The 248,307-nt window shown below is 40.3% G+C and overlaps 2 protein-coding genes and 3 long non-coding RNA genes across 8 annotated transcripts; 2 read left to right on the top strand and 3 right to left on the bottom strand.

Annotated features, from left to right (window-relative positions):
- Positions 1 to 45,784: 45,784 nt before the first annotated feature.
- On the bottom strand, positions 45,785 to 46,509 carry LOC117817522. The gene is made up of 2 exons (XR_004632160.1): positions 46,350 to 46,509; positions 45,785 to 46,251 (listed from the first exon to the last, which is right to left on the bottom strand). It is a non-coding gene; the product is annotated as an uncharacterized LOC117817522 (long non-coding RNA).
- Positions 46,510 to 75,008: 28,499 nt separating this feature from the next.
- LOC117819573 (A disintegrin and metalloproteinase with thrombospondin motifs 9-like) lies at positions 75,009 to 119,681 on the top strand. The gene is given in 41 exon segments (XM_034693013.1): positions 75,009 to 75,365; positions 75,636 to 76,036; positions 77,685 to 77,847; positions 79,812 to 80,149; positions 81,243 to 81,326; positions 81,432 to 81,556; positions 81,702 to 81,742; positions 81,859 to 81,964; positions 83,160 to 83,306; positions 83,885 to 84,026; positions 84,442 to 84,546; positions 85,471 to 85,616; positions 86,049 to 86,230; positions 86,366 to 86,502; positions 87,396 to 87,513; positions 87,704 to 87,799; positions 88,888 to 89,054; positions 89,315 to 89,444; positions 90,296 to 90,422; positions 90,539 to 90,749; positions 90,876 to 91,040; positions 91,720 to 91,881; positions 92,963 to 93,082; positions 94,830 to 94,937; positions 95,022 to 95,189; positions 97,182 to 97,430; positions 98,024 to 98,185; positions 98,514 to 98,690; positions 104,143 to 104,313; positions 106,497 to 106,673; positions 111,401 to 111,571; positions 111,805 to 111,919; positions 111,922 to 111,945; positions 111,948 to 111,997; positions 112,523 to 112,652; positions 113,070 to 113,164; positions 114,118 to 114,212; positions 114,482 to 114,615; positions 115,034 to 115,125; positions 115,360 to 115,464; positions 117,375 to 119,681. Coding segments are annotated over 41 exon segments (5,829 nt in total). The 5' UTR covers positions 75,009 to 75,268; the 3' UTR covers positions 117,471 to 119,681.
- Positions 105,226 to 106,778, bottom strand: LOC117819581. The gene is made up of 3 exons (XR_004632570.1): positions 106,482 to 106,778; positions 105,906 to 105,945; positions 105,226 to 105,637 (listed from the first exon to the last, which is right to left on the bottom strand). It is a non-coding gene; the product is annotated as an uncharacterized LOC117819581 (long non-coding RNA).
- Positions 119,682 to 131,359: 11,678 nt separating the features above from the next.
- Positions 131,360 to 244,791, top strand: prickle2b (prickle homolog 2b). 4 transcript variants are annotated; one of them, XM_034689626.1, is made up of 9 exons: positions 131,360 to 131,621; positions 132,251 to 132,336; positions 229,440 to 229,623; positions 235,310 to 235,423; positions 236,856 to 236,993; positions 238,939 to 239,142; positions 239,658 to 239,844; positions 240,930 to 241,817; positions 241,908 to 244,791. In XM_034689626.1, exons 1-9 carry the CDS (start codon positions 131,580 to 131,582, stop codon positions 242,855 to 242,857), a joined length of 2,793 nt encoding a protein of 930 aa, XP_034545517.1. In that variant the 5' UTR covers positions 131,360 to 131,579; the 3' UTR covers positions 242,858 to 244,791. The 4 variants fall into 4 exon arrangements, with proteins under 4 accessions (XP_034545517.1, XP_034545526.1, XP_034545543.1 ...); XM_034689635.1 differs by lacking the exon at positions 131,360 to 131,621 and adding an exon at positions 131,970 to 132,065 and having other exon boundaries at positions 241,908 to 243,492; XM_034689652.1 differs by lacking the exons at positions 131,360 to 131,621; positions 132,251 to 132,336 and adding an exon at positions 176,036 to 176,319 and having other exon boundaries at positions 241,908 to 243,492.
- On the bottom strand, positions 243,425 to 245,332 carry LOC117817160. Its single transcript, XR_004632098.1, has 2 exons — positions 245,236 to 245,332; positions 243,425 to 243,773 (listed from the first exon to the last, which is right to left on the bottom strand). It is a non-coding gene; the product is annotated as an uncharacterized LOC117817160 (long non-coding RNA).
- Between the last annotated feature and the right edge of the window lie 2,975 nt (positions 245,333 to 248,307).

The raw sequence follows: 248,307 nt of genomic DNA, 5'->3' as shown, positions 1-248,307 counted from the left end.
ACATATCAGAGCTTTTTTTGGCCCAGTTTCTCTGCAATTCAACAGGGCCTCAGTGCATTTTTCTCCTTTTGATGCAATGATCTGAAAGTGTTTTTACACGGCCGCATTTATGAATCTGGCTTGCAGTGCTAGTTTGACACACATGCATTGCAATTAAATTTTGAAGTGTATTAATTTCAAAACGTAAGTAGCAGAGGAGGATCTGTTGAAAATGAAGATTGTTACACAGATTTTTAACACAACTCTTTATTCCTGTATCAGTTGTGTTTTATTTAGGACAGACTGCAGACCACAAAGAATCACAGGGGTGTTTGTATCCTGCACACACTTCTCCTTTCTCTCCTCTCTCACAGTGAAGGGGAAGCAGCTCCTAAATAATGGATGTAATCCACTTTCCAGCATAGAAACACTCCCCTCTCTTTAAATCTCTCTCTCCCTCCTTATCGGGACACACTCCACTCCTTCTCATCATGAAATGCAGGAACACAGCTCCATGTTTTATTGCTTGTGCGACCCTAGACATGATTAACAACCCTTGTCTGGTAACAATTCATCATGTCAGTGCCAGTGAGGAAGACGAGACAGTAATGAAATGTCCAATAACAGCACACACCACTACAGCCCGGCACGGCGACGGCCCTACAGGGTCAAGCCTCCATTCTCCCATCAGCTCGGCTTCAGGTGCTTTAGTTCCGACCTTGGAATCCCTCCGCTCCACAGTTTCCATGGAAACACCGATGCAATGGGCTCTTTCTGGAGCTGACTGGAGGAAGACAAGAGTTGAGGAAGCGTAAACAAGGCAGAGGTAGAGGAGTAAATGAAAAGAAAACAAGAGTGCGGGGTTATTTTCAGCTGTGTGCTCAGGATTTCGAGATGCTTTCACTCAAGAGAGGGAGAAAGTTTTGAAGTTACTTTTCTCAAAGGAAGCTCAGCATCCCGTATAACAAGCCTGCTGTGGTCCACAGTGCTGTCATGTAGAAGCTGTCCTAATACTGTAGCTGTCTCATGCTCAGCTGTGCATGGAAATCAGGATGAGGTGTGCTGGAGGGTTCGTGAGTTTTTAGTGCTCAAAAGGCATTTCAGGCTGGGTTTTTCTTATCAGGTCACAAAGCACCAAGTAGCACACACAGGTGAGGCATGGAGCTGTTGAAGGGGATGGTTTTATTTAGAGGGAAAATGACTGCAGTCTATTGCAGTTGTCACACTAATAAATTAGCTGAGTGACCCAGTAACACTGTCACATGACTGGAGCGCTTGGTTATAGATTAAATTTTGCCTTATCCCTCTCTGGCTGAACCATCCAGAATTTGATTTTGTACCAAAGTGCCACAGGTAGGAATCAAACCAGGGCTGCCTGCTTCGAGGGAAACCTGGGGCTATAACGTTTTTAGATGGGCACACGATTTAACCGCTAAGCCAAACCAGTGCCCCAGAGGTCAAGGTTGGGAATTGAACCAGCAACCACGGAAATGAAGACAGCCTCTGTGTACAGTGCACATGCTCTAATAACTAAGCCAAACCAGCACCCATTGCAGTTTTAATTTTATCCTGGTGCTAACTTCATAGATATCTTTGGTACACACAGCAAGTACCCCTAAAAGAACATAGTGTTAAATTTGTGCAGCTGGTAATTTTGAGCTTGATTCAAGTTCTACAGATTGGATAAACAAGAGGCCTGTTACTGAAGACTCCCGTCTGAACACCTAAAATAAGTCAACACTTCCAAGCACGAAATGAAACATTTATCCAAGGATAAACAGACTATTTTAAGGCTGTAATAAGACACATACACATATTATGATCTAGTGAGAGGTTAGCATGCTTACAACTTTAACTAGGATATGATGTGTTATAGAGAGGATGCACCGTCCTCATTTTCCCACCATTACACGCCCCTTCATGGCTGCCTTTAGCAGGGGAAACCTTGAAAATGTGAGTAACACAGACAAATGTCTGCTTCAATAAGGAGGGGTTGGACCAAAGACATAGTGATCATTTAAGGTTAATGTTCATTACCTGCAGAATATTAACAACTGTTTATGTCACAATGACCACTTTAATGCTAAATGTTAGCATTTAGCACAGATCATCTTGGCGAAAATATGGGCCAAGATACATAAAGACCAGGTGCTTTGCATGGCTGAGATCGTGTTAAGCTGACAGTGAAAGAAAGTAGACAAGGCATGACTGTGAGTTGGCATGCACAATGCAAGATATCTCAGACCAAGTGACTGATTGTGATGTTTTACACCTGTGCTCTTCCTGCTGTGGTATGAAGTGTGAGAGGCTTTAAAGAAAGAGTGTTTAACCCTCCTGTTATGTTTGTTTCTCAGGAACAGCAACAATGTTCCTGGGTCAATTTGACCCGGGGCATATCTAATTATCCAAAAGTGTCAGAACCCCCCAAAAAATCCCAATAAACATTTTTTTTATCTCATTATTAACTCCATTTGTCAAATTGACCCACAAACAGTATATCTGTAAACATGCAGGAGGGGGGTTGCAAATATGTGAAATCAACCATTTTAATTGTATATCTTCATTTCACTTATTAAGCCAAGCAGAATAAGTTCCATACCCAAAAAATAGTTTTAACAAATTTCTTTGGTTTTTGAACTTTAAAAAGGGTCAATTTGAACTGCAACATAACAGGAGGGTTAATCAGGTAAAGGAGATACTGTGATTGTACGGCTGCAGAGAGTGGAGTATTTTCTTTGACCTGAAGAGAAGTGGATTAATGGACTATCCTGCAACAACGCTGGGTGAGTAATACATTACATTTGGAAAACCAAAAATGTTGTTGAAGCATGTATCAGATTCAGTAGAAGTCTTTGAGTGGCAGTTCTTCAAAAGGTTTGCAAAGGTGCATTGCTTCAGTGTGGATGTCAAGACACTGAGCTTGACACTGAGATGTCACCCCTGGCTTCCCTCCTCTGTAGAAATGTGTGCGTGTATGCGTGTCTAATGGGTAAAGAAGCAAATCCCCCACTTGTGCAGTGTGTGTGGTGTGCAGACTCAAGTGTTTCTCTTCCAATCAGGTCGCTGTCTCACAAATAAATCCTCTGTCTTTATTCATGCATACGGTGTCCCTGATCAAAGCCAAATTACCGTACACCTTTTGGTAAGATTAATGCTATTTTAAAAGTGACTCACCCACTCCTAGAAAAGAAACTGCACCCTCAAAGCTTCCTCAGACTGAACAGATAAAATAGTTATACTATCATAAGAAATGCATGTGGAAATGTTGGCTTTGCCTACTGCTGAATGATTCATTTCAAACTTTGTGTGAGGCTGTTTGGTCATGGTTATTCCAAGACAAAGATACCGCCCAGACCTTTGGAGAAATGCTTTCACTCAACCTATTCTTTGGAATAAGTTATAAATTGAAGCCAACAACATGATTTGTTTCCCTCAAAAAAACAACAACAACAAGACTGAAAGTCATTGCAAGTTTTGTTGCTAAAAGAACTGAAATGTTATTTATTTCACAAATGGAGACTGAGCCAATGGGGGCATTTCTTGAAACTTTAAATATTGATAGACAGGACATTGAGCTGGAGGACACAGATGATGCATGAGCATCCATATGTCAGGCTTCATAAATGGTGATATGATGACTTAGCTTGAAGAAACAGTTAAAATTACAGAGTGACTACAAATCCCTGAGGGAAGTGATTTGAAGCAGCGGTGATTTGTGATTGCCACGTCCACTCAGCAGTATGCCAGTCAGAACAGAAAAAAGTACTTGAAAGTCAAGGTTTTCTGTTGCTTCTATGTTCTTGTTTCATAAAATATTATGTGCCACTTGTTCTGTCTGCTTGGCTGAAAATGAATTAGGATATATATTTAATCTGCCACCTATGTCATGTATCTCTGCAGTTCTGAGCAATCCATCAGGTTACCATCCTCTTCCTTTGGTTAATCAAAATCAGAGTCAGTGAAGACTAAACTGTGCATTATCAGAGTTTAATCATATGTGCCATCAATAAACCCAGAGAGGAAACCAGTCATGTGTTCAGAGTGGGTCTACAGGCAAACATGCTTCAAAGCTCCACCGTCCTTTCAGCATCCTTTCTTTTTTTAGTTTTGACAATGTCAGGTTAAATATTGATGCTCTGAAGTTGCCTCAAAGGCGTCATGGAGGGTGGGGGAGAGTGTTTCTTTGGCAACAAAGTGGGAGAGGAGTGTTATAAAAGACAAAAAGAACATCAAATAATATTTTCTTACTTCACTAAACCAGTGTGAAAAGTTTCACTTCAATATGTCTGAATAGAGAGTCATACGTTTCAGACAGCTGATGTCTTCAGATTTGATGAACTAGATAAAAGCTTTAATAGATACAGTAGATTGAGGACCTTTGATAATAGCTCTCAAATGATGTGGCGTGAATTTATAACTACTAGTGTGCATAACTTTGATGAACTTTGCACGAGCCTGCATCTCAAGGCTGAATAACTTCATGAATGAATTGGCGCAAACACCTGCTCTGAAATCTGAGAGAACCTAATGGGGATTGGACACAGTATGTATAAATCAATAGTGCTGTGTCTGTAAGTGAGATCCTGTGTAACCTCTATACATACATGAAAACCTCCAGACATGTTTCTGAATGCATAGACTGATTTATAAATATGTATACTTGATGCAAGCAACGCAACTAATACCTGATATTTCAATATTTAACCTTCAAGATAATGTTTAATATTGATGCATCATTATATCATGCATGAGTAACAGGTTGTTGTAACAAGTTATTTAAATTTTGTCTATATTCACTATAGACCAGTCAGACTGTATTTGAAAAAAAAATGAAGTAGTTTTCTCACTCCTGCTTCCTTTGATTGCCAGCGAATATGAGAATCATAAAATAAAACATGCTTTGATCTTCTACACTTTTCTCCAAATATAGCATGAGAAGTCTGCTGATTATGAAATATAGCAAAAAGACATCATAATTATGACTGGCTGATCATTTACTGTTTTTTTTAAATCTCACCCGATCCAACAGCATAGGTTGACATCTGTTCTGTGATTGGTTGAATTGTGGTAGGATCCCCATCATTGGTTGGGTGCTGTTAAGCAATGTTGCAGACAGCTTTAACAGGTTGTTCTCAGATGTAATGATGTATTTGCCATCCAGGTTCTGATTGCCATGACAGTAGCATTAGATTGTCCACAGTGTGTCTTATTGATGCATTGTAGAAGCCAATGCCTCTTTGAACACGCCTCCCAGTTAAAGACCTCTTGCCGAGTGGATCAATGCCTCTTTGATCGGGCCCTCGACAGGAGGAGAAACTCTGATTGGTCAGAAGTTAAAATGACTCACTGCTTTCTAGTTTGGATTTGCAGTGCATAGTACACAGTGCATCGTACTTGGCTTAGGAGGGCTCATCACTGTTATCCTAAACACTTGTCTTTGCATTAATGAGAAGGCATAGGAGGAGAATTTTGATACTGAGCCCCTAGAATATTAGAGTCACACCTCAGAGCCCCTGAATTAAAACAGATATTCTTCGCACTTTGAACAAGCATGACTGGAAATTCAACACCTTGGCACAACCAATATATTAAAATAGTAGCATCAAAATGAGTGGTTGGTTAAAATGTCAAATGCAAACCCAGAATGTGTTTTTATTAGCTGTTTTTTTCATGATGAATCATGACTCGTTAGAGACTACCACAGAGAGACATTTACTGATTAGCTCAATAAATTATAGTCTATTGAGTGATACACCATTGTTTTTAAAAACAAGGTTTATGCTCCATGGCCAGTGATATGTTTCCATGGTTTCAATTATATTACTTATTGCCAAGGGAACAACAAATAGTAATATCCTTCACACTTCTTCATTATTTCCACTCATTCCTCTGTTGCTGCATAATTAAAGGGCTACAGCTATTATGCACTAAAGACAAATTAATTAGGCATGTTTTGTGCCACAAACATGAAATAACTGTTTGATGTAATGAAACAGGGTTTATACAAGAGAATCCTACCAAGTTTACACAAACAGATGAATTTACCCTTCAAACTACTCCTTGTAGGCCCAAGAGCAGCTGTTTAATGTTGTTTTGTGGTAGGAGCTTTGTCAAATCTGTGGAATTGTTGAAAACCTCTGTGACACCAGGCAGACTTCAAGGTTGGAATACTGTAAACTTAACAGAATTTTGGATGGTTGGTGCATCCACAAGGGAAAGAGGGCCTAATCAAATGATGCTGGTTGGATTTTGGGGAACGTAGGATTTATCAAATTTAGAGCTGAAACTGTACATGGGGTTCTTTGCAGTCTGTTGCAGTAATGTGGACAGCTATTTATGTAAATCTATTTCTAATCAAATTGCATGGATGTTTTCTTTCAAATATTTGTGCGCCTTTTTTTGGCAAAAGCAAAACGTTTTAAAATCTTAATATCTAGATCCAGAGAGGTACGTCTGAGTTGGATTATGGATCTGGATGCTGTGTTGGTGCTTGGTAAAATATGTTGTGCACACATCTGGAAAAAAAGAAATGTCGTAATATGCTGAATGCACTTTGATGTAAGCATTCACAGATAAAAGTACATGTGTTCACTAGTCAGAGCTGAATAATCATGAATAAAATGGAGGTACCATGTGTGTCCCACAGTGCCATCTTGTGGCCAGTCTTGCACACTACACTCCCTCTCCCTGACATCATCTCTGTCTTGAAGCTGTGCGAGCAGACAGAGTCAACAGAGCACTTCCTGTGGCAGACATACTGTCACTGCCTGCGCTGTAACTCAAACCCTCGAGTGTGACTGATGCTCTAAAGGCAAAGCAATCTCTGTTTTCCGCCCCAATTCACCATTATGAAGCCGTGAGTCCCCCTGCCTGGGTGTCGCACATTCAACATCAGGGCCAAGGACTGTGTCAAAGAGAGACAGATCAATATGTCACCATAGGAATTTGTGAGTGCGTTTGTGTGTATTTTGTCAAAGTCAGGGTCAGGAGGAGATGATGGTCTGAAGCTTCTTTGTTCATGATATTGATTTAGTCTAGCAGAGAGTGAGCTGATGTCATGCAGTAGCATGCTGTCTCAGAGGCAGTACTGTTGTTGTAAAACGCCCTCTACTGTTGCTCAGATGAAACATATGAGAAATATGTGGTGGATTTAATATGCTGGAATCAAAAGACATGACAAATGTTTTTTCCAATCATTTTTCCGTTTCTGTTCAATTCCAGAAACATTTCACTTCCAACCAAAGGTATTGTAAGGCATGAGATACAGAGATGGTTTGGTGAGTGACAAAAAGTCTGAAACAAGGACACGTGGAAGATAGGAGTCCCTGTGTGGGTGGATTCAGTGTTTACTACATTATAAAAAACACAGTGAATCACATCCCTGCCAGCCTGTCCGACAAACAACACATGGCTTACTTTGAAGTAGAATTATTGCCTGACCACTGCATGGTGCGTTTCCATAGCCCTTTATGTATCACTACATCAAAGTACCAGCTCATCTATAGCATGTTGGAGTCAAAGACAGGCTGCAGGGCTGGTCACATTGTCATCAGCAAAAACCAGCTCTGAAATTTGCTGAGACAGCACAAGTTAAGTGTTTTCTCGTGGCTTTTTCCCCAATTCCCCCCCTCTCTGTTATAACTACCCTGCAGGAACGGCTTCAGTAAGAGTTAACAACAAAGAGTTAGGTGGCTGACAGCTTCTAAAAGGGGCTCTTGACAACACATAGAGGTTGTGTAGCTGTGTACACTCAATGCCAAGTCAACAAAGCATAAAGTCAGTGTTTGAATTGTCTGACTTAATTCAGTCCCAAATGTGTGGCCTTGGCACCCATAAATGAGCTGCGGCATTACCCAATGTACGCACACTGAATAGCTTTTGCAGGGCACACAGTTGATCTCCACCACAGGGGGAGTTACACAGGGATCCACACAGCATGCTTATAAGTTTGCAGTCAGCCAAGAAAAACACAAATCCGATATACATCTGTGCTTTGACCTCAGCACTGGCCTGTAGCAGAAAACAAAGTAGACATAATGAAGGTACATTTGTGATAAACATTTCCACCAACAATAGCCTTTTGTGTGGCCTGATCGTTGTCAGCATGCCCTAGCTGTGGAGAACCAGTCGTTTAGACTTTCTGTTTTCTGCATGGAACCAGAGGCAGCAAACAGTCCTTAGACTTCTTCTGTGCTGTCTCCTTTGTTGCTGTGGAACAAAGGCTGTTTGGCTTCTTGAACAAAGACGGACACACTTTGGCTTGACTTTGGTGGCTGGAAACTTCCTGACTGTAGGAGACTGAGTGGGCATGACAAGGCAGTCAGATAGATGGGCTGCTACAGCTTAAGATCCAGTGATGCTTAAGTGATTGATGAAGGCTGCAGACTTGGCCCCTAACTTCATTATTTATATAGTATGGTTCTATCTGTATTGTCCAAAGTAGTTTTGGTTTAGAATAGCACCTGCCAAACCAAGCACAATACTAACATGTATCAACTCAGTTTACATTATGAACTTGCTAGCTAACAGCTGCTTGTCTGCTTTAAGTTCAACAGCTTTCTAAGAAACAGACGTTTTTATTCAGTCATTTTTATACACACCTAATGAATACTAGTCCAATATTCACGAGTCCTTTTACCTCATTTTTGTTCTCCACCAACTGATGTGGGACATGTCTTGTTGTTAGGTGTCAAATGCTTGAGCACTGTCACCATTTTCTCCCTACTTTTTTCTGCCTTTTGTTTGATTGCCTGCTGTAAAGAACTGAGGATGCATGGGAACATAAGTTTGATAAGAGTTTTCATTTTAAACAAAAACATCAAAGGCGGCCTTCATATAAAAAAACAGAGAGGGAATCTGCAGAACTGAGTAAAAGTTGCATCAGGGGGGAGGGTGCAGAATGGTGCAGAACAGAAAAGTTTGTAGGAAACTTCTGATAAATCAATTTGTTGATTGTGGAGCTTTGTGAACTGATTGTAAGGAGGTAAGACTAGTAGGAAACTTTACCGACATGTATGTGTATACAGATTTATGTGGTCAGCCCTTGTTGGGAGAGTGGTGAAGTGATGAGGTGGTAGGGACTAGTGAAAAACAAAATTAGCAACAACTAGCTGACATGTTTCTAAAATATAAAAAGCAACCACTGCTTTGTTTGGTTCTCCAGTACTGGGACAGACTATAGACATTTGTGTTGGTTTTTGCAACCAACAGAGCGGTTGGCATGTCTGACTCTAGCCTTTGACATCTTGACTCTGTAACACAGAAGCACAAGCGTAGGAAAAATCTCAAAGACTGGTAGTGGTTTCTTTATGCATGCGTATGCAAATCCATCCTGTCACTATGCCACTACAGGGGCAAATTCAAATTGTCTTGTTGGAGCTGTTTTCCTGTTGGCAGGATACAAAAATATTTAACTTTCACATTCTCAGTGTTGCTTGGCTGGAGATGACATCTGATGTGTGTATTATCAGGCTTATTCCTTAATACTGTGGACTAACAAGAATCTTTTCAGTTTTGATATTCAAGGTAAAAGCAGGTTTAAGTACTCAAGGAGGAAAGATAAGATGTGAAGGTTGAGAGACTGCAGTGACCTGACAGTCCTCATTAATCTTCCCTTCCTTCTCTGCTGTTAAGACCATTTACAATCTGCGTGATTTGTTGGACCAAACAACATAATCCATGAGGTTGTATCTCAGTAACAAATGTCCTTGAATAAACAATATGTCTTTTTTTATTAGATGTGTTTGATAACTCTAAGCAACAAATCATCACAGTAACAGAGCTAAGAGTGCTGATTTTGCTGATCTCAATCTCAGGTGGAAAACTTGATCTCTTCTATAATGTAGCTGTTACTTAAACTGACAGATGCATTAAGTATGGCAGGGGTTCCCAAATTGTGGGTCTGGACCCCCTGGGGGTCATGAGAAACAAATGGGGGGTCGTGAGATGTCTTTCAGAATGTTTTTTTTTTTCAAGTTATCTAAAAATATATATATATATAGTTTTATTTATATTGTTTTCTTATGTTTATCTTCCTTTTTGTTTGTACTCTTAATTTTTATCATTTCTTTATTATTATTATTATTATTATTATTATTATTATTATTATTATCATCATCATTATTATTATTATTATTATTATTATTATTAGGGTGATTATTATTGTTATTATTATTATTATTATTATTATTATTATAGTGTTCTGTATTTTTTGCATTTATTTATTTTTTCTTCTCTTTGTTGGTTTCGTATTAATTTGTTAACTTGTGGTGAACGAAGAAATACTGAAAAAATGCAAATAAAAAAGTTGAATGACAAAAGTTATCTAAAAATAGTACATTTTACTTATTTATAGTAAAAAATATCGAGAAAAATAGCAGCTAAACTTGAAATAAAACCTTGAAAATTGAAAATGTAATGAGTTTGACTCCTAAGTTTAAGGTTAGTGACCATTTAATTAAAAGCATCAGTAGCAATAGGTAAATTCATTCAATTGCACAGGAAACACAGCCACATGCTCACATAGGTAGGCAAATTTTCTGCAGACCAGCTAAATCAAGCCACATTAAATCACTTTGAAGGACAGTGGGGGTTGCGAGTCTATGGCACCTATATTTGGGGGTCTTGGCTAAAAAGTTTGGGAATCCCTGAATTATGGGAATCTGACTACTAGAGTAATGCTTTTACAATTTTCAGATGAACTATAAAGACAATGAATGGCAAAAAATGAAGAAAAGATATCAGGCCACACGTCAAACAGTATTTGATAACCAATTAGCTTTCATCAGACAACCTCAAATGTTAGCATTCAGACACGTCTTTGCCACAGTTACCATTAGCAATAAAGTGGCTGAGTGCAAACCCTAAGTTAATATCATGTAGTATGATGCTTGAAGAGGCCTAACTATTGGTAATGATAGCAAGAGAGATGTTGAATGCTAGCATTGTTTGACATGTTCTTCCCCTCTTCTTTTATATAAGACTTATATAAGACTTTGAGAAGAATTTTAGCATTCAGCCACTTCCTGTCTGGCGGTATAGTAGTGCTATTGCTTGATAGTGACCATGTATGCTAACATTAGCTGATATGTGATGGTAGCAAATGGTGCTTTTTTAAATTTATGTGCTGGATTTTTTCTGTCTGAAGGAAAGGAGTGTTTTTTTATTTAGCTGGGGTTGAATGAGGTACTTTAATAGTAGTGTCAACTCGGCCCATTGTTGAGAAACCAGGTGGACAATGGAAGCTAGGCAATCAACTGCTGCTGATGGGATCACGTCACCATGAAAATGAGCTAATTTAAGAAAGTCCAACCCAGCACTTATATAGGTTCAATTACACTTTATATTTAGAAAATTATCCACGCTTTACTTTGCCATCAGAAGGCTCAGTTGTTCTAGCACTACTCACCCATTCATAGGCCTACATGCTCTACTGCCTACTGCTCATTGATCAGCTGTTTGGATCTCCAGGCTTCCTAAGAGACAAACGATACAACCAAACTAAAAAATGGATTGATTTTGACAGTGATGATGACATGCCATTTACTGTGGACACAAGGAGACACCTTAGAAAACAGGAATAGACAAGAAGAAGGTACTCTACCAAAAGAGCAAGAAGAGAAACTTCTGTGCTAACTGGTGAGCAGGAGATGTTTGAGTTACCAATTGGTGCAGGTGTGCAAACAATGAGACCATGCTGATAGAGTCAGAGAGCTGCTGTCATGAGTGGGACTTGGTAACAACAATACTTCAGAACCTATCTGAATTGGGGTATACCAAGGGCTCACATTTGACCACAGCCTGCGTCGCTCATTATCCAGTTCACTGGATGGTGATGGTGAGCAGAGAGATTACCCCCAAAAAAAGGAGAAAAATGTGTGTTTTAAAAGTAAGTTTTCGGCTCACACAGGTTTTTACAGTTTAATGACGTAACCCACGGTCCGCACAATATGTTTACCACATGAAAATACACTGTGTTAGCTGATGAAGACTGAGATGAAATAACATACTCTATAGACAGCTAGATAATGTTTGGTGTTTGTTGCTTAAAATTATGTCAAGCTGAGATTATCAGATTTTCAACATTTCTAAAAACTGGAACAAAGCTGTTTGAAAATAAAACTGTATTTGAGCTTAGAAACTTTTGTACGGTGTCACAGAAAATGATTTCCATGTTAATATGTTTCTGTTTGTCTCAGAGGTAAAGAGAAGTGGAATTATCATCAGTGCGAAATAGACTGTCAGAGGCCCACAGGCCCTGTTACATGAGGCACCAGCCAGGAGACCAATGAGTTAGTCTACATTTACTGCTGAGTTTATCATTCTTATGAGCCTGTTTTATCACATGAGACTCCAACAGAACAGTCTCTCTGGTCTACCTAATGCTGGAGGAAAACTATGTATGATATTTGAGGTCCTTTCAGAGAAGTCATTGCCCCAGGGTAAACCTGTTTTTTTAAAGTGAATTTGAAGATGCAGCAGATCTGATTTATTTCTGTACCTCTATATTAATAAAGTGTCCCTAAAGGAAGACTGACTTGTGTTGGGGCGGATGGAAGTTAACTGGAAAAGGAGGGGAGGGGTTCTGACCATAAATTGTGACTGATCTATTTCAGTTGGGAAATATAAAAAGATGTAGGTAGAGGCAGGAAGAACAAATAAGACTATTTCCTGCTTTTGTTTACTTTGTTGTTTCTCAAGCCAAAAATGTTTGCTAAAAAGGATGTGTTCTTGAGCAATAACACTGACTAGATGATGACCCTCACCTACATCAAGGCATAAGCACTGGGTGGCAGTCAACATGCAAAATGTAGAGCCAGACAGACAAGCCCAGTGTGTGTGTGTGTGTGTGTGTGTGTGTGTGTGTGTGTGTGTGTGTGTGTGTGTGTGTGTGTGTGTGTAGGTGTGTGTGTGTGTGTTTGTTTTTGTTACATTGTGGGATCCGAAGTATGTTAGCCCACTCACAGCGTGGGGACCAAAATCTTCGTGGGGACCCAAATGCTGGACCCCACAAATATAACCTTAAATTCAGTTCAATAAAGATCAAAATAGTGGCCTGTGAAGTTTTCAGGGTTTTCCTCACTTTGCACATAAACCCGAAAAAGTGTGCTTTGGTGTGTGTCGGAAAATTACTCAGTATCGGCCTCTAGTGGCAGAGAGTGGTACCGCCCCCACACACACTCTACACACACTTGGCTAAAATATGCAGGAGCATGCAGCCCTTTTTTGATAGAGGCTTCCTCTTTTAGTTGATTAACAATAATATAATAATAATAATAATAATAATAATAATAATAATAATAATAACATAATCTTTATTTATATAGCACTTTTTGAAACAGGGTTACAAGCTTTACAAATGAGAAAGAAACTTAAAGACGATAAAAGAGGATGTTGGAAGAATAAAAACAACAAAGGTAGAAGATTAAAATACCACAAATCAAAAATATATAATATTAAACTATAAAATTAAATTAAAACCGCAAGCGGATATGAGCAGGCCCCCACACAAGCACCACCTGGGGCCCGTTTCAGAAAGCAGGTTAAGTGAAAATCCCAAGTAAGTCAACCCTGAAATGAGGGGTACTCCGGTTTTTCGGTTTCTCAAAGCCAGTTCAGTGCAACACTGACTCAGTTACCTGGGCAACATACTCCCTGAAACTAACCTGCTCGCTGGCAGGTTTGCTTCACCTAACCCTGAGTTACCCCTGCCCTAACTGAAGCATGCAGACTGAAAGCAGTCGTACGGGGGGCACGGCACGGATTAATAAAGACAATACACCCAGTTCTGCCAACTATGTAAACGTGATAGAAGTGAAGAGGCAGGTAAAAATAGCAGCGTAGCAGAGTGATATGTGACAGACAAAAACGTCGATCGGACCCCCCTCCTCTCTGTGACACTTCAGGGCACGCTCATTGTTCTGCAGGGATTTTCATCTGTTATATCGGCCCTACCTGCATGAAAGTGTGTTACAACCTAGGGTTAAAACCCGTTTTTTTAAGTTAAATATGTTCAGGGTCGATGAGTGTGCCTGCGACTTAAGGCCAAATTAAATATAAATATTATACCTCCCGATGGACGCCTCTAGTCTTAGTTAATTTCGATGAAAAACATTTAATTTCCGAAAAACCTTTTCACAATAAACGTCCCCTCATGTTCCGTAGTCCCAAAAAAATTTACTTTGAAATGGCTATAACAGGAAGCAGCATGTTATCAGCTGCAATATCTTGACAGAAAGAGTAAAATAAAGAACTGTTAAATTATATTACCAGGGGAGGAGAGGAGAGGAAATTCAGATAATCAAGATTTAGTAAGAAGCTAAAAGGCCTGAGTTCTGAACAGAAAGAGGATTATAAAAACCTCTTTCTGTGGTCTCAGGCTCAGATATGAGTTGAATGTTGCATTGCAGACTTGTTTGATGGGGGCCATAGAGAGATAACATTTTTTCACATGCATGATCCCTTATCATTTTGAAATACCACAAAATATCATTACCCCAAAAATAAATGATATAAAAAAGGAAATAATTAATTAATAAAAAAATAAACTAATTAATGAAGGAATCAATCAATGAATACATTTATAGGTAGTATAGTATGTATGTATAAATGGCATATAGTATGTGTGTGTATGTACGGTTATGGGGGGGGTGGAAATATCTGAGTGAGTGAAAAACTCAGGACGGAACATTTATTTTTTCTCCAGTTAATCCTCACGCATCGACTTGCTCAGTCATTTTCTGCCACACGAGCTCTCGCTCTTTTGCTGCTGCCACAGTGTTGCTTTATTTTCTGACGATATGCTCGTTTTCTGCATACGCGGTCATCAATATCTCCAACTTAACTGAAGAGAAGTAGGAGGATCGAGTGTTTTTTTCGCTTGTTGCCATGGTGAATCATGTTATCTGTGTTCTATTGAAGAGGGCTTTTTATATCCTCCTATATCTTGAGCTTCACTCAGGGTTACCTTCACTCAGAGTTGATTGAAATAATTGTTATCAGCTGTTCTGAAACCGAACACTCTGAGTTTGACAGCTCAGGGTTCCTCAACCTAGGGTTCAGGTTTTGACTCTGTGTTTGTTAAACTTGCTTCCTGAAACGGCCCCCTGATGTTTGCCACCGCCTGGTGTGCACCACCGCCTGATGTTTGCCGAAATAAACATGTTTACAGCCTGGTACAAAAGACGAGTGTAGTCGCACTCGCTCGACAGCAGCAATATGGCTGCCGCTGACGATTGGCCTCAAAACAGTGCTTCAGAAACAGATGGGTGACGTCACGGATACTACGTCCATTATTTATACAGGGTGCATCTCAAAGCTGTTAACCGCAGTCTCCTCTCCTCTCGCTCGAACCGGAAGTAGTTACTGACCCGCCATTTTTAATTGTGTCCCAAAGCTCTTAACTCTGCTGGAGGAGAGAGGAGAGAGGACGGAGGAGACCTTAAAACAGTCACTAAGGGTGCCCTGAAACAGAACATCAACATCCGTCTGTGTGTGATAAGCTGAGATTAAAAAGGGTTTGATGTGAGTTTTAAACACGAAATACTGAACATAAAAGCTAAAGCTATTAAACCAAAATAACAGGATCACTCCTGAGTTTTCTATCTGATTGTTTATTTCAGATTCTCTGTCTGATTAAATTGTCATATCGTCTAATATCATGGATAGAATAGATATATTCATGGTCAGTTGTTTCTCCTGTTAGTTTCCCCGTTTGTTTTCGTTTTCTTCACGAAGAGAATTACAGTGTGACAGTAAAGTTTGTCTGTTTGTAAAAACACTTGTTATATTTCCTGTCATGTTAATAAAGTTTCATATCAGGCTGATCATTAATGAGCACGGGGTTTGAAAAGAGATGCATGGTTTATATTTTCTCTAAAAGGAATAAATAATTTAATAATGAGGCATTTTACTGGTGAATCGATCCGCAATGATTCAGGACAGAATAAACAGAGAGCTGATTCTCTTCATGTGCAAGTGTTTGATAAATATAAACAGAGCTCTGTCTCTGTGTTTACCTGTTTAACAGAGTTATTACAGTGAACATGTGTGCATAAACAGACAGCTGTCAAAGCCGTCATCACAAACCGATGGAGGAAAGCACGTCTCATTTCTCTTAATACAAATCTCCTCGTTTCCTCTCATCCTTTCATTTCATCGCATCTCTGGTGGGCGGGGCTAAGACGTGAGTGAAATACTCCAGGATGGAAGTTAAGAGCTTTGAGATGCACCCACAGTCTATGGTTGGTGCACATAGAAAACATGAATGCTAAAAAGCTAAAAGTTTAGTTTCACTTAAAAACAATATTGTCTGTCATAAAAATTAAAAAAAATCGTACAATAAACATTGGAACTACATGATAAATCGAAAAGGTATTATTTTTCTACTAAATGAGTGTTTTTTTAATGGAACAACGGATTGGGTAGCCTTGATAATACATATTAACATGCCAGGCGGGCGGACATAAGAATCATCTACTTGTCAACAGCACCACCCGTCCAGGATGTGCTCACTTTACAGAGCAAGCGCTCCTTAACTCACGCACGGAGGAGACACATGGAAGAAGCACTTGATGGAGGAGAAAAAAACAACAAAAGTGGTGTTAAAACTAAGGTAAGTTTTACTTTTATCTTCTCAATTGTGATTTATTTTAGTACACTACTTTGACGCAGTTGCAGTACTTTACTTTACAGGTCTAACCCACACCTATTTTACTCCAGCAAAAGCTAAGTGGCTAACGCTAATCCGGCATGGTTGTACACTGATTAGTCCTTGTTGTGTCTGGCTGTTTTAGTTGAAAACAATAATGTGACACAGGGTATGTTTTTGTTCACCTGAGCCTTAGTGTGAAGTTAAACATGCTTTTTAAATACAGTATTTTAGCGAATGAGTGTTTCAGACATGAAGCTGCATTTTCGAGATACTAGGGCTAATTGAATCACTCATTTAACACGTGCAAGAGCAAGTTCACGTTTTTCCTGTAACATGCATGCACAGTGGTCACAGTTTGTAAGTTCAGTGGAGGCTTATGCCAAATTAATCCATGAATGTTATTCACATTTATTTATTTACCATGAACCACAAATTTTTACCTGTAACAACCACATTAATATTCACAGTGAATGTTGATGTGGTTGTTACCTGCAGGTGTGTCACAGTCCCTCTTTTTGGTCAGCATCTATGTTCTTTAGATCAGGAGCTAGTGTTTCCCATTGAATCATGTCTCTTCGAAGATTCCTATGAATGTCTTTTATTCCAGTTTGCATGCTTATAGAATATGTCACAGGTAGAGATCATTGTTTTCTTCAAATCAACACTTTCTGCATGTGTTTAATAAAGTCTGTTTTAGCTATATAAATTCATGTTTAAATGAAATAAAACAACAGATCATCTAATGTTGAAACAGAGGTGGCAGTCGCAGCAGGGTGCTGTTAAGACATGAAGAGCATGTTATGGTTATGATTAAGGTTACATTGAAATTGCACTGCATTTGATTACAGGATCTTTAATGGCTTCACTACGACGGAGGATATCACCTAAGCAGGATGCAATAGAGCATGCTGTGAAGGGCGTCGACAAGACCGCAAAGTTGGAAGTGAAGTATATAAATTCAGTCAAAGGTATGAGGTTTAAGATTTCATTATGATTTCATGTTGTTATTTGTAGTATCATAGCTTACCTCTTTATGGTGCTAGGTTTATGTAAAGAACTTTCTGTTCAAAGGATGTGAAAATGTACAACTGTGAAGCTTCAAACATCAAACCTGTCTGTTCATGCCAGGTCGAGGGGTCTTTACAAAGTCCCATTTCAGTAAAGGAGACTTTGTTGTGGAGTACCGAGGCGAATTCTTAAATTCCGATGAATCCCTGAGGAGAAGAACAATCTATCATGGCAGATGTTCTGTCTTCATGTTTGAATTCCAATGGAATGAAAAAACTTGGTGGTAAGGCTTAGTGTGACTTTACACCTCTTTACACCTCATTTAAAAGTCTTCCTGTTAGGGATATGAGTAAAGAATTGACTAAAGTTATTTTGCTTTAAAGATGTGTACTTATGAGATGTTTAAGTTGAAAAAGATGAAGTGATCTTGCCTTAAGTTCTCGTTCTAAGACATGGTGGTACATTGTTCCAAGATCCAATCAAAGATTTAGCAAGGACCTCTTAAATTATTAATATTCTTTTTAAAGTATTGATGCAGCTCAAGAAGACAGCAGTCTAGGGCGTCTGGTCAATGATGACCACAAGAATCCGAACTGTAAAATGAAAAAGATCCTGGCAGACAGGAAACCACACCTCTGTCTCTTCGCTGGGAGGGACATAGATGCTGGGGAAGAGATAACGTACGACTATGGTGGATCTGATTGGCCATGGAGAATACAGGTTTGACAAATTTGACAAGTTGTTAGCACTTTAAGTATGTTTTGATATCATCAGGATCAATGTTAGTGAAGTCAGAGGTCTGATCCGAGTCACATTCAGGTTTTTATGATGTTCAGGAGACATATTTAAGTCTGAAATCAGAGTCAATTAAATCCCTTTTAAATAAGCATTGATTCTGCTTTCAAAGATTTAAGTATTTAAAAAAAAATCTTAATCCTGCTTCGTTTTATATTGTAAGTACTTATAGTTATGTATATTATTTGTTTTATTGATGCTGAACTTTTTCTTCAGGATAGAGCCCAGCTGACTGAGACAGACCCCTCAGAGAATGAGACCTGGAGCACCTCAGAGCAGACTCTTCTGGGTCCTGCAGACTCTCAGATAGAGGTACAGAGTTGTGCTGATCATCTTCTCTGGTCTTTGAGGTGTTCATACTCTAGTTTTGAACCTCTCCTGTTTGATGAGCTCCATTAATCATGTTTACATATCATTAGGATCAATGTTAGTCAAGTCAGAGGTCTGATCTGAGTCACATTCAGGTTTTTATGATGTTCTGGGGTCCAGTCAGGATGTTGAATTTCTATTACCCCTCCCCCTCTCTTATACACACACATCTGTCAGGTCCACAGTATTTGTGGGGACCTCGTTAAGTGAGTAACACTCTACACATTTAATACTAACAAGTTTGAATTTTTCTGTGCATTTAACTCAAATAACAATTTAAATATCATGAGTCCCTAAACTAAGGTTACTCTTGTCCACGGTTGTTGTACCAGCTGTCAGAATCAGGACGTTTTAGCTCTTCTGGCACTACTTTTGCTTGGTATCAGTGTTGTTTGATAGAGCGGGAGACATATTTAAGTCTGAAATCAGAGTCAATTAAATCCCTTTTAAATAAGCATTGATTCTGCTTTCAAAGATTTAAGTATTTAAAAAAAAATCTTAATCCTGCTTCGTTTTATATTGTAAGTACTTATAGTTATGTATATTATTTGTTTTATTGATGCTGAACTTTTTCTTCAGGATGGAGCCCAGCTGACTGAGACAGACCCCTCAGAGAATGAGACCTGGAGCACCTCAGAGCAGACTCTTCTGGGTCCTGCAGACTCTCAGATAGAGGTACAGAGTTGTGCTGATCATCTTCTCTGGTCTTTGAGGTGTTCATACTCTAGTTTTGAACCTCTCCTGTTTGATGAGCTCTATTAATCATGTTTACATATCATTAGGATCAATGTTAGTGAAGTCAGAGGTCTGATCTGAGTCACATTCAGGTTTTTATGATGTTCTGGGGTCCAGTCAGGATGTTGTATTTCTATTACCCCTCCCCCCTCTCTTATACACACACATCTTTCAGGTCCACAGTATTTGTGGGGACCTCGTTAAGTGAGTAACACTCTACACATTTAATACTAACAAGTTTGAATTTTTCTGTGCATTTAACTCAAATAACAATTTAAATATCATGAGTCCCTAAACTAAGGTTACTCTTGTCCACGGTTGTTGTACCAGCTGTCAGAATCAGAACGTTTTAGCTCTTCTGGCACTACTTTTGCTTGGTATCAGTGTTGTTTGATAGAGCAGGAGACATATTTAAGTCTGAAATCAGAGTCAATTAAATCCCTTTTAAATAAGCATTGATTCTGCTTTCAAAGATTTAAGTATTTAAAAAAAAAATCTTAATCCTGCTTCGTTTTATATTGTAAGTACTTATAGTTATGTATATTATTTGTTTTATTGATGCTGAACTTTTTCTGCAGGATGGAGCCCAGCTGACTGAGACAGACCCCTCAGAGAATGAGACCTGGAGCACCTCAGAGCAGACTCTTCTGGGTCCTGCAGACTCTCAGATAGAGGTACAGAGTTGTGCTGATCATCTTCTCTGGTCTTTGAGGTGTTCATACTCTAGTTTTGAACCTCTCCTGTTTGATGAGCTCTATTAATCATGTTTACATATCATTAGGATCAATGTTAGTGAAGTCAGAGGTCTGATCTGAGTCACATTCAGGTTTTTATGATGTTCTGGGGTCCAGTCAGGATGTTGTATTTCTATTACCCCTCCCCCCTCTCTTATACACACACATCTGTCAGGTCCACAGTATTTGTGGGGACCTCGTTAAGTGAGTAACACTCTACACATTTAATACTAACAAGTTTGAATTTTTCTGTGCATTTAACTCAAATAACAATTTAAATATCATGAGTCCCTAAACTAAGGTTACTCTTGTCCACGGTTGTTGTACCAGCTGTCAGAATCAGGACGTTTTAGCTCTTCTGGCACTACTTTTGCTTGGTATCAGTGTTGTTTGATAGAGCGGGAGACATATTTAAGTCTGAAATCAGAGTCAATTAAATCCCTTTTAAATAAGCATTGATTCTGCTTTCAAAGATTTAAGTATTTAAAAAAAAATCTTAATCCTGCTTCGTTTTATATTGTAAGTACTTATAGTTATGTATATTATTTGTTTTATTGATGCTGAACTTTTTCTTCAGGATGGAGCCCAGCTGACTGAGACAGACCCCTCAGAGAATGAGACCTGGAGCACCTCAGAGCAGACTCTTCTGGGTCCTGCAGACTCTCAGATAGAGGTACAGAGTTGTGCTGATCATCTTCTCTGGTCTTTGAGGTGTTCATACTCTAGTTTTGAACCTCTCCTGTTTGATGAGCTCTATTAATCATGTTTACATATCATTAGGATCAATGTTAGTCAAGTCAGAGGTCTGATCTGAGTCACATTCAGGTTTTTATGATGTTCTGGGGTCCAGTCAGGATGTTGAATTTCTATTACCCCTCCCCCTCTCTTATACACACACATCTGTCAGGTCCACAGTATTTGTGGGGACCTCGTTAAGTGAGTAACACTCTACACATTTAATACTAACAAGTTTGAATTTTTCTGTGCATTTAACTCAAATAACAATTTAAATATCATGAGTCCCTAAACTAAGGTTACTCTTGTCCACGGTTGTTGTACCAGCTGTCAGAATCAGGACGTTTAAGCTCTTCTGGCACTACTTTTGCTTGGTATCAGTGTTGTTTGATAGAGCAGGAGACATATTTAAGTCTGAAATCAGAGTCAATTAAATCCCTTTTAAATAAGCATTGATTCTGCTTTCAAAGATTTAAGTATTTAAAAAAAAATCTTAATCCTGCTTCGTTTTATATTGTAAGTACTTATAGTTATGTATATTATTTGTTTTATTGATGCTGAACTTTTTCTGCAGGATGGAGCCCAGCTGACTGAGACAGACCCCTCAGAGAATGAGACCTGGAGCACCTCAGAGCAGACTCTTCTGGGTCCTGCAGACTCTCAGATAGAGGTACAGAGTTGTGCTGATCATCTTCTCTGGTCTTTGAGGTGTTCATACTCTAGTTTTAAACCTCACCTGTTTGATGAGCTCCATTAATCATGTTTATATATCATTAGGATCAATGTTAGTCAAGTCAGAGGTCTGATCTGAGTCACATTCAGGTTTTTATGATGTTCTGGGGTCCAGTCAGGATGTTGTATTACTATTACCCCCCCCCCCCTCTCTTATACACACACATCTGTCAGGTCCACAGTATTTGTGGGGACCTCGTTAAGTGAGTAACACTCTACACATTTAATACTAACAAGTTTGAATTTTTCTGTGCATTTAACTCAAATAACAATTTAAATATCATGAGTCCCTAAACTAAGGTTACTCTTGTCCACGGTTGTTGTACCAGCTGTCAGAATCAGGACAGTTTAGCTCTTCTGGCACTACTTTTGCTTGGTATCAGTGTTGTTTGATAGAGCGGGAGACATATTTAAGTCTGAAATCAGAGTCAATTAAATCCCTTTTAAATAAGCATTGATTCTGCTTTCAAAGATTTAAGTATTTAAAAAAAAATTCTTAATCCTGCTTCGTTTTATATTGTAAGTACTTATAGTTATGTATATTATTTGTTTTATTGATGCTGAACTTTTTCTTCAGGATGGAGCCCAGCTGACTGAGACAGACGCCTCAGAGAATGAGACCTGGAGCACCTCAGAGCAGACTCTTCTGGGTCCTGCAGACTCTCAGATAGAGGTACAGAGTTGTGCTGATCATCTTCTCTGGTCTTTGAGGTGTTCATACTCTAGTTTTGAACCTCTCCTGTTTGATGAGCTCTATTAATCATGTTTACATATCATTAGGATCAATGTTAGTGAAGTCAGAGGTCTGATCTGAGTCACATTCAGGTTTTTATGATGTTCTGGGGTCCAGTCAGGATGTTGTATTTCTATTACCCCTCCCCCCTCTCTTATACACACACATCTGTCAGGTCCACAGTATTTGTGGGGACCTCGTTAAGTGAGTAACACTCTACACATTTAATACTAACAAGTTTGAATTTTTCTGTGCATTTAACTCAAATAACAATTTAAATATCATGAGTCCCTAAACTAAGGTTACTCTTGTCCACGGTTGTTGTACCAGCTGTCAGAATCAGGACGTTTTAGCTCTTCTGGCACTACTTTTGCTTGGTATCAGTGTTGTTTGATAGAGCAGGAGACATATTTAAGTCTGAAATCAGAGTTGATTAAATCCCTTTTAAATAAGCATTGATTCTGCTTTCAAAGATTTAAGTATTTAAAAAAAAAATCTTAATCCTGCTTCGTTTTATATTGTAAGTACTTATAGTTATGTATATTATTTGTTTTATTGATGCTGAACTTTTTCTGCAGGATGGAGCCCAGCTGACTGAGACAGACCCCTCAGAGAATGAGACCTGGAGCACCTCAGAGCAGACTCTTCTGGGTCCTGCAGACTCTCAGATAGAGGTACAGAGTTGTGCTGATCATCTTCTCTGGTCTTTGAGGTGTTCATACTCTAGTTTTAAACCTCACCTGTCTGATGAGCTCCATTAATCATGTTTATATATCATTAGGATCAATGTTAGTGAAGTCAGAGGTACCATTTTACTGTGATTGAATATATGCCTTCACTCGTCAATTTCATTTTGCTCTGTTTTAATGTAGTGTAAAGTTGTTCATCCGTATGCTTTTGTGTTTTTCATAGTTGTTATGTTTTTATTTTCTGTAGGGTTCAGATGCAACTGGTCCCCTCTCCTCATTAAATAGAGACAGGCTGGTCGACTACACAGATTCTGATGAATCTCTGAGTCCATCTATGAATCCTGACTCTGAGCTGGAAGATATTGCTATCCCGAGGCTCAGGAGAACTAAAAGCATAGTGGTAAGCAACACACTGACAATGTAGGGAAAAGATTAAAAGTTTATATGAAAAGTTTTATCAGTTTGGGGGCTTTATTTTGACTTTTCTTTATTATTTTTCTCTAGATGAAATACCAAACTTGTTTTGATTCAGATGAGCTCTTTGACCCCACCTCTGACGACAGTGGAGAAGAATATGTACCGGTGACTAGTGGGGACTCTGATGGTACAGACACGAGTGAAATTCTTGATCTAGTTGACCCCAAAGAGAGGGGGCTTAATAGCCTGAACTTTATAAATGCGGATGAAATCAGAGATTCATATCCCTCTCCACCAGAAGCAAATGTCTCCTCACAGCAGGACAGAGGGCGCTCACCCACAAGAAGGAGAAGCAGCTCCGGTTTGATACGTAAAAGGCAACGCTTAATTAGTGCTTCCTGTCATACGACATCATCCAGTCATGGTCACTCATCACAACAGAGGGACGTGGGAGATACTGGTGACCGGTTAGAAAACTCAATGATGACCCCAGACCAAACTCTTCCTGACAGTACCTCGTCACCTCTTACTGATGGAGTTTCTGATGGTTCTCTTTCCATCCCTGCTACCTGTAAAAAGGAGAATGGGTCAAGAATCTACAACAAAAAGCAGTATTGTTTGTACTGTAAGTTGGGTGTTGTAAAACTCGCAAGACATTTGGAGCGAGCTCATCTCAGTGAGTCAGAGGTTGCCCAGGCAATGTCCTTCCCTAAATGCTCCAAAGAAAGACGAATGCATCTAGAACATCTCAGAAATAGAGGCAACTTCGCACACAATGTTGATGTAATGAACTCTGGCGTTGGAAGTCTTGTTCCTTGTAAACAGCCAAGACAGGATACCAAAGCTGAGGATTTTCTCCATTGTGCATATTGCCAAGGCTTTTTCGCGAGGAAACTCCTCTGGCGTCACATGAAGACCTGCAAGTTTCGGCCTCATGTTCCACAGAAACAACAGCCTGGAAAAACCCGTGTCCAGGCTCTCTGTGCATTTACTGTACCTCCACCTCCTGGTGTTAAACATGACTTGTGGAAACTTTTAAACAAGATGACACAAGATGAAGTTTATACAGCAGTCAAATCTGATAGCTGTATCTTAGAGTATGGAGACCACCTGTACAACCGACTTGGATATGACCCAGGCAAACATGAGTACATTCGTCAGAAGTTAAGAGAGCTTGGAAGGCTTCTGATATGCTCGAGAAACACCACATCCATGAAGACAATTCGAGACCACATCAAACCTGCCAACTTCATGCAAGTTGTTGAAGCAGTGAAGCAGGTGGCAGGTCATGACAGTGAAACCAATGCCTACAAGATCCCCAGCCTTGCTCTCAAAATCGGACACAGCTTAACAAAAATTTCGCTACTTGTTGAAAGCCGTGCGAATGTTCAGAATGAGTACAGTGCTGCAAAAGAAGCCCGTGCATTCCGCAGGGTATACGATACCCGCTGGAATGAAATGATATCTGCTGCATCTCTAAGGACTTTGCAAGAATCCAGGTGGAACACCCCTCTGCTGCTTCCATTTACTAAAGATGTCCAGACTCTCCACTCATATTTAGATGAGCAACATCAGCAGACTCACTCAAAACTGTCCACTGAGACATCCCCCCAGTTATGGTCACAGCTGGCAAAGATCAGTTTGACCCAAGTCATTCTATTCAACCGGCGAAGAGCAGGTGAGGTATCAAAAATGCCCCTGTCTTCATTTTTGTCAAACAATCCATCAGATCCTCACGAAGATGTGAATGAAGCTCTGTCTGCAGTAGAGAAGAAGCTATGCCACCACTTCAGGAGGGTGGAGATCAGAGGAAAAAGAGGTAGAAAGGTACCTGTCCTGTTGACCCCAGCTATGAAGCAAGCTTTGGATCTCCTTGTCAGAAAACGACAGGATTGTGGGGTTCGTCCGGAGAACAAATATCTATTTGGAAGGCCATATGCTTTGACATGCTACCGTGGTTCTGACTGTCTCCGACATTTTGCCAAGGTCTGTGGGGCAAAATGTCCAGAAAGTCTGACCTCTACAAAGCTCCGCAAGCAGACAGGAACTTTGTCTCAGGTCCTTAATCTTAGCAACACCGAGCTTGATCAATTAGCGGATTTCCTCGGTCACGACATTCGGGTACACCGGCAGTTTTACAGACTTCCTGAGGGCACCCTTCAGCTTGCAAAGATCAGCAAAGTTCTCATGGCCCTAGAGAAAGGACGCCTTGCAGAGTTCAAGGGCAAGACCCTGGACGAGATCAACATTGACCCTGAGGGTACTATATTTGTATCTCTCTTTAATGTCTCTACATGAAAGAACACTTTCCCTAAAGCATTTTGTACATGTCTAAGGGCATTAATAGAACAAGTTAGAATAAGATGATGTTTAATAATGGTCATTCCTTTCCCCTCAATTCCCCACAGAGAACGTGTCCCCAGACAGTGACGCAGAGGAAGCGTATGAGTCAGACTCTCCAGGTATGTACTGTGATAAGATTTCAAACCTGACCATTTTTATATATTTCAAGATATCCATTAAAAATGAATAATCCATTCAACTAAACGTGTCAGAAAAATGAACACTGTGACATAAATCAGCATGAAATAACTAACTATAATGATAAACATACATTTGACTTCACAGTTTGACCCATGTCTGTTAACACAAGGAGGCGGGATTTATAAGTTATACTTAGGACAGTCAGTCGGGGGGAAAAAGAGGACTCTAGATATTTCACTTCGGGTACTGTGCTGATGTCCTTCACTAATTCACTTTGTGGTCCTTTAACATTGGGTTTGGATTGACAACAGGTCTGTTTGTTACGTTAACCATAGAAATGTTGATTTCAATGTGTTTGACCTATCTTATTTGTTCATGAGCTACTTGATCAGATTCTGGAGGTCCTGGGTCACAAATATCAGGTTAAAAAAACCTACTGATATATCATGAATGAGGTGAATGGCGAGTGAATACTTATTGATTTGTGATACACATTCAGAATTATTATATAATTATTCATAACTAATATTTTACACCAATGTTGCAAAGTGTGGAGGATATTTGTTCATGGTGTAGTGGATCATGTTTTCTATCTGTTTTCAGTGAGTCAGGTAACAGCTAGCCAGAGGAAAGAAGACCAGATGTCAGATGGGCACCTGGGCGGTTCCTCACCTCTACCAAGTCCACCACAGCAGAGCACCATGGTACCTCATCGCACTCAGCATCACTCTCAGTCACCAACGAGGCAAAGAGGCAAGTTATTTTAGGTACATCTTTTATTACAAGTTTGATTGATTGATTGATTGTGTGTTTAGTTAGACTGGAGATCAAACCTAGATCTATTAAGGACCCAGTTTCCTATAACTTATGACCTGAAATTCATATTGCTTATTGATACTGTGAAGAGTCATGTAATTCAAATCAAATCACTGGGTATAAACATACATCCATTGTCTAATAAAGTTTTTAAATAAAATAGAACTGTGAGCCAACTAAACAACACTAAGAAGAATTCTCGTGATCACTTACGTTGAAGGATGGCTGAACATGCAAATAAGTGTAACGCTATCAAAGATAAGGAGGAAGTAAAGTATAGTTTATACTGCACAATCATTTCTTGCAAAGGGGGACACAACCCTGATGGTCAAGTGCTTCAGCTTTGGGTATCAAATCAAACTAAAAAGACCAGCAGATGTGTGACCTTCATCCTTCCTCTGTATTCGAAGCAGCCAAACTCTGAAGCAAGTCCAGTGAGCTAAAATCCAGTGTTTAAATATGTGTTATGATCAGCAGACTGGGAGCTAGTTAGCTAACTATATGAGATGACATAAGGTTACATAATGATGTGTTCAAGGTCAGGTTAGTAAAAAAACTTCAAGGCAAAGCTAACCAAAGTCATCCTGACCTGTTCAAATGTAAAGTCAAGACTATTTAGGCTTTGGAATTAAAACATATTCACATCCTAACACTAGCTCTTTTCAGCTTTTAAAACATCAATAAAACTACTGATTCTAAAGGCTGATTTATACTTCTGCGTCACTCTTATACAGCGAGGGCTGACGTGGACATGAGCCCCACTCACTTGAGCGTCGATGTGTCCGTGACGCGAAGCAATTCTCCGCCAAAACACTTATGGGCAGTGTGGACTCTCTGATAGTCAGTCACCTATTTCCAGCCCCGCTACGATCTCTGTTTCCTTTTCCACAGCGATTCAGAGCGTGTTCTATTAATCTACAGCTGATACATGTTGCTGTTTATCATACAGACATGATTACATGAAGAATAGAGAGGAGGAGATTAAATATACGGACGATGAACAGGGATCCCGGAAGAGATGTAAATGCGGGAAAGACAATGCTGCGGTGCTGACCAATCACAGGGCTTGTGGTCCGTGTCAATTTGATGGGTAGTTACATTTTGGAGGAGGTGCAAATCGGCTACTTGTGTAGGGCTCTGTGTCGGTGCGGGAGCAATGCGGACCCCCGGCGTAGGCTAGGCCATTGATTCGACGCAGAAGTATAAATCAGCCTTAAGATTGAGAAAATCTTGTATTTAGAACCCTGTAATTTATCACTATATGTCACATCAGCTCTGTTTATTAAAGACTTATTTATGTTGTTTAGAAAACAGACCCTAGTTTAGCAATAATATAAATACTGTTCTGTCAGTAAACGTTAGTTGTAATGTCTGTTTACCATGTGATACCAAAGTATTGATAGTGGTATCGATGAGGACTCTGATTGCTGAGGAAAATGGTATCCTTGACAACAATCTCCATCCCTGGTCTTTTGTAGGTATTTGCTTTAGTGGAGATTGTAGGCGTAGAGCTCAACCTTTGTAACTGTAATCAAGTAAACGTGTTTTTCTGTGTCATTGATCATTCATCGACATTTGTTCCTCAAATGCAATTCCCATAGCTTGTCTGTACAAAAACATGTTTATAATTGTTTTTCATTCTTTTTACAGCTCGCCAGCCTCTCAAGAAACGGATCTGGGAGAAAGAGGAGGTCCTTGCTGTTGAGCGGCACATGATGTCTTTCATCACGGCGGGCCGTGTTCCTGGCAAAAGCGACTGTGATAAGTGTCTTAAAGAGGAAAAAATAGCACTTAAACACAGAAACTGGCTAGCGATCAAATTCTATATTAAAAATAGAATTACAGCTCTCAAGCGAAAGTTTTAGATTGAACCCGTTTGTTTGTTAACATCAGAAGTGATCCGTTTTTTATAGTTGTGTAGGGCTTCATACACTGCATTCCAAAATAGTATGAAAGTGTCAGTTTTGTGAATAATTTAACAACATGTTAAAAGTCGTTTTCAAATTTGTCAAGAAGTCAGTTAGTGAATATGTTTCATCAGCTGTGCTGTCAAAATTATGCTTTTCAGCTGTATTTTCAAGTAATGCAGAATCTGCAGAAATGAGTGAACCAAATTATTATGCAAGTTGGTGATAAGAGCATATAACTTGTGAAAATTAAAAACTAGGCACCATTTTAAACATTCTATAGATTGATCTATCATAGTTTTTGATTTTCACAAGTTAGATGCTCTTATCACCAACTTGCATAATAATTTGGTTCACTCATTTCTGCAGATTCTGCATTTATTTGAAAATACGGCCGACTTACTTTGAAAAGCATAATTTTAACGACACAGATGATAAAATATATTCACCATCTGACTTCAAACTAATTTGAAAACGACTTTTAAAATAGTTTTTAAAATGTTCATAAAAATGATACTTGCATAATAATTTGGAACGCAGTGTAGTGTTGGAAGTGTATCACATATTGTGGCAGTTCTGTTCAGCCATGGAAGGAGTTTGCTAAAGTTCAGTGCAGCACAGTTTGCACAGCACAAAGGCTGTGTCTGTAACTGTATTGTCAGTTAACCGCACTGATTCATTTTTCTTAGTTACAAAGACAGTCAGTGTCATTTTTTGTCTAACCAAGTGTGAGACTTTTTTGTACTTTACTTCAAGAGATGGAAAACACTTATGTTTGTTCAAAAAACATTAAAATAAAAGCTTTGAGCTTTAAAGTGCATCAGTGACTTAAGTATTTACTTTAGAACAGCTTACAGTAAATAGTGATACAAGGAATTTAGAAATATAATAACACTGCCAATACAGCAGGTATACAGTCATGGACATTTTTTTAGACCACCCTTGTTGTCTTCAATTTCTTGTTCATTTTAATGCCTGGTACCACGAAAGGTATATTACCTGAAGAATACAAGAACATGTCAAGAAAATGCAGCTGATTACATGATACTTGTCATATTTGACATGCTGAAGCTTACTTGTATTCCCAGGGTATATAATAGGCCAAAAAACAAGGGTGGTATAATCATTTTTCCATGAATGTAAATAATCTGAAACATCTTGGTCCGACATGTTTCAACAGAGGGGCTTCTATAAAAGAGACTTACTTTGACTTACATGAATAATGTGATATCATCATTAATGTCATTTCTTACAGGAACTTTTGGTCTCAGTTCTTAAATGATGATGTGATATGTATGTGTGCACTTAACAAGGATGAGACAGTTGTAAACTTCTATGGCTTTTTAATTTTAATAATTTACAAAGCTTGACCAAAAAATATAAAGCATCCTCTTCTATTGAAATAATCATGAACTGCTGCAAATCTGGGACATTTATGCTGTACATACAAGAGAAAGGGACACACTTTGACTAATGACAAACCCCTATTGAAAGAGACACTTCCTGTGAGCTTGAAGGTACATCAGTGCAGGTGTCCCAGCAGGTCAGGAGACTGATCCTGTGAATCTTTTACTTTTAATATACCATAAACCTTACTATGTGTTCAGGACCTGTTGTACTATGACTTAACATGGCAGAGTTTTTTTATCACAGCCTACCAACCTCAGGGTAACTCTAGTTAGTAAATACCACCCAGGGAAATGGATCCACAGCACTTCCCTTCCATATCAAGTGTCAAGTGGTTCCACAAAGTAAGTTTGACCTGACTTTGTGTGAAGTGGTACCCAGGAAGTGAGAAAAACCAAACAGTGTGTATATTTAGACCCCAGAAGTAACTAAATACCTGACAGGTCCCCAGATAACTGTGTCTGGTCTGGTCAGGGACCTCTACTTTGTCTGATTGATAATTTGAAGTGATAACTCTGTTTATGTGCGCTCCAGGATGCTGCATGATTTTTTTCAGTGCTGTACAACGTCCAGAAAGGGTGGTCCTCAGAATGGATGGTCTGTACTGGTAACCTCACAACAACACAAAAACAAGGATGTGTGTGTGTGTGTGTGTGTGTGTGTGTGTGTGTGTGTGTGTGTGTGTGTGTGTGTGTGTGTGTGTGTGTGTGTGCGTATCTGTGTTCCTTCCATGAATTCTTCGCTGCCCCAGATTGCATCCTCCAGGGTGCAAGTGTGAGTAAGCACGTGTGTGTCCAGGATCTGACGTCCAACATTCAAGCAATGAATGAATACTGTGCAAAGGGGTGTGTGTGTGTGACCGGCCCCAAGAGTACACACACACACACACCCTTACAGCCTACCTTGAGGTGGACAATGCAGGGGTGGGGGGGCTGATGATTCACAGTACAAGGTTGTGCCTGAACAGAACGTGACGTTGTCTCATACCTGGAGCAGCCATATCCGGATGGGATGTATGATAACGCCTTTAAACTTGGACGTGGACTTCCCCGGGAAATCTGACCGGGAAATACATCCTGGAAGGAGTCCTGGAACCACAAGACAGTCATATAGGGAATTAACAAAGTAGAGTTAGGGCTGGATTTATCACTTCTGACCAGAAATAGAAAAGTACAGCATGTTCTGCTTAAAGCTGTGCTGTGAATCCTCTGTCTAAGCAGTATTTTCTGTAAGATTGAGGCCTTCTATGTCTTTATCTTGTTGTAAGAAAGCTGAGCTGGCTGCTGCCTCGACTGACTCTGAGGGGCAGGGCTAAACAGCAGTTTCATGGAAGTGACAGCTCTCTTGGCAGCATGACACAGTATGTAGTAAGAGCGGGTCACACAGCAGGACTGAGAGGGAAACCACACCAGTTCTGTGGGAAAACTCCACTGAGCATGCTTGGTGACCTCCGTTGACCAGCCTCTCCTCAGTCTGGTGGAGATTTCTCCAGAGAGGAACCCCTGAGGGCTTTCTGCTGCTGCGCCTGCTGTGCGGAGAAGAATAGAAAATCACAAGATTAAGACAAATCTTAATCTCTTTTGATTTTCAGTCTTTTTCTCCCACTGTGTTTTCTTTCTGATAAAACAACTCCTCTATAAAAAAAAATAATGCAACTTTCTTATTAAGAGAGTATCAGAGCACATAGAAGCACTTCATTTCCTAAATCCTCTGCCATCTTTACTCGTCATTCCCCTTTGTGCCTTCCTGCACCAAACATACAGAAAGTTTTGAAGGAGGAAAATAAACATGCAGTGACGCTTCCCAGACTCACAGGGCTCAAAGAGTCACTTTGCTGTCCTTAAAGCATACGCACAAACCCAGATACTTCCCATCTGTTCTTCACCGTGCTGACGTAAAAAGTCTGCGAACACTCTCTCTCACCTGTCTGTTGTGACGTCTGCTGAATTCATGACTTTACTTCTGTGCTCTGGTAATTGCCATAGTCACAGTCTGACATAAGAACAGCTTTAGTGTGGCGTCATTGTGTTAACAGTATCTAGGTCAGGGGGCGGCAGTCCGGGGGCGGCAGTAGCTCAGTCCATAGGGACTTGGCTTGGGAACCGAAGGGTTGCCGGATCGAGTCCCAGTATGGACGAAGTTTGGCAAGTGGACTGGTGGTTGGAGAGGTGATGGTTCACCTGCCTGGGCACTGCCGAGGTGCCCCTGAGCAAGGCACCGAACCCCCAACTGCTCGGGGTGCGCTGGTTGACGGCAGTATCCTCACTCTGACATCTCTCCCTAAGCATGTTCATTGCATGTATATACCAAAAAAAAACTGTATGTGTAGCATGTCCAATATAGCATGAGTGAAAAAATTGAATTTCCCCCCTGGTGATCAATAAAGTACCTTTCAGTCTAATCAGTGAGTATTTTTCATAAAATATTCTGTTTATTGTGTTGTTGAAAGAGGAGGTGATGCAACTCAATGGTAGATATGCCCCTGTCCCAACTTTTGCATCAAATTTAAAATGAAAATATATTTATTTCAGTTTCAAAATTTGATTTGTTTTGTTCCCAAACCACCAAATTCTGTTTTTATTGCCATTTTAGAACCCCAACTTTTTGGGAATTTTGTTGTACATCCATACAAACCAAATAGTAATTTATTACATGAAATCATTATAATTGTAGTAAAATAAAGTTTTTGATTGGTTAGGGTAATATCTGATTGTTTAGAATGGTCAGAAAGAAACCTTGATCTCAATCCAAAGAGGAGTCTGTGGGATGAGCTGGACAACCAAGTCAAATCCATGTAGCCCCCCTTGGTTCCAGATACCAATGCACACCTTCAGGGGTCTTGTGGAGTTCATGTTTCATCAGTTAAGGGCATTTTTGGCTTTATGCAATGTTTCGGCAGGTGGTCATATTTTTATGGCTGCTCAGTGTATATTAATGTACATACACACACATAAATACAAATTCAAGTATGGAGGATTTATTTGTGACACCTCCAAACCCTACTTACCATGAAAATGCAATCTATCTTTTCCTACAAACACACGTTCACATTCGTCTCGCCTTTGTATTTTCAGATAAGTCACCCCTCGTCCGTCTGTCTGACCCTCTAACTGACCTCCGTCTGCCAGTAATGATGTCAGACACAGAGGTCACGAGAGGTTATCACAACCAGCTATCAGAGCAGTTTGGGCCTTGAGTGCTTGAACGCTCCCACCAGACTGACAGTGGTCAAATAAGCCACTCCATGCTAACTCAGCATCTCTCTCTGTCAGACACACACTGCACATACACACATGAGATAAAGCTGCCCTTGAGCACAAACAGAGCTCCAGATTCTGTGGACTTCACACAGATGTTTTGTATGTGTGCACTGAGCCTGTTTGGCAACTTTACTCTTTACGCTCTACAAGGCTTTTTCATGTGACCTTTGACCTTCATGATCAGTAACTCCTGTGAGATGTGAGGGAGTTTTCAGCTGAGTTAATGATGGTGTCCAGAATCCCTCAGATGTTATGGTAACCTTGTAGAAAGCTTATGGGGATGAGTGTTGGGTGGTTTGTGATGTTCAAGCGTCATGAGGTTTTGTTGAGTGAGGTCTTTGAAGTTAAGAGCACATCATTCATTGAAAAACAGCAGTCTACATTCCCAGAGTGTTGGCAGTTCATCCTTTCATTTGAAAAGATGTTGAGGAAGAAATTCTTATTTGCAGCCTGAGAGAGAAGAAGCAGGTTTGGATTCCAAGAACATCTCAAGTAAAAGCACAGCCTTGAGGAGTTTTTTGTTTAACACCTGCTTAAAAGAGGAGTGTGTGCTTTATTCATGACCCCCATCCCTAAGATGGTCCTTGCCTCCCACCACAGCTGGCTTTTAGCCAAAAAACATCAACCAGACATCTTCCCTGGCCCAATAGATCTGAGATCTATTCCAGACAAGCTTGACTAGGCCAACATAAGCAGAGAAAACAATTTCAACAGGTGTATGCAAAAGGCCTATTTAGACCATCAAAGTTCACTCTTAAACTTGGAAACAGTTGTTTTGACTGTTAGAATTTGCTCAGTCACCATCATTCTAAGTACGCACCTTCAAGGTCACCAGACCAACATATAAGACCTACATTTTTATTTACCAGCCATTCACCAAGATCAGTGAGGTGCTGAAATCTAAGTAATTTTTTCAAATGCTACAGTGTAATCTCCATATTACAATGACCTACTTCGTATTTGTTGAATTCCATACATTTTTTCTCATTTACTTTCTTTCTTACTTTATCTTTATTTTCAAATGCCGAAGCTTGATTTGGTGCTTAAAGTGGGGGGGAAAAAAGTGCTGGTACGTCCCTTATTCACTTGTTACTGTGTTTTACTCTCCTGTAAAAGCAGACCAGTGAGCATCATGTTACACCTAAAGGGTGCAAGTCTCAGGTAGTATGTAACGGGTGATGTAGACAGGCCAGAGGACTGGCAGCTGGTCAGAAGTCTCGGTACACCAAAAAAGGAACCAGTACACCAAGGGTTAACTTTAAAGGTGGTAGAACTGCATACCGGAGCATACTGCCGAACTTAAAGCACTGGCTTAAATTCAGATTTTGCCTGTAATATATCACTATCCCCCTTACCACTTTTTCCAGAGATGCTTTTTTCCCCTTTTCTTTATTCACACTTTATCTTGCTGATCTTATCCCAGTATTAGCTTTAAACAGAAATAAAAATAATACACATTTTTATTAAGTATCCTCCTTCTCCCTTTTGACTTACTAATGTAGTACTTACTGGAATACTTTGGCAGGGAAAATGTAAAAATGTAAACCAAAGCTCCTACTGTTTGCAATTTATAAATCACTTTATCTGATTTCAAAGAGAAGGGAACCGAGTGACACCCCTAATAACTACAGTTTGTAGAATTATGTATTATAAACACATCTTCTTGCCAATGGCCTTGTTTAGTCAAGTTGGTCAGACAAACTTGCCAGTATGAAATCTTAACTTTTACATAGGTAATTGAAAACTCCTTGTAGTAGCATGGATGCAAATTACAGATGCATATTACAGTATGATTCCGCCACTTATCAAAATATGGTAGAAGGAATGACAGCTGAATCAGCCCTTACTCTATTTCCTGGTCAATATGTGATAGTCTGATCCCTCAAACGACTTTGCATTTCATTGTTATTTCTTGTCTGCCCATCTCTAAAAATCCTGGCAGGAGAAGTAGCACAAAACCGGCAAAGGATGGGGAAACAGAACATGTTATTTTTGCTTTTAATCCTTCTGTAGAGCTGTTAATGATTTTAATCCTTCTGTAGAGCTGTTAGATGTTGGCTGTTTTTGTACAGACACATTCCCTGGATGTTCAAGCTATCGGTTTGGTACAATAGGGGTTGGAGCACAAGCTACAGGGGGGCAGTGAGTGGGAGGATGTGTGTGTGTGTGTTGGCGGTAGTGTATATGTATGTGTGTACATGCAGGATGGATCTGAAGCCTTGTGAGATTGAAGACACAGACCCTGAGAGCAGGGAAGATGTGAAAGAAGCTGGGAGAGGTAGAAACGTGATCAGAGAGACAACAGGGTAAATTTGCAGTGAGGATGCAGCAACATGATTATTTCCTGCTCTTTCAATTTTCCCCACAAACTTTCTTTCCTCCTTTCTCTCTTCCTCCTCTGCCTCCCACTCTGGGTTTCGGTGCTGATTCAGGGCTCTGTGTTTTGGCATCTAGGATCAAAATATCTGCTGGTAACTTTCCCCTTTAAGTCAGGCCTGTGGTGTGAACACTTGGCTTTTATTTTCAGCCATGGAAAGCCATGTTATAAAGACCACACTGAAAAGTTATTTGAAGGTGTGATAGATCCATCAATAAAACTTTCAGTCCTGCCAGTCAGAGGCCTGGTCAGTTTCCCCTAAGCCCTGTTTACATTTGGCACTAACATCCATCCTGGGTGATAGCAGGTTGGTATGAATCTTTATGTCTTTCTCGACTCTTTCATATTTTCATATTCTGTATATTCCCTTTGTTATTGAAGTTATGTAGACATACAATCTTTGCCATTGCTATGCCATTTACCATGCTCACGCCATTCATGCCACCATGAATAAACCTTCAGATAATTCTCCAGATATTCTATTTTGGTAATCAGAAGAAAACATCTCCCGCTGTCATCGAACCACAAGTGGACAGCGTTGACTCACCCACTGAGTCCTTAGGGCAGATTGAGATGTGATCACTCAGGCCACATATGGAGGAGGTCTGGAACACATTTGACTACATTAGTCTGGCAGTGTGTCTGCTCATGTGTCCTGGACAACATCCAGGACTGCCCACTCTCCCCATTTTCAGAGGAACTATCACATATGGCCCTTTTCCACCGGCCCGTCTTAGCCCTACTCTACTCGACTCGACTTGACTCGACTCGACTCTACTCAGTTTGTGTTGCGTTTCCACGAGCCCGGTACCTCGTGTCAGATACCAGACTGCCAGCAACTGATTGGTCAAAGAATGTCGTCAAAAGTCATGAGCGTGACGCCGAACACAGGAATCAAACCGCCGTTTTAAAAAACCGACATCAGTGCTGTACAATGTCTGCACGCAAAGTTTCTCCGTGGTTCGTTGACGAGGTCCGAGCAGCAAGTACACCATTGCCTCTATGTCCTACATTGTTTTTGATTGTTGTGTTTGTGTCGCGTTCAAAATGACGTGAACGGCGTTTCACGCCGTTGCGTTATGACGACCCCGCGCACCGTGAGTTGGTACTCAGGCTGGTGGAAAAGGTACCCAAACCGAGTAGAGTCGAGTCGAGTCGAGTAGGGCTGGGCATGCTCTCATTTTGACTGCTTTGATATTTCTCTGCTGTGTCTTGTAAAAATCATGTATTTTTTCCACATTTTCATTTATTCAGTAAGGGGACTGCTTCAATTTTTTTCACGTCAAATCATGGTTTGTATCAGGTTTTGTAAAGGCTGATCAAGATGACTGAGGCTCCATGGTTTACAAAAAACTGTGCAGGATCATACTTAAACCATTGCTGCTTGTTTTCCCCTGCACCCAGTCTTAATGCCAAGGCATGCTAACTAGCTCCTGTCTCCAGTCAGGTCTATCTTTTAATCTAACTCCTGATAAGAAAGTGACTAAGTTTATTTCTTATAGGGACAAACACTGCACAAAAAAGTTGCAGTCCCTGGGTTACTTGCTGTTTAAAAGTTAATATTATACATGATTTAATCATCTAACCTGATTATATGACATCAAAACAAGGATGTACCAGGGCAGTGGTTAGGCTAAGCCAGCACGGTCCCCTGTGCAGAGGCTACCACCTCTGATGCAGCATTTGGTGGTTTGACTCTCTGCCACGACCCTTTATGCATGAATCCTAGATTTCTCCACTTTCCACTTTCCACTCGCTACTCTTCCTGTCTTGCTTCAACTAAAAAGCCCTAAAAATGTAAAAAAAATAAAATAAAATAAGATATTGAGAAGAAACAGCTTTCAAAGTGCTTGTGACTGTACATTGGCTCTATAAGACCCAAACCTATCATTTGATCCTTTACTTTGGTTCTGTCCATTTAATTTCTGTCCTCGTATGTGGCCATGTCTTGCTTTTTGTTGTAGCCTACCAAAGCCAGTAGCACACTGGAAGACCCAGTAACTCACCATTTCCCCATTACGGGTAGTGCTTCTGGTTTCTCATCATCTAGTCTGCCTGGCTTCCTTATCAGCCTACAGAGCTTTTCATCTTCAGCTCTGGTCCTTTGCAGTGCCACCAGTTCCTCGTTTAGCCTCCCACCCTGGGAGCAGAGCTGTTTAGAGGAACTATCTTTCATCTTTGTGGGTGAAAATTTGGATCTTAGAAGAAACAAGGTTAGAGAGTGTGGGACACACACATAAGGTTGTAGTAGTTCACGTCAACATATATTAAAAGATGTAATTTCATAGGATTAGGATATGTCAAATACTTCAACAGTCCTTACACATCTTTGTATTTGTTTTGTGTTTGTTTGAGGTTAGCTTTCTGTGCCCACTACACACTGACTATCAAAAGGAACTGTTTAGTGGTGGGATCCAGATTTTTGACAAGGCTAAGCTGAGGAATAAAGCCCAGGTTCTGTGGAGCTAACTTAAAAAATCTGTGAGAGAACTGAGCAAGTACTACAACCCAGAATGCACAGATTTGGGTGTACTTGCTCTGTCTAGCTCTTGGACCTGCTGGTGAAGACAGAATGTGTCAGCTTTAGACCTATTCTGCCACTGGCTAAGGGACTCTGTAGGTACTTATTCTCCCTACTTATTACTCTACTAAGAAAGCTTCTAGGGGATTCCTTTGCAAAAAAAAAAAATGCATTAAAACCTCATTCAAATAAAAACAACACGCTATGAGATTATTACATGGGCTGAGAAATTAGGGGACTGTCAGATATTAAAGATGTGTGGGGCTTTCCAAACCCCAAAAAATAAAATAAAAACATTGGCTTTTGGGGAGACAATAATCATTCAGAAACTCTTTAGCTTATGAGGTTTACTCCCATTTTCCTACTGCATTATTCAGTAGAAATTACCACAAGTAGTTTTTTTATGGAAACTATGGATGAGCAAACAATGCCATCTGTATTTAAACATAACATCTGCCTCATAGAAATAGATCATAAAACAAATACAATTGCATTTTTCTTTTAAGTAATGACCTGACCTGAATGATGATAACCATTTACCTACGCTGCTTGTGTGATTTTGATTGGTGCGTCTGTTAGCTGCAAGTATGATTGCACTTGTGGGACATTATAAAAACACTTCACTCTTTAAGTGTTTAATCAGTGAGTGTGAAGTGTCTAAGTAGTTCAGTAAAACAAAATAAGTTTGTGTGAGGTAATGTGTTTCAGCTAATATGCTAATAAAGGTCTGCTGAGCTTTTGGTATCACTAAGAAACTATAGGGTAGGAGGATGATGTCATTGGTGAAGATTAGATACTGCTGTTGCAGAAATATTATTAATTTGAATGATTGTCGCTAACATGGCAAAGAACATGGCCATGCCAAACATAAAGGGAAGAGGATGATGATGAGTAGAATGATGAAGAGGACCGATCAAAGGAGCTTCATTAACATTGTAAGTGAACAACACAAGCTGACAGAAAACAACTTCTTAATCGAGCTAACATTAGATCGTGCTTTCAGGCAGTTGCAAGCTGGCTAGTCCTAGTCTGTAAGTGATACAGATTAACCTGATAAATCCATATGGAATATACTACGACTACTTACATTAGTTGCTTCACACATTCTTAAAAGTCAGTGTTTCTCTGCCATAGCTGTTGGTTCCGTATCACATTTCCCTCCCCCTGCTTTGTGCTTTGTGCCCGTCAAAACAGATCCAGCATCAGGCTCAGCAGCCTCATTTCCCCATACCCATAAATGATGACACAACCCTACTGGCAATCACAGGAGGTCAGCAAAATTATGTTAAATAATATGTCTGATTGCAGGGAGTTAAAGCTGGGGTTGGTAGTCAGACTTTACACTTTTTGTTATACTGGTAAAAATGATCTTTCTGTCCCGATGGCAATCAATACATAATGTGTTCTTAAGAAAGAGTGAAAACAAGCTGCTATCTACAGCCTGAGTAAACCTGGGAAAACACCAACCAATCCCCGAACTTAGGGTCCAATTCATGAAACCAATCAAATCCCGTCCTGCTGTTCTGCCTGCCTCCTGCACGTACATTTCCCTGGCGTGCACTCCCCGTCCCCTGCCTCTGCTTCCCCTGCCTCTATTCACTGCCCCTCTCGCTCGACCTCGGGCCTGTCCCCTCTGACCCGATGAGGTGCTTTGCTCAGGACTGTAGTCTGGATCAGAGTCTAAAAAGCTCTAAACACGGTGGCTGTAACAAGCAGAAAAATTAATGACATTTAGTAAGTCCTACAGAAAATTTAGATGTATTATATGTATTATAGCTTTTGTCCTGATATCATGTCAGTGGTACAACTGGATAAAGCTAGCATGACAGTTTGCTAGCATGACAGGAGTACTAACAATAGCCATGTTTGTTTGTGTTCTTAACTTTCACTATGATAATGTTTTGGTGTTTTCTTTCCGCTGAGTGAGACATGAGTTGACGTGGTGCAAAACACAAACTATGTGCTGAGGACCGGTTTTATGATATTGAACAGTTTTTGGTTATATGATGTTATTACTAATGGTATTATAATTTAGAATTACCCTGTTTTTGTGATACAGTTTTGTCAGGGAGGAGTGTAAAATTGGTGTAAGAGTTGAGAGACTGGGCCAGTAACAACAATACGATGAGGATGGAGTTAGAAGAGTAGGTTGCAGTAGATGGCGAGTTATGTGGTCAAGATTTTAAGACAGAAAAAGTTCTGACGATCCTGGCCTGTGGCCAGCAAAAATAATTGATGTGGAGAGACAAGAATTGGCCACAAGAGAGAAAGACCACAGGATTCAGAGGATATATTGTTCCCAGGATACTTGCTGTGTACAGAGGCAGCCATTAGATGAGAAAGGGTGATGAGGGACTGGGTAATTCATAGTTTAAGTACCAATGCATCTCATTTGTCCCATGAGCAAAAACGGACCTTCACTTAGTGCACCAAAATGGCATTGTATATATGATAATTCTGAAGCAGTAATGCAGGGACTGCTACTCAAGTGAAAGAGTTTGCAGTAGTCTGATGGCAGCTATACAGGCATTGACTGTCAGTTGCAGATATAAACATAAACTGATAAAACTAGAGCTCTCTTGTAGAGAATTCAGGATGCTCTGCACTGAACATCGAGGATTTTACCTTGTAGGTAAAAAATGTGTTAAAAAATGGTAATTTCATGGCACGCTTGTCTCAATCCACTGCTGAAGCTCTTAGGACTAAAAAGGGTCAAAGTAAGAAATCAGGCAGACCCATTATCTTAGCTTTGATATTAAAATTGGTTTATTGAATCATGTGGCAGAGAGTTACGAAAACAATTCTTAAAGAAAGGGAGAATGCTTTATACTTATTGTCATCTGTGATGCTACGCCAGACGTTTCTTACATTGAGCAAAATCTCATGCTCTAAAGATGTTATTTATAGCACAGAGACAGAGGACTGGGAGATCAATCCTTCCCTGAATATAGAGATTTTCACAAAATGAAAAGAAATTGAGAAAGAAAAGGGAGTTGAAATTGTGCTCCATGACCAAGGCATTGACATCGAAGATTGTTGGCAGCAAAAAATTTGACGACTGAGTGATTTCAATCCCAAATACTACATAAAAATCAACTGATTACATGGTCCAACCTTAATTCTAGTAGGTGTGTTTTTTGTGATTTTCCATGTAAGGGCTTCATGTCAGGGTCCTGCATCCCCTGTGGCGGTTCCAATCCGCTATCAACCCACTCAGGATATGCACATGTCCTGCTTGTAACACAGCTGCTTACTTAAGAAATCCATAATTTTAGACGAAATATTAGTTTGTAAGCGATTTTATTCATTTACAAATGATTGTATTTCCTCTTGTGAAAGTATGTTGTTCCACTCACAGTTTGAGCTTTAGCCATAGTAAAAAAGTTAGCTCTGTAGCCTTCCAAATTCTAGCTAACTTAGCTGTTATTGATCACAATAAACTGAATATTTGTTTCACTAAATGTGAAACAAAACAAAGTGAACAGATTCACATCAGTCAGAACCATACCTGGTTGTGTTTAATGTCTTGTCACTGCTGTAGTCTGTGACATTTATTTTTGTATACTTGATGTGCCATCTTCAGTTTTGTAGATTTATCTGTCATAGCCAAGACTTTTTGTGTACCGTCCCCTTTCCTTTGCTCTGCTGTTTCTGTCTCTTTTCCTTTTTCACTTTAGACAAACCCACAACAACTTAGCCAGACTTCTGTCTGTATTGATATGATCACAGTTAGTCCGCCAGAATATGATGAAAGCTCCATCCCTAACAATGGTCTGCTGTTGATAAGAAACAGACTGTTGTAAAGAATCAGAATCATATTCGTAGCAATGAATGTGAATACTTTATTACATAGCCATGTAATAACGCTTAATAACACAAACACAACTTTCACACCCTCCTCCCTCAAAACTTTCCTTCCCTCCTAACTCAGGCTGCTCATTTCACAGACTCAGCAGAACATTTCCACTTTGTTTGTGTCTGTAACCTCAAGCTGTGTCTGCACCTTCCCAGTGTTTGGGTGTTTATCTACGTGTGTGTTGGAATACAGAATACAGAATGGATGCTGGGGGGATGTCCGTCTGCAACCGAGTTTGGGATCCATATTTGTGGCTTTGCCTCCCTGCTGAGTTTGCAGGACTTTGAAGCTGAGTCTGGGGAACAAGAGATGATCTCTGATCTGACTCCTCACTGTCTCCCCCCCTCCTTCCTTTTAACTCCCGTTCTGATGCTCCACACAAGATGCAGCTGGTCTGTGAGCTCATTTCTCCTCCGCAGTGCTGTAAATAAACCTATACTCTCTGTTCTCCCTCACATCTTCTATGACCTGCCTTCCTCCTTTCCCTTCTCTTATCAGTCTAACTCATCCTCAAGGAACATGTCTCTCTCGTTGTTGATTTGTCTGACAAGTTGAGTTCAGATCTAAAGAACAAAGTTTTTCACACTCAAAAAATGGATATCACTGAAATGAACTGCATTTTATCATTAATGAGATGATATGGGAGCTACATATTCAAGACACAGCACTCAAAGGGACCTGAAAAGTGTTAAAAGTTGTTCTTAGTATCTTGTAGATGAATGTACCTCGTACAGAATTTCTGAAATCCCAATCTTTTTGAGTATCTTGTTCAAAATAAATTAGTTAATGGGTTTTGTGTAGTCAAAACAATAATTGGATTTGTTTGTCTTGAAGCAGGGTGGTATCATTAACTCTCTATAGAATGGAAACATGCCTTCATTTCTATCCAGTGTGATTTGTGAAGCTAAAGTGCACAGAATGCTGCAGGAGCCCACATCTGTGAACAGAGCTGTCAATCAATCATCCTTTTCAGATCATATAACTAATAAAGAGAAAAATGTTCAGAAAATGTAAAACTTCGAATTACAGTATATCAGCATGGTACGAACTAACTGCAATGACAGAAACAATGTTGGAGACGAAAATTATTTGACATGCATTAAAATTTCAAAGTTTGTCCCTCGTTCCATCAGTTACATGAAAGAGGCTGGGTTTATGACCTTTCCTGCAGCCAGTCAGTAGGGGGAGTTATGAATTTTAAGCTTAACAGAGAGGTAGAACGAGTCACAACCAAGAGAGGGAGGAAACTTCTGTGCTATCAGGTGAGCGGGAGAGATCTCAATTACGTGGTGGTGCAGGTATGTAAACGTCTAGCCCATACCCACAATCTTATGCTACTACTCTCACAAATGGGACTTGGTAACGACGGTATTTCAGGACGTTTCCAAATCAGAGGATACCAGGAGATCACATATGTCTGCAGTCTGTATCGTTCACCAGCCAGATTTCCCTTATTTATTGAACACTACTGTTTTAGCAAACTTCTTCAATTTTCAGAGGTTCAGAGAACCAGGAAAGCTGAATGGAAATCTGTTTTCTAAGTACATTTTAGGCACTTACTGTTTTTTTTATTGCACAATGGCACAAGCCATGGTCGGCACAATATGTTTACCTTATCAAAACACACTGTGTTAGCTGTTCAAGGGGAAGGCTGTGCAGGGGTAAGAAACTCCACAGCCATAATAGTAAACTGGATAATGTTTAGCAATTGTTGCTTAAAATTATGTCAGCCTGAGATGCAAAAATGTGTTTTTATGGATCAAATGTATAGCCACTATGTCCTGGATGACTATGTTTAGAGATTTTCTGCTACAGCAACCTGTTGGAGGAAACCTTTCCTTATCAGTTACACTGATCCTACATTTTCACCTTTTCTTGTGTGCACAAGTTGTTGTCCAAGCATCATTACCTGTGGCTAGGATACAAGACAGAAATAACAAAAATATTTCCTTTTCTCATTTCACCATTACAGTGAGGGTACAGGCTCAAATAGGCCTCCAAGGCTGACCTTTAAATCAGTCATAGTCATTTGTCGCCTCAGGTAGTGAAAGCCAAATTTTGCTTATGAAAACTGCTCTAACACAATGAACTAGCCATGAGCAAGGGCAGGAAGGAAGAATTAGCAACACATCCTCAACACACGAAGGCCCGGCCAAGGTTGCCAAATCTTTGCACATAAGACATCCGTTTATTCAATTAAGCCTGGTTATGTTACACCTCCAGTCAGAGAGCTTCATGTGTTTTTCCATCCTCTCCGCCTCACTAATATTCAGACATGTTTATTCCCATGGATGGCCAAGAATGACAAAGTAACTGATTCCTGTAAAAGGTGATGTGATTTCAGTGCATGACCTTAAAGAAAAGGCTCTCCCTCAGCATGTTCTTCTGACCTCATTGAGGATGCTCTTGCTGAGTGTTGCAGACAGATAAAAATGCATCAGAGGTTTGTGGTTGGTGGACCGCAGCTCTTCTGGCACAGTTTAAATCCAGTGTCTCCTTGGCGCTCTCACAGAAAGAGGCTCAACTGTGGTCATGCTTCTCCCAACATGAAAGGATGAGCCTAATTAAAACATCTTAATTACAAAACAAGATACAGCCATGCTCAAGTGGGGGAAACATGCTGGAGTTCAGTTAAAACACTTAAACCTGTCCCCTGAGGACAACTGCTGGCATCAATAACTATCCTCAAAAATAACAAGCAACCTATGGATATCTGTGTTTTCTTGATGCTTTGGAAAGTTTCTGGCTATTTATGTGTGTCAACAATCAGTCACAAACAGGTTTTTAAAGATGGTTTAAACCCCTTCTTGTGGTTGGAGTAATATTTGCAAACACAGGCCTTCAACACGCAGGCTGAGCAGTCCCTGGATCACATGTGTCTTGATGTAAAACAGAGGAAAATGGGCTTCCTGCTTAAAACTTTTTGAATTCAATGATTGGCAGAGGGTTTGATAATGACAGAATAGCAGCCCATATTCATTTAGAGGTTGTAAACACATAAAGCTCTATGGAATGTCTTATATCAGACAAACCATCTTGGGGTTGCAAAAAACAGACTGTTTGATTGGTACCAGGTGAACCGAGACATCCATGATTCCACCAAGTCCCTTCAACACTTGTCTCCTTTCTTCTCGTGTGAGTAGTGGGGTTTTCAACCAAGCTTGTTACAAGACTGTCTTTTTGTAATTTCCTGCTTTCTAGTCCTGTGTTATCGGTCAATATGTACCTCCAAATATTAGTCTTGAAATTAATTGTAGCCAGAGCAGCAAACACGTAATGTATGGTACTGTATGTTGCAGGCTGCAATAGAGAGCAGAAGCAGATGAGTACAAAGTTGCCTAATAATCCACCTGGCAATGAGGCCACCAGACATATCAAATGAAAGGGAAACACGAAGAGGAGAGCAAGTGTGTATTAAACACAGCTAGACTATTTAGTCTATTATAAAACTTCCCAAGGACTTACTGATAACATGGAGCACGGCAGAAGAAACTACAGCATTGTTGGTAATAGAGCTCTAAGTGAAGTTGTTAACAGTGTGTGTTCCTTTGCATTGATACAGGATGCAAAGCTGTTTAAATGTTTTACACTAAGGTAATGGTTTCAGTTTACTGTTGTTATAAATGTTGGCCCTTTTGTAGTGGTTCAGTTCAAATAAGGTTCTCTGTACAGTTAGAAAGCCAAGTCATGCATGCAGATGAAACACAGGTACATTATTTATATGGTACAGTACATGTGACGGTAGAATTAACTAGGACCCAAAAGCAAGTGGAAGCTGAGGAAGCAGTTGAAGTGATTTTATTTCTTTTAACGGTGAGGTGAAGGATGATTGATCGAGAATCCAAGGTGAGGGTGCGATCCAGGAGAGGCAGGAGTGAAGCGTGAGGTTCGGGGTGAAGGCAGGTAAGTGTCCGGAAGGGCAGCGTGGCAGCGTGGCAGCGTGGCAGCGTGGCAGCGTGGCAGCGTGGCAGCGTGGCAGCGTGGCAGCGTGGCAGCGTGGCAGCGTGGCAGCGATAGGGCGGAGGTGCAGGAGGCTTGAGGAGGCACTGGAGGAAATGGGAAGACAGCAGCAGTTAGTTGACAACAAACACGAAATATCTAGACACTAGTGATACTCAATGTACTGGTGAGACAGCCGATGTACCACTGTAGAGCAGGGAATACTCTGGCACCCTACTCCTCTCTCCTCAGAGCTTAAGTGCAGTGTCTTGATTAGCTTGATGGGGAACAGGTGTGAAGGTGCAGGAGCAGCCAGAGCAGGAGAGAGCCAGTGTGGAGAAGAGCCCCGCCCAAAACTCTGTGGGGAAGACTCCACACAGGCAAACACAGATCACCACAGTACAAAATAATTCACTTTTTTTTTTTGAATGCCAGACAGACGGCCAGAAGAGACAAAGGAGCCACAGCTCAGAAATATTTTTTACTTGGTTTCTTGCCAACATTAAGATGACTTGATTGATACCACTCTCATGGCTGTCTTTTAATGTAAGAGTACATCCAGCTGGTTAGCCTAGCCTAAGTATTTCAATCTGATTGGTTATGACTTAGCAACATTATAAAGCAATAGTATGCTATTTCTGGACAGCAGATTCCTGCTATAAGAAAGCCCCATTAGGTCTGGTGTCAAAATGCCCATTTACAGTAGAAATAAACATATTTACAGCCTGGTTAAATAGAGGGTTTTGGTCTCGTTAGCTATTTTCTCTACTAATGCCAACTGTTCAAATATCATAATTAACAGATATATTAAGAGTATAAGAGTAACTCTATATTTTTATATGATAGCAATATGCTTCATCTTTGTCTTCTGTGGCATTATGTCATCTGAGTGTGAGATAAATGAAATGCACAGGTATATGTGCTTTGTTTAAAGCCATTCAAGATATAACTACAGATAATGAATGCAAAAGAATACATCTTCATCAATTTGTGGAAAAAATGACGGTCCCATCTGAAAACAAATCATCCTTCAGGGCCAACACTATTTTGTATCTGATTGTTCTCCAACTGTTGTTAGCATTCTGAAACCAAAGTGCAAGATGAATCATTTTTCACTAAAAAGGCAGAGACTGTCTGATTATATTGCATGACAAAGACAGGGTAGAAAGTCTGTATTTATAAATATTTGTTTGGGAAAAGAGCACGAAAAGCAGAATATGTGGTTCAGATTCAGGTTCAAATTTATTTCCACCTCTGCAAATATTGTTTATATCAATGTTAATCATGACTTTATATTGCATTATGTATACAAGCTCTTACAAGTGGATACATCTGGTTTGATTTTTTCAGTTTTGCAACAAAAATTAAATTTCCACTGTATCATAAACCTGCAGGTTCCCTTTGTTTTCATCCTCTATTCTTTTTCGGACTATCAACCACAACATCAGCTACAACAAGCAGAGACAAAAACAGCAGAGAAACAGAGGGAGGCACAAAACATTGAGGCAATGTCAGAGAGATCTCAATATAAAAAAAAAGGGTAAGTAAACACATAGTTATTAATACTGTGTTGTTTAATGACTGACACACACACACACACACACACACACACACACACACACACACACACACACACACACACACACACACACACACAGAAAAATAGTCTGTTTCCTTCAGACAGAGCCAAGCTACCTGCAGCAAAAGCTTGTAGTTGTGGCACAGCAAATTCCTGCTGCTACCTTTGATACTCTATTTGTCATAGCAGGAGAACAGAAAAAGTTTGTGGTTATTGTCGTTCAAAATAACCATGTAGCCATTTAATAAAAAAGGATGTTCTGAACATATCAATCTGTTACACCACTAGCTTACAGTTTTTCTCAGTGGCTTTGGTACATTTCTCAGCTCAGAATTGAAATTCTCAAAACTACTTGCTCAATCTCCACATCATTGCGTCACTTCTGCACATCAAAAAAGCAGTTTCTCATTTCTTTGAACAAGTTGCAAATGCTTTGGTACATCCATGCAAATGATTCTGTACTATTCTCTGCTGTTTCCTACATTATCAATTGCTTATGTCATGTTGATCAAAATGTATTATAATGGGTCTCTATTGAATAGTCTCACCCTCCACAATATTTAGGCATTAGTTCATCCCATAAGTCTTCACATGCAACATGGTTGAACATGCTGTCAGAATATGTCAGTCATATTTCTGTACATTTCCATCAGACTGTTTTTCTAAATCTATCCTGAATTGGTAAATTGCTCCCGGGTGGATCTTGACTTTTTCTAACAAAGGGAAATGTGTGAAGCATTAGATCAACCAATGATCAACCAGTTTTCTGACATAGCTCAAAGGTGCATCTCATGAACCATCAACTGGCAAGTGTATATATATAGCCAGAACACAACACAATGTTTACAACGTCTGACAATGGAAGGACAAGGAATTGGACTGGGTCAACAGCCAGAGAGAAGAAGAAGAGGAAGAGGAGTGAGGCTGCGTGATGGAGGAGTTGGAAGGCTAAACAGAGGAAGAGGAGTGAGGCTGTGTGGTGGTGGAGTTGGGAGGCTAAACAGAGGAAGAGGAGTGAGGCTGTGTGGTGGAGGAGTTGGAAGGCTAAACAGAGGAAGAGGAGTGAGGCTGTGTGGTGGAGGAGTTGGAAGGCTAAACAGAGGAAGAGGAGTGAGGCTGTGTGGTGGTGGAGTTGGGAGGCTAAACAGAGGAAGAGGAGTGAGGCTGTGTGGTGGAGGAGTTGGAAGGCTAAACAGAGGAAGAGGAGTGAGGCTGTGTGGTGGAGTTGGGAGGCTAAACAGAAGAAGAGGCAGAGGACATATGCACGTTCCTGATGAGATAAGAGCCACAATACAAGTTAAGGTAACTTACAATTTACAATAACTGTTATCAAAACTTTAGCCATAGTTTACATCAGAACGTCCCTCCAGTGTTCACTGTTATATTGACAACATGACTAAACAATTTGACTGTCTTATCCGTACACAATGACACAAGGACTTGTCATTCTGATTTCACTGACATGTTCATTTACACAGATATTTACTCTTGAGATGAACTAAGGGTTTTGAGCAAGATACTGGTTTTTGCAGGTAATCCATGGTGTTTTGCAATTTGTAAGAATTCTTTGGAGAAATGCACTTACTGTTTTGCAAATGTCGAGGATGATTTGAGAAATGTACCAAAGCGACTGAGAAAAACTGTAAAAAGTTGTGTTCTTTCCTCTTGTGGGTGTTCTGTGGTGAGACAACACATAATCTGACATGTATTCTGTTTCTGCTATCTCTGGAAAATGTCTTAGTCTTGCAACATCTTGATGTAAAACAATAGTGTGCTGTATAAAAAAAGGTCACACGTTGCCTTCACTGACATCATAATGTTCTGCAAAAACAATTTTCTGTCTGCTATCCATGGACATAACTCATTACATTAAGATGGTGAAATTGTCACCATCATATTTGCACTTCTACTGCATAGATGACGTTGATCTCAGGTGTCAACCGTTAGACTTCTGTGATTTTAAATATCCTCTGTGGTGACCGGTTGAAGATGTAAGTGAGGTATATGCATTTCAGAATAGTAGTTTTACAGAAGAAACATCCCCATTTCATATATGTACTGCCATTGTTTCAATTTGTAATTGATCAGAATTAGCTGTATTGTCTGATGTGATCTGTTCCTGTCACTAAACTTGCACACTGAAAAATGTACAGCAGAACAAGGACAAAAATTCTTTATGGATATGAGTCATATCCCTTTTGTTTATATATCTCAATATCACAGGCAACTTCCATCAAGGGGCAGCAATCCAGCAAACAACATCCACGTTCCTCTCTCTCTTTCTTTCTTTCTTTCTTTCTCTCTCCTTCTGAAGAGAAAGTGCAGTGGTATTAAAGACGTGACTAGCTTGCAGAGGCACACAACAGTGAGGCAGTGATTTCTTGTCTAAATTGATACAATACATTTTTCTTAATATCACTCCCTGAACTACTCTCTATATTTTTCAAACAAATCAGTGTCTAAATTGCCCACAGAAATTGATTTTTATGCCCGTAACCCCCTCCCCCGTCCGCTGTTTGTTGATTCCATCAAAAAAAAAATTATGTTTGCACTCCAGTACTTCACACCTGCCAGATACCTAAAATTTCTCAGGGTAGTAAATAACCATTTTCCTCAAATAACATGGGCAGTATTGAAGAAGCACTCATTTTGGAGTTATTGCCAAACCAATGCTGAAGCCTATAAAAACCCTTATATTAAGCACAATTGCCTTCTACAATGTCCCAAAGTAGAAACATCAGGTGGTGGTACACCATATTTTCATCCATCTTTCTATCAATCTATCAATTTTAACTCGGGATCCTACTTATCCAGGGCTGGGTCGCATTGGTAGCCCAGACACACCCTTGCCTCAGCTATGATTTTCAGGCCCCAATGCATTCCCAAGGAACGTATGTTATGAAATCCTGTCCATGAGTCTCTGATCTACACGTTATCTGCGCCAGGTGGCATGCCCAGAAAATAAAAGGAACACCTAGGTGGCATCTCAATCAGATGCCTGAAACACTTCGGCTGGTTCCATCAACATGAAGAAGCAATGTCTTTACTGAGTCCTCTCTGGGTGTCTTAGATTTTTGCCCTTTCTCCAAATCTGGGCCCGGCCACTCTTCAGGGGAGTTTCATTTGGCCTCTTGCATCCACCATTTCATTCTTTTGGTTACCAACCAAAGCTTAGGACCAGGTGAGGGCTGTAACATAAATCTGTAAACTGTTAGCTTTACCTTCAGATCCCCTCTCCCCAAGTCAGATCTGTCCAACACCTTCTTAACTGCATCAACCCATCAGCCAATCTCATTTGTGTTCCTCTCACTCATAACCCAGTAAGGTGCTTCCCATTTGAAGGGAGCATTCCCCTGTTTCCAGGCTTAGAACCAGTGAGGCCTCAGACTTGAAAGTGCTTACTTTCATTTTATCTTCTCCAAACTTGGCTGCAAAGTACTCCTAGGTAAATCATTTTGTTCATCAAATAATTTCGGGTTGGTAGAGATATATATATCTATTACAATCTCTCCTCCTTCTCTCTCTCGATCAACAGATTGCTGTGTGTCGAGCTCCACCCTTTTTGGCCAGATAGGTATGCTTGGTACCTTGACAGAAGGCTACCAAAAATATATGTATGATGCTACGGATCTGTTATTTTTACACCCTTTCCAACTTGGATAGAAGAAACGCTAACACTTGGGTCCTATATTGTACCGTACTGAACTGAACTGAACCGTTAGACGGAAAGAAAGATAAAGAAAAACCTTGCTTTTGCCTTCTGAGTTGTCAGAATTTCCTTGATGCCAAATAAAATGTGTAATTTTTAAAACATGGGGGCAGACAGGCAACAGAGACTTATGCTATGATAACAGTTTTTGCATTAGAGCAATGCAGACAGATGGATGTACAGACATCTTCACTGTTACTGACTTGAAAATGATGCTTCATCTTTAACTATGAATGCTTTATTCATCCTGTTAAGTGTTTCTCTTCTGGGTTGGCACAGGTTGCATGATATAAATTTCATCACCATTGCCTGCTCACTTGGGAATTCTCCCAAATATTTCCTGCAGCATTCTCATATCAGATATCAGATTTCTCACATTAAGTTTGGAAAGTCAGGTTAAAAAAAATGGCTGTTTACATTAATACATTCAGCCCACCAAGAAATGTAATGTATTAGGAGTTTTTTGCACATTTGAATGCAGCTATAGCTTCCTTGACCACTGGGGTTCACCAGTGTGTTCTCACTGTTTTAAAATATTTTTTTCCTTTATTCCCCTGCTTCCTTTTTCCATGTCAACGTACTAATTTATTTTATTAAATATGTGCAGTGAGCCTTGTTTTAGTGCACTTAAACTTAAAGAGTACAGAAACAGGGAAGTTGCATATACATAGTTTCAGACAACAAACCAAAATGCCATCATGACTCTACATTCTCAAAATACATCTAAAGAGCCACAGTAAACAAGAAGAGTAATTGGGCTGTAAATCTATGTGTTGGTATGTTAGATTGGGGCATGGTTTCACAAACTCACTGTTTGCTTGCAGATTTTTCTCCTAAAAAGCTTCCTGGATGCCAGAGGAGTCAAAGTAGAGGGAAGACGAAGGAGCCGCTTTTACAAGGAGTTGATGGGTCCCAAGTGAGTCTTCCCTTACTTTATTTATGTGGCTTTGAACTTGAAGTACCAACAACAGACGAAGACAGAGCCAGTAGTGACCAACCTAAGCACCATAAAAGACGTACAACACTGGTCGATCATCTAAATCCCTAGATTGTGCACTATGACACTGTTTGCATTGAAAAACATGTTTTGTTCTGTCCAGAAATTTGGTCGGAGACCACAAACTTATTTGATTTCTTTTTAGACAAACACCTTTGTGCAACTTGGGTTGCTCTGTATATTTGTAACAAATTAGTCATGGTGACATGGTAAGCAAAAGTAGCCAAATCTGTCTTTTGCTGGGATTACAATCTTAACTAACCCAATTTTATGTTGCTCTCATTTTAACCCCATGCATACTTCTGAGTGTATGTGCAGTTGTGTGTGTACTATTGTGCACATTCACATGCCTGAGCTGCGGCACAACCAGTGATTGTCCCTTGGGTGCTCTCAATCATGAATGGCGTGTTTTTCCATAATATCTTGTTTTAGTGTGACCCACCATATGGCTCAGCTCTTCTCCACTTATGAGCTCATCTCAGGTCAGTTCACAGCTTTCACAGTCACGGCCATTGGAACATTTCTGTTGTGCTGTCTAACATACACAAACACTGACACACCAGACACACACAGTCATACTATCTCCCTGAGAATGACAACACAGAGAGCTTTAGTGTTTTTAGAGATTAGCATTCTTGCTCTTTGAGGATTTGACCTCAATTTAAACTCCAAATTTACTCATAATTTATTACCTAAAATGTAGTTTGCCTTTTTTTTTTTTTTTAGATCTTTCTGCTTAGTGGCTGCAGTATTTTTAAGGAGATCATTGGTGCTTTAGACCAATGTTTAACACAGTTTTTCAATGCCCTGATGGATTTTAAAACTCTTCTTCCAAACGCTGTCCTAGACCTCTGCAAACATACTTATTAGTTCAGTCATCCAGCATGTACTGAATTTTGTAACTGTATGGTTTGTAGATTATGTCTGCAGCCTCAGAACAGAGGTGCTCAATTTGCACACACTTTTCCGTTAAAAAGAAAACACACAACATGTGCAAGAGGATCTTGATGCTCATAAACAGAAGAGGATATGTTTGCATGTTGCAGAGCACATCTGGACTCCCCTCAGATTAAACATCCTGAATGTGACCTGAGCTGGAAACGATTTGTTCACCGGTGGTGTCGTCACTCCCGCCAAAAGGCAAGAGTAAAGGGAGGTTGATGGTGGTGGGTAAGGGGACAGTGGGTGATGATTCCTGTGAAAGGATATGCTGAGCATACAGAGTTCCTCTGGTCTTTAGATTTGGTTGTGTGTAGTAAGATACATGGTTGTGTTTGAAGATGCGATCTCCCATTTGATTTCCATTCAGTGGGCAGGATGGGAGGGTGCTGGTCCCTGCTCCCCTGGGCTTCCACATCCACCCTGTATCAGGGTCAGGCAGACTCTCTTATAAACACTGATTAAAACACTGGAAATGGCTTCCCAGCTAAAAGCCCATGCTGTCAAGACTCACCCGAATAGACTGACAGTATGACAGATAGAACTAAAGTAAAATTATTTTCATCTGTTGTGATTTTAACCAAAGCTAACTTTGTATCTTTTTATAAAACACTGTCAGCTGCAAAAGACATTCAGAAATAATACAATCATTCATCATGTCTTTGTATCTGTCAGCTCTGTATGAAAGGTCTCTATGTCTGCAAAAGAGAATATGGTGTCATATTGCATTTCCATGCAAACATGTGGTGTATGAAAGTGCTTATCTCAGCATCTAAAACAGATGCCACAGGTTCAGAGGTCACAGCAGAGTTGATTTCTGCAGTTTTATAACAACCAGATATAGAAAGACTGATGCTAGTGTCTGCAGCCCCACATGGAGCCTGTATGGAAAATAATTGATCTGCCTTACTGATTGCAGTTCAGCAAAACAATAACACAACAATTAAACGTGTGGTTTCGTCTGGCAACATTCATTTTCTCCTATTTTCCTGTTTGAAAAAGTTATTGTGTTTCATTCTTCCTATTGTTTGATCTCTGGGGGGAAAACACAGTTGTTGTCTTGTTGCAGGCTTGGTTATTTTATGTAAAGTGATCACAGAAAAAAAAAGTTCAAAAGCTTTGTTGAGATATTTGTTGTAACGTAGGCATTATGTCTGTATGATAACCAGAGTAAGAAGATTCAAACAGAAACAGGTTTTAAACATATGGCTCCATGGTTTTAGTGAAGCACTCAAAAAGTCTTTCCAGAGCCATTCCATTACAAATGTGTGGAAACAAATCTGCGAAAAAGCCCTTAAATGAACATCTGAAAACTGTAATCAGAGCTGTAATAGTGTCACAATAAAAAAAGCGGTGGTCTTTCCCTCACCAGACTCAGGCAGACTTAACTAACTCTTTCAAAGTGTCTTGGAAAACAGAGCAAGCTACACTACACTAGCTCATACCCTTTACCCTGCAGGGCACTCTGTGGCTGCCTTATCAGATTAAAACAAAAACTGAAGGAATCATCAGGTTAAAAGCTTTAAACTAATGAGATGGAAATTATGTAATTAGATTCATCTGTTGCTCGTTTGATGGCCCAGTCCTTGGGTAGCCACTTGCGATCTTTGTGTGTAAGCAGTGGAGTTTGCCATTCCAGTGTTGAGAGAAAAGGCTGCAATATTTGGTTCTGCAGCATTTCCTGGAACTGTTGTTCTGGGAGATTCATTGATTTCATTGAGCTTGTTGAGCAATATTCTGTTGAACTGTTCTTCATGATGGTTTTATAGGACATTGTTCAGTCAATCGGGCTCTTTTTTGACACTGATGCTGAACAGCAGCGTCTCCTTTGTCAGCACAAGCCTCTCTCAGAGTCCCATGACTTGGTAAGCAAGTCAAAAATGATCAAATATAGTGCTTTTCTTAATGGAAGTGGCTTTCTTAGAGCCTGCTTCAAAATAAAGGATGACATGTTTATGCTTCTATCATTTTAAGATGATACAATTATATGCTGGCTTTACTAAAATACTCCCTGATTCTGAAGGAATTTGGCTGCAGACACATATTTTCCTGTGTCAGTGGGTGAGTTTGAATTGTTTTGCTGTGGTTTTGAGGTAATTCTCAAGTTTAGTACTTCAAAATGACAGGGTTTTTCATGTCAGATTCATGGTTTAAGTTTGTGTACTGTGGCTTTTTAAATGAATAAATACTGAGGCCTTTAGAATCAAGGAACAATTGTATTTTAGAACTCAACGGCTGCCAGGTATTTCGGCTCTCAAAACCTACCAGAATAGAAGGATTTTTTTTAATAAATGCACTGGATAGTTTGAGCAGATTTTGGAGATGATGCATAAAGAAAGTTAGGTGCTGCATGTCATTGATTATTATATACGTATGCTACATTTGAGCTTATGTGAAAACTAAGGAAATTAAATCAAACAGATGTGTCTTAACCTCAACATTCATTGGTTTGTTTCAAAGGGGTGACCACAGTGTGTCTGAGGGTACCCTTTATACCACTCTGTGAAGTTTAACACAATAAACATGCAATCCATCATATTAGATTAGATTTGGTGCTTTTACAGTCTGTATTCTGTCCATGATTTCTCTTAAGCTGAAATGTTTTTGATTTAATGGTAGAGCATTAAGAATAATGGGAGTACGAGTCATCATCTAGCATATACATAAATTGCCTTGGGCAGCGCACAGCTGGATGAAACTTAAATGCAATTGTATGTGCAGTTGTCAGTATTGTTCAAAGATGTCAATGTTTGTAATAAGAGCAAACATTACACTCTATGCCATTCCATATGCATGTATACATTTCAAGCAGTGTTGTATTGTTGAGGTCACCATTTCTCCATAATTTCTATAGCATTTGAAATCCCTGGAAAGAAATTGCCAAACAACCCCCTCTTAACTTTTTCTTCTTCCCACTTTCATCCTTTCATGTATTCTTCCCATCACAAAGTAAAACTTCCTGGAGCACGCTTGGTGTGTGTGAAGTGGAGATTAAGAACATCCTTATTAGCTTTTTTCCCCCTGGAGGTCATCAGAATCCAAGGAGTGAGCTACAAATGTCTTTCTTAGAGATATAAGTTTTTGTTGTTTGGTGCACTCCTGTCAACTGGATTTTTAGAGTCTTGTGGTTTAATGGATGCAAAGAGAGAAAGAGAAAGAGAAAACAAGAAAGCATGACAGTAAAACCAGAGGCCTGACCTTGTCAACCCATATGCCTTAAAAATAATTGACTTGCATTTAAAGGAGGGACTTAAACATCAAAAGGTGCTACTAATTGCTATGAGTGGAACCAAAGCTAACCCATAAAAAGGTTTTATGGGTCGAAGTAATTTTGTCCACTGCAGGACTACAAAATGAATGAATTCTTTGTTGAGGTCCAAACAGTATATGAATCTACTTTATTTGTGTCGATCCTCTCTCCTCAGGCCATGTAGAAAGCAGAGCAGTTGCAGATGGCTTGTTTCAGGAAACCACGGGCCCAAAAGGGATCCCTCTCTGCTGTGCATTTAGTATACAAACTACAAAGGCAGGCTGCGGTCAGCACACCCTTGTGAAAGGGGCTAAAATAGTGTCAGCAGGATGTCCAACAGACTGCAGAGAAGAAACCAACATGGGAAGGAGAAGCACTCCATTTCCTTCATCTTGCTCTTTAATGGAGATGGATGACGTAAAATGGAATATCAACTTTTGATCTTACCCATATAATTTCTGATCTGTGACTTATGAATGACATGCTCATACCATATCTGATTCAAATCACTTTAAATGTCACAGTTTTAAGGTTTACAATTTGTACTAGTTATTCCAAGGCCAAGATTTGGCATAACCTGTCACAATTACTTAAGGGGGTTATAGGATAAATAATTAGCTGTGCTTAGATGCTCCTTATTGATTATCAGACCTATTCTGTCCCCGATGTGTGTCTGTACACAAATCGACAGATAGCTTACAGATGAATGAAGAGAAATTCAGAGGCTGAAGTAAAGTTCAATGTCCTTTACTGTTGTCATCATTCTCGTGAAGATATTCATTGCTGTAAAACTGAAATTATACAAAAAGACTGAAAACAGAAACAAGTAAATACAAGTAACAGTTTTGGCGTATGAATATTACAATTAAACAGCACTTCAGTAACAATACTAACTGACAATGCAAATAAACTTACAAGCAAAGCTTTCCAAGGCACATCAAAAGGAGGAAAAACTGAGGTGGCTGGAACTGTCTGCTGACCATGTGTTGTTAGCTTCAGCTTCTCCTGACAGACTCGATCATGTGACTAGGCTGAGTCACATGACTTAACTGGCCAATGAAAATAATGGAATGCATTCAACCTCAAAAATTCAATACCTTTACATGACCAGTAGGGCAAAACTAAAATACAAATTTCATGCAACCAATTACAAGACCAAAGAATAAAATTCAGCCAACAGGCAGTTTCTCCACTCAGTGTTAAAACCATTGGTAAGTCCTTATCACATTATAAAGATACACTGCCTGTCCAAACAAAATGTCAAATAGGTAGGAGCCTTCCATTGGGTAATTACTGCGGTCATGAATATATTTCAGCTAGCAACAACTTGTTTAATCCTAACTGATGCGTGAGTAGCTTCTCATTTCTTAAACAACCATGTCAGAAGACATATCCTGTGGTCCCGGAAATTATGTTAATCTGTGTCAGAAGGGTTATATTATTGGCCTGCATCAAGCAAAGAAAACAACTAAGGAGATTGGCTAGTGAGCATAAAGATTGGACTCTGGAGTAATGGAAGAAGGCCATGTGGTCTGGTGACCTGTGGTCCAGATTTACCCTGTTCCAGAGTGATGGGTGCATCAGGGTAAGAAGAGAGGTGAATGAAGTGATGCACCCATCGTGTTATGATCTTGGGTTCATGGGATCTTGGGGCAGTTGGTCAGGTTTTAAGTTCAACAATGTCATACGCCCAAAGAATGAGGTCAGCTGACTACCTAAATATGATGGCATGGGCATATCCCAAGATGACAATGCCAGGACTCATCGGGCCCACATTGTGAATGAGTGGTTCAGGGAGCATGAGACTTAATTTTCCCATATGGATTGGCCACCAGAGTCCAGACCTCAGTCCCATTGAGAATCTTTGGTATGTGCTCGAGAAGACTTTGTGCAGCAGTCCGACTCTCCCATCATCAAGATCTTGGCAGAAAATGAATGCAACTCTGGATAGAAATAAATGTTGTGACACTGCAGAAGCTTATCAAAATGATGCCACAGCAAATACATGCAGTACTCAAAGCTTAAGGTGGTCCAAGTTAATATTAGAGTGTGCAACCTTTTTTTGGGATTGGTAGTGAATGAACTTTAGATAATTCAAATAGCATCTGTCTTATGTGTCAAGGCATCTCTGTATTTCCACTGCATGGAACTTTTTCCTCCTCCTAAAAGCACCACCTTAATGTGGTAGAGGGGTTTGCATGTCCCTCTAAACCTGGGATCCTTGTTGTCAGGGGTACCAGCACCTGGTAGGCTCTACCAAGCCATACTGGTCCCAGGAGCAGCCAGACTAAGTGTGATGTTAGTACGGCATAGATGTAGGCAGCTACCTAGGTATGCTGGTCCCTGGTGGTACAGACTGGTTCTTGGCAAACGGAATGTCCCCCACCGGTTACCAGAGCACCCTTGTTCAAAGATAAATGGTTCACTTTATTGTCATATCATCAGATCCATGGCTGATGGTGAAGGTCACCCTTAGGCTGGAGGAGAGCCCTTTTGTCCTTGGCTAGCTCAGAGGTCTCTGGACGAAGCAGACAGGTACTGGATGGCTGGGAGGGCTGCGGCCACATTGGTTGAATGGGTGTGGCAGGAGTTTTGGGAGACTATTGAAAAGGACTAAGCTGACATTAAGAATGTTTTGGCAAACCATCTAATGACTAAGGCTATTTTCAGCAGGGCTGGAGGACTGCTGACTTGAGCAGAGGAAGGACCAGTTTGAATAAATCCTGTATTTAGCCATAATGTGCAGAGTTTAAAGATCCAGGAGGAGCCCTACATATATCCTTGGCGGAGGTCACTGAGGTAGTTGAGAAAGTCCTCAGTGGTAGGGTGCCAGGTGTAGGTTAGACTTGGCCAGAGGTGCCAACAATGATGTTTATCTGGTTGAGCTGACATCAATGCTTTGTGGGTGTCTGGCCAAACCAGGATGATGGCTCCTATGACAGGGTTTTTTTGAATAGTGCCTGGTTAGGTGATGAGTCCCAGATTTTTGCAGATTCTGTTCTGTTGGTTTACTAAAGCTTGGACCTCCAGCAGCCACTGGCAAAGTTTGTAGCCAAGTGTGAAGCGGTGTGGATGTTGATTGAGTTTTGTTGCTGAGTTAGCACCTACAAGGTACTTTGCCAGAGAACGTTGGGTACCGCCCTTGGCAACTCCTTTGCGTAGAAATGAGCCAGTTAAGATGGTTCAAGCACCTTAAAATCTTTTGGCCATTTTCTGGCAACATCCAACTGAGACCCTAGGATAGATTCACCTGGCTAGGGAACACCTTGAGATCCCCCAGGAGGGGGGAGCTGGAAAACTGGGCCAATTTACATAGCCTGCTGCAACTAAGAACCTGATCTGGAATAAATGAAAGAAAATAAATTGATGGATATAAATATTTCCGTGAAACTAGAGACTTTTGGAGGAGTTTATCAGTTTGGTTGGAAATATGACATGGGAAAAGAGTCTTTGGGTAAAAGACAAAAAGTGAAAAGTTTTACAACTATTGTAACTCTCTTGAAATCCCCATTCCCTTTAATTTATTTGCTCTTAAATTTGAATTAAACAGCCTTATTCCTGTTTATAGATTTATTGAAGTCTCCTTTTCACATTAACCTGTGTGTAAAGTGGGTGGCTTGCTGCTCAGGAAATTTGTAACAAACCATGTGGGCTCAAATCACTTCTCATTTTTTTCCATCAGCCTTTCCAGTTCCTCCTTTCTCTTAGTCACGCATTGTAATAGGCCAGCTGTGCAGAAATTAAACTTGCCTTTCTTCCCTGATTGCAAGTGAGTCCAGATTTAACCATCATTAGTTGATTTTGGTATGGCTCTTTGGAGGGGTCAAGACCTTTTCTGTCACTCTGTAGAGGTATTTGGGGTACAGCTTGTGGACTATTTAAAAAACAATACTGACTCTTTTTGTGTCTAATGTTGAAAACAGAGTCCCTGCTCCTCCTACACAGGCAACAATGTAGCTTTCTGCCTCTCATAACCTATGAGTTTTTTTTTTATCTTTAAGCATTATTTTTGTGTCAAAGTCAGCATTCCTGCAATATTAAAACATTCTTGAACTGTTTTTTTCTAGCCATGACCTCAAATTACGTGTTAAACAGTAATGTGCTACATGAAAGGGGTGAGTGGATTTTTTTCCCAACTTGGCTCACTTATTACTTTGACTCCTACATGCCTCCAAAACACCAGGTCATTGTTCTTATTTTGGGGGAATTTTACACATAGTTAAGTGCTCAAGTATCTTTCTATAACCTTCTCTTAATCTTAATTGTATACTTGAGCAAAGTTACGTGGGTTAACAATGTTTTTTTCCTTGCTCAAAAGACAAGGCGGTATTTCAGAGTTTGGTGTATGTCATGCTGTATGAGAATGTTTGGATTGGTATTTAGCACCTAATACCCTTGACCCCATTACTCAACTACAATAACTTGTTTATCTAATAGCAATGCTGTAACTCAGATGATATTACCATCTCAACATTTGACCAGAGGTGGTGTGACTTAGAATTAAATTATCATGGGTAACTCAGATGAGGTGAGAACAAACACCAAATTAACTTATAATGCCATGACCTCAGATATGCTTCAACTGAATTCAAAACATTACCCCAGAGTGACCTAAGTAGGAGTAAATGCGAAAAACAGGACAGAGAGCAGAGTAGACCAAGTCTGCTTTCTACAAAGTGTGTAGGCTCCAGTATAAGAAGCATGAAAACACACTGATATCCTTTGCAGAGGGTAGACATTTGCCTGAACTGCATGGGTATGAAGACTGTGTGAGCGCTAAGAGGGCAATAGTAGAACATCAAAAATGACCCAAGTCAAGCCATATGTCTCTGGTCTAACTTTCTGTGACTGTCTCAAGACTTAACATGCAGTACAGTTGGGGATTTTCAGTTTATCAATATATAGGTCGCCCCGAACAACAGAGCAATCCTTTTTGGAGAACCCAATTTCCTCCATAGACTTGAGCCCTCACTTTTGTATCTCACTGAGGAATGCCATCGGATATTTCCTGTACCTCTTAAGCCCTCTGTTCTTCAACAGAAATGTACATAGAAGAAGAGGCACTGAGTGGTTTCAATGGCCAATGAACAGAAATGAGAGCATAAAACATTCATGATTTAAGAGTATTTTCAGTACAAATGTACAATGACAGATTATATATTAAGTCATTACTTGTTTCAGTCTTGACTAAGACAAAACAGTCTTGAACTATGTCACAGAGGCCCTGTTTACTCCAAGTATTAGAATGCATTTGAGCATCTATGGATTGGATCACTGGTGGAGCTTTAAGTAAAGGTGCTGACAAACCCAGGGCACATTGAAGACCCACTGACATTGGACTATTTAGTGATCTGGATCCTGTTTGAGTGAGTATGCACTTGAGTTCTAGGAGAGGCTGCCTTGTTAACTGCCGTCCTCTTCAGCAATCAACCACCAATTAGAAAAAAAGACACCCCCTTTATAAGCACTAGAGCGAATATATTGTTGCACCAACAACATCATATTGAACTGTGACAAGCAGAACCTACAACATCCACATCCAGCAACCAACAACTAAGAAGTAAAACGGTTTAACGGAAAAATGTGCTGCATAAGGGACAAAAAAGTTGGTCCAACACAAACTGGACACTCTTACCACAATAGAGGGACATATATTTAGAAAAAGCTAAATTTGATTATGGCTGTGTATGCCACCAAAGAATGCTAATTTGCCTGTGCTGTATGCTCCATCTCAAGGGCCAATTCACAAATCATGTAACAGAAACTCACATACAGTATAAAGCTTTGCAGATCTTTGTAGTTTGCTTATGTTTTGCATCTGATTGCCAAGATGAGCTGTCAGCATCTCCACCTCTTGCTATGTTGATCTGTACACTATCAGCTGGACTCTGTCCATATGTAGAGTCCAGCACAGCACTGGTTGCTAATTCCCACATAAAATCACAAGCCTTGTTTTGTGTGAGAAGATTGGACAGTTATTGTTACTCTGTGAATGTGTCATTTACAAAAGCATAGGATCTTAGCGAAAACGTAGATTTGTTTTGGATCCTTTGATGATTGTAGCTGACAAGAATGCCAAGACTCTACTGTTTTTTATCCAGTTGTTTAAGAAATACTTTTCTCAAACTTTTGATTATTTTAAAAAGGCCATGAGGAACATCACTGACATTTTTGCAGTTTTGTTCCCTTGAAATATGATATGGAAGAGACACAATCTGCACCATTTTCAGCTCTTGCAAAAGTTTTACGTTTGTTTTCTCCCCCTTCTTCTTGTTGTGCACTAATGTTTATTACGATTTGCAGTGCCTTAATGAGATTTGATCACTTGGATGCATGTGGATACACATTGTTATACCGGATGTAAGCAGTACAGACAGTTGTCCAATTGCAATCGGATCACTAAAAAAAGCATAAATACCAGGTGTGAACAGGGTTAAGGGTTGTTTTAGTCAACACATTCATGGCAATGAAAAATTATGATGACCCCATTTATTATCCACAGCCATTGGATGTAATGGTTACTAAAAATATGTTGCAGAAAGTGACAAATCATTTAAAACTTGTCATTACAAATGAATAAAGCTGTGTCATGAGTTGATGTTTAGTTCAGTTTTTCCATGTATTTCATGCCTTGGTTTCTCCTGTGTTTATTCGGTATCAGTTATCCTTTGTGTTCCTTGTGTGTTTTGTGATTCATGTCTCTTTTTGTACTTCCCTCCTTGTTGATTAACCTCATTAGTTTCACCTGTGTCCTGTGCTCCACATCTGTTTTAATTACTCTGTGTATTTAGTGCCTCTGTTTCCCCTGTCTCTTGTCAGATCATTGTATGTCTACCCAGCCACATGTGCCTGTGTCCACGTGTTTCTGTGTTCAAGCTGTTTCTCTGTTTTCCGTGTTTTTGTTCTAAAGTACATTTTGTTATTCAAGTCTTTATTTTTTAATATGCATTTTGGGTCCTCTTCTTCCTACTTTTCTCCATACGTGACAAGCTGATGCATTGGTTTCTCTACCCGTTTGCCACAAAGGCTAAACCACATATTGTGGTGAATAGAAAAAAATCCAGCTTTGCATCTTTTAATGATTTAATGGGATGATGACAAATTAAACCCAAGCTGCAACCTCCGGTCTAAAAATTTGAGTCCAATGCAGAAGTGTTAAAAGCTGCAGTTCATCGAGGATCCGCTTGAGGCTGGCTCCGGAAGTACCGGAAGTCACATACACATGAATGGGAAAAAGACGATCTTTACAGCAGAAATAAACATGTTTACAGCCTGGTACAAAAGATGAGTGTAGTCTGAATAGCTCATTTCTCGATGTCTTCTCACTGTGAGGGGGGTGAATTTTTTTCTAACGCTGCAATTTCGAAGATATTGAGATTACTAGTCTTCCAATGAGAGGCACAGCTGCCTGTGGGAACGCTGCAGCTGTTGGCTAGGAGGCTCAAAGCCCGCCTCTTTACGTCACACTGGCTCAACAGAAGCAATATGGCTGCCGATTGGCTTCAAAACTGCTCTTCAGAAACAGATGGATGACGTCACGGATACTACGTCCATATTTTATACAGTCTATGATTAAACCTTAACACTGCCACTTGCGGGACCTAAGAATAAAACTTTATACAACAGCTTTGTGTTTGAGAAGTAGGTGAAAGTAAGCACAGTTCATATATTTTAGTTTTTAAATCTAGAGGGCAAATCAAGCCTGCCTTCACTGGTAGAACAAAGCTGCTATGTTGACATCTTGTTTGAGAAAGGCCTGAAATAGTCAAGGAGGTGCCTCATCTACTTTTGGTGTCAATAAGATGAAGCCAGACAAAGTAAACATATAAATGCACACATCGTATGTCCCCTTATGTATGAAAACACTCTGCATTCCTGCGTTGTTGTATATTCCCAATGCCTCCTGCATTTTGTCGAGTGTCTGGTTGAGTTTCCTTTTTGTATTATAGCATGCACCATATTGCATTGTTTAAACTTTAGGAAGAAGGTTCCTGTGGTTCATTTATATTGTGAAAACAGCTCATCTGTTCCTAGTTTTTGTGGCTGAAAACAAAAAATAAACTGCACCATTTTTCTTTGGGATTGTCTTGTTTTCCTACAAAAAAGTGTATGCTATGAATGTATGCCATGAATCAATGCTGACAGATGATCTTTTTAAAAGACATATAAAGGCTTGAAATATTTCTTTGGCTTATTATTATAAGTAATATTCGGAACAACTTCCCACAGTATCGGGTTTACTTCTTTTTCATTTCCTTTCTGTTGCATTAGACCTATACACTGCAGTGCAACCCAGAGACGTACTCCTTTGGAGTGTATATGTGAGAGTTTGTGCATATTTTTGGCTTTGTATTATATGCTGTCAGTCAAAGCCGTCACACTCATTACTTGGTGCCATTCACCCTGCTGTGTTAAAACCATAATACGATTATTAAATCATTAAATGAGATTTGGTGAAAAATAATTTCTTTGTTAAGAGATAATCCTTAATGGCTTCTGAAAGATTAGATTGAGGCAGACAATGAACTCTAACCAGTGAAACTGACCCTGTTTGGCTGCTCTAAGCTAATGGACATACTCCAGATGGCATGTTACGTTTTTTGATTGTTGGAAATGCACACCATGAACAACGTTTTATTGTTTAAATGTTCTGTCTTGTAGAATAAGCATACAGCAGCTGGAGACAATCACAGCCGTGTTGTATGAAATGCGAAAGAACCTTTTCCATTAAAAAAAACATTATTGTGGTGAAGATTTCTGTATTTTCTCCAGCTGGAGTCTGGTGCATGCTGCTGTGCGCCTGTCAGCTAAAACAAGCCTGCTGGCAATGCTTGATCCAAGACAACGGGACCACTGCCAGTAGAGATCCTAGATGGTTTATTCCATTTGCCCCTAAAGCCACAAAATATCATAACTGAAATGACAAAAGGTGATTTGGTGGAACAACGGACATGCAGGTTTTACTTTTAAGTGATGTGTGGGACTGTCAGTGTGTACAGTTTTCAGATCAGGTGTCACTAAATACAGTATATATTGAAAAATGTACAGGTGAAATGTGAGAAATATTTTGTATTGCCTCCTACATTTATTTATTACTTTCTCATGTAATGCCATGATTTGTGTGCAAAGATATATTTCAATTTCACATGCATTGCAAAATATCACATGCTTATGCGTGGAGAGCGACACGTGATTAAAAGTCAATCAATCAATCAATCAATCTTTATTTGTATAGCGCCAAATCACAACAAACGTTATCTCAAGACGCTTTTACAAACATAGGAGGTCTAGACCACTCTATGTCAAATTATGAACAGAGACCCAACTTCAAGACAGGGTAAGACTCAGTCTGACCCCACCTTAATCCCTCATGAGCATTGCACATCGCAGTATTTAGCTAGTTACAGTGGTGAGGAAAAACTTCCTTTTAACAGGCAGAAACCTCAGGCAGAACCAGACTCATGTTAGACAGCCATCATGCCTCGACCGAGTTGGGTCTGGAAAGACAGATAGAGGGGAGTAAGAGAGAGAAGTGACATGTGCTTTGGATTAGCATGTTGATCCTCATATGTATGTAAACCTGTACCGCTCTCCCTCTTATTAAACATGTCTGTTCGGTGCTAGGAGAACAGCTGGAGAGAAAGAACTCGAGGACTGTGCCTGTCGTATTCAGTATGGAATTTAAAATAAATGTGTGTTTTCAGCAGAGGAGAACTGATAATCCCACTCCTCCCCATTCATTCCCTCTGTCCCTGCTTTTATTCTACACTCAGTGTGTCCCTCCAGCTGTGCTATGTACATTTTTAAAGTCAGATGGTTAATGGGTGTCACGGCATCTTTCTTTTGCAGCTGAGAGTGATTAGGTCATCATGCTGTCCTTCAGTTAAGCACACTGTGCCAAGTGAGCTGAATGGGGTAAAGTGCAGAGGTGGGTCAAGACTGTAAAACTGATGACATCCTGAGAAACAAGATCGCTACTACACAATGTCATAATCCCAGTGAGTCACACTGGGAGAGGTGGACTCTACACCCCTTGCCCCGACAGTTCACTCCTCCCTTCAACACCATCAATTGTTGTCCATGACCTGCTCCAAGTGCACTCAACATAATCGTGTTATGAAAGAATACATGCCCTTCCACAAAGTTTTAGTGGCGGGAGAATGACTCACTAAGCTCAGTCTACTGTAAACAAAGGAATTCATGGAACTGTAGAGAGCTTTCAAGGGATAGGGCCACTAAGTTTAGGCCTCCTTGGGTTGTAGCTTGCATGCTGTCACCCTGGGATCCAAGCACTGCACCTCTGATGATTTCTCCCCACCTTTTTGTCTTCACTCTGAAGTCCGGCTGTTTTTTTGTCTCTGGCATGAAGTCTTTGTTGCCATTCCGCAGAGAGTCAGAGTATCTTGGAGGAATTCTAATTTTTGGAGAGACCCTCTGACAGCTGCTGCACTACTTGGGCAGCGTCCAGGCCTCTATCTTGAGGTCTGTGAAAGTTCCTTCAAAGACCTGATTGCACTTCAGATGTTGAGCGTTGTTTTCACTCAGCTCTCTTCTTATGTAAACTTACTCAGGGTCATCCTCTAAGCCCATATACCGAAACAGCTCCTTTCCATTCCTCCCTGGTAGAGATCTCATCACCTGTGCTTTGCTTTGTTGATTTAAAAAGTGAGGATGTCTGACATTATGTTTTAGTAATTGTGCCTTTCTGTGTTTTTTTTTTGTACAGTTGTAAAATCATGCTTGCAGGTATGATGATGTTCTTGTGTGTTATTCATTTATTGCTAGAAGTCAAAATGGTCTTATGCTGAAAGAGCTAATAAATGTGCACCCTAATAGATTGTACTTAGTCTCCGAGGGAAACATTAGCTACAGGCTCACTTTTAACAGTAACTCAATGTGTGGATAAACACACTTTCTGAGTGTGTTGCAATCAACAATGGAGCACCCTTATTGAAATGACTTTCTGACATTCTTCATAATAAGCTTGAGCACAAGATATTAAAATGTAGACAGCTAAACATCTGTAGTTCTGAAGAGACAAAGGGTATCTGGCAACTATTAGTGAAAGGCTTTGCAGTTGAACCACCTAAAGCGTGCATAAACTGACATTAAAATGGACCAAATTAAACATAGAGCATGATACAATAATGGTGTCATGTTAGTGGCATTGGCTCCAGAGAAGACTCAAAATCACTATGAATCCCTTTACAGTTTGTAATCTGGGATGATGTACGTATGTGTGCGTGTAAAGTTTAGCATCGGAAGTATGGAAGTGTGAGTACAATAGTTCATCAAGCTAAGCAAGGGGAATACCTGCCAAGATCATGGGTACACACTTGGTGAAGTAATTTTGACAAATGGTAAGCAACTTCCAGATCTGTGTGAAACTAGTGAATTTAAAAAGACATTAGTAAGTAGTAATATTCAGTGTCCAGAGACATACAAGTATTTAGTGGAGAAACTTAGTAAGCTTGCAACTATGTTGTCTGTGATCATTTGCATAACATCAAATATCAAGACATAAAGTTGCAATTCCTTGTTTGGAAATAAGAAATCCCCCCTGGTCAAAGACAAGCTCTCAAAACGTATGTATGAGGCCTGGGTCAAAATTAACAAGCCTGAAAGCTGCTTCCCAAAACCAAATTACACTTGAGACAGCAGATCAGTTTGTGCTTTTTGTTTGCTAGCAAGCATAGTTATTTGTTTTACTATATAGGTGTTGTATGAACATGAATTCTGCTTCTGTCTACTGTAATTCAAGAGTTTCCTTATTACTTTCCTCTCCATATTAAGGCTGTGTTGTCTTGCCTCTGTAACTTAGTCATAACTGGGCTAGAAACTAACTTTACATGAACTAAACACAGTGGCAACCAGGCACAGAATTTCAGCTGTTAATATTGTTTATTTGCGGTCAAAACTTGATTGAGCAGTCAACAAATTTGATAACTTGCAGCACAGACATTGTCGGTGTTTTAGTTTCAAGTCTGACCCTCTTAACTTGCAGCTTCCAGCTAAATGTGCCTATGGTTGTTGGTGCGACATCTTTTGAAAACTCTTGGGGATTCCTCAGTTTTTCATGTAAGACAAATTTAAGTATACTGTATCTTGAGATTGAAATGAAAAACTAAACTGGGATGCATTCCCAAGGACTCGATCTATGTCAGCAGCTGCTGTAACTACCACAACCACAGACACATTTAGCTGAAAGACACCAGTTAAGTGGGTCGCTCTTTGAACTTGACACACTAGTTGCTTTGAAACAGTTTTGAATTCTGTATAATTTGAGTCCACCATTGAAAGATCTGTTTTTAAAACCTGCCATGCAGCAACCAGACATTTTAATGCTGGTTTTTATTCATTGTTGAAAGCTTACTTGATGTTGGCCATAAATGGATTTACATAGTACCTCCTAAAGAATTCAACTGACTTTGGGAACCCACCTTTCCCTGCAGTGTGAATAAGGCCTTAACATTTGTGAGATGTTTTGTGAGTTACCTCAATAACCAAAGGATATCTGCAACTATTTAAATTCTCACCAGCCTCAGTTGCATTTGTGCTTATTTCAAGCCATAAAATATAAATATGTACAAAAAAAGATAGTCAATTTTAAACCTGCTCAACATCAGCAAGTTAGCGTTATCAATGTGAATAAGTTAGCATGCTGACCTAAGCAGTGAGCAAAAAACACAGCTGTGCCTCAGCAGAACCTGACCCAGCTGCAAACATAGCTCTGACCACCAATTAGGAAAGTGTCCTTTGTTGTTGCTGGTCTATGATTAAAGTGTAATGTTTCTGTTTCAACTTTGTACAGCTTGAGTCTTCATCCAGATTTTTCTTCAACATGCGTTTCATTTTTCTCTCATAGCGTCCATCATTTACTCTTCATCATGTGTTGTTCAAAACCACAGCACAACTGTCTTCATGTAGTTAAATGATCCATACAATATAAATCCTTTGCTTGCTGTCCAATTCCCAACACAGGGATATTGCCTTGTGATGAAAAAACGGTTAACTGGGACTTAAAAACTCTGCATGGGTGGGGGCTGAGAGACCAAATAAAACAAGAGTTTGAAGCTCTACAATTACAGTGTATCTCTTTGAAATCCCAGGCCAGGCTTGGATACTTCATTCAAGCTTTCCGCTCCCTGGTGGCCTTTTATCTGATCTGGAGGGGAAGTGAAGTTTACACTGCTGATAGCTTCTCTGAATGATCCTGCTTGCGCACAACTCAGGAAGAGTGACTGTGATGACCTCAATGACCGTTCATTGAGCACACATATGCACACACACACACATACACACACACACACACACACACACACACACACACACACACACACACACACACTATCGTGCTATCGTGGCTAATCCATTGAGAGAGTGGGAAAAGTGCAGGTCTGTGAGGATGGTGGCAAGCAGTTAAAGGCAGAAGTGTCCCCTTTAAAACATTTTCATTTCAACTTATTGGCACCAACCTCATGGAATAAAAAGTCCATTCACTGAAAAACGTGAAGTAGTTCTTCTTAGTTTGAAATGAAGGGTGTCAGTAACAACTATAGAGTAACCACACATTAAAGAGTAAATGGTCCGCTTAAAGTTGTAGTTGCTGCACATCAAAATACTGCTGCAAAGGCAATTTCTTCCAAGTGTGTTTACTTACCTGTGACACCTGTGCTGTAAAAATGTTTTACCACGAATTCTGGGAAGAGGGACTAATGGTGAACAAAAGGTTGTCTTTCAATGGGTTTGTGACCTACAGCTGCCTGTGTGTAATTCCTAGGCTTTACCCTAAGGAACAATTTCCAAATAACAAGAGGAACACAAGGAGAGACCAGCTCCTGCGCAAAGATTTGGGAGTTCTCATACAGGATTATAATTGCTATTCTGAGGATCTCAAGTGTGTGTAATTTGTTAAAACCTCAAGTAACCCTTGAGAACCAACACAATTAGATTCATCATACTGGGAAAAAAAGAGCAAAGTTTTGCAAAATGCAGGGTGGCCCATGGATAATAAGTTGTCGATGTTGGCTTTGTCAACAACAGAAGTCTTGATTATAAGAGTTGGTGTGAAATTTATTGAAATGATGTTCCCTCTGAAAAATGATTACAAGTCTTTACACCACCACATAATGACCATAATAACAGAGGTGACAAAGCTTTTTGGCTTGTATGTTGCTTAGCAAGGATTCTGAGGGCAGATCAAGCATTCATCTCTATAATTCTTAGTACTGGAGGCATTTTATATGAGTCTTTGTTTTAGGTATACACCTGTGAGTCCAAGTTAACCTCCTCTTGCTTGTGCTTGTGCTTGTGCTTGTGCGTGTTGATTGTGGACACCAAATGAGCTGTTAAGCGCCAGCTGTTAGCATTTATCACCACATAAGTTCTGGGGGGCGGGACACATCCACAGACGCCTGTAGCGATGAGGCTCTGAGTGAGGGTAGAGCCATGGAGGCCAACTGAGTACAAGTCAGGACAGAGAGGCTGGTGATGCTTATGCTTTCAATTATGCAAAGCAAAGAGTACAAAGTTACTCAGATAAAGACCCTGTTTAAACTTTCTGTAGTGTATTGTCTAAAGTGTATAGGCCATGTGCATTTAGAATGTGACCAACCTAACTTTAGTGATTGAATTGCACATTATCTCAATACAAGGTTAACAAAAAGGTTGTGGCAGGGCTCTTAACTTTTTTCCGTGTATTTTGAGAGAACTGTAACACTTAAAGTATTAATCCATATATTAAGGGTTTCATCCATTTTATTTAAATAGGCCAGGGTCATCATTTAACACCATCATCTTTATCTGTCTGTATACACTCAGAGCACACAAAGGCAACAATTTGAAATACTGACCACAGGAGAAAGAGTGTGTTCCCTGAGAGAGAGAGACACTCTTTGCATTTATGCATGTGGAAGAGTAGAGTTCATATATTATTCAAATCTAACAGCCCAACACAATTGTACAGGATGTGATGGTTAATCAACAGTCTTTGTACTTCACACCAAATATTGGCCTTGCATAGGTATTATTTATTTCTGCTGCTGGGTTCGGCTGTGTCCTCTACTGCAGGCGTCAATAATAAATGTATCTTTTTGTAGTGTGTCTGTTTGTGTGTTTGTAGGTGTATCAGCTTGAAAAGTAAGGGTTGGATAGAGCTTTGTGTAGTACCAAAGCTAGGTTTGAGCCCATGCAGGGGTCCAGCAGGAATCCAGAAAAGCTCCCTCAGTTAATTAGTTGTGGGAGGGGTAACAGCGAGAGTGTCTTCCCCTACTGGCATCTTCAGAACAGTCACATGATGTGGAAAGCACTAATATTATGTCAAAAGAAGGGAACGACTTTATGCATATGCCCAAATGCACTGTTCTGATTGGCAGGGATAATAACTTATTTGACACCCGTTTTTTAAGGTAAAAGGTGCTTTTAGTTTCTTCTGCCTCAACAGAGCGATGTGTCAACAAATGTATCTGACTTCAAGCAATCTTGAGACGAGCATGCCTAGGGAATACATTAACACAAAACATCTACTGTACTCACATTTGGTGGCCGTGAAAACAACAATGTGTTGTTACAAATCTATTGAAAACAGCTGTACTGTGTTGTGCAATGCTTTATGCAGTTGTTATAACGTGTTTTTTTTCAGTTAATATGAATTTTGGTTATTACCTGTTATCAGGGATCTCACTGTGGGATAAGTTTTGGCGGAACATTAAAAAAGCAGTCTTTGCTTTGGCTGTATAAAAAACTGATGCAATCTCAGTGACGTTACCCAATGGTCCACTTTAGAAAGGCTGACTCCAAATAACTTTCTGCTGAGTTACAAACATGCAAAGAAATGTAATCAAGGATGCAGTCATGTTGCCAGGCAAACAATGTACATACCTAATGTAGATACTTTTTTATGGGTTATTAGAGGGATTCCTTGTCTTTCGAGCCAGCCTCTGGTGGACATTCGAAGAACTGCGGCTTTATTGCACTTCTGCATAGAATTCGTTTTTCAATACTTGAGGTTGAGGCTTGAGTGATTTCTTGATTGCCCAGACAGTGAATTCTGGAAAACAGTTTACTCCCTTGGATTTGTTTTAAGTAATATTGCAACTTTAAATGGGTGGTTAGCATTGCAAATCTCCAATTTAGCTAGAGTAATATTTTTAAATAAACTTTGGCAATGGCTATCCCAGAATGCACTGCTCAGGCTTGTGAAACTGATTTTAAATCACGTATTCCAGTGTGGTTGCCATAAACCCCCAAACAACCCTTTTTCTCTTTTTTGATTATTATTATTAATTTTGTAGACTACCACTTTTTTCCCATATAAATTCTTATTCTTGTTAGACTCATTATCATAACCATCAGTTTGTTATGCATTTAATTGATTTATTATAAAGAATATATGTCTGTTCAAAGTCATTGTATGCATCCAGTTTGTACAACAGACAGTCAAAATAAATCTGTTGCATGGTTTTTAAGTGTCCATTGGCAGTGAGTGACAGTCTTCACTCGTGCAGACTGAAATACAGAACTGTAAATACAGAGGCTATCAACCCAAGTACCCCTAACTGCATCAATATCATTGCATATCAACTTAGTTTCAGTGTATTTGTTGTACTGACAAATAGGCAGTTGTGGTGAAACATCTGGCCACTTGAGGCAGCACTCACTACAAGCACCGCCGTTCACGTTGAAACTATACGATGCTCCATTTGGACTGGCCCACTTCTTGTATCAGTCACTCAGGAGTTGAATATGTGTAGAGCTTGGCATGCTCTTCTAAATTGTTACTTAGAAGACCGAACACCTCCAGTTAAGTTATCAGTTTCCTTGTTCTGTAACAGTCGAGTGAATGAAATGTTTCTATTCTGGTATGTACAGTCTTTTTTAGTGTCCTTACTCAAGTCTAAGGTCTTGGCAATTATATATTTAACTTTGCTAGGCTGATTGCGTGTGGCTCTTTCTCACATTTCTTACTAATTTCCTTTCATTTCTATTTAAAAATAATGTTTCAGAGTTAAAAACTAACCAGTGTATCTCTGGTAAACTTCTAAGGGGGGGAAACAATGCAAGGCTAAGTTGCTCAAGCTAGTTTGAAATCATCCTGAGGCTCTTGCTCACTTATACCCAGGCTGTAACATGCTGAAATATTAGGAAATCAATTATTTATTTACACAAATAGGTTGCTAAATATTTTATGACAACATATGGTAACTTATTTATGTTCGGCAGATGATTATTACTGCACTTCTTTGACAACATATTTACAAGTCACTGAATGTTATGGATATACTTTTGATAGGACAGTGTAAATTACATCAGAGTAACAGGGTAATGCACAGTCACACTAATTAATGGCTACATTTTACTTGTATCAATCAGTTCAAGGTCTGTTTTATTCATGCTAAATAAACTAGCCTGACTTACTTCTCAAAGGTAAATGGCTTTTAAATTACAAAAATGACTCCACAAAGGGAAACATATTTTACCAATATTTTCGTGGTGAATTTTATTTCTTAGATATATTTTTAATCTGCCTTCAACACAAAATAGTCAAATGATATACATTTTATTACAGCAGTTCACTCAGCAGGATATTAAGCAGTGCGTATTGTGGTCTGTGCACCTGTAAAATAAATTTTAGTACAACAAAGTGTGTATTCTGTCAGTGACTCTTTACATATGTGTATGGGTTTTTTTGTGAATGTGGCAGCAGACAGACTGGATGGCCCCCTCTTTGATCCCCCACATAACAAAGGCACCTACAAAGGCTTCCATACTGCCTGTGGCATTGTTCTACTGAGGAGGCTATAGCTCATAAAATCATTACCATTATCCCCACACAATACTTTTTCCAGCACCTACTTAAGACCTCAAATCACTAGTGTATGTGACTATACTGCTTGCCAGTTTGCATTTTGTCACCCAGTGATCACATGTACTTCTAAGTATACAGCACTGCCTAGATTATCGGACTTGTGGCCCCAGGGCAGGCATTTCCTATATGGGCCCCACCTCACTGTCATGGTCTGATCTGCCCTTCATACCGTGATACTACCCATTAACTCATACTTATTGAACTGTATTTAAAAACATGTCAAGTTGAATATCTAACAATTGTATCACAATGCTTAATGGAGCTGATTCACATGGTAATGTCATGGTCATTGGGGGGGGGCCTGAGTAAGGATCCTGTATAGGATGCTGTTAACCTGTAACAGACGACACGGACTTTTGGGTGTAACCAGGATGGAATGAGCCACCCAGTTACTGATAATATCACATCATCCAAAGTGGATATACGTGAGTGCTCATGTCACCACAGTGTACGGGAGTGGCTTCATTGTATCACCAGGGTACCTTGCCTGAGTGATCCCGCCCCTAGCTGCGAAGAAAGCTGCACAGGCTTGCAGCAGAGCCCATCGCAGTTGACTGTTTGAGCAGCCCACCCCTCTCTGCAGTATGCATGTTCGTCAGGGAATCCGCGAAGCGCTCACGTCCCAGCAGTGTACTTCACCGGCCAGAGACCATCTACCAAAGAGCCGAGGATAATAAAAGTGGATGTGGCAGACGGACAGGAGGCGGAAAGCCCGGAGTGACCGGAGGAATACAGTATTACTACAGGAATACAGGCTGCCACTCTCCTCTGAACGTGGACAATCATGCATGTGCTCTTCTGGGGCTTGGGGTTCCTGCTATTCCCTGATTTCTTGAATGTAGTCGCATCTACAGGGAAATTGCTTTTGAACTCAAGCACAGGTAAAGTATGCCGCTATGACAACCCGAGCATTTTTCTCTCAGGAAGTTATTTCCTTACACAGATGGCAGAGAATGAATGACTTTTGAATGCAGCCAAGCACATGAGTTGCAGCGCTTTCTATTACCTCCACTTGCAATGCTTTAAAACAGTAGTAGTAAAGTACATTGAAATCATTATCGATCGATTGACACATACTCTTGGCTTTGTATCGATGTGATGGAATACATAATCCTTACTTATATTGTTATTCTTCTGTTTGTATTCCCCAGTAAAAGACGAGATCGGCATTTATGAGATTGTAACACCGGTGCGGGTGAATGAAGACGGTGACAAGCTTCCAACTAGTGTGCACTTCAAGAGAAAAAGACGAAGTTTGGACGAAAGCACCGGTAATACTACGGATCACTGGGCCTCGCCAAATATTCACTACAGGATATCTGCTTTTGGACAGAATTATCACCTCAATCTCACGCTGGATTCGGGATTTATCGCACCTCTTTACACTGTGACAGTACTTGGAGTACCCCGAGGAGATAACATAACGGATTTTGCAACAGATGGGGAGGAAGAACAGGAGGAGGAGGACACGGAGTTAAGACACTGCTTCTATAAGGGACAAGTAAATGCACAAGCAGAACATGCCGCGGTCATCAGTTTGTGCTCCGGACTGGTGAGTTTTTACGCACAGTTAGACTGCATGTAATGACTTTACTACAGGGTGTTTTGAGGGGCCATTATTACATATACGCGACCTGAAAACTGCATTAGAAAAATCTATTGAATACTTTGCACAAAGTTTGCTTGCAAACATATTTTTGTACTTTACTTGATATCAGACTCGATCATTGTCTTGCCTATCTAAACATGCTTTTATTTTAAATAAATAAATAAACACAAGATTAAACATTTTCTTGCAAAGAAGAAAAACATCTTAAAATAAGTTGTTCACATCTTAGTTAATGTGGTTTTAAACATCAACTTGTGAACTTTTAAAGTGAAATATATAGACTGATTTACTTTTAAAGCTTTTATCTAATTTCTGTTGTGTGGTACAGCAAGACAGCATAGCTTCCAAATTATGTTACTGTAATGGCTTGCGATTGTCCCAGATCCTTTCCCCCTACTCAAGTTCAATGAAAGCTTCTCAAAATCTTGCCTCCATGCCTCATTCTCCCGTCTGTTAGTGACGTATTTACGCACGCTAGTACTGCGAGAGGATGGGAGGTACTGACGTCATCACAAACTGGTCCCACTCGTCCCACTCCCAGGCTTGTAGATGCAACAGTACAGGAGTAGAGCAGTGCACTCTTGAGTTTATACATAAAAACACAGTCAGATAATATGAGTTGGGGGCCCACTTCTTCCCCCCAAATAGATATGAATGCCATGTTTTGAAGAGAGCTTTAGGGAGTTTAGCTGACTTTATGGAGCATATTTTATGTTTATTTAAGACCTCAAAGAGCACAAACACCACAAAATAAGCAATACTGCTGGTGGTCACAAGAACATTTTATTTATCTGCATCCTAAAGGGTAAGGGATGTAGTCGATTCCTTTAAAGACTTGCCAGCTCTAAGGGTTAATCCAAGTGCAAGTCCCATCACAATATAGTACTTTTTTGAGGAGAATGTAAGCAAGAAGCTTCTCTTGTTCCTTCCTTGCTGATGGATAGCCATATCTTCTGCAGATGTTAACACATGCTTTACAGCTATCTTTTTCTTATTTTAACTTCTTATATGATCTGTTATCTGGACTTGTTAATATGGCTCATGCCAAACTTGTGTTAACCAACAGGGCATCAGAATTTGCTTAAGTTGGCACTTACTGTACCTTATCTGGGGCATTATAGGCCTCAAAGCCTTGCAGTTTCCATGAACAGGCCAAATACTTAAAACTAGACTTTCAGCATGCTTGCCAAGAAGATAAAGTTCCACTCTTTTCCTGATAGTCATCAAACGCCCCCTATTATTATTTTCCTCCTGTTTTGAGACCATTCTTACATTCATGCAAATTCACTCATTTTACCTTTTCTTTTAAAACCCTCAGGTCTTGGCATTGCTTGCTTTATCTGGCCTATTTACTGGACAGTAAATAGGCCAAATTCCACTGTTGTTTGCCATTGCTATAATTTTTTTTTTTCATTAAAACATTCAATGTATTACTATGGTACAGGGGCTCAGTAATGTCCAGAAAGTATTGTAGAAGTGTGTATTCTCCTATGTCCTGTCAGTGTTGACTGAGTTGTTTCTGAAAAGGAATTAGTGCTACAGTAAACGGATAGATGGAGACTAACTGGCATGCATTTTTTTTTCTATCCAGCTTGGCACTTTCAGGTCTCCAGATGGGGAGTATTTTGTTGAGCCCTTACACAGCTACCAAGGAGAACACTATGAAGAGGAACACACAAAACCTCATATTGTGTACAAGAAGAGTGCACCCAAGAAACAGTCATCTGGGGAGAACTCAGCTTGTGACACTTCAGGTATGGTGCAAAATATGAGGGACATGTATGAATGCAATTTACAGACAATATTATCACTAAAATGTACATAGATAGAGCCAACCCAAAAGTCACAAACAAACCTGTACATTGCTGTTTGTGTGACAAGTAAGTTGAGTATTTGCCGGTACATATGACCTTTGAATTAGTTCCTACAGATGTAGGCTGGTGAAATCATTTTTAATGATCTCCACAATTCAGTAAGGCAGGGCCTGGCTTACATAGTGTATCAAGCTCTTGCTTTAATTTTTGAATGGTACTGTAGAGTCTTATCTGGTCTATTCAGTTAACACACTGTTAATCTCTATTTACTTTTAGATATTTATTTTAAAGTAGAAAATGGCTCTGCAGAGATGCTGTCTTCCTCTCAAAAAAAAGAAATTCTTGACTGTTTAATAGTTACATTTATGTTTCAAATATTATACATATTCATAATAGTATTAACTATATTACTATTAATGGAAAAGCAAAATGCTAAAATTTTTCATTAAAATTTATTGTTTATTATGATGTGGCATTAGGATGGCACAATGTCATTTGGACATTTCTTCCATAGGCTAAAAAATTGAGGCAAAATGACCAAACCAAAGTGCAAATACTGTTTTGAAACAGGCTCAGTTCACATGCAGACTGCACAGTGCTCTCACTACAGCTGAAGCATAGTAGTAATAAAGCTTTCCAACTCTCACACAGGAAAAATCATTTTGAAGTTCACCCTTGTATCTTCCCATCTCAGTTTACTGGCTGAACTTCCTGTTGACTCTTGTACTTCCTCTGCCTCTTTGATAAGAAAGTTGGGTAGACCCACTGCCATGAGCAAATAGTGTAAATTGTATAATTAAGTCTTTCAAATAATCCAAACTTTGAATATAAATAAATAAATAAATCTGGACATACTTTCTTTTGTCTGCTGGACACTTTTTCTGCAGGCAGATGTTTGGACTTACTTGTGTGTGTGTGTGTGTGTGTGTGTGTGTGTGTGTGTGTGTGTGTGTGTGTGTGTGTGTGTGTGTGTGTGTGTGTGTGTGTGTGTGTGTGTGTGTGTGTGCGTGCGTGTGCGTGTGTGTGTGTGTGTGTGTGTGTGTGTGTGTGTGTGTTTGTGTAAAAGAGAGAGTCAGTGAGTGTTGTGTATATGTGCTATATATGTGCGTGTAGTCCTCTTTTGGCTGGTACTGTATAACAGTATGTATTTGTGCATGTGCGTGTGTGTAATATTACAGCCCAAGGGAACATGAATTTGACCCACTTTTGGCTGAGTATGTTTCATCTTTGTACAAATATGAACTGTTACCTTGAAAGTTCTGAAGAGTAATACATTTCTTCCTTTAGGTCAGTCATTAATCTGTAAACTGAAAGTAAAAACAACATTATGCTATAGAATAGCTAGCTGTTATTTTTTGGGCGCTGCATTGCTGGTGGTCCAGAGGGTTGATCTGCATCTGATCGAAGTAGAAAAAATACTGGTATTTAGCAGCTTTGTTGCCATGTCATGATCAAAATCAAACCTAAGTCCCCTAATTGTTGTGAAATATTGCTGCCCAGTTGTAGAACTGACTTCTTTTGGTTTATCCACTGCAGTTTGTGCTCCATTTTTCTATGGCTGGGTGCCAGGTTTACCTAGCCTGAACTCTTTGCCCTCCTCCCCTCCTCTCTCAGAGGAGGGAGAGAGAAATAAAAGGCATTCCAGGCAGCATTCATTTGTCAACCCACTCATTGAGCAACAATAAACAAAAGAGCAAAGGAGGCAGCAACATGTTTTAACAATACCCACTTCCAGACAACCATTTCACCTAATTCATCTCTAGAAAATTAAGACTTATTCTAATTTTGAACATATTGTAATTGTTGATTCCTATATCTATGTTTGTCTGATTTTATATATTTTCTATCAATCCTTCATCTTTGTATATTTACACTTGTTACTTTCCTACCAACTCTTTCCCTAGGGCACAAACACAGACACAAGAGGCACAAGCTTAAAGGAAGGCCAGTGGCTGACGTGACCACCGTTTCCAATGCTGCCCCTGTGGTCAGTACTGGTGTATTCACTGACTTAGAGTCACTGAGTGCCAGCCTTGCCAGCGATCCTCTGCTCAGATCACAGAGCAGCAGTGCTAGTGCTCGACCATCAAATGATAGCAGCGGTGACTCAGGACCTCACAGGAGATCAAAGCGCTTCCTCTCCTACCCGCGCTTCGTTGAAGTCATGCTGGTGGCCGACAGCAAAATGGTGGAGCATCATGGCAGCAATCTACAGCACTACATACTCACATTAATGTCCATCGTAAGTTTTGTTTTGTGAAATAGCTTTAAGGCTGCTCACAGAGAATGAGTGGTTGGCAGAGGTGGGTGGGAATTGAAAGTGTGTGTCTGTGTACATTTATAGACAGACAGTGGCTAAACATACATAATGGCGTATTAAATGTTTGTACCAGTTTTACTGTGCTATTTGTGCTACTAGTCAGTCAGCCAGCTTTTGGAGGAGGGATGTGGGAGGGAAAGGGCAGCCTAGGGCAGGGGTAAACACCACTTTCAAACAGCCAGGGGGAAAAGAGGGCAACTTGAGGTAGACTCTTCCTGACAGCTTTGATGAATGTTAAAAATAAGCTCAGGTATGTCACATAGACCGCATACTCTCGGCCACTTCAAACACCAGCTTCTGCAGACGCCTGGGGCCGACAGTCCTCAGGGGGAGGCTGAGATGACCTATATTCTGTTCTTGGCAGAGCCTGCCTTCCCCACAGGGGCTCAGGCCATTATCAACTTGATCTTCTGATCAACCATATCCCTTGGTACTTGCTTGACCACTACTAGAAGGTGGTCCGTGATAAAGGCTACATCCTCTAATCCCCTAATAAGTTTCCTTTTTTTTTTTTGAATGTGTCCAGTTTCAGAAACATTTTCAAAACTATAAGACAGACTTTATTAGCGCTGCTTTGTTGTTTGAATCCTAATATTTTCAAACAGAAACAGATGCTATAGAAAACAATGACGGAGAAACCCCTGTTTATTCTCTTGCTCATTGGGTCTTCTCAATTTTGACATCTCCTTCTCTTATCTAATTTCAAAACAGTTTCATATTTGTGTGTGTAAAGAGGCATGTAATATATGTTGCAGATGTGTTGCAATATCCAGTTATTGTTTCTAAAACTGATCTCAAAAACTCGCTTAGAGGCGTATCATTATTTGGGTGTAGAAAAATATGTTTTAAAAAGTAAATGAGTTTGGACAGAGTTTCAAGTTAATATGCTTTTTATCAAGTGGTTTCAGTTAATGAAAAATTGTACTGTTATTTATCCTTATCTGGAGCTAGTCTTGTCTTCAAAATGTTTTCTCTAAGACAGTTGAGTTCATGCTCTGTTTTTGCTGTTATTCAGGTATCCTCTATCTATAAAGACCCCAGCATTGGAAACCTGATCAACATCGTGATTGTGAAGTTAGTAATAATCAACAATGAGCTGGTAAGCCTGCTTAATTTGTAATTAGTTCCATTCTTTAACATTCACAACATGAAATGAGCTGTACACACTCACCAACACTGACACTGATCTCTTTATGTTTCCCAGGATGGTCCAGTCATTTCTTTTAATGCACAGACCACTTTAAAGAACTTCTGCATTTGGCAACAGAGCCAAAACATTCTGGATGATAACCACCATTCACACCACGACACCGCCATCCTCATCACCAGGTGCAATAAATATATTTTAAGTTGTGAGGTTTATAGCAGCATGCAGTAGGTCTTGAACATGATTTTAGAATTTAGAATAAAATATCCCTCTGATCAAATAACTTGACCAGCCACTGATCAGCAATTATTTGTGTCTTCGCCCCAGGCAGGACATCTGTAGAGCAAGGGATAAGTGTGACACTTTAGGTACGTGGGTTCTTCTTTAAATGTGCCAAAAGACTTACTTTCATAACTGATTTATGATGTAATTCACAGCTGCTACTAAGTAAACCTGAACCAGGTCTTTTTTTCCTGTGTTGAAGGACTTGCAGAGCTGGGTACCGTGTGTGATCCATACAGGAGCTGCAGCATAAGTGAAGACAATGGACTCAGCACTGCCTTCACCATCGCCCATGAACTTGGCCATGTGTAAGCACAACGTGTGTCCACTGATTGTCTACTTAAGAACTGTCATCACTCCTTGTTGATGAGAGATTTGGCTTCAGCAAGATACTGATAGAGCTTCAGAGGTCTTTCTAGGAATCCAAACATGCCTCACTCACAGATGGGGATCAAGGAATCTTGCATATCTGGACAGCAACACAACAGCTGTACATTCCTTTTGTTTTTCCTTTAATTTTGGAGGCTTTTGTTTGTTTCTGATCACATCTCCTGATTTTAGCTTGCCCTCTCTCTTCAGGGATATTAGGAAAGAGCCCGCAAATTGAGTTTTTCAGAATTTAAGGAACTCTTCAGTTAATTTGACATCGTCTAAAAGCCTGATTAAGCCAGAGCTGTGTGAGGAAGGAGGGTGAAAGGGGAGGTGTCGACAGTGGAGACTGTTACGGAATTTAACAGCCCTCATCACCTCTAACAAGTGCTCCCTCTAACTTCAAAACAAGAGGAGGAATTGTTCAATTTCAAGTTTATCCGCATCAGGCTTTGACAAAATGCATGGTAACTGATAAGCTGCAGTGTTGAGTGTTATATGGTACCTGTCAGGTGGGGGGCTGAGTAGCTCAAAATGAGGACTGTGGGAAGTGTTATGGTGTACCTGGTCTTTTTATTCACCCTGCAGGGGCTTGAATGCTTCTCTTATATTCACTGTGCTCTGATTTTCACATCTACATTTTTCTGCTAAAACGGTTGCCCAGTGTTTATATAATTTAATATTGGGCTGATTTCTTTCCAGACTCCCCACAGGCAGGCAATACAAATGCTCTGCATTATTTTCAACAACAACCCTGAAAGGGGTTTCCCACAGCCAGTAACACAATGACAGCAGAAATATAGAACTGGATGTTTATATGAAAAACATGTGGCAGAAATACAAAAACACACAAAAAAGCATTTTTTTCCATGGGTGTTTTATCTTTGTTGGTTCAAGAAACTTAAAGGTTTCCGATTCCTGCCAAATGCAATATAAATACATTATCATTAAAATACTAGCTTTTGTAATATTTGTCTCAGCCAAACAGTTGTTTTACACAGCCAAGCCTCTGTGTTACAAAACCTATTACCAACAAAAGTATCATGAGAAAAAAGCTCAATCATCTCTATTTCTTTTGTCAATGTAACTGTTTAATGCCAGCATCAACATGTGAATATGTTTTCTCTCTGCCAGGTTCAATATGCCTCATGACGACAGTAACAAGTGTAAGGAAGATGGAGTTAAGATTCAGCAACATGTAATGGCTCCCACACTTAACTACAACACAAACCCGTGGATGTGGTCCAAGTGTAGCAGGAAGTACATCACAGAGTTCCTTGAGTATGTTGTTCTCCTTTCTTCTACATTTTTTGAACATGCATGTGAGTTTGTACATTTTGGTGTTTTTCTGCTGTTGTGGTGAAAACTGATGCATGTTTTCTTGTATATATGAACACACGAATAGTGCAGTATATGTATACATTCCCCCCCCCCCACACTTTTGGCAGCATCAGGCACAGTTTGCGAGCATATAAAAATAAATTGTTGTAATTCTTAGTGCTGCTACAGTGTCCGGTCTCCTCACTTCAAAAGCCTCCTTAATCCACTGAGAAAGATCAAGGAACTCTGACCGTAGGACACTCAACATTTGATAGTATATCCTAAATCCTGTCTCTTGGCTATCAAAAGTACTCCTTTCCTCATCAAACTCCTGAGACACCACCGCATACTCCATATAGTTAACTGAATGAAAACAGATATTTGTCAAGAAATAGAGAACACTGTGTGTACAGTAGTGGTTCTATATACATGTACAGTTAAATTGACCTCTCCGCTGTACTGAGTGTGTTTTTTTTGTCTGTTTGTGTCTCTTGTTTTTCCCTTTTTCTTTAAGTCATTTTACTTTTATTTCTTAATAGCACAGGATATGGTGAGTGCTTGCTTGATGAGCCAGTTTCTAGGCCATACAGTCTCTCGCAGCAGCTGCCTGGACGGATATACAATGTCAATAAACAGTGTGAATTGATATTTGGGCCAGGGACACAGGTGTGCCCTTATATGGTGAGTGGACTTAGTGTGTTAAACTAAACTGTCATGTTGCATATGGGGTTCTCTAGGAGAAGTGCTATGTGTTATAACATGTGCTGCAGATGGTCCAGCTGAATTTGATGGCTTTGAGGTCATACACTGTATTTAAAAACCTTTTGCACTGTGGAGTACATTTCTTTATTAGATTTCTGGAAAACAGAAAGGTGCTAGCACAGTGGTTGAGAAACAATGACCTAATGAGGTCCTAATACAAAAAAATTACTGTCTTAACTTTTTTCATGTGCAAAAATCGGTCTACCTTCTAGTGTCTATATACAAACAGATTTGTCTACATTGCACCTATTTTACATGACAGTTCTGGGCCCTGTATATTTTTGTTTTTCTGCAAAATCAGGATTAATGTTCTGTGTGTTTGTGTGTTTGTCAGACCCAGTGTAGGAGGCTGTGGTGCACCAGTCCTGAGGGTGCCCAAAGAGGCTGCAGGACTCAGCATATGCCCTGGGCAGACGGCACAGACTGCTCCCCTGGAAAGGTAAATGCTTTGAAATTATTAGAAACACAGAAAGGTGCTAAAAGTGAGCTGTTAGTTAGAGCATCTATAGGGCCAGAAGAGAAAAAGAAATATGTATTATTTTGTCACTGGAATGAACCAGGATCAAGAAATGGGGAGTTGGACATTTAATTGATGCAAAACTGTAGGGAAAATGTTAGATGTCACACCTTATTTGATTGCCACATTTTCTTCTATTGAGTTATGTTTTAGTAGTCATGTGGTTCAGTGCTACAATCTCAAAATCCCCATCATATAGCTTTGTTTTGATCCCAAGGCTTTTCAAAGCACAATGACTCATGATGATAACATTTTTCACAAGCATCTTAATGTCAGAGTGCAAAATAACAATATCAGATTTTTCCAAACTCACGGTGTTAACTGTGGTAATTGATGGCTGACATGCCTGTAAGTGTCATGAAGTCATAAATGATGGATTTTTTCCTCATGAGTATCTTAGTGTAGATGCCAAGAATAAATGTCAGACTAATCGCATTACTTTCCGTCACAACAACTAAGGGAAGAACAAAGAGCATGAAGAGTGTAAGATAATCCTTCTGTTAAGAGATGAGAAATATTTATTGACTATTTACGTGACGTTTACTTGTCTTCTTCTGTGGGCAGACCCAGCCGTGAAAGTCTTTTTCAGTTGGTCTTTTTTTTTCATTTGCTTCACTGTATAATTTCTCCCAGATTAGCATCAAAGCGCGGGAGAGCAGATAGATGTGTTGCCAGCTCTACGGATAAGATTTCATGTGCTCACTCTGTCTGTGTCTCTCCTTTTTTGACTTTTTCTCTGTCTCACGCTTACTTTTCCTTTGCTGGCTCACCTCATTGCTCTCCTCTTGCACCCATGCACCCTTCATTGATCTGACTGTTCTCTTTACTGTTTCTCTTTCATTGCAGCATTGCAAACATGGCCTGTGTATAGCCAAAGAACATGATGCCACACCTGTGGAGGGGGCATGGGGAGTTTGGAGTCCCTTTGGTACCTGTTCGCGAACATGCGGCGGGGGAATCAAGATTGCTGTTCGCGAATGCAACCGACCCGTGTGAGCAGTTCCTCCCTTTGTAGTCATTCAAGTCTAGTGGACCTTGTCTCCATTTTAGCTACCAAAGTCAATGTTGCATAGATCAAGCCTACTTAAGCAAATTCTTTCCATAGCTAGTACTCATCAAGACAGATCCTTTGATCATAGATCTTCCAGAGTTGTTTCCTGTTATCTAAATTAGGTCACTGAGTCTCCTCAAAGTTGCCTCTCATCCTGGTTTAATTGACAACAAGAAAACAACAGGTCATCATGAGTTTGAAACTGTACATGGTGCCGCTGATGATGTAGGTGTGTGGTTGTAGGAATAATCATGAAAATGAGAACAGGGAGATAGATGAATGTTTAAGTTGAAGGGAAAATGTCTAGCATCTTCCTTTCAGTAATATAGATTACTAAAGGTTGGCTTATTCATCCCCCCCATCTTGCCCCCAGGCCCAGGAATGGAGGAATGTATTGTGTTGGCCGCAGAATGAAGTTCCGTTCCTGTAACTCTGAGCCCTGCTCCAGGCAGAAGAAAGACTTCAGGGAGGAGCAATGCGCAGCTTTCGATGGCAGGCACTTTAACATCAACGGTCTACCTCCTAATGTTCGCTGGGTACCCAAGTACAGCGGAAGTAAGACTAGTTTTTTGTTAACTGGCATCTCACTTTCTCCTTTAGTCAACCTTGGTTAACTTGTGCATGGAGCTCATAATTTAAGTTTGACATAAACATGATTGTTTTATGTATCTCTATTTTACTCTCTCTCAGTCCTGATGAAGGACAGGTGTAAGCTGTTCTGCAGGGTGGCAGGCAGCACAGCCTACTATCAGCTCAGGGACCGAGTTATTGATGGCACACCATGCGGACCCGATACCAACGACATCTGTGTCCAGGGCCTGTGCAGGGTAAGGTTCCTCACTCATATAATCCTAGATCACTCAGCTCAAATGCATATATACAAATAGTTTTGTCATAGAAGCTCTGGGTTCTAACTGAGGCCATTCTTGCAAAGTTACCGTGCGGATATGTGTAATCATTTCCAAAATGTTTCATGTTTTTTTTCTGAAAGCATTTCCATCCTTCTCCAAACTGGACTGTGTTTATTGCTTTGAACCTTTGACAGATAGAGATTGAGTCTGACAGCTTGATTACTAACACACCATGCACATCAGTATGCTTTTTGAAAAAAATTGTGGGCTGCTCTGTGTACACTCTAAACCACACACAGTGTTTTGGTTGGGCTGAGGTTTAGTTATTTGCCTTCCTGGTCTTGGCAAGTGGATTTCCATATATGCTGTGACACTAGAACTTCGTTTTCATCCTTTAACAGTGAATCAAAACTATCCACAACACGCTAATGACAAGCAGAGCAGTTCATGCCTATTCCAGAGTGGTTTTTGTGAGGAAATTAATTTCACATGTGCGTCGGTGATATGGATAAAATCAGTGAGATCTTGTGAAACCACTTTATGGGTCACTGGGTTTGACTATGTGTTTCATGGTCAGTATTTCATCCAAAAAGCAAAAGCAAAGGGTATTTAGAAGTTTGTCTGATATACAGTATTGCAGTGTTGAACTTAAATCAAGAAATAGTAACTCAGGAATGTCAGCTGAAGTATGAAAAAAAATTGTCACATTAAGAAATACTGTATAATTCTTGCATTACCATACATTGTCTATTGTCCTGTTCCTACTGCCACTATTTATGTTTTCATTAATTTGTTCTATATCTTTCATTATACCCCCCCCCCCCCCCCCCCCACACACACACACACACACACACACAAATACAATGCAGCAAGCAGGCTGTGACCATGTACTGAACTCTAAAGCCAGAAGGGACAAGTGTGGTGTGTGCGGAGGCGATAACTCTTCCTGCAAAACTGTGGCGGGCACCTTCAACATCGTCCGCTATGGTGAGCTACATCATGTTTTGACATTTTTATTTGACAGTCAGTAAGCATAAATGAGATAAATTATATTAATGGTCTTTATCATGTTCTTCATTGTCAGAATGAATAGCTCTGATAGTGGTGCTCCTTTGTTAATGTAGGCAGAGAACTTGCTATACGAATGATCTAAACCCATCACTCACAACATTTACAGGCTATAATGAAGTTGTGCGAATACCCAGTGGTGCAACAAATATAGATGTGCGTCAGCACAGCTATTCAGGGAAACCGGAGGATGACAACTACCTCGGTGAGACATCTTTTAATTTGTCCAAAAAAACTACTGTTACCCTAGTATATCATTGTTTTGCATATTCTTCTTATACTGTTTTGGCCTTTTCACAGGTCATGTATGGTTAAAAGGTCCTTCTTCCATATGCACGATTTGTCTGTACCCCTTTGTGAATGAGAGTGTTCAACTTTTAGTACAAATTCTGTACTGCTAAGTGCAAACTAAGATGTTGGCATCCAGCATACACTCTAATATGTTAATGAGCCATAAGGTATGTGGGTACCATTTCAGAAAAGTCATTTGGGTTGTGTCTATGCAGGTGTGTGTTTTCTTTGGTTCTGCAAATTTGTGGCTTTCTGTACCATATGTCTATCTGTCAGTCCAGATAACACTTCTGTACACTAATAGCTGCTTTGTCAGCTATTAGTGTACATGTTGGCAAGAGCATGCTTATACTTGAGTTTGGAAAGCCCTTTGGCTACCATTCCATCAAGGACAACATTTGTGTGTCTGCAGGTGCAGAGTGTATATTGCACATTGCTGTAATTATTTTTTGTGTATTCTAGTTCTGTGTGCATGTGTTTATTTGCCTTTTGCTTGATTGTATCTCAAGCTGTGCGCAAGAGCATAGTCACAAGGGGCCCAAAGTGGTGATGATTTAACTGGAATAAGGGCCGCTCTCCATGGTCATATTAGTGTAATGTGTGAAATGGTGAGGAAAGTAAAGGCAGGAAATTAGCTCCATAATCGCATTAAGGTGAATGGGTGCAGCAGACTGGCCGTTGAACAGAACAGGACGCCCCTCAATAGGACTTCGCCAGGAATAGAGATTATTTTACCCCATAAGATTTTGCTGTTTCTCACCTTACGTTCCATTCTGTAAAATGACGTTATTTACTGTTCTATAATATGTTTCGGTCAAATGGACCAATTGTTTAGTTTTATTTAGCTGGTTGATGTCATATAAACAATAACATTCACAAACCTTTCATTATCTGTGTTTTAGTGAAAATTAAAATGATCTTACTAAATCAAGCCCAATCTGCCTCCCTCCTCAAATGGGATCAAGCAAAGTAAGTGACTTCTGTCCTTTTGTGTCCCTGCAGCCATATCAAATAGCCGTGGAGAGTTCCTGCTTAATGGAGAGTTTGTGGTCAGCATGTTCAAAAGGGAAATCAAAGTGGGGAATGCCATCATAGAGTACAGTGGCTCTGACCATGTCATTGAGAGGATCAACTGCACTGAGCGCATAGAGGAGGAGATCATTGTCCAGGTAAGCTATATTTATAAAAAGGTTCAATATGCTATGTAGGAGTTGCAAAGCCAGACTAGTTTAATACGCAGTGGCATGACTGGAACTTGGAGTAGTTAAAATATAGTTCAAAAGATATTATGAATGCATGACTATCCAAGGCTTTGACCTCATAAAAAGTTTGACTCTTATTCTCAAAGATGTGGATGAATAGTTATGTTAAAAAAAACTATAATCTGACTGTATTCTAATGCATATCACATTGCCTGCATGTTCCACAGGTGCTGTCTGTAGGGAACCTTTACAACCCAGATGTCAGGTACTCTTTTAACATCCCCATAGAGGACAAACCTCAGCAGTTCTTCTGGGATGCCTATGGGCCCTGGCAGGAGTGCAGCCGTCTGTGCCAAGGTGAGGGGGAGGTACAAGGGGTTGGCATAGTGAGGTGATGGGAGCCGTCAATGATAAATGGTTTGGCCAGAGTTAAGACTAGATGGAACACAGTAAGGAGATGTGGGAACCGCTGAGCCAGCCAGACATAGAGGAGAGAGGAGTGTGGGGCTAGAGTTGGCAGGTTTATGCTAGGCATATAGGTTTGGAACAAGTCATTAAGGTTTGACCTCATAGAACGCTGTGGCAGATTACCCTCTCTGGCATGACTGTGGATATGTCGGAGTATGTGGGCGTGCAGAGGCATATTGCAGGTAAACTCGAAAACCTGTTATGCGTTATAACTCAAACACTTTGTCCGAGAATTTGTTTCTCCACTTTTTGACACTGCCTTGCTTGAATCACAGTTAATACATTCCAAAGGGAAAAAATTGAGTTCACACAGTGGGAAAAACTGCTTAGTGAAGTGAGAACTTAACTAGAAAGAACTAATGAGAGCTTCTTCATTTTTAATTTATTTGCCTGTCCTGGCAGTCTTAAGCATGAAGCAAGTTTAGCTTTGTCCCATACTGTATCAGTGTTAGACAGAGATTAAGTGCAGGGTTGTCAACATTCAAGCTATGGTGAAGCATACGCAAATGCAATTTGTTAGTGGTATTATTGAAATCCAGTGGTGATATATGTTTTGTACTTGAGTAATTTTTTTGGGAAGTTTAGATGACAGCTTGCTGTATCTTTAAACTCTGAGCGTGTAGTTGGGGATAACAAAAACAAAAAACTGTTACCATATTTCTGTTTCATTTGTTGTTTAGTTTCTATGATTTTTTTTTGCATTTTCCCACTATCTTATTTGCATCCATGTGTCTTTGCAGGAGAGCGCAAGCGTAAGATTCTCTGTAGCAGAGAGTCCGACCGGGTGGTGGTGTCAGACCAGAGGTGTCACGGTACAGCTAGACCTGCTGTCATCAATGAGTCCTGCAATACTGAATGTGAACTCAGGTTTGTATTTCCTCTTAAACCAAACTTTAGTCACATTATGAACCAATGACCCATTCTCTCTTCACTGGATCACTTAATACTGACGATGTGGATTTGGTTGATCACCTTTGTTGCAGGTGGCATGTGGCTCGCAAGAGTGAGTGTACGGCCCAGTGTGGCCTGGGATATCGAACCCTGGAAATTTACTGTGCCAAAATCAGCCATACAGATGGGAAGACCCAGAAGGTTGATGACCGCTACTGTAGCGGTCAACGCAAGCCTGATGACAAGGAAGGTTGCCATGGTGACTGCAATCCGGGTGGCTGGGAGTACTCATCTTGGTCGGAGGTAAGATTGTTGTGGGAAACATGGGGGTTTGTGTATTATTATGATCCAGATGTTTGTCAAAGTTTATCTCGGGTTGTGTATATATGTTTACACTTCCTGATGTTCAAACGTTTGATTTTGCTGCAGTGCTCCAAAAGCTGTGGTGGGGGAACCCGCCGTCGAGGGGCAGTGTGTCGAAAGGCAGCTGAGGCTGGCGGCGATGAGAGCAAATGCAGTCAAAGGGACAAACTGACCGTCCAACCCTGCAATGAATTTCTCTGTCCACAATGGAAGACTGGCGACTGGTCTGAAGTCAGTACAGCTGATTTAAGATGAATACAATGAATATTAACCCTCAAGTGTTTCTTCTTTGATTTAAATTTCATACATAGAAAAAGGAACATCTAAGAAATATGATAGTTATGTCAGTTATGAGATTCTGTATAGATATATATTCACACATGGCTTGTGCATACATACATTTATCTATGATGACGAGTACTGGTGTTTATGTAGCTTGCTTGAGTCAATGGAACGAGAAACAGACTCCAGTTTAAATACTGTAGTTTAAACCCAACAGTGATGTGGGTCAAATGTAAGATCACAGTGTTGATTGTGTATGTCTAAGCTGTAGGAGGGTTACTCCCCTCCTCTCACTACACTGAGTGTTGGGAAATCAGTGATTGCAGGGTAAGATTGTTCTTAACTGCTGTACAGTTTTCACTCTGTAGAGTGAGGTGCTTAGAAAGATTTGGCCTGCATTCCAGAAATTTTTCAGATCTCCCATGTGGTGCTGCTGAATACAAACACCTACTCTGCACTAAATGCATATGCACTGTACTAACACACAATAAACACTGTTGCAGATTTTTTACTCTACTTATACTGCTTTCCACAATGCCTAACAATCTTCCTCTGTCATGAATTTTCATTTCAACAGACTTAGTGCTGATGTTTACTCAATACATATCTATTTCTGAAACCCTTTCAGTGCCTCGTAACATGTGGGAAAGGCTATAAGCATCGTCAGACATGGTGTCAGTTTGGTGAGGACCGTTTAGATGACCGCTTTTGTGGCTCGTCTAAACCTGAGTCTGTGCAGACTTGCCAGCAGCAGGAGTGTGCCTCTTGGCAGGTCGGACCCTGGGGACAAGTGAGTTTTGACTTAAGTGTGAAGTAGTATATAAGTATTTTTTGGGTTGTCAATGTATGACACAAATGATGACAATATGAAAGATATTTTTAATACAGAACAGGTTTGACAAGCTTGATTTTTACTTAGTGCTGTTAGCTGTATGGAGACATCAGGAGATTTACTTTGTGACTGCCGGAGATAAAATAATGAAAATCATATGGCACTATTATATACATCTCTACTTTATAAAACTTAAAATACAAATAAAATGAGGTTCTGTTTCTTTAAAGGCATTTAAGGGGCTAATCCAGATTCCTTGATCCACAACTATTGCCTCTATTATCCTAAAATATGGTCAACCCTGCTGATGGGAAGCAGCAGAGTAGATAAGATTTACAGTGTACATTTTTCTGGTGTATCCTCGTAGATTTACACCAGTGAGAGGACAGAGATAAGCTAAGCTCATCATTTCGCCCTGTGCCTTTTTCTCACGCCCGTTGAGACACAGAGCACATCCTGCCAAAATAAATAGACAAAAGCTATGGATGGGTAGACATGTTTTTCTACAAAGCATCATACATTCATCTACACATAGCATACATGTTCTGTTTCTGTTTGTCTGTGCGTTTGGCCCCATCTCATTTGTGCTTGTGCACAGAGGACTGGACACCCAAAAATGTGAGATATTTTGTGCCCCCTCATCAGAGGATGTGCACGCGTTAAGGTATACTTGAAGTTGTTTAATGGAGCGTGGTCAAATGGTAGTTGATGTTGCCGCCACACAAGTTTGACCCTGTTTCATTGGAGGCAGTGAAGCAGAAGAGAGTGTGGGGTAGGACCCTCTAACTTGGCTACAGTGGAAAAAGACAAGCGCAATCTATATGAGCAAAGTTCCCCATGTGTTTGATTTGTGGGACTCTTATCAACAACAAAAAATGTAGGATGTTCTTTTAATTAAATTCATTTTATAAATGGGTGTTCCACTGTTGGCTCAGATGAACAGTCTGTTTTTCCATTTCCTGCCTTTTTCATCATTTTTTTTATTTGGATCACTATAGTTCATGTTGCTCCACTTCTTTTTTTCCATCTGTGAACTCAGTGCACTACCTCATGTGGGCCAGGCTACCAGATGCGAGCAGTGAAGTGTGTAGTTGGCTCTTATGGTGCTGTCATGGATGACACTGAATGTAATGCTGCCACCCGACCCACTGATACCCAGGTAAGATGGGCTATATTTTCCTCTTTGATAACATCTTTTCCTACTTTATCTTATATCTTCGTTTCATTTTTCTCAACTATTATCAACCTCTTTGTGTCTCTTTTATACGAGAACAACAGTTGTTCCAATGGTAAGTCTAAACTGATATAATCTGTGAGGACAGAAGGAAACATCTATGTTCACGGAGACTGATACACAAAACACACACACAGAGACAGACACAGACACACATTTCATTTCCACCTGGTCTCAATAAAACTTGGTTGTCTGGTCTACTGGGAAAGACTGAGGGGGAGGTTGTAGCGGCCTTCTTGTCCCCACACAGACATAAAACTCCCAGAATACTTCTGTAAATGCTTACCTTCTTTTCTAAGAGACACCAAAATCCGGAGAATTCATGTTTGCCCTTTAACTATTATCTCACCTGCCCTTGCCCTTAAAGGGTGCAATAGATTGAATGAATATCAATATTATGGGTGAGATTTAGTGTGTTATCAACAATTCTTTATCACTAATGTTTAAATTATACTAACTGAAAAGTTTGCTATAGTTTGACATATTTTTCTGTATCTTCATACTGATGATGTGAACTGAAAAATTTGACTTTGGACAGTTTCACTAACTCAGATTTGTCAGTGTTTTTTGTGTTATCAAAGTCTGTTCGACTATATATGTTTTGAATGGAGTAAAAGGGGACACAGTCCACTAAAAAGGGTGCAGAAACACCACAAGGAAAAAGGAATCTATATTAAACTGGACGAGAGATTTGTGTGAGCCGAGCATGCAGACTCAGGATGGGGCCCCCCTGTAGTTGCAGTGGCTCATAATTCCGGAGCCTGGGCCGGCAGAGTCAGTGACCCTGAAGCAGTCCCCTCACCTCGTTGTGACTCAAACCAGCCAGCCATGAAGTGGGCCACCAGGCCGTCAGTCCCGCCACCGCCAGCCACCAAGCAGGGTTTAGAAAAAAAGGGAGATAAATGGAACAAGCACTGAGTACAAGGAGAAGAGGCGTGGAGGCCAGAGTTGCCTTGCTCAGTACTTCTACATATAGATGGGATAAAGGCTGAACAGTTGAGACTAGTCGAGCCTACTGTATGATTTCTAAAAGCCTTAGAGTTGTAGTGTGCATACATACACAGTCTCTGGATCATTTTGGTTTATGCAAGTTAAACACAAGTCATACAGGAAATGTGCAAAGAATGACTTTAAGCACTGCCATGATGGCTGTTTGCATCCCTTAGGAGGCAGGGTGTGGAATGTGGAGCCTGCTCAGAGCCTGCGTGACCTGATTAATGCCCTTTTCCTAGAGACGTGGGGTCAGAGGGCAGCAGAGGGCATGAGGGAAAAAGAGAAAGGGTGGAAGGTGAGGGACAAGGGGGTGGATTAGGGGTGGAGTTTACAACCACGCCAGCATGGGCATTGGAGCCCTGAATACCACTCCACTATGACCTGTTATGACAGGGATCAGGGCTTTATGCTGAGTGGCTTACTGCCACAATCCATAGTTTGAACTGACTAGGGGGACCCTGTTAGTGTTGTTTTGGTAAGGGGTTTGGGGTGGTGGTGTGACACAACTACTCTCAAACACAGTGCTGAAGCAATATAGTTAGAGTTTTTAATGACTGTTTCATGTCAGAGGAGCTACCTCTGAAATTCGTGGTATTTGTAGCCAGGGACAGATGTTGTTACAGTGTATTCATTTTGTTAATCACTGCATAAATGAGTGTATGTGTCCTCCCTTCCACAGGACTGTGAACTGGCTCAGTGTCCCAGCAGCCATCCTATTCTCCCAGGGACCAAAGTCCCCTCCCACCAGGGCTCTAAAACTCAGTGGCGGTTTGGTTCCTGGACCCAGGTTGGTTGTGCTCTCACAGCTTCAATTTATGTGGTTGTTTTTTGTTGGTTTCCTGTTTCTTAGCATTTCTCTTCTGCACAACAGTGTAGTGCCAGCTGTGGCAAAGGGACACGCATGCGGTACGTGAGTTGCCGTGACAACCAGGGCGGTGTGGCAGAAGAGTCAGCGTGTGCCCACCTACCAAAACCCCCTGCCAGGGAAGTGTGCTCAGTAGTGGCCTGCGGACAGTGGAAGGTGCTGGAATGGACAGTGGTAAGAAACGGTTCATGCAGTTGTATTTGACCCAGCCTTCATAGATGTTCACTTAATGATCACTTTCAGTAGAGAAGGTAAAGAGTAAGGCAGCTGCACACAAATATATAAAAGCTGTCCAGTCTTAAAGAGGACAGTTTCCAATGAATTTCACATTTCAAAAATATTTTTCATTGATAAGTGAGCGTATTCCTTCAAATCTGTATCCAATTATCTTTTCTGCACTGCTGTTTTTCCTTAATTTGCACGTCATCAATACTGCCATCCAGATCTGTTTTTTAAAGTTTATTTATTTCAGTATAATTACATGATTTTTCACCTAGACTGACAGAGTCTGCACACGCTCTGCAGCTGTTTGTAGGAGCAACAAGGTAGAAATAGTGGCATCTGGAAGGCAAGTTTGTATAAAGGATGGAACAGGAGTGTATTGAGTAAGAGAGAGAGAGGGGGGGGGGGGGGGGGGGGAGTAAAGTTTCTGAGGCTTTATAATGCAAGAGCTTCAGTGAGGGGCTTCAGTCTTGTTTACAGATGTTTCTCATCAGTTCTTGTGATACAGTACTGCCAGACTTCAGGTCACACACACACACACACACACACACACACACACACACACACACACACACACACACACACACACGAACGCACGCACGCACGCACGCACGCACGCACGCACACACACACACACATTCATTCAGTTGTATCACCAAGTCAAAGACACTCATTAACACACAGTATTAACACACATACACTACTACTTAAATAACCCAGAGCAAACCAGCCTTTCTTATCTTGCAGTGACAAAACCCTCCTTTATGACAGTTTAGTGATGTTTCACAGAGACTGTACAGCCTTAAGTATGTTATCCAAAAGCTTTATTTATTCTTACTCGAAATACATTGACCTATTGCATACAAAATCTTCTTAGAGTGTCTAAAACCATGTATTACTCCAACATTGCTGCACAGCAGTGTAAACATCTGGACAGTGTAATCCTAGGCTTGGTTTTAGTGTAGACAGATGTTGCATATTGTATAATAGATCAACTTATGCAAGACAAGGTGGACTCTGATTTAGAGGAGCTCACTGAGACACCATTAGTTCTTAGGCAGCAGATTTGCCCTTCCTTTGCCTTTTTCCCCTGAAATTAAAAGACATACAGTATATTTGGATCTTTAGCTGTGTTGTCAGGTTCACCACAAAGTCAGGCTTACCTTCATTCAAAATGGGACAAAGGCCAGAGATGAGCCTTGTCATTGTTTTTACATTTGTTGTCACATCTGGTTTGGCCTTTCAGCATTCTTGGTAGTGTCAGCTGGAAATGGAACCACATCCTTCATATTGGATGCAAATTTAAACAGGACACCCAGGAAAAAAGGGTTTTGATACTGTGTGGTTTAGAGATGAAGAGTTGCAGCAGTAGTATGCAGAAGCTGCAAGTCAGTCAGGCACTGATCCAAACCATGACAGTGTCAGCTGTGGTAACAAACTTTGGGTAGTGGCCTAAAAAAGAGACTAAGACCAGTCAGTATACAGGAAGGATGAAGGAGGACATATACACAGAGAGAAAATGTCAGCACAAACAAAAAGGTCTTCTGGCCTTTAAGCCCACTTAGCCCAATATCATAATGAATACAACACAAGACTCTTTTAACTCAATTTTATCATCTACACACACACACACACTTTGTATGATGAGTCATACATAATCCCTGCAGCTGATTCTTGATCAGCCTGAATGAAAATTCATGGTTCGTTTGAAAATGTTGCCTCCTGTGACATATGTTTTCCTCCAAAAACTAAATTTGGTCTATGTATTCACCGTTGAGTTTTTTTAGTTCCAGCTCATTCTCCAGGGCTCCCTACTTAGTAATTTCAAAGCCAAAATTTTTGTTAAAGAATTGTTTCTGGTGACCATTCTTACACATCAACTTGCATGAGCAAATGTGTTCGTTCTCAAAAATAACCTTTTCACCTCTTCTTGTGTGCTTTCAGTGCTCAGTAACCTGTGGTCAGGGGAAGACGACACGGCAGGTACTGTGCGTCAACTTCAGTGAACAAGAAGTGAATGAGAGTGAGTGTGACCTAGACGATCGTCCCACCACAGAGCAGGACTGTGCCATGTCTCAATGCCCCTCCCGTTCCAGTGAGTCCCGACCTTTCCCATCCTTGCCAAACACCAGCAGAGGGAACAACCTGCCACGAAGCCAATCCCACCAATGGCGGACTGGACCCTGGGGCGCGGTGAGGCATCTTACATCCAGTATCATCAAAAGAACTGAATAACAGTTAGCAAACTATTTTTTTGTCTGTGGCTTTGAGAGACACTCATGAATTAAGGCTTTGTGCTCCCGGTCCTTCACTCTTTTTAAGACTTATTCATATGACATAATACCACAGGGTAGTATAACCCTAGGCCTCAGGCTCTCTACCCCATGGATCTTTCTATGAATTCTTCAGCTGCAGTTTTTTTTCAAATGAAATAGTCATCATCTTTGTCCAGGAATAACTTAAACTATTTGAATAATTCTTGGAAACGATTAAAGTTATTTTTAGTGACCCTTCCTTCCTCTGTCCTGAGGATATGTATTTTGGGAAAGCAGCAGATAGGTTCATCATCTGATATGAGATGTCTTCGTATTGTTCTTTGATTTTTTGAATGAGTGGGGCCTTCATTGGTAGTTTGTATATACCCATAGTGTGTATTAAAGCACAAAAGCTCTACTTAAGCTATAAGTTGTTCTTTCTATATGAAATCTAAATTTGCCTCATTTACACCTGGGTTTGTGGGAACCATCTATCTGACAGTATGTGCTATTTGCTCTCTGTAACAACAGTGTTCCAGCACATGTGCAGGAGGTTTCCAGCGGCGCGTAGTTGTGTGCCAGGATGAGAATGGGTATCCTGCCAATAGCTGTGAGGACCGCAGCCGGCCCAGTGAGCAACGATCCTGTGAGTCGGGGCCATGTCCACAGTGGGTCTATGGCAACTGGGGGGAGGTAAGAGAAACTACTTTACTGCTGTTTACATCAGAGAATGGCTCGCCATAGCTGGTGTTTGCCTGAGAGACAGTTGAGCAAAGATAATTAGATGGTAAAAGTTTGCAAGCGTTTTTTTTTTTTACAATAATAGAGGGGTCACTTTGACTGATGGATTGTAAATTGTAGAGGTTTGAAAATACATTAACAATCTGCTCATCTCCTCTTTGCTTGGCATTAGACATAACTACTTTCCTCAGAAAAGACATCATAACATTTTTCTTAACTCTTACATTTCTCTTTCCTATATCAATTTTAAAAACACAATCATTCCTTCTGCTGTCTTTAGTGCACCAAGCCATGTGGAGGTGGGATAAAAACAAGGCTGGTGGTGTGTCAGCGTCCAAACGGCGAGCGTTTCAATGATCTGAGCTGCGAGATCCACGACAAGCCCCCAGATCGTGAGCAGTGCAATACTCAGCCGTGCCCATCTAGCCCCCATTGGAGCACAGACCCATGGAGCTCGGTACGCTCATAAAAACTACTATATACCTTTTTTTTAACCTCACTTTTTTGCAAATACTGGTAGTCTTATTCTTTTACAGTCTGAAAGGGGCTTTACTATGGTGCTTTTGTATTAGAGGAATGTAACTCCATCTACTCTTTTACTTTTTAACCCTTCCACCTCTTGACCCTTTTGCAATTGGTCAACATTTCCTCAAGATATTTGGAAAATGTATTCCTGTTGCACTTTAATGGCAAAAAATAGACTCAGTTGATATGCCAAAAAAGTACAACATTACAAAACACTTCAGTGACAGCTGTGACCATAAGAACATTTTTTATCAGTCCAAGTTATCATACAACTGTTGAGCCTTGTATTAGTGTTTGAAAAATTCAGGATCACTTTGTATCACAATCAAAAATAGTTTTGTAAAATATTGTTTTTAAAGATAATTTATTAAGATATTTTTCCTTTTTATCCTATGTATATAGTGTGTACTTTTAAAGTGATTTATTTTGTGTCTTAGCTTTTTGTTTTCGCACATATAGCCAATCGTTGTTTATATGCAAATACTGATGAATGTTTTTGTATATCAGGAATATACAGTACGATGCCTTGTTCTTTTATAATCCAAAGAATGGCCCATAATCTCCAAATATATGGTGCTGGACAATAATGATGTTCTGTTTTGAACATTGAAGCTACCACTTCCATGGGGCCCTGTATTTTATATACAACTTTGTACTTTACGCATTTTTTAAAACGGCTATTGTATCAAGAATTCAATTTGTCTCAAGGCACATGTGTTTTTCTAGAGAAGTTACTAATCGTTTTTTAGACACTTTATTTTACAGTTTATGTATTTACCCTGTGCTATGAAACCAACAGGGGTTTTGCCGATTATGACATTGACACTGAAACGTGAATATATTGACTCAAAAGTTCCTGAAACGTCCAGTATCAATAATAACCACGAGCAAACAGCAGCTGTACAGCACTGTGAAATAAAGTGTCTCACTGAGTTTGTGGTAATTAGAACTAATAGCCATTGTATTCCAGTTTGGCAGAGGGTTTTGACCCAGATTTCCTTAGTGTGGCCAAAACAATAGGTTTAAGGCTCTCTGCTCCAAAGGTGCTTGATATGAGTATTTATATCGTGTTAGTTAATGTTTTCTTTGTACAGTAAGTATTTGGAATTGCTTAATATGCTATGCTCAACAATACCTCACTTGGAACAAAATACAACTCAACTAGCCATTAAACTATAATAACCTACACTATAGTGGTGCTTTGGCCAAACAAGGGAGATGTAAGTTATACATATATATCAAAATTAAACCATTATACTTTTGGTCAGCTATGTGTTTTTGTGGCACATTGATTTTTGATGCTGCCTTTTCTGTACTTTTTTTATTTCTTTGCATTAGCAGTAAGTGGATTAATCAGACTGATCAGCTAAAAGCAAAGTGGATCACAGATCTGATGAAACAACAAGGAATTGTTTTTGAATGTCCATCAAACAACTTTCTTAACCTTCAAGATAATGTGCTGTTAAAATGTCCAGTTTGAACACCAGATACCTGTGACCACAGGGGAAGTTAATAGTGTTTTGTATTCAGAGCTCTTACTCTGAGCCAACCCAATGTGTCTACCTCAGTCTCTGTTATGATTGCCCCCCTGCCGTATCTTTCATTCCCTTGCACTGGGGGGGTTTTAGCTGGCTAACATGACGCATGAGTTGTTTAGGCTACCCATTGCAGTTGATGGCCCTAAACACAGATCCAGGGTGTGTGTCATCTTCCACCGTTTAAGCTTACAGTCCTGCTGAGGACAGTGAAAACTGATCCAGAATCTGTGGTTAGGAGCAGCTTTTCCATGCAGCCCACCCAGTTGACTCCTCCTGGTCATAAATGCCTGTACTGACATCAAACCTTATTTTAAGGGCCTGTTAACACAGCAGTGAGTACATTTTTTACCACACATAATTTACTAATGAGAACTACTACTTGTAATGACTTCCAGATGTGTGTGATTGTAAGGTAGCTTTAATTCAAATCTAGGTCAAATCAGTGAAGGTAGAGCACAATATTACCTCAGCACATTCCACTATTCTTCATCCTATCCTCCATCTTTTCAGTAATCTTGGCAGTTTGACTTCCTGTGGTCAACTTTTTGGTTCAAACAGCAGTACAGAACATATCAACAGGCTCTTGAAATAAGTATATTGTATGTCTCTTATTCGCAAATGGCAGTATTCGTCTGTGTTTCAAGAAGATTTCTGTACATTTATGTAATTACTTGTATTTATTGTTACTTCATTATAATGTTATGTCAATATTTAATTTTTTATGAATTTGTTGGATTTCTGTTCATTTTCAGAAAAGGTAACGATTAAAGTGAAGTAGAGGTACTATCCAAGGCTTTTTTTGTTCTTATTTGGATAAAAACATTTTGGTAATACCTACAATAATGGCCTGAAGTGTATAACATGCTCCTTCATAAAACGCATTCCTTTTTAATACTGTAGAGTAAACTTTCATCAAGGTCAAAATAAGCAACATATAAGGATTGGGAATCAGGACAACAATAAGGGGACTTTAAACGAGTTTACACTTACAGTGTTTTTAGCAATTATGTATCCTCTTCTTCAAAACGAGCAGCTCAACTTCAGATTAAAATATGTAAAGCTGCAGTTTTCTTTTTTCAGAATTACGAAAAGCAATGGTAAAGATGGGTATATTCACACTGATATAAATCAGGATGTCTCTGCTAACTGATTACTAACACCACATCTACCCTTGGTTCCTAAACTCTTCAGACTTGATGCAATCAAAAGGAAAAAAAAAAGAACACACTAATAACATTAGTCATTAAGTTTGATAAAACTCATGTACCATTTAGAATTAGAACAAGTTTCCTCCAAGATACTAGATGTTTCAAATGTTTCTGCATCGCAGTAAATGAGCAGCCAGGGGAGAACAAAGTATACTCCTTTATAAGTATAATGCATAAGAAAAATACCAAACAAATTGGCTCAAAGAAAAGAAACAAACTCAATAGCCGAACTCTTTGCAACTCTTACCCCATACTCTCCGATTACTGACTCAAACTTTATAGTAATTACAGTGTGTTTGTAAAAAAGGAAGTCGCCTATATTATTTAGTGCTTTAACTAGCTAAAATGCATTATATAGGCATGTATCCAATAAAGCAGTGTTCCCTGAAGAACAGGTTTTTTTCTGAATGAAAAAGCATAAATCACTGAGAATTATACTTGTTATTCTATGTGGTCAGGGCCTCTGCTGATCTCTTCAAGAAATCACTCATTTATCTTCTGTGTCAGGAGTTCAAAGCTCTCTCTATCAAGGTAAATCTTTATCCCATGTGACAACGGCTCAGTATACCTTTCATTTCATTTACTGTGTTCATTCAGTCTTAATACCCACCACGGCTTTTTCCGGGACGCCTGGTGACGCGTGCTGCGCTATGAAGCAGCTAGCGCCCTTTAGCCCTTCCTGTCAGGCCCCTTTACTCCGGACTAATGCGGGTTGATAACAGTGTACCAATGCTGGAGCCATTGACAGTGCTATGAATGAGAGGGGGCGCCAGCTAGACAATGCAGTGGTGCATTGGTGGGTCAAGGGTCATGTTTGATTAGGGGAGGGGCCCCTTCTTGGTTCGTCCCATCAGCACAGGCAGACTTCTGGGAAATTGCTGTGATCTGTGGATGGGGGAGGAGGAGGGGGATGAAACAGAGCTGACTAGGATTCTCAAACACAATGCTGGAAATGCAAAATGTGGGCATTTCATTTCCCATGGTGTTGACTCACTCCTTGCATTTCTGGAGTTTGGTATCAAAAGTTGTACAATTTAAATTGAACATTTAGCTTTTAAAGTGTGTTTTAATCTGTGTGGCTGACATGTTTAAATCCATTAAGCATTATAGTAAATGGGCTGCCTCTGCATACAGTAGATTTCCTATCGTAATCGTTCTAAAATTTGCCTCTCAGTCATCCATCCACACACATAACTGGCTTCAGAGCTGCCATGCAGTGGTCGGCCTGGACATCAGGATTCGATTTGTTCGATGTCTTGCCAAAGAACACTTCAGCATGCAAACAGGAAGTGCCAAGGTTGGAACTACAAACTCTGCGGTAGTGGACAACAACCTCAACATCCTGCAAATAAAACTGATACAAACACAGTTGTACCTACAGTATATTTTCCATCTGTGTAAGGAAATGTAAAGTTCCAGTTTGTGAGTGGGGATGTTTGTATCAGTGAACTGCTCGGGATAATTACAGAACCCCAGAGGACTTGTGGGCAAAGCTAATGAAGCCTGCATGTTCTTATAAAACACATGGTGCTCTAGTATGACCCATTAGCACTGATTGTCAAGGTTTTCTGAGGACATTTTAACGCAGTACAACAGCAGGAAATTCTCCTTTTAAAGCAAAACTATTAAGGAATAAAGTTTGAAAACTTTACAACAGTGTAGACCACCAACCTGGAGATTAGACCCTTTTTTTCTAATGAGTCGAACCTTTACTTGAAAGTCCCGTTTCTCCTGTGAGGACTTACTGCCTGTACACAGTTCATCTAAAACAAGTGTGCTATTATTTATGTTGAGATGCAAAATGAATAAAACATATCTCTTTACAGTCTTTTTCTCCAAACATGGACCACATTATTCCAAAGATACAAAAATAACACAGTCACAAAGTCCTTTTTATTAAAACTGTTTCACAATATTTGCACAAGAGTCACTCAATGTGTATATGACTGGTTGTCTTTATTTCTTTGCAAAGAACAATACAAAACCACCATACTTTTGCCTTTAATGATTGAATAATTGGACAACTAACATCACTTACAACATAACCAACTTTTGTAAAATAATAAATGGGGTGAAAGGTCGCAGTGTGTTCCTGTCCGGTACAGTCCCTTGCTGGTCAGGACAGCACCACACGCTGGGCCGCGCACTCGTTCAACTCTGTGTCTGTCGCTTCCCATCCATCCACACATACAACGCCCCCTTTGATTATCCAAGCCTAGTCCAGCCCTTCTCCACTCCCTCCTCTATTACTGCTGTGTGTCTCTTTGTGTGTGTATGTGTGTGTGTTCACTTGTCACATTGAGTTAGACTTCGAGTAACTTGGTGAACCCGGAGGTAAAACAAACTGCTGCCGGTTGATCATGCATGCTTTGCTATTGGACTAACTTCCCACGTGGGACTCTTTTTTTGAGTCTACAAAGCTGCTCATGTGTTCAATGAATGCAAAACTTGATTTTGATTATAGCTGACATTCAAAACATTATGTGCGCTTTGAATCTCAATCATGTTGTTTGACATGAATAAATTCAAAAAAGCAACCGTGAAATCTGAACTGAAATATTTCAAGTGCTTCAGAATTTGACACGAAACATACCTGTTGATTTCAATTTAACTCTTTCTTTCTTTTGGCATCTTGCAGTGCTCAGCCTCCTGTGGAAGAGGGTTCAAGTCCCGTAAAGTAAGCTGTGTGACTGGGTCAGGCCGTCCCGTTACAGAGGAAAACTGCCAGCCTCTGTCCCCCAAACCCAGCAAGCAGAGGCGCTGCCGAGGAGGAAGATGTCCCAAGTGGAAGACTGGCAACTGGGGAGAGGTTAGACTTTTTTACCCTGCAATAAAACACTCCTCTGCTACCTTTGTTCTCATGATCCCAGACATGTCAGTATTTTCTCTCTGTCTCTATGTTAATTCTTACCATCTTGCCTGCAAGTATGTGTGAAAACATCTGCAGCTAAACCTGACTGCATTTTTCCACCATGCCAGGCCAGTAACTAAGACAGCACGTGTTACATATCACATGATTGTTGTAGCACAATACATTCAGTATGACAGCAGGAGGGATGTACATCATTTCTTTAACATGATCTAAGCTAATGTAAATTCATGATTACTATTTTACAATTCCATTTCCTTCTTGCACTCTCACTTTCCCGCCTCTCTCCTTTTTATCTTCCTGTCCCTGTTGCTCTTTCGCCCACTGATCATTTTTCTTCACATCTTACCTTTCTATCTGCCTTCATAATAAGAAGCACATGTTGGCTTGTCCTCAAATGCACAACAGATACAAACCACTAACTTGAACATGCCACACACTCACAATGTGCACCTCAGCTGCTTAGGGCCTGCTTGGTTCGTTTTCTTTCCCTCTTTTCCCTTAACGTCTGTCTGTACCCCCTCTCTTTTCTCTTGTCCTCTTTCTCTGAATTCACCCCACAGAGCACAGAGCCACATCTGTGCTCCATACGTCAAAGAGGATGTGCGTCTGCTCCAAACAGCTGTGGAGCAGGACACAGGCCAGGAGAGAATGGTATTCCATGCAGCAAGGCTCTTAGAAGAGTACAGCATGATTACCCATGGTGCATCAGGCTGCATTGTGCTTCCACTGATCAATTGGCATGGTGCATCATAAACAGTAACATATGTGAAGTTTCATAAAGAGTGAGTGTGTTTGTGTGTATATTTTTTATTATTATGTAGATATATATATGTATATAGATAGTATATACATACACAAACACACATATTTACATACATGAATGAAAAAATTGAATGTCAAATGTGAAGACTTGTGCATTTGTGTAGATTGACACAAAAATGTTGAGCTGCTGAAACTCAGGACTCGATTGATTTATGTGAACTTACCTCAGTTGGATTGTCTGGACATTTTTATCACTTCCTGATCTCTTTGTCTACACTGATAAGAGCAGTTCCTACCAAAAAGGGCAGGTATGATAGCAGTATCATTACTTGTGCACATATACATAAAAGGACTCACAGTCCAACAAAATTAATGGTTCCAAAAAAAGAAAAAAACACTTGTTTCAAGGCAACATAAATTAATGTGTAAGAGTAATATTCATTTGCATTACTCCATTAAAATTATGCACCACATGCTTCTCACAACCATCAACTTCTGTCTGAAAAGAAAAAATAAGTTTGTGTTAGATATCAACTCCAAAAGCTTGAACACAGTTTTAAAAATATGGCAAAGTATGCTTTGATCATATCATGTGATTGTTTCATCTGTCTGGGTTAAAGACTTGACATATTTGGCATAAAACAAAACACATTCTCCATCCTGCTCTTATTCTGTGTTTCTGAAGAAATGTGTTCTCCATTAGCTACAACAGAGAGTAAGGCTTTCATTAAAAACACTTTTGCTGTAGCCTGCACAGTTTAACAAACCATCGACTTCCCAGCCTCCATCTTGACATTCTTCAAATTTCTGTTGAAATAAAAGAACCCTTAAACAAACCATAGAATTTCATTATAAGCACTGAGGTTTTATTTTAGCTATGAAACTCATCCAAACACTTAGTTAAATAGAAAGCTCTGTGCTTCATATCACAATTGAAGTACAGCTGAATTGCCTCATTCAATGATTAATAAACAGAGTTGAAAGGATGTATATTTTAAAAAAGATCCACATCTTATTTATCAGTGCACAATTTGAAAGTGATAGCTGGATTATTTTGAGTCCCAGGTGAAGGCACATTACTTGAAAACTGCATAATGTCATCTACTGCTATAAGAAAATATAACTGATGTAATATTTGTTGACTGAAGTCAATTATATTATCCTTTAAGTGGGTTTTCATATATCTTCATGTCGTATAACAAAAGGTATAAAGAACAGTTAACTCTTCTTTTGTATCGCGATGGTTACATGACAGTCATAGATGATCAACTGATGATGGATGTGGTCAAACATTACAATTAACGGAATAGAAAGGGTTGAACAGACGCTTTAAAAGCTCTTACCTTGTCCGTTTCTAGTGTTCTGCATCGTGTGGAGACGGCATCCAGCGTCGGGAGGTCTCTTGCCAGGTCGGAGGCCGACAGAGCCCCCAGGAGAGAGGCTGCTCTCAGCGGTCAAGACCTGCGTCCAGCCAGAGCTGCCGGGTGGCTGAGTGTCCCTCTCGGTACCGCTGGAGAGAAGGAGAATGGCAGCCGGTAAGCCCGGAGCGCTGACACTAGAGGCTTTACAACTCTGTCTCTATCAGAGCCAGGGTGATTTTTTTTTGTCTGTCATATTTGGTGAAGTCTGAGTAGCTGCCTCGGTCGGAGGCCAGAGGGGAGGAGAGAGAGAGAGAGAGAGAGAGAGAGAAAGAGAGAGAGAGAGAGAGAGAGAGAGAGAGAGAGAGAGAGAGAGAGAGAGAGAGAGAGAGCGAGCTGCTGCAGCATGGCCCTGATAGAAATCAGATGAACAGCCTTTTTTTTTCTTCAGAGCTGCAGCTTCGTTAACATGAATGTAACTCAACTCTTAATGCTGATTGGCTAACCGGTTTTAAGAGGACGTTAGAAAAGTCACGTAAATGCACACATGTGACGCATGACTCATTAATTGTAATATTTATTTTGATATGTGGTTTGACGTGGGTATAGGAACCTATATATTTATTTTCTTGATAGTTTTTTAATCAAAGCGTATTTAAATGTGTTGATGTTGTTTTTCTGTGATTACGAGTTGAAAAAATGTCAGCACTTGCAATAAGTTCAAAACTTTAATAGAGGAAAAATAGACAGCAGCTCAAAGAAACAAGCTTATTTCAGCCCTAGGCTTTCATCAGCATCTCACCAACAAGGTGGGTGTGTCTCCTTTATAAGTGTAAGTCGCCATGTGCGAAACCACAGAAAAAAACGTGACAAAACAACACAAAATTACACAAAGGAACAACTTATGTTAACAGGAAATAACAAAAAGTGATAAATCTCAATCAACAGCATAACAACACAGGAGCCAGAAATAAACAAATACATAAATGGAACTGTCAGTCACAATAAAAGCATCTGTTGTCATTGTAGACTGCACAAAGAAAAACAATGCATGAAATAGTCAAATTAAAAAACAGTCGGTTATAAAACTAACCTGAACCATATTACCGGAAAGTCAGTCAGTCTTTTGGCTCAGCACCGAATGACTTTTTGAGTACTTTCTGGTGAGCACGCCATTTCTTTGTCTTATTCCTGTGATTACAGCTCACAAACAAATTATACCACACCCAGTTACCAACAAAGCAGTTAGCTCAGGGCTCCTTTAACTTTAGATTTGTATGAAAAATAACAAAATTTCCCTGAAACTTTACTTGTCTATTGCTGTCAGTTTAATCATTAATATTCAAAATGATACTGAAATGTATCATTTATTTTATTTCATTTGATCTCACTGTCAACTGTTGTGTATGAAGTTATGTCATTCTGAGAACTCTGAAACTTCTTTTTGCCTGCAGCACATCAGGGCTTTATTGAATAGATGCATTCCTGCTGAGTAAGATCCAGTAATTTTCTATAGGCTAGAGGCTACAGATCCTGGTTAAGGGCTGGGGTGATTAGAACAGGCAGCTGCAGAGGGAGGTTCTTCACTGTGTTTAAATGATGTTGAATCTGGGTCAATGAGCAGCATGAAATATCTTCTCAGAAAGGGGAGTCTAATTATTGTGGAGAAGTTTTAAGAGCTTCATGCCTGTGTGTCCCAATTGCCAGCTGGACATAATTACAACAGCTCACCTGGCTGGGGTAGCAATTCCCTGGTGTTTTATACACTAACATTGACTTAATAAATAAAGAAGGATGTTTTAAAACAGTATTTTACTTCACATCCTGAAACATCATCTGTTTCTAAAGGCCTAACTCACGGGTTAGAATGATAGTCTTCTTCATAGCTTTTTCTAATGTCAGTTTTTCAAAATATACCAAAAAACATGCATATATTAAGCAGAGTCAGCTTTATCCCTTCGCAATGTGGCAGCAAAGCTCCCAAAAGCCGTTCCAGGTATTTCAGTTGTTTAACAGTGTACACCATATTAAGAGTGATGAAGACCAGCTGCATTCGTAACACCACAGAGTGTTTCTGACGCAAATGGCCTTGCTAAAACATTAGGTGCTTAAATTACGACTCTTGCAAACTTGAATGCTGTAATAGTTGAGTTATCACATGCGTAGAGTTGGACATCCAGGACCAGGAGGGTTTGTGATCCTGAACTTGAAGCTAAGTAAATGCTGCTTCAAAAGACTTCTATTTTATTGAAATTCAATTCACAAAATCAGCTGCCTTGGTTGGTAATAGTACTTTAAAAATGTGCTTACAAGCTTTCTTATCTTTATTTGGATGAAGGATCTAATTTCTATGTGTTAACAATGACACCAAAGCTGGAGATGATGAGGTCGGCTTAGTATAAACACTTATATACACACTAAGAAATGCAAACAGCTAGTTGTTCCTTTTCCATAGTAGAAACCCTCATACTATCTCTCCCATAATACTAAACATTATGTAGTTTTTTGTTGATGTTGTTTAATTAAACACAAAGACATGCACAACAACAACGTGTTGCTTCATTGGGAGTTACTTGCCATAACTAGTTCTTGGCAAGGTGCAGCTGGTTCCTGTCAAAAAATAAGCCGTTTTGTTCTGCTGTCATTTTTTGAGCACAGCTATTTATATACACGCCCCAGACCAACCAAAAAGGATTTTTTTTAAATTAAACCTTCAACCAACCACAGCCCCTTATAGAACATTATGCTACAAGGTCAGTTTCAAAGTCTAATTTACAAAGCATATTGCCCTCATATATTATATTCAAGAGCAAACACACCAATGACGTTCTGCAGCTCTGGGAAGTTAGCTCTTGTTTTGTATCTAACTTTAATGAGCAGTCTGCAACTCCACTCTCTGCTGTGCAGAGCTGCTCTGTGTACTCTTATTCTGACAGAGCTCAAATTTGTAAACATACAGATGATAAGCTGAATGAGGAGGGGACCCTTTTAAACAATTCATTGTGAAGTTGATTGATGACTTTTTTATATAGTTATATTTTTAGCCTTTTTTGCCTTTATTTGATAGGACAGCTGAAGAGAGACAGGAAATGTAGGGAGTAGAGAGCGGGGATGACATGGAGAATATTATCGACCATCCGGGAATTGAACTGGCGCCCCCTGCAACGAGGACTGTAGCCTCTGTATGTGGGGCACTTAAGGCTGATTTATATTTCTCCGTCTCCCCTACACAGCAGGGGCTGACGCGGACATGAGCACCACATACTTGTGCGAGCGTGATATGTTAATCTACAGCTGATGCATGTTGCTGTTTATCATACAGACATGATTACATTAAGAATAGAGAGGAGGAGAGGAAATACACGGCCGATGTGCGGCCGATGTGCGGCCGATGTCCGGGATCCCGGAAGTGCTGTGAACGTGGGAAAGACAAAGCCGCCGAGCGGACCAATCACAGGGCTTGCGGTCCGTGTCGGCTCTACGGGGAGTTATATTTTGGAGGAGGTGTACGTCAGCTACGTGCGTAGGCCTCGGCGTAGGTACGGGAGCTACGCGGACACCCCGGAGTAGGGTACGCCGTTGATTCAACGCAGAAGTACAAATCAGCCTTAAGACTGCTAGGCCACCAGCACCCCGTGAAGTTGATGTTGATTCTTGACAGATGTGATACATATTTGTAAGTCATAACAAAGCTTCCCCACTGGGGTAAACTAACAAGAGCATCATGTTTAAATCATAGACTGTATAAAACATGGAAGTAGTATCCGTGACGTCACCCATCTGTTCCTGAGAGGTTTTTTGAAGCAAATTAACGGCGGCAGCCATATTGGAAATGCGGAACTCAACCAGGCAGAGTGTGACATAGTGTGAGCCTCCTAGCCAACAGCTATGTGTTCCCGACCGGGAGTCACGTCAGTCATGTCCTTATATGGGCAAAACTGATAATCTTAATATCTAGAGATTAGCTACGTAGGGCCAAGACGTTTTTTTGAACCAGGCTGTAAACATGTTTATTAATGCTGCAAAGATCGTCTTTTTCCCATTCATGACTATGTGGTTTCCGGTGTTTCTGCAGCCAGCCTCAAGCGTATTTTCAATATATTGCAGTTTATAACACTTCCGCATGGGCTTCATCGTTTGAGACCGGAGGTTGCCGCTTGGTTTAAATGAAAAAACCCTGTGTACAGTGGCTCCAGACCATCTCCACTTGAGTGGAAAAGTGTGCCCATATTAGGGTTGTTGAGCCACAGACATCCACCTCCTAGCTCCTGATTACAACTATAACAGCAAAGTCATAATGATGTTAAGAAACTTTCTGTAAATGTGTTATGTAATAATATCACAATGTCACCCAGAGGTGGAATTATCGTTAATGATTACTGGAAAGTTTTAGATTGACATAATTTATAAATACCAAAGTAACTACTAACTTTCAGTGGACAGTAAGAATTTTGCTCCAACAGCGCATGGCTGTGAGCAGCTGTGTTTGTGAATGAAAGGTTTTTCAATGAGCTTCATTGGATTGAAACATTTGAATTTTGCAGCGCCATTTGTGGTGCATTTGACCTTTACGTTTGCTTTGTGAATTAGACAGATTGTTTTTGTCTCATTCGCACTGGGTTAGTGGGCGCAAAAGCTACATAATGTCGTGAAAGAGGCCCACAGTGTTGTCCTCTTAGCTTTTAGCTTTAATTCTGACATCTTCTGCTTAAGTATCTCAAGGTGAAGCTACATCCTTACAGACACAAATCTATCTTTTCATCTTCACACTTCTTCTGCATACATCAGGTCTAGTTTCATTGAAAATGAAACCATATTTGTAAAGACTTAAGAATGCCTAACACAAATCCTGCTTGATTTGCATTGTTTTTAAGAAGCTTGTCCCTGTCTTGTCTCCACTACAGTGCAGTAAGTCATGTGGAGAAGGCCACCGAAGACGACCATTGCAGTGTGTGGACCACAATCAGCAGGAAGTACATGAGATCTACTGTGTAAACCAGATCAGACCTCCAGACATAGAAAGCTGTAAAACTGAGGCCTGTGGGTTCATTTGGATCACAGGAGAATGGACTGAGGTGAGACAATCAGAGAAGCTGTGTGCTATTTAAAAAGCATTTTCCTTCTAAATGCTTTAAGATCTGAATTGTTTGAAAGCATTTTTTTCTGAAACAGTACCTTACTTTTCAAGCAGCCATTCATGTGAATCACCATCTTCAAATCCAGTGATGCAGAAATGACAGAAATCAACCATGTTTCCTGAGCGGGGCTCTGTTGTTATTTCATGCTAGGGATTTATTCTCTCTTCCAGTGCTCCTCCAGCTGTGGCCAGGGCTACCGTCAGCGTCTGATCTCCTGCAGCGAGGTGCATGTGGAGAATGACAACTATGAGTACAGCCATCAGTCTTTGTCCAACTGTCCAGGGACTCCCCTGAGAGCTACATGACTTGCAATTGGACCCCTGCCCGCCTCCACAGGAGTGGAGGGTTGGAATCTGGGGTTCGGTGAGAAAACTGTGGTTTTAAATGTGGTACATTCCTTAAATCAGGTTAGATTCCTCAAATATAAACCTGACAGCTGAACCAAAGTTATGAATTATCACAGCCCTATTACAAGTGCATTTGTTCAGTTATGGCTGTTTGCAATAGGTCACTTTTCATTGCAACAAAATAAGTTTGTAGTGCATTGAATTAATAGGAATACTATTAGGGCCTCTCCTTCACCAGTTTTATGTGCATTTTCAATTTGTGCATCAAAAAGGAAAGTACAATTACAAAATTAAAAAGTAAAAATTATAATTAAAATTTGTTGAGGTCAAATAGAAAATGTATGTCATGGTAAAGTTCCTTAACATGAATAAGATCTGACTTTTGATTTCAAGCCTTTTATTGGCTGCATCAAAAGTTTAAGTTACAAACCAAAAACGTACCGTTACATTATTTCATGGAAAGTATGTCTTTGAATATAAAAAGTGACAGTCATCCACAAGTTTTCTTTTCACACTTTTTGGTTCTCTTCCTCCCCTCCAGTGTTCAGCCAGCTGTGGAGAAGGAGTGATGGAAAGGACAGTGCAGTGCGTGTCAGCGGATGGCCAGCAAAGCAATAAGTGTTCCCTAGATGCCATTCCAGAGGCCAGAAAAATCTGCAGAAATCCAGGCTGTGAGTTCTTCAAGAATACTGCTTCTTTTTTTTAAAAGGGTCAAGGCTACCAGAGTTACACACAGGGAAAGTGAATGCATCCCAGATTCTAGTATTAGGCACGGCTTGGCTTGATTCGGTCATCCAGTGAATAGGCCTTAAGGGAAATATTTATGATCTGTGGCAAACATCAAAGATTCACTGTCCAGTGTATTTACTTCCCCGTGGTAGGATGGGACATCAAAGAGTGGGTGGCTTTTCGTTTTCTTTGATTCGTTGCAGCGATTTGCCACACTAGACTAAACCCCTGGAATTTTTCTGTGCATGCGTACTCATGTGTGTATATACAGACTTTGTATGAGTGCCTGTCCTGTTTTGAATCATTGAGAGATACAACAATGTATGCCTACTTATGTCTATATCTTCTTTGTCTCTAAGGCCACTTGCCCTCTAGCTGTATGGAGGTCCAGAGCATGAGCAGACCCCTCTCAGACAGTGAACACCTTCTGAATATTCAAGGAAAGGCAATCAAGGTAAAATCATATAATCTTGTTGGATCAAAAATGCACAACATACAGTTCATGAAGCCTTAAATAATGTCCCTGACATTTTCAAACATGGGCCAAATTTTGTACATACTGTATGTTTGTGTCTAAATGACTAATAGGTGTAGAAAGTTCTGAGACTTCTTGAGTTGATCAATTAAAGCTGGCTACAATGATACAACTGCAATTCAAAGAGTCTGATAATATAATGGAAGGAAATTTTCTGAAAATACCTTTATTGATACAGAGTAAGGTTTTTGTTTTAAACTAGGGAAAGCCATAAAACTGCTCTTTCAAAAGCCACAAGACTGTTAACACAAACAAACATTTAACTCACACAGCGTCTGAGTTTCTTGTCTACTGCTGTGTTATTGTTTGCCATACAAAAAATGTATTAAATCCAAGCTGTTTGATTTTCCCTGTCAGTCAATTCACTTGGTACAACACATAGTGTATGGTTGACCACATCCCTTCCCTGCCAGACTACAGACACCTCAATTCCTGCCTTAAAAGTAGAGATGGTATGAAATGATCTATGATAGCTTATGTAAGACCCTGCCTGAAAACACATAGTATGTCTCTGTCAGCACAGCCATCGTTCATTTCTTATGCTCTTTTCCTTGTCCAGCACACCTTCACACAGTTGGGGTAACTGGCTGCAGTTAGTTAGGTCTGCTTTTCTTTTGTCCACTGCCAGTAGAGAATAATTTCCATCTTATATACCTTCCAAACATTGTAAAGTAATTATTGTATGAATGCTGGAATTGTTAAAAAATTACCCTTTTTTCAATTTATGCAGTGGCTTCTGTGTGGCGACTTTATCGTTTCTTTTTGGCCTCTTCTTCTAAACACCATGATTCTCATTTTTCTGTACCTTCTCTTTTACTTTCCTCCCCTTTACCATCTCTTCTTTTATTCCTCCCCTGCCTTTTTCTCCTCAGGTCTACTGTGCAGGAATGCAGACAGAGGCTCCACAGGAGTACATTTCCTTGACGACTGGGGAAGGGGAGAATTTTTCAGAGATCTTCGCCTTCAGGTAAACAGCTAACAGGATAACAATGAGAACAGCCTGCTCATTACAAAATCCAGCTGACTCCTTGCAGTGTTTTTGTCTTTAAATAAATAAATTCCATGGAAGTGTAAAGTTGAGCTGAGGTTTCTTATATGTGTGTGTGTGTGTGTGTGTGTGTGTGTGTGTGTGTGTGTGTGTGTGTGTGTGTGTGTGTGTGTGTGTGTGTGTGTGTGTGTGTGTGTGTGTGTGTGTATGTGCGTTGTGTGCGTTGTGTGGCTGTGTGTTTTTCTCAGGCTCAATGACCCCACCCAGTGTCCAGCCAATGGCTCGAGAAGAGAGGATTGTGACTGTCGGAGAGACTACACTGCCGCTGGCACAACCACCTTCTCTAAAGTCCGCCTTGACCTCAGCAATATGAAGATCATCAGTAAGTGGCTCTTACACATGAAAAAACTCAGATACACACACAAAAACATAACCGCATCCTGTACCAGTGTTAACTCTACATTACAGTCAAACAAGAACTTCCTTTGCCATCTAATTATGTCCATGCCTCGAGGCTTAATGGGCTCAAGATGTCCTAAAGGTTCATTTAAGCATCACACAATTACAAGCCTGAAGAAGGTTCAAATTAAACTTCTCTAAGTAGATGAAACTATACTAATATTAGGCTGAGTCTAAAAGGCTATTTCAATAACACAAATGTTGGTTATTATGTTAGATGTAAGCATTCATTTTGAAGTTCATCTGAGGTCTTATAGCAACAAATTACAACGTACCAATTTATGGGAACATTTGTCAAGCTGTATTTGTTCACTGTTTCGGTTTATCTTTGGTTTGTTCAGCTACAGATTGGCAGTTTGCTTTCACCCGTGAAGGCAAGAGTGTTCCTTTTGCGACAGCTGGAGACTGCTACAGTGGAGCTCGTTGTCCACAGGTGAGAACAGCAGCTGTTCATAAAAGGACAGGAGGAGGCAGTGTCATTTTTCACAGCAGAGTGGTGACTCTCGAAAGCTGGAAAAGCACTGTAGCTCAGAACATTAATGATGGATCTGTTCCTATAAATGTCCAAATTAAATTGTATACATGGTATGGTCTTCAACTTGTGTTTTTTATCAAATCTGCATTTCTTCTGCTCACCAATAAAATGTAAAAATGTCTGTCCTTTTAGGGCCGATTCAAGATCAACCTCTCAGGAACCGGTTTTAAGGTGACTGAGGACGCCTCATGGATCTCTCAGGGCAACTATGCAGTGGTTGATGTACAAAAATCACAGGTATGGCAGTTCAGTGATGAAAAAGTACTTATATATTCATCATAGAGATGAGCAAATATCTGATAAGGATCATCCGACAATGAAGCCAAAACAGCGTAAAAAAATACTTAGCAAGAGGTGATTCACAAGAGGTGAGCAGAGTATAGAAAACAGCTCTCCCTGCACCATGATGCATTAATGGGAAAGCAGAAATTACCCCAAACACATACATAAGTATAGAAAGAAAGATAATGCCGAGGTGGCCCCCCAAAAAACTTACTTAACACAGTAGTATTTCATTAAAGCAAATACAAAACAAAAAAAATGAAATGCAAAATAAAGTCACAAAATATGAAATATTCCATGAAACCCCAAATAATCTGACAAATTTAAAATATTTCAAAACAAAATTTAAATATCTTAAGGTTTCGTAAAAAAAACAGATTTTTACATCTTACACCCATGATATTTTTTTTTATATATTGTGAGATGTTTTTGTTTCATGTACTTTTTATGTTTTTTAATTGCTTTAAGTTTAAATAAGTATGTTTTGTGAAATATTTTTTTGTTTCATGAAATATTTTTCAGTTTAATTAATATTTTTGTAATTTTGTGGGGAAAAAAGTGTGGTCATAAAACGTTTTTGCAATTTACCATCATGGCCATCATATAACACAGAGAGAGATCTTCATATAATGATAATCTACAGGTATTTCTTTCCTCGTGCATTCAAAACATTTTGTTACCTTGATGTAGTCAAACCACGTTATAACACATCAAATATTAGTTTGCTTTCACAACAAAGAGCCTAGTCGAAAACTGTTCCTGTTGTAAGGTATCATAACGCATTTTTGTCATGATTTGGGGCTGTATAAATAAAACAAATTGTTAGATCAATCAAAAGTAAAACTGTTACCACTATGAAATTTTACAAATTAACAAATAAGCAACGAAAATGTCTTAGTATCAGAGTAACATTTTTGCCACAGTTATCACTGATATTGGCTACACAGTCCATGACCCATGTCTCACCCAGGCCTGTTATATCATTGCCTTGTCTTCTCTAATCTGTTATGATATTGACTCAATTCAGAGCCCTAAGCAAACAAGGTAACAAGAGGGTTCTGTATTCCCACCTCCACTTATCCCCATAGATTGAGAAGGGCCCTTATTGGGCAGCTGCTCTCTCAAGTGCCCCCTACTCAATCCTCCACCTCTTTTGAAATGGAGATCACGCTGGAGAGTGCTTTTTGGCAAGGTAGAAACACAAGGTACTTGTGATGCCAAAAAAATGTTCACAGTCTGATATTCATAGCCAGTAGAGCCTCTCTGCACGCTCAGAGCGAACACTCTAATGCAGATGAGGCACACCACTCACCTCGTGTTGTGGCTTTCATGTCATGGGATAGTACTTCTACAGTACTCATCTGCTGCATGTTCCCTTTTTCTCTAGATGTTTGGGTGAAAACAGCCATTGTGCCAAATGTTAATCATGCAACTGAAGTGCTAGTGATTAAATTAGCTTTTATTTGGTGCTTGTTGCTGGGAGTGATTACTCTATTCAGACCTGATGACACACTGCCTGTTGGGCCTCAGTCTTTGTGCTTATTGAAAAGGGGAAAGTAATTTCACAGCCACCAAAACAACACTGCTGCAAATGCCTAAAGCAAGGCTGTGAGTCTTGAATGACGAGGAGGTGTCAAGTTTTGTGTTACTTTACAGATCCTTCAAACTCAAATTTGTTCAACTTTGACAGTTAAGATTGGTGACTTGGGATAATACTATGATTTCTTTACCCAAAATACAAGCAAGCTGTAATCCTGAAAAGTATAATGTCATAATCAGCATCTGTTTGACTATATTTTAAAATGTGTTTGAATAACCAGCAGCAAAGTCCCACATTAATGGTGTAATTGCTCTCGTGTCCACAGGATGGCAGCAGAGTGTCAGGAATGTGTGGAGGCTACTGTGGTAAATGTACGCCATCATCCAGCTCCAGTCTGCCAGTAACAGTGGAAAGGACCTAAAGGTGCTCATTGTGTCCAAGTTGCCCTCATCTATGGTGCTACAAACCCGTCCCTCACATGACCTCTTTTACTCATGTGTGTATAGTGTAAATTAGTCTGGTGTAAGTACTGTACAAAGCAGGATAAGAATGCCTTATTTATTATACTCCCCATTTATTTTTGTATAATATAATTTAACAAGTTTGTGTTCCTTTTGATATTTTACCTCAGAATTATTCCACACTTTATGCCATATGTTGCTATTGAGATCCTTTCAGTGAGTTGTGTTTATTCTGATAATGTTAGAGTTGCAGGGAGGTGTCACTGATCAGTAAGTCATTGTTTTGACACATGGCACATGCACAGATGCCTAACATAACCATAGACCTGTTTTACACTGTGTGCTGTTGGGCAGCTCTGTTAGAAGTATTTTTTGGTTTAGAGAAGTGCTCACTTTCTTTTTGTAAATGTATGTCCCAGTCCAACATTCTTCTTTCTCATGGGCAATTGTCGTTCTGCTAATTTCACTTATTGGGCTGCTGCAATCCGTGGAAGTCTTAGAGACTTGATGCCTCACACACCAGGACTCCTCTCACCTTGTTTTACTGTTGATATGTTATATCTCTATAGCTTAACAATTACAAAGCAAGGGATCATTAATCAACTGGATTGTGCAACTTCAACCGTAAGCAGTTACAGAACTGGACAGGAGAGAGGAAATCGAGTAAAGTTGATTTTATGCATTTTTATGATCCATGCAACAGCATCAATATGATCCTAAATATTTTTGATTCGTAAGAAGATTCCGTCATACTTTTGGCTGGTTTGAAGGAAGAAAATAAACATAGCTGTAACTTTCTTCTCAGGTAGAAGAACAGCTGGTATGAAGATAATTAACATTTTTAAAGCGTTCTAAGCATGAAGTGTGTGTTAGGCAGGAAGGGTCAAAAATAGGGAGGAAGTAAGATGTTTACTGACACACTGTAACACTTTACTTGATCATAAGGAAATGCTATAGGCTACAAGAGCTGAAGAGATTATTTTGCCAGACATCAGAGAGAACCAAGCTCTCTTATTTCTTGCATATCGCTCTGATAGTGTGCAGTGACCAGAGAGCCATTAGCCTCTAGCTTTTCCAGAGCAGACAGGTTATCTTATCTGGAGCAGCATTAAAGAAAGACTTCACCTCTGGGCAATAAAGGATACACAGGAGATATAATGCGCTGGTCTGGCCCTGGGGACACCTCAAACTTTAAAGCTCACAGGCACTGCAGTATGATTTCTGTCCAGCTGCTGCCTGTACAGTAAACAATTGGCTTCTGCACCTCATATTCCTCTCTCCCTGTTTGCTTTTGAGCATCTGCCTTAACTATACATGTTGGTCCTTCAGGTTTTAAGCTGTCTGACTTGTTTTTCTGACAATATCAGGGTACTTTCTGTGTTTATGTATGTCCTTGAATGCAGTGAACAGACTTTTTCTTTCCAGATACATTGATGGACACAGGAAGGATTTGAATAGTACAGAAAAATAGAATACACAGAAACACATTTTTACACTCATGAAGCCTTAACTGTGTGTAAGTTAGATATTTAGGGTACATACTGTATGTAAAACTTATTAAGAAGCCATATGTTGTTTTAATTAGACTGTCTTTATATTGTGCTATTTCAGTGTCTAATGTGATAATATGCAATTACAACCAAAGGGAATTTCACTGTCTTAAAATGCCACTAAACTAGTAGAAAAACACCTGTAAAGACAGGGAAGTAAACAAATTGTGCCTTAACATTTGCAGCTGAAAAATGCACTTCTCATTGTGAATGTCAAAGCTTAGTTCTGTCAATGTTCTCAGGTGCCATAAATGAAGGGACTATTATGATACTGAAGTGTGTTTATCTTATTTTACACAGTTGTCTCATTGTAATCAGATGACTGAAAATGTACCATTGAATTTATCAATGTAAAGTGCCTTTATAAATGCTCTATTTTACATACAAATATTTATATCTGTGAATGTACATAAACATTGACCATAAAAAAACATGAAGTATTACCATCAAATTAACTGTCTGCCAGGTCGTTCTGTTTTGTGAATATTTATGTTTAAATGTCATAACTGCATGTATTGTTAAAGCAGAGTTTGGTGCTGCCAAATGAAAAGCATGAATATATATTTGATTAGATATGACGATAATCAGAAGGAAATTAAATGCCTGATACATTCCACACTTTACTGTTTCTCGGACTAGCATGTAATTTTGTGTCAATCTTGTCCTTGATGCATCATCCTACTTCAGCACAGGCTGTTAAAATCCTGAACACGCAAAGGTCAGATTAATATGCATAATATATTATTCTCCCTCCACAGTGTTTCTGATCGACACCTTGACCCACTTCCTTTTTAACTAACAGCCTGGCTTATGACCTGTCAGATGTGTTATGGGTCTCATCTAACTTCTGTCCACATACATAATAGTGAATAATCAGGTACTCTTGCAGTTGGTAATACTGGCCCTCTGGAAAATAAGTATAATTTACCTCTGAAAATTATCAGAATAAAATCAACCCCTGCTGCTCCATTAAAAGATATGCTGGACAAAGCTATGAACATTTGTCTTCATCACGTAAAACAAATTACTGATTCAGGACAGACAGAATGTGAATCAAAGTAATTTTGGTCAATGTTAATTTATGTGGCAATGTGACTTTAGAGAAAGGAATCCTGTGACAACTGTGTGAGAACGTGATTATGAAAGCAGACATCACTAATTCTTCCTCTTCATAGGTAACAGCTGACTTTAAATTCAATAAACCCTCCTTTGCTGCTACAGTCTTAGTGACTCAGTTAGAAAAGGTCAGGAGACCATGATGGTAAATAGCTTACTATTGCCTGACTTTCTATAGCAGATTCAGTAGAATAACAAATATTACCAAGTCAGTATGACTTCAGTGATTATCTCTACTTCAATCAGGAGAGACACAATTTGAAGATTCAATTGTATTTATTACAACTAAAGGAATAATAAAACTTGACAGAAATCTTTGGCGCAAGGACTCTGGGGATCATTTTGTGAGCAAGGATGTGTGAATTTGGCAGCTGAAGAAATCCCCCTAGAGTCCAAACACTGGTGGTGGTGGTTGATGAATTCCAGGAATTGAAGACTTTGCAGAGGCCATGTTGAGATGGGGAGGTGGAAGGGTGCGCGCCATCAATGCAGGAAGGAACTAGTTGGAGAGGCAGGCTGGAGCGGATAGGCTGACGATAAGGGCGTGACACTGAGCTATTGGATGACAGCCGCCGCTGATTAATCAATGACAGCTCCGGTGCATGCAGCTGGAAGCGGGTAAGCTATTGAACAAGGGAGAGGAGAGTTAAACAACTACTGTGTTTGCTTTTATAGTGTTCCTGTTTGAACTTTCGCTAGAGCTACATTTGACATGCTTTACTGTTGACCACAGTGTTGTTGTCCACTGAGCTACTTGTTTAAATTATTCTGTTTTATATTTTTTAGATAACTGACAACCCCTTTCATTTCAGGTCACCTTTCTGGCCTTAAGGCTGATTTATACTTCTGCGTCTCCCCTACGCAGCAAGGCTGACACGGACATGAGCCCCACATACTTGTGCGTCGATGTGTTCGTGTCGCGCAGCAATTCTCCGCCGAAACACTTGAGGGCTGTATGGTCTCTCTGATAGCCAGCCGCCTGCTTCCGATCCCGCCACGATCTCTGTTTACTTTTCCACAGAGATTCAGAGCGTGTTATGTTAATCTACAGCTGATACATGTTGCTGTTTATCATACAGACATAAGGTGCTGACACATAGGGTAGAAGTGAACGTTTATGTGCAATACACACTAAAGGCTGATTAGTTTTAGCTGTCTCTATCTCACCCCATGAGTTCCCTTCCTTCAGAACCAGTTTGTTTACCTTCCTTGTGAGTAACAACCATAGACTGCAAATAAAAATGGACAGCGTTGCTCCGCCTCTTCCCGTTGTACGGTTCTGAAGCCAAAAAATCCCTCTCCTGGGCTCAGCCATTGTGCAGCCAGAGCCTGTGAAGCCTTTGTAATAAGCTCCGCCCTACAGCGTAACGTCACAAGACGCTGTGTGCCCTTTGAAGTTTCGTTCTACGGCGGCTGTGAATCAAAGGAAACCCGGAAGTAAACCCCGTTTTTAAACTCTAATAACTAACGAAAAAGAAACTTTTCAGAAAAAAGAGGCCTTGGACACAAAACAGTCAAATACTAACTACATATAACCACAGCATACGGATGTGAGAAACATTCGTACAACGTGTATTTATTTTTTAAAGTTTGACTGCTCCCCCATTCAAATGAATGGGGAGACGGATTTTTTGACCTATACTGCAGCCAGCCACCAGGGGGCAGTCACACTGCTGAAAGCCTCACCACCAGGGCCGTATCCGGCACGCTTGGTAACAACCCATCCCTTATTTATGTTTTAATAAATTCCTTCAAATCTAGCACTTATCATGCAAGAAAATCATGCACAAATTTTAAAGTTTAAATGTGGAAAATTTCCAGAAGAAAGCACCGTGACCCAAAGGCACTGATTAAAGTATTCAAAACACAATTGTTAAGGGAGTCTACAAATGCAGATGGAAGCGCAGATGGCACTTTTGAGGATGCACGGCAATAACAAGAACAAAAACATTTCAATAGAGAACATTTTGCAGCAATTGTGGTTCCACCAAGGAAACACCATGGAAAATATTGTAAAAAAACTTAGAGATTAACTGAGGGCTGGCGCAGTAACCTCTTAAATAAATTACAGTATTTACAAGCCAGGAACAGAGCATTGAAGACCACTGTCACAACCGCACGTGACCTAAACCAAAAGTATACAGCAAAAAAGGGTAGCTTAAATATACTGTAGGGTAAAAAAAACTTAATTCATGGTGAAAATTTCCTATAACTAGTGAAATGATGTCTCCATGCAGCAAGTTAATTTGAATTGACAAGACTTCTTAAAATGAGATTGTTAAATCTAGAAATAAGTAAACTCCGAAAATTATTAACAGGGTTGAAATAAGTAGAATATGCTGATTTTTAGGTCAAACTACACGAAAACAAAATTCCTACAGCACAGTTATAAGTGAAATATACTGAATATAAGCAAAGACAATCTTATTTATTTATTTTGTATCCTTAATTTGAGCAAATTAAGGCCTGGGGACAAGAAAAACAACACCAATTTAACTAAAAAATGACTCAATATTAGAAAACTATGATTACGATGTTTCTTGATATAAGCTGGCTAATCTTAAAATAAACCCTAATCCATTTTAAAACTAAAACTGAAATCTTTAAACCAGTTCTTATTCTTAGAATATACCTCTTAAATGTTTCTACAGAAATGTCAGGTTTTGTAGTTCTAGGACCCAGAATCAGACTGAGGGCAGTTCCACAGATTTATTGTTTAAAAAATTACATTGGATATAGAGTCTGAAGCTGGGGAAGGAACAGATTATCTGACGGCAGGAGAGGTTGAGAGAAACATTGAAAAATCCTGGGTGAGTGGTGCGCCTGAAGGCAAAAGGGAAACTGAGAAATACTTGAGATAGAAACAAAAACTGCAAAGACTATGGGCAGGTAGTCAGCCACAGACCAGTACCGCGTGAAGGAACTAAACACTCTGGCAAAGACTGGTTGTGGAGCCGAGGTATATATACTGCAGGAGTGATTATTGGATAGATCTCAGGTGTGCAGGCTGATTGGCAGGAGGAGTGCAGTGGGGAGAAATTATTATATAAGATTATTTATCTTATGAGGTAGAAGTTCCTTACCTTGCCCAAGCTAGTGTTTTTGTAGAGGCTGAAAAGCTTATTGATCATACAGTATACTACAATTCATCTTTTAAAAATAGCAAGTACATCCCAGTCAAGTGCTCACTGATGTCACTGCACATCATTCCTGAATACAAATCAGTAAATACAGCTCATTTGAAAACATGGTTTTTTTCCACTTAATTTCACTTTTTATTGTGTACATGTAGTTTTAGGATGTATATTTTTTCTGATTTAGATAAACAGGGCCTGAAAACTGTAACTCATAAATAAAAAAACGATGTGTCTTTCTTTCATCGATGGAGCTGTGATAGATTCTCCAATAAAATGCATTTACTTAAATCAAGTATAGAGTATCTCTTAAATGAAGATTATTCGTTTTCCACAAATAAGATCTCAGCTTGAAAAATATATGAAATGTAAAACAAACCTTGTTTCTTCTAAATTACAACTCAAAACAAGATCATTTCAAGATTGGTTGACTTAACAAGATATTTAAGATGCATTGTCTTAAAATAAGTCCATCTATCTTGCTCAAATGTCACTTTTTAAGTAAATTTATCTTAAATCAAGTGGGATAAGCCATTTTGACTAAAAATTAGACAATTTCACTTGGTAAGATTTTGAGTTTTTGCAGTGTAACTTCACCCCTTTCTTTGGGAACATTTCAGACAATTAAAAAAGGAGAACCAGGTAACGTAGATCTGTGAGATCGGTATCAATAATATCCCTTTGAAGTGAGGAAGCACACTAAATTTGAGGTCTGCCCTAGCAAGTTACTATTCAGCTATTGAGGCAAAGCTGCTGTCCTCTCAGGGACATAGTCGCAGCTCATGCCAAAGCCAATCCACAGCTTGAACCTGGTGAAGCCTTAGCCCAAGTGAAAGTCTGATGCCTCTGTAGAATGCCCTTTTTTGCCCAGTCATGTTTGAAGCCTGTTGCGAATTGACATTATTAGTTGGAGGATGTTTCTCCAATGTTTTTTTTCTTTTTCTTTTTAGCATTACAGTGTTTGTTACACCAGATATTGGCATTGGAAGCTCTTTTCTATAATACAAGGGAAACTATCCACTAACTTCTCATCCGGCAAACTATTTCTTCATAAAAAAAATACAATACACCATAATGCATCTGCAGTTACCTAACTATAATTTAGCTTTCATCAATAACAGATATCTGCCAGTTTTCAATCTGCTCTTAAATGTGTCTCTCCATTCCAACTCCATGTTAGCTTCTCAAGTAGCTAGTCTGGTGTAAACAATGACGATGTGTAAGTCTTGACAGGAAGTCCTTAATCTATAAGTTTTTGTCAGATGATAGCCACTTTTCCCCAAGTTAGAGGAAATGCTGTCATGTTGTTGCTGCAAAAGTGAGATAGATAAAAAAAAAAAGCAGAGAATCTCCATAACATCTCTCACAAGAATCTGGGACCAGTTCAGTTTCTGATCCCTTAGGTAACATTGGCATCCTTACTCCTGACTGCCACAGTGATCATGCAGATTTTGTGTGGGTAACTACTTGGATGAGATGATACAGTACCAGACTGTGAAGGCTTTAATGAATTTAATTTAGGAGCTTCATAAGATAGGATATATCTAGGTTGATGGATACTTCACACCTCAAAACCAATATCTGCTCAGGTACACCAGAGTCTGAACACAGCTGTGAAACTGTCAAGTACACTGACATGGATTGAAGAGGGAAGTGTTACATTTGACTTTATGTGTATTTAAGTAGCTTTTACTAATGGAAACAAGCTTACATGGTGTTCTTTTCATGTTGTTTTGGTAACCTTAGGAGAGCTGCAGCATTAAGAGCCAGCACATCATTTTGATTGATTTCTCAACAGTCTGTCAACAGTTTGAAAAAGCTGTCTCGGGATAAGTGCAGGTGTGAAAAAGGAAGAGATGGAAGGAGTGTTGAAGAGATGGGAGCTTTCAGCGGCTCCAGAGGACTTGTCTAAACTAAAGAATGTGATTCATAAGCTGACTTAAGAACATCTCAGGGGTCAGTCCAAACTTTTGAGGTTTCTCTCTCTATTTCTTGCTCACACACGAATACTTAAAGACAGCTCCATCATTGAAATAGATGATGGCAGCATCTCAGAAAATGTATTTCACTTCACAGATAAAAAAAACAAAGTTACAGGGCATTTGTCTTTCCTAAGCAGATGTAGTAAAATGTCTTCAAAAGGGCTAAGCATCACTGCTCATAAATAGTTTCATCTATGTAGACAGTTGTGATGGATTCCTCCAAGCATGCTGAATGCTGTTTCAACAGCAAATACAAAGACTTATTTATTCTGAGTCTGTGTCTACCCATCACTCTAGCTTTATTATCTGATCAAACTGAAAGTGGCACTCATGTTTACGATGTGAATGGAAACTCAGTCAAGCATTGAGAAGATATTATGTCACAGTCACTGCTGAAGTGGGGACCTCTCATATCTGATTGGGTATGACGATATGAGAACTGACTATGAGTGCAAGTCAGTGCAATATTTCTTCTATGATTAGTATAAACACCTTACTATCAGGAATAATCAAGTAGAAAGGGACAGGGTTTTTATTAGCTGATGAAATATGGTAAATAGTCTTCAATGGGCCATTATGTCTGAAATTACATCTACATCTGTGAAAGGGTTTGTGCAAATGTGTGTTTATGTAAGTGTGTTGATGGTTTCCATCTCCATGGAGACCTCACAGAGGCATTAATTGTTTGACACCAGCCTTTAGTTAATGCATGCTGTGTGGGCAGGTAGTTCATAACAAATAAGGCCACCTCAGCTGTTTCCCTTCTTAAGATTTTGACATGATTTGTATGGATCAGAGCATGTATTATATACTGTTTTATCATTCATGGTCAGGCTTTCTTATGTATTACCAGTCTGCGTTATACTTGATTTTGATTGGTCAAATAACTGTGATTATTTCTCAACAACAAAGCAAAATAGGGAAAACCTAATCACATTGTGGTAAACTTGTTGGTTTCTGTTGACATTCTTAATTGATAAACAGTATAGCAAAAACCTTAGTGTCTTTCTCAGGCTGGTCTTAAGAGAGATAAATTATGACAGGTTGCTGACACAGAAGTGAGAGTATGTTGGGTAGCTACAGGGCCCCAACCATCTCTGACAGGGACAAATAGTGCAGGATCCTATCATGTAATCCAGGCAATGACAGCAGAGCTTGTGAGTGCGTCATTTTAAAAAAAGTACCTACTTTATTACCATTTGCAATAAAAAAAAATGACATGCCACAGCAATAAAGATGAGTTTTTATCTCCTTTTATCACCTTTTACAGTTTATGTATTAACCAGTGGTACAAGTGCTCAGATATTTCACTTAGTAAAAGAAGCAACAGTTGCTGAGGGGGGACATTAGGTGTGATTAGGTGTGAAAACAGACTGAAAATGAAAGACACACTGCAGAAGAGCCAAAGTAGCACACTTTTTAATTAACTAATTCTATCAGAAATCTGTAAATTAAAACGCTGATACAGATTACCGGCCAAATACTGAATATTGACCTCAGATAATCAGCCAGGTCAATAAGTGCTGACCCCTAATAAAAATTAACTTCAACCATAAGTGACAGAGATAATAGTAACAAGGTTAAAAGTTGTGATATTTCCCTAATTTATGTTAAAGGTATGTCACATGTAAAGCTTTTAGAAGAAGCAGAGCTGAATGAGGACAGAAATGTCACATGAATATTCCTGCAAAAGTCCAGTTCACCTAATCACTACCAAAACTACCTTTCTTGCAAGGCAGGACATGACGTTAAAAATTGAATTAATTGTATAATGTGTCCAATAGAGGCCGTAACTAGGACAAGTTTTACTTTAATACCATTGTTATATGCAAACAAGTTTGCTTGTTTTGAAAATTATCTTTCTTCTTCTGGAATGTTTTTATTCACCTTGTTATGTGAACTCTTGCAGGTTCACATTCAGTCACTTGATATAAACATCATCACTCCACTGATTTACTTGCAATTAATTTTCCCAAATATTTCCTGTTGTGTTGCCACATTACATCACATCTCACACTGACTTCATGCGCTAATTTTACTTAGCTGCTGTTAGGAGGAAGTTGTGTCAAAGTTGGCATGAAAAAGTTAGCTGTTGCAGTCACACTTTAGTCCACACTGAAAATGTAGGTATTTTTTAGTAATTTTTCGTATTTAGTATACCATACTGTATAAGAATAAAGCTTATGTCTGACAACATGGCAGCAGTAAAAATATAAATAAAAAAACAACTTACACTGAAACATAAAGACTGAAGTAAAACTATGCATCTAAAAATAAAAAAATAAAATAAAAATACTATTAAAAAATAATTGAAATGTATTTGAAATTTTAAACAAAAATTGAAAGAAAAAAAATCATTAAAATCTTCGCACTGAAATAGAATACAGTATAGTGACTTTTTGTCAATGTGTACCAAATGTACCATGTGTAGTTGGTCACGTTTGATCTGTAAGATAAGCATCTTCTTGTGTATTTGTATGTCTCTTTATTCTCCTTTGAGTAATTTGCAGTTTTTTGTCTTGCTAAGCTCACAAACCTTCCCACAGGGATTAGACAAGTGATCTAAGCAGCTGCAGGCTTCAGGTTGTACCAGTCATTCCCAACACTTCTGAACATCATGTCCACCTTGCAAGAAACTATTGTCTTTGAAGCAAAACCAGCCCCTCCAGACATCTGCAGGTCAAAGTGCACAGGCATCAGGGAAACCAAAATGCACACCATTAGCAATCCTGTATGAGGATTGTTTAATGCGTCAGAGACAACAGCAACAATATATCAACCTGTTTTAACATGCAATTTACTCTTTACTGTTTGACTAAATCTTTTCTCAAATTCCTATTTTTCATTGCTATCAGAAATGTGTTCAAGCTGTTTTAAGCCAGAAGCATACAATCTCTGAACTGAAGTTTTACAGTTCTCAGTTTTAAGGGTCGGTCTCTCTACCTTTATAAACATCAACATCTTCAAAGTAATAAGGTTGACTTTGAACTGAGGCTCAGTGGTAAGTAAGCTTCAGGTCCATACACCCAAGCATGTAGTATGTGGCTGCATTATTGTCTTTCTACATTTTTGTTGGCTTGTGAATTTGTACAATTTTCCATTTAAAACTCTTAACACTGACACAGTTTTCACACTGGGGCCTCTCTGTTTTTAAGAGCAGTCAAGTTGAAAACCTTCACATTGGTATGTTTTAGTGTAAGTACATATTAAAACATTTCAGCAATAAAACAACTGACATGCTGAAATTTATAACCAGCAGCTTGGTATAAAACCTGGAACTCAAAAAGTCTCTGAATATTGAATACTTTAGTAGACAGCGTGCCCAAGCCGGACTGTCATGCTCAGTTAACACCTTTATGATGATGCCCACTGCATCAATCTCATGGCAAGCATTGATCCTTATACTGTTCTATACCCATAAGATTAATATGGACTGACATCGTTCATTATAATAATGCAGCACAGACAATGATAGTGACACAAGCCTATTTTTCTTAGATGTTAGTACATAGTACATCCGTTAACATTAAATTCTATCAGATACTATTTGCATTTTTGAGGTTAATATGATATGATTTAATTTAATTTGTGTTTAACATAAATTAAGTGGTGCTGCCGTGTCTCATGGTTAAATGTACATATACATCTCTGTTCATTTGGAATTTTTTTTTTCTACTTTGCAGAGTTTTTTCAATGGATATGAATTAAATCCATGGATCATCATAACTCATATAGTGAGCTGTGTGTGTTTTCTGTGTTTTTAGGAGCATATTGTAAGGAAAGAATCAGAATATGATGGCTTAAGCCCAAGTAAAAAGTTAAACTCGACTACCTCACCAATCGTCCACAGTACGTGAGGGCTCGGAAGTGTCAGTCCGACACTATTGTCTGCAGCACAGGGGCCCCCCAGGGGCAGGTTTTGGCTCCGTTCCTGGTCACCCTCTACACTGCAGACTTCACCCAAAACACAGCAAGCTGCCACTTGCAAAAATGATGTGACGACTCTGCCATTATTGGTCTCATCACCCTTTGGGACGACAGGGAGTACAGAGAACTGACCCCAGATTTTGAAACCCCCTCCAGCTCAATGCAGGAAAGACCAAGATGGTGGATTTCTGAGGATGCACGCTCCCTCCTCCCACACCAGTGAACATCCAGGAAACGGACAATGAGATTGTGATATCTTACAAGTACCTGGGTCTAACCAGAACAATAAACTGGACTGGTTAGACAATTCAAATGCACTCTACAAGAAGGGACAAAGTAGTCTCCTTATCTGCTTTTCTTTTTTGGAGTAGTCTGCTGGGGAAGTAGCATCTCTCCTGTGGACAGGAAGAGACTTAACAGACTGCTGAAGAAGGCCTGCTGCTCTCTTGACCCTGAAGAGGTGGTAGCTGACAGGAGAATGGAGGCCAAGCTTTCATCTCTGATGGACAACATGTCCCATCCCTTGCAGAAGATGTTAACAGCTCTGGATGGCTCCTTCAGTGACCGGCTCCTTCACCATGGTGTCTCACATTGAGACATCTGCAGGTCTTTTCTTCCTGCTGTGGTCAGACTTTATAACCAATGACAAACACTCACCCAAGTCCAGTAATGATAAAGATAAATTCAATTTAATATATATCTTTTTTTTTTTAAATACTCTACCCTATAGAGCCCTAAATAACAGAATGTTCCCCCTCTCTTTTGAATTACTTCCAGGCTATGCAACCCACTGAATGCACTCGTTATATAATACACATGCGCGTACACATTGCCAGACCAGTGAGGACAAATGTATCCCAGAACTCCTCTGCATGTGGCCCAAGTGATCTGAGACCAGTGTGTCCTCAATTTACCTGCCAAATTTGCTATATCAGCAATAGCCAAATTCCTTCAGAGTGCTATCCTTGGTTTTGGTGAGCCTGATAGCCAACCACTTGCCTTTTCCATCCAATTTTACACGGAAACAGATATGGTTGTCATGGCTCCCAACACCATTTGCAGTCTTAGCTTTCCTATTCCCAAATTCTCAGCTACCCAGTGGGCAGAGCCTGCCAACACCAAGACAGATCCGGAGTCAGCTGCCATTTCTGATGCCTCCTTGTTTCTGAGGTAGCTGGCCTTGCTGACAATCTGCCTGACCTTTTAGTCAGCTGCCCAAAAAAAGTACAGTCAATTACTGTCAATGAAAAAAGGGTGGAGGGTGCAGCATGACTATTGTTAACTATTCACAAACTCAATGTACCCAACACGTGTTTCCTTAATTATTCTAGGCACAAAAAATGTCTCTGAGATATGGAGTGTTTTGGCATCTTAAACACTTATGTAACTGTGATACCAGAAATGAACATTTCTTCCAAGAAAGACAGAAATACCAATTTTATGGCAACCATCTGACAGTGTTGTGTATGCCTGAACGATAGACTGACAGACAGAGCTGTGTGATGGGTGAGTGTGTCTTGAGATAATCATAATAAAGCTTTTGCACAATGTTTGTAAGAATGCTCCAAGTTCAGTGTGCTCCCTCATGGTGAAACTGTGCTGCTGATTCTTTAAAGACTTTCTTTCTGTCGACAGAGCCAACACTAAGAAGACTGCATAAGAAAAAAAAAAAGACACTTGGGTACATAGTTGAAGTTTCTTGTGAGATGTGGTAAGGAATTCATCTGAGGGAATGTAGAGTTAACGCTTATAGGATAGTAAATGGAAGTCTTGGCATGCAATTAGGGAACCACTGGAAACTGCAGGAAAGATAACTCTCACGAGCCAAGGTTATATTGTAAATCACAGTGACATCCAAATGAGAAAATATTTAGTAATGTATTACTTGTTATGAAAGAAACACTTTAAACGTTTTACAAACCGTGGCAATATGAGAAAACTGACGGGGAAAAAAATTGTTTATTTTAAGGAGGGTGCAGTAATGAAAACTTTCCCTCAAGGTTTACATTGTATGTTATTTGACTCGAGTGGTCAGTGGACGTCAGACCTTATCCTCTTTGTCATTTACTACTGCATCACTGTATTTTGTAAGGGCTATTGCAATGCCCCTTTCCTAAGGAAACTTGTTTTCTTGTCGACTATTGGCCGCGAGGAAACAGGGTGGAGCTGCTATCCGGAACAGAGCAGCTTCATTCATTAATAAAATTGGTTAATATGATAGGACTTTAGCGAGGGCTCAGTGTGTTTAGAAAAGTCGTGAGGGAGTTTTTAACAAACACGATCTCATCTCCGGTTTCCTCTGTGCGCCATTCGTCTCTCTATACCCGCCTGTGTCTCAACTCTCCTGGGATCAGCTTGTCATGTTCAGTCGCAGCTACAAGAGGAGAGATTCCGGCAGATCGGTAGGCGACACAAAGTTAGAGGTTTGGCGGTTGTCTCTCGACAAGCCTTTATGCTTTAATTAAGAAAAAAAAATGCATGTTTAAGCTGGTTGTTGATGTGCAGTTATCCTTCTTGCTCCTGCTGTCGTGCTGCTAAGGGCATCAAGTTACATACTGTTAAGTTAAAGCTGGCACGAGCCTCTTAGCAACACAGTGATGATAAAATGAAAGATGGTTTTCTTGTATATGTTAACCTGTGGCTTTTTTTCTCAGATACATATTTAATACGTTCTGTAGCACAGCTTTCTCGCACGCTCCTGAGCCACTATGTGTAATTACTTCCAGGTGTTTATTCTATATAATTAAGTAAATGTGCGTCATCTGTGATTAATGCAGATGAATGGGAAAATTATTCATTTTCTGCGTTGACCCAGCATATAATTATCGACCGTTCATTATGTTTCGGTATGTTTAATAACTATTTAGCAACAGGTTTGAAGTTAACAGGTAGAGAGACTATATGCATAAGATATAGCCTATACTAGGAGATATAGATATGAAGTAATATTTTTACATTTGAAGCTGTCGTATAGAACAAGTCTAATGCTAAACCATTTATGCCCTGCTTTCCTGTTCCTGTTTGATCCAAGCTGAACCCTGCAGATGAGGTACAGAGAGGACAGCCCTGCATCACCTGTGGAGAACAGTGTCCTGGCTTTGCTTTGCACAAATGGAGGTAAAAACATCACTTTGTTCCATGTATCAAATATCATCACACTGACACACAAACAGCTGGTCTTCTTGTTAATGCGCAGTTTTTCCAAAGATGGGGTGAATTTGACATTTAAACACCCTTCAGCTAAAGCATTTGACAATGAAGTTATACAAAAGACAAAACAATCAGATTGATTTGCTGCAGACTAATGGAACACGTAAAATATCTTTTATACATGTACAATTATGAAAAAGTACCCATTCTGCTTTTTGGTACTTGAAACAACTATTTTTACTTCTTGAGCTGCATTCAGATGAAAACCTTTCAAATATCAAGGACTTCTGAATAGGATTAGTCATCCATGCGTCTGTGGAGAAACCATTGTTCAGCCCAGTGTGCTCTGAGATAATAGTTTTTACTGTAGGAACCATTCATGCAGCAGGGTCGATTCCAACCCACTGCTTCTATAGTCAGTGTCGTTGGACTTAGGCTGTAAAACAAACTGTATTTTGTTAAAAGAGTGACCCTGCTATGAAGTACAGGTGGTTTGTGTTAGTGTGTGAAAGAGTGTGACTAATGTGTGCTGCTCTGCTTTAGGAATGCAACACAAATTACATCTTATTCAGTCTGTGACAGCAGTGAACGTTGTTGGTTTATCAGTATCAGCTGACTCTCGTAAACACACATCAGTCCATTACAAAGTCAGTCTATAAGCGGCACTGATCAAACAGAGATGTTACAAGCTAAAGCAGTGTCTACTTCTGCTTTTTGATGGCTATTGAAGCTCATTTGTAGTAAAAAAAAACAAAAAACAAACAAACAAAAAAAAAACACTCAGAAGTATTACTGGTAACAATCCAACATGTCCAGGTTTAAGGTAATTCACAGCTGCATGGCTTCATTCTGTGGAACAGCTGATTAATCAGATTCATTTTCTGACATCATAAATGCAGAATATCTTGCATATGATTTTGCCTGTAGTATTTTGGCAAAAGAAAAGTCAGTGTGGTTGGAGCCAGCCTGTTTGAAGTTAACATTGCAGCCATGGATATGTAAGGAATTTTCTCTCTTAATGGGAATCTACAAAAGAAGGGGAGGGTCTGACTATCCAGCGTCCTCTGCTGTAAACTATTACAGGGCCAACGGTGGGCTCAGGAATGCAGCCTTTAATTACATGTCTGCAGTCTCACAATAAAAAGTCAACTCTTTCCCCTCCAACAAGCTAGAAGAAAACGTTGTCAGTGGACACAGACTTGAGGAGTCTGACTTTTGTGTAAGGAGGCAAAAGGCTGTTTTATTGCTCCAACTCCTCTTTGTTCCTCAGAGGAAAACTTGCCAGCCTCACAAGGGATCTCTTCTTTAAAACAAAGTTCACATGTTTCAATGCTAATTTAGTAAGGTATATTAGTAATGGTTTGTTTTGGAATGTGTTGGACTTAATGTGACCCTGAGGTTAGAAAAACAAAGCATATGTTGTTGTAATCCAAACAAAAGCACAAGTTTAAAAAACCTTATGTAATTGGATGTAAAATGCATAGTTTTTTAATGAGGATTGTTGCATCCTCAATTAATTACCCTGGGATGATCTTTTACCACAGATAAATAGTAGAGTATTTGTTCAGTGTAATGGATGGCAGAGCTTCTCTACCTCAACAACTGGTGGCTGGATCCTGATGGGATGTATCAAACACCATTACAAGGAATTCTCCAACAACCCTATGAAATTCAGTTTGGAGTTTTATATTGCAAACAAGTCTTTCTTGAGTTTTCATCAAGCACCATCGCCAGTTAATTGAATGTTAAATGTATCTATTATAAAACATTAAAAAATAGATCGGAATAAAAAAAGATATTCCTATAAGCATGAAATAAAAATTGCATTAAGTGCTAATTAGGAAATATTGGAACGCTTGAACATAATACCTGCTATAGATAAACTGTCAGAATCATTGTTTTGCCCATGTTGCCATGTGAGTGTCAGTGAGAGCTCAAAGCACAGCATTGCCTTAGAACAGCCTCACAAAGCTGCTGGTTGGACTGTTGACTTGAAGCCACATCATTTATTCAAATCTGATCATCTGTAATTATCTGAGGGTCAAAACTTGAAACTTTAAATCTGCAGTTCATTTTTTTTTTACCAACATTCAATATGCTAAAAAAGCAAGGAAATTAATAAATAGTCAAAATGATAAGTTAAGAACAACAGCTATTCAGTCAGGAACACTCGTCATAGATTTAACCACTCATTGCCAAATGGACAGTTATGCTTGGCGCTATAAGCTCTGCTTTAGCTCTCCCTGGGTTAGCCAAGCAGCCTGCTTCGGCTTTCCAGGGAGTGCATTGCAAAATCCCCTCAAGGGTAAACGGACATTTAGACTGAACAGGAGGAGGCTGGGGTGGAGGAAGCACAGTTAACCAACAGCAGCAGAGTGTGGGCAGCAAAGGTGTTGCAGGGATTAGTGAGAGGGAGGAAGTGTTTAAATATAACACCTTATCGTTAGAGTGAGCTGTGATTGGTTGTGTGGATACTAGGAAACAATGATTCAAACTGCAGCCTGACAGCTGACCGCAGATGAGGCGTATGGCTTCCGTGTCCTACATGAACTAATGCAAAGCTTCATATGTCCTATATGGGGTATGACAATGGCTACAAAATGACCTCTAAACACAAGTGTGAAGTCAAAGGTTATGACCAGAGTGTGGACATAGGGTGGATGCAGTGGCGGTTCTGGGGAGGGGCCAGTGCCCCTGTAAAACTGAACCTGGACCCCCCTGTGCCCCCCCCCCCCCCCCCCCCCCCACACCAAAATAATATTATACAAAAAAAAGCTTCGGTATTGCACCAATGTTACAGGTGGAACACATGCGTGTGGCACTTGGTTCCAGTCCCTTAGAGCGCTAAGGGACTCATGTTGAGTGTAAACAACCAAACAGCTGCTGTCAGCCTGCATTTTGATATAGTACACAGTAGTATATATGTCTAGTATATAGGGATGCACTGAGGTTTTGCCAGTTTGTTCTCAGCCGTTCCACATCCTTCTCAGTCTCGTTTATCAGGGTTGAATGTGTCCCTCTGACAACACCCTTGGCCTCAGCCTGGCCCCCCCAGTAAAATTGGTCTAGAACTGCCACTTGGTGGATGGCTGGTTTAGAAATTGAAGACAATCGGGTTAAATGGGTTTGATGTTGTTGTTTAACTCTAACTTAGGTTTAAGGTGTAAAATAAGCCTGCAGTACCTGCAAGTGGAAAAGCTGTTAAATGTGTTGACTCAAATGTCTGTTTGGATTTCTAGTTGCAGCCTTAGATTTCATTAAGAGACATATTTTAGCTCCATTTGCAGTGAAATCATCTGTCTCACTCAACATGGCATGCATTAATGATTTTTTGCTTTAGTTGACTGCTTGACCAACAACAGTTGACATCCATTAAAAGAGTTAGCTAAGAGTCCATTGCCTCTTGAGAACCATTTGTGCCATTTACTTTCTATTTGGAAAGTCTTATTGTACAGCATCCATCCTGTCTAAAATTTGATGAGTGGAGTTCATTTGCAGAATAAAAAGTCTTCCCTCTTCTGAATACACATTTTGGTCTGACTCATCCTGTTGCAGAAGCTTGTTTTGGTATTGATTTCTGAATGTTTAATTTTCAGGTCTCTAATTCAGATTTTTTCCTCTGACATTGCTTGTTTGTAAACATGTTGTTTACAAGGAATACCCATGAGAGTTGAGCTCTCGAAGAATAAATTAGCTACAGTGAATGTTGCCATAAGCTAAGCTATGCAGTCTCTTAACAGATCTCTACACTTTTAACATAGGCACTTTTTCTTTCCCAAATCCACTGAAATATTGCTGAATTCTGTTGATGCTCAAAGTATTCATACACAATACTTGCACAGTTTTTCTTCCTTTTCTTTCTTCTTTTTCTTCTTCTTCTCTGCTGCTTCTGTATAAAATGATTCCACTGAACTCCAGAAGATGTTGCAGCCTGGGCTTTAACAGTAAGCTGACTGTACGTGTTGAGACTTTTCCCATTCAGAGCCAAGAGAAGAGGGCTGGGTATTTAAAATCACCCAGGCCTACAGAAACATTACCCTCAAGAATTTGCTGTTGATGTCATTTGACTTAAATGTGAGTGTTAAACCCAGCGTTCAGCAAACTTTCAAGTACAAAAAAAGTTTGCTCCTAGTGACTTAAAAATGTGATTACAAAGAAAAGAGTCTGAAATGGGGATTTTCTGCAGGGTGTTCAGTGTCACACTGTGTGACGGAAGTTTTCCGTGGAGCTGCTGCTTCTTCACAATAACAGAATTAGGTTCATGGTTCAGGAATCTGAATGGATGCCCACTGGCTAAAACTTCTGGAGGTACCACTAACATTCAGAATGTTTTTTTTTTTACTTTGCATCCTTTAAGATATCTTGTGTTAAGGTGGTGCAAGCTCTGAAGAAGAAGGACAGGTCTGTAAAAAAAACAAATGAAAGAAGACCTCGCTGCTTGTGTGTCCATGTGTAACTCAATAAGCCTGGTGGGCTGCTGTGGGCAGGTTAGGTATTGGAGTTGATCCTCCTTCCACAACATGCTCTGCCTGAATTATTAATAGCTGCCTTTGGCTGGATTGATTTTCCCTCTGCTAATGAGACTCATTACTAGGCTTATTAACATGTTCTCTGAGTGTGTGTGCTACCTGATCTACCTGATCACATGACTCGCTCACATGATGCTGCAGTGTTTTAGAGCTGCTTGTAATGTGTGCTTAAAAGGTTCCACTTGACCCTGTTGGTGGGGTTGGACTTGTGCATTTATCAGACTACAGACTGATGCTATCAGATCTTTCTTTTTTCTTCTTTAATTTCCTCCAGCCAAGCCTACAACATAAAGAATTAGATTTGAATTCACTTTTTTTCTGCTTTTCAGAGCTGACAGCCACTGTACAATGCTTGTCCTTGTATGCAACAGGGTCTTAGCTGAAACATAAGCTGTGTGTAAGCAGGAGAGAGGGAAAAGAGGAAGAAAGGAGGAAGATTGGAGCAGAACAAGAGGGACTAGGGTTTGAGTTTTAACCCAGCCTTGAATGGCTTCCTGACGTCTGTCCCCTCGGTAACCTGGTCCGATCTGCATAACACAGGCCTCCCTATTCACTGTGTTAACAAGACGGCCTGGCAAATAAAACTGTCACCGCTCTCTGGGCATAAGAATGGGCCCTGACTGTTTGTGCAGAGAAGAAGACTCGGTGTGAGGTGAGGGGGCCGGGGGAGGAAGAAAAGTAAGAAACCATTGGTGGTCAGGGCCACACAATAGAATCTCTGCAGTTTATCACTAAAGCTGTGTATCTGCATTGGTATGGAGAGGGGGAATCCTCTGGCTTGGGTTGAAAACATAATTTTACCCTGCTGTCTTCTCATTCTCTCTGGGTTTGTTTTGGAGCCAAAAGCAGCAGCAACATCTGTGATAATTTATGTACAGGTCAAGAGGCAAATGACTTCTGATGCTGGGCTTTTATTTTGTAAATGGCATGTTTTGTCTTTGTCATAGAGGAGTCTTTTTCTGGTTATATTTTGACAGGTCTGCTGGGTCATGTGGTGTTTCACTGATGTTGACAGATAATACAAACCCAGAGAGGTGTGAAGCCCTGATATAAATCATAGTTTGACCTTTGTGTTGTCAGAGGGTGGTAGTCTGACAGAATTTGTAGCTTCTCATCCTTTTCCTTTAACTCTCTCGATTTATTTCTGCAGCTGTTTTCTCCTCTTTTGCTCTTTTCAGCTTTTTCCTCTCTTCCCTGTTTAACCTTGTTTCTCCTCCCTGAATCACCTCATGCTACACTGACTCAAGTAAACAAAGCACAATTTGATTCGACTACAATGATATGCTCCCTTTAAAAAAAACATGAAAGCGGAAACAACAATGGTCTTGACATGCAATGATGCTGAGGGGCACATCGGTCAGATTATGCATTCCAATAAAATCCCAGCCTTAAAATTCAGACTCTAACATGATATGACACAAAAACAAATGTCATTTAGAGGAAAGCATGGTATGATATTCCTCCATAGTATTCCTCATTTTCCCATCAGCCCCTGGTGAAATAGCAGATGTTTTAACAATGATCACAGGAAAAGAAAAAAAAACACAATATTTGTAAATGAGCACACAGTCCTGAGATATTGTTTGATTTTGGATGCACAGAGTTTTTCGCTGCAATTGGCAAGAGATTACACTTAGATATCAGGTTATTAGGTACTCTGATTGTATTCACTGATAACAACCCAATTTATTGCTTTTCTGGGCCGTGCATTTGACGCCTCTTTAGTTTAATTTGTTGTAACAGATTGCACTTGCATTGTGTTTTATTGGCCCCCATTGAAGAAGAGAGGAAATGATCCCTCTCATTGTGTTTGAGTGATTATGTTCATATGACACCTTAGGAAACAAAGTGTATGTGAGACTGTTTTTGTTTTGCGTGTCCTGGTTTGTTTTTATAGTTACGGTAAACATATGGAGCTTTGTATGGTTGTCAACATCATGTCATAAAGAAAGATGGATGTGTAAGCAGTGGGCTTCAAGAAATAACAGTAGTGTCATTTTATCCATCAGGTGGGTTCTTAACCCGTAAGAGGAGATCCTGGTAGGTGTTGGGTTGCTCTTGTGCTCTGTACTTGTAATTGCTTTATAAGCTCTTACTGTTTCCTCTACTGTTACTCCTGTATAGCATTTGTTGACTAAACCATGTATATTTTCTTTTGTCATTCAACATAAACATAGTGGGAAAGAAGAATGAAAGGCTGCAGTGAAGTCAGCACAAAGCTGTGTTGTTTTGTCTGCCTGTGGACAGAACAACCCTCCCATTCCTGTCCCTATAAAATCAACTCAATATGAACTCAACAATGATGCCAAAAGGAGGTTCAGTCAAGTTGAGGGTCAGTGTAATAGCCCCGCCTTATATTTATTCCTATTGTTTAGACAGTGGTAGTTGTTTTCTTTTCTCTGTAGTGTTTAGTATTTGCATTTATACCCTCAGCTGTATCTCAGCTTATCATGATGATTTCTAAAACGCCTAATGACGAACAGTATCAAAGAGGGGATTATTGTTCTTTTTTGTCTGGTTCTCAACTGTTGTTTTTTTTTTACCCCTGGAGGTGAAACGCACTATACTGTCCAGCAGGAGGCAAACATGCCCAACTTAGATGCACTGAATCAAGCAGCCACTTTGTTTCCACATTCTTCCATGCTGATCATCAAAACTGCTACACTATAAGTAATTTTGTTGCATTGAACATTTGGGAAATTAGAGGATTTTATATAAGCCAATCATCTTGTCGTCATTTTCTTTTTCAACATAAATATATTTGCAATGTTTTTTAGCCTAGGAGTATTTGACTGTGACAACGAGCCACTTTATCAGCTTCGACATCATACTTGTAAAACTCCTCTTAAGCATTTAAGGATCTGTGATAACGTTAAACATTTATATCAAAATCCATAATTAAACAAAGATGTAACATCTCCTACACCAGCCCAAAGTACATGCCTAAACTTCATCAATGTTGGATAGTAAATATTTTACCCAACCATAACCAACATGTTATTTTTTAATATAGTGTTTTCATCTCTTTATTGTATAGGACAGCTGTGTGAACATGTGCAATGCTCCTTCAATAAAGCTAGTAGATTTACTCTGATCCATATCTCCAGTATCTTTGCCTCTTTTCTTATCAAGGTCATCTTAAACAGGTGCTCAGGCATTTGATTAAGACTGATAGGCATCAGAAAATCCCCTTTAGTCTCTCACAGATGGTGGTATGTGTGGCTGTTTGTGCATAACTTAATATACTCTTATATGAAGACACATGCATAGATATGTGCTTGATGAAGTAGTGCTTTTTAATCTCTCTTTTGTTGTGTTTATAAAATCAGTCTGTGATGTGAATCATGTTGATTTAGCAGAAGAATGTGAAATCACTCAGACTTGTGAACCATCTTTTCATTTGATGTTTGTTTTCTGTTATGTTAAACTGGTTAGAAAAGAATAACAAGTGAAGCCTTTTATCGCTTGGAGCTAGTTTTCACCCTTCTCACATCAGACAACCTCTGTAATTCTCCCTGACCCGTGTGCTAGCGATGCTAACTCAGTCAGATTTTTGCCCTGGTGCTGATCCATGCCTTAATGAAGGCTTAGCATGCTAAGCTCCCTTTGAACTGTCACTGGAAATAAAGGGAGGCCGGCTCACTGCTGTCATACGCACTGTAAGTTAGCATTTACTGTGCTCAGGCCTAGAATCCCAACCCGCCCTCCTCGGCACAGAGTTAATTCATGTCATCCAGATCGTTTCACTTGTTCATTACTACATGCTCTTTGGTTGGTGGAATGTTCAGCTTTCGGCTTCAGCTGGCTGATATCATTGCTCTCAAAAGCTGGAAGGGATTTTTCCCTTTTGTCCTTTGAACAAAAGCAAATCTTCCATTAATTCTATAGTTCAGGCATCTAACTGAAGCTTTTGGTGGGAGTGATGGTAACATATAGTTTACTTTTGTTTTATAACCTTTTTTTTTTATCTCTTATGTCACAATATAGTCTTACATTTGAAATCCCTCTCTGGGAACCATGAATCACTGTACCAGATGTAAAATCTGCTTTCCAAAGTCAATTTAATAAATTAACTGGAGACCAAGAATGTCTGTAGAGGGACACTTGATGTAAACGGGATACTTGTTAGAGGCTGAGATAACCAAAATAGAAAAACTGGGAATTTGCCCTCTTCAAACCTTTGATATCTAACCCTAACCCTTACCCTAACCCAAATACCATGACAATGCATCAACCCATTATTTTGGTTGCTCAATTACAAGATTCACTAAGGTATATCCTCTGGAAACTATGAATGTCTTTTCAAAATATCAAGACAATCAATCAAACAGTTGTTAAGCTTCTTCAGAAGAACCGTTGATGTTATTTATACCTCCTGAGATGAGTTTATCTGTTTGCAAAAAAGACTAAAATGTTCCTCTGATACCCTTTACAAAAGCAAATCAGACCATTAGCGAAAAGATTCTTTCTATATAGTTTTTTGTAATGTCAAAAACCACTGGCATGGGTAGGTGTCATTCCAGTTTGTTGCCTGCCACCAAAAAAACTAGTTTTTACATTTTTCATGGCAGATATTTCTAGTGAGTCACACATTTAAGTGTTAATATAATACAGGGTGAGATTCCTATTTCAATTTTATATTCATTGTACATGAGATAAGAGGTAGTGCTTTATTTACAGGGGGCGCCAAAATAAACACAAACTAAAGTTCCTCTTGGAGCTTCAATTAAAGACTAAAATGTGGGATTACTAGTAGCTCTCATTTTTAGTTTTTTTAAATTCTGATTTCTGACTTACTCTGTATCACTCAATCTACTTCAGCTCCCTTACCCATCCTCCCCACAGTTTGTGCTCTGTTCCTCCCTGTATCCATCCATGCATCTCCTCATCTCCCCAGTTTAAACAGTGCCTGCCCATCACAGGGAGGTCTAAACAGTGCACCACTTCAAAGACCTCTTTGATTTTCTCCTCCTCTTGTTTTATCCCCAGTGTTTCTCTCTGCCCAGCCACCTGTTCCCATTCTGGTTGATGTGTGGAGGAGAAAATCCTTGATCAGTGGCGCATAGACCTCTGTGGGTTTCATGTGTTTAGAAGACTTTCTCAGTGGTCATTTTGAAAAAGGGTATCCTGATTTATGTTAAAGATGTAGCAGCCAACAGAGGTCAGCATTGTACAAGAGCTTATTGTGTTGACATCTTTGTGTCATGATGTAAATGCTGATCAAAACAATCAGGAATAAAGATGTAGATAATTTAAAAAAGAGATCATTACTTTATTAGGTCAGCCTCATGAGTTACAGAGATGCTGACAGTTGCTCTTTGACTTTCCCATTACTTTAATAACTTGTCCTATTTTCATTACAGACCAAAAATCCCTGTGGGATCAAGCGCCTCATTTGTCCAAACTGCAAAAAAGGGGCTTGATGACTCTGCAGTGTTAAAGTATTTGATTGGTTTATTGATTTTGCAAGTGTACAGATTTTTGGGTTGGCTTAAGTAGCATATTGATTGGTGAGAATTGACTGTTGCTGCCTAATATCGAACAAAGGGCCCAGACAGCCTCTACATCAAACAGCACTTTGGAGAAAGCACCTTGCTCATGTGCTGTTGTGATGAAGCATTTTGGTAGCTTATTTTGAAGCAATTTATTTTGCCTGTTTTTTCTTCTCCAATAAAACACTTCAATCATCACAGCTTTGACCCTTGTATATCCTCTAACCCCCTGCTACCTCTCCATTTCTCCCTCCCCTGTCTGTCTCTGTCTGAGCATGATTTGTCGTCATCTGAAGTAGGCGAGGTGTCGTCTTAGTTCTGCATGAGTCAAGGCTGACTGTAAAAGGCTTGATGAGCTGTGATGCTGTTCCTGCTTCCTCTCAGGTGGTTAATCCACACTTTTTCCCTGTTGTAAATTTGCTGTTTTTCAGCCCATGTGTCTGTGTGTACACATGTGTGTTTCTATGTGAGTATTAATAGCAGAGAACTGGTAAGTGAAGCCTGTATTTCATGGATGAGAGAATAGGCCAGCTCGCTGTGCCAAGCTGTACAGGTATCAACTGATCTGGGTGCAGCAGAGGGAATGGAGGAGGGCAGGAAGCAGGAGATGAAAAAGGGCTCTGAAGCACGGCCAGCTTCCTCTGATGGAGGCCTGAAGAAACACACTGCTTCACTGGGACGCAAGGTCAACACGCACAAACATAGGAAAACAGAAAATCAACTGTAACAACCTTGTTGTGCTGAGTGATGCTGAACTGAATAATCAAAAGAAATGTAGATAGAGTTATACGTACATCATGGCTTTAGTTATACCCCAAGAAATGTTGGCTTTTTGAAAGAGTTGTTGTAATGAATGGCCTGACTCTGAGGATAGCAGTTTGTTAGTTAATCAGGTGACATATTGTTGGATATAGTCTAGTTTTGTAATATGCATGCTATCCAGTGATCAAATTCAAATTAGGTGATCCACTTCTTAAGTTTTCACTTATAAAGTGATATATCTCAATCTTTAATGAACTGGCTCAAAAGACGCAACAGACACTCTCTTCACAGAGATTGAATTCTTCTGACTTTGGTGATCCTTCACTTTATCTTTAGCACCATTACAAGTCCTCTATGGACTTTGTATTGCCTGAAGATGCCTCCTGGTCACTTCTGACTGCTTGCAAACGACAGAAAAATGCCTTAAAGCTTCTGGGTGGTGGTAAGAACAACCAACAGAGAGAAGAATCCAAAAATAAGATTTTTTTTTAAGCTGCCAACAGAAAATCTTTGAGAAATCAGAAGTGGATACAGACTGAAGACTTCAGGCATGGCAAGAAAAAGGGAGAAACTGTTGGATCTTGACACTTAGTGATTTGGCCAGAAAATGAAGGTTTAAGCTAAGCTATGTAAGGCCACGTTTGAAAACTTTTTCAGTTGAAAAAAGCAACTAATCTGGTATTTTAATCTGTTCCTTCTAAGTGACAAAGTATTTACTCATGACAATGTAGTTTATCATTTACTAAAGAAAACCAAGTGGAAGGTACACTGAGACGGACCAGTGACTTCATATGGGGATGGAAAAAAGAACACATTAGAACAGCATCTATTGTAGGTTGGAAACAGACACTCATTGTTATGGAAAGTTCAATGACTCCTATGATAGTGTTCAATATGTTCTTCTGCCATTTTTCATCTACTCTGCTCATCCAGCTCACAGCATTACACCCTGTTTTAAGCCTCTATTCATCAAAACTAAAGCTCTGAGAGTAATGAATATTTGGAATCAGGATGATGGGAACCAGTTTTAATGACAGAGATCATGTTTTAAAACAATTTCTCTGACATGAAATGTGTTTTTTTTTCAAGTTTGACCCACATCCCATCTATTAACATGGAGGAGGCCGGCTTTATGACCTGTACTGGGGCCAGTCAGTAGAGGGAAGCTCTAAATTTTTTGGTGTAGCTGTAAGGAGTCGTCATGCAGCCCATCTTTTTCTCCATTCTTTAAAAATAGACTGATAAGACTGAGTTTGTCAATGTTAAGGGTACTAAAATAAACCCTCCTCTATTTAAAACATAACGTTTGAGCTAGTTAAAGGCATTTTGTTGGCATTCCAGGTGTTTGTTGCATATTGTGGTATTGATTACTCAACTTTGTTACAGTTATGAGCTCGCAATATAGGAACCTGAACTTAATTTGCCTCAATTTCTAGTATGAATACGTTTAAGCGCTCGAAATAAAGAGTATTGTTATAACAAAAGAATTTAGCTGCAGTGTTAGCCTTGTTGATTGGAAGGCCTTGAAAATGATTTTAAGAATTATGATTGGAGATATGTGCCAAGCAGGACATTTTTCAAAATTCTGCTCTTTTTAATACACCATGCATATTTTATTCTTTTTTGCTTGGTTGCCTTAGCTGAGGTAAGCTGTAATGCTAGTAGCTTTTTTGGGTCCAGATTGAATTTCTGCATTTTTTGTTGCAAAAATAAACTTCTACAGCTCGGCTTGAAGAGATGTATAACAAGAAATCATGACAAACTGTGACAAAGACTGACCTTCAAGAGATAGCACATTTCTCCAGAAAATGCTGAAACCAATACAGACAGGAAGATGTGGAGATGACATGTAGAGAGACGGCGTGGGCACATACACTGAGTCATTTGGATTAATGTGGATAAAAAGTGGGAGCTACTAATACAGACACCTGACAAAGGTACCTCAGGGATTCAGATTTTGGCTGTTATCATCCCTACTTGCACAAATTAATGTCTCTGTTTCTCAATCAACATATTTGAGAGCTGCTCAAACACACACACTTTGTCTCTTTATGTCTTCTCTTTTTTTCATTGCTCATCTGGCCAAGTTTATTTGTGCAGGTTGACTGGTTTCCAAGGCGATGAGTGTGCTGTAAGTTTACTGCTGCCTTGACAACAGGCCAGACAAGTGCTGCATTATCAGTTTGACAAAAGGTGGGGAACAAAATAAGGACAGACAGAACAAGAGAGAACAGTGAAACAAAGAGGGTTGTGTTCCTCATTGACGTCAGACTTTCTGATTGTCTTTTTCTCTCCTTTTAGTCAGTAATACAGATTATCTAAGGGTTGTGAATGTGTAGTTGAGACCCAAAGGAGGTTAGTTTTGGCAGGGGTTCAATGAAGTGTTTTGGTCTTTTATGATCTGGGGATTGTTTCAAAATCATTATGACCTCTTCTGAGGACAAATTCTGTGGGAAACACTGCGCATAGTTGTAGCAGATGGATGTGTTTATGTTTAGACTCAAAGATCATCATTCAGATTCTCCAGCCAGTAATGGACTGGATACCTGTTAAAGCAACCTATGACTCATGGCATCAACTTGAGGCTCACACAATAACCTTGGCTTCATAGAGTTATCTATGTGACATGTATTTGTGCCAAACAAAGAGCTCATTTCATCCAATTACACATACATTTATTTGTGTCTTCACTCAAATATATGCTCCACTCAGCACAAAATCTTAGTGTGTTGCAAAGTATCAGGTCACATTTTCACCAGTGAAAGGAGCAGACGGTTAAAGAATCAAAACCAGACTCTTGTTGAGTGCAGTGTTATGATATTTGAAAACAAATGTCATTCTTTCCTGAGTACTGCTGCCCAGAGAGTGCTTGAACTGTAAAGGTACCTCTTACATTTGTATGGTTTGAAATGGCTGTGAAACCAGAGAGCAGAGTAACTCACTAGCAAGGTAGCCTTTCATTTTACCCCCACTGTGATTTAACCTGATACTCTTGTAGTTAGTGCTGGCAGACAGAAAGTAATAATTGTTGAATTTGATGTAGAAAGAGCTCAAATTAGCTTTGACTATGATATGAAACTCAACCCTGGAAACATATTGCCTGTGAAATGTATTAAAAGCACTCTGCACCTGGCAAGTTAATCGAAAGAAAGCCAGCATTCAAACCTTTTCATTCTGTCAAGTTCATCACATGACCAGTGTGACTGTATCACACGTTAGTCTCAGAGGCTGATGTAATGCCACTAATGTGCAATCACACTTTCTGTTCCCTCAGCAGTGTCTTCTGTCCCATAACAGACCAGTATATAAGCCCCTGTTATCCTGTGCAGCCATGACAGTGAATGTGACTTTGGTTAAGTGGCTGCGTGACTGAAAGTCCAGAGGCAGAAAGCAGAATGAGATGGTGTGTTGAATCAAAAGGCTGTTGTAGGCATGTCAGAGGTCAGCTTTTAACCAGCAAATCCCTTTTTCTCCCTTCTAATCCTCTGCCCTGGGGTTTTCCCACACCACAGGGCTCATCTCAGACCAACCAGAGTGCGTGCAGACAGACAGACAGACAGACAGACAGACAGACAGACAGACAGACAGACAGACAGACAGACAGACAGACTTGATGGCTCCTCGATGGCTTTTACAAAGCCTCAGACGAGATATACAAGTGGGCCCAGTCATATTTCAACCTGCTGGTTCAGCACAACCAGGTCTCCAATGCATATTTAACTAAAGGCACAAAAAGCAGGTCTAGACTTTCAGACATAATGTGCTGTGACAAAAAGTCTTGAGGTAACTTTGGTTATGATTCGGTACAAAGAGAAAAGGTTGATTGAGAAAATAATGTCTATTTAAAACAGGTGTTAGAGACACGCTATGGCCTGATGCAAATAGTGTACTGTTCTTTATTGTAATAAAACTGACTGCTCTAAAAATCTTAAATTTCTCATTTTAAACTCAAGTTTATGTCCAAAAAGTTGATATGACACCAAACACCCATACCAGGCAAAATAATCATGGGTGACCCATGTGACATGGAGCTCTACTGAACAATGGAAAATATATATATCATAATTTTGTCACAGGTTTCTAATCAGCTCAATTTGCAGTTTTAAGGAAATGATATCTAACTGTTATTATTTAACATTATGTAGCTTTTTCACCTTACAAGTTTATACTGTTTGGACCATCATTTCAAGCTTGTGGAAACATTTACCTCTGCCTCCTAATTGCATGTTAATAAACTGGGAATACTGGATAGCCATATTATCTAAGTATGTATGTATTTGGTTTCCCTTGCTCATCAACTGTATAAATAAAGAGCATACAATAGCAAATGTAAGCATTTTGTTGTTTCTTAATGAGAGGCTGTGAATGTAACCATGGTGGAACTACGCGGGATATGCAATGTGTGACAATGGACATTTTGCACAGTTCTTCTGGTTCAAACCATTGTCCATAGGGTGATACAATTCAGTATTGATGGTCGGCTTAGCTAAAAATACAGGTCATTTTAATTCTCCTGTTATATTCATTTCTCTGGAACAGCAATAATGTTCCTGGGTCAATTTGACCCGGGGCATATTCAATTATCCAAAAGTGTCAGAACCCAAAAAATCCCAATAAACATTTTTAAATCCCATTATTAACTCCATTACTAACCATTTAAATCAAGATTTAGTCCATTGGTGTTCTTTAATTCTCACAGATCATGGTTCAATGAGGATAACTCACTCGTTTTTCATTCAAATTAATGTTAAAACTTGTTTAAATGTACATTGGAAAGACCTAAATATAAATACAATAGTTTTACATGAGATAGTTTTTTGTTTATTTTTTTTTATTCTAAATTAAATTTATTTTTATTTTTATGAAGTGATGTTGATAAATTAACACGACACCTCTTCTGTCACATGCTGCCCAGATTTTTATGCTGCATTTAGCCGGTTTGGAAGGCATATATTGCCTATAATAGACTTTTAAAAGGGTCAATTTGACCTGCAACATAACATGAGGGTTAAATAACTTTGGATTTCCATCTGAGCTCAGCGGGTATCTGTCTTGGGGTGCCATCTAGTTCCCAAAGACTCAGGTCCATGTCACTTAGATGCACATAGTTTAATTAAGTGGTCATTTACAGAGGAATTTGCATCCTTATGTAACTATATTAATATACCTTTATCATAATTGGTCACATCACTATAGTCACATGGCACAACTACCCAGATGAAGTTGAATTTAATCAAATTGCCTTAAACTAATTGACAAAATTAAATACAGTATTCCAGCACCAGCACTGGCTGGTTTCAATTTTGGTGAATCCTTAATACCAGAGTACTCTGCTGAGTTCCCTGGAAAACATGAACGGAACTGAAGGTGTGAAGATGTACTTTACAGATTTTTAGTGCTACATGAGGGGTCAGTAACTGTCTCACAACAAAACTTTGGTTTAAGGGCCTCTTAAGCCTTCCTCTCTACTGGTGGCATGATCAGTCCAGCTTTGCTCTCTCAGACAGTCCGCACTTTTGGCCTATAAAGCTGACTGGACTTGCTTAGTCAGGGAGCCTTGTGATCTGCACAGTGTCTCTCTGCATTCTTTAACAGTGAGCTTAGCTTTGCGTCAATTCACCCCCCTCTGTGAAATAACATGGCCTGGAGTGTACACTGTCAACATCACACACACACGCATACACACACACTCATCATTTCCCCCCTCAGACTGATTCACTCATTTGGTGTGCAGATCAAAGCCTCCAGTATTTATAAGTGGTCTTGGAGTGTAATTTGTCTCTCGTTTGAATCTGATGTGACCATTCCCGGTTCTCCCTTTATTTATCTACGTGCTTATTTATTTATCTGTTTAACCCAAACCTCCTCTTCCTCATTACAGCCTCTTTAATGTTCTTGCTGTGCTGAAACTAATTGACATATGATGAACACCGTGCAAGCACATTTGGAGTGAAATGTAAATTGTTTGCCTGCAGCTCTGTGATGAAATGGGAGGGAGACAGATTGGATAACCCGCAGCGTACGGAAAGTCCTGTCTCTTGTCATGTGGGAACATAGAGATCACACCACCTCACTTCGGGCCTGTATATTTCTTTTATGGCCCATATTAACTCCCATCTGGATGGCTTATGAGACTCTTGGCTGTGTTTGTTTGTTTCTCTTCTAATGTGTTGTTTTCATCTACCTCGCCCTTTATAAGCTGGTGTTTGATCAGCATCTGTCCTTGTGTAATGACACCCTAGTTATTTCCTGATCTGGTTTCCAGGCAGAGTTTGAGCCTCTTGTCTCTCGTTGACAAATGAGGGTGAACATCTTCAAAGGACAATGGGGTCAGATGGGGATTGTTGACATTATGTGTGTATGTTTGTGTTTTAAAGGATGTTGGGGAAATATTTACCCCACACTCCTCCTGCTCCTTCTTCTAAATTGATTTAGGCGTCCTCATCCAGGTGGGATACGTATAGTGTGTGTGAAAAACAGGTGGCAGGTGACAGGAATGAGCCGGCGTCTGTGCGTGACAGCAGGTGTTAAGTGGTGGAGACTCTTTGTGTAACTAAAAGATGTCCTGAGGCAGGTGTAGCCCATGCGTGTTTGTGTATTCTGCCACACGTGCCTGCTTGTGCTAAGCAACATATGAAGAGCATCCTCCGCAGAGTTTAAAGCATGTAATATTAAATAGCTTGGCACATGAGCCAGAAAGCGTGCCACAGTTAATTTGTCATTCTCAGACTGCTCAGCCCAAATATCCAATTTCATGTTACAATCTGTTATGCTAAATAAGATGGGTAGCTGCAGATCATCAGTGTACTATGGACTTTTGTTAATCCTCCTGTAGTAGTGTGAGAAGTTTCATCAATACATAATTAAAAGTTTGGCTGAGGTGTAAGCACACACTTTAATCTTTGTAGTTTTCTTTTTTCGCTAGCATATCGACTTCTATGCATTCATTTGTTGCAAATATGGTTCATCCCATGGCCTTTTAGGAAAGTGAACAAAGGTTATGAGGAAAACATGGCCTTTGCTGTGATCTGTTAGCTTAAATTACTTTGTCATTAATCATTCTTATGGTATAAATTTGGATATGAATTTCTAAGAATTATAGGGTAAGGTAGTGTAATATATGTTTTCAATGCCTCAGTCAACTCTTTATAGTAGAAGTTTGATGAGAGTTCACTGTTCAGGCTTTGTTTACTAGACATTGACATTGTCCGCTATCCAGTTCTTAGGTGAAGACGTGTCCACTAGGTATTTAAACCACTGCAGGGCCTTTCTACTGTGGTCGTTGGAGCTGTGCAGCTAAAGTACCTACACATACATCTTCTTTCTTCTTTTGTGTGAATTGTTCAAACCTTTTCTCCTAATGATGTCTCTGAACCTTCTTGTTCAAATCAAACAGCCCGTAACGTCTGTTTTTATGATTTTGAATAAAACATTCAAATATGTCGAGATTTGTGTTGAAACAACTGCTGGGAAATAACCGTCACAATAAACACTGCTGTCGCACTTTCACACATAAAGTAAACAATTTAATAAAAGTTCAAGACAAAATTGTGCTTTTTGACATGTTGATGTTGTAACTTTATTTTGAAGGTTGAAAGCTGTTTGAAGTTAGGTCTTGGACATTCAGGCCTGATTTTACATTGTTGTCAACCAAAGTTCAACACTGAATTATCAGTCACTGCTCAAGGCGTTCTCTCTGGCATCTTCTATGTGAAGGCACTGAGAGAATGTTAACAAGATAAACCCTTGCAAACATTTGTCCTCACAGCTGTACTGTGGGTTGCTGACAGTTGGAGAATAAATGACCCATGACAATATCAAGAAGTTTATTTGTACCTTTTATTTAAAAAAATGTAGAGTCAGACCTAGGGTTGCAAAATTCTGGGAATTTTCAAAGTTGGAAACTTTCCATGGGAATTAACGGGAATTTATGGGAATTAACGGGAAAAAAACTGGAATTTACTAAATTGAAGGTTGGCTCTTAATAGGGAACTTAAATATAGTTGGGGGAAATCTATTTTAGCATAATCCTGACTAAAACAACCAGATTTCATTCAAGTACAGTTGAATATCTATGCAATTCCTCAATGCACATAGCACACTGCTTACTGCAGAACTATTGAGACCACGCCCCCTACATGCACTTTTTATTTGCATGTTGAATGGGACTTTTTTTGGAGGCAGAGGGGCTCTTTTCATTTAACATTTTGAATGGGACTTTGTTGGGATTGTATTTTTGTTAATTTTTGAATGGGTTGGGTCGGGGGAGATGAGTAATATTTAATATACAGTCATATTTTGGACTTCAATGAAAAAATGGATTAAATATTGAACACTTGATAAAGTTCTGCTATCAAATACATCTGTTTTAATTGTATTATTTTGGATGGAAGTCTGCTAATAGCAAAACAAATATTTATGCTTGGATATGATACCTTTCCATTAAATTCCCAGTTAATTCCCATAAATTCCCATAATTTCCAATTTGGAATATATCCAAAACTCCCCAGCTTAACTTCCCATGAAAATTAATCGGAAACTTTCCGGAAATTTACTGGAAATTTTCCACCCCTTGGCAACCCTCGTCAGACCTGCTGACTTTAGTCTACCTGTGACATGACACACTGACCAAGTTGGGCTCTAAGTTATGACCTTTTTTAATAAACTCAAGAAATAATTAATTTCTATGAATTACTACTAACTATGTCTCCCATTGTATGTGTGAATGAGTGAATAGGCATAAGGGACTCAGTATTCATTTTAAAAACAGACAGATGCTGTGCAAATAAATTTTTTATGAACTGCTTCACTATTTTTTACCTCTCCTTTTTTCTCTCCCTCTCTCTCTTTAGGTAAGCTGCTCACATCTCACATTATGTGTGTGTGTATGTATGTCCCCCGCTGTTCAAGGTACGTAAGACAGACTGGAGGGAGGCTGCTCACAGAGTTCCACCTCTGGCCTGTTTGAATTGCAGATACTCTAACTCAGACAAGCTGTGCTCCATGTCCCTGCATTATGAATCTCGCACACAAGGAGAATGGTTGATAGGAGCGTGTGTGTTTTTTTTGTTTTTGTGTGCGCTTCTGCTCTTTTTTTTCATGTGTGTGTGTGCGTGTGTGTGTGTGTGTGTGTGTGTGTGTGTGTGTGTGTGTGTGTGTGTGTGTGTGTGTGTGTGCCTGTGTGCCCGTGTGCCCGTGTGTGTGTGTGTGTGTGTGTGTGCCTGTGTGTGTGTGTGTGTGGGTGTGTGTGTTTGTTTGTTTGTCAGAATTGATCAGTATGCTGGTGTTAGAGGCAGTGGAAGACATCTCACTGCTGATGTTTTTGTCCACACTCTGAGTGTGTGACTTTGGATTCATTTGAGAGATTAGAGCAAATTGACACTCGGTACCAATGCAGTAATAAACATCACAACCGTCAATGATTTTACAAGCAAACAAACAAAAGTAATAATACCATCCTTTCAGGGGTTGTTGGATATTTCTTTATAACTTATCTCATGAAAATATCAAAATGAGTCGATCTGAACATGTTTTCCAAAATTAGCTTCTTGTGAAGTTTACTCTAACTTATTTGTACTTCTTTCATACAGTCACCCAGACTCCTAGCCTAGACTGGAAACAAGTTGAAACAGTGAGCCTGGCTCCAACCACTTAATGCGGCCTTGTAGCAAGTCAAGGAAATTTTGATCCCGGGCTTTGAAATAGTGTGCCACAAAGCCTAATGTAACAAGCACTTGCAACTTTTACATTAAAGTTTTGCACAGCTTCAACATACAATAAGATAGAAAGTGAGCACGAAAGTGAGATGCTGGAGGTACATACAGCGACCTTTCAATGGATTCAAGCTAGCTGCTTCCACCATTTCTGAATATAAGCTAACTTGCCATAGATGTATGACAAAGTCATTCGGTGGTATCAGAATTTTATCTCATTCATAAGAGGAAAGTGAGTGGCGCGTTACCCTAGTGCTACTAAGGTTTGCATTCAACTTTGTTGTGTTTAGATTTCATAAATACTGTTTTAAATATGGCAAATGTGGCAGAAATACATCCTCCAAATGCAGCATTTCTTCCCATTTGCATGATAGTTCCTGACAGTGCCCAGCTGAAGAACAATTTCTTATTATTTTTCAAAGCACAACTATAGATCTGTGAGCCAATTTTAAAAAATGTACATCCATTATCAATGTATGGACATGGAGCCAAGTACCACAGTCGGGGTATGAAAGTCAGGAAGTATTCAAAGGCTGACTGACACTTGTTTTTTTAAGGCGTATGTTGGCAGCAGGAGAGGTGTGTTCGTTATTTGACTTTCTCTATGTGTTGACTGAGAGCAACATTGTTATTGCTGGGTGAGCTTGAGAGCTGGTGTTGCATGTGATTTGCACATAGGCTATATTCTGAGTCTTGTCTGATTAATGATGTGGGCCAACAAAAGGGAGAGTGCACGGGTCTGCTTCTCAAACACAATAGTCAAACAGAGAACTGCTGCTAAGACTATATGCACACACACACACACACACACACACACACACACACACACACACACACACACACACACACACACACGCATGCACATACACACACGAGTCAATTGGTCTTGCATCACTGCCTGCCTGTCTGACACAATTGGATTTTGGTTAGTCCACACCTGTGTGCTCCAGCAGGCTATCTTGAGGAGAGAGTAATAAAACAGTGTCTGTGTGTGAATCTGGCAGACTTAGAGGAAGGGAAAGAGTCTTACTCATGCATATAGCTTCACATGTAGACATCGAATTTGAGGAACTCTGAACTGGAAATTCCAATTGGAAATTCCAAATCATGATGCAGGTGGACGTTGAGTCTTTCTGGTGGCATCTGTGATGATAACTGCCTGACAGCTGCGGAGCATCCACTGTGCACTCATTAGATTTGGCAGAGCTGCTGGAGCGTTGGTGTGCTTGGCCTAAAAAGTTTACGGCCGTGGTTGCACAATGGAGAAGAAACATAAATGCCTACACACGCTCATGTCGAGCATCACTTGTGTTGTAAGGAGATTGTGTTCCGCTGTGGCTTGGAAGTGTCAGTTTCATAACCAGTGTTTAATTGTGTTTTCATAGTGACTGCCATAGCATAACCACAATGTTTTTATGAGCTCAGCTTTATGGTTGCACAAGACCTATGGTTAGATTGACTGGAACACACGTCTGATCTGCTCCCTTTTCCAGATAAATTGAACAGATTATTCTTTGTGTGGCTGTTTGTACTGCCTGTCAGTCGGATATGAAGTTAATATCAATAATTCATTCTGTGATTCTTCAGTCAGTTTAGTTTATATGCAATCAAAGGGCCTGTGTTATTTTTTCAACCGTAAATAAATCACACCCTTTCATTCCAGTTTAATTTGACTCAACTCAACTTAATGTCATTCCACTGACTTTTTTTCTTCTATCTCAGCACTGCAGGATCCATTCATTTATGTCAACTCTTCCTTTATCTTTGGCTCACTTATATAAACATGTATTGGCTATATTTGCAATACAACTATTAATGCCAGTCTTATGATCTTATGGTTGGTTGTCTCCAGTCCTCACCAGAATTGAACAGGTATCACATGGATTAATTCATCAAAGCCAGACATTCACAGTCCCAGGAGGTTGAATCCGACTGACTTTGGTGACCCTCTGAATTATTCTTCCAGTGCCACTACAGGAATTTTGGTACAACAATGATTCTCCCCTCAGGATGAATTGGAATAATATCCGTGATAAGTACCACCCACAGGTTGAAATTTTAATTTTGCCTTATACATTGACTAATTATCTGCAGAACCAAGGACATTGCCATCAGTTGTAATTGTAGGTTACTGGTACTAAATAGTAAGAGGCTGTTTTCTCAACTTGTTAAAGTAATTATTCAAAATGCATAAGGTGACCAAAAACGTATCTGCTTTCTGATCTGCAAAAAGTGGGATCAGAGGGTATAAAATCACACTTTATTAATTCTTTCCACTCTTTATTCTGCATTTTCTCTTCTTCTTGTGTCAATTAGTTACAAATTGATACCATCTTTCCTAATTTGCTGGATTATAATGCACCTATTTCAAACCTTTTTGCCTTTTAAATCTTAAATTCAAAGACATGTTTGCTGTCAAACTCTGTCACTGTTTATGTCTAGGAGTTGCATTTTGACCAAAGAGTGACATTCTCTTCTCAAATAGTTTTATATCGGCGGTTTTTCAAAACCACAAGATAGATTGGCAAAATGAGGGGTCCAGTTTCTTGGACCATTATACTTTGTAAAGCACATTGTACGTTTTTTCAAAGTTCATTATTGCTTTAAAGTTGACTTGAATTAACCAGGCTTGACCTGACTTTAGGTTTCAAACTACAGTTTGTGGACTGGGGGTAGGGAATGGCAGAAAACTGAATTAAAGAGTGTAAAGCAGAGCTAACAGAGCGATTGCAACTTTTGAGCTAAAATGACATCATGGATGAGTGTAGCTGACAAAACAAAATTGTATTAGAGGATACAATAATGAAAAGTACTGAAGATAAAGCTACATACAATAGTGAATGTGTTTTTCTTTGTTGTTTTATAACTTAAAGCTGTAGTAATCCTCTGACTGCCATCTGTTGTTTGACCTCCTCCTTATCGACACACAACCAGCCTCCACGGGTCCTGTGTGTTTGTATATGTGTGTGTGTGTCCATGTCTTATAATGTGGTGTGTTTGTTTGTGTGTGCAGACCATGACTGTCAGTCAGCCATCATGAATCGGACTCAGGGAGGGGGGCAGGTTTATCATTAGCAAGGCACCAGCATAGGCCTTGTTTAGGGTTAATAGGGTCATGCTCCTGTCAAATGAGCATGTGGGACTTATTTTAGACCAGAGGTTAGCCTGGCAGAGGGGGGTGACTAGTTTTGGGGTTCATTTGCTAGGTGGGCATTCGTCATGATCATATTTCAGAAGGTTTTCATTCATTGATTCAGAGCTGGTATCTAATGTGATTGGAATCCAGGAAACTGATTGAAATTCAGTCCATGCATCTGAAATAATGGTATGAAGGAATAATGAATAGTGTGCATTGAGAGAGAACTAGTGGTCAGGGTTTCACTCAAGTCCATTGAATGGAAAATCTACCAACTTCTACTTCACTCAGAGTTGTAGCTTATGTTTGTTAATTTGGACTCACTGCTAACTTGTGTTTCATTGGCTTCTCATCAAACCACAGGAGGGTTAAGGAAAATCCAGTTTACAGAGTGATATATGTTTTGGCTCCAAAATTGGAGTTAAAGTTTGCAACCTTGTGTACATTTTGGGGAATATAAACAGTGTTGCTGCAGAAGTCTACAATTATTCTATACTTTGTATTGTTTTGGTGTGTATCCTAAAAAGTATGCCACAGTCTTCTGAAGAAATCCGTTAAGTCAAAAATCTTCAGAAATATGCTTATCTGCTTTTTTTGCATAGGGTTGCACAGGGAGGTTGATGACACTTTTTTAGAAATAATTTTAAAAAACTGCTTTGCTGTCTTCAAAGGTAAAAACATCAATCTACAAGCATATTTTAAATGATATTTTTTACAATTCTGTATGAAAACCTGAGTGCAATAATTATATTGTGGCTTTTACCCAGTGACTATGCAAACACTTTTTAACTTGCTGTAGTTACTTCCTGCTGAATAAGAGAAAAAACACTTGTATTTTAAGAATGAGTATAATCAGTTGCTAAAGGCTAAACGCTTAGTGGACCTCAACCCAGCTGAACACCAAAGGGTTCAGTTGGGTTTGGAGTGGCATACTTTTTTAGTGGGTTTGTTTTTATTTTGATTACAAAGAAGACACAACAGTTTGTGTGAAGTTTGTATTGAGTTTATTTAGACAGAAAGATGGCTCTGGTTGGTCTTATCTCAGACCAGCAGCAGACACTAAAACAACCAAACACTCATGGTTACACAAGTTTAAACTTGAAAAAGAACCTGTTTCTGTGTTAGGTTTCAACTTGACTTCAACTTATAATAGTTTGCCCAGATTTTGTATGCATCCATGAGTCCAGAGTTTATTTATTTTTCTGTTGATTCAGTGTAGAGTTAAATAAAAGCAAGCAGCCTCCCAGTCCGGTCGAATTGCGATCAAAGCTGTTTCTAAGCTCACTCAGGTCTTTAGGTGCTTCATTTTACATAAACTGAGGCCAGTTCTCTTAATGAATCATGCTTGTTCTTTCTCCTGTTGTCATGCTGAGAACTCAGTTTTCCAGTGTATTTTTACACCCACACTGCTCGCCTTTTTCCACTCTTGCGTCATGGCAGCTTGTTCTTCAACTGTTCTCAGTGATATTTCTGACGGCCTTTGTGACGTGAGTCATCCCATTTCACTGCAATTTTTGTCCTGAAATAGGTTTGAATTGCGACAGCATCAATTTATTCTTTTTGGGAGACAGTTTTTAAGCTCCTTAATGGAAAAGAGGTTGAAGCAGAGTTTGGCTGTGTGGAGGCAGGCATAATATAAGGTCCTGTTGTGAGCTACTGTGTGGGATGTGTTCTGTTTGCTGTTGATAGCTTCTCTTCACAAGTTCTTGTCTTTATGTCCTCTCAAGAAATCTCTAAATACTTAGTCAGCGAGACCCATAAAATAGTTTCAAAGAAGATACTTGAACACCACATTTCCAGTCCTTCTTTTGAATGGATGACATTTAAGAAGTTTGAAGGACACAGGCAAAGTAAAAAAATCATTCTTTCCCATGAAACAAACACTGTCTTGAACGTCAAACCTTGACACTGTGGTGCCCAAGTCCTGGTGGGTTAACTCAGTTCCTCTTTGCATTGTTCAAATCCCACAGCTGGAGAAGCATCTAAGGCCAGTCCTGCACAAGACAGCAATGATTTGTGTGGTGTCTAATTTATTCTCCATGTGGTGCACAAACACACACAGTCCATGCATATTGTCTATACACACAGACTCACATGCATATACACACAGCTAAGCCCTCCTAACCTTAATTTCATCTCTCCTCTGCAACTTTAGCAGCAGATATAGACTGGACCATGTGCGCCATACATCTGCCTGAAAAAGTATGCTTTCTGAATAAAGGCGGAGGTTGTCTGTCCCAATCAACAAGCAATAATCCACTACATTGTGTTTAATGAGCCTCATGGGTTTCATCTGCCATTCAGGGCCTGTCTAAGCAGCTTAAAGTGTCCTGGTCAATGTAGGAAAGTGGGATGGCTCCAGAAGTAGGTGGGAAACAAAAACAAGTGCAGTGCCCCTGTGGCTTACTCTCTGCTTGAAACAGGGAGTCTGTTGGCTTTATTAGAGCTTCACCTTTAAAACAGATGGAAGCTGCTTTGTGTAACCAGAGCACCTCACAGGGGTGGGGCTTTGATGAAGAGGAAATTAGGACTGACTGGGAGACACAAGAGGGGAGATGTCACATCGTCACTGGATGAGTTGGAGAAAATGCAGTTGCAGGGTGTTTCAGCACGCTAAATTCTCAAGAGTTGCTTCTTTCTTCAATTTCTGTCTTCTCATTGGGGTAACTGCTGAGTTTCCAAGTGGTGTAAAGTGGCTGCTGACACCATCGTTGTACACAAAAGTGGTGACCTGTTGGTCCAACCACCAGAGGGAAAGATTATTTTTCCTTTCAGCAATACTTTGAAGTCATTCTTCCTCTCTCTTTTCCCTCTTTGTCTCCTGTTTTTACTTTTGCATTGATTTACATCCTCATCTTTCCAACCTTTGTAGTGCAAATAACAGTCTCACTTTAATTTGAGCTAATGAGTGCCAAATTTCAGAGAGGGATATTCTATGTGATGAGGCAACCTTTTTCAGGTGAAAATTTGCAATGCTAGTTGGTTGTATCACTTCAAAATGTAGGGCAGCCAGGCACGTTTAAAGATTAGTTCAGATTAGAAGAAGCTCTTTCTCCTCAAATTACAGAACAGAAAAAGTAAAAGATGGAAAACTTAGCCAAAATGAAATATAAGAAAGTTATTCCTTGTTGTAGGGAGTGATTGATTGTGAGAATATATTATACTAAAAAAAGAGGCCCAGAAACCAATGCTGAACTTCATGAAGATGACTCATTCTATTGTTCTTTTGCATCCAGGTCTGAAGTGGCTTTCAATTTTGCCGAAGCACGTAATGACAAAGTGTTTCAACTTAGATCACCATTTAATTAAAGTATGAGGGATAGTGTCTGAGCGGTTGGGCAGAACAAAACTTCGACAAGGTGAGCAGGACCCTGATGCAACCCAGCCTCCTTGCAGGGGGAATTAATTAACATGAAACTGAACGTTTCTTTATGGTTGAGTTAAAACACAAGTCTGCTATTTGTTAAATTTCACATTAAACTGGACTTTTCCATTCAAGGTAATGTTAAACAAGGTGAGAAGGATGTCATCTGCAGGAATATCTATGTTGACATATATGTCCTCATTCAGCTCCCCTTGTTCTCAAAGTCTTGCAGTGGACACATCTTTAAACATAATGAGGCCAGTCTCACAACTTGAACACTGTTGCTGTTATCACGGTAATAGTCGAAGTGTCTTTGCAGCGATAGGTAGCTTAGAGATGCACTCACCAGCTCTGCTGCTCCACTTGCTCCATTTTTTCCTATCAGAGATGGTTGGGGCAAGGTAGCTCCTTAGGCTGTTCTCACATCTATGGACAGTGACTATCCTTATTTCCTGACTCTCAAGACCAACCTGAGACGAAAACTGACATTTTTGCCACAGTGTCAACAGCCAGAGGTGAAATGTGCCGTCCCCTTTTCCACGGATGTGTTGCTAAGAAGTAATCACCATTATTGTGGGATTTTGATTAATCAGGGTTGAGTATTATCACAACCTGGTAATAAATAGAAATCTGAGTGACAACACAAGTTAAAAAATAACTATAATGGCTGAATTCAGGTGTGCCAGTTCCAGGATTCTAGTATAGACTTGAGGTCAGGTTAACAAAATGTTAATTAGCATTGAGAGCCCTCCATAAGTATCCTTTGAGTTCTTCACAAACCTGAGAGGGCAATATTGTGACAAGGCCCCTTCGCTCACCACAAACAAACTGAACTAGCTTGAATCAAGTCCAGTGCACCTTTGAAAGATCCATTACTTGTAGATTATAGGCATACTACTGTTATTACGTTATCATGTGAAGTCAGCATATATGACCAGGCTTACGACTTCAGCTGAAGCACCGTAATGCAATTAGTTTAATGTATATGCACATGTATCAATTCAGATAATAATTTTTGTCTGCTTTCCTTTTTTCCATTAACTTCTCTAATCTATTAGCTTTGCTTTTTAGACTTGAATGATAAATTGAAAAAGTAATAGTGAAGAAATCAAAAATCAAAGTACTCATTTGCAGGTCTGATGCAATTATTGAACCTCTCACTTCTCTGTTTGATACGCTGCTTCTCATGAGATTTAATCAAGGATCCAATTTCTCCCCGTGCCTCAAATCAGCAAAATAATTAAAGCTTTACTTTTAATAGAAAATACAGTTCTTCTCGTTTACATACACCTCTTTTTTTTTTTTTTTTTTGCCTGAGCAGAGCGTTTTTTCTTCTTTTGGTTCGTATTTCACAGACAGAAGTGTACAATTCATTCCACTACAGACTGTATTTTATTACATGAAACAGACAGATTCATTGCAGTAATTTCAATCAGCAGATTTTCATGTGTATCTTTGTGTTGAGGTTTTCCAGTCTGTCTAATTTAATAAACTATGCAGTCTAATATACAGCTGACACAAAGCAGAGTGCAGCATGGCAGTGCTCCAAATGACTGGTAGCTCTGTCTGGCCATTTGTATTTTCTGTGTGTCCGAGCTTGGCTGGGGCTGGGCCGCTAGTTGACAGCAGATGATCCCTTCTTTAATGAGATTTTTTTTTTCTCTCCCCGCTCTGTCTCGCTTCGTGGCGCCACAAGGGAATCATCTTAGGCAGATAGAAGCCCTGAACCATGAACAGAGAAAGGCCTGGACGCAGACTCTAGGACAGACAGACAGACAGAGAGGGACGGGAGGATAAATAAAGGGATGGAGGAGACGATGAGAGAAAGGAGAATTTACGGTCTACAACAGATGCCAGACTCATGCTTCTTGTCCTAACTAGCTGTCAGTCAAAGGCCTGATGTCCATCTTTGATATGAATGCCAGTATGAGGTCATTTTTTGAAGGTAGCAGAAAGGTCATGAAGTCCTACATGAGTGTTGATGTGTTAGAAGTCACACTAAGTGACACAATCTATATTTTCCTATACAGAGAGGTTAGCCACTGACTGCACTTGACGGCTCATGACTATACATAATTTACATCCTTTAATTCACCGTAATTATCTGTGTATGTCATCTACAGAACATTCCAGTCCCACTGGTTGTCAAGGTGATGTTCAGAATTAATTTAAAACAAGATCTGAGATTTATGACACACGTCACGCTCCATCCATGCACCCATCCATTATTCATCCATCATGGTAAGATTCGGTGTGGAGCTTGCTCACTATGTCTGTACTTACATCCAACACCATCCTTTATCTCTACCCGGGGTTCAAAAGCTTGGAGCCAATCCCAGCATGCATTACGGCAGACTGAGAAGGGCAGACTGACACATTCGTAATCATGGGTTATAGATTAGATCCTATTCATTGAGCAGGCATTTCTCTGAATCCAGGAGCATGTGTTAATAGCTGTTTTGTGAACTTTGGTGATTCGTTGTCTCATACTTGATCTATTTTTTTATAATTCTATATTATTTTGGGTGATACCAGTGACTGTTATCTGTGCTAGTGAAGCTTTAGGAATGGCAGAGTTGGTTGTACACCAAAATACCTTAGTAACATAAGATTTATTAGCATGAATTTGTCCCCAATAAGCAATTGTCCTCAAGATAGTGTTACTTAATGACCATTGTGATCCCCTCATTTTATGCGACCAAAACAGAAAACATACAAAACTTTGGATTAAGTGTTAATAATAATAATAAGTGTTAACAAATATTAGCAAGCTAAACTGTTGTACCAAAGCTGCTTACACATTGCGGTTTCACAACAGCTCCTTAATAGAGGTGTAAAAAAATATTGATACAGCAATATATCGCGATTCTTTGACCTCCAATATGATATCGATATTTCAACTCTGAATATCGATATTTTTGTAATAATAATAAAAATTCACATTTTAGCCGAGTTGGAACTAAAATACAAATAAGTGGAAAAGTTGTTTTCAATCAAGTAGTTTTGACCTAATTTTTCCTTTCAATTTTGAGTAATATTGTGTGATTTACATATACACCATCTCTATTTTTTTCTTAGTTTATTGTGTATAATATCGAAATATATCACAATATTGTGAAATCGTGATATATCGTGATGCTATCGTATCGTGATGCATATCGTATTGTGAGGTTCTTGGCAATACTCACCCCTACTCCTTAACAAGGTTCTGCCATCACCAGGCCTTTGTACTTACACATTGAACTCTGGAGCAATGTAATAGTGCTGACCTAGTGTGTGATTTCACACTGCAGTATGGCATTGTGGGGCTCCACATACACACACACACAGCGTTGTCCCATCCAACCTGCTACACATTGCCACCATCTTCCCTCAGCACGCCTCTGTTATACCTCTAGTGGTGGATCAGATGCAGAACAACTTCATCTCACCATTCTGCCTCTGTGTGTTACACTTTGCAGATTAAGTGTAACAGCCGTAAACATATCCTGCCTTGAACTGGCAATCTGTCTTGAGAATGGGAACATTGGGGCCATTGTTGCTGCATTACATATGTGTGTTTGGATTGTGTCTGTGATCTTGGATAGCTAACTGATGTAGATGAAGAAGTTGCTTCAAAGCCCTCAGCAGCGAGCTGGATTCCATGATGTGTGTAAGCCTGCAAAAAAAGAAAAATGCTAAACATTAGTATGCTAGTTTTGTTACTGGAAGAATGTTTGCTCCAAACATTAACATTTGTCTCCAAGGTCTGGTCTGCCTCTGTGCAGCCTCAAAGGGCTGCTGGAGTGACTGAGGACTCTTTGGACTTGATTTCCTCTTTGTTTATAACTCCTACAATGAATATGACTTATTCTGCATATACCTTAGTTCATTTCTAACTTTTTGATCTACCTTTGACGACTCCTCAAGCTTGTTAAAATAATTTTAAATCCATTAACAGCTGGATTTTGTGCATTTTCCAACAGTGGAAGAGTCTATCTAATTAGAATCTAATTACCTAGACTGCATGTTAACACCAGATGTGTAGGGGTCATTTATCCATCCATTAATCTGCCTTCATACAACCAGCCAACCTCCTCCCTCCATTGTGAATGATGACTCCTATCCAGCTCCAACAAATCATAATGAGCCCATCTGACAACCTTTATGGAGCCTTTTAGCCTGAAAGCAAAGGCACAATGGAAAGTCTCTCAATGGAAAAGCGAGTAAATTCACAGCAAATTACTTTCTTTATTGTTTACGAGAGAAAGTCTGCAGGCTGTCGAAGAGATGGAGGCGTGTAGGGAGATAGTAGTGACCAAAGTTAAGGGGTAAGAAGATGATATATGGGTATATGGGAGATAAGCAAACACATCCTCACCATTGTTCCAGTCATACAGCGTGTGTTTGTGTGTGCGTTTGTGAGGTCTGACATTAAGCCTGCTGCCTTTCAAAAGCCTCCATGAGCAGTCCTTTGTTCCTCCTCCTATCCACCCCCCCCCCTCTCTCCCTCCCTTTTTCCCTTTCTCCCTCTTAGCATGGCTTCCTCTGAGATAGGTTGATATATGACATCTGTTTGGGAGGAATTGGATTTTGGACATCCCAAGTGGCACATGGAAATGCATCTTGGGTATTTTCTTCATGCGCTGTGCATCTGGAATGAGAGAAGGGGCTGTAGAGAGTAAGACAGGAGGAGGACTGAAAAGAAATCACTAAACCTCAGTCATTCACCACTAACATAGCTTGAGGAAGTATCAGAAGTCTTTAACAGTGATAGAAGGACAGCAGAGAAAAGGAGGAAACCAGAGGAACATAGAAACACAGTGTAAAAAAAAACTGTCTGAGAAATAGGGGAGAGGGAGACTATAAAGAGAGAGAGGAGGGCCCACGTCAAGCCTTGTTAAACTGACAGTCTGCTGCCACAAACCTTATTTCCTTGTTTCCATCTGACCGATAGACTGTCTTAAACTCTTCTCCTCCTCTGGTATTCACTTTGACTCTGTTTCCTGTCTAAATGCTCCTGATAAGAGAAGTTATAGGCCCCTTAGCATCTCTCTGTTAAAGCCTCTTAAGAGAACAGATTTCCTTTGTCACAGTGAAGTTACAGAGCTCTTTTTACTTGCCTTCTTCTGCTGAATGTTAAGTCAGACTGAAGAGGATGTTCAGACCATATACTTTTGGAGCCTAACTGGTGGGAAAAGTGGCTGGCTTCCTCACAGAGAGGCTGATATACGACATCTGTTTAACTGGAACTGGATCGTACACATAAAGGGAATTTGTTTCAGAAGAACATTAACTACTGCTCAGGGACTGTGACATTTATTCTGTTGTTCTGTGTAGTAAATGAGCTCAACCTTTTCCTACTGAGTGCTGATTCAATTCTACCACATACATTAGGTATCAATTGTACTGTCTGTGATTATTTTACAACAGTTCTAATAATGTCTGCACTTGAGTAATGGTCGACATGGCTGTACTGTAGCATTGGTACACAATGATGAGAAAGGGACAACACCAGAAATCTTACAGGTTGTTCACAAGCTAAAAGTTCAAACCTAAAGCAGCTAATCCCTCAGCACTGTCCTAATACCTAGTTCAAACAGTTCCCAGAAAATTGGTCATAAAGACTTAAGAACTATTTACTCTTTGCCTTTTCACCTTGACATAAGCGGACTGGTTCACACTTACTTTACATCTATGCTAGACACTCTATGAGGATGTACTTTGATCTAGTCACTAAGTGGTTCCCAACATGTTTAAGATGACAATGCTAATGGTAAACATTAGTGGATGCTGGTGTTTACTAGGACTTTCTCAATTGGCAACATCTTGGTTCAGTGTGTAGCATGCCAAGACTTTTTCATATGGCCAGGGGTGGTATCCAGCCCTTGAAATTTGGTGGACACCTCTGGTGTTACCTCAAAGTCCTAAACTATGACTGACTATTTGCCCTGGCTGTTACTGTTACTGTTGGCTGTTTTCAAAAGGCCGTAAGTATCCATTTTTGTATTTCAATAGAAATTCACAAATGAAAAATTTCCCTTTATTAATACTTTAGGTTGTTATTTTGGCAAGGCAAGGCAAGGCAAGTTTATTTATAAAGCACCATTCATACATAGAGCAATTCAAAGTGCTTTACAGAGTTAAAAACAAAAACCAGAACAATAACAATCAACAGAAACACACAGCAAACATTTCAGATATTTACATTTTATATGCGGCCAGTTATGTTTGGTCTACTGTCTCTCTCTGTGTACTTATGTAACTTAACGTACATAGTAAATAGTGTTGGGTCTTGTTATTTATTTATATTAGTAGGGACTATTCTAAATAATCAGCCCCCTTCGCTGCTCTGAAGTCCATCACTTGCAGACTCTTACTGTCCCAACGGACACAGAATCACAACTGGTCTTGTCTTAACTGAAATGAACCCTTAAATTATTCGATTCCTCTCATTCATCTTGTTATTTTGAACACACATCTTCTTCTTGAGTCCATTAAGAATCCAGCTAAGAAGATGTGTATGTTGCCACTCTATTGTTTACATTTTAAAGTTAAAAGGAATAAACTTCATGCCACCTCTGTCTGTCGGTGCCCCATTGGTGCTACCCCAGTAAAAGGAAAAGCCTGAATCTGCCCCCTGCTTTTTACTTTACACAAATGGAGACGATGCTGGCATTAATTTTGCAGCAATTTAGTTAGCAACAAAGCAAACGTTGTTGAATCAGGAGTTCAGTCTGAACAAAAATGGTTGCAAACCTATCGTCCTTAAGCCATACCACAGCTAAAATTCTGCAAATGAATACATAAAAGTTATTCATTTTGCATAGTAATAGCAGCAAACGATAACCCTTTTCAGTTTTCTCAATGGTCCGGTTAATACATCTTAAACACATCATTTGAAGTCACCTCTGGATAAATTCAAACTACCCAACCGTCTTAAAGTTCTGATGAACAGCTGAGAGGCAAACACAGTCTTGATGACAAGTGTTTGTGTGCAGTCTTCTTGATGGGGTACAATCATGGAGTGATAGGTCGTTAGTGGTTACTGTCTCATTTTCCGTTTAATTTCCCCAGCTTAAACCCCCACTGAACCCCACAGCTCATCCTCAAACAGTGTCTGCATTATGCATGGAGCAGAAAGTGTATCATAGTAGATATGAAATATGCATGAGCCCCTCCTGGTCCCCTCATTCCTTCCCCCCCAACGGAAGGAATCGTTTTGTGTTGTCTGATTTTGTTAGGAGCTAGGATCAATGAATTGTGTGTGTGTGTGTGTGTGTGTGTGTGTGTGTGTGTGTGTGTGTGTGTGTGTGTGTGTGTGTGTGTGTGTGTGTGTGTGTGTGTGTGTGCGTGAGTGTGCGCGCGTGTGTGCATGTGTGCACGCCTGGGTGGTTGCATGTGTTTTTTTCTTGAAATGGCAACAGAAATGAAAAAAAGAATAAAAGGTTTGCGGAGATGATTGTGTTGACGGTGAGGGGTACAGGATGAAAGAGTGAGGAGAAAATGGATATGGACTCAAAGGTCGGTGTAAAATTTAAAAGAAGGATGAAGAAACCAAAGAGTGAAGTAAGAGGAAAGAGAGAGAGGAAACAAGGGTGAGAGATCATCAAACAGAAGGAGACTCTTCTGGGGACTGTCAATAAAAGCAATATCTGCTGATTGATTGTGTCACTGTGTCACACAGTTCTGATCCCTGGAGACCCTTGTGTGTGTGTAGAAGAGTGGGGTGGGGGAATCAGGGCCTCAGCTGTTGTCAGAACAGGGGGCCACGCGCCTGTTTTGGAAACAATCCAGCAATCCCATATTGCTGCATTCACCACAAAGGGAGCGCCTCCATTTTGTGGGATTTTTTTTCTGTTCCACCCTGTTCTCAATTTACGACTGTATTTGTGTGGGCGCTCAAGAAAGCGAGGCCATGGCTTTTTAATGAGACTGGAGAGCAAAGTGTGTGTTGTGTGTGTTGGTTTTGGAGTGTTACTCTTGGAGCTGGTTGTTGAGGGGGGTTTTCCACTAGATTTCCCCCCTCTCTGCTTTGAGGTGGGAACAGACTCATTGTTAGGATTTGCATGGCATGAGACATTCAGCCACAGTTCATCAATGTGGCTGCTGTGATAAACAAAGGCAGCATCTCACCCACGCAGCTCCTCAGCTGTACACGCTCACAAATACACACGACCTGACACACGTGTACACACTGTGCAAAGAAGACACAAGAAGAAGTCTTTTATGTTGAAATTTAAAGAAAATCTGTTTAGAAATTGTGGTTTGATCAGGAGTACTGGCTGGAACAAGATTCCAACGTCACTCCGACATTTTCAGGAAAACGGTGACTATGTGTGTATCATCAAAGCACGCTCGCACACACAGTTATGACCCCACACACAGATGATCCACACAGGTCAGAGTTTGATAAGGTCACGGCCTAATCAGACGTGGCTAGGTTAGTAGGTGTGTCTGGTTTCATGATACATCTCTGTCTGAGATGAGACAGGGTGTTTTATTCCCAACATGAAAAGTTGCTGCAGATGGACTGTCTGCAGTCACAGCCCGTGGTTAATTACTCAGCTAAGTGTGTGTGTGTGTGTGTGTGTGTGTGTGTGTGTGTGTGTGTGTGTGTGTGTGTGTGTGTGTGTGTGTGTGTGTGTGTGTGTGTCTTTAGGACCCCAACTGGGAAGTTCTCTTTGGTAAAGGATGATCTGATGATCCTGGCTTGAGTCCTATTTATCAAGATATTGACCAAGATATTGTCATTTATTTTGTGCATTGAATAAACTGTCCACTCAACAAAGAGACCATTGATACTCATTAAGTTTCTGATTTAAAAAAACCTTTATAGGATATTTCCACATCAAAAAGACTACAACCACGTAAAAGGTCCACACAACACAGATGAAATCTTCTGAAATATAAATACAATATAAACAGAATTAGAAAAAAGCTTTGATTAGTTAGTATCCTTGAATGTCATAGAAAACTGAACTCTGCTTGGGTCATGTTTTGGAATATGACAATAGAAGGATTGGTTAAATTAATCGTTCAATTGATTTGAAAATAAAGCAATAAATGTCTTTTTAAAATGTATTATGTGAGTGAAAGCAAGCATTTGGAAATTACTAAAGTCCTAAAGTCCTCTTTTATAAGTCGTTGCATTTCCAGTAAAACAAAACAAAACAAAAAAAGAATCAATCCAGAAGAAGATTTAAGTGTTTTGCAGTTCTTTCAATTTTTTTTTTTTTTGTGAGTCATTGTGAAATATGTACGGCTCTGTTGTGAGATCATCTGCAAAAATAAAGAAAGGGACTCATGCAGTACATATGTATGAGTCCAGATGAAAGACATTGGCCCATCAGCAAATAATGTGCCAATGCATGATGTCAGTTCAGTCAGACAACTCACGTTTACTTAATAAGTTTATTGCAGCATACAGTATTGTGTTTGGCGTGTGGGCTCCGAATTTCATTACTCCTCGTAGATTATTTAAATGCAGACATTAGGAGCAATGAGATAGGACTAACCCCTCGGAGCCCGCAGGTGGAAGCCGGGGAGGAGGTGGGGACAAACTTCACACAGCACTGAGCAGAACAGCAGGAGCACTGCAAGCAGAGGCAGAGACAGGGAGGCTTCCCGTTTAAATAGACCGCCGAATGAGGATGTTGAGATCAGCTGATGGAGAGGTGGTGACGTGTCAGTATGATGAGCGCGGCTCGAGTTGTCTGCCTGAACTAGCTTGCAGGCGGCGCTCCATTTGCCATTGTTAATTCTGCACATCCATTTAATACTGGTATGCTACCTATATGTTTATGATGGAAGTTAAACTCCATCTCTAAAAACATTAGCATCATGAAGCTTTCTTTGCCTTCAGTCCCAATCAGATTTTTTAATATTGACCATCTGATGAAACAAGTCCTGATCTGATACTTGTATTTGTCTGCATAAAAGAGCTGTACATCTTTTTCTTTTGTTCACCAAAATAACTACAGTAAACAAATTAACTAAAAGATGTCTTAAGCCTATTCCATTTGACGTAGTCCAGCCAGCATTGTTACAAAACTCACGTATAATCTGTTTTATATGCTCTGCTGTATGAGATCAACAAAACTGGTGTGCATGCAATAAAACATGCAATAAAACATGACATCCATTCTCAGTATGTCATTATATCGTCTGCAAAGAAGCTTTTGCACACTTCATCCGTCATGCTCATAAAAAAATGCACTTATAATGACAAAGTTATTGCAGTGGATCTTTACAGCTGAGCAGACAGCTGTGGTGTTTGCTTCGTTTTAATCTGCTGACGGTCTTCCTGTTGTGGTTTGACTGACAGCTCTGAAAGCCACAGGGAAAAGGTTATTAGCTGCTGTGTACTCTGCTGGATGAGGACCGGGCAGTTAATGTTGACACAGTGACTAACAGGGGAGACTATGAAAGTGTATGTGGGAGTGTGTGTGAGAATGTGTGGGGAATAAATGTGTGTCCATGTGGGTGTGTTGCTGTGATGGTTTGTGTCTGCAATTCCCCAGAGATTCAAGATCCATTAAGGGAATGACCGGCACAAGAAAAGGAGAAAAAATAGGACTAAAAGGTGCAGGAAAAACAATACACTTAATGAAGTAAATGGCCTCTTGATGAAACTGTAGGTGTGTTAGTGCAGTGATGCTTTTTAACAGGAATGCTCATAAGCTTTGTTTGTTTGAGAGAAACAGCTGGGCATTGTGAAATCCAAGCCTTCCTCTAAGTAGAAGGATTTGCCCTAAATAGCTCTCTGAGGATGTTACTAATTCCTGCATGACTTGTCGCCTCTGTCTGGAGTTATATTGTCTGTTGAGTTATCATCAAATTTGTAGAAAGTATCTCATCTCTTTTGCTCTCTCTTTTGTCTGTATATACCCCCTTCTTTCCTTCCTTCCTTTTGCCTTTTAACTTTTCCATTCCTCCTACCTCCATTCCTCTTCTAAGTCCACATGAAGCACAAACGGATCGGGAACAGCTGTGAAAATTATTCCAGCTAATAAGGTCCAATCTTGGCTTCTCAGTTGGTTGCGGTGCAATGCTTCAGGCTGTGTTTGTCATGAAAAGGCACCCTGCTTTGAAAATAACCTTATAGTTTGTAGTGTTGCTCCGTTTGTGAGTGTGTGTGCGAGTGTGTGTGTCTGTGCAGGGTAACCCATATGCAATGGATACGACTTCTTCTTCGAACAGGCTGACTGCCAGGCCATGGAGAAGAGAAGGGCGGGTGCACACTCCCTCTTCTTCTCTTCTCATCCCTCTCTATTTCAGTCTCTTGAACTCTCTCCCGGACACACACTCCATTTATTCTCCTCTCTCCCAACTCATCGCTCTTTGTTTTCATTCTGCTTCAAACAAAAGGCCCCAAACACTTCAATATGTCTCGTACTCTTTTCCTCTCTTCCTTTATTTTTTAATCCCCCCTCATCTTCCTTTCTCATTCCATATCATTCTTGGCTTGTGGTTTTTGGGCTTCACCGCTCCTCTCATCACTTTTCATCACACTGTCTGAGAGAGAAGCGCTGCAGAGCTAATAAGCTGAGAGTACTGACAGCCAGAAACCATGAGATGATGAGTTCACTGCTGAGCTGTGCGGACAACCCGGGTCACAAGACAAATTCCTGGCCTCTTTGTGGCTACATGTGATAAGCATGGCCTTGGAAAGTGTCTAGACCAAAAACACCCCAGAAAGTTCCCTGATTTTATGAAGCAAATATTTCAGACACAAGACAGCTGGGTTTTAAACTTATTTAGAAGATTGTTTTTACCTTTTCCTCTGAGATAATGTATTTACATTTATTCGGAGAAGGGTGTGTGGCTCAGTTAATTGTAGATAATGTTCTGTGTTACCTGTAGTCAGCCAACACAACTTTTTTAGAATATAATAACTTTATAGGCGACATAGTTGCAGCTTTACTTGCGCAACAAAGCTTTCTTTCTGTTTCCAGCTTGTTCTTTCTTGCTCAGTAAGACTGCCAAAGGAACCTGATTCACACAGGTAGGCATGGCAACTGATCATTTTTGTACATTCTTTTTTTTGTACTTTTTTTCTCTACATTTGCATAGAAACCTTCAAACACAGTCTTCTACTATGTATGGAGACATGATGCATTATTTTTCAGTTAATTCTCAGGTTGATTTAGGGTGTGTGGTGCATTATGTCTCATGCATGCATTAAATAACTGAACATCTATAGAAAATGATGATGCATGTATCCAGAATGAGCTGTCTGCTGCTGTGCTTTGGGACCCTTCCTTTAAAACAATCAACTTGTATTCTTGTCATGTTTCCGTCCGCCTCAGCACCGCTCCCTGCATGACTCTCTGTTCTGCTTCCTCTCTCTTTGTGTGACTGTGTGATTGATGATAACTTCATTTGTTCCTGAAGGGAAGAGGGGGATGAGTACATGACTTATCCTTTCTGTTTTTGGATAGATGGAGGGGAAAAAAGGGGGGAAAAGGGGTGTTCCTATTTTTCCCTTCCTCTTCCTGGACGCACCTCAGGCCCTCTTCATGCTCGCCTTGTTTTAAGCAGTGACGGATGATCTCATTTTGTAAAAGCATTAGGTCGGTCGTTAGGAAAGTGAGGTGTGAGGGGGTTTTGCTGCAGGAGAACTCTTGCATGCCAGTCAGGTGGAGTCCCTTTTTTCATTTCTGTTCTTTTCTTCAGTAAAAATGGGACCAATTGTGGCTGGCACAGCAGGGTGACTCTTAGCATATTTTAGGCATGATGGTTTTCTTTTGTGCCAGATTTGAGTGATGTGGACTGCAGCAGCTCAGTTTCTATGGTAGCAGGATGGAAACATGAGATGTTTGCTTGTTACTGATTTAATCTACATAAATGTAGGGAGAGATGTTGTTTTATTAGGGTTGGTAATGAGCATTGTATAAGCTCAGCTTTTCTTCTTTTCTTTTTTGTGTCTTTGTGTTTCTCTTGTGTCTCTGCTTGTGAATATTAAAATTAGGCGAATACCTGCATGTCCTCAGCAGAAACAACACAAGTCTTTGTTGTCAGGTGTGGACAGCAGCCTCCCCTACTTGGCTTCAGCCCTGCTTGTTCTCCAGAAATCCCCCCAAGATTTACAGCAGTGATTCTGGCTGGGTTACACTCCCTGAGAACAGTAGACGCACAGTGCAGGAACCACAGAAGAAGTGATGACATTCTGCCCACATCACGGCTACTGACGGTGCCAGAAACCTCAACCTCGAACTGCGGGAACATAGATCACTCTCTCCTGCATTCACTCTCTCTCTTCCTGTATTTATTTGACATATGACTGGCAGGGAGGGAAGGGGGGAACCTCCCTTCAGAGTCGGCCATTTCAATCTATGGTTAGTTTTGGATTTGGCAGCCAGAGACCCATTACAAGGTCACAGTCAACCTGGGCTGATTTAAGTTATCCCCTGCTCACTGTATGTACATAAGTCCAACTTTAACTGAAGAGAGATTTTGAAAAGTGCTCCAGCAGATGTTTCCATAGACGGCTGCCTCTGTGGATTTAGAGGAGACTGATTAACTGCTGAGGAGGGAATTCTTCACTTGTGCTCTCTGTAAACAAAAAGATCAGTCATTGTTGAAGACACGGTTCAGCATGAAAATTGAATGAATTGAAACAGGTTTTTCTCATACTAGCATCATGACAAACATATAGTATTTCAAGTTAAAGGGATATTTTCGTTTTTTTATGTTGGGTTGTATGAGGTACTTGTCAATGGTAAGTGTATTAGTCACAGGGGCATGCCAGCCAGCTCAGCCCTTTTGTTGAGAAACCCAGGAAATCAGAACGGAAGCTGAGCTTTGAACCACTACAGATAGGGTCAGGCTTATCACCTGATTTTGGTCATTTTAACAAACACCAACCAAACAACTTTTCCTTGTGTAAGTGCATGCTGTACTTGGAATTATTTGGAGCTATCTATAGTTATTTTATTAGATATCAGAGAACTGAAAGTTGGGCTGAAAGAGATTGGCTTCCATCAGAACCCAAAGTGAGTCCCATCCTCCCAGTGACCATGTGACCAGTGTTTATAGTTGAGTTAACCAAAAGTAATACTGGAGATTAGGGAGATCAATCAAGTTTTCTGGATCTGTTATATAAATAATTTTGTCATCTGCATACAGAGATACTTTATGTTAGTTATTTTCAATCTTGAGTGCTTTAATATTGTCTCGTCCACAACAGTTCGATCACCAGTGCAAACAATAAAGGCGACAATGGACACCCCTGTCTTGTTCTTCTGGCTAAGGAGAAGAAGTTAGAAGAACAAGACAGGGGTAATGACTGCTGCTTGTGTAGTTTTTTTCTGCGCAATAGTCCATTAAAACCAGAAATACACTGGAGATGATCATTTTAGTTCATTCTTGACTCTGAAAACATCCGTTCATGAAAACATGCCTCAATTCAAGAAGTTCTTAGCTTCTATAGAGCTTTTATCAAAATCACTTTGTCTCATTAAAAAGTGGATTTGTCTAATTTGCTAAGTTACTGTTGTCTAAGATTGTGATAAAGGGACGGCTGATTTTCTGCGTGTTAAAAAGTTAAAGCTTTAAAAAGTGCAAGTAAATGGACCTTGAGTGGGAAATTTTAGTATTTATTCTACACTGCTGAAAAAAATAAAGGGAAAACTTAATAAAAAATTACAATGTAACTCCAAACCAATTACACTTCTGTAATATCAACCTGTCCAGTTAGGAAGCAACACTTATTGTGAATCAATTTCACCTGCTGTTGTGCAAATGGAACAGACAACAAGTGGAAGTGAGAGACAATTAGCAAGACAACCCCTTTAAAGGAATGGTTCTGCAGGTGGAGGCCACAGACCATTTCCCTGTCCTCATCCTTTCTGTTGGATTTTTGGTCACTTTTGCATTTAACCAGTGCCCTCACCACTAGAGGTAGCATGCGGTGGTGTCTGCAACCCACAGAAGTTGCTCAGGTAGTGCCGCTCATCCAGGGTGGCACATCAATGCACGCTGTGGCAAGAAGGTTTGCTGTGTCTCCCAGCACATTGTCAAGAGCATGGAGGAGATACCAGGAGACAGGCCAGTACACCAGGAGACATGGAGGGGGCCGTAGGAGGACAACAACCCAGCAGCAGGACCGCTATCTGCTCATTTGTGCAAGGAGGAACAGGAGGAGCACTGCCAGAGCCCTACAAAATGACCTCCAGCAGGCCACTAATGTGCATGTTTCTGCTCAAACTGTGAGAAACAGACTCCATGAGGGTGGTATGAGGGCCAGATGTCCACAAGTGGGGCCTGTACTCACATCCCAACACCGTGCATGCCGATTGGCATTTGCCAAAGAACACCAGGTTTGGCAGGTTCGCCATTGGCGCCCTGTTCTCTTCACAGATGAGAGCAGGTTCACACTGAGCACATGTGACAGACGTAACAGAATCTGGAGACGCCGTGGAGAACGTTCTACTGCCTGCAACATCCTCCAGCATGACCGGTTTGGCAGTGGTCAGTGATGGTTTGGGGAGGCATATCCTTGGATGGCCGCACAGACCTCCATGTGCTAGCCAGAGGTACCCTGACTGCCATTAAGTACCAGGATGAGATCCTCAGACCCATTGTAAGACCATATGCTGGTGCAGTGGGTCCTGGGTTCCTTCTGATGCATGACAATGCCCAACCTCATGTGGCTGGAGTGTGTCAGCAGTTCTTCCATGATGAAGACCTTGATGTTATGGACTTGCCTGCCCATTCCCCAGACCTGATCCAATAGAGAACATTCGTCGTCTCATCAGGAGCATGCCCAGACATTGTAGGGAGTGCAAACAGGCACATGGCGGCCACACACACTACTGAGCCTCATTTTAAATTGTCTTGAGGAATTTCCACAGAAGTTGGATCAGCCTGTGATTTGATTTTCCACTTTGATTTTGAGTATGATTCTGAATCCAGACCTCCATGGGTTAATGATTTGGATTTCCATTGATCAGTTTTATGTTATTTGGTTCTCAACACATTCCACTTTGTAATGAATAAAGATTTTCAAATGGAATATTTCATTAATCATGATCTAGGATGGGTTGTTTAAGAGTTCCCTTTATTTTTTTGAGCAGTGTATTTAAGTTCAAGAATGAGCTGTAATGCTAAACGTTTCTCAACTATAAGCAATAATGGCGGCTTAGCCATCTCCTTCAACGCTGTGCAAAAAGTTAAGAGGAAGACTTTGGGGTTTTGTTTTGTTGATTTGTTAAAAAAATTCTGTCTCTGCCTCTTTTAATTTGTCTTGCCGTCTTTAACAACATCCATAAAAAGGTAACTCCCAAGTTCCAGATGCTAAAGCTTCTGATCATTCATAACCTTCCACATATCTTGGGATCACTTGCACTCTTAAAGAAAATATATTTAGGAGTTTCTTTATTGTTTACACAAGAAATGCTGCCTTATATGAGCTGAAATGAACAGTTTCTAAAACCTGCTTTGAGCCCTCTCAACTCTGCTTCCTTTTCCCACGTGATGTCAGCAAAGAAAACTTCAGGACATTTTAGTACATGTGGGGCAGGGGCTCTGGAAACTGCTGACTGCTGTTTGCAGGCAGTGGGCGGGGCTAGTGTTTTGAACTGTTTGCCCTCTCAGCAACCAGCCTGGTGGTCACCCCTGATTGCATTCGTCTGTTAAAAACTTTGCCATTCTCTCTCTCCCTGTTGGTCTTTAACTAACACACTGCTCTCAGCCGTATGACTTTCTGCAAGCGGGACCCTTCTTCTCCTCATCACCTCAGTCCAAGGTTTTTATTTCTTTTCCCTCTTCACTCTCTCTCCTGCAGTCGTTGATCTGAGAGAGATGAAAACAGATTTTTTCAATTAGGGGCGAGCCGTTGGAAGTGTTGCTTCGGGCTGCTGCACTGCTGCTGCTCTCTCTGCCCCCTCTGAGATCCTCCTGTCGTTTAGTGCGTCCCCCCTCCCCCTGCTATACCTCATTCCCAGCACATTCAGGGGGGAAGCGGGAAGCGGTGAGTAACTTTTAAACATTTTCATCCTTTTCATTCAGCTGCTGATTTGTTCATGCCTGCTTCTGGGGTGCTGATTGGTGGAGAAGAGTTTTGTTTGGCAGGGAGTCAAGACTTATCCCTTGGGTGGTGTAAATTCTGCATCTTGACACCTTCACTCTGGATGGCTAATCCTGTCAGTGAATGGTTAGTTTTCTTAAGGACACTGTTGACTTACTTTGACGATTTAGAATGTTTTCATTCTGGGAGTGCAGGCATACCCTGACAATTTGGGCAATCTATGGAGCGTGTGTTTCATGTCTGGCTGTGTCTCTGCTTTCGCAAGTATGAGTGTAATTTCAAGCAACAGTGCAGTGTTCATATCCGTCTCTCTGATTCTTTCAGTGAGTTACGACTGACTTGTGACAACTGAGTTAGAGCGTCACTTGAATCTTGTTGTTCCGTTCCCTCGGGTGCTGCTTTGTTGGGCTGCCAACGTTGTTGTCAGGAAGTGGGTGGCATTATCTTTAAATGGAAGCGAGAAAATGTGTGTCAGGAAAGAAAGGAGGGGAAGAGAGATGGCTTAAGTTAAATTGATAGACTGAGTTGGAAGGAGAGGGGTATAAAAAGCGATTGAACGACAGAATGGAGAAGAGGAAAAGGCAGTTGAGAGGCAGTGCCTTGTCATCTCAGCTGTTGTGATTTAAGTGGGCTGACAGCACACAAATCTCACAGCATCTCACAGCTGTGCGACATGCCTTCCCCTTCTTATTTTTAACCCTGGACACTTATATTAGTCTGCTGGGTCCCAGGCAGCGTGCAGACTATTGTCTCTGTATGTGGTTCCATGTGTTTGAGTCTGACTGTATATAACTGTATGAACACATGCCTACATATCTCAGTGCCACGAGTTTCACTTCAGGAAAATCAAAAGCTCCTTTCTCTAAATCCTGCAGTGTTTTTTGCCTCAAATCATGTCAGACCTGACAAGTTTAAGAACACTTTACATGTGTGCTGGCTGTCCAGCTTTTATTGACCGTGTGAGTGTGTCCGTAAATTGCCAGAGTGCATTCCACACAGACATGCTGCCAGCTCTGTTGATGGCACCCTTGTGTGAGAGGCTGGTTAAAGACTAGCATGGGTGATTGGATGTGTGGGGAGGTGGATAAGGAGGCTTGGATTTAGAGCACCGCAAGTTGTGCAGCTTCCTGCTTCTCCCGAGGCCCATGCTGATCATAGTGTGTCTCCACACCTGGGCTGCCAGCACCCACCCACAGCGAGTACACCCACTAAAGAAGGTCTCTGCGTTGACTGATTTAAACATGTTGCTAGGAAACATTTTGTGTTTTTGTGTGGGTAGGAAAATTAAATCATCAGTGGGATTACTTGATAAAATGGATGCGATGACAGTTGTGGAAAGACCTGCCCTCCCATCCTCATACCACTTCCTTTCAGACCTCAAGACAAACATCCCTCACTCTTAAAGTTTCTCCTGAGTTAAATCAAGGCTTTAAAATCTGCTGAGCACACTAAAGCAGAAGGGTGGTGAGCGTTTGGAGTCAGGGAGGAGAATGAAAGCGGGGCGATGAATGAATTAGGTTTTGCAAGTGGATCTTTAGTTGCTCCTCAGGCAGTAAGAGTGGCAGTTGATTCAGAAAGAGAGTACCCCCTCCCCATCCCCTCCTCCTTCTGCCAGGCCTAACTCCTGCTTCTCGTGCTGTGAACCAATCAATGTGGAGGAGCTGGCTCACAGTGGTGTATCAACTTAGAGTTGCATTGATTTGTTCCATTGATTTTAATCCTAATTACATTTCTTTTTTTTTTTTTGTAATTGTATTTTTATTTGGAAAGGGTAACAACACAAAATGTACAACACTTAGATACTTGTAATTATCCTTTTCCAGTCTTTTATATGCGTATGCATAGAAAGAAGTAGTATGTCCAGATGGCCATTCAGACCTGAAATGTTTCTGTCCTCCATTATCTTACCAGGTGAATGCATCCATTTATACTCTTGACGTTTAAACATACATATACATTAAACTTCACCTCTTCAGTCAGTAATAACCACTCATTTTCCTGCCTACATCTATTATACAAACCATTGTATATATAACTATTTACATAAGAACTGGGGAGCTTACATTACTGTTTTATTCTCTAAAGGGGGGGGGAGGGTTAATACCGTGTTAGGGGAGTCATACAAAATCTGCTCGCACTGGGGTTATAAATTGAATCCACTTATTCCAAATTTGATAAAACCTGTCCTTTTGGATCCTCAGAGAGTAAGTCAACTTCTCCATTTTAAATATTTCCAAAATGATTCCAAACCAGTCATCCACTGTGGGTGCTGCTGGTTTAAGCCATCTTCTCGTGATTGATTTTTTACTGGCTGCTAGAAGCACTTGCAGCAGTTTTGTATCACTCCTCTTTTGCAGACACAGAACATGACCCAAGTACAGAGCCTCAAAGGTCATGGGTAGTTGAGACTCAAACACCTTGCCTAATGCTCTGTGGATGTTATTCCAATATAAACTCAGTTTAGGACAGTCCCAGAATAAATGAAAATGATTTGCCTCTGTTGAGCCACATTGTCTCCAACACATCTGTCTTGTGTCCCTATATTTCTCTTGGTATGGAGTCTTAAAGTACCTGATAATATTTTTCCAGCAATGTTCTCTCCAGTCTCTGGAGTTAGTTGAAGACCACTGAAAACTGCAAATCTGCTCCCAAACCTCCACCAACAGCCCTATTCCTGCTTCCTTCTCCCATTTGTCCTTGATGTATAAGGTGTTGTCGTTTTTTGCTCTAAGGAGGGCATTGTACAGTTTAGAAATAGACTTTTTCGGTATTGAACCGAAGGCGGATCTCAAAATTTTACTGAACTCAGATTCCACCACCGACAGATCTTGAAGACCCCCATTCTGATTGAAATAATGACGCAATTGAAGGTATCTAAAGAAATCCCTCTGCTCTAGACCATATTTATCTTGAAGATTTTGAAAACTTTGTAATGTGTTCTTATTTGTAAATGAAATATATGTTGTTAGACCTTTCTTCGTCCACTCTTCAAATCTTTTATCACCTCTGTTGGGAAGAAAATCTGTATCATAGGCACACCATCTAAAACGTTTTAACATAGTCTGAATTCCACTGAAATTAACCACTTTCTGCCATACTTTTAATGTAAGGTTAATCCAGGGATTTTTCACCTCTTCCATCTTTACTGCAAGGCCTCTATCCGCCACTACGGCTTGAAGAGGAAAATTAGTAGCCAGTCCAGATTCCAATTCTTTCCATTTAGCCTTGTATTCCTCATTGCACCAGTAAAGCAGAGGAGTTAGCTGTGACGAGTAGAAATAGAATCTAAGACAAGGAAGTGAAAGTCCTCCCTTGTCTTTTCCTAATTGCAAAACGTTAAACCGAATTCTTGGTTTTTTCCCTTGCCAGATAAACCGAGAAATCCATTTGTCCCATTCTCTAAACTGGTTTTCGTTTACCTCGACTGGTAAAGTACGGAAGATGTATAAGAGCCGAGGTAGAAGATTCACCTTAACTGTGCTTATCCTTGAGTTTAAGCAAAGAAAGGGGATAAGATTCCATCGATGTATATCTGTTTTAATTTTCAAAGATAAGGGCCCATAATTTGCTTGCGATAGTTTTGAAAGGTCTTTTGTCAAAGTTATTCCTAAATACTTTAATGCCTCAGCTTCCCATTTGAGTTTATATTTATCCTGTAGATCCTTTGAGGCTGTATAGTTTAGAGTCATAACCTGTGTTTTTGATATATTAAGCTTATAGCCTGATAATTTACCAAAATCTGTCAGCAGCTTCATCAAACATTTAAATGAATCCTCCGGCTCCTCCAAGTAAACCAAGACATCATCAGCAAATAGCGCCACCTTCTGTTCAATCCCTGCGACCTTAATACCTCTCAAACTTCCGGTCTGTCTAATCAGCTGGCCCAGAGGTTCAATAAATAGGGCAAAAAGAAGGGGGGAAATGGGACAGCCTTGTCTCGTTCCTCTCTCCAAAACAAATGAGTCAGAGAGGTCCCCATTTATTTTAATTCGGGCGTTGGGTTTATCATATAAATTCTGAATTACATTAATAAATGAATTATGAAATCCGAATTTTCCTAAAACTTTATACAAAAATGTCCATCGAACTGAATCAAACGCTTTCTCCGCATCTAATCCAACTATCAAAGACTTAGTTTTGTCCTTATTTATCTGCTCCAGTATGTGTAATGTCCTTCTTATATTATCCAGAGTTTGTCTATTTTGGATGAATCCAGTCTGGTCCAAGTTAATAATATCAGGTAAGACTTTTTCCAGTCTACGAGCTAGGATAGCTGTGAATAATTTATAATCTAAATTTAAAACGCTGACAGGCCTATAGTTACCACATTCTTGTTTATCTTTATCTTCTTTGGGAATAACCGAGATAATAGCTTCCCTCCAAGAGGGTGGGATTTCTCCTTTCTGTATTACCCAGTTAAATGTGCTCAGTAGTAAAGGAGAAAGTTGGGGTTTTAAACATCTGTACCACTCTGTAGTAAACCCATCAGAGCCAGGGGACTTTCCAACCTTTAATTTAGAAATCGCCACAGCCAATTCTTGGGCTGAAACTGGTTGTGTTAGGTAATCATTTTGTGAATCGTTAAGTTTGGGAAGATTCAAGGAACTCAAAAAGTTATCAATCTGGGACTCACTGGAGGCTGGGGGTTGAGAATATAGTTCCCGGTAAAAAGTTTCGAAGGTTTCCTGTATTTTACCCACTTTGTTTTCCACTGTTTTTGTTTTGGGGTTCTTTATTTTATAAATTGTATTTTCCACTTGTTTTTTACGTAACTTGTATGCTAATAATTTGGCTGATTTACCACTAATTTCATAATGTTTTTGTTTCAAAAAAATAACATTTTTCTGGACCTCTTGCGTATATATATCATCAATTTCACTTTGTAGTTTTTTAATCTTGAGCTTAACGTCAGTGCTTATTTTATTACTGTCAGCAAGAAGTAACTGTTTTAGCTGTCCCTGTAAACCCACTAATCTTTGGCTCTTCATTTTCCTTATGTATGAGGTAATGGAGATAATTTTCCCCCTCATTACAGCCTTCAGTGCATCCCACAAAAAAACTGGTGATATATCCTCGGTATCATTAAATTCTAAATAATCTTTTATATCTCCCTTTAGCTTCTCCACTACTTTTGGGTCATTGAGTATATTTGCATTTAGTTTCCAGGTTGTTCTTTTTCTTTTCCTGTCTAAAGTAAGAGACAGAGAAATTGGGCTATGGTCTGACAGATCAATTGTACCAATGTTACAGTCCTTTATCAAGAGTTTATCTGCAATAAATACAAAAAAATAGTCTATCCTTGAGTAAACTGAGTGTGGGAAAGAGTAATGTGTATAGTCTCTACCCGTTGGATGCAGATCTCTCCAAACATCTATAATGCCCAACTCTTCCATTAACCCTCTTACTTTCCTAGTCAGAGCCCCACCATGAACAGCCACACCGGAGGAGTCCAGATCAGGGTTCAGCCTTATGTTAAAGTCACCCCCGCACACTACCACTCCCTGAGAGTTGACCATTAGGTCAAATATATGCCTATAGAATGACCATTCACTCCCTGGTGGAGCATAAACATTCAACAATGTAATCTCAGTACCTTCTATTTGCCCTGAAATTTTGACAAACCTACCATCCTCATCCTTAACCTCTGATTTATGTTCGTAATTTAACGTATTAGACATAAGAATGGCAACCCCTCTCTTGTTACCTGACTTGTGTGATGAGAAAAATACATGTCTAAACCCCATCCTGTTCAATTTTAAATGTTCAGACTTACACATGTGCGTTTCTTGGAGAAAAGCTATATGAGCCTTCTCTTTCTTTAATTTGGACAAGATTTTACTTCTCTTAATTGGATTCAGAACCCCATTCACATTAAAAGAAATAATTTTCACTAATTCACCCTGCATTTAGTTTCAACTGAGGTAAAGTGACTCCTCTTCCCCCCTAGATCCACAATAAGAGCTCCCTTAATAGCAACCATAAATAACAAACTAACAGAACTTAAGTAATGAACAACTTGAACATGGAACCTTTTATCTTTTCTCAAGACTTCAAACAGTGAAAACAGTTCACTGACCTTCCTCATCTGTGAGGGATAACCTCTATTTCCCCGCTGGGCTAGAGGGCCCTCTCCTGCGATAGCACTCATGGAAAAGTCTCTATACTTTACACCTCGACACTTTTGTTATTACACTTTAGTCGTCTAAACCAGTTCAGTTCAGTTCAGTTCTCTATAGCCATTTTTACCTGACCCAAGCTCTCTTTTATTCCTGTCATCCTCGACCTTAATTCAGTCTGTCTCTTCAGTTTGTTCCCGTCGAAAAACCTGCAGCTTCTCCTTGTAGCCCGGTCCTCTGCTCGCCCTCGTCACCCGCCGGCTACCACATCTGTCGCTGTATCCTCTCGAGAAGCGATGCCGGTTGTGGGATTACTTTCACCGGCAAACCCCGGCCAGCCAGGTCCCGCGTTGCCTCCTCCACAGTATCGTAGGTTCTTGCCCCGTCTTCATGGAAAACCCTCAGCCGAGCTGGATACAGAGTCTGAAATCGTATGTTGTTTTCCTTCAGGACCCTCCGTGTCTCGGCGTACTCTCTCCTCCTCGCCAGAATTCCAGGTGCGTAGTCGTGGTCGAGGTTGATTTTGCAGTTTTCCCAGGTGAAGCCTTTCCTTTGCCACGCCAGTTTGATAATTTCTTCCTTCACTCTGTAACTGAGAAATCTGACGAGGATTGATCTGGGCTGTGCGCCCATTGGGGGTTGCGGTGCTACGGCGCGGTGGGCTCGTTCTATCTGTAGGTCCGTGGTGGAGGAAATATCGAGATTTTCTCTCAGCAGCTTCTCAACGAAAGAAATGGTAGCTCTCGGCTCGCCTTCCGCTCCTTCGGGTACTCCATATATCCTCACGTTCTCTCTCCTTGAGCGCCCCTCTTGGTCCGTTAGCTTCGTCTGTAGCTGCTCGTGTAGCTTTAGCATTTCTGAAATGACCTCCTCCACGTTTTGTACCTTTTCTTCATTCTCTACAATCCTCGCCTCAGCTTCGTCCAATCTTAAGTTAGTCTTTGTAATTTCGCCTTTAATATCATCTAGCTGCTTTGTGTTGTCTTGCCTGAAATCCCGTATTTCATGAAGGATCAAAGTCAGGTCCACGGGCTCTTCCTCTCCGTCCATTCCGTCGCTCTTGTTGCTAGCTTGAGGAGGGCTAGCCCGACACTGCTGTTGCTGCGGTCCACTGGTTTTCTCAATATTTTGGGCAGGTTTTTTACTCCTATATTTAGACGCCATCCTCGCCCCTTTCTTAGTAAAGCTTGGTATTCAGAAATACTTCTAAATTGTTGACTTTGGGGCTAATTTATTTCGCTTTTGTCGAGAGAGCTTTTCTTACGCTGCCATCCCCTCAGTGACCCGGAAGTCCTTCCATCCTAATTACATTTCATTATCTGAATCTCAAAAGAGGGCTGCAATTTTGCCACACGTTCACTTTGTATGCTGCCTCTCTTTGTGTTCCATTCCTGCAACGGTTTCTCCTCTTCTTTTTTTGGATCAATATCAATTTCAGTAAATGACACAGTCTGTGGTCTGTACATCTGAGGATTCAAAGTTTTAACACTCCATTTCTGAGCTGTGAATGTTCACCTCCCACAGTATTTTTCACATATTCAGAGTGAGGTGACATTTCTTGGCAGTAGCGTGTAAATCCAGCCTGGATGCATGGACCAGTTTGAATAACTTATTGAACAGTCTTGAGTCATGCTGGAGGCGCTTTGAGGCAAAGTGGAATTTCACTAAAGAGATCACATCTTGTCCTGAAATGGGCACATGTCATTCCAGTCTATTTGATAGTTACTCACACAGTGATGCCAATAGATGCCAAGATATTTCTTGCAAAACGCAAGCTTTACAATACAGGTCCAGTATTTCAAACATATTTTCATGTTTTAAACATAGTCATATGAAAGCATATATACACACATAAAAAATAAGAATAAAAAATAATATATACATTCATAAAATGAAATAATAACTATATATATATATACTGTAAATACATACATACATACATACATACATACATACATACATACATACATACATACATACATACATACATACATACATACACACATGTATACACACACACACAAATAAATAAATATAAAAGATAATAATGTTAAATAAAATAATTGTATATATGTACTTCTAATGAGTAAGCAGGTAAGTAGCTGAATAGAGCAATGGATATAACAATGATAATCAAAATAAGAGAAATAATAGTTATAAGATGATAATAAAAAAAAAGTAGATTCAAAGTAGTAATTAAAGAATCGTGAAGAGAAAATAAAATGGAATATAAACAAATAATTAACACATATCTAGCTTGAGTTTGAATTATCTAATGAATGCGTCAACTGCAATCGTGAAGAAATGAAATAAAATGAAATGCTGCTTTAACACCCCCTCCCCCCACCCATTACCCACCCTCTACCCTTGTATGGCTCTTTCAATTGTTTACTTTTTGGGTTTGCACCTACATTCATCCAAAGGGATCCCAAATTGTATTAAAGGTTTCAGGTTTTTTTCTTACATTATACAGTATCTTTTCAGGCATGCAGTAAGACATTAGTTCATTTATCCAATGCCTTGGTGATGGTGAGTCTTCAGATTTCCAGTTCGTTAAGATGCATTTTTTTGCTGCAGTGCTGGCAAGTAAAATAAAATATTTCTTGCTATGACTTCTATTAATAGAGCTCATATCTCCTATTATCCACAGTTTGGGGTCCTGTTCTATCTGGTATCCTATTACCTTTGAAGTTATAGTAATGATATATTTCCAAAATGAGTCTATAATTAGACAGTTCCAAAACATGTGAAGAAGATCACCCTCTGCTGTTTTACACCTTTGACACATAGCGGATATCTTGCTATCAATCTTATGTAATCTATGGGGGGTAAAGTATGTTCTGTGGAGTATATTGAATTGAATTTGCCTTTGTTTTGTGGAGATTAACACAGTCTGTGCCTGTTCCAAAATATTCTGCCAGTCCTTCTCCTCATAGACACAATCTAGGTCTGTTTCCCATTTTCTCATAATGTTTGTTGTGTTGTAGGCAGTTAAATTGCCATTAATAATACCATACACTGATGACATTAGCCCCCTGCACATTGTAGAATATCTTTTATATGAGCATGTTTCAAAAGGAGTCTCATCAGGTATATTTGGGAAGATGTCCTTAGTATTTTCTTTTATCCATTGTCTTATTTGCAAAAATTTAAAGAAATTCTGGGAATGGAGGTGGAATTTTCCACTTAGATCTTGGAAGTTTGCAAATGTATTGTTTATATACAAGTCGGCAACTCTTTTGATATTTTTTCCTCTCCAACTTTGTAATGTTCTGTCAGTAATGTGATGTGACAGGTTTGGGTTACCCCACTTGGAGTATTCCTAAGAAATGAAATATCTAGTTCTAGGAGGGAGTGAGACTCTTGCCATGCATTAAACGTGGTCATTATTATAGGATTTTTTGTGAGAGTGGCAAGATTTTTCTTTGTTCCTAAGTATGGAATCATACTTAAAGAAGTGTTCTTCATTTCATGTTGTTCTATTGATACCCATCTAACCTCACTCTTTTCTGCACTAAGCCAAATCCAAAGTGGTCGGAATTGGGCAGCAAGGTAGTAGTTCTTAAAGTTTGGAAGATTAAGTCCACCCTTTGAGTATGGAGCCTGTAAAGATGTTAGTTTTACTCTAGGGGTTTTCCTTTGCCATAGAAAAGGTGTCATGATTTTATTAATTTCTTTAAAGAATTTTTATTGGGATACACTGGAATGGGTAACTAAATTTAGGTAAGATATTCATTTTGATTGAGTTTATTCTGCCGATTAGAGATATTGGAAGATCCATCCATCTTTTCAGGTCTGATTTGGTTTGTTCAAGTAGTTTTATTAAGTTGTCTTCAAATATCTGTCTTTCTGTTTTGCGAATGTGTATGCCTAAATATTTAAAGCCATTATCGCTCCATTTCAGTGGGTTGGTAAGAAACTTAATATTTCTGTCTTCTATATTTAGTGGCAAAATCTCACTCTTAGTGTAATTTAATTTGTAGCCAGAAGCTGCACTATATTCTTTAAGACATTGTAGTATTGGGGGTAATGAGGTGTATGGGTCAGTAATATATAATAAAAGGTCATCTGCATAAAGTGATAGTTTATATTCGTTTGTACCAAATTTAACCCCTGCTATGGATGGATTGGATCGAATTGCAATGGCTAATGGCTCGATGGCTAGTGCGAAAAGTAAAGGTGAGCTTGGGCAGCCTTGTCTGCAACCTCTGGATAAGGATATACAGCTAGAGAGGACACCGTTTGTTAAGATATTGGCTTTTGGTGCTGTGAAAAGTGTTTTAATATACTTAATACATTTCTTCCCAAAGTCCATAGCCTCAAGTGTTTGAAAAAGAAAGCTTGGTTCAATCCTATCAAATGCTTTGTTTGCGTCCATAGATATTATAAGCATAGGCGTTTTGTTTTTTTGGGCTGTATCCACTATGTGTAGCAATCTTCGTACATTATCAGCTCCATGTCTGTTTCTGACAAACCCTATTTGGTCAGAGTGAATTACCTTTGGTATAATGTCATCTAGTCTGCAAGCAATTAACTTGGCTAAAACCTTATAATCTGCACTTAAGAGGCTGAGGGGTCTGTATGATTTACACTTCTGTTTGTCCTTACCTGGTTTTGGGAGCAGTATAATTTTGCCATTTCCAGTGAATTTGGTAATTTTTCATTTTCCAAAGATTTTTTAATCATATTGGTAAGAGGAGTCAATAATTCCCTGAGAAGGTCTTAAGATACTCTATTGGAAGTCTGGTCCCGGTGCTTTGTTATTCTGTAGGGAGTTAATAGCTTGGAGGACCTCCCTCTCCGAGATATCAGCATCAAGCTTTTCTCTATCATGATCTTTTAATTTTGGGAGAGGTATTCCGTCTAGAAATGTTTTCGCTGTTGCATTATCCTTTTCATGTTCTGTTTTATATACATTTTCATAAAATTGCTTAAATTCTGTATTTATAGCTTTTGAATTATTTAGTTGTCTGCCGTCCTCAGTTAGTATTGAGGATACAAATTTATCAGTATTCTCCTTCTTTATTTGCCAGGCTAAGAGTTTACTTGTTTTGTTCCCATATTCGTAATAGTGATATTTGGTACGAGCCATAGCTGCCTCTTCTTTGTGGGTACACAGATTATTATAAATGGCCCTTGTTTTTGTCAGGGAATTTAGAAATTCATCATTTTTTGAAGCATGATGGTTCTGTTCCATTTCCCTGATATCAGTCCCCAATCGTCAAGGTGTTGATGTTGTAGCTGTTACGTTTTAATGTGAAAACAGACAGGAATATATCAAATGCAAGATTATAGCAAATTTTATTGAAGAGTTTGAAGAGAAAAGACAAAGCATGGGACACCTTGCATTTGTGTGTTTGCCTCTTCTGCTCACTGTTTTCTGTTGCATCCTCAACAAGTTTGAGACTTGGGCCACAAGTGAGCTCTAAAATCTGCCTGTCTGAGGAATCAGAAAGGATGAAAGTTGAATGGAATAACAGGGAAACTGGGTAATTGGGTTGTGTCACAGTTATGACAGACTCCATGGGGGTGCTTAGAATGAAACAAAAGCTCTTTCAGCCACTGTGAAGTCTTTGAATAATTTCTGAAGGTTATTTCACATGAGAAAATAATTATCAGTAGCAGCAGCCTTATTTGAATTTCACAACTTATCAAACGAGCCTATTCTCATATGTGTTGGAATAGACACACACACAGGCAGAGCTCTTGGGAATTGCAGAAGCCAAAAGTACAGTCAGAATAAGCGGGCTGCCACTCAACTCTGCCAAGCTTGGCCAGTGATAAGGTTGACCACTGGGAGATGTCTGCACTCAGAACCTGTCTGTCAAGCACAAGAGCCTGTCCCCCTAACCCACCCCTTCACACAAGAGTGATGGGAGTGATTAGGGGGGAGGAGTGTGTGAGAGAAAGATGGAGAGGCGAGGAGACAGATATAGAGTGGCGGGGGAATAAGAGGATTGAAGCAAATGAAGAAAGAAAGAAGGAGTGGAAGAGGGTCAGAGAGAGAGAAATGGACCTGAACGAAACCATACAACCATACAAGATTGGTAAAATAAGAATCAGGTGACGATGAAAGTTTAGAAGAAGGAAGTATGGGGTCTAAGACAGACTGTGACCCTCATGTTGTGTGGCAGCCAAACCAACCATACAATAACACTGTACCGTAGCAGCGTGTCAGTCAAACTAGCCAGAACAACTTTCTCCATCTTCTTCCATTTCAACCACAACTTCCCCAGCCATCATTTTCTTGCTTGTTTACTGCCTAAAACCTTGATTAAGTTACAGAGATTAAGTTAATTATCATAAAAACTCCATGGAATTGACTCATTATAATGCCGAGGCAAGAATGCAACAATAGCGCTTTGTTCAATGTTCACAATGGCAGACATTTTCTGTAAACACTACCCACATTCAAGGAAAAATAAAGGAGGCCTTTTTGCAGCAGTTCTTTGCAAGGTGACAGGGTGAAGAGCTGGATGCTGAGTATCCTCCAGTTGAACTTTTCCCGTCTGAACTTTTCTGCTGACACGGGAGGAAATGAGTTTTCGCCTCTGCCATATTTTCAACAGCAGATGATCACATCACTCTGAGTCATTTTTGTCCTTGATAACACAAACAGAAAGATGTTCAGACTCGCTCTCTCTTCCTTTTTCTCTCCCACCAAGAGTCATCAGTGATCAAAGAGGCCCCAGATGTTGTTCCTCACCTATCTTCTTTCACCATCTCTTGACACTGTTTGTGAAAGTGGCCCGAGTATCATTCATTTAGCTGAAGGCTTCCTCCTGTCCTAGCTGTAGACCTCATTACACATGAGGAGATGGATTGAAGTTTCATGGGATGCAGAGTGGCCTTACATCTCCTCTGAGGGTTAACAAGGAAATGAGACACACAGCTGAGCCGCAGCATTAGCAACAAGCTAATTTGATCATTTTCCACACCTCCCTTGTTTTTTCCGTCATGTTGGTTCGAGAACACAGGGCCCCCAACAACCCTACACACCACCTCTGTCTGTGGAAAAAGTTGCTGGGTGGGAAATTTGGCAGTGGAAATTCTTTGTTTTTGATCCATCTGCTGCATGCTGCACCCAAAACGGAGCTATTTTTGGTTTCACAGCGAGCTGAGAAAGTGCCAGCTCTGACACAGTTCATTAAAACCCTGATGGAGGCTAATTATGAACTGGATTACAGCAACAGCAACCCTTTTCATGTTCTCAGCTAAGCATTTCCTCCATACTTGCGAGTGTATTGAGTTTTTTGATATTCCTGAACTCTTTTACATGGGATTTTTTTATGGTTCTCACCTGGGCTGAGCTGTAGCGTGGTGTTATTCAGACTGTGTGAGGTAAGCTTCTCCACTCTGACCTCAGCCGGTGAGCTCAGGGTCATGAGTTAATGTTTCAGTGTCATATGTCCTCTGCTCAGGTCACCATGAGCTAGTCCTAGAGGTATGACTGCTATGTGGGATAAGCACAGAGGGTGGAAAAGGCATGAGAGTGCTGTGTAGATTATATAACTGTCAGCTTGATCAGTTCCATAAATGGTTGATACTGGAGCCCAAACCAAAACGTGATTCGATACTACATAAAACTAAGTAAAGGACAATGTGTAGTGAGTAGGTGGTTGTGCAAATTAGAACCCTGACATGGTGAGCAAGACCTGCAGCCCTTCCCCTCCCTGAAGGTATTCCACCCACTCCTTTTTATCCTGCTTATGACCTGGCCTCCCACTAAAGACATTAACAGGTTGACACAAAATATTGATTTAAAGATGACTTCCCTGATTCATAGATAATTTAGAGAGAACATTCCCTCCAATTCCAGAGTTGGTTGTGCTTCCACATTGGCAAAAGACTCTTTTATCAGGCTCCTTCCATGTTAATTCAGTTATTATGCATGTCTTCCCTCACTCTCTACTCCCCACATTTCCTGTCTCTCTTCAATTAAAATATCAAATAAAAAATGCCCAAAACTACAACCTTAAAATATATTAAAGCACATGTAAGGAACTTACACCAAAACTGCCTTCTTTCACCTCCGCAACATCGCCCGCCTCCGTCCCACTCTCTCCAGTCCGCTGCTGAAACCCTAATTCATGCTTTTATATCCTCACGACTCGACTACTGTAATAGCCTCCTGTATGGTCTTCCCTCCTCCCATCTACAAAAACTACAATACGTACAGAACTCTGCTGCCCAGCTACTCACCCACTCCCGCTCCAGAGACCACATCACCCCTGTCCTTCAACAGCTCCACTGGCTCCCCGTAAAACAGCGCATCCATTTCAAGATCCTGCTCACCACGTACAAATCCCTCAATAACCTGGCCCCCCCATACCTCACTAACCTTCTCCAGTACTACCACCCCTCCCGCCACCTCCGATCCTCTGACTCCAACCTCCTCACTCCCATTACTAAATCCAAGCACCGTACCTTGGGGGACCGGGCCTTTGCCATAGCTGCCCCCACCCTCTGGAACTCTCTCCCCCCACACATCCGTGCTTCTGACTCACTTCATTCATTTAAGAAACAGTTAAAAACGTACCTTTTCAAACAGGCATTCCCCACACATTAATTATTCCACCTCTTCCCTTGTCGTCTGCTTATCTTATATGTCTTTATTGTATTTATTTATTGTCTCTCTTGTAAAGCGTGTTTGAGTTCTTGTAAAAGCGCTATATAAAACTTAGGTATTATTATTATTATTATTATTATTAATAACTTTCTGCACATATTGATTTTGGCGCCCCCATTTGGACAAAGTGATATTTGTTCTATCTTTTCTGTCCTATAAACAATACCAGTCAAAAAATTGGACACACCTTCTCATTCATTGTCATCAAAAGACATCAAAACTATGAAATAATATGGTTTTGCCATGATATAGATTACAGCAGTAGTCAAATAGGGCTATCCATTGTGTACTAAACCTACCTCTGAACAACACAACTGATGGTCTCAAACACATTCAGAAGGCAAGTCATTCTACAAATGAACTCTTGACAAGGCTCATGTTAATTAGAGACCATTCCAGGAGACCACTTCATGAAGCAGATTGAAAGAATACCAAGAGTGTGTAAAGCTGTCATGAAGGAAAAAGGGGGCTACTTTACAGAATCTAAAATATAAAACATATTCTGGTTTGTTTAACACATCCATCTGAAAGTGAACATGGCTCCTGCCAGCTTTGCAGTCAACACACCTTTAAACATGAGTGATGCAAATGTCACAGCTCTTAACATCATAGCTTTTATCACTGCTGCTTATGGATCAAGCTGCTTTGTAGCAATAGGTAACTTAGAGATGTACTCACCAGCTCTGCTGCTGTTGTCTGGCTGGCTGAACAGCAGCTTGCTCCACTTTTCCCTGTCAGAGATGGTTGGGGCCTGATAGCTCCTCAGGCTGCTCTCACATCTGTGGCTGGTGACTGCCATTGTTTCCTGACTACCAATTCCACCCTGAGATGAGAAATTATGTTTCTGCCACAGTGTCAACAGGCAGAAGTGAAACATGCTGACTCCAGTCAACCGATTGATTTGATGTGATGTGATCAGGTTGTGCTGAGTGCTGCTATTGCTGTTAAGAATTACTTGCCATCATTATGGGGTTTTCGTCATGAGCAGGATTAAGGTGAGATCAAAGCAGCTTACATGACAGTTGCATGATTTAAATGCAGCAAAGGTGTATTAAGATGACACTGCCCTTAACCTCCTGGAACAAGTCTGGAATTATTGTCCAAACCTGTGTTTTTAGAGCATTTTCCTCGTATCATGCTCTATTATTCACATTGGTTTGTTTAAGCCCGTGATTCCTTCCTTGCTTTGTGTCTCTCTACATTTTCAATAAGCTATTGTAGCCATAGTATAGGTCTTTGTGGTATGGAGAGATATGGTGTATTAAAAAGACATTGGTGACTAGATAAAGAATAAGTAAACAAATGAGAATGTGAGCTGGTATTGCCTATAGCTGCTGTGTTGCCTTGAAACTTTTTCTCTGTCTCTATGGCAACTTGCAGAGAAATTAGACCTGTCTTTGCTCTCTTTGAATCCTTGTTTATAATGCCAAGTTGCCATAAATACAGGACTTCAGGGAGCACTTGTGGTAATACACCCAGTTTGTGGGGCAACAAAAGCTTTAATTAGGCTGAATGCCAACCATATGGGACAGCAGGTAGGCTTCCAACTAGTGTGGTCCTAACACACATTAACAGTAATGATTCAGGGGGTTAGGAGAAGTACTTCAGAGTGCCAAGTGCCAGATTCTGCACTCTATGTTTTACTCTTAATGACCTGAGAAAGATTAAACAGCACTAAATAAATAAAAATAAATAAAAGGATAGAAAAAAAATCTTAAAGGAACTACAACATTTTTGGAAATCTGTTAACTTGGTTTCTTTGTCTCAAAGTTAAAGAGGGTTAGACTTTCGAGGTGGTTAGCTTAGCTTCCCAACAAGACAAGGACTAACGGCTGCCCTGGCTCTCCCCAGTTAAATATGAAGGCTGTTCACTAACTTTTAAATCTCACTTTTGGGTAATTTGGATTAAATGTAATTTCTGTGCCCAAAAAAGTCCCACAAAGTTCAGCCATCATCAATAGTAAAAACTTTGCAAGGACACTGTTGTTTTTTTTTAATCTTCCTCTTCTCTATGTGCTAAGCCAGGCCAACAACTTTGCGGCTCTAGCCTTGTACTTACTTTAAAGGTATGATAATTGTAGTAATATTCTGCTTTAGCTCTCTGAGAGAAAATATCAAATTGTGCTTTAACATGCATACACATCATGAATGTTTTTAAATCTATGTATTCTAAGATACATGCTCAGCGAGTACAGGTGGGCTAATTCAGCAGACCCACCCCACATGTCACTTAAAGGAGGACGGGAAGGAGGAAAACAGAATGAAAAATGTGTTTGGTTTATTGGAAGAAGGAGAGAGAGAAAGGAGTAAAGGAGCTGATGAAAGCCCGTGAGGATGGGTCAGGACAGAGGAACACAGAGGATTAGTTTGAGTTAATTAAAAAGAAAAAAGAGGGTATTGAGGGAAGCGTAGAAAAAGTAAGTAAAATGGGAGTGGGGAAACACTGAAGCAGAGCAAGCAAGCACCAGAGCAAAGACTTGTATCTGAGTAGTGAAAAGATGAGTCAAGGAATAGTGCACTGAGGGAGAGAGCTGAGGTGAAAGAGGTGGAGAAGATGCAGGGCGAGGGACCTGTGCAGCTGTAAGTAGAGAGGAGCAGGGTTAGAGGGAGGTGGGAGGAAAGGGAGGGGGGTAGCGAGCGGTGCCAAGCTGTCCCAGGGGTGATGAATGGGGCCATAATGAAGTATCTGTGCTCCTCTGCCTCTGGCTGGAGAATAACCGCAGCCTTGGCACGACTGCCAGACCCGCTCAATCATGCCAAGGAGAACACACACACACACAAAATGAAGTTTGAATGAATAACACACACGAATAATATACGTATATATACATACAAACATACATGTATAGAGGAGTTTGTGACCAGCTCCTCCACTGTAGAGCGCACACACATATTTACACACAGAAACATATGACAGATAATCTGTCTCTTCCTACCACCCACCATATCCCCATCACACACAAACACACACACATGCACATTGCACACACACATTTTTACCTTCATTCTGTGTCTGTCTCTCCAGACCAGGGGTGGCAGGAGAGTGGGTTTTGTAAAACAACCCATTGTTCAGTATGACAGGCTTGTAATGCACAAGACATTGTGGTTCTCCACACGCACGCACACACACACACACACACACACACACACACACACACACACACACACACACACACACACACACAAAAGCCAAACACAGCAACTGATGGAAGTCAAGACAAATGGTAAATTCCTCCTCTGCAGTAAACAAGTCGTGCTGTCCTGTGGTTTCCGACATAGTCACCAGTACTGCGAAATGTAAGCCTGCCAGTTTGTCACTGGCGCACAAAGAGAAGACAATGGTTTACAGTGTAGGTGTCTCCCTTCCCCCAATACATATGTCACTACATGTATTTACATGCTCATTGTGTTTAACACAAAACAGATCAGCAAAGATTGAGAACGTTTCTCCTCCAGACATTAAACCAAAGCAGGGGGACTTCTATATAAAAATGAGAGAATGGACCGTGACAGTCTAGCCAGCAGAATCCAAAGCAAATCTTGACTCAGTCTCTGAAGTGCAGATGTCTCACTGGCCAAGATGTCAGCTGACTGTGTAAGGCCAAACCACAGCTCAACTGAGAAATCCAAACAGTATGTCAGTCGGGGTCCGTTGGATGGCAATGAGGAATGTCTTCATGATCTGAGTATGTCCAGTGTAAAACAAATAAAAGCTGTTTTGTAATTCAAAATAAATTCAGTGTTTTAACATGCAGTAAGTGAAGCTTTTCAGTCCTGAATACCTTTAGTAACATTGAAGAGTGCAATGTGTAGGTGCGATTCAGAGGAATCTAAAAGTGGGCTTTGCTACCAGTGTCTCTGCGTGTGGTTGCCTGCCTCTTTGGTTGTGCAACACTTGAGTCTAGATGAAATGAGTTAGTACCTTTCATTCATCCTTGAAATTGCATGATGATGACGTGCTCACTTCTTTAGAAAAATGACATCTGCTAAACTAAACTGTTGATGCAATGATGTGTTTGTTTGCAAGAAAACTCAACTCTGAAAATGAACAGTGCAACCTCTGCGGTGGGAATATGCACTAATAAGTGGATTTAAAGTAGGTTTATATTGTTGTTTATTTCTGTTATTTGTGCTACACTGTGAGCTGAGTAGATGGTATCTCCAAAAAAGAGAATGTACAGCTCCCCTCAGCTGACAGTGTTGCAGGGGTAGAAGCTTTGAATTAGGAGGAAACTGTACTGGATGCACAACGAGCCTGAACTTTGCTGACAGGCTGTTTTTTCACTGATCCCTCCCGAAAGACTGGAGCTGGGAGAGAGAGGGAGAACTGTGGTGGAAAGTAGGACAGGGACGATGGATCTCTTTCTCTCTCACTCATCTCTTTTTATGAGTATCCACAGCATCTCTCTCTCTTTCACTTTGTCTTTTCATGTGCTTTAATTTGCTTCACATGCTGTATTGTTGCATGTAAATCATTACTGTCTGAAACACATCAGCCCTAAAAAAGCCTCAGTAAGTGCTGATACCTGACAGTAACTGATATTGCATCATCTAGGAACCCTACTAATGTGCTGTATATGTGACCAAGCGGCAACCTCCGATTTAAAAATATGAGTCCAATGCTAAAAACTGCAGTTCATTGAGGATCCGCTTGAGGCTGGCTCCGGAAGCACTGGAAGTCACATACACATGGGGGGGAAAAGATTATCTTTACAGCAGAAATAAACATGTTAACAGCCTGGTACAAAAGACGAGTGTAGTCTGGATAACTCATTTCTTGATCAGCACACACTGTACGGGGGGGGGGTTCATAGCGTGGTAATTTTTTTCAATGAGAGACACAGCTGACTTGATTGACAGGCGGGAACACTCCATTATTTATACAGTCTATGTATGTGACACATAAATTATTGTACCCTCCTCTGTGGAATGTGAGTATAAAGCCATATGGACCCACAGTCAAGCCAGTGCCCAGTCCCACATCCCAAGCTGAACCAAGTTTCAGTGCACACGTCCCCTTGACACCTCATCTGCCCCCCTCCAACCATCAGCCATGCTAACCAGCCAAGATGGAAGCTGCCTGTCAAGTTGACTGAGCCTTTGCAAAGTTCAGTCATCAGCACCTGGATAAATCTAAGGTTTAAATGTCTCCCTTAAAAGTATCATGTTAATGCTGGTTTGGGTTACATCCACTGTCTGATTAAGATTATATGTATTTTATATCAATCTTTCATCTCTTACTTTTCTCCTGACTGAATACTGCATACTTTGGATCTGTTGCCTCACTGAAATGATCAAATATCCAAAAATCCACCAGCCCACACTGTTTTTGTGTGTTCACATTGAGACTGTCCTTCCAAGAAAAATTAGTGAAACAGATTCAAATTATTTTTTTTTTTGGGAGAAGTAGAGACCTATAGCTGTCCTGCAAAATATGGCAGATGTCCTTGAAGAGTTTAAATCAGGAGAATGTTAATCACTTCTCATCCTCTGAAGACAGTCCTCCTTTGAGTTTCTTTAAGAGAAATGAAACATTACCCCACCTTAAACTTATAGTCATTTTAACATTAACTATGATCCCTCACCCTTCGAAATTAATTTGGTTTATAAAGTATATGCGGTATCAGTAAACTGGCACAACAAATTACCTTTTTCTGATAGTTAGATTTAGTAAAGTTATTAACAGTTATCTAATAACAAAGGTTGTGGGTGTTGTCCGAATCGCAAGTCGTATTTTGTGTCTGTGCTCTAGCAGAGCCACCTTCCACTGGCCAGGGGTGCCATAATGCTGTACACATGTAGACTAGCCCAGATGACAGGTGGCATCTTGTCGCTTGGCATGGTTTGGCAGTGTTTTCATCAAGCAGATGGAGATAAAGTTGTATGTTAGCTGTGTCTAGTTAAATTGGCATTTAGCCACTTGAGAAAAGTGCTGTGTGACCAGCACAGGTATGTGGACATCAGCCTGCAAGGACAACTGAAGGCTGGTGGTGCTAGCTCTGCTAACATTAGTCACACTCCACAAACAGCTTGACACTGTTTACTCACAGACTCTGTGATCCTGTGTTATCCATATTGAATATACTCTTCCTAGCTTTGACTGTTTTCTGAGTTTTTGCTAACCTTCCGATTAGTTGGTTTGTGGAAATTTGAATTTCCCTTTATATTGGAAATAAGTCACATCAGAACATCCATTCTATCCCTAAACATTCATTGTCTCTACAACCAAATGTAATACGTTCTGGTCAACTCATCAGCAATATAGCCCATGTACTGAGGCTGTATTATAGAGGTTGCAGCAGCTTCAAGCATTTTCCTGCAGGTCATTTCCCCATTCTCCTTTCTCTACATGTCCTATATTTCTTATTCTATCTTGTTGATTAATGGGAAAAATTACATGCGCGCGCACGCACAAACACACACACACACGCACACACACACACACACACACACACACACACACACACACACACACACACACACACACACACACACACACACACACACACACACACACACACACAGCGCCTGAGTGACATGACTTGCTGCTTAATGTTCCACAAGTTAGTTAGCTAGTTGCTATTTTTCTTCTGTGCTAGGCAGGCCTGTCTTAACATCAAGGGTGTTGAGGTCAGTGGATTGATGTGTGCATGTTTGTGTGTGTGTGTGTGTGTGTGTGTGTGTGTGCGTGTGCGTGTGCGTGTACTACTTTGGCTCAGCTTCATACAGACACAGTCTGTAGATTGGTCCATTTCCAAACAAGTCATCTTTCCAGCATAGCAGCCTACACACTGCTCTCTGTAACTTGTTTCTCCTCCACTGCTGCATGCTGTTAATTTCCCTGACACCTAACTTCTTCCTCTGCATTTCTTTCCTTTCTTTATTCTTTGTATGCCTAACCATCTTTCTGTATATTATCTGGTCACTTATATTTCAATACTTGTAGTCCTAGAATTTTTTTTTTGTGGAATGCCACAAAATAAACACACACAAAGATTGAATTTGCAGCTGTTTTTGTCTTCTCTCTTATACAATCAGAGTGTACATGTTGGGTTCTGTTTGATTTGGGGGGCAGAAAGAGGAGGTGTGAGCAGTAACAGCAAGCAAATACAAAGGAATGTGGTGCAGAAGAAATGGGTGAAGAGAGGAAATTATCAGGGTGTAGATGGTGAGGTGAGGAAAGTCTGTCACGGAGAAAGATGCATGACGGTGCTGCCGGGGAAATTCTTGTGTGTTTGAATGTGAAACTGTTGCGACTGTAAGTGCTGTCAGATTATAGGACGCTGTAACTCAAAATGTAGTTTTAATGAAATTGTTGTACAGCCCTAATTTTTACAGCTCCAAATGAAAACAGAGACACAGGGAAAACCACATGTCTACATCTCACCACAGAAGTGTTCAAGTGTTATTTGACACAAAAATGCAACACTATCACATCTTTTCCATTTCCTGATTCAGTTTCCCTCATTAAGAATTCCCAGCCAGGCTCCCAAATGGTAAATCTGAGAAATCAGTCTGGAAGGCTGCTTAATAATGAGTGAATAGTGCTGCCACTGTTGTTTTGGAGGACAGACTTTTCCTATGTTTGTGTGTGCATATACGTGTGTGTATGTATGTGTGTGTATGTGTAACCCCAGTGGAGCGTGTAACATTAATGAGAGGGCCAGAGACAGGCCTTATCATCAGCTTTCCAGTCCTGGCCAGACCTTAATTAGCTCATAAATGCTTAGCGCAGACCTTGCTGCGATACTGCAGGGCCAATAGAGATACACACACACACAAACACACACACACACACACACACCATTTATATTAACGAAAAGACGCCAATATTACCTCCTGCATACCAGCCGTTTAAGTGAGGTTTATGTTTGTCTTTGTCAGTGAATGAGCATTCACATACCAATTGTCTGCTTTCGTGTGTGTTTATATATGTGTGTGTTTGTGTGGAAAGTCAGGTCATAGTGTTTTTGCCATTTGGTGGTATTTGGGTCTGTACACTTTAGTTTGTGTGTGTGTGTGTGTGCGTGTGTGCGTGTGTGTGTGTGTGTGTTTACTATCTGAATCAGTGACAAAGCCAAAAATAAATATCTTCCATTCACACATGCTAGAAAAAAAAAATGAGGGGGGTTGGGAGGATTGTAAAGGCACTGTGACAGCCAATCAGTGACCTGTAGCGCTTTGCACTGGATTGTGAGACCCCATAATTACATCTCAGACAGCAAATTTGACTCTTGGGAAACACACTGATTTTCAGACCACCCCTGAATGTTCCCAAAGTTTCTAACAAAGCCCACCCTGCAGATAAGAAAGCCCCAGTTTTTGCTTCGGGAGAGTTATATCTTTAAACATGGGACAAACTGTTCGATTTCTCAAAACAGAGCTCATAATGTTGCTCCAAACAGCTCTCACACTTCTACATTTTCAGGTTGCAATGTTGTACCTCCTTGCATGCTCACACACACAGACAGAAAAACAAATGCCGCTGACATTGAGGTGTTAAAGTGGTCACTACCTTTAGCCCCATCCCCCCAGCCAGAAGTCAATAAGGGTCCCACTGTTTGCTACAGGTCAATGTTAGTTAATAGAGAAAGTTGGTGCCCTTTTCTTTCTCTCCCAACCCCCCATTCATTCATCGATACACCCATCCATCCATCCATCTTTTCATCTGAGTTGGTACCAGTCGAAAGGAGGCTAGAGCCTTGAAACATGCACACTGCCAGAAACTCAACGGTGTATGTCTGCCACTGTTGTAAAACGGTCAAAGTCAAAGATTTTTTTCTTTGAAGATGGGGGGACTGCAAGTGTTTTGATGTTGGACAATGACCCCAACTTGTTGCTTTCTAACAAGACCGCTTACTCTACATTGAAACACACATATCCACATGCACTCACACACCCTTCCACTCCATCCAACCCCACACAGAGACACCTCCTGGATTCACTTTGTATTTGACTGACTTAAAAAAAAAGACATAAATTGTGTGTGGTACTGAAAAAAAACACATTATGTGTATTACAATATTTTTGTTTTATGCAATGGGTTGTTCATGTTGACAACTTGGCAGATATTTTTTAGAGATGTCATTTTTTGTCGTAAAAAAACCGCTCCCTTTTGGCCTGACTCTGATGTAACCAGAGCAAACCTCATCCCCCACACTGCACCGCGTGTGGCTGAGGACCCCCATCTACAAGCATACAGAGATAATAGGGAACAGATTCAAGCTATTAATTAATCTGTATAATACAGTTAAATGCTCTGGTATGTGGCACACAACATTGTTCCCCTTCTTCCCACACAAACACACAAAATACACCATCACAATTACTTTTCTCTTATTGAGTACGTCAGTTATCTTCCCCAGTGTCATTGGAAGAATACTGCAGTGGGCTGCATGACTCCAGCAGAGAAAATTGATGTAAGAAAAAAACACGACACAGGTTGGCACCCCTGCACACCTCCCCCAGAATGCAGCTTTATAATTCAGCTTTGAATAGGTATAATGGGAGAACACTTATAGCTTCTCTCATTGGAGCCACTGGAGCATTTTGCAGCAGAAAACTTATTTTTCAGCGATTATGTTTTCGTCTCTCTCTCTACGTCTTTATATGTTTTTATCTGTTGGTGTGTGTGTGTGTGTGTGTGTGTGAGAGAGAGAGAGAGAGAGAGAGAGACTGCGTGTCTGAGTGCTGATGTTTGGTGATTGGGGAATCATGGGTAATGAAAGACGTTGAGAATGCAGCCAGGGGGGTGTAAATCTCTGCTCCTCACTCGTGTCCTTCATTTATCTCCACTGTGCTCTCTGTCTCTCTCTCCCCTTGCAATTATCACAGAACCACGCACACTCCCACGGAGGCTGTTTCTCAAAGTGCACCTGCAGGCACAAGCATGCACTCCACTGGCATTTATCTCCCATCCTAGCATCTTTTATAACCTAAATCTGTCACATTCCACGCTGCACAAAGACGTAAGCATACTTCATAAAGCTTCAAAGTCGAAATGAGAAGAACTGTATTATTTACAGCTTATATTCCATTGTAACAAACTCAGCTCTTTCAACATGTCAATTAACTGTGTAGCTGAACCAACCACATGCCATATTGTGCTTATGCATCTTTAGATGCCAGGTTTTATATCCGCCCAGATATAATTCATAAGCGACCACCTGCTCCTGGCTTAATTGTTCACAATCTGTGCCATGACAGAGTCCAACGCTGGTCGTTGTGTCTCTGTCATTCTAAAAATAACCTTTTGTTTTACAATAGTAATCCTGGCCTTCAGCCTGCTGTTCTGGACAGATTGTTTCTGTGTTCTCCTTTCCAGCCCACTTCAGGTCAGGTAAACATGGAAACATGCCAGTGCAGTGCGGTTCACTTTACTTTATGTGCTGAGAGGTAGCCAAATTTACTGCAGTACACTGCATAAAGGACTCGGCAAAACTTGCTCAAACAAACAAAACACATTTTTGCATGCTAATGATATTCTTCTTTGGAGTGGTACATTCTTTCATATTTGTTTGAAAATCACTGCCAAAACCACAAGAGACGTAAGTTTGAAGCATTCCTGTTGTGGGTATCGTTTTTTTTCTAATTTGCAAGATTTTTGTGTTCACCTGTTTTTTCTGGATGACTCATGAAAATGAAATGACCTTTCTATTTCACTTGGTGCTCATGGTTTTTAAACTATAGACATTTTTGCTGCCAAGACTGATTTATGATGTGAACTGAATCCTGCCAAATGAAATTCAGGTGGGGATCCACCTGAAAGCAACCTTCAGGTCTAACTCTCAGCTTACATACCAGTTTTTATTTTTTACATACTTATTTGTTGGTTCTTCAGATCATTCATGATGTTAAAAACTCTACATCTGTAAAAGTAAAAGAGAAAATCAAGCAAACATCAAGATAGGATAAGATCCAGTCCCATCTCACAGGCAAGACTGTCTTAACTTGTCTTCACCATAAGCAGAAAACTTTGCAGCATTTAGAAAGTAACAGTGGTAAGGAAAACCTTCCTTTTAACAGGCAGAAACCTCGAGTAGAACCAGACTCATGTTAGACAGACATCTGACTCAACCATGTTTGGGTTGGAAAAGAGGGATAGAGGGAGATGAAAAGAGAGAGAGATGATATTGGTGAGATGGATAGTAGGAGCTGTAGCACCTGGAATCTGGTACGCGCACAGCAGTAGGCCGTCTACGGCAGTGTTTCAGAGGAATCCACGAGACGAGACTAGCTCAGGGACTCCCAGAAAGATCCATGGTTAGTAACTTTAGTGGGACAGGAAGACTTAAAGTAAATGATAGGCAGACAGAGCCTGACAGACAGAGAACAAAATCAGCAAAGACAAAGAGATGTACTGTTTTATCCACAGGAGGTGAAAAATCCTCATAAACCCTAACTTCCTCACAGCAGCTCAGTTTGCCTCGCTTTCAGTCACATATCTCCAGCAAGTGAGAAATGTTTATAGCACAACTGTCATTTGTCAGGTAATGATTTAAGTTCTGTCAGTCTTTGCCGTTTTGAACTCTCCAGAGAACAGAGGCCTACCGTTTGATGACAAAGACATAGTGATGACTTTACCTCCGTCTTTGTCCCCTTGCGGCAATTTTCTCTTCCTAAAGTCAGACTTGTGTCATACAGGGGCAGATCATGTTGAATCACTTGCACACACAGATGCATACTAATTACCATCAGTAATGATCAGGACCAGCTTCTAATTCAAGCTCCAGATTTTTATTGCTGATATGATGGGTTCCTTATCATAATTTTCCAATTTCAGTGTAACATATGAAGCTAATGCTTGAAGGAGTCTATCATCACAGCAGATGTATGACAGCAGATGTATGACATCAGGTGCTGACGTTTGCACTGTGACATAGTGTTTCAAGATGAAAGAGCTGAAGGACAGAACCTGTAATATGTCATCTTGATTAATAGGACAGTGTTTTTGTAATTTAGCTCAGCTTCGACTTCAATGCCTGCCTATTCATTTTTTACTTCCTCTTCTTATACTCTTGTACCTCAACCCAGCCCACATAAATCCAAGACCTTCCCAAAAAAAGAAAAAGAAAAAGCGGCAATCTTTAATCCAGCATGAATAGCTTATATTCTTTTTGGGTCAAGCACAACTGCTTCAAATTTACATCCATTTCTATTTCTGTAGGATGAATGTATAGGGAGTTAGGGGAATACACACACATGAAATACACTCACTCGGTTCCTGGTTGTGTCCCTGACCTCTGGGGTTTGGCTGAACAGTAGACCATGGTGGTTCTAAGTGGGTGTAGGCAGACCAGATGTGGCTGTCTAACCCCACAGACATTACGAGTGGCTGCCTGGACCGTAACCTCACCGCCACAAGGCTGCTCAGTATTCTTCCTTGAAACTCATTGGATATGGTAGGGAGCCACCAGTAGGGTGCTGACTCTAAACTGAGGCTGACTGAGGTTTGCTCTGAGGTTTCAGTGTAGGCTGGGCGGACCGTATTAAAGCTTCATGTTAACAAGGTTTATTAAAGCCATGTCCTGATGTCTTTGTTGGTTTGGGTGCAGCCTATTAGGTTTTTTTGTGGCTCAGGGCTAGTGGTGAAACCAGGATCAGGCTGTTTTTGCACATTATCAACGGTATAAAATTATAATGTGCACTGTAATGTTTTGCAGCAAAATTATAACTTTATCCAGCACATATGGGTACATTAATGAACAAATGATGCACATTTATTGCAAATACCTCTCTTAATTATCAAGTGAAGTCTTTACACTCCTTAATCTATGTTTAGCAAAATGCTCATTTTTTTCACTTTATCCTATAATAGATTTGAAAAATAACAAAGAAAATTGGTAATAAGAAGCCTTCCTACAACTTCTCCTCACAAAAATCTGAACATTAGTGTTGTGTGGACTGTGATTACAGGGGGACTACCAAAGTGAAGAGGAGGCCTGTTAATGGTGAAAAGTATCAAATCCATCAAAGTAAACTTTGTACAGAACAACTACTTCACCACCTTTACAATAACAGGGATCTATATGTTGTGCTTGTATCTGAAAAATGAAGAAAATGCTAAATGTAAAAATCAGTTGAAATGGGAACCAATCCGTTTTTCCCCTGTAGATGATTACATGCATCCAACAGACAAGTAGCAAAATGGGGATTCTATTCAAACTTCTTTGGTCTTGATACTCTAGCTGCTTCCCTTGCAAACCACTCTGCAACCCACCTCCATCCCAGCACCTGCTTTTTATGCTGTGTTGGATTTAACAGTGTCACATGTATTGTGACTGATGCCTGCTCTGTTCTTGGGTCTTTGACACAGTTGACCACAAGATACTACTGGACAGACTTGAAAACTGGGTGGGACTCTCTGGTGCAGTACTAAATTGGCTTAAGTCCTATTTAAATGACAGGGACTATTTTGTGTCTATAGGTAAATACACATCTGAGCGGATGAAAATCGTATGTGGAGTACCTCAGGGATCCATTCTGGGGCCTCTGCTATTCAACATCTACATGCTCCCCTTAGGTCAGATAATAAGAAACAACAAAATAAAATACCATATATGCAGATGACACACACATTTACATCACCATATCACCAGGGGATTATAGTCCCATACAAACACTGAGTAAATGCATTGAACAAATCAATGACTGGACGAGCCAGAACTTTCTTCAGTTAAACAAAGAAAAAACTGAAATGATTGTTTTTGGAGCCAAGGAAGAAAGGTTAAAGGTTACTGCTCAGCTCCAATCTGCAACGATGAAATGTTCAAACCAAGCCAGAAACCTTGGTGTAATCATAGACTCAGACCTTAATTTCAGCAGCCACATTAAGACCATCACAAAGTCTGCCTACTATCACCTTAAGAATATATCAAGGATTAAAGGACTTATGTCTCAGCAGGATGCAGAAAAACTCATCCATGCATTTATCTTTAGCAGACTAGACTACTGTAACGGGGTCTTTACAGGACTCCCTAAAAAGTCCATCAGACGGCTGCAGCTCATACAGAATGCTGCTGCTCGAGTCCTAACAAGGACCAAAAAGTAGACCACATCACTCCAGTTCTTAGATCCCTGCACTGGCTTCCTGTCTGTCAGAGAATAGACTTTAAAATCCTGCTGATGGTTTATAAAGCACTGAATGGTTTAGGCCCAAAATACATTGCTGATCTGCTACTACTTTATGAACCACCTCGACCTCTGAGGTCATCAGGTACTGGTCTGCTTTCAATCCCAAGAGTCAGAACGAAACATGGTGAAGCAGCGTTTAGTCATTATGCACCACATATCTGGAACACACTCCCTGAAAGCTGTAGGTCTGCTCCGACTCTCACCTCTTTTAAATCAAAGACTAAGACTTTTTTATTTACCTCTGCCTTCCTATCTTAGATTATTTTAACTCACTTTAAATTAAAATTTTAATTTTATTTTTAATATATTTCTAATTTTCCTTTTCTTTTCTGTTTTATCATATTTGTCATTTTAATTATGTTATTTTATGCCTGTCTGAATGTCTCCAATGCTTTTAATGTTTCAAATGTAAAGCACATTGAGTTGCCCTTGTGTATGAAATGCGCTATGCAAATAAAGCTGCCTTGCCTTGCCTTGCCTTTGCTGCTGCTCTCCCTGTCTTGACTTTTCATGTATCCACCTGAAAGAGAGGGGATGTGTTCTCTCCCCACCTCAGGCTTTGGTGTTCCATGTAGGCACATGGAAAGGCAGGGAGCTCACAGAGCAAAGCTATACCGCAAAAAAATAACTCATTGCATTGGCAATAATTAATTACATTTGACAAGAGTAGGGCTGACTGAGGTAATGTTAGTAAGGAAGTGGGTAAATGCTAATGTTGATTGTCATTACTGGTAAATATTGGGTTATCATGTATGTTATTTTAATCTGAAATATGACCTGGTATCAGTCCTTGTTGCTACTGTACTGTCTTTTCAGTTGCTGATCCATTGAGGAGCTTTAAATCAACATTTTTAAGGTTCTCTTAACTTATATGACTAGTAAACCTGGAACACAGTGGTATATGACATTAAAATGGTAGTTGAGCTTCCCACACAGTGATGTCAGAGAATAATGGCTGCATTGCAGTGAATTGTCAGCAGTATTCACACTGAGCAAGTGGACATGTTGATTCAGATTCAGATTCAGATTCAGACAACTTTATTGATCCATAGAAGGGCAATTCATAGTTATGTATGCTTACCATACAACATATAACATCTACAACACATTCATCATATAAACATGCTACAAGTCACAAGTCAAGCACCGGGTCTGTACATGGGACCAGAGGGTCTGTGGAGGACAGCAATGAGTTAATGTAATAAATAAATAACAGTAAGATAAGAAACGATTAAAAGACAATATAATCTCTTGTCATACCAATGTTACTTAAAATGACTAAAAAGACTGCCGTCTGAGTTTAAAAGCCTGATAGCAGACGGGATAAAAGATTGGTCAGATAATGTCAAAATGATCTGCAGTGTACGCTGCCTAGTTAGTTCCCCCTACTACTTTCTTACACATTACTTTGAACTCTTTGTTGGACAAAGTGTCTATAATGTGAAGATTTTTTAAATGTATGTATTGTATTAGTATCAATGCAAAAGTAACTATCATGACTTGAAGCCCATGTTTATTTATTTTTGCTAAACTAAGCTAACTACTGGCAATAACTACATAGTATATATTGTTCAGATATGAGAAGTGTGGACACTTGGTATTAACTGATACTTCAGCACCTTCAATTCCTATTAAAGGACTCCTGAAGTTGATGATCAGAATTTGCAAGCCAACACAGGATCTTCAAAGTTTACCCAGCCTGTCGACCATAAGGGTGATGAATTTCACCCCTGTGCTCTAAAACAGTCATATGCTGCTGAGAACTCTGGGAGTGCAGAGAGCCTTGTGGTTAAAGAGCTGCATTGACTTTGTGAGACTGGGTTTTCTAGCCAGTCTCTAAAATAATATACTGCTTCTAGTTTGTCTTCTCCTTAAACTTGTATTTTCAATAATCCAGTTTCTCTGTCTCCCCTCCTCCATCACCCCTCAGTTTTTTTTCCCTCACCCCCCTTGGGGAAAACTTTGCTTACAATGCTGAAGTCACAGCCGACCAAACCATGAACAACGGGAATAAAGTCCCATCAACAGATTACAGACTTGAGCGTGGCTTCATTTCCAGAAATATGTAATACATTGCACATGGGTACTAAATGTGTCCCAGATGCGTAGGGTTCATGTGTTGTTCAGGCTGTGGATGCAGCCTGAGATCTGTGCTTTGTCATCAAAAATTGTGCTCTCTCATATCCGCTCACCAACATGGGAGACATATTTATAACCTATTGTTCATGTCTTTGAATTTATGTATTCATTTCCAACTATGATGTAGGGAAGCCTGGGATTACTGGCTTACATATACTGACTCATCCAGCGTATTGATCCGATATTGTTTGAGAAAACAAGATCTGTCCCAAAAGGATCAGCTCAAATACTCAGATGGTTCTTGGTTTTTATGTGTAATCAATAGAGTTCATGATGCATGGCAAAGCTGTGCTCTCATCTGTTGGTAAGATCTGTTGCCTACAAAGGATCAGATGGACATGCAGGGTCAGTCATAGCGGCTTAATGCAAAATAGCTTAAGATCAATACAGACCAGTGCCATGTTCTCTTTAGGTCTCTGTGTTGAGGGGTGAACCTTGAAGCCATTGGCAGTATTGACTGATAACTTGGTATGATTAAGGTCTGGTCACACTGGAGATCAGCAGAGCAAGGTTTTGCATTAGGAACTGATTACAAGAGAAGTGGATGAGCTACAGAAGCTGGCATGCTAAAGGATAATACACACTAGCTCACTATAAACATGGTTAGCTTTTGAATTCAAGGCATGTAAATGTGAAGATGTTTATCACTTTCCCTTCCCAATACTCATCCTGATTCTTAAGCATGAAAATGTTGACTGTTATACTCATTCATTAATTTACTTTACTCTACCTTATTTGTACCTTTTTGATCAAGTTAAAAGGTATAGTGTTAAGAAGGAAAGAAGAGTGTGAAGGTGGATAAATGATAATGTTAGCTATTGTCAACAAAATACTGGGATGGGATATGAAAAATGTTCTTTTAAGTTCAAATATGGCCCAATGTCACTCCTGTTTCTCCCCTATTATCAGTTTACCTCAAACCAGTTGATTTTACTAAAATGTAGGCATCAACTGAGGCTGTAACAGATGCTGGTTTCTTTATCTGACTCCAACAACTCTATGTGAATGTATGCACTACTTGCTCCTAAACATTCTTACACAGCAAATATCTTTTAGTCTGGAGCTATTTGACTTGCTAGTTGCTAATGAGACAGACTTATTGTAACATCAACCCTTTCCTCTAGAGTCTGTCAGTGTCTACAAACCTTTTTTTTTCATGGAAATTTAAAACTTTGGTAGAAACATTGAAAAAAAACTGCATTGAAGTAAAACAAAAAAAAATCAACTATTGGTCCCAGGGAGCACTAACCACAATTTATGTGTTGGAATTAGGTTAAAAAAAGAAGTAAATCAAATCAGAATGGCCAAGAGCGCTTTTGTTAAAAAAAATTATTCACAGCATTTATATTTTTGCAATTTTCTTCTGTGTCTGTGTGTTTTTGACTCTGCATTCTTTCTATTTGTAGTGTATTAATTCAGTACTTTTTTGGGGGGCTTATTGTTGCAAGATTATTCGTGGTGCGTTTCAGCTGCTGTGTTAGTTTTGGACTTTTGCATGTATTTTTGTTCCCCCTAATGAAGATCATTCAGGTCGTTTCAGATCATCTTTGCGCTGGAATTTCTGTGCTAAGTTATGTTAAGAAGAAGATTCAGAAACACAGAGAAGGGGGCAGTTTTAAACATTCCCCGCAGAAGAAGAAGAAGAAGAAAAACAGAGCATGAGCTACTTCTATTGCGCAGCTCAAACTATGAGAGGAGAGAGACTCCCAGATGCTGACAGTGTTGAGTGATACTTGACAGACAATGATGTTTACAACAGCTCACTGTGGTGAGGAGCAGGCTGCCATGCAGACAGTTCTGTGAAATTCCCACTGCCTCCTTTTAAAATTTTAGTTGATGACCATGATGCACTGTGATATTTTAGCCGCAATATGGCAAATCAAGCAAATGCTGTGATTGAAGCATTTCTTTGGAAGTAGTTTTGTTTCCAGTGATATTTTGATTATGTGACTGAGCCTTAGCAGATGGCGGAAGATGACCTCTTGGTTACCAGAAATGTCTTGAAGTTTTGCTCATTCATTGGCCGACGCTATCACAGCAGCCTTGTGCCAACATTTGACTGATCAGTCCAGTAGGAAATCTTTCTATACAATGTCCTCCTCAAATGCTACAGGGAGGTGTGTAAACAATGGAAATTGGAACAACAATTAGGCAAATCCATAGGTCAAATCCAGAGAGTGCATGAATGTATTGGCATGTAGTTTTGCTGCAGATGGATGGGCTTGGTGATAACCATGTGCTTTCCCTTTTCTGTTTTTTTTCTTCCTCCTTGTGTTTTCCTCTTGCTTTGTCTCACAAGCCCTCCTGCTTTTCACACTCCCTTTTATCTTTCCCTCTCTTGCTCGGTCTATCACCCATTAATGTTGCTTTTATGATCTGTTTTTAAGATATCTCTCTCTCTCTCTCTCTCTCTCTCTCTCTCTCTCTCTCTCTCTCTCTCTCTCTCTCTCTCTCTCTCTCTCTCTCTCTCTCTCTCTCTCTGCTAACCTCTTGGTGTGCTTCAGGGAAGAAATAGCAGACTGAATGTGAATCTTTCTGACGCCAGCATTGGTCTTGTGGCTGGCATGGTTTTGTCATGCAGATACACACACACACACACACACACACACACACACACACACACACACAGACACACACGTGCACACACACACACACACACACACACACACACACACACACAGACACACACGTGCACACACACACACACACACACACACACACACACACACACACACACACACACACACACACACACACACACACACACACACACAGACCAGCCTTTCCTGTCCAGAGTTTACTCTAGCTGCTGGCTGGTACGCTGCCCCAGATACCAGAGAGGAGCCAAAACAGGCACCAAACATACTTGAGCTGCAGAGCTGTGATGTGATTAGACATGGAGGATATAGACTGTGCCTTTTCACCGATTACTTTGTCACTCTCTTTGGGGCTACACATAGCTGGGGGGTTCGCATGAATTAAAGAGAAAAAGCAGCTTGTAAAAACACTGATATGGATGTTTGCATGGTTTTGTGCAGGGCTGTACCCAACTCAGAATTTGACCGTTTAAACAGATTTGGCTTTTCTGTATAAAGCTTCAGCTATTCTATTCTTAAACTCTGTTATCTGCTTACACAAGTCTTATTTTTTTAGCTGTTAGCCTCATGTTTATCAATGGTTTATATACAGATAAGGTATCTGTCAAGTAAAAAATACCTCCCAACTACTTATCTATATGTATTATATCAACTTCACTTATAACTATAGTTAATCAAGTCACCTTTATTAATATAGTACATTTAAAACAACCAAAGTTGACCAAAGTGCTTTATTACGTATAATGGTATAGGGGGAAAAAAACAATACAGTATAATGAAACAGTACAATCTGAAGGGAGAAAAATGTTCTTATATCGAAAGGAAGGCCACAGAGAAGAGTTGGGTCCTCATCAACCAATAAAACCATAAAGGAGTGGGTGCAGATCTTATTTAAAATAAATAATAATGATCATTATCTTTATTTATATAGCACTTTTCAAAACAGGGTTACAAAGTGCCTTACAAATGAGAAAGAAAGTTCAGCTAAATAAGGGTGGTGTAACTTCATTAAGGGCCTTAAAAGTCAACAACAGAATTTCAAGATCAACCCTATAACTGACAGGAAGCCACTGGAGAGAGCAACACAGGTGTAATGTGGTCCCTCTCTTTATGGGTGAGCAGCAGCAATTTGATTGGTTCAAGCTTACATACAAAGAATCAGTACAATAGTCAGGGCGAGATGTTATAACTGCATTTATCACCCTCTCTAAATCTGGGGAGGGAGATTGGACTTTACCTTGGCTTTAAGTTGAACATAGTTAAGTTATAGTTGGCTTGTTATCTAAAGTACAACAGCTCAGCAAGAAGGCGCAAAAGGCTTGTTGATAACTCAGCCCTCTTGGTGGACGAAGAACACTAAACATTCGGAGCACTAAATTAGCTAGTCGAGGCTAATCTCTGGAGAAGAGGAGATCTATGTGTCATTTAGCTTATGGAACAAATAAATTCAAATAAGAACAAATGTATGTGATGAAAACTGACGAGCCATGTAGGTTTGCTTAAGTACACAGCCTCCCGTCTCACTTCTTATGTGCTCTGAGAGTTAACTCAGGGTCTGCTCGACTGATGATTCCCATCATTGACTTTAAGGCAGCAGCTATTGTTTTCTTTTTTAAAGGAATGTGTTATTCTCAGGCTTTTTGACACACACACACACACACACACACACACACACACACACACACACACACACACACACACACACACACACACACACATCCCTGACTGCAGCATCATGTGTTTGCACTCTCTCTCTGCGTTACTGTCTGGCCAGAATGAGTGTTTATGTGAAGTGGAGCCCAGCAACAGAGGCGAGAGGAATGATACTCAGTGATTAAATGTTCCACACTTCAGCAAGCAGCCGAAAGCTTTTTTTTTCCTTTTTTCTTCATGTCCCTGAATAGTTTAAAGTTGGTGATTTACTAGGTCTTTGGTTATTATTGAGCAATCTGGAATTATTATTCGGGGGACTGACGCTGTTCATGATGTATTCTTCGACATTTAAACTCAAACCAGGCTTTGGCTGCGTCTCTTCGTCCTTCTCCTGTGGTCTTCTTTGTCTTTGTGCCTCAGAATCTGATGTAGATAAAGTGATGTTATATCATCTCTATCATCGGTAAATTAGTGTCGTGTTTATGGCTGGTGACGTCTGAGCTGCTAATTCAGAGCCTCCCACACATAAGTGGAACTGAAAGAGCAACTTGTCTCTCTGAAAAATCACCACTAATAGGGAAATGTCTGTCAGTGCATTCTGTCTGCACTTAGATAAGCTTAGCTCTCTTTGCACATGTGTGGGTATGTTTCTGTACATTATTAGCTCTCTTATCATGTGTATGTGATTCCCTCCGTGTGTTCTTGGGTCTTTCGTTTTCCTTGTCTTCGTCCGCTGTACCTTTTTAAAAAGGTGTTTATTAATGCTCAGGTTCTCTTATCCTTTGCTTTAGCCTTGGATGGTTTTTAACCAATCCCAAACTACCCTCACTGTTCCCCTGGTTGTATGTAGGTGTGTCACTTTAGAGTTCCAAAATACAAAGGAAGTATGCATTCTGGTCCACAAATGTACGCATGCTGCAGGAGTGTCTATATGTTTCCTGTGCTCATGTGTGTGAGAACCAGGCTGTGATGTCATATATGGGTCAGCAGAAGGACATTATTGTGTCTGGCTCTCCACAGGAGGTGTATGAGGTCTGTTTTTGGGCTTCTTGTGCAGCACAGAGGCCTGTCTGTGGCCCTGGAGAACCTGAGGAGCGCCAGGAGCCTGTGGGGCGAAGAAATACGCTGTGAAAAGCGTGTTAAGAGGGGTGTGAAAGCAACCGAAGGGCGAGACACTGGGTTTTGTGTGGAACCTTTCCCTCCCCCTCAGCTGCGCAGCACACTCGCTCTCTCTTTATTTCTTTCTTCTTACAGTTTTCCTTTCATACACGCCTCACACGGAGGTTCACAGTTCAAATAAACAACGGCTCGAGCAGTGGGCCGGGCCTGGTGTAAACAGCAGCCAGCCGGGTGATTTAGTTTCTCTCGGGGCAGTGCTCTCTCTCTCACTGCTTCCTAATGGGCCGTGCTGTAAATGAGGGACACAGGAGAGAGTGGGGAATGAAGTGGTTGAATAAAAAGCTACTGATGGACAGAGACTTTGATGTGACTAACTCATGAACAAGTTCCTTCAGACTTGGTTTTCAAAACAAGCCCACTGTAAGTTTCAAAAGGCATGACAAGTGACGGATTGAAGGTCGGTAAATGGAGACGTGTTCGCTCTGAGAGTTCGACCTCGGTCTGATAAGAGTTCTGTAATGGGATTTGTCTGTTTCTGTATATGAATCGCTCGATGTGACTCATCCCTCCTCATCTTCTGTGCTACCTCCATAGCCTCGCCTGTCAGTGTGTGTGTCCTTTCTGCCTAGAGTCTCAGCTCTCAGAATCGAACTGTCAATAAGGTCCCTGGGTTCACCATCTCTACTAGCCTCTGATGAAACACACTGTGGGTCCATCACGTCCTGGAAATGGCAATTTCTCCTTCAATCCATAACGTCTACAGCCTTCAAGATCCTGAGGGGAGAGAGCTGTGGCTGTGGCTGTGGCTTTATTGACTGGAATGTGTGTGTATGTTTGTTTGTGTGGATCTGCTCATGATCCATTCACCTTTGCTGAGGTAAACAGTTTAATAGGACAAAATTGGTGGGAATTAAAATTCTCAAGAACTCACTGACATTGATCATTGTAGGAGAAAATTCTGTTATTAGATCAGAAACCATCTTTAAAGAATATTTATGGCTTTCAAAACATTCCCCTTTTTCCTGTCAGACTGTAGAAACAGTAGAACAACTGTAGAAATCTCTATATACAGTATTAAAATAATCCAATAATATAATATTTGCTTTATTGCCGGCTTTATTGCTTTGCTGATTTGTTCCCTCTTTTCTTGATTTTACTGAAGCAAAAATGACTTACAGTTCCAATTTTTGATTGCTGCTTATGTCAAATGTAGTATTTTAGAGCCTTTTACAGTACTCCTTATGGTTTAAGTTACTTTGTAGTGATTGGCAGCGTAAAGCTGTACTCATCAGCTCTGCTGCCGTTGCCTGGATTGCTGGACAGGATCTTGCTCAACTTTTCCCTGTCAGAGATGGTTTTGGCCTTGTAGCTCTCAGGCCACTCACATCAGTGCTGTGTAACATCATTATGTTCCAACTCAGAGACCCTTCTGAGACAAAAACTAATGTATTTGCTTCAATGTTTACCAATTCAGAATGCTACTAGGAAGTAAGGATTTTGCCACAGTGTCAACAGGCAGAGTTGAAATGTGTCTGCGTAGATTGATTTGATATCACATCCTTAGCATCACGTATATTGATCCGGATTAATCACCATAGTTATGGAGTTTTGTGAGTGTGAGTGTGAGCGTCTGTGTGTGTGTGAGTGAGTGAGTGAGTGAGTGTGTGTGTGTGTGTGTGTGTGTGTGTGTGTGTGTGTGTGTGTGTGTGTGTGTGTGTGTGTGTGTGTGTGTGTGTGTGTGCGTGCGTGCGTGCGTGCGTGCGTGCGTGCGTGCGTGCGTGCGTGCGTGCGTGCGTGCGAGCGTGCGTGCGTGCGAGCGAGCGTGCGTGCGTGCGTGCGTGAGTGAGTGCGCATTTGCGTGTGCGTGTGTGTCCCTTCAATTTTCAGTTGATCATTAAATACTGTTTGTGGAAAGACAGATATTCTTTGAACAATGCCAGCACTGCTCCTCCCACCACAAACATGTCATCACTTGTAGTCAGTGTGTAGTTACAGTATAAATAGGGCGAATTGAACCTGAAGGTACATCTGTAATTGACTATCATGGCTCATGTTCAAGTATTTTTGTTGTCACTCAGTAATTTACCCCACACCACACACAGACAGGTTTTATGACAGGAAAAGTTCAGTTAGCGTGTTGAAAGAATCTCTCTTTTAACCATCCTGTTGGATTGTGTTGATAACAAATTGCAAACTAAACTTATGGTGTAGTTTTACCTAAACGCTTTGTTCCATCACGGATCCAAAGACCCCTCAGAAGAAATTCGGTTTGACTGACTGATCCTGTCTGTCGCTGCTTTACCCACAAGTTCTCTCAATCTAAATATTTAAACGTTGCATAGCTGAGTGTTGGAGTTTATTTAACTTAAAGTTTAAACCATTATGGGCAAGGGCTGGAAAGAGTTCCGTTCAATGTACCCACTCTGTTTGGAATTTTTTAAGCTTAAACAGACCTTGTTCTTTGTAATTTTCTTATTCCAGCCTAACCAAATGTATTTATTTGTTCCTATACTTTTAACAAATCTGAGCTCTACATTTGAAATCCAATGAATCACTAAAAAGCTTGAAAGCATGTTGCCTGCCTCAGTAGCCCAACCAGCCAAACACACATTCAACCTGTTTCTTGTGTCGCTCTCACTCACAGCAGCTGGATAAGTTGGTTTTACCTGACTTCTTTATAAAGAAAAGTGAGCAGGAAACCTCAAACTCCAGGTACAGGCTGCTCTCAGCTTGGCTTTGTGCGGCCCCTCTCAATATGAGAGGTGATATCAAATATCAAGACAGCGGCTGCCACCCCACAAATGTGGTCCAGCTAATGAGTATGCTAATATTCATTATTAATGACGACAACATCTGGTCAGTCCCCATGTGATTGTGGCCAGAAGAAAGGGTTTGAAGGTGATTTTTTTTTTAAGCAACAGCACCAGAAATAAAAATCAGAAGAGGTTTGGATGATGGAGTGATGTACTGAATGAAACAAAAAAATCACTCAGTAGAAAAGAGAGAGATGGAGAGTGTCAGCAAATCAGTTTCAACACCCACACCACTAATCTGGGTCATGATGACAAGGTGAGGAAGAAGAACATCAGTGGAGGCTGAATGAGAGAGTTGAGTCAGAGAAATGGCTGCAGGGTGCTGAATGTGGGAGGTTTGGAGGTGGGTGGTTCATTCAGGGAGCCACACAATCATCCTGCATCACAAATACATGTTGCTGGGTGAGAAATTTGAGATTTTTGTGTATAACTTCAGAGCATTTTTAAAGGAGGCTACTTGCAGCACAGATGGGGAAGGTTAAACACTCAAAAAACAAGATCTTATCACCCAAATGTCTCTATACTTCTGAATCACCAACAGTGGAATAATAAAGATGTCAAAACTCATTTTTCATTGTCTCCTGTCTGCCATTCCTCATATCCCACTGCGTCCACTACAGTTTTTCTTTACTTCCTACGACTATTCCTTCCACTTCCTTTTTTAAAAACAGAGCATGACCTAGTTATGTTTTGAATAAGAATCCACATGTACACTATGTCTGAGGAGAGTGCATTGAAACCGCCGTTGTTGGGCATAGTGTGCTGGAAATTGAGCTGCGTCACCCTGGAGAGTGCTGTCTACTGTGGAGATGGATAGTCTAATGGACAGATGAAGGTGGGCTTGGAGAGTGTTTTTCCTCTGTGCAGAAGAGCCCTTCTGTAAGTGGGCCAGGAGGGGCAAAAAATAGCTCCAGTCCCCTTGAGGAGTGACTCCTCAAAGTCACCTCTTTGCCCTAGGCCTTAATGTGTGAAACCAAGTGTCCATACTCTTTCCATCTTCCCCCTTCTTTTCATTTTCTTCCTCAGAGTCTCCCCCTTTTTCCCCTGTAAGGCTTAATGGCATACCCAGGCCTCTTTATCTGCACGTACTCTGCAGCAAGAGTTGAATTTGTGTGCTAACGAACCCCCAAGCTAATTAGAATTTCAGCCTAGCTGGCTGCGCTTTTCATTTCCTCACCATTTCCCTCCCTTTGGACAAATACAATTTCACCCCTCAACCCGTGCAGAATTAATCCAGTTAATGTTCAACACAGGGTGAATAATGTCCACTTATCTGCTGGGAACACGGGTACAGAGAGGGCTCCTGGGTAGAGGACCAATAGTTAACCCCCAGATTTAGTGTCACACTAAATGTCTGTAGTTGAGCCAAATGACTGCGAGATTACAACGAAAGAGAGTCAGTGTGTGCTGAGAATGACACTGCTTTCACTAACCAAAACACTGACCTGAGCTGGGTTGGGAAAACCAGTGAACCTTTGAACTAGCTGGCAGCAACTTCCTCTGCTTTCTAATTGAGTCTGAATGTCCACATGAACTATTTCACTCTTAATGTAGCTGAGGCGCAGGGTCTCATCAGCAGGTACACAAAGGTTAAACGCAATCCAAGTTTACCAGGACAATCGACGCTGGTTGGCAACAGCCTCCATATCAGCTCCACTGTGCAATTCTCTGGGTAAACACCACTTGTTTGTTGGTCTGTGTCCCAGCACTTAATCCTCAAATTGAAGATGAACTGCACTCTACTCCAGGTTTTCTTTAAGACTGGGCTTAACATGTGTGTGAACAGCGTCACCAGACCATATATCAAGCAGTAAGGAATCATAGCTATTCCAACTGACCGAATACAGAGGCAAAGGGGCAATTCTACAGCCACAGAGATGAATTAACACTCGACTGGTGATGCTCTGCATAAGACAATACTTTCAGATTAAGTACAAAGAATGAAAATTGAGCCACCAGAGAGAAATGTTCATATCACACTTTCCTTTCTCTTCCTACACACATTGCATGAAAACCCTACAGAGCTTTTTGGTTAGTTACAAACCATGTCTAACACTCCCCCCTAATCCCAAAAGCTAAAGCTAAAATAAACAGGGAGGCTGATTCAGACTCTTGTCTTTATCTATTGTTACACATAATGTGCTTACCTTGTAGCTGTGTGGTGTATACATGAGTGGACAACTCTGCCATATTCCATGATGTAGCTGATGTGCACTACTTTAATGTAATCGAAAATTAACTTTGGAGATTCCATGTGAGAATGGCAAGAGCTGCGAGACATAAGAAAAAGAAAAAGAACCGACTCTGGAAAGGTAAAACTGCATTAAGGAAATTTGAAGACAACTTAATTCACTTCTCCCCATGCATTTGCAGCAATAGGGGGACTGTTGAGTTGAGCCCTCCTTAGCTCCACCTCCTTACCTGTTTTTTGGTTGATTGAAAGTTAGGTCGAGTCAGCATTTCCATTTGGCAACTGCCATTGTTAAAACTTTCAGAAACCCCTTCACCACAAACACAATTCTCCCACTCACCTTATTAACGCTCTGTATAATAGTGAACACTTGAAAAGGTAGCTTCCCATTTAGCTGATGCTGTATATTAAAGCCTCATCTGATGAGTTATATTTGTTTTGCAGGCTATCACTTAGTTTAAACTGACATTGACCTTTATATTGATTCCTTTACCCTCTATTTACAGAATGAGTTCTGTAACCCAGCCCAAAAGCATGATGGTACACTCATACTCTTTGTCTTTTTGGAGTTATTCCTAAACTTGTCAATAATCTTTCCTGACTCCTGAGGAATGAAATGGCAACACCATATTTTTCTGAACCTTAAAATCCTCAGTTGTAGACCTGTTGGGGCACTGGCTGTAGCCGGGTTTGGGATCAGATCTCAAACAGTGGAACACTTGGAGTAGCTTAAGAAACCCTCTGCAGCGTTAGGACAAAAAGTTACATAGGAGAGGAAGCTGGCTTGCTCCCTCCCTCCCAACATGAGCTATCAGCTGTTGGGGTGAGTCCCAGCTGCCTCGTGTGTTGACTCTGGAGTGATAGCCATCAGCATTTGCCACATGAAAGGAGAGGAGACTTGTGTTCCTAAAAAAGCAGATGAGAAATAAAGATGAGGAGGCCATGTTTGAATGCTGGCTACAGTTCAAATCGAGATAGCAGCATTGATTTATCAGGTGTGTTTTTCTGACCATATCGGGACGTATATAAATCAGTTCCTTCCCCCCGGTAAGATGTGAATAATGTTCTTGTAGGATAAGATCCTTTGAAGCGGTACAACTTTTTTGCATACTTTCTTGCAGATAGTGCTTCCAGCCTTGGGGGGAACATGTATTTACATTATCAGTCATCCTGTGCTTTGATAGAGACAAAAGCTCCAATATGCTTATGCATGCTTAGGAAGGGAGTAAACCTGTTTGGCTCAATGTCTAAAATTACCATCTCTGTGCATGCCAAGAGTCCATGAAGGCAATGCTATCCGTGGTATGTCCCCCAAGCTGGCCTCTATGCTTTTATTCGGTCCACTCATGGCATTTAAAACAGCTAGCAGCAGGTCGAGAAACCGTTTACTGGGGAAAAGGGAATGACTTGTTGGGGCGAATAGCCAGCCTCAAACCAGTTGACCAATTCAGTGGTTTATACGAGTAGAGGACACTGTCACTTAGGGCTCCTTGTAAAAGCATGTGGATAAGTTTTAAGTAGAGCCTGAGGTGTAATTGATATTCTTGTGTGTAAAAGGGACGCAATTATATGCTGAAATTGCTAGGCCACGTGTGACGGGAGAGTCCAGGGCAGAAAGACGGCTTTCACTAAACAGAAAAGCAGAGCTTCAGTTTGACTTGAGGGACGCCAGAGAAAAGGTTGTTGAGAAGGGAAAAGAGACCACTGCCCTGTCCTCAAAAACTGGGGAGGTTGTTCACAGCTTCCTCCTGTTTTCTCCAGAAAAATGCTTCCCTGTCATTTCAAAGTAGTCTTTTTGATTTCTTTTCTTCATTTTAGCCTTTATTACTTGTGTTTGGCAAACACGCAGTGGGAAACTTTGGGAAATACATACACAAATCTTGATTTAATTACTCTCTAACCCACTTTCATGCTATCCATCCTCTGAGTTGCCTTCTGAAAATCTTCCACAAAGCTGTTAGGTTTCGGTTGCCAGAAAGACTTTTGGGCGTTTTTCCTTTCTCTTGACACATTTTGCGTTACACAAATAAGCAAATGGGGTGCCGCAGTGGGATGTTGTTTAGCACTCCTACCTCTCATTGTAGGAACAAGAGCATCACAGTTTAATGCTGTGCCAGTGTTTCAGAGATTAAGAAGGAAGGAACCAAAATAGCTGAGATGGTGGCAGTCTGTTAGAACAATTGTGTTGTTTATGTTGTTGCTAAACGATGAGTTGTATTGATCATTCCCATCAGTCCTCTGCTTAATTTCTCATTTGGAGGACTGTATTTTGGAAAGCAGATAGGGTCATATATAGATTTATGGGAGCATTTATTATTATGTATAACATATGTAAAGATGGTAAACATAACTCAGTCATGTTCTGATAGATCTCTGCCAAATCTAAAGTTAGCTTCAGATTCTGGAGGGCTCAAAAGACACAGTTAAAAAAGTTTCTAGACTATTAAACCCACTTGAATTTTGCTTTTGCTTTTGTTTTGGTAGATTTTCTCAAGTCAGAATATCTTTTGTTCTGTCTCCAGCTAATGTCTGCTTCTCATGTTAAACAGCACTGTTTTGTTTACAGGCGCTCACCTCCCCATTTCCCCACGCAGGCCAGCATCCTGCGGCTCCTCTCTCCCCCTTCTACTTGTATCTGGCCAGTTGATTCAGGGAAGTGGTTTCATTCACATGCAAATTCTGCTAGAACACCATCATTCACGCTGCTAATTACACCAGTGTTGGACGCTGACTTGCTGACATCACTCTGGGATATTAGTATGCTGCAGGGAGGAGAGGGGTCTGGTGTCATCTCTTCCTTTGTGTGTGTGTGTGTGTGTGTGTGTGTGTGTGTGTGTGTGTGTGTGTGTGTGTGTGTGTGTGTGTGTGTGTGTGTGTGTGTGTGTGTGTGTGTGTGTGTGTAGGTGTGTGTGCACTCTTGTATATGTGTGTCAAGTAAACCAGAGAAGGCCTCCTGACAGGATGTTAGCAAGTTTGCTTCCCCTTAAATTGTAACAGGTTTGAATTTGGAATTTTAATTATTCGTATATCTTTTTAAAGACTTGACCCTTTGAGATTTTTTCTCACCTTTATCGTTGTTATTTATTTCTAATCACTGATCATTTATTATAATCCTCATTCCAGGTTTTTTGTTTGTAATGTTATGGCTCCCTTTTGAGAGGTAATTAGAGAAAAATACTCAAGTTGGTGCCTGTTTTTTTTTTTTTGTGGAATCCTCTGTAGATTACTGTAAAATATAATAATTTACCTTCCACTAGGACCTTTAAAGCTCCTGTGAAGATTTCTAAGGAGGTTTTGAAGCGGTCTGAAATGAATAAAGATGCCTCTATGTGACCTAGTAAAGCAAACAAGACCATCAGTGACAAATTTGATAATTTATTTGTTGTTTATTTTATCCCCAGTAACCTCTGCTCTGACAAAGCTAGTTACAGCACACTGAGGAAAAGATGCCTTTGTTGAAAAGATTCACTATGTGGGACCATAGACTATAAAATATGGACGTAGTATCCGTGACTTCACACATCTGTTTCTGAAGCTCTGTTTTGAGGCCAATCGTCAGCGGCAGCCATATTGCTGCTGTCAAGCGATTGTGACGTAAAGAGGCGGGCTTTGAGCCTCCTAGCCAACAGCTACAGTGTTCCCGCCTGTCAATCAGGTCAGCTGTGCCTCTCATTGAAAGACTCGTAATCTCAATACCTTCAAAACTGCCACGTTAGAAAAAAATTCAACCCCTCCTACAGTGTGTGCCGACCGAGAAATGAGCTATCCAGACTACACTCGTCTTTTGTACCAGGCTGTTAACATGTTTATTTCTGCTGCAAAGATCGTCTTTTTTGAATTTGGTGTGCATGTGGTTTCCGGTACTTTTGGAGCCAGTCTCAAGCGGATCCTCGAGGAACTGCAGTTTTTAGCACTTCCACATTGGACTCATATTTTTAGACCTGAGGTTGCCTCTTGTGTGGGACTTATTTGTAAAACATAGCAGGATGACATTTTTCATCACAACAGACTACTTTTACAAAACAAAATCAGTACAGATATAAAATGTATAACTGTGTCCACGGGGTGCCAAAATCATCGCTAACCGCAGTTCTTTACAGAAGATTTAATTAAAAGTATAGAATCCTATTCCTTTTTTTTTTTTTTTTTTTTTTTGCTTTTTTATGTTGTATGCTATTGCTAAGTGCTGTGGGTTTAATTGTCTCCTAGCTCTGTCCTTCCAACTACTCCCAAACTTTGTATAAATGTTTTTTCAGATTTTTACTACTGCGACAAAACACTTATACAAACAGGCACATAAGGTACACCTTATTACGGACCGGAGGGATGTCCAAACATCTGTTACAAAAGCCCTTATTTTGAAAGAACAAACCGGAAATAGTTGTATAACTTGAAGACGCTTCACACTGCCCTGGGATTAAAGCGCTGCTGTTCACTGGGTCAGTCAGCAGCGAGCGGAGCAGCTCCAGCACTCCTTACTTTTACGCACCGAGAGTCCACACGGAGCTTCTCTCTGCCTCAGTTATAGAAACTTTACCTTCTTCCACCGGAAATTTTCTCTTTGCTCACTTGGATTTCAAATAATTCAGTGGACTCTGCGCTCTGCTTTGGATCTGTAACGAGGAATTCCGATTTTCCACACTTTGTTGGCTCTTCGTTTACGCTTTCTCCTCTCCATTCCCTGAACCCCTGACTGTGTATGCGGATATTAGGGGTCTGACAAAAAGGCTTTTAGGCAGAGGGGGTGAGTGTAGCAGAGGGGTGCAGACACCACGCAGCGGGTGAGGAGGGTGTTTTCGTGGCAAAGCTGTGGCGTTGGAGTAGGGTGACAAATTCTGCAATGAAGAAGATGTGTACTCAAACCCGCAACAGCACTAACAGCTCCGAGGTCAGGGCTATGGTTTTCCTCCGTTGCAGTCTGTAAGAAGGTAAGCAGCTGATTATTGATCGTGTTTGTGTTGGGTTTGAAGCCGTTTTGTAGCGCAGTTGACGATCCAAAAGGACGCTTACATACTTATTGAGTTCAGATCTGAAGTTCACTTTCTTCTTCTCATGAAATCAAATTCAAGGATGACTTTAAGTTCTTACTGTCTTGTTAAAACATGTGCGTAAAGAAGTCGTTGCGTAGGAGACACAGTCAAACCAAAATCCAAATTTGAACGCAATAGACATATTGGCTTATGTTACAGAATTCCCTACTTCAGTTTAATCGAAATTATATGTCATGACTTGAACGGGATGTAATTATGATAAAAGTAACGCAGAATGCAAAGTTGTATGCTTTCCCTGTATACGTGTTTGCACCAGTTTTCATCCCCCACCCCACCCCCTGTAGCGCATTGGTCAAGCTACTGTGCGCCTACAGCCAAAAACTCTTTGTTGGGGAGTCTCTGTGCCATATGAGCGTCAGGTTGCTCAGAAAACAAACAAATAAGCACATGTAGAGTATTTCAGTTATATCCCCTTGCATATCAGCTTGTTTCTTGATGCTCCTTCACTTCAGTGCTTCCATTCAGTTGTTATTGGAGGCATTCTTGCTGAGAGACTGACCCTTTCCCTTGATTTGCAAACTGTATTGGTAACAAGTGGCAAAATTTGCAGATTCATGGCAGTTGTTTTGGGTAGAACATTTCAAGACTGAATGCAGACTAATTGAGCCGTTTAGGAGGCTACTTTTTAGCTGTGCGAAGGGTCACTGGATTAGCACATGAATGGGCTGACGGGGGAGTGATGAATAATGTGGCTTCGGCAGCTGGCTGCAGTATCATTTGGCTCCTCAGGTCTGAGAGTAGCTCAAACAGTCAGTGAACTGACAAGGGCCAAAGCCCCGGATCAATAATATTCCTGACATTCTAGAGTAGCTTTGGAAAAGGTCATGTGCTAGTCGCTGCTTTTTCTTTCTGACACTAAAAAAAAGGGGTTGTTCTGATTTTCATATAAAACTCTGTGACCATGTGACAGATATGCTGAGCAACACTTTTTTCCTCAATAATAAATTCCAAGGTGGAAGAGCAAATACTTTTAAGTCAAACTGTATGTCTTTGGACTATATATTTCAGGAACCATTCCCTTGGATACTGCAGTCTAAAGTATGTGTTGAGGCTGTCTTGGAGTCCCTTTCTTGACTCCCTGTACAGTGTTGTAGCTGTAGAGTAGGGTCACTTTATGGGACACGCAAACATTTAATGAATAAGTAATATGCTCTATTAAAGCCTCTCTGTAGCTGAAAAGCATGTCTGTCTGATAAAACATAAATAAAACACTTCATTTTGCCTATCACACTAACCTCACACCTTAATTGTGAAAGAGAGAGAGAGAATGTGAGAAGATGCGATGCACCTACTTTTTTACTCCTGACAGTGAGCTTGATGACACAAGTCAAATCTCGAGCAAATCTGATCCTGGTCCTCATCACAGAGAGCCACCACTTTGTCGTCTATAGTGTTTGTAAATGTTTTGTATGGTGTGCATGATCTGTTTGGAATCGTCATGTATGGATTGATCAAACAGGTGACTGTCAAACCCTATTTCGGTCAGCTCCTGTTCGTCTTTGCATTTCGTTCACAATAATTTTGGCATCAAATATTTATTTTTTGTCCCTTGTCTGAAAGTCAAAAACATCAACATCAAAGGAGATACTTGTGGTTCTGAACAGCAGAAACTAGTCTTACCATAATAAAACAGTAGTTTCCCAGCTGCATCTCTCCACTGAGTCTCACATGCATGCTTATACCCAGTCAAATAAGTATTTGGCTCCCATCAAGTTTGCAGGTTCAAAAAGGTAAACAGACTGTACTTGAATGGTTTCTTTTCAGTTCTTTGACCACTCAAAGTGCTTTTATACTTCATGTCACATTCATCCATTCACACCACATTCATACACTGATCATACACTGCTATATAAAGTGCCCATCAGTATAAACTAATCTCAGTAACAGACATTCATACAGCACTGGCTATGTCATCAGGAGCAGTTTTACAGTCAGAGACTGCATGAGATGGGATTGAACTGCAAACCCTCCGAATGGGAGGAGGCTGACTCTACCAGCGAGCCACAGAAAGTTGTTTTAAAAAAGGATTTGAATTGTAGGAAAGATATCCCAACTTTGTAATGTCCACTCTAAGTTTCTGCTCAAAAAAATGTTGTTTTGAAACAGGCAATCTCAATTCACAGAATTGCACCATTTCTGGACTCATCCCATTCATTCTAACACAATAATAAAGACTCCTCTAACTTAACTATTCATGTACAGCCGGTGCACTAACATAAGGTGGACTCCTACACACGACGGCGGTAGCTAAAGGACACGTTTCAGCACTATGCCACACAGCTAGCTTAGCTATCGGGCTCTTAGTATTATAGGTATTGACTTAACTTAAGAAGCTGCTGACAAGTCAAACACAACCATCAATATACATCTTACCTGCTGCTAGTCCTGACTGATTTGATTTGTGAAACCCAATCCCAGATTTGTCTTCCTAAAATGGGACCGGCATCGTTACCAAAATCCCATTCGCTCCATAAAATCTGCACTTTACTAATAGGATGCATGCTCTGTGATACCAATGATGATAAACCCTGAAGGCATAACATGTTTTATCATACATTTGGAATTTCCCTCCTAACCACTGAGGACACTGTGTTTTTACTGCCAAAGTATTATGTACTGTTGGATGTGTCCCCTTTGTAAAAGAGCATGAGGGCTGTCATCTGTAGAAAATACAAAGATGATCTAACTTTACTGTCCATTTCAGGGTAAAAATGATCATTAGATAGAGGAGAGTGGGATAGAGATAGTGAGAAATAGGGCTGGACTTTGGCATTCTGTAATTTGTTATGACAGGTGGATGCTGGCCCAATGTCTGTCCTGAAGAACACGCTGCATCTGGTTCTTACTAATTGTCCACTAATGGGAAATGTCTTTCTCCCGCCTGATTCTTGTCAGGAACACCTCGAGCCATGTTTAACTGTGATTAACTCCTAATAGCTCTAAAGTCAACATGCAGCCTAGTGTGGATTAAATACTATGTTTTCTCTGCATAGATAATATTTGAAAATGGAACTGTTTGTTGAAACCCCCGGGAAATAACATCACCGGTTTCAAAACACTGAAAAGAAAAGTATTCACCAAACAAACGGCTGTTCCAGAGACAGAAGTCTATCCTCGTCTTCCCCTGCTTCTTCCAGAGAAAACAAAGGCAGAAGCAGGAAAAAATAAGACAAGACTTGGCTGCAATGTGCTCCCAGCTGTTCTCTCCACTGTGCTCTCCTCTCCAGTCATCCAGCCTTCGCTTTTTTGTGCAGAGCTGCCATTAAAAGATGGGATTTTAATCTGACCGTCCAGAGTGATGCCATGGAAAAGCTGCAGTGGTTTGGGAGCTGGTCAGGAATGATAGGGAAGCAGAAACTTCAGCTTCAAACCATTCAAGGCTATACTTTCTTGACTGGGGCTAATCTTGAGATTGTATTGTATTAAATGCAGCTCTTTTTTCTTTTGGTCTTGCAGATCATTTCAGCAAACTTCATCATAGCTTTGACACGTGCTGAAATAGGGAAATTTGAGCATTGTGTTTGGGATGCTTCTCTGGCCAAATTTGTGACCATGCTAGCTGAAAATCTGACACCAGTGACCTAAAACAGTTACACCAAGTCTTCTTAACTGGCACAGGTTCCTATCATACACTAGTTAAGCATTAAAACAATGCGTTACCAGGGTTACAGGGCCCATCTAGAGGTGCAGGGTGCTGATAATTAACCCCAAAATGGTGAATCATTGTCTACTGACATCACAGTCACTGGATTACTATCTCAAAACATACCCCCCAGGGCTTGAACAAACCTCGTGCTCTGACTGACCAATGAAACATAAGCATTTACATATGCAGGGGATGAAAGGCCAGTTTAATTTGAATGATAAAGAACGAGGCTTTTAACTGTCTTCTCTTTACTTCAAAGTTATTTATGAGGAGTGGGTGATGCACTCCACTTGCATTACCAAAGTCCCCGAAATCTCCCCTAATTGAAATCATGTAGATTACCAGGGGAAGCTCGGGATTAAGTTTCAGTTTAAAGGAAATCCGGGGCCTGTGCACGAAGCATGTTGTAAATCAGGAGGATAAGGGGAGAGAAGGAGCAACAGGCCCCTCAAAACCTACAGTATCTCAGCCAGAGCTGATATTAGGATATCAGATGTTTGTGAGGTGAATCACTGGACAGGGTCATCTTCACACATCTGGATAGAATTGGTCAGAGAGGACGGTTTTGCCTTGGACCAAAGGTTTCTTTGCATTAAAATTGAACTCTCCAGAGACTCTATATGCAGGGACACATAGATGTGTCCTCCCAGAAGGAATGTGGTGTGTAATGCTTTACTTCAGCTCAGGCTATTTGTATACTCTTATCTCCAAGCAACCCTCCTCGCCCAAAGGCAGAAATAACTACCATCCCATCCCTGTGCAACATGTCTCTATAGGAAGAGGTGTCCACACATGCTGAATTCTTATTTCTGCAGCGTAGGTTCCATTTTTTTTCACTTCCCATTATCATCCTTGCTGCAAGAATGGGTGCATGCATTTGTGAGTGTCCTCCAGTTGATCAGTCATAAATAAGTGATGACGCTGAGTGTGCTGGGCTGTAATGAGGCAGGCTGCGTTGCCCCTGGCTATATCATCATGCTGCTGGGACAGGGATTTGCCAAACACCAGGCTGCTGGCTTGACAGCTGCTTGATGACTTTGTCTACCTAAGCTGCTTTCCTGCGTTGGTTATCATACATATCAATATTAATATTCTACCCACTTAGTGTATGTTTTTTTATGTCTTATCTATGGAGCTAGTTTGTGTAGCTTGTGGCTTGCACTCTGACAATGACAGCAGAAATCTTTCGCTTTGCTCAGGACTTCAAGCTAGAGCTGAAAGTAATTTACTGACAGCTCTCTGTGGATGGATGGTGGGCACAAAGTGTTGACTGAGATTTTTTCCTGCTTCAGACCTATATATTCTCACATCTTCTTTTTAAGCGGTACATGTTGTATGACCAGTTGCAGCATGTCAGTGGGATGCCTGACTTAAGAGATTCCCAAGTGGTTTCCAAGTGTTCCCAATATCCTCTCCATCATCAGAATCCATCAATGCTAAGCTAGTGAGACTGAAGTGCTTCGTCAATCAAGACTCGGCCCATGCACAATTAAGGCTCTGATAAATAAAGACAAGGTGAGACTTGGCCAGCTCTCCACATGGTGCTGTCTGCGCTGCAAACACTTTACGCCAACAGATCCTGCGCCAAGCAAGCTGTCAGTCTGTCAAAGGGTGTCCTGAGTGTCCTTAAGCTCCTCTGTAGGGTTGTCTGTCAGACAGGCAGGCGTCCGTCTGGGAAGGTAATTGGATTGTCTCCCTGGTTTGGCTGCTTTAGGGGCAGCAAGGGTTAGTGGGATTCAACCTCCTGGCCACCCACAGTCTTCTCATCTTGCAGGTACTTAAGGCTGTCAGGACATATGGATCTGTATGTAGGCAGAGTTATCTCTTTTGGAACTAAGTACAGATAATGAAAGTGGCCTACATTTTCATATTAATCTAGTATCCAACTCTCGTGCCCTGTTCTTCATTTTAGGAGATCTGTGTCAATCTCTAAAGGGTAGCTCTTACTACTTGATCCTATTATGTAATACAACTGGCCAGAATGTTGTTGTTGTTGTTGTTGTTGTTGTTGTTGTTGTTGTAGTTGTCGTGTTTTTGAGGTTATGAAATAGAAGTGTTTTATTGCTCTCTGTACAAAACTGAATAGAAAAGAGCAGCAGGAGGAGTGTCACTGTGAAACACATCTTTTCTGTAGAAAGTAGGATTAGTTGGATGTCGTCCTCTTTGAAGCTGGGTGTGTTTGCTTGTCCAATTACAATAAAGCAGTATCCTAGTGAAGCATCTGCAAGTGTTTCTTCCTAACCTTGAACACAGAGATGTTTATGTGTTTGACTGCTTTCCATCACTGTCATTGGCTGTGTGCTGCTAATTCCCATAGCCTGTTGTTGATTAAATCCTTGTTCTGGGTACCCAGGAGGACTGTTAAGCATTGTATTTGTGGTGCCCTCATTTTACTGTGAGAGCTGCAGTAGGGAGCCTTGACCTTAGAACTGTGTGAAGTCCACATCCTTCATGCGATGGGGGTCTGCAAACATGCACAGACTCTGTGAGGTTTTGAACCAAAGCCAAGATTTTCACAAGGGAGTTACTTTGGCTACAACAAAGTTGCATGGTTGGAGAGTTTTCTTTCTTTCCAGGTTGTCACAGGTTACCTTTAAAAAAGAATAAGGTTACATTGATGGAAGGCTCCAGATGGAGAAACAGTAACCACTGAAAGACATCTTGTTTGTTCTGAAACTTAATCACTCAAACATAGTTCTTCTCACTCAGTGATTTATTAAACTGAGTATTTGTTTAACCTCCAGAGGCAGTATATTCTGGAGCACTATGAGTTGAAATGAAGAAAAACTCTTGTCAAACTACAATCTTTTCAGCAGGATCATTAAGAAGGTCAGCTTACAGCTCATTTAATTTGAAGTCTGAGGCTCTAACTCCTTAGAATCTTCCATTCATCGGTCAATGTAAAAAAGTAAGTTGTCTGCATACAATATTTACCTGACATATTTGTGTGTGTGTGTGTGTGTTTTTCCACTATAGAAAGATCTGTGTGCACTGTAAGTGTCGCCGTGAGGAGCATGCAGTGACAGCCATGCCTGTTGAGATGGAGAAGACTGTCACCAAGCTGATGTACGACTTCCAGAGGAACTCGACCTCAGATGATGACTCAGGCTGTGCGCTGGAGGAGTATGCCTGGGTACCACCGGGGCTCAAACCTGAACAGGTATTATCATAAACTCGTACAAACACTCAAACGATGGGCAGCCCATCATGGATCTGAAAAAATGTGCAACAACGGCATTGTGCAAAAGCCCTGTGGAAATCATACAAGTTGATTAAATGAAAATAAGAAACTCGAGGTAACATTACTTTCACCAATCAAGGTTTGGTTTTACCATCCTAACTGCAATGTAGATAGAACAAGGGACTTTTGCTGCTGTTAAACAAGAGATCAGGTCTGCTGAGTCAGTGAGCTCTTTTAAATCTCTTCATAAAACATACTTTTATTGCAGAGCCTTCCCAGATTTTACCTGAATTTATTTGACTTTATTTTGTTTGAGCCGTCTTAAGAAATATATTTTAAAATAATTGTATTCCTTTGGAGTTATTTTAGGGGAATTTTATGTCTTTTAAAATATGTTTTATTTCCTTGTCTTGACTTTTGTGTTTTTATGATCTGCCTGTTTTATCTTGCTGCCCATGTAAAGCACTTTGTAACCTGGTTTTGAAAGGTGCTCTACAAATAGAATTATTATTATTAGTAGTAGTAGTATTATTAGTATTATTATTATTATTAAACATTTTGCTGTTAGTGGACTGTCATGATAGATGTGAAAAGACATTGAACAGATAAATATTAGCCCTTGCAGTTTTCTACTCTCAGTGTGGTGTGACCTTAGTTATAGTTCTAAGTCGTACACTGTGTATAGTTTTACACTTCATGCCTGTATTGTGCAACTAGTAATATGTTAGCCTGCCAGCTTTGCCTTGTACTCTTTCTACAGGCCAATGGATTATAAGGGGCTGTGTGCCTCCAGCAGTAAAATTAATGTCCAATTCATTCCACCTACAGAAATGTTAACAGCAGATTTCACCCCCCTTGAGACAACTAAGCTTAGCCTGTGTAATACCAGAACACATTAAATGGTCCCATGCATGTCGGAGAAAATCCTCTTTTACAGCACTCAATTCAACCATAGGTGTGCTCATGTGGGAGGGTTTCCAGTTTTACAGGACAATAGAAGGGTTTATGAGAGCAGGTTTCATTTTGTAGATCAGCTTAGGGCAACAAATGGGTCAATACAGTGATGGCTCAGCCCCCTGTTTTCACCTCAAAGGACTGAGCACAGTTATTTTTCAATTCCCTCCAGGGTCACGGTCCTGACCCTGAAGTCAATTAGGCTCTCATCCAGAGGTGATATGGTCCTAGGAACATTAGAGCCATAAAGGGAGCTGGACTGTGCAGTGTTGCAAAAAACCCAAGATGAAACAACCTTGAAAATAATAGTTATCCAACTATTTATTAAACTAGCTTTGTCATTTTTCAAAAATATGGCACAGAGCATTTTTAAGACTCTTAAAAAATGTCCACTTATAGAAATATTGTCTTCCTAACCTTAATTCTGAGTCATTCAAGCTTTGGAAACATGTTGTGTGACCTTGTACATTGGAGCGGAAGTACTCCCGATGTGGGACTTTTCACCACCAGGCCTTCCTCCGCGTGAGGGAAAGACTGAGTGAGAATAGAGGAAGATTGTAAACACACAGCTAATCTCCAGGATCTAAACTGTGGCTTTACGTTTCCCCCCGTAGGGAGCCGGTGCTGTGTGAGTCTGCTGTTCAGCCAGCCGTGGTGTAAAGTCACCATTCTGTAACAAGAGCTCTCAAACCTTGACTGCTGTACTCAGTGAGATATATTTGAATATCATGAGGGATGTCTCAACACTTATATGAGAGTCTTCAATCCTCCTGGGTTTGCACTTCTGTCAGCAATCACTGAAATACACAGTCGATAAAAGATTATGAATTTTTATCACCAAGCACAGCCATTACATAGTGAGTTAGAGATTTTATTGAGATGCAGTGCTGCCAATATTCTCTCCCCCACTGTCTCCTCTTGCTCTCTTCTCTCCATCCTTCTCAAATAAAATTCTTGAATGTTGCCAAGATACAGCTCATCAATGCCAAGTATGTCACTCAGCAGTGGCCAGAAACAGGTTTTTTTTAGGATTTTCACCAATCATGTAGCAAGAGGCACAGTTAATGTGCAGACTCTGCTAAGCATATACCAAGATCTGATTTTCATTTGCAGTCGAACATAAAGTATGCCGCTCACATGTGGAATCATTGAATTAAGTTTAATTAAGTTCAAGGTTCTTCATGCAAACTTCATTCCATGCTCTGGACGAGGCCTGAGGTGGATACACTAACCTTCACACAACAAAGAGCCAGCCTGAAAGGGACCGTAGGCGGGTCCCACCTGTTCCTAGATGAACAATTAAATCCGTCACCTTCCGAGTTCAAGGGCTGTGAAAACTTTCAGCCCCTGACCCGATTACAGCCAGCAGTGTGGGAGATCAATGATAAAACTGTTACTGACTTGTTAGCAATGTAGCTAAAGAGATGAAATATAAAATAATTTGTAGAATTGAAGAATTATTCTAATGAGGATGAATCATACTTACTTTCTTCTGACTTATCCTCCAGCACTACATTAATTATATTTCAATCATTACTGGCTGTTACCATGTAAACACACCTCCCTAATGTGGTATTGTTATTTATAATGTGCTGGGGGCATGATTGCAAGCCATCTGAACACCTCTATTACTAAATACAACATCACAGTGACTCATTTGAGCAGGGTAATTCTGTTAACATCAAAACTGTCAGTTTAGCTTATATTTCATTTAGTCAGTGCTTCTCTGTCTCAAAATGTTCAAGCACATTAAATGTTCCTCCACAAAAAGGGCTGACTAAAGTGATAAGCTGTGAGCACTGGCAAATGTAAGCAAAGACATGAGAGGAAAAGGACAATAAATGACAAAACAGCCATTAAATCTGCTCCCTTCTCTGTAAAAACACAATCTTTCCCACCATGTTCGGCTGTAACTTCCTGTTACTTCGACTGTTTTCCCAAGAATATAAAATCTATGTCCACCAACAACATTAAAGTGGCTCATTGAGCGAATGTTAGGAGTGGTGCTTGGTGTCTTTTTCCTCTGGCTGTCTGGCAATTCACAGCAATAGAAACCAGCTGTGTGAAGTGCTCACTCTTGTCACTCAGTTGCAAAGTCCTACCATTTGCTTTAGGCTTTAAAAACACTCCTCTCAGTACAGTACGAACTCCTGCCCTGTCTTTAGCTTCATCTGCTTTCGATTACTGTTATTATCACAAGCTGCTCCTTTTGGCTCTCGCTACATCTGCGTCCATTATGGGTGTGTGTATATGAGTGTGCATTTGTGTATGTATGTGTGTGGGGTTGAGATGTTTTCCTGGGGGCGATGTGCCTTTCACCTACGGATTGTAACCCTGCTGTTGTAAGAAGCTTGTTCTGTACTTTATCATTAGCCAACACATACGTACATTTGTGTGTGTGTGTGTGTGTGATTGTGTGTGTGTGTATAGGCTGTGTGATTTATCAGTGCTTGACCACAGTCAGTCTCTTTATTGACTAACCTGAGATCCCCCTGGTGTCCTGAGCCGTGCTGCTTGACACCGATCCTGTGTCGCTTGCCAACACGGGTGTAAGCCAACAAAAGCAAAGCAGAAGGAAATAAGTTACACCTATAACCTTGGCTGAACTTTATCTTCTAAAACAACTAATGTGTCCATAAAACTGAAAGAAAATGCTTTTTGTAAATAAAATGATAACTGTATAATATAAATGTATGTTTCAGTTTCAAAAAGCTGCATGTTAAAAAAACAAAATAAGACGCAACCGATGGGTGTACACGTCATTCAAGTTAATCTGGCTTTGTATGATGGACTGTGTGTTATTGTCAAGGACAAAGCTGATGGCTTCAGTCAGTAGATCCATTCGGCAGACAGACAGATCATTAAGATTGGAGTGACCTCGTCAGCAGAGGGATCGATCATGTCGACACTCTTTCCATTCCGAGTATTCCAGTTTTCTGTTCTATTTTTTATTTATTTTTTAATCATTAATAGACAGCGCTCATCTACCGCTTTTCACCCCTCCAAGTACTCTGACCAAGCGGCAACCTCAGTGCTGAAAAATGGAGCCAATGCAGAAGTGCAAAGAGATGCATTTCTATAGTGTCCACTTAAGGCTGGCTGCAAAAGTGCCGAAATCCCCATTGGAGCCTATATCAAAATGCCTCCTGTTACAGAATAAAAAGCCTGTTAACAGCCTGATTAAAGGAATGATTTTGATCTTAATAGCTAATTTCCTCATTCATTACAATTGTACAGGGGGTAAAATGTTTTTGAATACTTGATTTGATCATATTAAGATTTATTTATTATTAGGAGTGTGGTGAATTGATAGACAGGTGAGCTTGTTGTGGCATGGCCTCATCTCCACCCCTTCGCCTGTGGTTGGATTGATTTAAAGTTAGGTTTTCAGCAAATCCAATATGGCAGCCTCATATCATATTCACCCTTTCACACAAACACACACATTCACACAGAGATAGCAGAGGTTGCTACATGAAGTACCCAACTGCCCAGCAATAAGAATCACACTCAAACACATTCACACACGAAGGCTGTGCCCTCGGGAGCTTTGCCTGAGGACACTTTGACATGTTGACTGCAGGATATGATGATCATACCTACAACCTTGCAAATAAGAGATGACCCACTCTACCACTGAGCCACAGCTGTGTCTCGTCTCCCTCGTCTTCTTTTACTGTTCCATCATCCATCTTTCTCTCACTGTATTTCCATCTCTCCATCTCTCCACTCTTTCTGTCTTTAACCTCTGTCCTCAAATCTCCCTTTAAACCCCCCCACCACATCGCATTCATATAAGGCTGCCTGACCTTTGTTATATCCCAGCCCCCCTGTTACAGTGTAATAAAAAAAGACCGCAATAAATAACACAGAGATGACAGACTCATTGTCTGCCGCTGTAAGGTAAAGAATGTCCGAGTCATTTGGAACAACCAGATTAGCATTAATCCTGCCCTGCACAAATGCCCATTCATAATGCTCTGCAGAGCATATGCACGTAAGCATGCTTACGTGCATATGCGTTCATCACTTCTTTGTCTGTGTGTATGTGTGGGTGTGCATGTGTGTACATCAGCAAGAGGATGTATTACTGCCCTGTCAAGCACAACGAGATGGAGAGGTGAGGTTCTATTAAGTCTCTGCTGGTGGGCCATAAATCAAAGTGATTTTAAGTGTGTGTGTGTGTGTGTGTGTGTGTGTGTGTGTGTGTGTGTGTGTGTGTGTGTGTGTGTGTGTGTGTGTGTGTGTCTGTGTGTCTGTGTGTCTGTGTGTCTGTGTGTCTGTGTGTGTCTGTGTGTGTCTGTGTCTGTGTGTGTCTGTGTCTGTGTGTGTCTGTGTCTGTGTGTGTCTGTGTCTTGGTATGTGTGTTTGTGCCTTGTGTGTGTGTGTTGGTTACTCCCCTGTTGTTCAGTCTTTTAATTTAGGTTTTTAAGCACTTAACCATTGTGTGTTGAAATTATTTTTAAAAATAAATTGATTTCCCGATCCAAACATTTTCAGGTTTCATCTGCCCTTTCTCATGTTTTAGATTTGTGTCTGGTCCTCAACACAATTAACAGTATCTGTTTAGGTAGCGATCAGGAGCTTGAGTAATAAAACTAACGTCTGGCTGCAGCCCAGGTGTATTTCGGGTTTGTCCACTGGTTTACATGTTTACAGGTATGTTGAAGCTCTTCATTCCTCATCTCCTCTCTGTCTCTGTCTCTCTCAGGTTCACCAGTACTACAGTTCCCTGCCCGAGGACAAGGTGCCCTACGTGAACAGCCCAGGGGAGAAATACCGCATCAAACAGCTGCTCCATCAACTCCCACCGCACGACAATGAGGTGAAAGTCCAACCTGACCCCCTCCTACACCACCACATCAATCTATCCATCCTCTTTTCTCTCCCTGTCTCCTCCTCTCCCCTCCTTCAGGGCTACAGATAAAGGGAGAGACACTCGCAGGAAAACTGAAATCTGTTTTCTTAATGAGAATAACTGAGATAGCGATGAGATAGAAGTGTGAAGCTGCTACTCAAGTTTGATTAATTACTACAATGAATCTGAAGATGTTCATATGGTTGACATAAAAAAAGTGTCATCCCCTATAAGCACCTCCATATTAGCCTGATTATCAGCCTGATTTACCTTCTTGTTTCCGCCGGTAGATGTAGGGAAGTGAAGATGATGATATGTGGGATTCTGATTGCCAAAAGGTCCATACCACATCAGTGTAACATCCACTGTGTGATTCCAGTATCCAAACCCCCTCTCTCTTCCCTCACCCCTGTCTGTCTCATTATTTTCAGCGCTCCTAAAAAAGGCCCAAATAATATTTGAGAGAAAAATGTATCTTTCTCTTTCATTTGTGTAAAAGTGCCAACTGAGGATTTTTTCTTCCACTGAGTCCACTGACTGCAACCTTTGGATCTCAATTGTGCAGCTGTTCTCTTTATGATTTTGACTGGGAGGTTAGCTAGCTTTATTTAAGGAAGATTACATTTCAGTTTTTAATATTGCCTTCTAAGCTTTGATTGATCAACTTAATCTTGACTTTGAAAACTGAAGGAAATAGAGCACACTAGATGTGAACAGTACTCATAATTCTGAAACCAGGCTCCTTATAGGATGTATTTTTAAGGATATTTGATGTACTGTTTGTTGTTCAACTTTCTGTTCCTTCTGCACAGATAGTTACACCTTATCCCAATTTCTTGGAATGAAAAATTGGGAAATAATTAGAAAAATATAGAAAAGTGACTTCCAAAATGTTCATGCTCTCTGTGAAGCCAAGCAGGGAAACCTTTGTCTAAAATTGTACATTTCAACAACGTGAATGAAGGTTAAAATCAATTCAATCACATTGTCCTGATCTATGACTTGAGTCCTTATGACTCCTTATTTCAGCAAATTTTTGGCCATTATGCCTTTATGAGAGAGATATGACTGTTTATGAAGTGGTGAACTGGGAAGAGAGAGTGAAGAATGACAATGTGACAATGCTCTGCTGGTTGGAATGATACCCAGGCTGCTTGCTTTGAGGACCAAAGCCTCTCTGAGGCACGGATTTATCTGCCAAGCCGAGCCAGCATCCCAGAAGGCACCTTGTTATAGTGGAAATAATACCTCGGTTTCACAAATGTAACAATGATATAATGATTTGAAAATCAGAGACATCAACCTTTAATTTTCTGTGGCTGCAAAGCAAATCCTTTAAAATGTGTATGGTGTTGATGTTTATGTGTGTTTGTCTATCTGTGCGTGTCTGTGTGTGTAGGTACGTTACTGTAACAGTCTAGATGACGAGGAGAAGCGAGAACTAAAGCTCTTCAGCAACCAACGGAAACGGGAGAACCTGGGCAGAGGCAACGTCCGTCCATTCCCATTGACGATGACGGGGGCAATTTGTGAACAGGTATGAAAGGAATAGCAAAAACATTTTTTTTTGTCCCCCTCCCTACAAGCAAGACATGATAGGCTGAAAGAGGTTATGAAAGTGTCCCATGGTGTCACTTCTAAATGTCATTCCTGCATCGATTCACGTGACACGTGTGAATAAAGTGTGACAAGATCAAAGGTGTGTCATGTGGCCAGCTGAATGAAAGTAATGAATCATGTGACTGACATACTGAACGGCCTGCTGGCATTCCAGCTCTTTGTTGTGATGTATGAGACGGGCCTCATGTTGACATATGAAGGGCAGTTGCTTTACTCTGAAACGAAGTTGTGGTCTTTTCACTCTCACCTCAAAGTCTTGTTCTCCAGAGGATCTTGTGTTTGTGCTGATTCATTTTCTGCTCTGCCATAACATCTGTCAGACTCAAACATTATTTTGTTTCTACCACAGCTTTATGCAACACTCAGGGAACTGCCTGTACTTAAAATGTCTCATAGTAATATCCACTCTCCAAATAATCTTTAGTGTAGGCTCTACATTTGTTCTTGTAGTGGTCTTATGGGACTGCAAAGTGCAATGGAGAGTGTTCTTTTAACAATAAACTAGCACACTTAAGCTTCCGCCAGCCATTTGTTACAGAGTGTACAACACGGTCAGTAAAATCAGAGCTGCTCTCTGTTGCGTTGCTGCCTGGGGTGTGTAGCTGCTTTAGAACTGGTGTTTCTCATTCTCTCAGCAGACGCACATCCAAAACCACGTACGTGAGGGAGCAGATTGTTGAGAGAGTGTGTATTGATTGAATTCCCAGCCCCCCCCCCCCCCTTTGGCCTCCTTGCAGCTTTAGGCTTTGTGCCAGTTAGATAACCTGATTGTGACTCTCCCTCTGCCTCCCTTTTCCCACCCCTCTAAATCTACTTTGTCTCCTCGACCTTTCCTCCTGTCTCCTCAGCGCTCGCTCTCGTTTATCTTTCAGGCTTCATACCTTTACACCTCCATGCCGATCTCAATGTCCTTTTCAACCTTACAAATATCATTCAATTTTTATTTCTTCCCTTTTATCCATCAGTGTCCTCAAGCAGCTGTCCTTACAAACACAACCTTGTGCTCTGTTTAGTCCAGTATCATGCAAAAACAGATACACTGGATCAGTGTCAGCACTGGTACTGACCTTATGAAAATGGTAAATTAAATGTACTCATAAACCATTACGTCACTTAAAACTGTGCATCTTTAGGGGTGGACTTGCAGACAATGATTAATAATTGGCGTTTTATTTGTTGTTTGAGTGTTCCTAATTTCAATTCTCAATTTATAAAGATGCACTGTTTTCCATCAGTATTTTGTGATGGTGAGCCGGTAGTTTTATCTTAATAATCCCATTATTCTTCCCTTCATATCAAATCACAACGCCTCCATAACTGGGAGTTAATTCATTAAATCCAAAATTCACCATCCCTTTTATGTCCAATCACAACAAGCAGTTTTTTTTAAAAAAGCATTACTTGCACGTTGAGGACATGACACCATATTTAATTTATGGTGCCTTATCCAATCATTTCAATAAACACTCCTCACCCACACACACTCATACTTGCATTCAAATAGTTAATTGAGCTCTATTTTGGTTACAGGGTTGGGAATAAAATAATTGACTGATACCACTCTCAAAGACATAAATATTGGGTTTCATAAACCATGATTGACGTTTCCTCGGTCAGTGTTTGACCAGTGTTACATGGCAAGAACAAGTGTCTTAACATGAGGGATATAACATACGTAAAGGACCTATCACTGGATCTATGTGCACAAGTTCAAACACACAAATTACACAGATTGGGAATCTTTGGTTAACCCACTACCTTGACACTGATATTGGTATTAGGATAGGAAAACAGTGATAGTATCTGCAATTTCTGAGCATATGTTCTAAAAAACTCCCTCCTTCTTCTTTCCAACCTCTCAGTGCGGAGGCCAGATAAATGGCGGCGACATCGCTGTTTTTGCGTCACGGGGTGGTCATGGTGTGTGTTGGCATCCAGCGTGCTTCATGTGTAGCATGTGCAACGAGCTCCTGGTGGACCTCATCTACTTTTACCAAGATGGGAAGATCTACTGTGGGCGGCACCATGCAGAGAGGCTGAAGCCACGCTGCACCGCCTGTGATGAGGTACACACCTGTCACATGCACGCACAAGCCTGCACAAACATGATCATGAGTTAGTTAAACATACTGTGACTGAAATTTCACATGCATGCTTACACACACACCAAACTGCAGTCACATGATGCTAACAGGCATACCAACACACACTCATAGTTTTACACATATATCCCACCACTCTAATGGGGTCTGCTCTCAGTATCCTGACCTCCTAACCATTAGCACTGAATGAGGACAAGGACACAGTTAGTGCTTAAAAGGCATCCTGGTGTTTTAAAAGCAGCATAATTAAAAGTAAATGCACCATCTCCCCACACACACATTAGTCTCCTACAAGAGCCAGAGACAAAGAGGATGATCTAAGAGTACTAAGCTGGAGAGCAGAGAGTGGTACATATGGAGGGGAGGAAGGGCAAGCAGAGCCTTTGTCCTGTCATTCAGCACACTCTAATAATCCAACTGAGGTTTTACCTCCAAGGACCGGTGATAAACGATACTCTCTCCTATCTTTTCTTTCTCAGATCATTCTGGCAGACGAGTGCACTGAAGCAGAGGGGCGTCACTGGCACATGAAGCACTTCTGCTGTTTTGAGTGTGAGACCGTGCTGGGGGGCCAGCGCTACATCATGAAAGAGGGACGGCCCTACTGCTGCTCCTGCTTTGAGTCCCTCTACGCAGAGTACTGCGACTCCTGCGGGGAACATATCGGTAAGCTGCACATTCACTCTGCATCTATCACAGTTAATACACAGTGCATTAATCACCAACAGGCCATCCAAAGAATACCGTAGAGAAAAAAATATAACAATGCTATACGGACACATGGAACAAAGTTGGGCTTTTTTAAGGAGGGTGAAAGAGTGACCTAATTTATATATCACAAATAGCAAACAGGAGACAAGAGCTGCAGTGGAAAAGATGTGGCCTGGCTTTCAGTAGTTTATCACTGAATGATGTCACCTGTGGTCACACATTCGAGGCAAGGGCACATAGCAGAGGGCCACAGAGCACAGAAGTATATACAGTATAAATCGTGCATCCTGAAACCAGCCTGGAGCATATGTATGTCCTAAATATATTGCTTTTCAATCTCTGAATCTGCTTTCGTTTTTTTGGAAGCATGCATCAAGTGTCAGTTAAACACAAATTCAAGAGTCACACAACTTTCAGGGTTACAGTGAAACAAACAGAAAAGAAACTGGGGTGTTTTCCAGCAGGGAAATGATCATTTTAGCACTTCCTGGCCTCCAGCCACCTCTTGTTCAAAACTCTGCGTGTGTGTACATATCTGTGCATATCCCCTGATACGTCCAGGTGTGATTTTGGCACATACTTCTCAACAAATTTGCCCTGTAATTATTTGTCAGACAGGATACAGAAAAGTATTTGGCTTACAAACACAACTGATTATTAATTGAAACCATCAGAAATCATGCTTCGACCAGCTGGCAGCCATTAGCAAATAGCTGGTTTTCATTTCCCACTGCAACAACTGCAAGCATGCTGAAAATGTAATGTGTTTATACAATGCTGGGAAAGCTCTGTAATGAGCCCCCCTCACCCTTAAGCACAGTTACTTTACAGCCTCCAGCTCTGTTTCTTTCACCCGACACTCAATTCATATTCTTCTGTTATCACATGAAACAGCATTTTTTATAAAGACAATAAGATATTTAATTTCATGCTCTTTCATAAAGACATGTTGCTTCTACTTCACTTATGCGTCTTTATCCGAGTCAAGCGCTCTAATTCAACATTAAACTCATGATTAATATGTTGTTTCTCTCCTGCAGGCATTGACCAAGGCCAGATGACGTACGACGGGCAGCATTGGCATGCCACAGAGGGCTGTTTTTGCTGTGCCCGCTGTAAACGTTCTCTGCTGGGCCGACCTTTCCTGCCCAAGCAGGGCCAAATCTTCTGCTCACGCTCCTGCAGTCTGGGGGAGGAACCGAACGGCTCCGACTCCTCTGATTCAGCCTTCCAAAGCGCTCGCTCCACCAGAGAATCCAGACGCAGCTCCAAGACTGGGAAGAGTATAGGAGGAGGGGGAGTTGGTGGGGTGCAGTCTGAGAGATTTTCAGGGGAGGTGGATCCATTGTCTTTACAAATGGATCTTCTGAGTCTGTCCAGCCAAACGCCCAGTTTGACTCGTGAGCCACCTGCTTGGCACGGCCAACAGCAAGCAGGTGACAGCTATAATTATGAATCTAAGTCTGACCCAACTGACAACCCCACCCCTCTCCAGCTCCTCAGCCAGTGCAATGTCAGGACGGCCTTTAACCCTTCCTGCTCTGGACAGAATCACCAGCAAGATCACAGGATAAAGGAGAATGGAGGTTTAAAGAGACCTCCCATCTCAGCCATGAAGGGACACTCGTTCAATGAGACGTGGTTCCAACAGCCCGCTCCAGAGGAGTACTACCCGCCCAAACTGAGGACCCAAAAGAGCTTCACTGAGGTGTCCCACTGTTCTCAGCAACACAACGGCTTCTCCTCAGACAAGCGCTCCATCAGTTTTCATGGCTTTCAGAGAGACAGAGATGTGGGGCTTCCAACACCAACCCAGGTGCCAAGAAGCAGGAACCCAATTAATGCACTTAACTTCACCGAGCAACTGACCCCTCTAGAGCAGACCCCAAGAGGATCCATGGAGTCCTTGGCCCTGTCCAATGCTACAGGTGAGTAGTAACAGCTTGGCCCTCTTAGCAAAGAGGGACTGTGTTTTTAGAACAGTAGTACTAAACCTCCCCTTTTGTTCTTGCTCACAGGGCACTCAGCAGAAGGAGGAGGAAAGCGTCAGGAGCATCTTTCTCGTTTCTCCATGCCGGACCTGAGCAAAGACTCTGGAATGAACATATCAGAGAAAAGTAACATGGGCACTCTCAACTCTTCAGAGCAATTTCGTAGCTCTGAGTCAATTCATAGTCTCACTGTTGGTCAGCCATACATGGAAATAGATCCACCAAGGTCCTCAAAGTACCAGGTGCAGTACTGCGACCCCCATGGCATGGCTGTGGGTATGGCGATGACTCATTTACCACCCGGCTTCACCTACCAGGAGGAGGATAGGGTGAGTCTGGTGAGCAGCGCCAATGCTGCTCGTTTGCCACCCATCAGTGAGCGCAGGATGGTTGGTGGAGGAGCAGGCGGGAGAGGATCAAGTATCCGGATAGATGCCCAGGATGAGACTCCCCAGAGGCGTCGGCACCACCACCACCGCTCCAGGAGATCCCGTCGATCTCGTTCTGAAAACGCTCTCAACTTGGTGGCAGAGCGGAGGGTGAGACCTCAAGAAAGACCACAGCTGCGTGTCTGTGAGGATTACGATCGATTCCCACCACCAAGGAGCGCCAGGGACCAGTTTGGAGTAGGAAGAGGAGGGGGAAGATACCAACCTCAACCCTTCAGGCAGTGTCCCAGAACCACATCAGACCTGACCCTTCAGAACCCCGGGTCCAGTCGTCGCACTGGTTTAAATCAATACTCCTGGGATGATTATGATGACGATGACTGGTGCTCCACCTGCTCATCATCTTCTGAATCTGAGGATGAAGGTTACTTTCTGGGTGAGCCGATCCCAAGACCCATCCAGCTGCGCTACCTCAGCAACCAGGAGCTGGTTCATAAGTACAACAACACAGGGATGGGAGGACCCAACCGCAGTGGGCAGTTACACACTCGCAAACGCAGAAAAAGCAAGAACTGCATTATCTCCTAACATACTGACACCTGAAACAGTTAATGACTCTTAGGCTAGTTGTGTATGCTAACATCCTCCATCTGGAACAAGAAGTAAACAAAACCCACAGTCCATTTATTCAGTATTGTTGTGTGTTGATTATCACGTAATTGAAAGTCTGTGATGAATAACAGTTGGTAAACAGTGACAAAGCAACAGTGTTTGCATGTTTGTTCAGTTTCATGTTTCAGAATATCTGCAGAGTTTTAAGGCTTACAGTTACATGCACCAGTCCCAACTTTCAACAAAAGCTTGATGTGCAATTACACTAAAACGTAACTTAATTTCCAATAAGCAAACGAGTGTGTGAGGTAGTCCATTTGGTACAGTTTCGCTTTTTCATGCAATGTGATTTAGACAAAGGATATACTGTACTATTGTATCAGTTCATATTATGTACATAAATAAATGAATTAATAATTTCACTTAAGTTAAGGAAGTCTGTGTAAATATGGTTGTAAATGAGGCCTCACATATTTTTATATTTTGTATGGATAGAATCATTTATGTATTAAATATCTATAATGTAGAGATAGACAATGGCAAAACAACTTATGCATGTTTTATTTGGCTGACCTGGTCCTGCATTTGGAATAAAGGAGTATTTCAGTGAGTACTTTGAGTGACAGACGGTTTTTCTCTACAGGGAATGGCAACATGTGTGAACAAGTGTTGCATAAAGGTGAATTATTCCCCACCAGTCACCTTCCCCATCTGTTTAATGCATACATGAATTACAATGTGATGTAGAGGTTGATTATAGAGTCACTCTCAAATGGATTGTTTTACATAGAAGCTGTCTTCATGTTCCAACAATCTGAGCTATATGGTCCTGGAAATGGTTGCAACAGAAGTTCAGGTTTATTGCATCAGCCTACGGGCCCTCGAGTTGAAACTGCTGACAGGAGAGAAGAGATTCAGTTATTCAAATCAGGTGATGCATGGTTAATAAAAATCTTTTTGCTAATCTGTGGCTCCAAAATTGAAAAAGCCTAGCAAGTTTGAATGGTTTACCATGAAATTTGTACTAATACTCTCATGGTACCTGGAGGATGAATTCTACTAATTAGGTGATTTCACAACTGTTCCTCCAGTCCCAAATAACAGGTCAACTTTTCTCTATCTCGATTATCTATAAGATTTAACAGAGTTTGGTTACATGTTTGCATTATATCATTGGTCGGAGCCCCATTACATCTGTATCTAATTATCAAAAGCAAAAGTGACACCAGGGAAAACCTGATCACTCTTATCCAATCAGTCATCCAAAAGGAGTCAATTTCACCCCTATCTGTTAACACACTATGGCAAGTTAGTTTCTGATAGTATTTCAAGTTTGTGAACATTATGGCAAAAACATAAATTTTTGTCTCAGGCTGGTCTTGAGAGTTGGAAATTTTGAATTTTGTTACTGGGCAGAGATATGAGAGCTGACTTATTAGGAGCTACTGAGCCCCAAACCATCAAGAGCAAGGTCTTGTCCTTCAATCCAAGCAATGATAGCAGAGCTGGTGAGTGCATCTCAAAGGTGTTGAGTAACTTAAACCATAAGCTGTAGTGATAATAGCAACATTGGCAAAAGCTCTGATATTTGCCTCATCTATATTCAAGATGTGTAAAGCTCCAAGAAGTAGAGCTAAATGAGGACAGAAGTCAACATGAATATTCCTGCAGACGTCCTGTCCATCGTGTCTAACTAAACCTTTAGTGGAAATGTTTAATGTGAATATACATAAAAGGAGGTTAACATTTTTAATTTCAACTTGAATTGTTTAGTTGAATGGTAATTCTTACTGTAAGGAGACTGATAAGAATATGTTGCCATGAAAGCATTCCTTACTGTGGGATCATTAGAGGGACTATTTATTTTAGCTGAAGTACTTTTTCAATCAATAAAATCATCTTAAAATCAATATTTGTGTCAAGTCGTTTATTTCTTTGGTTGTAAGCCAAGTACTAAGCAGGATATTTTATAGTGAGTCTTTCTTGGTGACTACATTATACAGTATTTTTAAGTTGGCTCTATCTATACTTTATTTAAGAACTAAATAACCTGCAGAATGAAAAGCAACTAATTTTAGAGTTAATCTGGAAGTGTTAGCATGCTAACACACTAAACATTACAAACATGGATGCTATTTATTAGCATGCTAGCATTGTCATTGTGAGCATGCCATTAATAGTCATCAAGTCAACACACAAGCATTTCCAAAATGCAGCCTCAGTTTGGCGTTGGTGTAGCTGTAGTTTCTTAGTGTTCTCTACTTAAAAAAAACAACACAACGCCTTAACCAATCCTCCTCCTGTTTACATATTGACATGTACAGACAGTAAAGCCGGCTGGGTGTTTGTCATACCGTAAATGGGATTGCCTGACGTCCATGTGGTCTGGGGATTACTACTGCTAGCCCCTCTAATCCACACACAAACACACGTTTGAAAATCAAGGTGTATAAATGCCAATCTCTTGATTAGAGGCGTGGAAAGGCTAATGCTATTGGCATGATTGGCACATTAGTATGTTTACTTTACTAACCCCAGCCTTCAAAGTTGTGTGCTCCAGTTTTCAACCAGGGACACTAGGATAACTCCCAGATGGAGAGAAACAGAGTCCTCACAGCCACGATACAACAAAACCAGCTGCATAAACATGTGAGACACAACATCACAGACCACTGATGGCCTGGTCTGTAAATGTGGACTTCCCCTTTTCTTTAGCAAGTCTCAAAACGAGCCTGCACTATGTTAGTCACATCAAATTATGATTAGTTTCACTGCAGTTATTGTGCAGTGATGAGACCATAGACTGTATATGAGACATGCAGTAAAACACACCACTGTCTGACTTCATTAATGTGGATGTTATTGTCCTTGACACAAGTCTCCCTGACATCATCATCGTAAACTTAGCCCATATTAGTTTGGGCCTTTATTAGTCCCTTGGCAGACCGTAACCAGAGTGTGGGGTGTCTTCATGTGTTTAATTAAAAGCAAATGGAGATCATACAGCAAGGGGCAACACAGATTGTAGCCATATGCTTCCTGGGCGTATCATATCTGAGGTGGTGACTGGTGGAGAGATAATCCTCAGTTTGCATGGGTGCTTCCAGTTGTGACAGTCATGCTGTCCGCCAAGCTGTCCAAGGGTGGTATCTGTTGCAACCGTCAGGGTTAACTCAATCCATCAAGTGTTTATAGTATGATGGCAATGTTGAGGACATAAAGGAGAACGCTGCTTTATCATGATAATATGGCTATAAATTACACAAAGCCCCTTTTGTAGCTACATCCTAAATAAGTGATGCATAGTTTTCCAGCATGAAACAATGGACTACTCGTGACATGTAATCTAGCCTGACAAAACTGTTACTCGTGAACTTTTAAAGTTAATTCCTGAAGTGAAGAGGCTTTGCGCCTCGAAGGAATAATTACAGCATCTTTTTTTTCTTTAATTTTTTTGACTCATGGACATTTTTTTTTCCAGAAATAACTAATCTAACATCACGCTTGGATTCAGAGAATGTAACAAAACTAATATCATAAAAAAGTTGACCAAAATGTACCATGTGTTCTGATATTGCATTAACCAGTTGAGGAATCTTGACTTTTTTTTGGTTTCTTTTCACCTCCATGCGAATCGACCATTGAATCACATTTTCCCAATCGGGTTTATTAAGGTCTGACAGAGCAGACAGTGTCTCGAGAACAGGCAGCCGTCCTTTCATTAACCCTGAGGTATGCGTCCATGTCAGATAAACAAGAAAATCAGGTGACAGAGTAAAAAATAGACAAAGGTCTTTACTGTCTGTCCATGCTTCCTTCAATATATTTTGGATAAGATGAGATTCCCCTTTGTGTGAGCTAATTGTTTATCCTGTTTAAAATAAGACATTTCCTAAATAATCAGAGTTCTCATTCAAAAACGTACCAAGTGTGCTCCTTATGTCTAGCACTATACTCTGACTAGAGTATTGAAATCCACTTCAGTTGGGATATGCACCGCTTTAATTAACAGCCACACATGTTAGGTGTCTGTGGGTGTGTTAAGGCCCAGCTGTCATGAGTCAAAGTCATTTGAGTTGTTTTGGGAGACTCTAAAAGCCATAATTACCGGTCCTTAAGAGCAGAACGGCTGCAAATTACAGCTGCACTCTGAGCAAACTAAAATAGCCTGATTCAATTATTTACAAGTGAAGAATGCCAATGGTGTGTTATCGCTCATACAACCCTGCTTGCTTTCATGGGCACGCAAGTAGAAACAATTGCTCTCACTGCACTCGTACACAGAGCTCGTGAATATGAGATGCGTGACTGAGGGCTTACCAGCAGCCTCGTCTCCTTCAGTCTCATCATGTGTGTTCAATTACCAGGGCAAGACTGCACCAGAATAATGTCAACAGATGCACAAATACAAATGCTACAGCTGCTACAGTCTGACATTTGAGGCACACTGATACAGAAACATCACTTTAAAAGGGTCACAACAGAAATATTTCAAGTACATTATCAGCAGTATGGATTTTTTTTCCTTCACAGGGCTGTGAAATCCCCATATTATGATTCTCTATCCGCATAAATCCAGGATATTTACTCTGTATAGCTCATAATCCGTATAAAAGGTCATGAGTGCGGCAGGAAATTCCCCTCCCTGATTGCTCACTCACAGACTCCCCTCTGTTCAGTCATTCAGACCCACTGTCCTGTCTAAGAGGGTCACTCCTCGACTGAAGTGGATGTGCTAACATTATGTGACAGTAACCCAGCCACCCATCTGCCACCTTCTTGTCTCCTTTTCTTCTTGTCGCTCCTCTCCCCTCAGATAATTTCCTTCTTTGCTCCTGAAAACCAGCATCCCAGACATAAAATGTCATTATATCCAACGAGTTCCCTGCTGTACCCAGACAAGCAGGTCCTAATCATCAAAAAAAAAAAAGGACAGTGAATCATTATTAAGAGGTCAAGCACTGTATTAGACTTATAGACCTTAACTAAACCCACTAATCTGAAAAAGCATTCTCATCTACTTAAGGTTGCCCTTTGACCCTCCACTGGCTTCATCCGTGACGACACTTTGTATCTGACTCCCCACTCAAATTAATCCCTGCTTTGCTGGACTTGACTTCAAAGTTTTTTTTAATCAATTAAAAACTGTAAATAATGATGACACAGACTCTGCACCATTAATTAGCTCATAATAAGTCTCTATGGGGGCTCTCATTAGGCCTGATTGTTGTTTTTCAGCCGCAGTGAGAGAAAATAATTTCTCTCCAGTGTTTGTTCTGTCTGACACGTGGCGCAGAGAAACGCTGCCAGGTTTGGTCTAATCCTCAGCCCCAACAGCCCAAGGGGGCACCTCGCCATAATGGAGGATGGCACACTGGGTACCTCCATGTTGCGCTGCCAGAGCCCTCCGTCTGCTTCTTGAAATC

The sequence above is a fragment of the Notolabrus celidotus genome, chromosome 1 (genome assembly GCF_009762535.1).
Source record: "Notolabrus celidotus isolate fNotCel1 chromosome 1, fNotCel1.pri, whole genome shotgun sequence".
NCBI classification, from domain to species: domain Eukaryota; kingdom Metazoa; phylum Chordata; class Actinopteri; order Labriformes; family Labridae; genus Notolabrus; species Notolabrus celidotus.
This window is presented reverse-complemented; position numbering and strand designations above follow the sequence as displayed.

Bases quoted from the DNA above. Each gene is read 5' to 3' on its own strand.
- prickle2b (XM_034689626.1), top strand. From the start codon at position 131,580: ATGTTCAGTCGCAGCTACAAGAGGAGAGATTCCGGCAGATCG. The intron at 235,424-236,855 runs GTGAAAGTCCAA...CTGTGTGTGTAG, and splicing joins TCCCACCGCACGACAATGAG to GTACGTTACTGTAACAGTCT. The intron at 239,143-239,657 runs GTACACACCTGT...TTTCTTTCTCAG, and splicing joins GCTGCACCGCCTGTGATGAG to ATCATTCTGGCAGACGAGTG.